General features: G+C 40.3%; 5 protein-coding genes and 1 long non-coding RNA gene across 8 annotated transcripts; 4 read left to right on the top strand and 2 right to left on the bottom strand.

Moving 5' to 3' along the window:
* The first annotated feature begins 429 nt into the window (after window positions 1-429).
* Window positions 430-20,239, top strand: LOC117524421. The gene is made up of 3 exons (XR_004564769.1): window positions 430-440; window positions 17,569-17,576; window positions 20,158-20,239. It is a non-coding gene; the product is annotated as an uncharacterized LOC117524421 (long non-coding RNA).
* On the bottom strand, window positions 1,834-20,234 carry LOC117524420 (tubulin alpha chain-like). The gene is made up of 4 exons (XM_034186191.1): window positions 20,111-20,234; window positions 5,995-6,218; window positions 4,151-4,299; window positions 1,834-2,867 (listed from the first exon to the last, which is right to left on the bottom strand). Exons 2-4 carry the CDS (start codon window positions 6,173-6,175, stop codon window positions 1,893-1,895), a joined length of 1,305 nt encoding a protein of 434 aa, XP_034042082.1. The 5' UTR covers window positions 6,176-6,218; window positions 20,111-20,234; the 3' UTR covers window positions 1,834-1,892.
* Window positions 20,240-33,706: 13,467 nt separating the features above from the next.
* LOC117524419 (tubulin alpha chain-like) lies at window positions 33,707-52,783 on the top strand. 2 transcript variants are annotated; one of them, XM_034186190.1, is made up of 4 exons: window positions 33,707-33,900; window positions 34,018-34,240; window positions 35,888-36,036; window positions 36,140-37,156. In XM_034186190.1, the coding sequence occupies exons 1-4, from the start codon at window positions 33,898-33,900 to the stop codon at window positions 37,112-37,114; spliced, it is 1,350 nt and encodes a 449-aa protein (XP_034042081.1). In that variant the 5' UTR covers window positions 33,707-33,897; the 3' UTR covers window positions 37,115-37,156. The 2 variants fall into 2 exon arrangements, with proteins under 2 accessions (XP_034042081.1, XP_034042079.1); XM_034186188.1 differs by lacking the exons at window positions 33,707-33,900; window positions 34,018-34,240; window positions 35,888-36,036; window positions 36,140-37,156 and adding exons at window positions 44,455-44,596; window positions 47,248-47,470; window positions 49,580-49,728; window positions 51,757-52,783.
* A 6,805-nt stretch (window positions 52,784-59,588) lies between these two features.
* dnajb2 (DnaJ heat shock protein family (Hsp40) member B2) lies at window positions 59,589-94,142 on the top strand. The gene is given in 13 exon segments (XM_034186274.1): window positions 59,589-59,901; window positions 63,264-63,343; window positions 63,346-63,364; window positions 65,481-65,590; window positions 66,263-66,316; window positions 68,737-68,853; window positions 73,898-73,947; window positions 73,949-73,973; window positions 75,838-75,970; window positions 81,066-81,136; window positions 85,321-85,626; window positions 93,648-93,720; window positions 93,871-94,142. Coding segments are annotated over 11 exon segments (957 nt in total). The 5' UTR covers window positions 59,589-59,901; window positions 63,264-63,300; the 3' UTR covers window positions 93,677-93,720; window positions 93,871-94,142.
* A 4,519-nt stretch (window positions 94,143-98,661) lies between these two features.
* Window positions 98,662-163,379, bottom strand: ptprna (protein tyrosine phosphatase receptor type Na). The gene is made up of 25 exons (XM_034185920.1): window positions 163,114-163,379; window positions 149,775-149,825; window positions 140,594-140,704; window positions 139,825-139,936; window positions 138,403-138,550; window positions 137,441-137,630; window positions 132,000-132,165; window positions 128,358-128,419; window positions 124,546-124,662; window positions 120,387-120,421; window positions 120,020-120,285; window positions 115,879-115,965; window positions 115,682-115,761; window positions 114,869-114,933; window positions 111,229-111,438; window positions 110,645-110,905; window positions 110,394-110,541; window positions 108,823-108,896; window positions 107,213-107,290; window positions 106,949-107,068; window positions 106,124-106,290; window positions 104,197-104,250; window positions 102,249-102,313; window positions 100,029-100,102; window positions 98,662-98,913 (listed from the first exon to the last, which is right to left on the bottom strand). The coding sequence occupies exons 1-25, from the start codon at window positions 163,187-163,189 to the stop codon at window positions 98,842-98,844; spliced, it is 2,889 nt and encodes a 962-aa protein (XP_034041811.1). The 5' UTR covers window positions 163,190-163,379; the 3' UTR covers window positions 98,662-98,841.
* A 27,267-nt stretch (window positions 163,380-190,646) lies between these two features.
* On the top strand, window positions 190,647-206,375 carry desma (desmin a). Of its 2 annotated transcripts, XM_034186659.1 has the most exons (11): window positions 190,647-191,326; window positions 192,618-192,678; window positions 193,928-194,023; window positions 197,975-198,136; window positions 198,218-198,343; window positions 198,462-198,572; window positions 199,890-199,999; window positions 200,154-200,206; window positions 204,200-204,291; window positions 204,444-204,482; window positions 205,824-206,375. In XM_034186659.1, the coding sequence occupies exons 1-11, from the start codon at window positions 190,743-190,745 to the stop codon at window positions 205,863-205,865; spliced, it is 1,476 nt and encodes a 491-aa protein (XP_034042550.1). In that variant the 5' UTR covers window positions 190,647-190,742; the 3' UTR covers window positions 205,866-206,375. The 2 variants fall into 2 exon arrangements, with proteins under 2 accessions (XP_034042550.1, XP_034042551.1); XM_034186660.1 differs by lacking the exon at window positions 204,444-204,482 and having other exon boundaries at window positions 190,743-191,326.
* Window positions 206,376-243,581: the final 37,206 nt, after the last annotated feature.

Genomic DNA, 243,581 nt, shown 5'->3' on the forward strand with positions numbered 1-243,581 from the left:
CTGTTAGCTTTGCTAACAGCGAACTACCTAGCAAAGGATCTCACCGTAGATCCCTCGCAGCAGCGATGGGCGCGGTAGCTGTGTGACTGGCACCGAACACACTGTCAGCGTTTACTGCTTCAATCTTTGCAGAAAACTTACAAAGATTAAGGCACAATGTGCTAAAATAAAGCAAAGAACCGAAGCTTAGCGCCATTACTATCTCGCGACAGGGCCAAGCATTTCCGGGAGAGTTAAAGCGTCTTTGCTGTCACCAAGCAACCGCCTTTGCTTCGGTTGATGTCCAACGTTAGGCTGTAATGTCGCCACCTGCAGGATTGGAGTGTAGATAGACCTTTGACTTCCATTTGTAATACACCAGACGCTTACAACAGCAATGAAATACTACTAGAAAACTACTTTTTAAGTGTTGCATTCACAAGTTGTTGCTGTTCTCTTTTGTTAGCCCCTGTTTGTTCAGGGTCAAGACAAATCTACATTGGGATTTAGCACATGTTTTAAGGTGGATGTTTTACCTAGAGAAACCTAGAGCACCTGGTCTTCCGAACAGGTCTCCCGTCCACGTACTGCTCAGGATGTACACTGCTTAGACAGATCTGACAGGATCAGGAATACACAAAAGCAGAGCGCTTGTGTTGCATTCGCATGTCGACACTTAAAAAACAAGCTTCGAGTTTATTGTAGCAGAGCTACTGTTAAGTGCAGTGACAAACCGCAAACGATGATGGCAAAAGTGGTAATTTTGCATTCTTAATGAGACTGGAAATAATTTATTCCAAGTGTCTAAAGGTATGGCACCATTTTCATTTTTCATAATGGTATTTAGGAGATCTTACATTATCAAAGGGGGACCTCATGGTGTCGAAGCTGTAGAGGAGGCAGCCGACAAATTTCAAGGTGAAAACGCGGGGTTAGGGTTTGGGCTTAGGAAAGATTTAGAGTTAGGGTTGTGAATGAACTGTGATGTTGGGCAGTTTAAATAACAATGGGTGTGTGCTTATAGAAATTTGCGGTTTGCGTACGGTACCTTATCAATAGCAACGACCGAATGGATTTAACTGCCAGATGCGACAGTGTTTCTGACAGTTCTGACTGACTTGTTATGATGGCACAGCTTAAAATTTGTCTGTCATGTCAAGCAAGTCATCCCTGTTTATCTCATATAAAACTGGATACACTGACACTGAAATAATTCATCTCTCACTTCTTGTCTGTAGGGTTTGGTAGATCACACAAGCTATAGTCCATACTCTACATATTTCAATCATATTGCACATTTTTAGTTTTCATGTATATATCATATTCATTATTCTGTTTTAAAATTTATTTTTCTATTCCAGAGTTTATTATATTTCATTCCATCATTTATTACTCTGTGTTCTTGTACATCATCTTCAGTTATACTTTTTGCAGTTCTGATTTGATGCTGAACTGCATTTGTACCCAAGTACCTGAATCATGTGCAATGATAATAAAATATTGAATCTAATGTTATCTATTGTAATCTAGTATCTAAATTACTGCATGTGACCATCTCTGGAAAGTGGACCCCCCCCCCCCTTTCCACAAGGGGAGATAGAGAGAGTGGCTTCATAAATTGGATTTGACTGGACCTTACAAAAACAACCAAAATACACATATCATAGTTTGGTTTAACTTTTACTGAGCAACAACACAAAATGCAAAGTTACAAACATTTGGTTTGTTCAAATGATTCATCTTGACAAATTATTAAAAATTATTATTATTAAGTGGGCAATTAGTATTGTAGTGACAATTAGCATTCCAGGCAAAAATGGATAATTATGAACTGAAATCTTTGTCAAACATGAAGAATTTCAATGACACAGCAGTAAAATGCCTTCAGACTTCAATCAGCTTCCTCAGCCTGTCTAATATTCTTCTCCTTCCTCATCTTCTTCAAAAGAGTCAATCCCCACCTCTTCATAATCCTTCTCTAGGGCAGCCATATCTTCTCTGGCCTCTGAGAACTCTCCCTCTTCCATGCCCTCCCCAACATACCAGTGGACAAAGGCCCTCTTGGCATACATGAGGTCAAACTTGTGGTCGAGACGGGCCCAGGCCTCAGCAATGGCTGTGGTGTTGCTCAGCATGCACACCGCCCTCTGAACCTTGGCCAGGTCTCCTCCAGGAACCACAGTAGGAGGCTGGTAGTTGATGCCCACCTTGAATCCTGTGGGACACCAGTCCACAAACTGGATGGAGCGCTTGGTCTTGATGGCAGCAATGGCCACATTGACATCTTTGGGCACCACGTCTCCACGGTACAACAGGCAGCAGGCCATGTATTTACCATGACGAGGATCACACTTCACCATCTGATTGGCTGGCTCAAAGCAGGCATTTGTGATCTCAGCCACAGACAGCTGCTCATGGTAGGCTTTCTCAGCAGAGATGACCGGAGCGTATGTGGCCAGAGGAAAGTGGATCCGGGGGTAGGGCACCAAATTGGTTTGAAACTCTGTGAGGTCAACATTCAGGGCTCCATCAAAGCGAAGAGAGGCAGTGATCGAGGAGACAATCTGGCTGATGAGACGGTTGAGGTTTGTGTAAGATGGCCGTTCAATATCAAGGTTTCTGCGACAGATATCATAGATGGCCTCATTGTCCACCATGAAGGCACAGTCGGAGTGCTCCAAAGTGGTGTGGGTGGTCAGGATGGCGTTATATGGCTCCACTACAGCTGTAGACACCTGGGGGGCTGGATAGATGGCAAATTCCAGCTTGGACTTTTTGCCAAAGTCAACAGAGAGTCTCTCCATCAGCAAGGACGTGAAACCAGAGCCAGTACCTCCTCCAAAGGAATGGAAGACCAGAAAGCCTTGTAGGCCAGTGCACTGATCAGCCTGCCAATACACAAGTAATCATAATGACTCAAAAAAATAGTGCAAATTAGCAAAGCATTGCAAAAATAAAATGCTCAAAGAGTTTACAACATGTTCTAATAGTCTGTGACTTATATTTGGCAGAAAACTGTATGAAATTGTTACCACATTTGCTAGCTGATCTAATGCGTGTCTGTTGTCATGATTGGGATAGACCAGCCAGTCAGCATGGCTACTACCTAATAATAAAGGCAAAAGTAATGTTTTACAATATATAACAAACTACTGAGAATAATTTATGCTTCTGTTGGGCAAAATTTTATAAAATTAAATAATGTTGCAAGTCCCAGCTGCAACATAGACCTCAATTTGCATCCTGCTCACCCAGCAATAAAAAAAGTGGAGATTGGGGTGTAAGGCAGCACTCAAAGAAACTGTTCATCATACCTGATCCCACCATGGGCATAGAGTACGTGCTAGTCCAACTAGCATATCCCCATAGCTCAGGAATGACTATGGGACTTAAGTACTGGCCAAGATAATGTGGTATTGGTAGTTGGAAATGATCATTGCCATCATATTCCATTCACTTATTTTATGCTGCTATAGTGGGTCTGGGTCACATGGTAGAACAAGCAGCCCCTCCCACACTTCCCTATCCTCAGCCAAGCCCTACTGGGCAATCCCAAGCCAGCTGGGAAATATAATCTCTCTAGCATGTTCTGGGTCTTCCCCAGGGCCTCCTTCCAGTTGGACATGTCTGGATGACCTCCCTAGAGAAACCACTGGGAGCAACCTTACCAGATACACAAACCACCTCAGTTGGCTCCTTTCAATGCAAAGAAGCAGTGGCTCTCCTCTGAGTTCCTCCTAGATAGTTAAGCTTCTCACCATGTACATGAGTGTAAACCCGGATATGGAGGATCTCCACCTCATCGTGGTGCAGGGGTTTGTGTGTGTTGTCTGGAACATTAGCTCCTGGTAGGGCCACCAATATGGCAAATTGGTCACAGGTGAGGAGACAGACAAAGGGCAATTCAAAAAGACCCTTTATGATGGACTCCTATAAGGATAGAGTCACCTTGCTCATATTAGTGAAACTAGAGCTTGGCCTTGGTGAAAGCTTGCAGGTTAACACCTGGTGGCCAAGTCTACAACTGTGGGTTTGCTGTTCTACGGACAGTGTACAGGGAGAACTACAGTTATTTGACCAAATCAGGGAACCAGGAATCAATTTACCACGATTATACCAGAAAATCAATTGTGAATTAAACCCTTTTGTTGCTAACAATATTGGGCCATACCAGTTTGCGGATCCTGTCGAGGACAGAGTCAATGATCTCTTTGCCGATGGTGTAGTGTCCACGAGCATAGTTGTTGGCTGCATCTTCCTTTCCTGAGATGAGCTGCTCAGGGTGAAAGAGTTGGCGGTACGTTCCTGTGCGCACCTCATCTGGTAGATTAAAGAAAGGCAAAAAGGAAAAGGGTAAGAAAAAGTGCTGAGATCAGAAAGCCAGTATATAAGGGTGTTTGAACACAGTGAGCGATGGAGAGTATTACACAGTATTTACTGGAAATATACACTCATTATGTATACATGCAGCATTTCACAAAGGGAAGGAAACTTCCTGTGTCAGGTTATGTAGGCATTGGCAAGTCTTTAAGACTCGATTAGAAGTAGTAGGTAGAATCTTGAATATTTATGGTTGAATGTTTATGTGATGACAGGAGTCAGCTGCTCAGGTGTTAAGGCACTAAATGGTGAAATGTTATGAGACGCCAGTGCCTTGTTGGTCTTTTAACCAGCAGTCAACCACTTCAAAAATCGTGATTATTGTTTTGGTGGAAGAGTGCTGGATACAGAGAGGGAATGTGTCCTTATCGAAAATGTGTTGAGGTCACGTGCTGGTAGTAGAGAAGCTTGAATCTTCGACTGGACTGGGTTGCTTGATGCGAGGACGTTTCGCTTAAAATCGCAGAAATTTCCTCAGCTAAAATTCTTGCTCTGGACTACCAGAGCAAGAAATCGCAGAAGGAAGCTTCTGCGATTTGAAGCGAAACGTCCTCGCATCAAGCAACCCAGTCCAGTCGAAGATTCAAGCTTCTCTACTATGGAAACCACCTGGACAACTGAGAGCCTACACAGAAACATCACATGCTGGTGTTAACTTTTCTCAGTGTTGAGGACTACATGTACTTTGTTTTTTACTGTATCAGAGTTGTTGGCTGAGAACTCCCATTTGAATCACTCTCACACATGGCCAACTTCAGCGCTAAGTTTTACAGGGCAGCGCCTCAGCTCATGTGTGTTCCGGGGGAAGGTTGGCATACTGCTTGGTATAGATCACCACACATCAGAAAAGCTCAGTAAAACTTGTGCCAGTTTTGAATCTTGTTCAAAATTTTCAGGAATTTGGCCAGACCCCTGGCTTTGCCAGCCACCTCGGGCTCCGCTCCAAATGGCACAGTGGAATTACCCCGAGATATCAAGAGTTGAGGATGGAGTGTCTACCAGGTTTTCCCAGATTTACATCAAATCGCGTCGGGTATGACCTGGAGTATCCTAAGCCTGAGTGAGTGAGAGACCACCGAGGAAAAAGTAAAGAACTTTTCCTGACTTTTGCTAAGTGGTGTGCTTCCTCAGGAGAAACTGACGCCAAATGCTGACAGGTGAAAGCTGCTTGGGAAATCAGCTGAGGAGTGCCAAGTAGTAAAAGTGCAAAACTCATCCATGTGCGGCTGCTGCTTTAGCCACTCTGGATTCCACAGCCAATTGTATTTACCTCGAATATAAATTGTCTTCTCCCCACTTTATATTGCTGTGTGTCATGACAACTGAATGGATCATGTCAGTGGTGGAAGGGAGCTGGATACACAGGGGGAAGGTGTCCTTATTTAAAATGTGTTGAGGTCACAGGTGATTACCTTCACAAGTTCAAATCTCTATTTGGACACTGATTGATGTCCAACCTGAGATTTGAACATGTGAAGGTAATCACATTGTGCACACAGCATGTTGCTTATGAGCTATTGGACATTTAGTGAGCCCCAGAACTGACAGTTTTTGTGTGTATGAGCTGGCCAACAAAAGCATGATTACTGCTACCTTTTTTAAGTACAACACAATGTATTCTGTGGTACTACTAACCAATGACAGTAGGTTCCAGGTCAACAAATACTGCTCTGGGAACATACTTCCCAGCCCCAGTCTCACTGAAGAAAGTAGTGAAAGAATCATCGTTTCTTCCTGAGGGCTTTTGGCTGAGCATCTGGCCGTCCGGCTGGATACCGTGCTCCAGACAATAGAGCTCCCAGCAGGTGTTCCCCATCTGGACACCAGCCTGGCCTACATGGATGGAGATGCATTCAACGCTAGAAAGATTGATCTAAAAGTGAATAATGACATGCAGGGCATGCGGTTTATCAGAGTAAAGGTGAGTAGGGCAATGAAAAGGAAACACCAGAAAGGACTGCATCATGTATCTGTAAAAAACAGCATTTAGAACATCATTATTCTGTAACATTAGTCTTTCGCCCCTATACCCAGGTTGGATGACCGATTTGCACATCAGGACAGCTGTGGGCCTTCACCAGAGTTTCCTCTGGTGAAAGAGCGCTGTTGCCTCACAGCATGAAGGTCATGGGATCGATTCCCACCTGCAGCCTTTCTGTGTGGAGTTTGCATGTTCTCCCCGTGTTTGCATGGGTTTCCTCCGGGTGCTCCGGTTTCCTCCCACATTTAAAAAGACATGCAGGTTATGTGAATTGGAAACTTTATAACTGTCCAGGTCTCCCTTGCAAAAGAGATCTCGATCTCAATGGGACTAACCTGGTTAAATAAACAAACATACATAAATTAGTGCTATTTGACAACTCTGCCACTAGGTGGCATCAAACCATCAGATAAAAGTTGTTCTTGCAGTAAGAAGACTTGCTGCAGCTGTCACTGGATTTGATGTGACTTTGCAATGGATTACTTCAAATGAAGCACAAACCCACAGCAGAACACAACATTTTGAAATAAAACCTTTCAAAGAAAAAAAAATCTGAATTATCATTGCTTACTTGAGCCATATTAAACGGGTCAATGTTGTTTCACTTATTATATGTATTTCAACTTGTTGCTCTTCCAAATCGAGTTGGCCTGAACTATGGTAATTAAGTAACAGTAACGCAAATTCATCATGTTGACCCAAGAAGTTTATATTTAGGTCACTCAGCAGAATTGTTTCTGACTACGTTAATGCATTTTACTTGGGTGGAAATACTTTCCATAATTTTTTATATCTTCACTGAGCAAGTTAGATTTTAAGTTGTTGCATGTTATATTAAAACTACATGATTTGAATGTGTTCACCTATAAAACTTGATTTATATCAAAGACGTTAGACTTAGGTTCATGTAACATAAAAGCCAAGAACATCCATGTTGTTTTTGGTGAGGTCATGTGTGCACACACACACACACACACACACATAAATATACAAAATGTTATTTTATCCATCCATCCATCCATTTTCTTCCGCTTTATCCGGAGTCGGGTCGCGGGGGCAGCAGCTCAAGCAAAGCCGCCCAGACCTCCCGATCCACACACACCTCCCCCAGCTCCTCCGGGGGAACCCCAAGGCGTTCCCAAGCCAGCAGAGAGATATAGTCCCTCCAGCGTGTCCTGGGTCTTCCCCAGGGCCTCCTCCCAATGGGACGTGCCCGGAACACCTCTCCAGCGAGGCGTCCAGGGGGCATCCGGAAAAGATGCCCGAGCCACCTCAACTGACTTCTTTCGATGTGGAGAAGCAGCGGCTAGACTCCGAGTTCCTCCCGAGTGACCGAGCTCCTCACCCTATCGCTAAGGGAGCGCCCAGCCACCCTGTGGAGGAAACTCATTGCGGCCGCTTGTACTCGCGATCTTGTTCTTTCGGTCATGAGCCAAATCTCATGACCACAGGTGAGGATCGGAACGTAGATCAATCGGTAAATCGAGAGCTTTGCCCCCTTACTCAGCTCTCTCTTCACCATGACGGTCTGATACAGCGACCGCATCACTGCAGATGCTGCACCGAACTGTCTATCGATCTCACGCTCCATCCGTCCCTCACTCGTGAACAAGACCCCAAGATACTTAAACTCCTCCTCTTGAGGCAAGGACACTCCACCGACCCGAAAAGGGCAAAGCACCTTTTTCCGGTCGAGAACCATGGCCTCGGATTTGGAGTTGCTGATCTTGGATTTTCTTAACATTAGGTAAGATTGTAATGTTTTACATGTCTTGCTGAAATGAGTGAGCAAGGAGGCTGTATGTGCATTTTTCTGAGTTGAAAAAAGCTCTCAGTTTCCATCGAATGCAGCATGAATTTCAAACCTTGTACACGTCCTTCTTCCATCATCTGGTTACAATAGCACACTGAGAATAGTTAACCCCCCCAAAAATGTATACTTTACTAAGACTAAATTTAGCTGTAATTTTGTGATATACCACAGAAATCAAGGTACATCATAATAACTAGATTGCAACAAAGTAAATTTTACCATTATTTATTTATTTATTTTCCCACAGCCCCCCTCTCCAACCCCAATTCCAATGAAGTTGGGACATTGTGTAAAATGTAAATAAAAACAGAATACAATGATTTGTAAATCCTCTTTAACCTATATTCAACTGAATACATCACAAAGACAAGATATTTAATGTTCAAACTGATAAACTTTTTTGTTTTTGTGCAAATATGTGCTCATTGTGAAATGGATGCCTGCAACACATTTCAAAAAAGTTGGGACAGGGGCAACAAAAGACTGGGAAAGTTGATGAATGATCAAAGAAGACCTAATTGGAAAGAGGTGAGTGTCATGATTGGGTATAAAAGGAGCATCCCCAAAAGGCTCAGCTGTTCACAAGCAAAGATGGGGTGAGGATCACCACTTTGAGAACAACTGTGTGAAAAAATAGCCCAACAGTTTAAGAACAATGTTTCTGAGTGTTCAATTGCAAGGAAATTAGGGATTCCATCATCTACAGTCCATAATATGATCCCTGTATCAGAAGATTCAGAGAATCTGGAGAACTTTCTACACGTAAGCGGCAAGGCCGAAAACCAACAATGAATGCCCGTGACATTCGATCCCTCAGGTGGCACTGCATTTAAAATCGACATCATTGTGTAAAGGCTCTTACCACATGGGCTCAGGAACACTTCAGAAAACCATTGTCAGTTAACACAGTTCGTTGCTACATCTACAAGTGCAAGTTAACGCCACCACCTTCTCTGGGCCCTAGCTCATTTGAAATGGACAGATGCAAAATTGTTTTTGGAAATCATGGACATCGTGTCCTCCAGACAAAAGAGGAAAAAGACCATCCAGATTGTTACCAGCGCAAAGTTCAAAAGTCAGCATCTGTGATGGTATGGGGGTGTGTTAGTGCCCATGACATGGGCAACTTACACATCTGTGATGGCACCATCAATGCTGAAAGGTACATCCAGGTTTTGGAGCAACACATGCTGCCATCCAAGCAATATCTTTTTCAGGGACGTCCCTGCTTATTTCAGCAAGACAATGCCAAGCCACATTCTGCACGTGTTACAAAAGCGTAGCTTCGTAGTAAAAGAGTACGGGTACGAGACTGGCCTGCCTGCAGTCCAGACCTGTCACCCACTGAAAATGTGGCACATTATGAAGCACAAAATATGTCAACGGAGACCCCGGACTGTTGAACAACTGAAGTCGTACATCAAGCAAGAATGGGAAAGAATTCCACCTACAAAGCTTCAACAATTAGTGTCCTCAGTTCCCAAACGCTTACTGAGTGTTGTTAGAAGGAAAGGTGATGTAACACAGTGGTAAACATACCACTGTCCCAGCTTTTTTGAAACATGTTGCAGGCATCCATTTCATGAGCAAATATTTGCACAAAAACAATGAAGTTTATCAGTTTGAACATTGAATATCTTGTTTTTGTGGTGTATTCAATTGAATATAGGTTGAAGAGGATTTGCAAATCATTGTATTCTGCTGTTATTTACATTTTACACAACGTCCCAACTTCACTGGAATTGGGTTTGTATATAGTCAAACAGAGCCCTAAGGGATGAAGGGTAGTGTGTGTGTGTGTGTGTGTGTGTGTGTGTGTGTGTGTGTGTGTGTGTGTGTGTGTGTGTGTGTGTGTGTGTGTGTGTGTGTGTGTGTGTGTGTGTGTGTGTGTGTGTGTGTGTGTGTGTGTGTGTGTTGGCGACTGTTGAGGTCACTGATCTGCATTATTTTAAATCTCACTGAGGATTTTGAAATATCAACTACTTTAAAACCAGTCAGCTGTTCCACACCTATAGTTTGCCTGATAATTTTTTTTTTATTCACAGCAGAAGCAGACAGACTCCAACCTGTCTATGCTGGTCAGGGTTAGGCAGCAACTATTTTAAGGCAAGTCCTTCATATGAACCCGACACCTAAACCGCCAAACACACTGAGTGACAATCCTCAAAATAGGAGACAGGGTTTACGTTTCAACTCATCTCCTTCATATGTTTACTGAAAAGTATGTCAAAGGCACAGGCAAAAAAACACACTCCTTAATAAACACCAGTGGAAATGGATGTTCTCTCTTAAACCATGCTATGAGACAGATGTCATATATTATATTAAATCTTTAATTGCAGCAATCGTAGAAAATGTGAATGTACAGAATGCTGAATCTGCTCCAGTTAACATAATTACCTCCTTCAAATTGTGTCTAAACATGAGAGGAAAAGGGGCAAGCTGCTGCCATAACATCTACACGCCGTGGAATCACTGAACCTAAAAAAGTCTAACAATGTTTTTTGCTAGTAAAAAAAGTTTCATCTGCTGTGACTGGATAGCATGTATCCTTAGCGTTTGGCATCACAGTTTATTGCAACTTGCACCTTTCCCAGAAGCTACTGTCATCTGAGCAGTGATATTGATATTGCATGTGCTTATAGACAAAAACAAATAAGAGACAAAATTCAATTTATTATTCAACTGAACTGCAAATATATTAATTTTTTAACATTTATGAAACACTTCTCTAAATAAATAACAGTAAATTCTGAAATACAACTATTTTTTAAGTGTTGCGCTACACAAGGCCATAGGGTCACTGACCCTAAAGAGATTCCCTCCTTGGCACAGTGATCTATTCAACAATTCAGTGTTACATCCAAAACTATGATACATACACTTGTCTTTCCTTTATATTTGACATCCTTGACCATGAAAACATACCACTAGAACTTGGAATCACTTTTATGTCTTTATTATTAGTTCAAAAGTTATTGTATAAAAACAATTTTTCGGTAATGGTGGTTTTCTTCTGGATCTAGCTCCATAACATTTGAAGCTACATCAAATCTGATGACACCTTACTGAATCAGTACAGATGCAGCTACAATTTGGTGTTAGTTGTGCATCTATAGCTTCATTTGTCACCTCACACTGACACATTTTCTATTTTCCCTATATTTTTGCATATTCTGGATCACCAGATCCGGAATCCGGATCTGATCATCACCAAACTTTGTTGTTTGATAGAACATTTGACTATGTTACACCCTATTTTTTTCAAGCCTTTCTGCCTTGTTTTTGTGGAGTTAGAAACTAGAATGTCAAAATTCCCCCTGTCCCGCAATGGTGAAGAATCCTTTAAAAAAATTCCTGGATCCGGATCATGATCTGGATCACCACTAAAATTTAATCACTTGTTCTTCTTGTCATTTCCAACCATTCCACAAAATGTCATCAAAACTTTTTGAGCTATCCTGCTGACAAACAGACAAACAGACAAACAAACAAACAAACAAACTCAACCGAAAACATAACCTCCTTGGCGGAGGTAACAATGAGGTAAATAATAAATAAATAAAACAAACCACACTTCCTTTTTAGGTCTCTAAAAACAACTAATTTCTGTGTCTATTCCTTTAAATGGAAAAGAGTTTCTGTCCACCACTCCTCTCTTTTCCTCTCCCACAGGACACAGATTTTGTTTTGTTGGTGGTGTTTTTTCCCTAATACCTAATTCAGCAATTTTAGCCAATATCATACCAATAATCTGAACCACCGTATAGATGCACATTTACTCAAAATGTCGGGACTGTGTATACTGTGTTGCCAAAATGTTTGTGTACTCTTGATCTTTTATACATTTGAATTTTACAATGACATCTCTACTATACTCTTCTATTCTACTCTTCTTCTTCTTTTTTAGATCTTTAGATATACCTTAATATACACTAGTATAGTTCTACCTTAGAATTGGAATGTATTATAGACAAGGTTGGGTAGGATTACTTTGAAAGAATACATGTGGATTACATGTATGTATGTACATACATTTGGATTACTTGTAATCTGATTACTTTTGGATTACATTTCAAAGTAATCCTACTCAACCTTGATTATAGAAGACATACCTTACTGAATTTTCATCTAATAATAACAATAATAATAACAACAACAACAACTTTCAGGCTTTTAACTTTAAAATTTATAAAATGATAACATTTAAACTCACAGTGAGAATTAATCTCTACAACATGACATTGCACATATTGATTTGGCAAATCAACTGAGATTTGTGTGCTCGGGATTCGTGCCGATGCTGACAGTTGCTCGACATGTTTCAGACCATTCACGCCGCTCAAACGCTCAAATGTACAAGTTAAAACTGTGAATACTTTGAAAATGAAGGTAATTTGACTGAGGTTGGTAAGGTTGGTACTCTTGGGGCTGGTAAGGTTATGACCTTACTTGTGTGAAGCACCTTGAAGCAACTTTGTTGTGATTTGGCGCTATATAAATTAAATAAATTAAATTAACTGAATTGAGTTGAGATAAATGAAATAAAAATATAAAAGCCTAAACAATGGCATGCATAAGAATGGATACTGTTAAGTATAACATAACTAATTTACCACTTTTACAGCCAGTTTTCTTTTGGCAAGTTAGAGGATAGATACATGAACATTTTTTCCAAGTACTGAATATGCCTCGAAAGCAATTTACATTAATTATTAAGCAATACAAAGAATATGGTACTAAGCCATTGGGAAAAGGCCATTCTCAAAAACTAACTGTGCAAGAAGGAGACAAGTGAGGAAAGCCACCAAGAAACCCAGACAACTGACAAAATTCTTGGCATCTATGGTTCTGACTGGACACACTGCACACAGTGCAACTTTTAACTGTATTAATTTGACATCATTCCAAAATTCAAACATGTAAAAGCTCAAGGGTACATTAGATTTTTGGCAGCACACAAGCACACATTAATTGTTTCATTTCAACTCCTTCACAGTTGTGTACAGAAGCACAATTACAAAAACTCTGTTACTGTCCAAATCCAATATGGACCTTAAAGTGCACATGCACACTGGTGTTGTTCTTTATTGCTTTTGTATCTGAAAGTAGGTGCTGGAACAATGTGTGGTTTAAAGGGTTAAATTCAGTAGGTGGTGACTACTTGATAAAGGTGGGTAAATACACACAACTGTACGAATGTCAGCATTGACAGTACCGCTAACAGACTGTGTTCATACGAGACAGTTTAAACAGAAGGCAAACACTGTGTGTCAGATGAAACATATTCCTATGTCCAACAGCTTCTACAATGACCTTTGCCACGAATAATCTCAAAAAGGACATGTAAACATTCAGGTAACATTTATGAAGAATAAGGAGTGCCTTATTGACTTTTGGCTCACTGAAGAGAATCAACATCTGAAATGTTACAAGGAGACTAGCCCAACCCACGTTCTAACTTCAACTGCAAATACAGCACACCAGTGTTACAGCCATATCTGTTCAGACCTGAAGAGGGAAAAACACGTCATTCCTGCCCGTCAGCAACACAAGCTTTTTCTTGACTTGGTGACAGATTCATGTCTGAATGAGACACACCTAACACCATATTACTATCATTCCAAACAGGAATTACTCTTTGAGCAGCAACATGATCTGTTCTTTAAAGTAGTTAAAAAAAAAAGTCTAGTAAATCAGGTGTATTGCCACTTCTGTAAAACACCACAGCAGTCTCCGCCACCATGTGGTGTCGAACTGGATGAATGCAGTCAGTTATTTTATTTAACTGTTTTGTTTTCATGAGCATATCCAAAGCAGATAGTTACCCCCTACTGACTCGAGTCTGCTTGAGGTTTCTTCCTGGAATCCAAAAATGCCGAAAGGTTTTTCCTTACCACTGTCACCACAACATATACTCAACAAAAATATAAACGCAACACTTTTGGTTTTGCTCCCATTTTGTATGAGATTAACTCAACGATCTAAAACTTTTTCCACATACACAATATCACCATTTCCCTCAAATACTGTGCACAAACCAGTCTAAATCTGTGATATTGAGCACTTCTCCTTTGCTGAGATAATCCATCCCACCTCACAGGTGTGCCATATCAAGATGCTGATTAGACACCATGATTAGTGCACAGGTGTGCCTTAGACTGCCCACAATAAAAGGCCACTCTGAAAGGTGCAGTTTTGTTTTATTGGGGGGGATACCAGTCAGTATCTGGTGTGACCACCATTTGCCTCATGCAGTGCAACACATCTCCTTCGCATCATCCGTGAAGAGAACACCTCTCCAACGTGCCAAACGGCAGCAAATGTGAGCATTTGCCCACTCAAATCGGTTACAACGACGAACTGGAGTCAGGTCGAGACCCCGATGAGGACGACGAGCATGCAGATGAGCTTCCCTGAGACAGTTTCTGACAGTTTGTGCAGAAATTCTTTGGTTATGCAAACCGATTGTTCCAGTAGCTGTCCGAGTGGATGGTCTCAGATGATCTTGGAGGTGAACATGCTGGATGTGGAGGTCCTGGGCTGGTGTAGTTACACGTGGTCTGCGGTTGTGAGGCTGGTTGGATGTACTGCCAAATTCTCTGAAACGCCTTTGGAGACGGCTTATGGTAGAGAAAGGAACATTCAATACACGAGCAACAGTTCTGGTTGACATTCCTGCTGTCAGCATGCCAATTGCACGCTCCCTCAAATCTTGCGACATCTGTGGCATTGTGCTGTGTGATAAAACTGCACCGTTCAGAGTGGCCTTTTATTGTGGGCAGTCTAAGGCACACCTGTGCACTAATCATGGTGTCTAATCAGCATCTTGATATGGCACACCTGTGAGGTGGGATGGATTATCTCAACAAAGGAGAAGTGCTCACTATCACAGATTCAGACTGGTTTGTGAACAATATTTGAGAGAAATGGTAATATTGTATATGTGGAAAAAGTTTTAGATCTTTGAGTTCATCTCATACAAAATGGGAGCAAAACCAAAAGTGTTGCGTTTATATTTTTGTTGAGTATATAAATGAGTAGGGTTGTGTCAGGAAGGACATCTGACATGTAACAAGCCAAAATAAAAGATGCAGAGTACAAATCGAATTTCCATACCAGATCGGTCAAGGCCCAGGTTAACAAAGACCAGTGACATTGCCCAACAAGGATGCCGGCAGAAACTGGGCTACTGCTGCATGAAGAAGAAGAAGAGAAGGAGAATGTATCCACAGACAGCAGGAGAAGAAGAAAACTAGAAGGGTGGAAGGAGAGTCGGGACTTTGAATGTTGGCAGTACGACTGGTAAAGAGAGAGAGTTGATTGATATGATGGAGAGGAGAAAGGTAGACATATTGTGTGTGCAAGAGACAAAGTGGAAGAGAAGTAAGAGCTGGAGCATAGACAGTGGTTTCAAGTTGTTGTTTCAAGTTGTATGGATAAGAAGAGAATGATGCTGGGGTTATTTTAAAGGAACAGTATGTTAAGAGTGTATTGGAGGTTAAACAAGTGTATGACAGGATGAGGAGTGTGAAGTTGGAAATTGAAGGGGTGATGATGAATATCATCAGTACATACGCCCCACATGTAAGGCTGTAAGACGAAGGAGAAAGAAGATTTCTGGAGTGATTTAGATGAGGTCGTGGAGAGTGTGCCCAAACAAAAAAGAATGGTGACAGGAGTAAACTTCAGTGGGCATGTTGGTGAAGGGAGCAAACGTGATGAGGAAATAATGGGTAGCTATGGTATCAAGGACAGGACTGTGAAAGGGCAGATTGTAGTTGATTTGGCAAAAAGGATGAAAATAGCTGTGGTGAATACCTACTTTAGGAAAAGGGAGGATTGCAGGGTGACATATAAGAGTGGAGGAAGGTTTCACACAGGTGGACTACATTCTTTGTAGGAGATGCAAGCTAAAATAAACTGGAAACTGTAAGGTGGTGGCAGGAGAGAGTGTAGCTAGACAGCATAGGATAGTGGTTTGTAGGATGACATTAGAGGTAAGGAAGAAGAGAGTGAGAGCTCAACAAAGGATCAGATGGGGGAAGCTGAAGGAAGAAGACTATTGTGTGAAATTTAGTGAACAGGTGAGACAGCCACTGGATGGAAGAGAAGCAATTTTGGACAATTGGAAAAGTACTGCAAATATGGTGAGGGAGACAGCTAGGAAGGTACTGAGTGTGAAGGACAGCGAGCAGTGGAAGGAAGACAAGGAGACTTGGTGGTGGAAAGAAAAAAGGTTGGCGAAAAAGAATTGGGATAGTCAGAGAGATGAAGAAAGTAGACAGGAGTACATGGAGATGCAGCGTAAGGCAAAAAGAGAAGTGGCAAAAGGTAAGGCAAAGGCATATGGCGAGCTGTACATGAACTTGAAGAGGAAGGGAAGAAGGCCGTAATGACTTATATCGAATGGCCAGACAAAGGGACAGAGCTAGAAAGGATCTGCAGTAGATTAGGGTGATAAAGGATACAGATGGTAAAGTGCTGACAAGTGAGGAGAGTCTGTTGAGAAGGTGGAGGAAATATTTTGAGGAGTTGATGAATAAAGACAACGAGAGATAGAAAATGCTGGATGATGTGGAGAGAGTAAATGAGGAAGAGCCAGATATTAGTAAGGATGAAATACTGTAAGGGTAGCTATGAAGAGGATGAAGAATGGAAAGGCAGTTGGTCCAGATGGCATTCCCTGTTTCTTTAAAATTAAAGCATTCATTCGATATTACTGGTGTCTATGTAATTAATGCATTCTTTTAAAAAATGAACCGCTGTCTTAATGAAAAAAAGTGATGTAACAATTTGCACAGATTTTTTTGTAAATGATTTCATGTTAATTAAAGTTATTTCAACATAACTAGAAAAGTCTTCAACTTTCAACTCAGCTGAAAGTTGAAATGACAACAACAAAAAAAATCTATGCAAATTGGTACATCAATTTTTCTCGCTGAAACAGTAGTTACTTTTTTAGAATGTGGTAACAATGATGTTGTATCGTGATATGTATTGAATCATGATAGGTGTAATGGTCATAATGTGTTTTGTATTGTGAAGCTAGTGTATCGTTCCACCCCTAATACACACACACACACACACACACACACACACACACACACACACACACACACACACACACACACACACACACACACACACACACACACACACACACACACACATACTAATGAATTCAAAGCATCCTACACTACATGTACTTTTGTAGAGTGCTATATTTTCATGTTTTTTCTTTTCCAACATAAACAAACATAAACAAACTTTCAGCACCTGTTCACTTAGGCCAAGCCAAAATAAGCTTATTAGATTTACGGCCAGTCACAGTGACAGAAAATTCTATTCCTGGCACAGGGGCCCAGCCACGGGGAGCCACAGTCAGTCACTGTGTCAACCTGCAAATAAAAAGAAATAAAAGTTTGCAGCAGGAAATTCTTCAGCCCACTGACCATTTTTCCACTGAAAAGATGTTAAAAAAATGTCTATGCCTCCATTGAAAAGATGGTCAAAAATGGTTCAAAAAGTGAACCTTTTCTTTCCACCGTCTGTTTGTAGACATTGAATGAACGCTCAAATTTAGACCGTTTTAACCAGGATGTTCAAGAGTGGGATTTTTCAACATGTACAATGTGTAAATTATAGCAGACCTCCTCTTTGGCCTCCCTCTTCTACTCCCGCCTGGTGTCTCAATCCTCAGCATCCTTCTCCCTATATACCCTGAGTCCCTCCTCTGCACATGTCCAAACCATCTCAATCTCTCCTCTCTGACTTTGTTTCCAAACTCTCCTACCTGAGCTTTCCCCGTGATAGGTTCATTACGAATTCTGTCCATTCTCGTCATTTTCAAAGAAAACCACAACACCTCCAGGTCTGCCTCCTGTCTTTTTGTTAGTGCCACGTCTTTAAACCGTACAACAAAGCTGGTCTCAAGACTGTCTCGCAGACTTTCCATTTCACTCTTGCAGATATTCTTTGGTTATATATCACTCCTGCCACCTTTCTCCACCCTGCCTGCACTGTCTTCTTCGCCTCTCTACCACACTCTCCATTACTTTAGATCAGTGGTGTCCAAAGTATTCCAGAAGGGGCCGAGACGTGCAGGTTTTCTTTGCAGCTACTGACTCCAGCAGGTGATTTCACTGATGAACTCATCTCATCTGCTCAAAGTGATGTTAATGTGAATGTGATGTTAGTGTGAATTTAACACTGACAGTGTTAAATTCACACTGTCAGCGTACAAATGGTTCTACTCTGACCAGTGTGAATTTAACACTGGTGATTTTACTGTGTAGAACTTTGAGGGAAAAATGAACTTACTCCATTTTGGAATCAGCCTGGAACATAAAATGTGGAACAAGTGAGGCGCTGTGCACTGTATGTGTACACATACACATAAATGTAAATTAAACTGTCATATTATAATTTGTAAATAAAGAATTCTTTCACACACACACACATATGCTCATCATCACTCATCTTCAACCTCTTATCCTGGATCGGGTCGCGGGGCCAACAGTTCTAGCAGGGGACCCCAGACTTCCCTTTCCCGGGCACCATTGACCACCTCTGACTGGGGGATCCCGAGGCATTCCCAGGCCAGTGTGGAGATATAATCTCTCCATCTAGCCCTGGGTCTTCCCCGGGTTCTCCTTCCAGATGGACGTGCCTGGAACACCTCCCTCGGGAGGTGCCCAGGGGGCATCCTTACCAGATGCCAGAACCACCTCAGCTGGCTCCTTTCAACGTGAAGGAGCAGTGGCTCTACACCGAGCTCCCCCGCGGATATATATATATATATATATATATATATATATATATATATATATATATATATATATATATATATATATATATATATATATATATATATATATATATATATATATATATATGTGTGTGTGTGTGTGTGTGTGTGTGTGTGTGTGTATAGTGTGTTCTCATCACAACACAGTCTGTCAACAACTGAGCTTCATTTGCAACCATTTTAGGTAAAATTATACATCCCCTTTTTATGACATGAAAAAAAATTCAGGGGTTTTAAATATTAAAATTTCCAAAATGATGTCCTTTAACTCACAGTGAAAAGTATCTCTATACCATGAATTAAAAGAGATAAAAATCTAAAAGCCAAAGTGACAGTGTGGATATAAGTAAGTGATCACCTTTATAGCCAGTTTTCTTCAGACAAGTCCGGGGAAGTATACATGAACATTTCCAAGACACAGATTATGTTTTGGACTTTATTTACCTCTGTCATTAAGAAATACCAACAGTATGGTACTGCGTGGCAAATCCAGAGGTGGCAGTTCCCAAAAACTGAGTGAATGTGCAAGAAGGTGACTGATTAGTGAGGAAAGCCACCAAGACACACATGACAATCCTGAAGATGACATCAGCTTTCACGCCTGTGATTGGAGAAATTGTGCATCATGCAAGTTTTGCATTTTACTTAACCAGCTATCGAACTTCATCATGAACAATATTGAGGATTGGGCACATGAGAGAGGGAAGCCTAGATTTGATCTGTTTTATCCCTGGGCATGCGCTTTATCACAATGATTGATGATTTGAAAATAATCCCTAAATGTTTTCATATGACAGTGATCTGGACACACCTTAATAGGGCAGCATAGCAAAACACATATTCTAAATGAACTAATGGTTATTTTCAGATATGGAGCCATCCTGGAGCTGACCTCTAATGATCTACAGGGGTCAATAAATAATTACACAGGGGTCAAAATTTAAAAATGCTCCAATCAGGTTGAAAATTATACCATATTATTTGTCTGATCATAACAATTCCAAAAAGGTATAGTTTGGACTATCTATGACTAATCTATGACTCATCCCCATTTTAGCTGGTTTAAAAGTGGATGAGAAGTCTTAAAGACCTGATATCACAGAGTTTTCAACCAAAAATCAACTTACAGTTTGTGCGTCTAACTCACCATTGTGACTTTTGCTGCAGACGAATGTTGTCTTAGGGAGGGAAAAGAAAACCGACTCTGTGTGAACTTTACAAAAGGTTGTCAATCTTCTCACAGCAGCCGCCAATGTGGTCAGAGTGAGTGAGTAATGACGCGAGGACGAGGACAGCTCATAAACAGTTCTCTCTCTGTTTGTCATGAGCGCGCACTGTGGGCGCGCAGGCCAGTCTGACCAGTCTGATAAGGTTGGGATGGTGTTGCTATTTTAATCTAAATTAAAGCTACAGTGTGTAAGATTTAGGGGGTGTTTATTAGCAGAAATGGAATATAGTATTTGTAACCATTTGTTAATTTGTGTATAATTACATGAAACACCAAACTGGTGTGTTTTCATAAGAAGAGAATGAGACCTGCATGTGTCTAATTGATTAAAATCATTTAATCAATGCTGAACACTGCCATCTCCTGTTTGTATCTGGGATTGTTGCATAGAATAATTGTGTCATCACGTGCATGTAGAAAATTAGTAGCAAGTGTACGGTGTAACTGGAGTTGCATGCATTTTGAGAGAAGCTTGTTTGTGTGTTGCTTTCATTTGCAAAGCCTGCTGGGTCTGCTGATCAACAACACTGGAAAAAAACAAAGTCTTTTGAACTGACATGATTTAGATTAGATTAGATAGAACTTTATCGATCCCTTGGGAAGAAAAGTGAGGTTCCAGCTGCACTGTATAGCAGCACACAGGGTAAGAAGCACACAGAGCATCAAAAGTGAAAGTTAAGAAGAAAAACAATTTCAAATAATATAAATATAAATACACAATATAAATACCAGACATACTGATCACTGCTGGTTTACTGCGCCTCTCCTTCCCATCCTCTGTCTTCCTGTTTGTAGCAAGGTGAAGTCCGGATTGAAAAGATGTTCCTGCTAGCTTGACTAGTGGGGAATTCCCCTTTGGCTGACCTGGTAGAGTTTTGGTCTTCAGTTCGAGCAGTCCAGTGTTCGAATCCTACCTCCGTCCCAGCCACAAAGATAGGTCCTCTGGTCACATGTTACTCCTCCTCCCCCCGAGTGAGGAGTTGTACAGTCTGATGGCCTGAGGGACAAAGGAGTTTTTCGGTCTGTTGGTCCTGTACTTGGGAAGGAGCAGTCTATGGCTGAAGAGGCTCCTCTGGTTGCTGATGATGGTGTGCAGAAGGTGACTGGCATCACCCATAATGTCCAGCAGTTTGTCCAATGTTCTCTTCTCTGCCACCGTCACCAGAGAGTCCAGCTTCATGCCGCCAACCATAGAGCCAGCCTGCCTGATTAGTTCATCCAGCCTGGATGTGTCCTTCTTGGGTGTGCTGCCCCCCAGTACACCATGGTGTAAAAGAGGACACTGGCTACTATGGACTGGTAGAACATCCACAGGAGTTTCCTGCAGATGTTAAATGACCGCAACTCAGAAAGCACAGCCTGCTTTGTCCCTTCCTGTACAGGTGGTTGGTGTGGGTTGTCCAGTCCAGTGTGATGTCTAGCCACAGCCCGAGGTACCTGTAGAAAGCAACAGGCTCCACCTCAACTCCCTCAATCAGAACTGGTCGTGGACTTGGTCTGGACTTCCCAAAGTCAATGACCAGCTACTTTGTACCAGAGTACAAAGGAGCTTTGTACATCTCCTTAGGTACCAGAGCCACTGCACTGTGTGACCTGGTCTCTATATGGCCAAAGTTGGAGCTGTGTCCTCATTCTCTGCATTACATCAGACCTGTTTCCGGTGGTTGGTGGACTCTGCCAGGGCTGCCCCTTGTCACCAGTCCTGTTCATGAGGGTCATAGACGAGATTTCAAGGTGCAGTCAGGACCTGAAGGTGTCCAGTTTGGTGACCTAAGACTTGGATCTTTGCTTTTTGCAGATGATGTCATTCTGTTGGCTTCATCAGGCAGTGACCTATAATGTGCACTGATTAGGTTTGAGGACGAGTATGAAGTGACTGGGATGAGAATCAGCACCTCCAAATCTGAGACCATGGTCCTCTGACGGAAAAGGGTGGATTGTCCAGTCAGTGTCAGGGAAGAGTTTTTAATATCCCAAGTGGAGGAGTTTAAGTATCTCAGGATCTTGCTCATGAGTGGGGGCAAGTTGGAGCGTGAGATCGATAGACGGATTGGGGTGGCGTATGATGTTTTACGGATGCTCTACCAGACTGTCATAGTGAAGAAGGAGCTGAGCCGGAAGGCGAGACTCTCAATTTAAAAAAGAGGCAGTTCCATGACATTTTACATGCATGTGACTGAACATGCTGGGGGGGGGGGCCTTTTCGAGTACCAATACACACTCTGATGAGTGCCATTCTAGTTACTTGGCTGATATCTCATTGGTTTACACTTTTCAGTGATCTCATCCTGTTTAAAGAGTCAGTCCAATCTTTTACTAAAACAATGTGAGTCATTGTTAAGTGAGTCACACTAATCCTTTAAAACACAGCAGAAGTTACAGATAGTGTATCTTTACAGGGACACGGGGTCAAGTATGTGTTGTCAGCTGTCACATGACAGAGAGATAATTCCTAAATGGAACAGCCCTGCCACTGATTCACTAGTCAATGTATTCTTCTGACGGCTAGAGGTCGTCCTTGTACTATAAAATGAATATGAAATAAAACTTGTACTACAGGTACAGAAATCTACAAAAACAGTGTCTCCATTTTTTTCAAAGGTTGTTATGTTTCACATTTGAAGAGTTCAAATGCAAAACCCAGTTTTTTTTAATGGAGAAAAATCCAGATGAAAATGGAGATTTAAAGGAAACCATATTCAGAAATGCACAGACTTTCATCAAAAAAATGAAAACAGTTTGTTCAAATTCTTTCATATTTTGCACACTGATGGTCCCCTTGACAGCCAAGTACATGTTGACCTCAGCTAAAAATGTATGGTTTTGGAGATACTGGATTTTGCATCTGAACTCTTCATTTTATGTTACAGCCTTATTCCAAAATAAAGTAAATTTATTTTTTTTTTCCCTCAAAGTTCTCCTCACAACACCCCATAATGACAACATTTTTTTTTTTTTTTTTTTGCAAATTTATTAAAAATAACAAACTAACAAATCACATAAGTATTTACAGCCTTTGCTCAATACTTTCTTGGTGCACATTTGACAGCAATTACAGACTCAAGTCTTCTTGAATATGATGCTACAAGCTGGACACACCTTTCTCTTTGGGCAGTTTTGCCCATCCCTCTTTGCAGCACCTCTCAAGCTCCATCACATTGGATGGGGAGTGATGGTGCACAGCCATTTTCAGATCTGTCCAGAGATGTTGAATCAGATTCAGATCTGGACTCTGGCTGGGCCACTCAAGGACACTCATAGAGCTGTCCTGAAGCCAGTCCTTATATATGTTGGCTGTGTTTAAGGTAATGGTCCTACTGAAAGATGAACCAGTGCCCCACTCTGAGGTCAAGAGCACTCTGGAGCAGGTTTTTATCCAGTATGTCTCAGTACATTACTGAATTCATCTTTCCCTCAATCCTGACTAGTCTCCCAGTTCCTCCCACTGAAAAACATCTCCACAGCATTTTGCTGCCACCACCATGCTTCACTGTAGGGATGGTACCTGGTTTCCTCCATTCATGGTGCCTAGTTTCCACCAAACATGACACCTGGCATTTACACCAGTGAGAACAATCTTTGTGTCATCAGAAAAGAGAGTTTTGTTTCTCATGGTCTGAGAGTCCTTCAGGTGCCTTTTGGCAAACTCCAGGTTGGCTGCCATGTGCCTTTTATTAAGGAGTGGCCTCCGTCTGGCCACTCTACCATACAGGCCTGATTGGTGGATTGCTGCAGAGATGGTTATGCTTCTGGAAGGTTCTCCTCTATCCACAGAGGAATGTTGGAGTTCTCACAGAGTGACCATCAGGTTCTTGGTCACCTCCGTGGCTAAGGCCTGGTGGATCTGGACTTCCTCCATTTACGGATAGAGGCCACTGTGCTCAATGGGACCTATCCTGTGCTATCCGGAGGCAATAAATGACCACAGGGACCGCAGAGCAGCCACTCAACAAGAGGGAGTTTCCAACCACCCCACAAGCAGGTGCAAAGTAGCCCCATGAGCATGCCAACCCAACCCCATGAGCATGCCAACCCAACCCCATGAGCATGCCAACCCTCTCACAGCAAGTCGTGATTCAGCAGCACAAAATATACATTAATCTGTTGGTTTGTGATATTGTGACGAAAAGCGCCTCATTTTTGTCATGGCAGCACAAATTCATTCTAATTCATTCCGTGATGGTTGCATGAAATTAAAAGTGAAGCTGGGGGGGGTCATGGTTAGGGTTGAGGGAAGGAGTAGGATTAGGTTATGGTTAAGGTTAGAGTTAGGGGTACAAGTAGGGTTAGTAATAGTGAGTTAAAAAAAAACAGTCCCAAAAATTTGACTCATTTCGTGATGGGAGGATGAAAAAAAAACATGAGACTGGGCTGAGCATGCAGTGTAGGACATAAATCCAGGGTCCCAACATCAGACAGGGCCCACAAACCCACAAGGACAGCGGCCAGATGACTCAACACATCGCACGCCGGCATCACCGCCAAGCACACCCCTGCCACACCCCTGAGGCCAAAGTTCCAGCCCTGGAGTCAATGGGGTAATTCTCCTGGCAGCAAGTGCTGGGCATAGATTGACTCCAGTCACATGTGATGTGACCCATATTTCCCCACAGAACAAAACCCCCAACGACACCATCAACCAATTCCAGGCTGACCATCTCCTGCTGCCACCCTGAGGACACAGGTTATTATAGAACCAGCAAACAACACGCCATTAAGTACCCATGACCACACTGCGAATTACTTCCTGGGGATTTGGGGTAGGGGAGAAACTAAGTGCTATGACCATAGACCTAGGGGGAAGGGGCAACTGAGTGCTACAACCAGAGAGTCATGGACACATGTTCCAGGGTCCCCATTGAGCTCCCCTGTGGAACTGAGACATCTGCTTCCATCTAGCGACAAGCCTCTCCTAGCCTCCCAAACAACTCCACCCCTAGTAACCAACAGTGAAATGTTTTAATGAACATTGTCATTCACTGTCACTGATGATGATGATCATCATGTTATTGATTAGGAAGGTGGTTGTAGGACTGTGGCAATGCTGGCATTTAACTAATATGTTGATATTTCATTGACAGGTACTCTGTTTTTATACACTGCAGTGGTTTGCACTTACTGTTTCTGTACTGGTTTTTGGCTTGTTGTCTGTGTAATGATGAAATTCAGTTTCCCCACTGGGGCATTAATAAAGTATTTTGTTCTACTGTATTAAATTGTTTTACATAAATCATTCCAGCGGTCTTAAAGCTGTCAAAGGACTGTTAATCTCTTTTGCCCAGGTAAATGCTGGGATAGGCTCAGGCATCGTCAAACAGGGTGAGTAGGTTTTGCTATTTTGTCCCGTATTGTTATTGAAGTGTTTCAGTGCCCTAGGTCAGAAACTGATACTAAAATGAAAGGTGGTGCAGGTGACTCTCTGGTATCGTTCTTCCTTCAACAAAATGGCTCCATTGACAGGTAAATTTGGTTGTTTTCTAAGAGGTTAAAAGTGCTGAGATTGTCTAATTACTGCTTTTAATAGACAGACAATCTTCTTCAGCAAATAAGTATGATATGTGCAGTATTTCTACAGCAACTTTCTAAATAGAAGAGATGCTTGCAGTGCTTTAGAGTTAAAATAAAGCACTTTGACACACCAATGTGAGTTTTGGTCAAAGTGCCAAACTGCATGCATGCCTGGAGTACGTTGGGTGTGAGCACAGGCTGGATCAGCTTGTAACCAAACCCTCAACCCTTCAGTTAACAAGCAGCCTGTTCCACCACGGAACTACAGTCGTACTAAAAGCAGCTTCAGTGAGAAAGTTACCCAGTAGTTTGCCACATCACTGCAGAAGAAAAGACTCTGGGAAACATCTGAAATGGTCTCAGGTTACGACGGATGCTTTCTGAGCTTGAATGTTGTTTGACTTGTTTCACATGTCAAAGACCAGAACATTATGTCTTTTGAGTTATTTGGCGCAACAAACATTAAGACTGAGCACAGTTCTGACTAAATGATATGATAGAAACACCTAATCTTTATTTTCACACCATTAATACACTACATGCATAATTATTAGGCAAGTTCGGTTCTTGAGGACTAATTTTATTGTTGAACAATAGAAGCAAATCATTAAGAAACCTCAAACTTGAAGGATTAACAAAGGAAAGGTGAGTTCTTGCTTTCTCGGGGGAACAAATGTGAGTGCAGTGTATAAGGCAGCTATTAGTATTCAGAATTATTATGCAGCTAAATCAAAAAGTAACATTTTCTGATTCACTTGTTTATCGTTAACAAATAACTCAAAATAAACAAATAAGTACTTTTGACATTTCAAAAATATTCTTTGTCCAATACAGTCTTTTCAGTAAGTGCTATGCAGAGGTGGGACAAAGTCACCATCAAGTCACTCTCAAGTCATGAATCAGCAAGCCCCAAGTCAAGTCTCAAGTCATAATGACCACCAATTGTTTGCAAGTTGACTTAAGACTTGACTTGGGACTTTCTGATTCATGAGTTGAGAATGACTTGACAGTGACTTTGTCCCACCTCTGGTGCTATGAGTCTTCCATCCATGGAGTCTGCCAGTTTCATGATCTGTTGTCAATCAACGATCCTACCGCATGTAGGAACAATCGACTCAGAATGTGCTGGGCCATCAACATACCTTTTTAGTTGATCAATGCACTTCTGGTGTCGCCGACCGAACGCCCCTCTAAAAATTGATCTGCCTTCACTGTGCCTTCACTGTGCCTTCACTGTGCATGTGTCTGAGACTGACTCTCTGAGCCTGACTCTCTACACCCAAAGTGATCAAAGGGAATAATGTGATTATTAACCATCAGATGACAAAGTAAAACCTCTTAAGACATTCTAAAGCCAGTTTTAAGCAGAAACACTGCAATTGTAAGCAGAAACTAGGCAACAATTTGTGAATCACTACTGACGCTCCGAAATGACGTAGGCGCAGCAGCACGTCAGACTCAGACATGCTGCTGTGGTGATCTGATCGCTGCCCCGTCTTTTATTGTGAAATAATGCTGAATTTATGTGGAAATGATTGTTGTACAAAAGCCTCAGATATCTGTCACTGAGATAGATGAAGACTGGAGTGCAGTTTTAAACAGAAACAAAGTGATAATCAGTGAATCACTGCTGACACTCAGAAATGACGCTGCTGACGCTCTGAAATGATGCACCCACAGTGAAGGCAGGGCAGACCGATTTTTAGGGGGGACCGTTCAGTCGGAGACACCGGTAGAATTAATACAGTGATGATTTTCGTTTTGCAGCGCCTGGCTAATGTGCTTTATTTTGTGTTGGTTTACTGTTATTTTCACGTGCGCTATCTCTAAGTCTGTCATAATGGAGGAGCACGAAAATTTCAGGAATATGAAAGTCCCACAGCTAAAAAAAAAAAAAAAATTCTTGCTATAAATGGTGTTCCCTACAGTGGAAAACTACCCCGGGATCAGCACAGGTTTAATGTCTGTGGAGGCATATCCCTTGTTTGCCTTGTCCCTTGTGCAAACGCATGTTTCCAAAATGTTTTGCATTCAGAATATTGCACAGTGGCTGTTAATACAGCTGTTCTATTTAAGATAGAATAAACTTTATTGATGCCACAATTGATCCCACTTGTTGCAGCAACAAAAGTCGTACAGCAGTAAAGCAAAAAAAAAAAAACATTAATGAAAGCTGACTAAAATATATTGCAATATTTGCTGATAAATGCTTAAATAGTGGTGTGAACAGAATATGTAAAATAGAATATAAGTAAACATGTATAGATATAGTAAAATTATTGCACAAGATAAACTGCACAGATGTGCATGTAATAAAGTAGAAAAAGTGGTGGTTGAAGTGGTTTATAATGCAAAACCAGCAGGTAGTTATAGTGCTAAAAACATTATCCATTTGTTAAGTGTGACGTAACGCATCATGTGATTTGCAACTTCCGGGTCCAAACAAAAAAAGGCGCGCTGTCATTAACATTGAGAACTGCACTGAGACGCTCTGATCAGGCTGCACTTAAACTGTTGCGCACGAACAACAGCATTAACATCGCAACATAAAACTCTTTGCATGTTGTGCCTAAAACTCTCCCGGATATATTAACTGGGTTTTTAAACATTGTTATTGCATTTGTTTTATGTAAAAATGTCAGAAGCTCAGGTCGTTTCTCCGTTATTTTCAATGGGAGCTGCTGGGAGCTGCTGGGAGCTGCGATCGTTTCCTGTTCATGTCGTTTGGGGGGAAAGTGGAGTTTGCACTTTAACGTCCTGTTTATTGTCCTGTACAACACTGGTTGTCCTCTTTGTTCCACAGTAATATATATATATATACGTATATATATATATGTATATATATATATATATATATATATATATACGTATATATATATATAACGTGTCTGAAATTTGATTTGCGTTTATTGAATTCCACACAGGTTAAACATAGTAGACACGGATTATTTGGAATATTTGTTTTAGTAAGTTTTCAGGGTCTCATGAATGCAGTCTCTTATGAAAGTTCTCTGTTCTCTCATGACGTCCTGGGTCAACAGAGGCTTAAATTTGGAGGTTTTCAGCTTGAAACAGGATGATGACGTCGCCTCGGAGCGCTGCGCAACGTCCCAGTCCGTGGGAAGTCCTTACAGCGATAGAAACAATCCAAAATCTCTCATCAGCCGTTAAAATTTTCACCGAAAACCAGTTTAATTTGTCGAATGGTGTCCAGTCGGATGTGCCTCACAGTTCTTGAAAAAATTTTGTTCAAGCACAGCGCCAGTCTCTCAGCAACTTCTCAGACAAAGGAATTCCGATGAGGGGGCTGGACCACTCCTTCCACAAGGCATGCTCACAGGCGAATGACGTCACCGACAGGCGTGAAAAAACTCTCGCATGCCCACGAGGGTTCAAGCTTGGCTGATGTAATCACACGTGATTCAAATCCATATGGTTTTTTAAAAAAATAATAAGGTCAGATACTTTTCTCACAGACCTCATATATATATATATATATATATATTGTTCAATTTCATAAAAGTGTTGCTGAACGTTTTAAGTTGCTTTAATTTAAATTTTGAATACCAGCATGTTGCACTGTGGACGTTTGTTTCAGCTGAGTCTCTGAACATGTTCAAAGTTTGTACTGGTAAAATCTACCTCAACATCCTGAGGATTTGTGCCTCAAAAGAAAATAAAGGTGAATTTGATGGATACCCATGAGTTTGTGTTGATTATCGTATACATGTTTGTATTCATACAAGAAGTGCAGGGTGTTCTCCATATTATTTAACATATATTTAAAATGTATTGTACCATATATTAAACATTATAAATGTACATATATTTCATGTGTTTCCATATAATGTTACATATATTTACAATATATTCCACCATATATTGTGTATATATATTAACATATATTTAATGTATGTTTCCATATAATTTTCCACACAATGTATAATACATTTACCATATATTGAACATACGTATATGTGACAATATATTTTTACATAAAATACCAATACATTTGCCCATATAAATTGCAATACATGATGGCTGATATTTATAAACATAAAATTACATATATTTGGGGATATATAAACACATATATTATATATTCATGCTAAATATATTGTAATATATGGAAAGCGGCAATCATTTGTATATTTTACAATATATTGCAATATATTTTGTGAATATATAATATGGTGTGTAATATATGTATCAACAATATATTAATCCATGTATTTACAATATATAATGTATTGGAGGTAATAATGTATTGAAATATATTTCAATATATTAAAGAAAATATATTGGTAAATATATTTTCTTTTCGTAAGGGCAAATCTCATGACCATAGGTGAGGATCGGAACGTAGATCGATCGGTAAATCGAGAGCTTTGCCCCCCTACTCAGCTCTCTCTTCACCACGACGGTCCGATACAGCGACCGCATCACTGCAGATGCTGCACCGATCCGTCTATCGATCTCACGCTCCATCTGTCCCTCACTCCTGAACAAGACCCCGAGATACTTAAACTCCTCCACTTGAGGCAAGGACACTCCACCAACCTGAAGAGGGCAAAGCACCTTTTTCTGGTCGAGAACCATGGCCTCGGATTTGGAGGTGCTGATTTTCATCCCGGACGCTTCACACTCGGCTGCAAACCGCCCCAGTGCACGCTGAAGGTCCTGATTTGACGAAGCCAACAGAACCACATCATCCGCAAACAGCAGAGACGAGATTCTGTGGTTCCCAAACCAGACCCCCTCTACACCCTGGCTGCGCCTAGAAATTCTGTCCATAAAAATAATGAACAGAACCGGTGACAAAGCGCAGCCCTGGTGGAGGCCAACGTGCACTGGAAACAGGTTTGACTTACTACCGGCAATGCGAACCAAGCTCCTGCTGCAGTCGTACAGGGACCGGATAGCCCTTAACAAAGGACCCCAGACCCAGTACTCCCGGAGCACTCCCCACAGGGTGCCCCGAGGGACACGGTCAAACGCCTTCTCCAGATCCACAAAACACATGTGGACTGGTTGGGCAAACTCCCATGAACCCTCGAGCACCCGATGGAGCGTGTAGAGCTGGTCCAGTGTGCCGTGACCAGGACGAAAACCACACTGCTCCTCCTGAATCCGAGGTTTGACCATCGGTCGAATTCTCCTTTCCAGTACTCTGGAATAGACCTTACCGGGGAGGCTGAGGAGTGTGATCCCCTATAGTTGGAACACACCCTCCGGTCCCCCTTCTTAAACAGAGGGACCACCACCCCGGTCTGCCAATCCAGAGGCACTGTCCCCGATCGCCACGCGATGGTGCAGAGGCGTGTCAGCCAAGACAGCCCCACAAGATCCAGAGACTTAAGGTACTCAGGACGGATTTCATCCACCCCAGGAGCCTTGCCACCGAGGAGCTTTCTAACCACCTCGGTGACTTCGACCTGGGTAATGGATGAGTCCGCCTCTGAGTCCCCAGTCTCTGCTTCCTCTTCGGAAGACGTGACGATGGGATTGAGGAGCTCCTCGAAGTACTCCTTCCACCGCCCGACAACATCCCCAATCAGGGTCAACAGCTCCCCACCCGCACCGTAAACAGTGCTGGTGGAGAGCTGCTTCCGCCTTCTGAGGTGTCGGACGGTTTGCCAGAATCTCTTCGAGGCCAACCGATAGTTCTCCTCCATAGCCTCCCCAAACTCCTCCCAGACCCAAGTTTTTGCCTCTGCGACCGCAAGGGCTGCGGCACGCTTGGCCTGCCGGTACCTGTCAGCTGCCTCTGGGGTCCCACCTACCAACAAAGATAAGTAGGACTCCTTCTTCAGCTTGACAGCATCCCTTACTTTCGGTGTCCACCACCGGGTTCGGGGTTTGCCACCGCGACAGACACCAGAGACCTTGCGACCACAGCTATGAGCAGCCGCATCGACAATGGAGGTGGAGAACATGGTCCACTCGGACTCCATGTCTCCAACCTCCCCCGGGATCTGGGAGAAGCTCTCCCGGAGGTGGGAGTTGAAGACCTCACTGAGTTTATATACAAACTGCAAAAGTTTGTATATAAACTATACTATATAGTAATTAGTATAGTTTATATACAAACTTTTGCTGCAATGAAATTTTGGCAAAATGGAAAAGCGTACCGCATTATTTATTTATTTATTTTTTGCTTTGATTTTCAGGATGTCTTTGAATTCAGCCATCTGTAAGTTAGATAACCTTAATTTTCATCAAACAATGTGGCATCCTTTCATTCCTAACACATTACCAGGTACATATCAACAAAGGTATCCAACATGATATTTTTTCCCATTGAGATCTGATGTGTTTTCAAAGTGTTCCTTATACTGTAGCGCTTTACAAACACTAAATGTTCTTTTCACCTTTCAACAGTCTGGATCTTAGTCTTGTTTCAAGACAATCCCAAACCTCAACACTCCAACTTTTTGCTAAGCTTCCCAAGTGCTGCGATCAGGATATATACTGATTCCGCAAATATCATACCATCGTCCATGAATTTAATTTTAATTTCAATTTATTTTCATTTATATAGCGCCAAATCACAACAGAGTTGCCTCAAGGCGCTTCACACAAGTAAGGTCTAACCTTACTAACCCCCAGAGCAACAGTGGTAAGGAAAGAAGAAGGAAGGAAGAAACCTCAAGCAGACCAGACTCAAACAGGTGACCCTCTGCTTGGGCCATGCTACAGACATAAATTACAGAAACAATTCACATGAAGTCAAGGAGTCAGCAAAGGCACCAAAGCCGCTGGTTTCCATTACCTTACCCAACATTCGCTGTTTTACAGTTGTGAATCTTGTGCCATCTCACGGTTCGTGACTCACATGAGAGGTCAATTTCAGCAGGGTTATGGTTTAGGGCACAATGTAAACATACCTCATGAAGTATGGACAACTAGACAACATCAGGGCACAGCAGAAGTTCATCACAGGTGCTACACCTCCTCAAGATAACCCTCTCAACTTTCAAGAAAGTGTCATCATCATAATCACTTGTGAACTCTCTGAATCGGTGCCATCCATATCCTCGCTAGCCATTGTTTACATGGCTTTGAAATGATGGAACTCTGCTGGCACCGCAGTGCATTCTGGGAAGCGCAGGGGGATTATGGGAAATATTCAGGCAAGCATGGAACAGAGTAGGAGCCACAACACATCACTGTCAAATGTTGATCTGATCTGGTAAAACTAAAAGTATAATTGTGGGTGAAGGGAAGAACATTTTATTTAAAGCTTAAATAAATAGATTTATGCAGTTTCAGATTGAAATGTGCTTAAAGAGTGAACAAAAAAGTCAGACAACATGTATACAGCAACATGTATACAAAATACAACATGTATTTTGTAAATTAGCACTGTTGCCTCACAGCAAGGAGGTCATGGGTTCGATTCCCACAGGTGGGAATCGAACCCATGACCTGAAGGTGGGCATCAACTATCCGAATCTGTGTGGAGTTTGCATGTTCTCCCCGTGTTTGCGTGGGTTCTCTCCGGGTTCTCCGGCTTCCTCCCACAACCAAAGACACGCAGGTTAGGTGAATTCGAAACTTTAAATTATCCATAGGTGTGCGTGTGGGTGTGGATGTGTTTGTTTGTCTATATGTGGTCCTGTGACAGACTGGCGTCCTGTCCAGGGTGTACCATGCCTTGTGCTCTACGACTGCTGGCATAGGCTCCAGCCCCACGCGACCCTTAATTGGACTAAGCAGCTGAAGATGAGTGTGTGAGTGTGTTCTAAATACAGTTCACAAAAGCTCGGCAAATCTGTTCTTTCCCAGCACTCTGTGATCACACACATTGCTGTACCTATTCAAAACGCTGCTTTTCCTGCTGTGCAGTGGGAACCCACACCAAGCCGGGTGACACAATGCGCTTCCTTCCTCTCATCCAGGCCTCGCCTCTCCTTTTTGAAATATGAGGCACAGATGCACCCTCACAACACACATATAATAGATACATAGCACTCCCAGTTTCTCACAAAAAAGAAGAAAAAACAGGGTGGTGACCTCTTTTCGCATTGTGTCAGTGTACTGAGAGTTGATGATCATATCGTTGTTCTCCGAATACAGCTCGGATCAAATTACTGTCTGCCTTAAGGCGCAGAGCTATAAAAGCACAGTGCAGCACAGCTGTCACCTTCAAAACATCCTCCGACCGATACCTGGACATTGGAAGAGAGAGATAAACTATGGTAAGGTATTGCCAGCTCATGATTTGACACTTCGCATTATCAAAACAGCAACAGAAAGTTAAATCTCTATAGCTGATATCAAGAAACCTATAATGAACTTTCACTTCACCTGTACAGCGTGAATGTATCTCTATTCATGTGGGCCAAGCTGGGGCTCAGATTGGCAATGCATGCTGGGAGCTGTACTGTCTTGAACACGGGATCCAACCAGACGGACAGATGGCATCTGACAAGACTCTTGGGGGAGGAGACGACTCCTTCAACACGTTCTTCAGTGAGACAGGGGCTGGAAAGCATGTTCCCAGAGCCATCTTTGTCGATCTGGAACCCACGGTCATCGGTCAGTGCCATTTAAATGTGTTTCATCAGGAGATGTGTGTTGCTTTGTGTAGCTACAGTCAGGTCCATAAACACTGTAACACAATTTTTGGAATTTTGCCTCTTTATACCACCGCTAGGGTGGCACGGTGGATTTGTGGTTAGCACACAGCAAGAAGGTCCTGGTATTGCTTCCCGTCTGCTCCTTTTTCTGTGAACTTTGCTTGCTCTCCCTGTGTCGGCATGGGTTCCCTCCGGGTGCTCCAGCTTCCTTCCACTTCCAAGATATGCAGGTTAGGGGAATTGGAAACTTTAAATTGACTGTCTGACTATGTGGCCCGTGATAGACTGGTGTCCTGTCCTGGGTAGACCCTGCCTCTTGCTCTATGACTGCTAGGATAGGCTGGGTTCATAATGTCTGCAATGAAACAGAAGACAACGCTAAAGGCACCTTCACACTTGCACAAATTTAAACTCTGCACTGGCATGCAATCTGGCATGCCAGAGAGTAAACTCATTGTAAGTGTTGTGTGGGCCGCCAGAAGAGGAGGTACTGCTGGCCCACCACCAAAGGGCGCCCTGCCTGAAGTGCGGGCTTCAGGCACGAGAGGGCGCTGCCGCCACGGACACAGCCAGGAGTGACAGCTGTTACTCATTACTTCCTGACAGCTGTCACTCATTCTTCATCATCTCACTCCATAAAACCCAGACGTCATCTCCACCTCATCGCCGAGATATCATACTTCATTGGAGGTAATATCCTCAGCCGTTTTGTGCTACAATATTGTTTGTATATTGTGAGTGTTTGCAGGAGTACCGGTACCGCTGTCAGTGGAAGCTGAGAGAGCGCTAGAAGGCACTCTTTTCCCCTGAGGAATCTACAGTACTCTGCAAGTTATAGAGTGAGAGGTGGAGGTGGCATTCCCACCGTTATTGTTACTGGGTGTGCACACACCTACACTTGACTGTCTTTGTTCTCGCCAGCAGTACCAGATCCGACAGTCGGGGACGGTGATCACCTGGGAATTCGGGACTTGGCGGCTGCAGTATTCACCAGGTTCGGTGGTGGCGGAAATCGTGTGGTTCCGGCTTTTCTCAGGACAGACGTCTTCTATCTTCGAGCCTGCCCACACGTCACCTTTGTAATTTGACTGTAATTATATTCTGAGATTGTCTGTAATTCGTTGTGCACATTTCACAACATTAAATTGTTACTTTTTGGCTCATCTATTGACCGTTCATTTGCGCCCCCTGTTGTGGGTCCGTGTCACTACACTTTCACAACAGTAAGCTGTTGTAAACTGTGCATGAGCTGTGCGCGGCTGCGTCTCTGACACGTATTAATTTTGTGTGGGATTAATTTTGTGTCAAGGTGCCTTAAAAATCACTGTGAGTTGTTCTTTGTTTTGTTTTGGGGTTTTTGTCTTGTCTTGTCCATATCCTCCAGCCTTTTTCTGATTTGGGGTAGTAGTAGTAGTAGTAGTAGTAGTAGTAGTAGTAGTAGTATAAGCCCTGTATAGGCCCTGAGGCCCATTGGTGCATGTGCTTAATCCCAGATATCATAGAGTAAAGTGGAAGAGGGTCTGTGACTCCCCCTGGGCTTAACAGCTTCAGAGTAGATTGTCTAAACTGTTTTCTTCCATTGCTGTTTCGTCATATTGTTCTCCAGATGAAGTGCGTGCAGGAACCTACAGGCAGTTGTTCCACCCAGAGCAGCTGATCACAGGAAAGGAGGACGCTGCCAATAACTATGCACGTGGCCACTACACCATCGGCAAAGAGATCATTGATCTGGTACTGGATAGGACTCGAAAACTAGTAAGGCTGCTTGGTGCATTGCAGAGTAACATAGTACAACATGGTTTTACTTGTATAAATGTAAATAATACATGAATACATGTGTATAATATTTAATATGCAGGCAGATCAGTGCACTGGCCTGCAGGGATTCCTCATCTTCCACAGCTTTGGAGGGGGTACTGGCTCTGGTTTCACCTCCCTGTTGATGGAGAGACTCTCTGTTGATTATGGTAAAAAGTCCAAGCTGGAATTTGCCATCTATCCAGCCCCCCAGGTGTCTACAGCTGTAGTGGAGCCATACAACTCCATCCTGACCACCCACACCACTTTGGAGCACTCCGACTGTGCCTTCATGGTGGACAATGAGGCCATCTACGATATCTGTCGTAGAAATCTCGATATCGAGAGGCCGACTTACACCAACCTCAATAGGCTCATTGGTCAGATTGTGTCTTCAATCACTGCCTCTCTTCGCTTTGATGGAGCCCTGAATGTTGACCTCACAGAGTTCCAAACCAATTTGGTGCCCTACCCCCGGATCCACTTCCCTCTGGCCACCTATGCCCCTGTCATCTCTGCTGAGAAAGCCTACCATGAGCAGCTGTCAGTGGCTGACATCACCAACACCTGCTTTGAGCCAGCCAATCAGATGGTGAAGTGTGATCCTCGTCATGGTAAATACATGGCCTGCTGCCTGCTGTACCGTGGAGACGTGGTGCCCAAAGATGTCAATTCTGCCATCGCAGCCATTAAAACCAAACGCACCATCCAGTTTGTGGACTGGTGCCCCACAGGATTTAAGGTGGGCATCAACTACCAGCCTCCTACTGTGGTTCCTGGAGGAGACCTGGCCAAGGTTCAGAGGGCAGTGTGCATGCTGAGCAACACTACAGCCATTGCTGAGGCCTGGGCCCGTCTCGACCACAAGTTTGACCTCATGTACGCCAAGAGGGCCTTTGTCCACTGGTATGTTGGGGAGGGCATGGAAGAGGGAGAGTTCTCAGAGGCCAGAGAAGATATGGCTGCCCTAGAGAAGGATTATGAAGAGGTGGGCACTGACATCCTAGGAGAAGAGGATGAAGGAGAGGAGTACTGACTTGAAGACCTTTTGTAGTAACTATCTAACATTGGGCACTTTTTTATTTTTGTGTCATAATGAAAATTTTGACAAAGTAATTGATAAACTAATCACTTAGATACTAGCGTGTGTTGGGGGTGGGGCATGATGCGTTTGGTTGAAGTTCACCAAGAGAAATTCCATCATTCTGTCAAATACAGTTGCTTAGTTACAACAAAAATCATAATCATGATTATTCTGGCAAAAATGGAAATGAGCTGTTTATGGTTAATGTAGAAGGTGTGATGAATGAAGGAGACACAATTTCCCCATTTTAGCAATGCAAGTGCGTGTCATTTACAGCATTTCTCACATTAATTCTACATTGATTGCTTTGTCATTGTCATCGTCGTATCTTTTATTCACACAAGTCACAGACATTTATACCGCTTGACCCTGCCTGTTACGTCACAGGAGTTCTGACAGAGAAAAACACCACAGGGGGGCCAAGAAAGCTTTGTTGTATGTACAGCTGGAATACACAAATGGGACAGGAAACATCTTTATACACACAGAACAGAGAACAGACAATTTATCTGCACTCATGCAGGGGTCCTGTTGGCAGACATCAATTTACACATCCTGCAGGGGCAATGGCCGGTGTAACAGTTTATCTTCCCCCCTGGTGAAGATGTCTTTGGGCACTGACCGGTGTAACAGGATATCTTACCCCCCTGCCCTGGATATCTTACCCCCACCCCAATATCTTGCCAAAATGAAGTTTTGCAAGATATGTTTGTCAATATGTATGATTGATGTTTGTTTGTAGTCATTGCATTTTTCACCTTTAACTCGCTGTGCAGCACACAGTTTACATCTCAGACTCTTGCAAGTTCACATATAAGCAGCTGTAGTAAGGTACTATTCAGTACACAAAAGGATCAAGGTCAAAGGTCAAGGTCACAGGAAGGTCAAACACTAAATTCAACTCCACAACTTTCCTGGTTGCAATTTTTGAAATGTAGCAGCCCTAGTAAGGTACTTTTCAGTACACAAAAGGATCAAGGTAAAAGGTCAAGGTCACAGGAAGGTCAAACACTAAATTCAACTAAACAACTTTCCTGGTCGGAATTTTTTAAATATAGCAGCCCTAGTAAGGTACCTCTCAGTACACAAAAGTACCAAGCTCAAGGTCAAAGGTCAAGTCACAGGAAGGTCAAACACTAAATTCAACTAAACAACTTATAGGCCCATCATTTTCATTATGTTTCTTAAACATATGTTTCTTTGCATACTATTGTGTATATGTGTATATGTTTGTGTGTGTGCGCACACACTACTGTGTGTTCTATACATATGTGGATATTTTATGCAAAACTAAATTGGAGTATTTTCCATCACATGACATATTTCAGGTTGTCAGTCAGGTCCATATATTTGTAGAGTATATCTAGAAGGGGGATTTAAAGATGCTTCAGAATAGGAAATATTACTATTGTAGATAGTTATACATACATACAGAAAGAATACCAATATTGCTCACCATCAATCAAATGCTTTCATCTGGGACCATAAAACATCCATGAAATATAGAGTTTAAAGGTTGCTCGATCCTGACTGGGCCTTATCACCTTTATTTAACCAGGATAAAACTCACTGAGAAGAATCTCTTTTTCAAGAGTGCCCTGAGGCAGGTCAGAGGTACATACACGTTACATTTACATAGAAAACAAACACTTGAATGATATAATACAATCAGGTAAAACATCTACAGGTCAGAGCCATCAAGAGTGATTTAAAAGTGTTAAGTGGCACTAGCTCTTTCAGTCTAAAACTCATTTTTGAGTTCCAGGAGTGGAACGTTGGAATGTTGCCTGTCAGGGGTGGGGTGGGGGAGATTTCCAGGGTCAGCTATCGGGGGGGGGGAGCTATACTGTTACACCGGAAGTCACCAATATGTGCTTCTCAGCTTGTTAACACATGTAAGGCAGGCAGCACCCTGTAACCATAAGTGGTGACACTTTAATACGTGCAGCAGGAAACACACTGTAATCACAGGTGACACTCTTGTATGGTGAATTATGTCCAAAACATGATGAAAGTTCACTATAGTAAACTCATTGGTTTTCAAAAACTCCTTGCCTTGAAAAACAAATAAAAAAATTCCCAAGCAACACATGAATAGATAAAGAGGTATTGTATGGCCAAGGCTAGCATGACCTGTGTGGGATGAATGAGGCCCAAACACAGCCTCAGTCTCATAGTTAGCAAGCAAGTCTAACAGTCTAACTTTGGTTTGACTGTTTGATTAATGTTTGCCCACTGGGCAGTTTTTTCATAATAGGTGGCTTGAGTATGGATACTAAAAACTATGACCAGCATATTGTCACAGCATATTGTCACAGGAATCGTGACACCATGAGTAGAGCTAACATCACCAAACTAGTATCAGTGACTGCTAATTACTTTTAACATACAAATTAAATCATACTAAAATTTCATTTAGTGGAAATACTGGACCATCAATTTCTTAAAATGTTTTTTCGTAGAATTAATTGAACCACAAGCCATGTTATCTCAGCTATTTGTAATGAAATACTAAAAAAGGACAAACAGCTAGCACCCACTAGCCTAGCAGGGGTTACCTCTAGCAATGGCCAACTGCACCCAGCACACACATGCCTGGAGTTTCCACTTGGATTTATCAAACATGATAAGAGGAGAGCATCTTACAAAACAGAAGATGGCAAAACAATCGTTTTATCTCAATTACACCATTTTCACAATCACTAAAAGCAAAAAAATTATAACTGAAATCAAACCTAAATTAATTTCTCAGTAGTACTGTCAGTATCATCAACGCATGATCACCAAAAACCCAAACATGTAACTTCCCTGGAAAAAGAAGAAAACAGCTAAATTTGTTTTTAATTAACATTGCATCACAAAGAATTCAGTCTTAGTTTGTAATCTGAAATTGTACAGTGGTCTGCCATTGTTCCAAGATGTTTTCTCGAACCCTTCCCCACCAAATGCTACAATCTTGAGATTCAATGACATTTTCTAGAACCAAACGGAGTTACATCACTGCTGTCTTTGCTTTGCTTTCTGGATCTATTACTGGATACCAGTTGTTGAATTTCAAATCACAGGCTCTCACATGCAAATTTGTGTAGACACTCCAAAATCTCATGCATGAGACACTGTGCAATAATCTTGGTGTATCTCAGCATTTACTGGTACCCCAAAAGTTCACACTAACGTGTGTCGATCCCTTGAGTTTTCTTGCCTATCTGGACTGTGAAGGCTCAATAATGTCATCTTTGAGCACATGCAATAAACAGAATTAAACATATCAATCTTAGCTGTTCAAAATGTAATTTCCCACTAAACTCATCATAGTATAAAGTTCTTTTACCAATGCTTTCTCAAGTGATCAGCCAGTCATTGCAATTCATTGAGGTATTGCGTTTGTTATTATTACAAAGTCCCATGTAGTTGACTTAGCTTTTAGTGACTTTGAATTTTTAATTTTTTTTTTTCCCACACTGTGAAACTTTTAGAAACACAAATCAAGCCATTCGGGCCCCTCCTCCCCATGACTCTCTCCGCTGTGGACAGTAACTTATGAAATGTGTCCTGTGATAGTCATGCACATTCACATGAAAGCAGAAGAGAAACACATGCTCAAACTCAGAATGGGGTTGTTTGTCTCCTCTGTAGCAACAATAAGATCACACATTGTGCTCTAACAGTTGTTTAAAGGTGAACCAAAAAGACTCACATTTCCTCAAGATTCATTTGTTTAGTAAGATCAGTAATACTTTACGATACTAAATTGGCTGATTGTACCAGTGCTCCTATTTCAGCATGTATTTTTAGTGACTGTAGGTGTGATTGCCTTCATCTCAAGCTATTTAAATAACAACTAATCCCATTTTGATCATACTTGGCAGATACATTAAGCTTATTAGTGGGAAGAAGTGGTTTGATTTTGGTGAGGATGGGTCAACGATCAAGGTCAGAGGTCAAGTTTCTGGACCCAAGCTAATATGTAGGAAAATTACTATTTTATAGAAGTGAGTTGAGATAATTTATTGTTGTGAACTTGACTGTTTAAAAGCCAGTGTAACATTTTTTTTCTACATGCCTGACTCTTTGAAATGTGGGTGTGACATCATTATGCTCTCTGAGAAGAATAAAACATTTTATAGACTTGCCTGATTTTCAAATTCACCATGTGTACTCATTCAGTGGGATGTAATGCATACTTTGTGAGGACTAACTTGATCAGTCTGTAAGTAAAATGCATGCATAACATATGCAAATATTACAGATGCACTGGATCTCGATATGTAACCCCTGAAAACAAATTCCAACGGTTTCTCTGCAGACTTGTCCATGAAATAATAAGGGAATAAATAGCAAACAGATGACTGTGAAACAATGCAGCCTTAATTGTCCAATTGCGTTTGGTCCCTAAAAACTAGGGATCAAACATAATGTGTTGTAATTCCTACATTGTGTTCCAGAGGTGCTGTCAGGGATTTTGGGCCCCATGAAAAGAAATCTTACTGCCTCCCCATATTATTTTGTCAGTATTATAATTGTATTATGGGCCTCTCTGGGCCCTTGTCAGTCATGTGCCCCTAAAATCTTTCTCCTTATTCCCCCCTTTTTGGCACCCCTGAGTGTGTTCATCAAATTTGGAAGTAATTACCTCCAAATTAAAGCTGACAGTTCACACTCCAAGCCTCTATTTATTTGCTTCCAACATTTACATAGAGTGGCAACGGAATCTTAGACATTGTCCAAATATATTTGGACCTAAATGGACTTGATGTAATTAAGTCTCCAAACAGAGTGAGAAAAAATGAAAAATCTATTCAAGGGAAATAACACCGCTCCAGGAAAATTCCCCAATGTCACAAGTCATTCATTTGAATTTATTATGGTGGCTGAGAGAGGCCACAGTGGGTCCAGACTAACAGCAAATGCAGAAAATGCTTCCAAAAAAAACAAAAAAAAACCTGTATGAATTCAAAAGTAAGTACATGCATTAACAGAATGTCTTGCAAACTGATCAAATGAGTGCAAAGCCAAAGACCACAATTTACAACTTATAACTTACAGCACATGCAACATTTTAATCTGATAATATGGCGACTGCAAATTCGCACAATGCACACAAAAACAGTTGCACTGCAAATTCAAATTGTCATAATACAGTGAAGGTAGGAACAACGCAAAAGAAATTTCAGCCCAGAGAACTTTTAATAACTTTGACTATTTAATCCATTGCCAATAACATCAAAATGTTGAAAGATAGCTCGAGAGAAAAATCATCATTAAAGTCAATAAATAACCTTATTTTGCTGTGTCATCCAGGTAGCAATGTTCTGCACACCTTGTGTTCCTGAACTATTCCTGAAATGGACCTGGACTATATCATAAGTAAGCGATTACCCACCCCAGGAAGGGTTTGATTCAGAGACTGAAATGAAAACTTCATTTTCACCAACAAAGTTATCACCTCCCACCTGGATTCCGGAGAACTATTAGGGCATGACTACAGCTGCCTCAAGAAGAGACAGCTGCTGCTATTACTGCTGCTACTTGCAAAAATGAAGAGATAAAAAGTTCAAAGGATAAAGAAGAGAACAGAAAACTATGACACCAACCTTTGGTGACGATAAGTTTGGCTCAATTCTGATGTACTGTTTTGATAGTAGAGGGACACATACACACCCACACACATACAGTTGTCTCTTAATATATAGATTCCCCTGTTGTTCAAGACTCCAAGAAATTCACAAAGCCGCTGTCGCGAAGCAGAAGTATTGTTCAAATTTTTTTAATTTTTATGTATTTTCCAAAATCTGAACCCTACCCAAACCCTTATTCTAATCCAAACAATAACTAAACCATTTACGATAAAAAAAAAAAAAAAAAAAAAAAAAAAAAATTGCAAGGCAGCTTAGACAGGTTTAGTGCCTCATTACGATTTTGCCCCGTTTCTCAAACTATATCATGACAAATATAAAGAGCGGCCCATAGCGATGCACTGAACGCTCCATCAGTTAAAATCTTCTCGTTGCAGAACACCTCTTTTTGTGTTACTAGTACTTCTGTTGTGTTGTGGCTAGTTGCAACACATCTATGTTTTTGCCTGTGTTATGTGGATTTACAGCAGAAACATTACCTAATTGAACTGTTGTATTTTCTGGAACTTATATTTATTTGTGTTTGGCCATGTAATTTAAATCCTTGCACACATGTCATATATTCCGGTCTCAGCCTGCTTTCACTTTGCTGTTAACAGATGCGGGAAAAGTTGTCACCTAAAGCTTTCTGAAGTAAGACGTGTTGGGAATTTTTTTTTTTTTTTTTTTTAGCTAGCCAGCCACATAGATAGATTTTTTTTTTTTTACAACCAATATAGTGACAGGTCATGCACACCCTGTGAGGGTTGTTGTAAATTTTTTTATTACGTACATAAAGCAGCTAGGTAGCTCACTAGACAGTATATATAATTATTCTTTATATCCAATACTATGATAGATTACGCACCCTATCACGCTATGAGGTTATCGTAAAATATAAATTAACGTAAAAATGAATCCTGAAACCAAAGACTTGTGGCTCACTGCAGAGTGAGAAGAGAAAGAGCTGTTGCACAAAGTTCAAAGTGCAGGCCAAATGCAGATAAAGCCAACACCAACACGCCACAGTTGAGGGATTTCTGTAATACTGTAATAGGCAAATATCATACTGTAGTAAGTGGAGAAATAGCAAACCCTTCTTTGGCTGGTTTATAAACTATTTCAAATCATTTTTCCTATCCCTTAAAAAATTATACTCCAACAAAATCGAGAAAGAGCCTTTTTTTTTTTAAATAAGCTTTATTAGAACAAGAAGTTAAAAATAATACAATAACACTTCTCGGTATATATAGCAAAAAATAGATATAACAGCAAAAAAAAAAAAAAAAAAAAAGAACAACAAAAAAACCCACGATACTATATCTGTTATAATGCAGTAGCAAACTATTGTCTAAAGCATCAAAATAATAATGGTGATAAATAAAAAAAATAGCTAGAAAGATCTGTGGCGATATATCTCGTTTCTTGCTCTTGAATTATACCCAAGATTTTACTTCTTTTCTAGTTTTTTTTTTATAACATTGCCTTGTGATCTGTATTTTTGTTTGTTTCTTACTTTATATTTCTCTGTATTTTGACAACACTTTTATTGTATGAAATTGTGTAGTACCTACGAGATGATGTATGTTTTTCTGTGTTTATTGTGTTTAAAAAAATAAGTTGAGAGACTTCCTGGTTCTTTTTAAACTGCTCGCTCCCGCCTTTTGAGGAGGAACTGCCGGGTGTCGGTTTGGTTTCCGGTTCCTGCCTGTTCGATATATAAAACCGGACCCTGCTTCCGCTCCACACTTCTGCCTTGTGCCTGAATCCTAGCGTCAGTCAAAGGACCGAAGAAAGAAAAAAGAAAAAGGACAACATGGTGAGTGTGGGCCAACGTTGATTTTTTTTTTTTATAAGGAGAAGGAGGCTATGACAGCTGAAATGTGACTTTATGAAGTCTATATGGGCAGTCTGTTAAGAACTGTGACCGTAAGATACGGTAAAATGGTTATAGTTGGTTTTAAAAAAAAGATTATTGAGTTGGCCCTGATTAATGGGTGAAAAAAAAAAAAAGCTGCCACTCTGCGTCATTTTTTTTTCTTCCATCTCCGACACTGCAGCTCCTCATTAAGGGGCCGAAGCAAAGGAGAAAAGAGTCCGTGACTTCTTTTTCGTACTTTTATTGACTGAGGGCACAGTGGGAGCAATCGTGGCAGTGGGATGGGGGGTGTAAAGGAGTGGCTGAGCAGCCATTTTGCAACTGTTGGAGTTTTGAGGAGGAGGAGGAGTGACTGTTCACAACTATGCAGCTGGACAGGATCAGGGGGAGGAGCTAAAAGCAAAAAGGGGAGGAGATGAAAAGATGTGACACGGAAAAGGGAACTGTTTAAAAAAAAAAAAAAAATCAACGCCTCAAGTGAGGCGTTTGAGCGAGTGAAACTGTGGGGAAACTGGGATGGCTTTTTTTTTTTTAAATTATTTAGCCTTGATACATGAATTTTGTGTCATAACAAACTTTTGCCCATGATCCAGTAGTTTGAAACTAATAAAGCTGGTGGGAAGTCTAAAAAGTCTTTTATTTCCCCTGTTGCCTCCGTATTCCTCTGATTGTACTGCAGTTTCCCGTACAGCCGACTCTGTCAGTGAACTGCTCATCGATCGTATTTAAATGCTGACTGGCTCAAATGCGTTAATAGCTAGTGTCATGTTTTGTAGACAGTCGCTCTTTTATAGCTGATCTGACCTGTTTGGTTTATAAGCCCTAAAGGTGACCCGTCACTAACCGTACAGATGGTGGTGCTGTTTCACCAATATCTACATTACATGACTATCAGCGGCAGATAATTAAATGGCGATAAGACTGATTTGTGTTTTTGTCACTTTCGAACAGAAAATGTCAAGGTGCTTGCCATAGTAATAACAACACTGATATATTGCAATAGAAAGTTTAAAAAACCCACATGACTGCTTTTAAATCTTCTTGTCATCATACAACCACAGGGTTCTTCCCAGAAATTTTTAGTATAGCGGTGCTGTTGGGAAGTATCACCGCGCGCAACGCTTCCACTCGGTTCCCTATCCAACCTTGTGTCCTGAAGCCCAAAGACAAAACTGAAAGGCAGTGGATATTTTGCCAAATACGGAAACACGCACCTGGCAATATTTGACCGGATCTCCTTGCTGATTGGCTAGTTCAAATGACATCATCGTAGAGTTTATTTCAACATGGCGGTGCCCTTGGCATTGAGTGTTAGTGCTAATTTTTCATCTTTAAATGCCGTTTTGGGTGCCATAAAGTCATCTGAATCTGAACATAAAATCACCTACTGACGGAGGGATTCTCGGATGCTAAAAGCAGCTCAAAAACATGGCATAGCCGTGCCCGAAATTATTTCCACCATGCCCGAAATTACTTCCACCGCCGCACCCAAAATTATTTCTACCGGCACTTTTCGCTGTGCAGTGAAAAATAATTTTTGCAGGCTTGGTAATTTTCTGTGTAGGGCGGCGATGATGAACAAAACCTGCAAATTCAAGACAGAATAAAAATGAAACTACAGACGTCTACGTCAGCACGTGTGTTTTTCCTGTTTTTTCCTCTCTGTGTCATGTCTGCAAAACCTTCGATCAGTCCACCCCTGAAAATGGTGAATGGTAAAATATGCAAATTTTCAATAATGAAAATCATCAATATCAAGCTACTATCATGAATGTGAAATAAGGAGATCTTAAACTCTGATTGCCTTTAACTCATTGAGTGCCAGCCATTTTCAAAGTTCAGAACATCCCAGTGCCAGGATTTCTTCAGCATTTGAGGGTTTTTTAAGACCCATAGAAAATTGAGTTCTATGTCCATGTCAACAACAAACATACCACAAGAAAAGAAGAAATTGGCTTGATGGCGCGTCTTTGGCGCGGGGCGTTACTATCAGAAAAGACGCATTTTAGAGTCAATGGCATCGAGTGAGTTAAGTTCCTGCCTGACTGCGGCCGTTCCGTCGTGAATAAATTTAGACAGCTGGCAAAACAGCGCAAGCCGCGTACGACAAAATAACGTCCAGTTCAACTTTGCCGGAGCTGATTTCATAACAGGTTATGGTACAGATGACGTCATTTGAATTAGCCAATCAGATAGAAGATCCGGCAAAACATCACTAGCTGTTAGTTTGCTTGGGTCCAGCAAAATATCCACTGCCAAAATGAAAATCTTTTAGTACTGTTTCTAGTCTGATTCTGTGCTGAATTGTTGATTTAGTTAAATTGATCTAAAATGTTTGTGTTTTGTTGACACACTGTAACAAATGTGCAATAAATTTATTTGAAGGGGAAAAAAAATGTACAGAAAGACCAAACTGCACCTAACCTCTTTAGAGGTATATTCAAAGTACCCATGGAGTTTCCTTGTTGTGCCTCCTACTGTTCAACAGTGTTGAATAGTAACTTTTTGAAAAAACAGGAGTGCTTACATGTTTGTGCACATTTGTCACCCTCATCTGACTTGACCAACTTGTCCTTCTGTTTGTTGCTCAGCGTGAGTGCATTTCTATACACGTCGGCCAAGCTGGAGCCCAGATGGGCAATGCATGCTGGGAACTGTACTGTCTTGAACATGGAATCCAGCCAGATGGACAAATGCCCCACGACAAGATAAGTGGAGGAGGTGACGACTCCTTCAACACCTTCTTCAGTGAGACAGGAGCTGGAAAACATGTTCCCAGAGCCATCTTCGTTGACTTGGAACCCACAGTTATCGGTCAGTCGATTGCAGATATACATTGTCAATTAAAGATGATATAATTTTAATGTGACGTTTCATTTTAAGGCAGATAAATAAACTTGAGTTGGTACTGCTCACCACATTTATTATAATGAAGTCTACAAAGGAAAGAAGGGGGTGCAAATGTCTTACGGACAGAAACTGGTAACTCCAGGTTGATTAATAGTTAATGCAAATAAAGATTGATTTAGGATTTACAGTGATGACATCACTGTCAGATTTTCTCTGCCAAATGGTACTCCATGGAAGTATTTATTATCCACCAGATGGTGATGTTGGGTCATATACAACCCCTGGCAATAATTATGGAATCACCGGCCTCGGAGGATGTTCATTCAGTTTTTTAATTTTGTAGAAAAAAAAACATCACAGACATGGCACAAAACTAAAGCCATTTCAGATGGCAACTTTCTGGTTTTAAGAAACACTATAAGAAATCAGGGAAAAAAAAATTGTGGCAGTCAGTAACGGTTACTTTTTTAGACCAAGCAGAGGGAAAAAAATATGGACTCATCTATTCTGAGGAATAAATTATGGAATCACCCTGTACATTTTCATCCCCAAAACTAACACCTGCATCAAATCAGATCTGCTCGTTAGTCTGCATCTAAAAAGGAGTGATCACACCTTGGAGAGCTGTGCACCAAGTGGACTGACATGAATCATGGCTCCAACACGAGAGATGTCAATTGAAACAAAGGAGAGGATTATCAAACTCTTAAGCAGGTAAATCATCACACAATGTTGCAAAAGATGTTGGTTGTTCACAGTCAGCTGTGTCTAAATTCTGGACCAAATACAAACAACATGGGAAGGTTGTTAAAGGCAAACATACTGATAGACCAAGGAAGACATCAAAGCGTCAAGACAGAAAACTTAAAGCAATATGTCTCAAAAAAGCACAACAAAACAAATGAGGAACGAATGGGAGGAAACTGGAGTCAACGTCTGTGACCAAACTAAGAAACCACCTAAAGGAAATTGGATTTACATACAGAAAAGTTAAACGAAAGCCATCATTAACACCTAAACAGAAAAAAACAAGGTTACAATGGGCTACGGAAAAGCAATCGTGGACTGTGGATGACTGGATGAAAGTCATATTCAGCGATGAATCTCGAATCTGCATTGGGCAAGGTGATGATGCTGTAACTTTTGTTTGGTGTCGTTCCAATGAGATTTATAAAGATGACTGCCTGAGGAGAACATGTAAATTTCCACAGTCATTGATGATATGGGGCTGCATGTCAGGTAAAGGCACTGGGGAGATGGCTGTCATTACATCATCAATAAATGCACAAGTTTATGTTGATATTTGACACTTTTCTTATCCCATCAATTGAAAGGATGTTTGGGGATGATGAAATCATCTTTCAAGATGATAATGCATCTTGCCATAGAGCAAAAACTGTGAAAACATTCCTTGCAAAAAGACACATAGGGTCAATGTCATGGTCTGCAAATAGTCCGGATCTTAATCCAATTGAAAATCTTTGGTGGAAGTTGAAGAAAATGGTCCATGACAAGGCTCCAACCTGCAAAGCCAGAAAAGCCAGAGGTGGTGCAACAAAATACTAGTGATGTGTTGGAGTATTCTTTTGTTTTTCATGATTCCATATTTTTTTCCATCTGCTTGGTCTAAAATAGTAACTGTTACTGACTGCCACAATTTTTTTTCCTGATTTCTTATAGTGTTAAAGCCAGAAAGTTGCCATTTGAAATGACTTTAGTTTTGTGTCATGTCTGTGATCTGCTTTTTTTCTACAAAATTAAACAACTGAATGAACATCCTCCGAGGCCGGTGATTCCATAATTTTTGCCAGGGGTTGTACCTGAGCAACAATACTCTGGTTTAAAAATATGTGTATAATTTATTTTGATTAACTGTCCCGATGTACCAAATTATATTCACATCATGGAAAATTGGAAGCTTTTGTGTACAGCCATTTGAGTTATTGTTAAACTTCATGGTTCAAGGTCAAAGCAGTGCTCATCACTGAGAATGTAAAATTACACTAGTGTAAAGCTTTACTAATTATGCACAACAATTAGAATCTTAAATGAATCCAATTGTTCCCATGACAGATGAGGTGCGTACAGGAACCTACCGGCAGCTGTTCCATCCTGAGCAGCTGATTACAGGGAAGGAGGACGCTGCCAACAACTATGCCCGTGGCCATTACACCATTGGGAAGGAGATCATTGATCTGGTTCTGGACAGGACTCGTAAACTTGTAAGACATTGCAATACATAGTTTTGCCTTTTTGGACAACAACAACAAAAAAAAAATATTATGTGAGGGTGTGGGGCAGGACTAAATTTAACTAAATTTGCTAAGAAGTTCTGTACTAGAAGCTAATGGAGTGGAATGATAATGTTTAGGGCCTGTCACACCATAGCACGAATGTCATGCAAATCGCATGAATGGGGGGAACAGAATTCGAGCTGCATTCGTACGTGACAGACATTTGTACAGCCGTGTACAAATGGGGTTTGAACCTGGCTCAAAATTTGATTTGGCATGCAGGAACTCTTAAATGCAGACACAGCACAGTGCCTAACGTGGCAAAATAAAAACAATAAAATTAAAAAGAACACAACACAAAACTCCAGAATACAACAGTAATATGCAGACTGCCCCTCCAATGCCATACATGCCACCTAGGGATGGGTGTCGTTAAGAAATGATTTGATCCACCGACATCGATGACCTTTTTGCTCAACAATTAATTCCCTTATCGGTCCTTCAGAGTGGCCACTGTTTTTGGGGGTGTTTGTCAGGAAAATTATCATTTCTCTACATTGATTACAGACCCTGCAGTGGGTCTGTAATCAACTGTTTCTGCAGCGTGGCTTTTCTTTGAACCTTGAACCAGTCAAAGCAGTGCTTCGATCTGCTGCTTCATTGGTTCATTGTTGTTTTTTTGTTTTTTCTCGCTTTATCTTAAATTTTCCCCACTAAAACCCTGAAGAGCATATGTCTGAGTAATATTTACCCTTTTTTTTATGTTAAATCAACCTGTTATGCTCTTCTGAAACAGTTGATGTATTTCATAACTTAAGAACGGGATCGATGCTAACGCGTTACCATGTCTATGGTGTTTTCAATGTTAAAGTTAGCATTAAGCTGTTCGCATCTCAGCACATTTGTGTGCATTCGTTTTCTGTATCATGTTTAATGGCTCAGCATTTGTTGTTGTAAGAGTCAAATTGTATTTTTTTTTTTTATTCATATATTAATAATAGCAGCAACAGCAATAATAGTAATAACTAATAATGCTGCAATACAATTTTAGAGAAAGAGACAAAGAACCTGATGAAGCAAAACACAACAGAAAAGATAGAACATAAATGTTTCCTGTGAACACCTAGTGACTCCTACACCTCCACTTCATCCCTGTTTTTTTTTTTTGTTGTTTTTTTTTTTTAAGTTTAATGACAAAACTGCTGCTTCCTAGTAAGAGCAGAATAAAACTGTAATGAATTTGAATAAGGAAAGGGGGGCTGGGGGTTTCTCACCAAAATGGATGCTGCTCTCACTGCAGTTTGTCTGGAATAGCCCCAGATTGCATTTCAGAGCTTCTAGAATTCAAAACGTTTTGTGCGGGTGGTGTTGCGGGGTAATTTTGGATTTCAGCTTTTTTGTTTTTCATCACTTTCTTCCCTGAATATGTCAATCGTGAGTCACTTTTGTGCGGATTAAAGTCTAACTGGGACTCCTGTCTTGTTGCGATAAAGAAACGAGAATCGTCCTCTGTTCAAACGCTGCGCGGCTCTCTGCTGAGTCAAGTTAGAAGGATAGAGTCCAGTCGGAATGAATAACTTCAAAGTGAAACACAGTTTAAAACAAATGACACCTCTTTCCAAACGTTGTAATACAAACAAACTGCAATCGGTCAAAATGTTTTTTTCCTCCCAAAACGAGACATCCTGCGCTGACGTGCAGCAGCCGCCTGAGCTCAGCTCAGAGGTATGGAGAGACATGCCAATTCGAGGTTCCTTGAATGCAGTCAGGCTGCGATATAACTGCCCTTCGACCAATGTTTGAATGCAGCTTGACAGTGGCGTGCATGTTCTCGACATTCATGTTGGCCATGCGAATTTGGCCGATTTTTGTTAGGTGCCACACGAATGCTGTACATGGAATTTGAATGCAGTTCGATATGGACTAATGACGTTCTAATGTCCATTCATTTTCTAGTGTGACGGGGAGGACAGTCTTTTTGGTATGGTTGTTAATCAATGATGTGATCTCTTTTAGGCTGATCAATGCACTGGCCTGCAGGGATTCCTCATCTTCCACAGCTTTGGAGGGGGTACTGGCTCTGGTTTCACCTCCCTGTTGATGGAGAGACTCTCTGTTGATTATGGCAAAAAGTCCAAGCTGGAATTTGCCATCTATCCAGCCCCCCAGGTGTCTACAGCTGTAGTGGAGCCATACAACTCCATCCTGACCACTCATACCACTTTGGAGCACTCCGACTGTGCCTTCATGGTGGACAATGAGGCAATCTACGATATCTGTCGTAGAAACCTGGACATTGAGAGGCCAACTTACACCAACCTCAATAGGCTCATTGGTCAGATTGTGTCTTCAATCACTGCCTCTCTTCGCTTTGATGGAGCCCTGAATGTTGACCTCACAGAGTTCCAGACCAATTTGGTGCCCTACCCTCGTATCCATTTCCCTCTGGTCACTTACTCCCCCGTCATTTCTGCTGAGAAAGCCTACCATGAGCAGCTGTCAGTGGCTGACATCACCAATGCTTGCTTTGAACCAGCCAATCAGATGGTGAAGTGTGATCCTCGTCATGGTAAATACATGGCCTGCTGCCTGTTGTACCGTGGAGATGTGGTGCCCAAAGATGTCAATTCTGCCATCGCAGCCATTAAAACCAAACGCACCATCCAGTTTGTGGACTGGTGCCCCACAGGATTTAAGGTGGGCATCAACTACCAGCCTCCTACTGTGGTTCCTGGAGGAGACCTGGCCAAGGTTCAGAGGGCGGTGTGCATGCTGAGCAACACTACAGCCATTGCTGAGGCCTGGGCCCGTCTCGACCACAAATTTGACCTCATGTACGCCAAGAGGGCCTTTGTCCACTGGTATGTTGGGGAGGGCATGGAAGAGGGAGAGTTCTCAGAGGCCAGAGAAGATATGGCTGCCTTAGAGAAGGATTATGAAGAGGTGGGCGCTGACAGCTATGATGATCAAGAAGAAGAAGGCGAAGAGTATTAAAGGGCATAGTGTGACATCGTTATGAGTTATCATAACTCATTCCAAAAAATATTCACGAATGTACCACATTCCAAGCGACACTGAAGGCATCTTGTGGTGATATGTCAGTATTGTCAATAAACGTGTGTGTGGCACGAAGTCCTTTTTAATAAACCTCATTTTTGTGTTCTGTTAGCATAGCAAGGGTTTGTTTTGTATTACAGCTTGAAAGTGTTAATGCATAATCAAACAACTCGTTTCTTTCTGCCTTATGTGAAGACACTCCTATCTGGAAAAGCAGGTGGTTCTGTGGATAGAAGTTTGACTACCAAGAACGGGGATCAAATTAAATGCTGCAATAAGAGCATGTAGTGATCTTTTCACAAAGATCACAGCATCTTAGAGTCAGTCGGTTAACCAGTTCTTAATGACAAACGCACAAATCCACAACTTTTCCTGCTGTTCAGTACCTTAAGTACTGAACAGCAGGAAAGTATATCACTGACAAAAAGAACCAGTCTTAAAAACTCCAGGCTTGTGTAAAAAAAAAAAAAAAAAAAAAATGCGCAAACAACATGCTTGTCTGAACATTTTCCCCCCAAGTAAAGCAATGGACCTTATCACGTTTAGAAGGGTGTGGTTTTTTTTGTTGTTTTTTTTGGTCAAAGAACATGAAAATATGTGGTTGCTTTAGCCAGGTAGAGGTCGAAGGATTACACAGGGGTCAACACTGACAAATGCTCTATATTGTGAAGTATACCACATTGTCTGATCATAGGGATTACAAAAAGGTATAGTGTAGATTATGACTTACAGGTTTTTAAAAAAACAAAAAAATGGGGACTGTCACTTTCAATTTGTCCAGGAGTCAAAAGTAAGTACAATTCTGGTAAGTGATGCAAAATGTTATTTGTATTCCTTATTTAGTTCTGTTGGAAATAATGATCATTTGAACATTGAATAAATCAATATAATGCTCTTGTGAAATCATACTTCAACTTTGAACATAAAGTATAATTACATGAGAATGTATTATTTTTTTTTCCCCAAGCTGAACCGTATTGATGCTACTAATGTAGTCCGGTCCATAAGTACTTTAGCTCTATATTTTTGCCTCCACCACCACAATGAAATAAGATGTGCTTGTAATGTTGACTTTAACCTTTCGTTAAATTCAAGTGCATTCAACATTGAGGAATTAGACCTTTTTGTCCTTTGTTCCTTATGGAAGCACATTGCATTCATTGGATAGAAAACAAATACCTAATCTGTGAAATACAGTTTGTTACTTTCTGGTAAATCTCTGAAGGGGACGGTTCTCAAAAACTTAGTGACTGCAAAAATACACTAGTGAAAAAAGGCTGCATCACCAATGAAGAAGGATTGAATTTAAAAGATGTTAAATTTCAGCTGTAGTTAGCCAGAAGCCACATAGATGTGGAAGTAAATCTGTGCCATCAGTCTGAATTTGAATTTTTTTTTTTTTTTTTGCATCAAAATAAGTTTGTGGTTGAATTTGTTTAGCTTAAAAATATTCAGCCTCAAAGAAATTCAACCTTAAACAATTTCCACCTCAAAAACAATACGGAGAAGCAATCAATCCCTGTCCCAATCCAACCTTCAGTAGTGTATCATGTCATCTTTCAATTTGGTCTGTGTCACATGACCAATGGAACAAAACGTGATTGGCTGAACACTGGACGATTGAGACGTGTGCACACTCACTACTAGCCACTAGCTTAGCTCATGACAAGCTAAAAGTGGACGCTCTCGTTATGGCCAAACAACTTTCCACAGTTTCTGGGGATTCTGTGGTAGTACGCGTCCGCGGCCGATGTGCTTGATGAATTCCTGCGCAAAAAGTAGTTCCCAGATAATTGTGATATATTCCTGTGAGATAATCAGTATCTCATCTAAATTAATTCTAAAATTTACCAGTAATAAAATTAGAAAGAGAACTGAAGTTTTAAGAGTGGCCATAATAAATATTTAAAAAACTTAAAAGTTTATGAGCATTGTAAACACTGACACATGAAGTTTGATGCGGAAGAGTTCAGAAAGATAGGATTGGAATGTTTTGATTACCATTTACAGTTAGCGATGAAAGCCTTGGGTGTTAACTTCGTGTTAAAGTCAGAACAAGAAGCTGCACTGAAAGAGATCTACTGGGAAGAGCCACATTCTGCGTGTTGTCGCTCCAAAGAGAGCGGCACACTGAGCAGTTTCGCGAAAGTAGTCCGGCAGAGTCAAACTGTGAGTGAGCTATCCCACAATGCCAAAATAGCAGAGATGTCGGACCAATGAGAGCGGCACTCTGAGCAGGATGACCGCTGCTAGCACTCCGCCATGACGCATGTGCAGTGAAGGCAGGGGGAATGCTGAGTCTAGGAGAGTGCTGAGCCCTGCTCTGTCAGGGGCTCAATAGGATTGATTCGATATGGTGATCGATTGCTTCTCCCTGCTTTTCTATTTTTTGAGGTTTCAATTTTTTTTTAGGTTTGAGGCTAAATACGAGGTCTGTCAATAAAGTATAGGTCCTTTTTATTTTTTTCAAAAACTATATGGATTTCATTCATATGTTTTTACGTCAGACATGCTTGAACCCTCGTGCGCATGCGTGAGTTTTTCCACGCCTGTCGGTGACGTCATTCGCCTGTGAGCACTCCTTGTGGGAGGAGTCGTCCAGCCCCTCGTCAGAATTCCTTTGTCTGAGAAGTTGCTGAGAGACTGGCGCTTTGTTTGATCAAAATTTTTTCTAAACCTGTGAGACACATCGAAGTGGACACGGTTTGAAAAATTAAGCTGGTTTTGGTGAAAATTTTAACGGCTGATGAGAGATTTTGAGGTGATACTGTCGCTTTAAGGACTTCCCACAGAGCGAGACGTCGTGCAGCGCTCCCAGGCACCGTCATCAGCCTGTTTCAAGCTGAAAACCTCCACATTTCAGGCTCTATTGATCCAGGATGTCGTGAGAGAACAGAGAAGTTTCAGAAGAAGTCGGTTTCAGCATTTTATCCGGATATTCCACTGTTAAAGGAGATTTTTTTAATGAAAGACATGCGGACGGATTGCAGCGTCGGCTCGCAGCTGCTGCGATGCTCCGCCACAGGAAAAACACCTCTGTTGGAAGCCTTAAGGACAAGTTGGAACATGTCCAGCTGTTAAACAATTTCTCATATACTCACTCCACTGAAAGCCATCAAAAGCCGCCTGGATTTTACAAATGGTTATCAACACGGAGGTGTTTTTCCTGTGCCACCGCGCCGGCTGCGTCCCGACGCGTGGACCCGTCCGCACGTCTTTGATTTAAAAAAATCTCCTTTAACAGTGGAATATCCGGATAAAATGCTGAAACCGACTTCTTCTGAAACTTCTCTGTTCTCTCACGACGTCCTGGATCAATAGAGCCTGAAATGTGGAGGTTTTCAGCTTGAAACAGGCTGACGACGGCGCCTGAGAGCGCTGCGCGACGTCTCGCTCCGTGGGAAGTCCTTAAAGCGACAGTATCACCTCAAAATCTCTCATCAGCCGTTAAAATTTTCACCGAAAACCAGCATAATTTTTCGAACCGTGTCCACTTCGATGTGCCTCACAGGTTTAGAAAAAATTTTGATCAAACAAAGCGCCAGTCTCTCAGCAACTTCTCAGACAAAGGAATTCCGACGAGGGGCTGGACGACTCCTCCCACAAGGAGTGCTCACAGGCGAATGACGTCACCGACAGGCGTGGAAAAACTCACGATGCGCACGAGGGTTCAAGCATGTCTGACGTAAAAACATATGAATGAAATCCATATAGTTTTTGAAAAAAATAAAAAGGACCTATACTTTATTGACAGCCCTCGTATGTTGATGCTAAGCAAATTCAACCTTAGAAATTCTAATAGTTGATGAGTCAGATGGGTTGGCCGGTACCACCAAAAACAATGGGTTCTCATTGTGATTTTTAGCAAGGTCTACATCCCTAGAGATGGAAAATATGTGATAGCATTGCAGATTTGGTAGCCATCGGTCTACATCCCTAGAGATGGAAAATATGTGTGAAGCAGCAGGACCTTCGTGGCAGGGACGACAGTGGGGATCGAACCCACGCGGCTCGCACAAAAGACCGTTCCTCTACCAGGTCAGCCAAAGGGGAACTCCCCTGTTAGCCAAGCTAGCGGGAACGTCTTTTCAATTGGGACCCGGGACTTTCATCCCGCTACACATCTCCCCACCATTTTTTGACTTCGTCCCGAAGTCATAGGTGCATGTTAGCATACTCTGTGATCCACATCCTGTTCATGACGCCAGATTGAAGCAGCAGGACCTTCGTGGCCGGGACGATGGTGGGGATCGAACCCACGCGGCTCGCACAAAAGACCGTTCCTCTACCACGTCAGCCAAAGGGGAACTCCCCCGTTAGCCAAGCTAGCGGGAACGTCTTTTCAATTGGGACCCGGGACTTTCATCCGCTACATGTGATAGCATTGCAGATTTGGTAGCCATCCATGTGTTATCATCATAAATTCAAGATGGCCACCACAATAGCCTACCAGGTCACTTTTTGGGTTTATAGGCACCAAAGAGTTGTGCTTTGTGTCTTAACCTAGATGTTCACCTAGGAGAAGTTTACTGATAATCATAAAAATTCAGTTTTCATGGTGGCCATCTTGGATTTCAAAATGGCCAACATTAAAATGCAAAAAAACAATCTAAATTCGCACCTAATGATCTATGTCTAAGTTATAGGAGAATACATGCAGTTATGCATATGCAAGTGGGTGATGAGGACACTGAAGTTAAAAACATTCAGCAATCTTCAAAAGAAGACCAAGGTGAAAACCAGCAACAAGGCATTCATCCTACTGGCAGATCGAACTCTGTTTGGCCGCATAACTGTGATGGCACAGGTACGGAATCTACACATGGTGGATGTCCTCTCACATCCACTGGGGTCTCTTCCATGGGCCCTCGCTACACCTGAGGGTGGGCTGTGCAAGACCAACAAAGCAGCACTTGCATCTCTCCTTCAAAGGAATGTGCCAGTTGTTGAAAGGAAAGACAATCTTAGTCATTCAGCCACCATTGTTGATGGGATGAACTTGGTACAAAGGGTGAAAGGAGATCAGGCTACATTTTGAGAGGTGGCAGCAACTGTCTTGAACATGGCCCTGAGTGATGCAAGCCAAAGTTCAAGAAATTATGTTGTATTCAACACATACCAAGACATCTCTATCAAAAACAGCAGAAGATCCTTGGGAGGAGAAGAGACGGGCCTTTCCTTAAAAAGCATTACACCCTCACATAAAGTGCGGCAATGGAGGAAATATTTGAGCCAAGTCAACAACAAAACAAGTCTCACTAAATTTATTGTGAATGAATGGAAGAAGCCAGAGTATTGTGAGAAGCTCAGCAACAGGGAACTCATTGCAACAGTTGATGAAAGATGCTTCATGATCACACAAGAGGGCAGCAAGGAGATGCAAGAGCTTTGCTGTGCACAGGAAGAGGCAGATGGACGTTTGCTACTGCATGCAGCTCATGCTGCAAGAGAGGGCTTCAATGCAGGTGTCATTGCTTCAGAAGATACCAATGTGTTCATCCTATGTCTGGCAAACTATGGTGAGATTTGTGCCAAATTTTTCCAGAAGTGTAGAAGCAAAGGCCATGTGAGATATGTTGATATTGGGAAGATTGTGACAACTGTTGGAACAGAAGTCTGCAAGGCTTTACCAGGGATGCACGCTTACACAGGATGTGACACTGTTAGTGCATTCGCAAGCAAAGGCAAATCGAAAGCACTGAACCTTCTCAAAACCAGCAAAGATGTCCAGAAGGTGTTCACAGATCTGGGCCCGGAATGGGACCTCTCACCAGAACTGATGGACAGGTTGGAGGCATTCACCTGTCTCCTGTATGCAAACAAGGCAGCATCTTCAAAGATCAATGAGTTGAGATGCCACTTGTTTTTGCCAAGAAGGGTGAAATAGAAAGCCACCAGTTGCCACCATGTAGGGATTACTTGGAAAGACATGCTGAGCGAGCCAACTACCAAGCTGCCATCTGGAGAAGATGCTTGGAGAAAGACCCACAGACCCCAAGCCCTGTGGGAAGAGGATGGAAGCTTGAAAAGGAAAATGAGACTGAAAAGTTGGTCATCTATTGGATGAAAGGCCAGCCAGCTCCAGAAGCTGTATTGGACCTGATGGCATGCAACTGCACAAGAAAATGTGAGAGGCCAAATTGTGTCTGTTTGGAGAATGAACTGAATTATTGTTTGAGCTAATAGGATTAATAAATGGAGTAGTTTTGACAGTGTTGAATGCTTGGTCTCCAAAGTAAAGGTCAAACAAGGTCAACGTCTATTGGATTCTATATGTGACATATGTTACCCTGTAACGTGATAAATGTTACCCTGTAACGTGATAACTAAGCATGATACATGGTCCAAACGATTCCTTTTAAAAACCCTGTTAAATCAACTAATAATTTGCATCACTTTTTACCAAAATTGGAGCAACTTTAACTTTTGACCCCTGTACAAACTGACACTGACCTTTGTTGCCATTCTTGCTGTTTTTATCCCATAACTCCAAAGAATTCACTCACAGATAGTCCAAACTATACCTTTTTGGAATCTTTATGATCAGGTAAATAATGTGGTATAGGTTTCAATATGATTGGAGCATCTTTTAATTTTGACCCCTGTGTAATTCTTCAATTGACCTCTACCTGAACGCTGACTGAAAATTCAAGTGGCCAATCGTTTTTGTCAAAAGAGGAATGTCTAAGGAGTATTTCTGACGAATTTGATGTTTTTATCACCATTTGCAGGATTCTGCTCTAAATATTCTCTTATCTGCTGCACTATAGCTGCAGTTGTTATTGCAAAGCAACAGGCGGGGGAGGGGCCTGTGACGTCACCAAACATGAGCATGTTCTGGACCCTTCAGTTTTCTTCTCTCAGCTGATGGTGACGTTTCACTTTGGAGCAGCAGCAGCAGTAGCCTAAACGACCTCCTCGGTTTTTCTGGCCTGGAAGAAACTGGCTGTGTAGCGGAGAATTTTGCTCTCGGGGAACATCGTCGTTCGGGCGGTCGTGCGGTGGAAAGAGGCGCCTTTTGTGCGGCTGTGACCGGGCGGATCCGGAGGGGACCAGCAGCGGCTGCCTGGCGGCCGGTGACCGGAGCGCTCCCTCGATAGGCCGGTAGGTCCACAACACTGCTAGCTTTCGTTCGTAAAACGCGCATAGCTTGGCCTTATTAGGAAGCACTGAGCCATAAACGCCACAAAATACCCTAATTTGGTGTTGCCTGGTGTTATCTTTGGAAAGTGGACGTGTAGTTTGTGTGGAGCAGACATAAGATGGATATAACGTGATGACACTGTTGGTCTGGAACTCCCCTTCAGCTCTGACTCGGTCCCAGTCCACTAATGAGATTGGCATGAGGTTTAGTGCTGACACAGGGCTACTTTTTCTCTGTCCATTTTTGGCTGGCACCATTTGTTTTCAAGGGCACCTTTGACACGATTAAACTGTAATATGGATTATGTCATTAAAGGGATCATATTAGACACATTTTTCAGCAAGTCAATACAGGGTGCCTGCTTCCATTGTCCATGTAAATAGTAAATATAATGCTATGCTAAAATACCCTCAGCCGTATGAGCATAAAAAGGAGATGATGGTCTAGTGGTTAAGCGTCGGGCTTGAGACCAGAGGATCCTCGGTTCAAATCCAAACCTGACCGGAAAATCACTAAGGGCCCTTGGGCAAGGTCCTTAATCCCCTAATTGCTCCCAGTGTGTAATGAGTACCTTGTATGGCAGCACCCTCACATTGGGGTGAATGTGAGGCATTATTGTAAAGGGCTTTGAGCGTCTGATGCAGATGGAAAGTGCTATATGAATGCTGTCCATTTAAAAATAGGCAACAGAATGTGACCTTTTGACCTCTTAGAATAGGTCAAGGTTAACCATCTTTGAACTTGTCCAAGGTCTGTGTCCCAAGAATGTTCCCCGTGAATTTGAAAACCCTGGCAGTAATAGGACTGGACTTATGCTGAGCACAGATGGACAGGCAGATGGACGCAAGACCTTCGCAATGGCCATATTTTGGGCTTGGGTGTGAAAAACGCACTATTAGTCTAAAGGTCTTGTGTCCCCCATGACAGAAATGTGTGTAGCCCTATACCAAATTGTGAGAGGACAATAGTCTGTTTTCCTATGAAGTCATGCTCTACCCACAATGCAACAGTTGGCCATCTTGAAAGCCAAGCCAAAATGTACATATGATAGGCTGACACACTCAGATCTTGGTGCCCAATTAAAGTGAGTACTGGTGCAGTATGGAGTTGTACAAAACAGTTGAATGTTGGAGATATGAGCCGACGATATTATGTTATACTGAAGGTCATCACTCTTGGAAAGCAGACTGAATAGGTGTCAAGAGAGAGAAGAAGAGTGTGGCTAGTAGCCAGAATAAACAGTCAATATTTCTACCCTTGACCCAACCAGCGTCACTACAAAGTCTGTTCTTTCTACTTTTGGACTGCTACTTGACGATAGCTGTCAAGTTTTAATTCAATTTGTAAACAGTGGTCTTTAATATCAACATATATATTGTGTAACTGTATCTGGTTCAAGAGAGGCAGGGAGAGAGAAAGAGAGAGTCACCATGTCTCTGGTCCACTCTCTTTCAGGGATCTTGTACGGATCTCTATCATTAATTACCTTCAACTTGTCAAGATAACGTGCTGAAGGAATCCCTTCTAAATGTTCTCGCTACTTTCTATACAATGCTTTTAGTTCATGATGAATTGAGCTGTTCTCACTTTGTCTCTCACTTTGCTGACTAATATCAATGATGGTTTGCCCGTCAAGATGGCTGACTGCGAGGGGATAATTCAGGACCTGATGGAAAATGGTCTATATTTTCATGAAGCAAGTCAAGTCTGGAAGCATGCACTGGTGCGGCACTTTGCTGCATACACAACACCATGGAACCACCTTGGGTCCTGGATGGCAGCCACCCAGGCAGACAGCCTGTCCATTTCCACATCTCTAAAATAACCATCTATCTGCCACAGCCAGGTTAAATGTAGGCATTACCTTGGCCTTCTCCAGCTGCTGGGGTCCTCAACACTCAGGCACCTGCGTGCTAGATCATGCACAGAGAAATGGTCCACATGGCCAAATTGTTGTAGCTGACGCTCCGGCACAATGCAAGTGATACTCCTGATCTTAGTCTCTCTTAACCACTCATTTAATTCAAAGTCAATTCAGTGGTATCCAAGGATCCTTCGAAGACGCCTACCAGACATCCAGTCATTGCCTCAGGTCACTGGTTAGCATCCAAGTCTCATAACAGGCGAGCACCAAGTGTCTTCTCTTTGAAGGACGGTGGCTGGTGCGGTGCTGAGTGTCATCCACTACATACAGTGGGGAAAAAGTATTTTATTGTGTGCAAACCTGGTGAAGACTTACAGGAAACGTTTGACCTCTGTCATTGCCAACAAAGATATGTTGCAAAGTCTTGAGTTTAACTTTTGTTATTAACCAAATACTTATTTTTTCCACCATAATTTCAAATAAATTCTTTAAAAGCCTACAATGTGATTCCTGGAATTTTTTTTTTATCATTGTTGTCTCTTATAGTGTGAAGTGTATCTATGATGAAAATTACAGACCTCTCTCATCTTTCTAAGTAGGAGAACTTGCACAATCAGGGACTGACTAAATACTTTTTACCCCACTGTAGCAGCACCTCATGTGGATGGGCACCTGGAACATCCATTTCATGAAGCGATGACAAGAATGTAACAAGGCAACTTCAAACTGCATTGTAATAATCACTGAGGAAACTAGTTTCCAAGTTTTTATTGGGAAAACTAGATTCAGACAACAAAAGCAACCAGGAACAGTTTGTGTGGAAGTCAGATTTTATTGGTTTTATTGGAAAAAGATGTGTGAAAGATTCGGAAGTTTGAGTGAAAAGAGCATGCTTCAAGGGATGCATCCTTGCTACAAATTAAATCCCTGGAAGTTTATAGAGAGGTCATTGTTCATTGTGCACGGATGGTTTTTGGCTCTGTGACCTTCAAAACTAGGTGAAGGGCATTCATCATTCATCAATCAAAGTTGATTTAGCCCTTCAAGAGATTATCCTTGCTCCAAATTTGGTAAACTTGTGTATTTCTTTGGAAAACTTTTGGGAGTACAGTGTTGTAGACATTTTTAGCTCTATGACCTTCAGATTAGGTCAAGGGTCAGTCATGATTGATTGATGACCCTGTCTGAAATCCTTGGAAAGGTATTGAGAGTACAGTCTTCATCTCAAAACACACACACACACACACATACACCTGCGCGCACACACTGACACTAGTTTGACTCTGTGACTTTCAGTATTTGGTCAGTTTACTCATTGTCAAACGTGACCTAGACCTTCAAGGGTCCCTCGATCAAGACCCTTTGATCATAGGTAGCTCATTGCCTAGATGATACTAGCAGTGACTTCAGAATAACACTGGATTTGTTGCTTGTAAAATGAACGTTCTTCTTGTTTGGATAAGGAGAGGTGTTGTAGAGGAGTGCAAGAGGGGACATGGTGGACTACTATCATGTCCTGGGAGTGCCCAAAATTGCCTCTCAGATGACATCAAGAAGGCGTGAGTATCCGCAGGATCACTCTGTTTTTAAAAAGAAGTCTTTGTTAGTTAAACAGTGGTTCAGCATGGCCTGCTAAATACGACGAATCATCTCAGAACTATCATGTTTTTATACATTTGTCATTAAAATTTTCATCATTATGCAAACCCGATACACGGGCTTGAAAACTTTGTGTAGGCACCATATTTACATCAGTAGATATTTTAAGCGTAACTTACTTGTTGCTGTTATTGTAGGATAATAAACAAATCACACTGAAAGCAGTAATTTTCACAATAGGATCGATTTCTATCAAGGTTATTGTATAATTAATATACAAATAGTGAATTTTTGCGAGTACAAATGGTAAGAACATTTCATGAGGTGAAAGATGAAATATTCTACCATTGCACAAATGAAAAAAAACATTGATTATTTGTTTCAGATAACACCTTAAACAGATCCCTGGCATTGATATTTATTATTTATAAACAAGAGAAAAGGGTGCGTCACTGGTCCTTTGACGTCAAGAGGTTCCAAAACAGCCCAACACGAACTTTAAATAGCGATCCAATCCAAAATTGTTCTCAGTCAACTTGCAAAAACAGTCAGATAGTTCAGAAACAATCTGCCGTGCAAAAACATACCCGGCCATGTTTCTTAAGCTAAGCGCTGTCACCACTAGTGTGCGTGCACTGTGGTCACAGAGTGTAATAGCACAAAACTATAGAACCAAAATTGCACGCTAAATGGAACACAATGGCAAATGGTACAAATAATCCATATCACGTTATATACAAACCACAAATCAAATGACAAGGATCTATTTAGGTATTAATACAACCGCCAAGGACATCATAAAATCATCGTCGTTTATTTACTTGTCTCTTTGTCTGTTAGCAGGATTACATCAAAACTACTGCACAGATTTTGGTGAAATTTTCACCACAGATACATATTAGGCCATGGGAGAATCCATAAAATTTTGGAGGTGATCCGGATGCTGAATCGAGTTTCACCTTATATAGGCTTTAAATGATTATGTCAAAACTGCTTCACGGATTCTCACCAGATTTTCACCAAGGATACATATTAGGCCATGGAAGACTCCATTAAATTTTGGAGGTGATCCGAATCCGGATTCTGGATCAAGATTCCACTGTATACACGCTTTGAAGAATTACGTCAAAACTACTTCACGGATTCTCACCAAATTTGCACCACATATAGATATTAGGACATGCAGGGGTGGTGGCCAAGTGGTTAATGCGCTTGGTTTCAGTTCAGAAGGTTCCGGGTTCAAATCCCACCCCTGCCACATTTCTCCATGTAATGTGGAGTTGCGTCAGGAAGGGCATCCGGCGTAAAACAAGCAGATCCACCTTGGGTTTGCTGTGGCGACCCCAAGTGCAAACAAGGGAGCAGCCGAAGGGACTTACTATATAGATATTAGGACATGGAAGACTCCACTGAATTTTGGAAGTGATTCGGATCTGTATTCTGGATCAAGATTTCCATTGATATAGGCTTTGAAGGATTTCTTCAAAACTACTCATGGATTCTGACCACATTTGCACCACAGATAGATGGGCACGGAAGGCTCCACTGAATTTTGGAGGTGATCCAGATCCATTGGCAGATGTCAGAAATCTCTGATTGCTCTTGTTTAAACACTAATATTGTATGAAACATTGTTTCCAGTTGATATTAATTGCTATTGTTGTTACCATCCTCATAACCTTACATACATGCATTTGCAGAAAATACAATAGGTCAAATAACCAAACATACACACTCTTATACCAGTTTACATCCATAAATACTCACTTATGTTTAGTTGTGTAAGTATTTGAGAAATAATGTCTCAAAATTTCCTAAGGTTTTGTACAGAGTATCATGTCCTGAGTTGCATAATTAAGGGCATCTGACATAAAACTTGTTTCAAATCAACATGGGCTGTGGTGACACTGAGCACAAAAATGAGAGAAGCCAAAAAAACGGTTTAGCTTGTTATTATAGAGAGTGGGTTTTCAACCATAAATGAGTGCATGTCTCATCCATTACAGAAATCAAAAATGGATTCATGAAGGAAGATCACAATTAATGCTATGTGGTTCTTTGTGTCATCCGGTTCAGGTACAGGAAGTTGGCGCTGAGATGGCATCCAGACAAAAATCCCGACAACAAAGAGGAAGCAGAGAGAAAGTTCAAGGAACTGGCTGAGGCCTATGAAGTCCTGTCTGACAGTACGTGTTTGTGTGTTTTTTGGACGTTTCTCTTTTGTAGCATTTCCACAGGACAGGTTGCTTTTAGGATGGCTTTTGCTGTCTTTTGATCCACGCTCCATGTGAGGGCTGTGTCAGCTGCTTTAGCAGTTATGTTTCTTCTCCAGCCAGATTTGGGTCAACCTGCCTTCTCCTGTTAAGGAGTTGTCCATCTGAGTTTTTAATGCAATGTTTGGGCATATTTAGGACATGTCCTAGCCAGTTTGTTGGGCCAGTGTATTTTGCGTTTTTTTTTTTTTGAAGCACTTATCTTGGAAGGCCATTGACTTAGCGGCATTCAGTTCTACACCGACCTGATTTGGCACTGCTTTTGAACAGTTTTTCTTTGTTCGTCAGTTGATTCATCAAAAATTGTCCCAAGTCACAGTCCATTATCAACTGAGTTCATTGCAAGTGGTTTACTCCATACAACCTAGTTTTCACTGACACTGAACACAACAGGTCCATAACCAGAACCTTTTTGGTGAGATGCAGTATGTGTCTGATGTATTTGTTGTTGATGCTCCAGATGTGACTTTGCGTTGGGTTGATTGGTTCAGTAGGGATCCGTGTTAAATGAGGAAAAAGACACGAGTTGATGTTGGGTGGCTTTGGTGCAGTCATTTATTTGAATTTTTTCCCCCTCTTTTTCAGAGAGTAAACGTGAGGAATACGACAGATATGGCACTGACAGAATGCGAAACACAGGTAAATGCAAAAATGATTTTCTGCAGTGCTGTTTTCCTTTTGTTCTATTCACAGTTCCACCTGACAATCCTGGCAATTGCATTTGTATGTAAGGTTGTTGGTTTCTGGTTCCTGCGCAGCATGGAAAAGTGTAGAAATTGGTTTTTTGTAATTTCGAGGTCTGGATAAATATGGAAAAAGGAAATTAGAGTATGGAGAAATATTTGTTTCCATACTTTTAACACTGCATTGCACGTTAAAATGTAGCTTAAAATTCAGATAAAATGTTTGGATTAGAGAATATTTGCTGTATTTAGGTAAGTGAAGACATGCAGCAATGTGATTTGGTTCTGTGTTGCATCACTGGAGACTGTCTAATGTGTTCACGTAGGTCTTCAGTAGAATGTTTTCACTGACATCAGCATTATGCAGGTGACGTGACCAAGATGTTGTAATTTAACACAAATCAAACTTATAATTGATAAAATATGTAAGGCGGTCTGGAGCAGCACATCTCTAGTGAATTATCACGTAACTAGTCAAAGAATAAATAAATAATTATCAATGTGGGTAGCCAACGAAAACCTGAAGCTTGTTTCCAAAAGGGCCCATGGCATGGCTCTCACTCCTCCCCAGCACTCCTGTTGAAAGTGCCAGTTGGGAGCATGACTGCAATCGAGAATCAAACCCGGATCGCTGGCATTTTGGGCCAATGTGTAAACCATTACACCACCACCTCCCAAAATACTTTATCTTTTGGACCCATTTGCAGCACATTATCATTAGTATCAGAACTTTGAAAACAATTTGCAAGAAAATGTATCTATTCCACAGCAGGAACCACATGGACTTCTCCTGTAGTTGATTAGTAGCTCCCGAAATTACCTCCTTCATGGAGAAGGAGATGGCTGGAACTGGCATTCTGCAGGGTTGTCACTTCTCGTATAAATACAACTGTATTCTTGTAATATTACGAGTTTTTCTTGTAATATTACGAGTTTTTTTCTCATAAAAATTAGGACTTTATTCTTGTAATATTACAAGTTTTTGTCCTTTATTCTCGAAGTCTAAAAACAAAACAAAAAAAAAAACTTAATGTGGCCCCAAAACGCCATCGTAGGTTTGTGGCTGAGTCAGTGGAAAAATGTCACGGATCATGGGGGACAAATGTCTGATGAAATTTATGGTAGGCTGGCTATAGTTTGTACACATAATACGTGTTGTGAGATGGATCTGATCACATGTGCTTTTATCTTTTTCCTTCCTTTACTGCTCATTTTTTACATTGATTGAAAATCAAATAATGTACTAAATGATTTTATTTCTATCAGATAGATAAAAAATTTGTCTCTCTCTCAGCAACTCAATCAGAAACGTCTTTCATTCCACAGGGTAATTTTACCTTATACGAAATCTGCAGAGCACACATGGATATTGTCCAGATTTTCCCATCAGAATTTTCTTGCAGTTGCATGAGACATAGACATGTCCTTTCTTCGTTGAGTTATTCACAACATGCAAGCTATAGTAATGCAGGTCTGTGTTACAGACATATTGACCACCCTGACTCACGGTTGAGAGAGAGAGAGAGAGAGAGAGAGAGAGAGGTTAAACAGTGATATTACTACTTCCTATTCACTGAAGACACATTAACACATCTCCAGATAATATACAGCCCGCTATGGCATAGCATTAACCGTGCCATTAAAATGCAAGCATGAAATACAATATATTAGAAGAACTTAACAGTCACATCAAAAAATGAAAGATGTACGCTTTTCTGACATTTCTCATAACTCCATAATGATTTAAAAAAACATTTTTGTCACAGTCCATCTCTGTTTGACCTCTTGTGGCAGCCAATGATGCAACCATAATTCACCATGATATTGCTAGAATGTTGAGAAGAGGCCAATACTGTAAATGGTTAGTGGAGTGGAAAATCTGTATCTCTGAGATGGCCAACTTCCAAGTTCATGAGATCACGTGAAAACACTTTTTAATTGATTTGTAAATGTAGAGTAGCCTACTTACCCAGGAGTGCTGATACAAATTTTGGGCTCTACTAAATATTATGATATGCCATAACTTGGGATAATGTATGATGATATGCCACACTGTGTCATCCAGTGTATATTTACAGTTGGATTTTTAATTAATTTATTTAAATAAAAGTGTAGTTCTTTGTATGGTGAAATCTACAAAGTCTGAAAATTTAAGTATGGAAAAAGTCTGGAATTTTGACATGGAAAATGTGTAGGAACCCTGTTGTTTTTCTCACCAAAACTGTTGTTTCTTTCTTCTCTCATTACCCTTTTCATTTCTCCTCTCTGTCTTCCACTTTTTTTCTTTCCTACTCCATATGGTATTTCTCCTTTTTTTTTTCTTTTTTTTTAATCCCCTTCTGCCCTGTTATTCTCCATCCTCCCCCAATGCTACAGGTTCCTCCAGCACAGACTTTTCCTCAGATTTCCCAGGATTCACCTTCACATTCCGTAACCCAGATGATGTGTTCAGAGAGTTTTTTGGTGGCCAGGATCCTTTTGCTAGTTTCTTTGGTATGTCAGACACAACATACACAAATGAATTAATTTATTTATTCACCACACAGATGAATAACAACACAGACAATAACAAAACTCATAAAAAGAACAATGTACAATGAACCCGTGTGGCCGAAAGGGTGAAGGCAGAAGCAAAGCTTGTAAATACCCTCCCCTTATACCATAAAAAAATAAAGAATGTATACATATATGATCTGTTTGAATCGAACCATTGTTTAAATTTCTGTAATTCATTCTCCATCATGTCCAGGAACAGTTCCAAATGATCCCCACTACAAAACACAGTTGTATCATCAGCAAATAAAATTCAACTTGCAGACTTGGAAACCAAACATATATCATTAATGTACAAAAGAAACAGCAATGGCCCAAGGACTGAACCCTGGGGCACCCCACATGTAATCTTCAAGAACTCAGAATTTGTCCCACAAATGTAGACACACTGATACCTATTGTGTAAGTAGCTTGTTATCCAATCATGTGCCAATCCCGATACCATACTTCTGCAGTTTGTCCAACAGCAAAGTATGATCTGTAGTATCAAATGCTTTCTGTAAATAAAAAAACCCTACAGTATATTGTTTATTTTCAATCACTTTGGAAATTTGTTCAACAAAATCCATTACAGCCACTGAAGTAGTGCGATTCTTTCTAAAACTGTATTACTGCTTACTAAGGATATGATGTTTAGCTAAGAAATCATGTAACCTCATTGCAAATAACGTTTCCAAAATTTTTGAAAAATGTGGTAAGAGGGAGATTGGCCTATAGTTTGAAAAAAACATGTTTGTCACCAGATTTGAGCAATGCTATCACTTTAGCTATTTTCATTTTGAAAGGAAATTTCCCAGTCATTAATGACAAATTACAGATATATGTTAAAGGCTTAACAATACAATCAGTAATATTTTGAACCAAAAACACATCAAAATTGTCACTATCAGTTGAATGAACTATGAACTATGTCAATAATTTCTTTTTCATCCGTTCCTTTAATGAACATTGAATCCAGACCTGTTTTAATTGTTTTGCTGTAATCCAAAGAACACATTTTAGAAGATACGATTGAATTTGCTAAATTTTACCCAAATTAACAAAATAACCATTCAGTTGATGTGCTGTAGTTTTCTTTTCTTGAACAATTGTACCAGTATTTGTATAAAAATAGGCAGGATATTCTTTAACAGCTTTTTTCTTATTTATGATTTTATTTAAAAACTTCCAAGGACTCTTTATATTTGTTTTTTTTTCCAATAAATCCCTATAGTACTACCTTTTACAAGATCATGTAATGTTAATTAGTTTGTTTTTATATGTGTCATATCTTCTCTCACCTTCATTTCTTCTAAATTTTAAAAACTGATTGTACAAAAAATGTTTCTTTTTACATGCATTCTATAGCCCCTTAGTGATCCAAGGTTTATCAATATTGTGCTTTTTTCTCACTTTTGACACAAAAGGGCAATGTTTATCATATAATTTGGAAATAATAGAAATGAATGATTCGTAAGATTGAGCTACATCCCCAATATAAATGTCACTCCAGTTTCGATGTATTAAATCCATTCTAAGATTTTCCATAGTTTCCTTTGTTATTTTTCTTGTGAAGTTTGTAATGTTACTATGGTCAATTTTGTCAACTCATGAATTGAAAGCAAGAAAAAAAAGGCAAATGGTCACTGGTATCACTAATGAGTAGTCCTCCCGTTATATTTTCCATGGTAATATTTGTCAGTATGTTGTCAATAAGTGTTGATGTATTCCTAGTTATCCTTATTGGATGAGTAATCACTGGATGCAATCCCATACAAAACACAGAATTAATACATTCATCTATTTGTAATTGTCTGAGGATTTAGGAATTCTATATTAAAGTCTCCACAGATAAACAAAAGCTTATTTTTAAAACTGTTGTACATATCTGTCAGTGTATCCACAAAAAAAAATAATGTTTGATCCAGGTGCTCTATAAATACAGCTTTGAATTATGTTTTTTGATTTTTCACATTTGATTTCCACTGTAACACATTCCATGACATTTTCAAGAGAAAAGGACATTATTAACAATTTCAAAATGATAACACAAACCAATGAAAAGTGCCACGTCCCATTTATTCATCCTTCTTTATAGGAAAAAAAATCATAATCCTCAAGCTGGACAGTGACCATGTGCTCATCCCGCAACCATGTGTCAGTAACCGCAACACCAGAAAAATGTTTGACATTTTTTAAACAATCCTGAATTTTAAAGAAGTTCGTAGAAAGACTTCTACTATTAAGACGTATAATGGAGATGACCCGTTTATCATGGAACAGTTCTTAAATTGTTCCTCAGTAAAGTTGTTCCTCAGTAAAGCCTTGTGTGTTATACATCATACTGACAAAGTGAGGAACCTTGAGGTAATTTTTGATCCTACGTTGTCCTTTGACCTCCACATTAGAGATATTACAAGGACTGCTTTCTTCCATCTGCGAAATATAGAGATTCGTCCCACCCTGTCTATGGCTGATGCTGAGACCCCGATTCATGCATTTGTCTCTTCTAGATTGGATTATTGCAATGTTCTATTTTCTGGTTTACTGCAGTCCAGCATTAGGGCTCTCCAGTTGGTTCAAAATGCTGCTGCCAGACTTTTGACACGAAGCAGAAAGTTTGACCACATTACACCCATTTTGGCATCTCTTCACTGGCTTCCTGTCTCTGTGAGATCAGATTTTAAGGTTCTGCTACTAGCCTATAAAATTGTTCACGGACTGGCACTTCCCTATCTGATTAAACCCTATGTACCGGTCCGGGCTTTGTGTTCACAGAATGCAGGACTACTTTGTATCCCTAGGGTCATAGAGCTTTCTCTTATTGTGCCCCTGTTCTGTGGAATGGTCTCCCTGCGTCAATAAAGCAGTCAGCTTCTGTGGAGACTTTTAAGTCCAGACTTAAGACGCCATTATTTTCCCTTTCGTATGGTTAGCACATTGGCATATTATGTTATGATGCTTTTTACTTTTTTACTGTGCTTATTTTAATCTTTTAATTCATTTTATTTTGTTTTCTGAATTGTTTTGTGTGAAGCGCTTTGAGGCGACTGTATAAAATGAATAAATTGAATTAATTGCAGTGGTGAGTAATATTTTTAAGAAAAAAAACAATCCAGTTCTATATTATTCAGTGTTATGAGATTTATGTTCAGAGTAATCAAAAATTTTTAGGTCAAGCTTGTCTTTTCTTGAAACTGAATGGCAGTCTGCAATATCAGTATATTAATGTGGGTGTCCTTGGAGGAAAAAAAAAACTGAATAACCTGTTGCTCCAGGGAGCGAGTTTCTTCCTGCATGACTTCTACAACCCCTGGCAATAATTATGGAATCACCGGCCTCGGAGGATGTTCATTCAGTTGTTTAATTTTGTAGAAAAAAAGCAGATCACAGACATGACACAAAACTAAAGTCATTTCAAATGGCAACTTTCTGGCTTAAGAACACTATAAGAAATCAGGAAAAATAATTGTGGCAGTCAGTAACGGTTACTTTTAGACCAAGCAAAGGGAAAAAAAATATGGACTCACTCAACTTCTGAGGAATAATTATGGAATCACCCTGTAAAATTTTCATCCCCAAAACTAACACCTGCATCAAATCAGATCTGCTCGTTAGTCTGCATCTAAAAAGGAGTGATCACACCTTGGAGAGCTGTTGCACCAAGTGGACTGACATGAATCATGGCTCCACACTCTTAAAAGAGGTTAAATCATCACACAATGTTGCAAAAGATGTGGTTGTTCACAGTCCAGCGGTGTCTAAACTCTGGAACCAATACAAACAACATGGGAAGGTTGTTAAAGGCAAACATACGGTAGACCAAGGAAGACATCAAAGCATCAAGACAGAAATTTAAAGCAATATGTCTCAAAAAATCGAAAATGCACAACAAAACAATGAGGAACGAATGGAAGGAACTGGAGTCAACGTCTGTGACCGAACTTTAAGAAACCGCCTAAAGGAAATGGATTTACATACAGAAAAGCTAACGAAAGCCATCATTACACCTAAACAGAAAAAAACAAGGTTACAATGGGCTAAGGAAAGCAAATCGTGGACTGTGGATGACTGGATGAAAGTCATATTCAGTGATGAATCTCGAATCTGCATTGGGCAGGTGATGATGCTGGAACTTTTGTTTGGTGCCGTTCCAATGAGATTTATAAAAATGGACGCTGATGAGAACATGTAAATTTCCACAGTCATTGATGATATGGGGCTGCATGTCAGGTAAAGGCACTGGGAGATGGCTGTCATTACCATCATCAATAAATGCACAAGTTTACGTTGGTATTTTGGACACTTTTCGTCTTCTCCCATCAATTGAAAGGATGTTTGGGGATGATGAAATCATTTTTCAAGATGATAATGCATCTTGCCCATAGAGCGAAAAACTGTGAAAACATTCCTTGCAAAAAGACACGTAGGGTCAGTGTCATGGCCTGCAAATAGTCCGGATCTTAATCCAATTGAAAATCTTTGGAAGTTGAAGAAAATGGTCCATGACAAGGCTCCAACCTGAAAAGCTGATCTGGCAACAGCAGTCAGAGAAAGCTGGAGCCAGATTGATGAAGAGTTTTGTTTTTCATGATTCCATAATTTTTTCCTCAGAATTGCGTGATTACATATTTTTTTCCCTCTGCTTGGTCTAAAAAAGTAACCGTTACTGACTGCCACAATTTTTTTTCCTGATTTCTTACAGTGTTTCTTAAAGCCAGAAAGTTGCCATTTGAAATGACTTTAGTTTTGTGTCATGTCTGTGATCTGCTTTTTTTCTACAAAATTAAACAACTGAATGAACATCCTCCGAGGCCGGTGATTCCATAATTTTTGCCAGGGGTTGTACAAGTGATTTCTAAGCAATTTTCTTTTTCTTTTTTTTTTCTTTTTTTTTTTATGGATTAGGTCACAATCGTGTATTTAACATTTAGTGAGATCACAAGTATTGCTTATCAGTCAGCAAAGATTTGTTGTTCTTTACATCAGTGTCTCTCTGATTCAGATGACTTCTCATCCTTTGGAGGTCCATCTTCTCGTCTCGGCCCAAGTCGTTTTCTTCTCTTTTCCCTCAGCAGGAGGTAAATACCAACCACTGTATGGAAAACTGTATATCTGTAAAACTGTATAAAACAATATATCCTCAACAGCCTGTCAGGTTAGCCATTATTAATATGTACTGTCTCCTGAGATGTGATTCATACTTTTAATTTGTGTTGTTTGGATGTTTTGGCTACTGCATGTTTTAATGCTTGTGCCTCTAAAAATCCTTTTTCACTATGGATATAAACAGGCATGCACATAACTGGTACTCAAGGTGCTTGTGCATGCTAAAAATAAATGATGCGCAGCAGAAAACACAAGAAAAGTGCTTCATAAGAGGAAAGCAATGACAGATTGTAGGAAAAGTGTTTCCCTCTGCTGTGCATCAATGATGTTTAGCACACACGAGCACGACGAGCACCAGTTATGTGCACCCCTGGATATAAAACTAGTATAACCTGTTTTCATTAACAAATGGCATTAATTAGGTGTGCAACACATATAACATAATTTTTGTAAGATTTGTGTATTAGTCTTTGATTTATTGACACAAAATGATCAAAAATTGTATCAAGTTAAATTGTTTCCTTAATTATCACATATTATGTTTTTCTCATAGCAACCAACATTTCATAAAAATGTTATTAAATTAATTTTGTCTGCTTTCGATTACTCTTCCCAATAGCCAGCAAAAGTAGCTCAGCTGGTAGTGTGGGTGTTGTCAAACGCTTAGTGGTGGGTTTGAGCTCATGTTGAGGCTAAGTGTTGAAACTTCCTTGAGCAAGATGCTGAGCCTTACACTGCTCACTTTGAGGCAGATCAGCTCATAATTGACCCCAGTCAAATTAATATGTTATAAAGACATTGAGAAAGAACACTACCTTGCTTGAGGCACAACATACACAAAGGCAAATGTTGTATCCAAGGCAAAGACATATAATCTTGTCACCCATATGTGTTTCTGAAGATGGTGGCGTGAAGATCAGTGGGGCAGTTCCACATGTCACCATCTTGGCTCTGCCTAACCCCCAGCCAACCCACAAATGGGTAAAGACTTGGTGTGTGGTCAAGACCAGTGTCACCTGGGTGGGGTGAATGAAGCCTGATATAATAACTAAAATGCACATATTGGGTAGATAAAGTAGAACAAAGATTTGATATTACTGTATTTTACAGAGTATAAGTCGCATTTTTTTAAGCAGTTTGGGAGGTCCTGCGATTAACAGACCCAAAATTCTTACCAAGCTGGCAGGCGGCGCGACTCCAGTTGCAGCGGCTACCACACACTGACATCGCCTCAATTTGGAAAATGGACTGTTTCAAGTTTAGTGCACATAAACAATGTCAAATGTATATGTGTTGTCTTAATTCTGATGTGTGCTATTATTACGGTAAACAAGTAATAACTGTGGATTAATTACTGTTTGTCTGTGGAATGTGAGTGTGGCAATCTCATTGTTGTAATGACAATGATAATGAAGCTATTCATCCATCCATCAAAAAATTCAGAAGTTTATTATTAATAATAGTAATTATAATGATTATTTATATTGAACTTTCCCAAGAATCAAAGCAAGAAACAAAATAAACTTCAATAAAAGAATAAGTGGCAGTAATAAAAATACACAACAATGCACAAAAATCCCAAATTAAAGAGCTCATAACATCGAAATATGTGTGACATACACTCCGGTGTGACTTATATGTGGTCTTTTCCTCTTGAAGAGCCATTTTTTGACAGGTGCGACTTAGTGCTTTTGATTTCTCATTTTCTGTTGTTTTAAAGGATTAGAGAATGGTAAAGTCAAAGTCATATGTGATAGTGATGTATTTTTCAAACATCCAAATGCTGGAGTGGTTGTGGGGGTAAACTGATTTTTCTTTTCTTGTTGTCATTTCCAGTTGATTTTACCTCCTTCTCTTCTTCCCTGGGTGGCGTGGATACAGTGGGGAGCATGGGAGGAGGGATGGGCAACTTCCGATCAGTTTCTACCTCTACTCGCATCATAAATGGCAAGCGCACCACCACTAAAAAGTATGGAAAATATAGTATTCATCAGTGATTTATTGACAGTTATACTAACAAACATCACACTGAGGTTGAACTGAATAGTAAACTTGTGGTCAGCAACTTGATTTGGTAGTTATACTGCTGGAAACTATTTCATGTCTAGTCCTCTGACTTACAGTGCATCCGGAAAGTATTCACAATGCTTCACTGTGATGAAACCGCCCGACGCTGCTACATCGGGTAGCGTCAACCCCTTCACATCATAATGACCTTTTTGAGCCACTGCAGTCTGCTTTTAGAAGACATCACTCCACAGAAACAGCACTTATTAAAGTAGTTAATGATCTTCTGTGAGCAATGGACTCGGATACTACTACAGCATTGGTGTTGTTGGATCTCAGTGCTGCGTTTGACACAGTTGATCATCATATTCTACTTGATAGGCTAGAAAACTGTTTCGGGATTACTGGAACTGCTCTTGTGTGGCTGACGTCTTATCTGTCTGGTCGTTCCCATTGTGTTTTGTGCAATGACACTACCTCTGACTTTAAGGGCATGAAGTTCGGGGTTCCGCAGGGATCCGTTCTGGGTTTTTGCGGCGTTTTGGGGTTGCTTTTCATTGTTATGCTGATGATACTCAGTTGTATATGCCGATAGCTGCTGGAAATCCTGTCCACATAAAATCTTTACAGGACTGTCTTGCAGCAGTGAGAAGTTGGATGTCTAGCAACTTTCTACTTTTGAACTCTAAGACTGAAATGATGGTTCTTGGCCCAGCAAGACATCGGCACCAATTTGATCAGCTGGCGCTTAGCCTAGGTTCATGTGTTATACATCATACTGACAAAGTGAGGAACCTTGGGGTAATCTTTGATCCTACGTTGTCCTTTGACCTCCACATTAGGGACATTACGAGGACTGCTTTCTTTCATCTGAGAAATATAGGAAAGATTCGCCCCATCCTGTCTATGGCTGATGCTGAGACTCTGATTCACGCATTTGTCTCTTCTAGATTAGATTATTGTAATGCTTTATTTTCTGGTCTGCCGCAGTCTAGCATTCGAGGACTTCAGTTGGTGCAGAATGCTGCTGCCAGAATTTTGACACAAAGTAGAAGGTTTGACCACATTACTCCCATTCTGGCATCCCTTCATTGGCTACCAGTTTCTGCCAGATTGGATTTTAAAGTTTTATTGTTGGTTTATAAAATTGTTCATGGACTGGCGCCTTCCTACTTGGCGGACTTGGTTAAGCCCTACGTACCTGCGAGGCCTTTGCGTTCGCAGGGCGCAGGGCTTCTGTGTGTTCCGAGGATGAACAAAAAGTCTGTGGGGTATAGAGCCTTTTCCTACCGTGGTCCGGCTCTTTGGAATGATCTACCTGCTGTTATTCGGCAGTCTGACAAGGTGGAGATTTTTAAATCAAGACTGAAGACCCACTTTTTTAGACTGTCTTATCATTAATTTTTTAATCTGTGTTTGCTTTGTAATTTCTTTTTATTCTACTGTGTTTTATCTTTTAACTGTGCTTTTCTTGCTTTTAATTTTGAATTTAGATTAATTTGTGTTGTTGTGAATTATGTGAAGCACCTTGGTGCGACTTTGTCATGATTTGGCACTATATAAATTAATAAATTAAATTAAATTAATGTGAATGGGCCCAAACCTTCCATTTTCTTGAAATTCTGGTTATTTGTGGGTCAACTTTCACAAATAACAGCACAGTTCTTGGTTTAAGGGTTCATAACTGTATTACAAATCCCAAGAATGATTGAAGACATGTTTTTTAACATAATAGACAGCTACAAATACAGTACATCCGGAAAGTATTCACAGCACTACACTTGTTCCACATTTTATTATGTTACAACCTTACTCCAAAATGGAGTAAATTCTACACCCCCCCCCCCCCCCCCCAAAAAAAAGTTCTACTCACAAGACCCCATAATGACAACATTTTTTTTTACTTTTGCAAATTAAAAAAAATAAAAACTGCAACCCCAATTCCAATGAAGTTGGGACGCTGTGTAAAATGTAAATAAAAACAGAATACAATGATTTGCAAATCCTCTTCAACCTATATTCAATTCAGTACACCACAAAGACAACATATTTAATGTTCAAACTGATAAACTTTGTTGTTTTTGTGCAAATATTTGCTAATTTTTAAATGGATGCCTGCAACATGTTTCAAAAAAGTTGGGACAGGGCAACAAAAGACTTAGAAAGTTGATGAATGCTCAAAGAACACCTAATTGGAAACAGGTGAGTGTCATGATTGGTATAAAAGAAGCATTCCCAAAAGGCTCAGCCATTCACAAGCAAAGATGGGGTGAGGATCACCACTTTGTGAACAACTATGAAAAAAATAGTCCATCAGTTTAAGAATAATGTTTCTCAATGTTCAATTACAAGGAATTTAGGGATTCCATCATCTACAGTCCATTATATAATCAGAAGATCTGGAGAACTTTCTACACGTAAGTGGCAAGGCCAAAAACCAACATTGAATGCCCTTTAATCCATCAGTCGGCACTGCATTAAAAACTAACATAATTGTGTAAAGGCTCTTATCGCGTGGGCTCAGGAACACTTCAGAAAACCATTGTCAGTTAACACAGTTTGTTGCTACATCTACAAGTGCAAGTTAAAACTCTACCATGCAAAGTGAAAACCATACATCAACAACATCCAGAAACGCCGCCGCCTTCTCTGGGACTGAGCTCATTTGAAATGGACAGACGCAAAGTGGAAAAGTGTGCTGAGGTCTGATGAGTCCATGCTTCAAATTGTTTTTGGAAATCATGGACATTGTGTCCTCCGTACAAAAGAGGAAACTGACCATCCAGATTGTTACCAGTGCAAAGGTGAAAAGCCAGCATCTGTGATGGTATGGGGGTACGTTAATTCCCATGGCATGGGCAACTTACACATCTGTGATGGCACCAACAATTCTGAAAGGTATGTCCAGGTTTTGGAGCAACACATGCTGCCATCCAAGCAACATCTTTTTCAGGGATGCCCCTGCTTATTTCAGCAAGACAATGCCAAGACACGTTCTGCACGTGTTACAACAGCATGGCTTTGTACTAAAAGAGTGCGGATACTAGACTGGCCGGCCTGCAGTCCAGACCTGTCTCCCATTGAAAATGTGTGGAGCATTATGAAGCACAAAATACGACAACGGAGATCCCGGACTGTTGAAAACTGAAGTTGTACATCAAGCAAGAATTGGAAAGAATTCCACCTACAAAGTTTCAACAATTAGTGTCCTCAGTTCCCAAACACTTATTGAGTGTTGTTAGAAGGAAAGGTGATGTAACACAGTGGTAAACATACCACTGTCCCAGCTTTTTTTAAATGAGTTGCAGGCATCCATTTCAAAATGAGCAAATATTTGCACAAAAACAATAAAGTTTATCAGTTTTAACATTAAATATCTTGTCTTTGTGGTGTATTCAATTGCATATAGGTTGAAGAGGATTTACAAATAATTGTTTTCTGTTTTTATTTACATTTTACACAACGTCCCAACTTCATTGGAATTAGGGTTGTAAGAATCCCCTGTACATAAGTATACACACCCTTTGCTCAATACTTTGTTGATGTAACTTTGGCAGCAATTACATCTTCAGGTCTTCTTGAATATGATGCCACAAGCTTGGTGCACCAATTTTAGGGTAGTTTGCCCATTCCTGCAGCACCTCTCAAGCTCCATCAGGTTGGCTGGGGAGTGTCAGTGCACAGCCATTTTCAGATCTGTCCAGAGATGTTCAGTCAGATTTAGGTCTGGGCTCTGGCTGGGCCACTCAGGGACATTCACAGAGTTGCCCTGAAGCCACTCCTTTGATATCTTGATTGTGTGCTTAGGGCCATTGTCCTGATGAAAGATGAATCATTGCTCCAGTCTGAGGTCAAGAGCGCTCTGGAGCAGGTTTTCATCCAGGATTTTGCTGCATTCACCTTTCCCTCAATCCTGACTAGTCTCCCAGTTCCTGCTGCTGAAAACATCCCCACAGCATGATGCTGCCACCACCATGATTCACTGTAGGGATGGTGCCTGGTTTCCTCCAAATGTGATGCCTGGCATTCACACCAAAAAGTTCAATCTTTGTCTCATCAGACCAAAGAATTTTGTTTTTCATGGTGTGAGAGTCCTTCAGGTGCCTTTTGGCAAACTCCAGGTGGGCTGCCTTGTGTCTTTTACTAAGGAGTGGCTTCCATTTGACCACTCTACCATACAGGCCTGATTGGTGGATTGCTGCAGAGATCGTTGTCCTTCTGGAAGGTTCTCCTCTCCACAGTAGAATGCTGGAGCTCTGACAGTGACCATTGGGTTCTTGATCACCTCCCTGACTACGGCCCTTCTCTCCCGATCACTCAGTTTAGATCGGCGGCCAGCTCTTGGAAGAGTCCTGGTGGATGTGAACTTCTTCCATTTATGGTAGATGGAGACCACTGTGCTCATTGGCACCTTCAAAGCAGCAGAAATTGTGTACCGTTCTCTAGATTTGTGCCTCGAGACAATCCTGTCTTGGAGGTCTACGGACAATTCCTTTGACTTCATGCTTGCTTTGTGCTCTGACTGTCAACTGTGTGACCTTATATGTAGACAGGTATGTGCCTTTCCAAATCATCCAATCAACTGAATTTACCCCAGGTGGACTCCAATTAAGCTGTAGAAACATCTTATGTATGATCAGTGGAAACACGATGCACCTGAGCTCAATTTAGAGCTTCGTGGCAAAGGCTGTGAATACTCACTGTATGTACATGTGATTTCTTTGTTTGTTTTAACACATTTTTAAAAATCTCCAAAAAAGAAAAAAAAATCCACGTTGTCATTATATTGTGTGTAGAATTTTGAGGAAAAAATGAATTTCATCCACTTTGGAATACGGCTGTAACATAACAAAATGTGGAAAAAGTGCAGCACTGTATATACTTTATGGATGCACTGTACCTATGAAGTGGCACATGTTCCATGCAGTTATTATGTAACTACAAATAAGAAGCTATATAAGTAGTTAAGCAGTTTGCTGCTATGCTTTGTTTTTCTGTTTAATTACATTTCTGTCACATTTTGCTCAGTGTAATGCTTCTATTTGTCCTTCTTACAGGATAAAGGAGAATGGGCAGGAAAGGGTAGAGATTGAAGAGGATGGCGTATTAAAGACTGTCCTAATTAATGGTAAGATGCCATGCTGATTAATTCTTTGTGATTTATTGATACCACCATATATAGTTTTGTGTGGCCTTTATATTTGATCACTTCTACCTAAAACTGAACCACTTTAACCTTGACTAAGACACAACCCTTCCACCATGTTTAGCCCATACTGGCTCTAAACTGTGTAACGTAGACAGTTATGACCTTGAGTTTTACCTTTCAAGAATACTGTAGTTCAGAGGCCATGTCACCAACAGGAAGATGATTCATGACTTCAGATTAGTATTTAATACTAAACATTGTATCTTTAACCACTTTCTTGAAGTGGACATTCTAAATATGCCCCATAATATAATCATTTGGCACCAATGTGACATTGACATATGGATGATTTTTTATACATTATACAAACATAATAATAATAATAATTACAACTGGGTTTGGACCTTTCTCTTGTTCCTGCCATTTTTTTTTTTTTTTTTAGCAAAAAACTCAAAATCACCGCAACATGTACGTATTGCAGGATTTTCAAAAAGGCCCCATGAAATCAGACATTTTAGGCCACAACCTTTGTTACAGAGTTAAAAGTAGGTCAAGGTCAAAACCACTCAACAACACTTCCAAATATTGCTTTCATGTTGGATACACTTTTTTTTTTTTTTTTTTTTTTTCCACAAGTTAGCATGTGCACGCTCTGTGGCCTTAGATACACATGATCTCCAGACCAAAGTCACGGATGAGTATGCCTGTGTGACCTCCATGACTTATTAAAACTAGGTTATGGTCAAAGCCTTTACGCTGCTGTTACTCATACATGTGAACTAAACACAGACAATTTGTATTAGTGTTGTTTGTTTTTCTACAACACTTCTCTTAAGATTTATTGAGCTGTGAACTTTGAATCTGTGAATATCTTTCTAATTTTACCGGAGTCTCCAGGGGAGGTTTCTGTCCTCCATGAGTTTGACACCTGCGTTACCGTTTAACAGGTTTACCATCCCAGTCGAACTCCACACCTGCCATTGTCCCCGGAGTGGGTCAAGCGCCCAGCAGGGCCGGAGTCTTGACACCAGAAGCGAGAGCGCACTCTGGGCTTATCTCCCTGCCTCACCGGCTGTAGTGACTGCCCCTGAACCCCGAAAAAATATTTTTGCAGTGATAGGGTTTGTGATCACCTGAAGTAACTGATCCGTAAACTACTTAAACTGGGAAAAAAATAAATAATATATATATATATATATATATATATATATATATATATATATATATATATATATATATATATATATATATATATATATATATATATATCCTGAATGATATTCACGTTTTGCAACACATTTTGTGAGACCTGCGTTCACATTTCGGGAGATATTTTTTTCAGTATTCATGTTTTACAATTAACGGTTTGCAAATAATTCCCGATTTGCAGTTCATTCACGTTTTGGGGCTTAACAGCCTCAGAGATCTGATCCGACACTTTAACACTGTGAGACAGAGTGTAAATGTCAACTGTTTTTTCATTAAATGTTTGTCATTGGCGTTGGATAGATTTACTCTGCAGTACGTTTATTGTTTGTTTGTTTTTTACTAATCCGCTGACGTGTAATGTAATTTAGTGCCTTTGTCTTCTTAAACGTGCAGTTATTAAACATAAAGGTTTTGGCTTTTAGCTTCCTAGTTTGTAAGAAAAATGGTCTTTAACTTTCTGAACGCTGGTGTCTATTCTAGTGGCCTTTACAAATCTATGCTCAAACACATGGCAGGATGACGCCTCCTGCAGACAGAAGACTGAGGAGCTGACAAGAGAATCAAAAGTTAGACAACTTTGTTTTAAAAACTCATTTTTCAACTTTTTGAATGCATTCTCAAATGGACCCACGGTACATTTTATACGTTTCATCCAGCCTTGATGATTTTGCGTCAGGACGCCGTCAGCTTAACCTCTGCTGCGCTTGTTGATGAAAATTGGGACAGATTTTCAATTTTTATTCCATGCAAAAAATTTTAGTCTCATCTTTTTTTCGTCAACAATGGTGCATGTTAATTTCGATTTAGTCACCATTTTAGGACACTGACATAGTATCATCCTCGTCTCGTTTTTGTCATGGAAAAAAATGTTCGTTGATGAAGATATTTCATCTTGTCTCATCTGACAAAATCAACACTAATCTGCAGACTCACTGGTGTCCCGTCGAGATGAGCTCTACCACTCAACTGTACATTCACACAAATGCGCATCTCTCTCTACCCCAGACTTTAACAGCTCACTACCTCTCTTTACCGCGCAACTGTGTGTCGAGATGGGTTCTCCATCATCTAAGAGGCAATATTCTGCTTTAAAGACAGTGTGTACATGCATATGTTTAGACAAAACGTACGTGGGTTTTCTTCAGTGAAGTAGCTCAACTCGACAGTGTTAAAGTCCGGGGTAGAAAGAGATGCGCAGTTGCGTGGTGGAGTTCATCTCGATGGGAATAAGGTTGTAATCTCGATGGGAATAAGGTTGTAACATAAATGTAAAACTGAAGCGCTGTGAATACTTTCCGGATGCACTGTGTATAACTACAGTGGAACCTCGAGATACGAGTTTAATTCGTTCCGTGACCAAGCTCGTAAGCCAATCTGCTTCGTATTTCAAACGAATTTTCCCCATTGAAAATAATTAAAATAATTTTAATCCGTTCCAGCTTTTTAAAACATCCCCAAACCACTCTAAATATGAAAAAATACATTTTTATTAACAAAGAGACATGTATACTTTACCCGTACATAATAAAATATATAAAATAAAAGAAAAAACTTTGAAGTGTTCTTACCTTAGAAACAGGCGAATGCGGTTAACGGAGGGGGAGGCAGAGGAAGGGAGAGAGGGAGGAAGGTTTGCGCACATTGTAAACACAAACTAAACTTAACTGTAGATCCTTAAAAGGATCATACAGATGTAACTTTAATTGTAAACTTGCAGGTCTTTTGGATAAAAACTTATCCAAGGAGGTTTGCTTCTGCCTGCCTTTCAAAATGTTGCGAAAATGTGACGAACAAGTATCATTAAAAAGTGCTGAAGCACGACCAGTGGACACTTTTTCTGGGTGTTTCTTTTCAATGAAGTAGCTTCTTATCCTCTGCTGTTATATACGTCTATGGCATTTTTTTCCAGAAAAATCCAGTTTTGTCACAGTTAAAACACTTGTTGCTGGACATAGTCTTCCTTCGCAACAAGTGCAGCAAAACGTGTGACGTATTCTTTCGCTGCCTTAACGTCTGCACTAGAAGCTTCTCCTCCTCCTCCTTCTCTCCACTTTCCTTTTTGCTCTGGTGGCGTCCCAAAGCGTGACTCAGTTTTCCGCTCGTATTCCAAACAAAAATATGGGCCGAGCGACGGTTCATATTTAAAAAAAACTTGTATGTTGAGTCGCTCGTATGTCGATGTTCCACTGTAGTAGGTTATATATCAGTAAGTATATTTGTACAATGATATATTTGTTATTTCAAGCAACAGTGGCTTTAGTGGTTAGCAGAACTCTGTGATGAGAAACAAGTCTTCATGAGCAACTCCATAAGCAGCTTAATAAATATGTACTGGTGTTTAGAGTTATTTATGAAACTTGTGCAGACCAACTCACCATCCTCCAGGCTCCATTAATTATGAGTCACTAATACCAGAGTCACTAATGCTGTATTATTCTTAAATTGGAAGTTATTAACTTTATGATGTGACCAGATTGTATTTTTCTGTTTTATTGTTGTCTGATTCTGTGGTCTCCTCCTGAAACTTAATGTTTTTAAGCTGCTTTCTTGGCCAGGCTTCCCTTGGAAAAGAGGTCTTTGTGTCTCAATGGGATTGAACTGGTTAAATAAAGTTTTAATAATCATTTTTTTTTTTTAAATCTGCACCTAAAAGTAAATGTGTGGAAACGTGTACAGTAGTATATCATCTAGATTTTTTTTTTTTTTTTAGAGATTGGTATTTGTTTTTATTTGTTTATTTATTTTTAAGCACGTGCATTAGAGGGTCAGCAGTCAGCACCCACAGGCTCTATCTTCTCTCCTCGCAGGGGGGCTTTATATCACATGCTGAACTGATCAGCTGGAAAAACAAACCCTGTGGTGCACGCTGTTCATCTCTTGCAGCACTTTCCTGTGTTTGGTAAAAGGTCCATTCATGTTGGTGCATGTGGTTATGTTTATGATATTGTTTCTAGGAGTGGAGGATGAAATGGCGCTCGCACTGGAGCTCAGCCGACGAGAGGAACAGCCCTATCAGCCAAATCAGAAGCCACGCCTCCAACAGCACAGATCCCCCGCCATGTCTGACAGATCCCATCGCGCCAGCCCCTATTCTGCCTCCTCACATCGGTCATTTAGCTCCACCCCCTTAATCCACTACGGCCGACCTGTGCTCAGTGCTGAGGATGACGAAGATGATGAAGATCTGCAGATGGCGCTGGCATGCAGTCTGTCGGAAATGGAAGCCCAGCAGAGAGCAGCTGCTACTGACTTCATATCAGGTGCTGGGGACGGGGTCAGGGTCATGAGTACGGGCCATAAAAAAGGCGGGGCTGTTAACACCAAAAATTTAAAAGTGGCTTGCAGTGAAGCAGTGAAAGATGAAGAAGAGCAGTTTAAATTATGTTCAGGGTCTGGAGGTAAGTGGGGGAAGGAGAGAAAGGGATCCAGAGATGAAGGTGTTTCTGCTGGATCACCCAGAAACACCGTTCCACTGAAACAATCCAGGGAGGAAGAGAGGGAAGCTACCACTGAAAACAGTGAAGGTGGTGTGAAAAAGATAAAGAAGTGCAGATGTGTGGTGTGCTGATGCAGTGTGTGCATGTTTGTGTTGATTAAAATGCTTTTTTTTTTTTTTAAATTCTAATTCGAGTGCTCTGCCTCCGCTGACTCTCACTTGCCTGATTCAGGGCAGCTGACTGCATAGTGTTTGTGTTATCTAAAGGCTCCACTATACTTCAAAACAAGAAGAAATCTCCCAGCAAGAAGTCATCTCTTGCACCTCTAACTGCTGTGATCCAAGTGATTGACAATCTGAATGTAAATGTCTCATATAAACTCTGATTAGAATGAAATAGTTGGATCTGATCTGAAATCCGGTCAGATTTATAAGGGCGTTTCAGTCCTTTTCTATTCCATTAGACAGGAAGATAGACATGTCTGTTAGCCATGTAAGTGCCGGGTTAGATGTTTCTCCACAGACGCAACATTCTGTGCATGCCCACCACTAGCGTAATGATTCAAGATGGGAGATGTACATAGAGTACTTTTTGGACAAATACTACTTCTTTTTGCACAAGCCTGAATAGCCAATCCGATTGTTTTGAGCAACAGGTAAACATGGATCCGTTCACCCATTTTTGTGTAAATATAGGTGTATTTTACTCTACTTTGTGCAGGACTGCCTTTTCTGCTGTTCACTGCATTTTTGCTTGTGTTGATACACACCAAAACTTTGAACTTTAGTGAAGGGGATTCAAGAAGATCTTGTGTTTCTGAGCTGATGCCCTACTGTGGTGGAGAACCTGAAAATGTTCCACTACTGTGGGCTAGTTGTTTGTTGCCCTCTTTCCTAAGGGCAAATTGTGTCCTTTTCCGACAAGCAAGAACATTGTATTGGGGCCAATTTAGGAATAATTCCAGAACCAATGTGGATGACTGTTGCTGTGATGTTTAACAGTTGGTTAAATGAAGAGTAGGATGAAGTGGGTGTGAAGATTTCCCACCAAGCGCACTGGAAATATTTGTTCTTAATGATGGTTGATCTGACAGAGCAAGACAGACAAAAGTAATGACCGTTTTAACAAATGACTGGCTCAGGGGTAGAAAAACAACATTCACACCCTTTGTCTTTTTTTTTTTTTTTGCTTGGTCATTTTCACAAAGGCTGGGTCTGAAGTACAGTCTTTGTGAAACGACGTGAATTTTGGATGCTCAGGGACAAAGATGGCTGGAATACAACCAGCCAGATCCATTAAAAACCAGCCCTTTAGTTCTTCCTGCAACCTGCTGGTGGCAGAGGAACATGTCTAAATGTTAAAGCAGAGGACAGCAGGCTTAAGGACGTGTGTGTTTGCCTTCCTCCTCTTGCCTGGTTTCTTCCATCTCTTGAAGTATACTCTGGCCCCTAACAACTTGCAAAGGAATAACGACTCCACTTTAATTGGAGTTTGTATAATTTGTAACATTTTGCTACCTTGCATTTTGTCTGCTCAACTAGTGATTTCTGTGTATGTAGCATAAAATTAATAGTTTTGTTTTTCCTTCCGACTACAACACAACATAGAGCATTACTTTTGGATGCATGTACATTTACCAAAACATTTGTGTTGATGAGAGCAGTGGTTAATGAGCTAATAGGATTTTAAAAGTGGCCAAGGTTATAAAAGGATTTAACTCCACTTGGAGGGAATGATTCTGTGTTTGTGTGTCTGCCAGCATGTGTGTGCTTGGATCGGTACTGATGCTGCCATCGAGTTTTCTCAACCAGACAGTCTAGCAAAGGGAGTTTATCAGATCTACAATATTACACTCTCATTGGAAATAAGGGATTAAAATATCATTTATTCCCAATACCCGTATATAGCGACTTTTTAATCATGCTGTAAAACATGAATGTAGTTTGAAGAAAAATGCACAGATAGGCTAGTCTTATACTGTATGATGCAAAGTGGGAACCGTAGGTTAGATTGAAAAACTTGTATGTTGTATGTAAACACATATTAAACTGTTTTTGCAAAATTAGCCATTGTAGCCGTTAGCAATGCGTTGTTGTGCAGTGTCTTAACTTTATACAGAGAGCCTAAATGTCTTAAAGCAAAATGCTGGCAAAAAGAAAAAAACTTTGATGCAAACAACAGATTTGAGGTTAATCAGAGCTGATTGATACAACCCCTGGCAAAAATTATGGAATCACTGGCCTCGGAGGATGTTCATTCAGTTGTTTAATTTTGTAGAAAAAAAGCAGATCACAGACATGACACAAAACTAAAGTCATTTCAAATGGCAACTTTCTGGCTTTAAGACACACTATAAGAAATCAAGAAAAAAAATTGTGGCAGTCAGTAACGGTTACTTTTTTAGACCAAGCAGACGGAAAAAAATATGGACTCGCTCAATTCTGAGGAATAAATTATGGAATCACCCTGTAAATTTTCATCCCCAAAACTAACACCTGCATCACATCAGATCTGCTTGTTAGTCTGCATCTATAAAGGAGTGATCACACCTTGGAGAGCTGTTGCACCAAGTGGACTGACATGAATCATGGCTCCAACACGAGAGATGTCAATTGAAACAAAGGAGAGGATTATCAAACTCTTAAAAGAGGGTAAATCATCACGCAATGTTGCAAAAGATGTTGGTTGTTCACAGTCAGCTGTGTCTAAACTCTGGACCAAATACAAACAATATGGGAAGGTTGTTAAAGGCAAACATACTGGTAGACCAAGGAAGACAAAGCGGCAAGACAGAAAACTTAAAGTAATATGTCTCAAAAATCGAAAAATGTACAACAAAACAAATGAGGAACGAATGGGAGGAAACTGGAGTCAACGTCTGTGACCGAACTGTAAGAAACCGCCTAAAGGAAATGGGATTTACATACAGAAAAGCTAAACGAAAGGCATCATTAACACCTAAACAGAAAAAAAACAAGGTTACAATGGGCTAAGGAAAAGCAATTGTGGACTGTGGATGACTGGATGAAAGTCATATTCAGTGATGAATCTCGAATCTGCATTGGGCAAGGTGATGATGCTGGAACTTTTGTTTGGTGCCTTTCCAATGAGATTTATAAAGATGACTGCCTGAAGAGAACACGTAAATTTCCACAGTCATTGATGATATGGGGCTGCATGTCAGGTAAAGGCACTGGGGAGATGGCTGTCATTACATCATCAATAAATGCACAAGTTTATGTTGATATTTTGGACAATTGAAAGGATGTTTGGGGATGATGAAATCATTTTTCAAGATGATAATGCATCTTGCCATAGAGCAAAAACTGTGAAAACATTCCTTGCAAAAAGACACATAGGGTCAATATCATGGCCTGCAAATAGTCCGGATCTTAATCCAATTGAAAATCTTTGGTGGAAGTTGAAGAAAATGGTCCATGACAAGGCTCCAACCTGCAAAGCTGATCTGGCAACAGCAATCAGAGAAAGTTGGAGCCAGATTGATGAAGAGTACTGTTTGTCACTCATTAAGTCCATGCCTCAGAGACTGCAAGCTGTTATAAAAGCCAGAGGTGGTGCAACAAAATACTAGTGATGTGTTGGAGCGTTCTGTTGTTTTTCATGATTCCATAATTTTTTCCTCAGAACTGAGTGATTCCACGTTTTTTTTCCCCTCTGCTTGGTCTAAAAAAGTAACCGTTACTGACTGCCACAATTTTTTTTTTCTTGATTTCTTATAGTGTTTCTTAAAGCCAGAAAGTTGCCATTTGAAATGACTTTAGTTTTGTGTCATGTCTGTGATCTGCTCTTTTTCTACAAAATTAAACAACTGAATGAACATCCTCCGAGGCCATTGATTCCATAATTTTTGCCAGGGGTTGTATAAGCACTTTGGGTGAAGTTGCACAGCAGTGCTGCTCAAATTGCATCCCAGTGAGAAGCATCTGGTGTAAAACATGCAAAATCAACATGCGGATCCATACAGGATCTGTTGTGGTGACTCCAGTGGAAAGACAGAAGCAAACAAAAGAACATGTTTGATGAAAGCACTTTATCAAGTTAAGAGGCGTTCTATGCAAGCAAAGCACAGTGTCGACATGAACAGCAGCTACTGCTCAGCATTACAACTTAATCTGCTTGTAAATAACACATCTGATAGACATTCTTTCTATTTTATTTTTCTAGTTTTGGTGCCTTTGTGTGTGTGTTGACATACATGATCCTGTAAATGTGCCAACTGAAAGAATCAAACTTTAACTCTGAACATATAACTTATTTGTAAATTCAGATGAGCTTTCAGCAAATCTTCACATTCTGTCTCCTTTCTGGGCAAGAACATCATTATGATCATTAATAGTAGTAATGATCTCAGTAAAAATGGAACAGCTTGACTGACTCAGGCATGGGGACAGGTGCCTGATATTTTGGAAAATTTACCTGTTATATCAAAAATTATGTTAGTTTTGACATATTTGGAAAATACAAATAAATGGAAAAAAAACTGAATTGCAATAAATGAAAATGAAAACCAGCTGAATGATTGTTGACATGTTTGTCTCTAATGTTAAAGAACATCTTTTGTAAGCTAGTAAATCGCTGCGCATGCTTGTGTTTGTGCACAGTGCAGTTACAATTGAGGTGGCGGGGGCCGCGTCTGGTGTGTTGTTTCTTGCTGCAGCAGGAAGCTGTTCAGATTATTTGCCACTGAGTTTTGACTGTTGAGAGTTGGTGCAGCTGGTTAGATGATGACACATTCAGTAACTCACATGATGTAACACTAAAATTAATAACATTTTGACGACATTTTGAAGTCATCCAGATTGCTATTTTATTGCAGACAGCGTTTGTCAGTTTTTATTTACAGAGTAAATTGGGTTTAGTGTTTGAAATGACTCTGATTAGCATAAATATTTCATTGGGTGTTTTGTTTGGTTTGGTTGGGTTGTAGTAGTTTTTAGTTTCACCGGTATCAGTGCAGCATTTAATACAATTGATCACTGTATTATATTGGAGAGATTTTAAAATTATTTTGGCATCCAAGGTCAGGTACTTTCATGGATGAAATCATCTCCATCAGGTTGATTGCAGTGTTTCCTATAAGACTATTATTGTGTATGTTTGGATTTTCCCCATGGTTCTGTTGCAGGCCCACTATTGTGTTAATGAAGTGCCTATTGGTCAGATTATACGTAAACACTGGATTAACATTCGTTGATATGTTGATGACGTGCAGCTCTACATATGTTTCTGTATGTTGCAAAGTTAGAGACTTGTGTAGCTGCAGTGATAACATGGATGTCATCTTATTTTCTACTTTTGAACTATGAAGGCTTAAATGATTATTGGCTTTACTAGAGAGAGAGAGAGCGAGACATCTTGATGATAATTTAACATTAGCATCATACCAGTATTGACCTTCCTTCACTGCTTTTTGTGAATATGAGAGCAAATTATAAGGCGGTGTTGTTGATTTACAAAACACTGGTTGTGTACATTTGTATGTTGCATAATTTCTAGACCCTTATGTACCATCAAGAATCCAGCAGTCTTATTATGCAGCTTTATGGTGTGTCTATGGTTAAGAACCAGACGGCAGGATGTAGTAGTGGTTTTGCTTATTATGCTCCTACTTTGAGGAAGAATCTGCCAGTCAGCTTTAGACAGTCAAATTCAGAAGAGTCTTTTAAAGACAGCCTCAGAATTCTTAATTTTTTTCTGATGCAGAATACTAGAATATGGTCTTAAATCATTTTATTTAACTTTTGTGGGGTTTTTTTATGGTGCTTACATTATTATGTAGGCTTTTTTGTTCTTGTGTCTGGTTATTTTATGTGTTTTCACAAACGTTTGTGTGTATACCACTGGAGTTTTCATGTATTTTGATGTTGAAAAGCACTTTGAATTGTCTTAAGTGCTATATAGTAAATAAACTGATCATTGCTATTAACCAAGCACAAGCATGAGAACCACATGATGTAATTTTACACCACATCAAAGCGGTTTGAGTGTTTGTCTTTTTAATTATCATTATCTCCAAGAAATGAGATTGTTGGGGGGAGACAACAAGATTCTTTTGTTAAAAGTATGAATACATGTCTATGTTCAAACTACAGTACATCATACCACCCTTGGGTGGTACTCTTTTAATTTCATGTTGTTTAATAAAAAAGGGAACAATAACGAATAAAGATCACGCCAAAGTGAAGTTGGGATTCTGGATTTTTTAAAATTATTATTATTAATTAAAAAAAATACACCTTTGCATTTCCCACTTCTTTACAATGCCTTTGTGTTAAATATTAATTATTCTAATCATATTAACAAATAAAAATCACAAAAACTCTCCATGTTCTTCATTCTGCTGCTACATCTACAGTTACTACTACTAACAATAATTGCATTAAGAAAGAAATGACTTGTTAGGATGTACCTGGTCTCAGAAACCAGTGGTCACACAGAAGCTAGTGTTAATTTCAGATGGATTATATGCATATTTCCTGGTTAGCTGATGTTGGGTTCTCTAAATGACAGCACATTTGTGGCCTTCTGATACTATCACGACTTTAACCATACTTATAAACACTGACCTCTGACCCTGTCTGATAAACATGGGGCATGTTGGACACTGTTTGTATTCGATCATTGCATCATAACTGTCATATGTCTGACTGCATGTTGAGACTTATGTCCTCTCTGAGGTTTAGTGTCATATAGTCTAAAATGATCAGTGTGTTCACAAATAAAAAATAAAGTCTACACAAAGACTTTAGGCTCCTACGAGGATGAAATTTTTATCTTTTTTTTTTTTTACTATTGTTTATTATGGTGAGCATTAAAATTTTCTCATATTACATAAATAAGATAGAATTATAGAAAATGTTTTTTTTTAAAAAAAGGCCAAAGGTTTGTATTTTTCCAGGGAGAATCCGTTCTCATTATTCTCTTATCGCCCCTGTTTGTTTGTCTGTTTGTGATCAGCGTGGAGCCCACATTTTTTCATATATTATGAAATTTTGACTGAAGATTCATATCCTGATAGGCAAGAAGTGATTCAATTGTCAAGGTCAAAGGGCAAAGTCAGGAAAAATCTTGGAAAAATGTAAAAATTCCTATCTTTAGCATTGAATTAATTTTCAAAAATTCACAACCCTCAAAAAAGATCACATTTCTTTATGTAGGATGGTATCCTTTATCGACTGATAAATTTGATCCAGATTTGATCCAGATTACAGATTTTGTGGCCATTTAAATTTAACACTGAAAACCCCATTTAATGTATATTTGACATATCAAATGTGCCCCAATCACACTCATATTTGAAAGTGAGTTGCAGAGTGGCACTATCATTCACTAAGTTTGATCTGTCTCTCATCCAGACTATGGATTTATTATTGAAAAGCCCCTTTGATGTACATTTTGCATTATATCTCAAACAGAAGTATCCCAATCACTCGAATTTGTGACAATGAGGTGCAAACTGGCACTCTCAATGAATAGACTTATGTTTGATCCCCGTCTGATCAGTATTGCGGATTTATCAATACGATTTAGCAATTTAAGTCTTTTTAACATTGAAAAACCCTTTTGATTTATATTTAGAATTATATTTTAGCTTGTAAAAAAAAAAAAAAACACTTCTAACAGGACTTTGATCTTGAAACATTTTTCCAAGGTAAAACTTTGTGGAATTGGAAACTAGTATTAGTGGAGGTTTGTGCTCAAGCGCGGGTTTCTAGTTTTTAAAGAAACTGACTGGGAAAACTCGACTCTGCATCTGATCCACATTATTTCTACTTAATTTATAATTTGTGTTTGTGTCTTGCACTTCCTGCTTCCTGTTTCAGACTCAGACTTCAAGGCCTTCACAAGTTAACCGGATTGGCTCATGCCTGTGCGGTGGTGCGGCCCCGCCCTGAGGTAATAAATTAAGTCTGAACCAGCAGAAAGCTGTCAGTCAAGATCTACATAAATATTACCTCAACATTTTTTACATTTATTACAAACTTCATACTTTTTACATCACCTATCTACATAATACTGTGATTTAATGCGTGTTTATCCTTTCAGGTTTAAAGTCAATCCCCCATGATGCACCTGTCTCTGCCTACCACGGTTTCTACCTGCTGAATGATATTTTTGTGCGGGGGTGGGGGAACATCACAGAAACAATAGCTTTTTTATTTATACATGAGTGTGTCCATGCAGGAGCGCATAATGGAAACAAAGACTGGAATCTTCAGATAACATTTCCAGTCATTTCTGTGTTGAAGTTATATTATTTTGAGAGAACAATTTTACCTGAAAATGGAATCTAATAAATACAGAAGACCAAAACGTCTCATTTACTGTCTATGGTAGTTTGTCTTTGCAACCTTCTGTTGTACAGTGTATGATTCTAAACCTACAGTCTGTAGGAATTATAGGTGTCCATTAGCATTTTGCAGCAGGGCTGGACGACTGAAGAAAAGAAGAGAAATCATTGGTTGTTTGCCATCTTTAGGTACCTTCTGCTGGTTGCTTGTGCAGAAAACGGTGAAGCAAGTAGTGAGCCGCTGTTGATTTTGCAAGTTTTCCCACCTACAAAGAATGAAGAGGTCTGCAATTTTTATCGTAGGTACACTTCAACTGTGAGAGAATTTAAAAAAAAAAAATCACATCGTAAGATTTTAAATAATTCATTTTAATTTTATTGCATGAAATAAATATTTGACACCTACCAACCAGCAAGAATTCTGGCGCTCACAGACCAGTTAGTTTTTCTTTAAGAAGCCCTCCTATTGTGCACTCATTATACCTGCATTAATTGCACCTGTTTGAACTTGTTACCTGTATAAAAGATGCCTGTCCACAGACCAAAGAGTTGTCTAAGGGACAGACAGCTCTTTGGTCTGTGGACAAAATTGTCGACCTGCACAAGGCTGGGATGAACTACAGGACAATAGTCAAGGAGCTTGGCGAGAAGACAACTGTTGGTGTAATTATTAGAAAATGGAAGAAACACAAGATGACTGTCAATCTTCCTCAGTCTGGGCACACAAGGTCCCCCTGCTCACGCCAGCTCATGTCCAGGCCTGTTTGAAGTTCACCAGTGTCTATCTGGATGATCCAGAGGAGGCATGGCAGAGTAACCAGGGCAACTCCATAAGATTACAAGATCCTAGAGTGGCCTACCCAATATTTAGAAAGCACACAATGTAAAGTTGAAGAATATACAGCTTTCATTCATTGTATTCCTTGTGATTTTATATATGGCATTAATGTGTCACACTCAGTTATTATTGATGGCTCATAATCTGAGCTTCCATCTTAGCTTTTCAGCCACATAAATTATAACATTTAGTTTTTCTGCATTAAAATAAAAAAGTTATATTTTATTCTTGTACAATGTATGATCAATAATTATAAAAATACTTAAATGTACAAATATTTTTGCATTTCTCTTTTTTTTTCTCCATAAAATTCTAAACTGATTTGGAACTGCTCCAAATCCTCTAACTATGGCATCAACTGAAATTTTACATGCATTTTTTTTTATCTAAATTTCAACGTGAGTTCACTGAGAACACTGAGACAGTATGTTTAGGAATAAATGCAATAATTTTGGAGAGTTTGCAAGACAATTTGGTGTAGATATCTGTAAGCATTGGACTCCAGATGAAATGTTTAAAAAGATCTTAAGCAATTTGAATAGACTTTTGGAATTGGAATATGGCCACTAATTTGGAAGAACAGCCACCTTAAAAACATGCCAGTTGCCAGTTTAAAGTTTAATACTGTTATTGACACATTTTCACAACCGTAGATTAAATACTCAACACTTTCAATTTATTTTCATTTATATAGCGCTAAATCACAACAAGGTTGCCTCAAGGCACTTTACACAAGGTCTAACTTTATCAACCCCCAAAGCAACAGTGGTAAGGAAAAACTCCCTCTGAGGAAGAAACCTCAAGCAGACCAGACTCAAAGGGGTGACCCTCTACTTGGGCCATGCTACAGACACAAATTCTAAAACAATTCACAAAACGAACATACAGGAAATGTTGCCAGTGCACAGGACAGTTTCTGGAACAGATACCGCACCCATTTTCCACCATTGTTTCTCTCAAACAGTGGGAAAAGGGAAAAAAGCAGAATCAAGCATCAGAAAGACAACAAATCCAGTATAATTTGTCAGCATTAAGCAAGAAGAAAAACAGAAGACATACCAAGATGATGGAAGATACCGCACCCATTTTCCACCATTGTTTCTCTCAAACAGAAAAGAGAAAAAAAGCAGAATCAAGCATCAGACAGACAACAAATCCAGTATTATTTGTCAGCATTAAGCAAGAAGAAAAACAGAAGACATACTAAGATGATCGCTGAACACTAGCCCTAAGCTTCACTGAAAGACCCAGAATTTAAAGTTGAGGCCGTAGCACGCTCTGTTTCCTCCTAATAAAATGAATTTAAAGAGTAAAAAGCATAGTAACATAATATGCCAGTATGTTAGCCGTACGAAAGGGAAAATAAGTGTGTCTTAAGTCTGGACTTGTAAGTCTCTACAGAATCTGACTGCTTTATTGATGCAGGGAGATCATTCCACAGAACAGGAGCACGACAAGAGAAAGCTCTGTGACCTGCAGACTTTTTATTCACCCTAAGGACACAAAGAACGCAAAGCTGGGGCCAGTACGTAGGGTTTAATTAGGTCATCTAAGTAGGGAGGTGCTAGTCCGTGAACAATTTTATAGACTAGTCACCGAACCTTAAAATCTGATCTCACTGGGACAGGAAGCCAGTGAAAAGATGCCAAAATGGGTGTAATGTGGTCAAACGCTCTGCTTCGTGCCAAACGTTAGCAGCAGCATTTTGAACCAATTGGGAAGCCCTAATGCTGGACTGCGGTAAACCAGAAAATAGAACACTGCAGTTATCCAATCTGGAAGAGATAAATGCATGAATCAAGGTCTCAGCATCAGTCATAAACAGGATGGAACGACACAACATTAATCTAAAAAATGTCCCACTAAAAGGAACAACAAACACAACTTGTTAATGCCAAGATAGATTTTCTTTAAAAAGAAAAAATTAAATTCTTGACAGCAAAGATGACCACTCCAAGCTGTTTTGCTGCATCACATCACAAATTTATTCAGGTCGAGCCAAAAATACATTTTTATAGTTATTTTCCACATGTGCTACATAAAATTAACACAATCAACCAGGCAAATTATTTACAATAATCACAAGGTCATACATTTAATAAGACAAACACAGAGCCCAAAAACAATGGCAGTGTGTGTGTGCACGTGACACAGTCAGGGATAGGGAATGTGACGTGCACTCAGTGGTCCGTGTATGACGTCCATTACAATTGACCCAAACAATCAACGTGGTCAAAGCAAAGAAGCACCAAAAACAAACACATGTTCCAGACTGTAGCGTACCGCAGTAACACCTCAAGATTTAAAACAGACAGCAAACAACAAAATGGATGTCACAGTAATGTGATAAACTTAAGGGATTACACAGCAGGCAAACTGACAAAATCACAACTACACACAGCATTAAGTATGTTCCTCCTGTGTGTTTTTGTGACTTGTTTCTCAAGAACTAATTTTGCACAGTCATGAAGGCGAAACTCTGGGATTTTTCAACCGAAGCTCTATTTTTTTAGATTTTTTTTTTTTTTATGTTCATCTTTTCACTCAGGAAAAAAAAATCATTTGATTTATATTGATAACACTGTGCCAAACCGCTTCATGATGCAATGGTATTGGAAAAGCTAAAGACAGTGAACTGCTTCTTTTTGCCACTAAACGGGGAAAACTGTCAGTAGTGTCTGGTAATACGGTGAGGCTGTTTATGGAGGTACACATATGCATGTTTACCTTAGTAAATAAGCTTTTTAAAATGACTGAATATACAGTTAGCTGCTTACCTTAGCCGTCCGCTCATTCAGCAGCACCGATCTCCACTGAGTTATTATTACAAGTCATTTTGTGAGTAAGGGACGCATTCCTGTAGCAAGCAGAAGACAGAGGCTCTCAGCGACCACTGATTTGTAATGATTTTGTAGAGACTGACATACAGTATTGATATTTTTACCTCTTCAGTAGCTGGTTAGCTCATAACAATGTTTCCGGGTTAATTCAGTGCTGGACTGATTAAAATAGTTTTATCCCAAGTGAAAATATGTACCCAGAAACATCTAAAACATAGAGCTGAAGTTGAAAAATCTCAGCACACCCCTGTAACGTTGGTGTCAAATTGTTTTTGTGAAAAACAAGCCAAAACCTAAATTTCCCCACTGCTTGGACCTTAGTGACCACTCAGGCTACAGAGCAGATTTTGGGCTGAAATTACTCAGATACCCCAATCTAGTTTTGGCTCCATTTGAATGCTTTTCCTGAGAATTCCTGTTTTGACCTCTCACTATAGTTCAGTACCTGAATACATTTATTTTTACATTTATAGTTGTGTAAGGGAGAATATCTCGAAAATTGGCAAAAATCTGCTTGAGGCAGTTTACGATGTAGCGGGCTGTGTATTGTTGGGACAAATTTGGCTGGTTTGACTTTTTTCCACAGGAAGTATCAATGTTGATCAGAACAATGCACAGAATCCCTGGTAAATATGGAAAATCCAAAGTACAAAATTCCTCAATCTCATCTCAAAGTAAATACATGGAGTCGACAAGATGTTTTTGATCTATTTGTTGATGCAAGTCAAGCAAAATATAATCAGATGGCAACACGAGTCTTCATCATCATTGCAATCATTAAAGTTCTGATATGTGACAGTTTTTAGTCTGTGCAATACGTCTGATGATGACTGTTCAAGCAGGGATGGGATTTTCTTTTCTTTTTTTTTGTACAGTATGCCTTAAAATGATTTTTCCTAAAATTGAAATATTCAAAATATCCTAACTGGACATATTGTGTTGATGGAAAGGTACTGCATGCTGAAAAGAGGAACACAAACAGTTCTGTTTAATGGAAATGTCCTGATCAGGGTGTGGCTGTCTCAGAGTGTGTCCACGAGTCCTTCGGCTCACTGTGGCAGAGCTTTTAGGATGGCATTCACCTCCTCAGCTACGGCTGTGAGTGCAAACTCAAACTGGTCCTAATCAGAAGGCAAGAGAAGAAAGGATGGACAGCTGGTTTATGATCAATGTGCATTCAAGATTCAGGATTATTCCATATTAAAGGGGCCATAATAAACAAATATTCAATAAGGTAATGCAAAGTGGCTTATTAAAAATGTTAACATATTAAAGTTTGTAGTCAAAAATATCGTAATACTATGCTGCTTGGCTGTGGTGCTCAATTCAGCATCCAGTTTTCATGCTGAACACAGAAAAATGACTTATGTCACAGAAGTCTGAAAAGAGCTGTTTCAGACCTATATTTTCTTTAAAGCGTTAGAGTAGTTTGTGTGTGTACAGTTACACACTGCATCCAGAAAGTATTCACAATGCTACACACTAACAGCCTTAGTCCAAAATGGAGTAAATTAATTTTTTTCCCTCAAAATTCTACTCACAACACCCCATAATGACAATGTGAAAGTTGCAGAAAGATCTCAAGGATGATCAGTGGAAACAGGATGCACCTGAGCTCAATTCTGAGCTTCATGGAAAAGGCTGTGAATACTTAAGTACAAGTGATTTCTCTCTTCTTATTATTATTTTTAATAAATCTGCACAAATCTCAAAAAAATCACATTGTCATTATGGGGTATTATATGTAGAAGTTTCAGGGAAAAAAAAAATAATTTACTCCATTTTGGAATAATGCTGTAACATAACAAAATGTGGAAAAGTGAAGCGCTGTGAATTCTTTCTGAGTCCACTGTAGAACTGAGACATTTAACTTAAAACCACAACCATATTGAACTGTAAAAGGTTAAAAAATACTTTGCCCAGTATGATAATAGTAATATCTTTAAAAACACAGTCATAGGCAGTAAAGAACAATGTAAAGAAAACTTTTATTTAAAGGAAGAGGTGGCTCAAGAAGTACTAAAATTCAGTTTACAACAGTTTTTGTTCAAATGAATGTTGTAATACTGAAATTTAGTTGAAAATCTAGAAAAAAAAACCTAGAATTTGTGCTCTGCCTCATCTGTTCCATGAATAAACTTCAGGTCCAGTTAAGCTATCATAAATCTAACCTAATAAATGTTGTGGTGACCATAAACTGGAGGTCTCCACGGCTAATCAAACACATGTACAGTACCTTGGTGCGGACCAGACCAGGTCTCTGATCTCTGATGTGCTCCAGTGTGGCTGCAATGTCAATCTCCTTCACTCCTAATAAACAACAGCAAAGACAAACAACAGGATTAGCACTGCAACCACAGCGCTTACGCACGATTGCTGAAATTAGTTTGCTGTTACAAGATAAAAGCACCTTCCATCTTAACAAATGGAAATAATGACACAAATGAAACAAAATGACCTGTTTGACACATCTTCTGTGTGTCACTGTGTTTCATTTTACAATAAAAAAAAGAAGCAGTCTGTGACCAGTTCATGTTTGCTAGCGATGCTAAATTTCCTCTCGTTCTATACAAGTGTCATCCAAAGAGTAACTCAAGCATAAGATCAAATTTTATTCTGGTATAACATGAAATGTAACTCAAAAAAACAAAGTAGCCGCACAAAACTCACAGCTTCAATGCAGTAGACCCAGCAGCTCCTCCCACACTTCCCACACTTCTCCTCCCCTATCCTTGGCTATCCTGGAGCATCCTGAAGCATTCCCCAGAAAGATGGGAATATAATCCCTCCAGCGTGTCCTAGGTCTTCCCTGAGGTCTACTCCCAGTTGGATGTGCCTGGAAGGCGTTTCTAGGGAAACGACCTGGGAGCATCCTCACGAGATATTCGAACCACCTCAGCTGACTCCTTTCATAGTGAAGAAGCAGCTGCTGTACTCCGAGTCCTTCCTGGATAGTCGAGTTTTCACCCTGTCCTGGAGTGCAGGACCAGATACTAAATGGAGGAATCTTATTTCAGGCCAACGTTTATGACCATAGGTGAGGATATAAGTGCAAATCAGTTGGTAAGTTGAGAGTCTTGCCTTCTGATTCAATACCTTCTTCACCACAACAGTCTGGTGCACTGTCCATAAAACATCAGATGCCACCTCAATCCATCAACCTGAGATACTTAAACTCCTCCACCTGGGACAAAAACTCTCCCCTGACCCAGAGGGGACAATGTACCCTTTTCTGACAGAGGACGATGGTCTCAATTTCAATTTCAATTTATTAATTTATATAGCGCCAAATCACAACAAAGTCGCCCCAAGGCGCTTCACATAATTCACAACACAAATTAATCTGAAATCAAAATTATATCAAGAAAAGCACAGTAAAAAGATAAAACACAGTAGACTAAAAAGAAATTACAAAGCAAACACAAACAGATTAAAAAATTAATGATAAGACAGTCTAAAAAAGTGGGTCTTCAGTCTTGCTTTAAAAATCTCCACCGTGTCAGACTGCCGAATAACAGCAGGTAGATCGTTCCAAAAAGCGGACCACGGTAGGAGAAGGCTCTATACCCCACAGACGTTTTGTTCATCCTCGGAACACACAGAAGCCCTGCGCCCTGCGAACGCAAAGGCCTCACAGGTATCTTCAAATCTCCAAACCTCCAAATCTGAGACATACGTAGGTACGTCTCAGATTTGGAGGTACTGATTCTCATTCCAGTGGCTTCACACTCATGCTCAAACCTACTCAGTGTGCATCGAAGGTCACTGGCTGATGAAGCCAACAGAATGACATCATCTGCAAAAAGCAGAGATGCAACTCTGATCTTACCAAACTGGACACCCTCCAGTCCTTGACTGCGCCCTGAAATTCTGTTCATGAACATCACAAACAGGATTGTGAGAAGGCAGCCCTGACGGAGTCCAACGCTCACCTAATTATTTAACTGAGGATCACATAAAACAGAGCGACAGAAGAAACAGGCAGCTTGCGTTCCATGTTTGCATGAAAAATCTGTTTCGCTTCCCTTCTCTGGCCTTCTCGTGTTGGCATGTTTTTCTATCTAAATCATTTTAACTGGAGCCCTGATGCATTTGCAGCACCAGAGCAGTTTTGTTTTTGGGTGACATGATATAAATCACATCTTTTGATGCAGGTTTCCCCTTGTTTGTATTCAAGCCCCGCTTAGGATAGTTATGCTCCCACATGGGGCTTCTGGCTTGAGAACCACAGCAGGCGTGATGTATGTCACGACTATGGGCACGTCAGTTCCACTGACTTCATCCTCAGCTGCGGGGAGAAGTGGGTCAGAAGGCCACCTCTCACAATCAGCACACGCCACAGCAGGTATGAGCACCAAAACAGACAGTATGCCATCATAATGCAGGCACACATCTGTGTGTGTGTATGTGTGTGTAGGTGTAGGTGTACGTGTACGTGCGTGTGTGAGTGACTGACCCTTGGCCATACGATTCAGCACCATATCGATCAGGATGTACGTGCCGCTCCGGCTAGTGCCGTCACTGCAAGAAATCCAGAAATAACCACAAGTTCTTGTATTCCCTCTTTCTGTGTTTTTTTTTTTTTTTTTTTGTCAATTAAAGTAAGATTTCCATTGTACTCTGTAATATGACAATAAAACATTTGAATCTTGAATCTTAAAACTGTTTTTCATTTTGAAAGAAAGCATTTCAGAAGGGTCCAGTAGGGGGCAGCATAGACTGCCAAAATAACTTGCTGGCACACATAATGTAAAAATAATGTTTTGAAATTTTCAGCTTTGTGGTTTATAAACTAGCTAACACTCAATCATTAAAATGACCAGAATAACTTTAATCAGTACATGCACAGTCTAACTCCAGGGGTACGTTTACTGACATATTTTCTGAACCGTTATAATTTTTCAGCTGAAATGATATGTAATTGTCACTTATAGTGTTATCTTCGATTTCACTTATTTTGATGCACTTTGATTAAATACTGTGGGCTCCATAACAATATATCTCTGCACTAGGGTCCCTTTATTGAGAGAGTAGTGTCAACTTAGAGCATGGCACCATTTTGGGGCCAACTGTGCTCGAATGAACCTTTTTTTTTTGCATCAGTTAACTACATACAGCAACATATTCAGGTACGGCTACTATCAAAATAAGTATAAAATTAGTTAAGCTATCTAATTTACATACATTTACAATTTATTATGATTTAATTAATTAATTTAAAGCCTGATTTATGCTTCTGCAGCTCTGTAACTCCGTGTCATGCAATGACGTGCGTGACAGGTTTAAAGTTCTCCGTCTCTGGATTATACTTTATTATGGATTCATTTGACCCTCAACAAGCTTTTCTTTCTACAATCATCACTTCCAATTCAAAGGTAAACTGTACAATTTCCTCTTTTTCAGACCCTGTGCTGTAAATTTGCAGACTTTTCTGCCAAATGTATGTGATCCCGAAATGTAATCAGTGTGCACACTGCAAAAACTATTAAAATATGATGGGAGAGGAACGAGTGAAAGCAGAAAAGTGTCAAATCACAGCCTTTTGCTGTGTGTGATTTAACAGGTGCACGTGAGGCTGCGGGTCCGAGTCTGAGCACGGTGTAAAAAAAATAAATGGCTGTTTTTTAATCACCGAAATGACTCCAGTCTCACATGCAAGGGGTTTTAATGGAAATACACTGTGATCAGATGGGACATTTTATCCGATGTGAGTGAAAAATCCGTTATACAAAACCCATTTGTCCGGTGACAGCGAATATTCCGTTTATACGATGATGGTTTACGCAAGTTTTACGGTACATAGGACTGAACAATAAATTTACCTCTCAAAACTTTGACAATGAAGTCACTTCCATCCAACATGGCTGACTTTATTTTCTCAAATTTTTCTTCTGAAGGGAATCTGCACATCTTGAAGCCCTTGTTATGTCTATTTGTACCTCCAAATGCACAGCAACTCGGCATTTTCAGTGAATAAATAAATAAAATAGCTGGATTTATAAGAAGACAGATTAACAGCGAACACGATTTTGGCCCCAAGATGGCACCATGAGTCACGTGACCATTTTTTTTAAACTCATCATGTCGCTACTCTCTCAATTAAGGCACTCTAGTATAGACTATAGGAAAATGTTGTGTTTAGTATAAAGTTTTCATAACTACTGAATTGTTGGAGCACTTCTTAGTTGGATTATTTGCATCAGAGGAACTGCAGGGAGAAAAAAAAATGATCAAAAGTCTTTCGAAATGAAATGAGGTTTATCAGCCAGATACTGAAAAGTCCTTTTTGAAAATATTTGCAAAGTGTCATATATACCTGCAAGAATGGAGTAAGCAAATAACATGTTAATAATAAAAAAACAAGAAGCTGTGGTGGGATCCACATGGACCACGTGAATGTATACCTGCAGTGAACGATGATTGGGCAGGAACGACCTCGGTAACATTTATTCACCTTCCTGAAAAATACGAACATGGGATGGAAGAAAATGAGAGCAAAGGGAAAAAGAGAACTGAGAAAAAAAAGGCAAAGTAAAAAATAAAATGAATTCTCAAGAGTTTTGATGAATGTGAAAGCAACAATAAAAACACCCTTTAAAGCTACCGCGTGTCATTTCAATAAGTGACCCATTAAAACAGAATACAGAAGATGGAGTATGAGTGAAAATGAAGGGCACAATACAGTAGGAGATGAAAAACAGAACACACGTGGATTTATTCAGAAATGAAGAAACGTGGCCGTGAAAGGACAGAGGAGGTCAGAGATTCACTGTCCCTGTTACAGCAGCCAGTCACACCTGCCAATGCTCATTTTTGTGACTATGCAACTGGAGGCAGAGTACTAGCTGCAAACCACAAAAATGACACTGGGAGATGTTAAAATACAAACCTGATAACCTGCACACTGGGACAGAGGGAGAGAGAAAGCAGAGATGGATAGAACGTGATGAATGTTACACAAAAAGGAATGGCATGGCGGATGGGAAGAGGAGAAATGATGGATGTGATGAAGGACGTCGTGAGGATTCAAACCCACAAGGTTACCAAGAACACACACGTATTTCTGCTCAGTTAGTGAGTTTTTTTTCCACTCATATTACCTAAATTAAAAGTTAAAATGTGTGGCACCTGTTGATTGTCCAGTTTAACATAGGCAGCTCTAAGTTGGAGCTTCTTGGTGCTGTCCCCCCCCGAAAACAAATCGAATTTCAGTGGCTCCTTCAAAAAAAAAAAACTGCAACTGACTCAAGATGCTGTTTATGCACAGCACTGGAATCAACTCAGCGACTTCATGCCACTCGCACAGTGCGGAGTATTTCATTTGGGGTCATTCCCTCATCAAAAGACTCCATGAAGGAACAAATCGCTGTTGAAAAATAGAAGTGAGAAGATGACAGCTGAACTTTCAGAACAAGTGCAGAACAGCAGCCAAAAGCAGCCTGTCTATTATTTGTTGCTCACTACAGAGTTTTTCCCCCTCAGCTGACAGCTGAAGTGTTTTTTTTTTTAAATCAACATCTTATCGTCTGTCCGTCTGTCTGTCTGTCTATGTGAAGACGTAAACACATTATGCCGACTGGTCACATTGACCTACTTTTTCTGGGGAAACAGGTCGACATGGCCAGTAACAATGAAAATGCAATATAGGTCAAAAACATCCAGTTTCTGTTGTATATTTGTATTGTTGTGTATTTAAAATTGTTGCATAGGTTTGTGTATTTAAAAATCTATTTCTGTTTTATTTCTTATTTGCTATTTTGCACTGTGTTTTGCAGTTTCCCCTGGGATAACTAATGTATTTCTGATTATGAAGTGTTGCTGAAACAGGGTGTTGTAACTGATTCTGTGCGTGTGTATGTCTGAGAACACGATAACCAAAAAAAAAAAAAAAAAAAAAAAATGGCTGATGGGTTTTCACCAAATTTGGTGGGATTATTGCTTCGCAGTTATCACAGGGTGATTAACTTTTGGAGAGGATTGGACCAAGGTCAAGATCCAAGTCAACAAGGTCATGGTGCTACATCTCTGCAACTATTAGAGTGAGATGGATGATCTTAAGTTTATATTGATCAGCAAAATATTTGTGCTGTGATGATAAAGAAGGAAGTCATTAAAGGAAGTCATGTTTATTCAGAGCGTACAGGGTTTACATCAGTCCACTGATGTCTTTCATTGCATATTTGGTACAAATTTTGTCGCCCCACCACTCAATAATCTTACCTCTAACAAGACTCACCAAGAAAAGTCTTTTGGAGCCGCCGTTACAGGTTACTATTGTGTGTGTGTGTGTGTGTGTGTGCGCGTGCATGTGTGTTAAGAATACTGTCCTACCTGCGGAAGTCGAGCAGCGGGCGTGTGGAGGTGGGGATGCCGTCAGCTGGCCAGCTCAGCAGGTGAAACTGCGTCAAAGTTCTGGTCTCCTGCGTCTGGATGTTCTTCACGTAGAAACTCCGCACCAGGAAATCCTTACACCAGATGTGCTCAGACACCAGGTTCACCTGATAGACAGAGAGAGAGAGAGAGAGAGAGAGAGACACAGGAGGGGACACGTGTGGCAGGAAAAAGAGGGAATGATGGTGACTTGATTTCACATTTGTAAGCAAAATAAAATAAAATCTCTGGGCTTCATTTGTCTGTAAACACATCCTGCAGTGTCAAAAAACATTTAGAAAATTTCCTGCTGATGTGAATTTCTGCATTAGCTTTCATCGAGGACAGCACAGTATCTTCGTAGTTGGCACTGTTGCTTCACAACAAGAAGGTCGTGGGATCGATTCCCACCTGTGGCCTTTCTGTTGGGAGTTTGCACGTAAGGTGGACCGGAAACTTTAAAGAGTGTGCGTGGTTGTGAATGTGTTTGTTTGTCTAAATGGGGCCCTGCAACAGACTGGCGTCCTGTCCAGGGTGTACCCCACCTCACGCCCTATGACTGCTGAGATAGGCTCCACCCCCCGTGACCCTTAATTGGAGTGAATGAGTGAGCTTTTATCGAAATATGTGCGTGGATATTTGATTTTAATCTTATATGTCTAATATGAATCTCAGAATTCAGTATCGGGTGTATTTTTTAATACACGTTTCTTGAACATGTCTCAGTATAAAGTTATTAGTATAAAAAGTGGAACCAAAATGATGATCTTTCATTAGGGTGTTAACCTCGTAGATGTGATATAGTGACGAGCCCTCATCCGGCCAGTATCTCTCGCACTGTTTCTCTCCGTCTTCCACCAGCGCGGTCATCATCACGATCACTGTGCAGCCGTTCTCCCAGACCATCTGCATGTCGGATACAACAATCACACACATGCACCAACACAGGCATGAATTTATGGAATCTGAGGTGAATCAGTTTATTGCACAACAGAAAAAAACTTGTAGAGAGATGTTGAGAATAAAAAGCGGAGGACAGAATGCACTGACCTGCCAGAAATCAGTGACAGTGTGAGGCAGCGGCCCCTGTGTGGCGATGTAAGCTGGTTGGCGAGGATCGTGATCAAACTGTGCATTAAAGGGCACAAAGAGAGCTGATGAAGATACCCAAACATAAAAAGACTTTTTTTAAAGGAAACTTTAATTAAGTAGTTTAAAAATTCTAGTGTTATACTGTAAGTCAAAATAACCTGCATATTTTTATGTTATAGTTAAAACTGGAGATAAAAGTGACAATAAAACAAAATGGTTCTCACTTGTTGGAATCAAAGTGAAATGAGTCATATTTGAGTTCATATAGTATTAAAAGATTGCTTGGCTCAGGTTAGGTCCGATAAACAGGTCATAATAAAAGACATAAAAAATAACTGTCACCTTACTATTTATTTATTTTTTATAAATTTATACTGTACTGTACAAAGTCTGTAGCCTTATATATATATATATATATATATATATATATAAAAACTGGAAATACTGTTGTGGGGGCATGCACCCTCTGTCAGGTGTGTGTGGAGTTGTGTCCATGGTGTTGCTCCCCTGCGTGTGTGTTACGTGTCCCTGTTTCATGGTAGAGTCCTGTGTGTATGTGTGTGTGTGCGCGCACGCCGACAGAATTGTGCATCATTGTATCCGCTGCCCTTGTGTGGGCGTGTCATGCATCTGTCCGTGTCCCTGTCTTATCTTTACGTTCGTCTCCCGCCCTGGTCCTTTAATGTTTGCTTGTGCGTTTTTATATATGTTGTTGGTTTGCCTCATGATTCTTGAGTTATGTCTGCATGTAGGTACCGTGTACATGTTTGGTCTACATTTTTGGATTCTGCACTATTATGGTTCTTAATTGTTCATCACATTTCATGTTGTCTCTCAGGTCCAGGTTAATCTTCATATTGATTTATGCCTTGGGTTTGGATTTGGTTTGATTTTCCACATTCTGTTTTTATTGTTGTTCTCTGGTGTTCGCTCTGTGTTTTCATGTTTCTGTTCTGGTCTGCACCTCGTTCCTGTATCAGTAAGTGTTTGTACCCTGCTGTGTTTTGACAGTTGATTTTAGTAATTTCCCTGGTCATTATCTCACCAAGTCTTGTATGGTTTTTGTTTGGATTTTTGTCACATGGAATTGCCTTTTCACTACTGTCTGTTCACTGTCACCTTAGAGGATTAAAGCACCTCATTTGTCTGGAATTTAACCCTTTGTGTGCTGGCTGTCCTGCATCCTGGGGTCCTACTTAGACTCATTGTAGTGCAAACAGCAACAAATATTTTAGTGTTTAAGACAAAACAAAATACATGACTTGTGAAATCCTTTACATTTAAAACTATTATTTTATATGAACTATTTACTGGTTTCAGAAGAACATCATGTTGTTAAATTAATTTTTCTTTAGTAACCTTTTTCATCTCTGTGGAATCATGCATTGGCCTGTTAACCTAACAAAGGTTTTCTTACTTTGAAAAGATGTGTTACTTTCTTCAATATACTTTAATTAAACCAAAATTCTCTGGAAACCTCAGGTTCTAACTCACCAGAGAGACAGAGCAAGAGAGAGAGAGAGAGAGAGAGAGAGAGAGAGAGAGAGAGAGACTGTAAAAATTCTTACAATGATGCTGGCATTAATGTAATCTTGCTTGCTGGGGTTGAGCTCTGTCTTGAGTTTGACACGAGAGTGATCATCTGAAACAGAAAAGAGGTAAGGATGAATCAATGAACGAATGAATAATGATGTCTAAATTAACACAAGCATGAGAAATATTTGTTTTTTACATGAGCACAGCTACAACAAAGGAACAATGAACCCACCCCTGATTAAAAGCAAAAATCCTGCTCACAAATTTTGAATTAAGAAAACAAGTATTTGTTTTCAACATTCAAATCTGACTATACTTTAAGAACAGTTGACATGACAGCAATGCTTCATTGGTTGCTTTAACATTACTGCAAGGTCTAACTGGCTTTGATTAAAAGACTCGGTAAATGCATGAATGTAAATGTCAGTCACCTGAATCAGTTTGTTTTTGCAAGATCATAACACTTGAATCTTTAAGTCAGTTCTATTCAGTTCTGCTGGCCCCCAAAAGTGCTTATAAATAATCTAAACAAATCAATTAAACATTATAAAATTTCCCTGTGGTTTTGCATAATATTTGAATAAATAATAAAAAAGGAACGGGCAGCACGGTGGCTTAGTGGTTAGCACTGTTGCCTCACAGCGAGAAGGTTGTGGGTTCAATTCCCGTGGCCTTTCTGTGTGGCGTTTGCATGTTCTCCCCGTGTTTGTGTGGGTTTCCTCCGGGTGCTCCAGTTTCCTCCCACATCCAAAGACATGCGGGTTAGGTGGATTAGAGTCTTTGAAATTGTCCGCAGGTGTGTGTGTGTGTGTCTGTGTTTGTTTGTCTATTTGTGGCCCTGCGACAGACTGGCGTCCTGTCCTGGGTGTACCCTGCCTCGCGCTCTATGACTGCTGGGATAGGCTCCAGCCCCCCGCGACCCTTAATTGGACTAAGCGGTAGATGATGAATGAATGAATGAATAAAAAGGAACGCTAGCTCCACTGTTAGCTGCACTTTGGAATCATTTGTTAACTTTTGTATCCTTGATAGCAATGCGCAAAAAGTTTGTTTGCTTTTTTTCTTGACCAGTGCAGAAGTACGCTATACTCAAGGAAGGCCTGTTTGAAAAGGCTCTAACCAATAGACACACAAATACACTGAATCATGTTTCTGTGGTGTTTGACTTCAGTACCATAACTTACCATCAGCTCTACTGATAAGTCTTTAGTGTCTTACATTACGGTGGATTAGTGGTTAGCACTGTTACCTCACAGCAAGAAGGTCATGGGTTTGATTCCCACCTGTGGCCATTCTGTGTGGAGTTTGCATGCGCTTCCTGTGTTTGTGTGGGTTTCCTCCCACATTTAAAGACATGCAGATTAGGTGAATTGGAAACTTTATAATTGCCCAGGTCTACCTTACAAAAGAAGTCTCGATCTTAATGAGACTAACTTAACCTCAAATACAGGTTAAATAAAAAAAAAGTGTGTCCGTTAGGTGGTTAGCTTAGAATTGGAATCTTTGCCTTTCGATGGGTCAGACGTATTCAGCTTTGTCTGTGGTGGAGTTTTCAGATATGTGATGTTGAAGGACACAGACGGTGTAACACTGATGAACTCACACGGCAGAGAGTCTGCATGTCTGTTTTTGTCTATGTTGACTGAGGACTGAGCCACGGACACGGAGCTGGGCTCAGCTTGATAGGAGCACAATGCCTCCCACTCCTTCTGAAGGCGGTCTTTATTACGCAGGTGGTCCTCCATATACGCCTGAGAGAGACACCACATGTCAAACAGTGTAAGTTCATCTCTGCAAAACACAGGCGAGCATCACAACTGGACATTTTTTCCATCCAATCTCTTTGTCCCTCACCAGGATCATGTGACCAGTTGAAATGTCCATATTAGACTGTGCTGGCTCTTCACTCCAGGACGGGGTAGAGCTGTGGGTGGAGGATGGGCTGTGCTGGGGGCCGTCACTGAACTGGGAAGAAACGCTGCTGACCCGTGATGTGTCTGTGCCCCTGCGACCCCCAGCTCCTCCTGTAGGCACCGCTGTGGTGCCCCCAACCCCACCCATACAGTCCTGACGGCACAGGGAAGATTTGGATGCCATGTGCTGCCGACAGAGTTCCTGCATGGAGAGGGAGTAATGGAAAAGTGAAAATTATTGATTAAGTAAATGAAGAATTACTATTACAAACATTAAGTGACAAAACATCAGAAATGATTAATAAACAGACTTTCAACGTTTCATTAGAACACACACACACAATTATAAATTAAATTGTAGGATTCCGGAAACATTTTCATTTTACTCTAAAATGGGAAATTATACTAATTATGGCAACTGTTATGCATATTTCTAATAATAAACATTGCCTTTTCTGATAAAAGCAGGTTAAACTCTTTAAAAAATAGATATTAAATAAGAGATGTGGATTTTTGTTATGATACCTGGTAGTCAAAATGAGTTTCTGCTCCTCCCTCTGGCCCCAGACCGAGCTTGCCATTGGCCACATGTTGAGAGTAATGTCGCATACAAGCGACAGCCATAGCCAATACCAGCAGTCCTCCGACCACTGCCATGGAAACAAGAGTGATGACCGTTCCACTGGAACTCTGGGAAACCTTGGTGACCTGGGGGAGACCCCGTGCATCTGTCCTCTGTTCAAAGTAAAACAGCGAATACCTCAAAATAAATAAGCAAGCATACAAACAAACAAATAAATAAATATTTTTAAAAATCCTTATCATATCAGTGCTATAAACTTTAATCCAGCTGTGTATTGTCATATGTTTTTTCATCCTCGCTGTATTTCCTTTGTCATTTTAATGATATAAAGCTTTTTAATGCAGTTTTAGAAACAATAGTTGTTAACAATAGTTAAATATTTAGCTAAACATTTAGTTTCATGCGTTTGGCAAATAATTCAAAAATATTTCAGTGAAGCTAAACATAAATATAAATATTTCGTTCAAAGTTTAACTCAACATTTCAATATATCAAGCAAAATATGTAGCTCAATAATAAGACAAATACGCAACTAAATATTGAACTATAAAATTATATTTTTTTTATAACCCCAAGTGGTAAAAAACCTTTATTATATAAAAATGTGAATGGATTATTGCAGTTTTCAAAAGTTAGATGAAAATATGTGAGCAGATTTTTCTTCATATTCATATATTTGCTGTTATTATGGGTAAATGTTAGGGGAAAAAACAAAACCCAACAAATTAGTTTACAAATGGCCCTCTGTAAATTCTGGCTATAATTTCATTGTCTTTTGCTGCTTGCATTTCCAGTAACAGTCTCTGAATTGCTGTGCTTTTCTTCACTTAAATCCCAACTGATGAAACAAACACTCCAAATAGTGGGACTTTAATGACTTTAACTTGGAACTATCACCACATTCAACTGTAAATCGAAGATAAATATTATTTGGAAAATATGGCCACTTCAATTGATATTATGAGCTATTGATAACTAAATAATTCATGTTTAATCTGTAGATGTATAATATTCAGTTTTCTGCATTTTGACAAAAGACATGCAGACAAATAAACAAATAATCAAAACTGTATCTTCTGTGGCTGCTGCAAATTATACCTTTAACAAATACAGTTGTATGCAAAAGCACCCCTGATAATTTTCACGATTTTCCTTTATAACTCATTGGTTGTCTGGATCAGAAATTTCAGTTAAATATATTATATAGCAAACGAACACACTAATATTTGAGAAGTGAAATGTAGTTACTAGTATTTACACAAAGTGTGCAATAATTATTTTAACAAAAATGGCAGATGTATAAATTTGGGCACCCTTGTCATTTTAATGATTTGAATACATTTAGCACTAATTATTGGAACACAAAATTTTTTGATAAGCTCATTGACCCTTGACCTCCTTACACAGGTGAATCCAATCATGAGAAAGGGTATTTAAGGTGGCCATTTGCAAATGTTTCTCCTCTTTGCATCTCTTTTAATGAGTGGCAACATGGAAGCCTCTAAACACCTCTCAAATGACCTGAAAACAAAGACTTATCAATATTATGGTTTAGGGGAAGGATACAAAAAGCTATCTCAGAGATTTCAGCTGTCAGTTTCCACTGTGAGGAACAGAGTGAGGAAATGGAACACAGTAGGCACAGTATTAGTTAAGGCCCAAAGTGGCAGGCCAAGAAAAATCTCAGATAAGGTGAAGCGAAGGATGGTGAGAACAGTCACAATCAACCCACAGACCTGCTCCAAAAACCTACAACATGATCTTGCTGCAGATAGTGTCTCTGTGCATCATTCAACTATACAGTGCACTTTGCACAAAGAGATGCTGCATGATGCTGTAATGCAGAGGAAGCCTTTTCTTTGTACACGCCACAAACAGAGTCGCTTGAGGTATGCTAAAGCACATTTGGACAAGCCAGCTTAGTTTTGGAATAAGATGCAGTGGACTGATGAAACTAAAATTGAGTTATTTGGACATAACAAGGGCAGTATGCATGGCTGAAAAAGAACACAACATTCCAAGAAAAACACTTGCTACGTACAGTAAAATTTGGAGGTGGTTCAATCATGTTGTGTGGCCAGTGCAAGTACTGGGAATCTTGTTAAAATTGAGGGTCACATGGATTCCAGTCAATATGAGTGGATTCTTGAGAACAATGTTCATGAATCAGTGACAAAGTTGAAGTTGCGCCAGGGCTGGATCTTTCAACAAGACAACGACCCTAAACACTGCTCAAAATCTACTAAGGCATTCAAGCAGAAGAACAAATACAACATTCTGGAATGGCCATCTCAGTCCCCAGACCTAAATATTATTGAAAATCTGTGGTGTGATTTTCCATGCTTGGAAACCAACAAACCTGACTGAACTAGAGATGCTTTGTAAAGACCAATTGTCCAAAATACCTTCAACCAGAATCCAGACTCTCATTGGAAGCTATAGGAAGCGTTTAGGGGCTGTTATTTCCGCAAAAGGACGATCTATTAAATATTGATAAATTTTTTCTGTTGGGGTGCCCAAATTTATGCACCTGCCTAAATATTGCACACTTTCTGTAAATCCTATAAACGTCATTTCACTTCTCAAATATCACTGTGTTTTTCTATTATATGATATATTTAATTGAAATTGCTGATCCAAACAACCCATGATTTAGAAAGGAAAATCATGAAAATGCTCAGGGGTACACAAACTTTTACATACCACTGTACTACAGGAACAGACGTGCGCGCACACACACACACACACACACACACACACACACACACACACACACACACACACACACACACACACACACACACACACACACACACACACACACACACACACACACATTTCAGTAATACATTAGGAAGCATAACAATATTGTTTATGCTGCTCTGGATTTTCAGATTAAAATGTCCATTTCATTACTGTCTATTAATGAGAAAATTTAAGATGTAGGTGTGTAGGTGTGTATGTGTGCTTGTGTGTGTGCACGCGCGTGTGACCAGGAAATAATGAAAGTAATGACGCCTGTGACTGTTGCCATAGCATCTGCAATCTGGGAGTCACAGCAGGAGGGTGAAGGAGATGAAGTGCCATGGCAACGAGTGGGCAGTTTGCTATCCAGGGATGTCGTGTCTCTGATAACATCCAAGCATTTGCCCTCCACTCTCCCATTGGTTTACATTTGCGCACCCACACACACACTGAGATATTGTGTCGCGACTTGAAAATAATCTCTCTAAAGACAAGAAAATATTCTACCACTGTCACACATGCTGATATAGTGACAATATATTCACATTAAGGTCAGCTTCAAGTGTTTGCATAATCAGTAGCTATGATCACCTTTGACATGGGAATAACAGGAAAAAAAATAACATAAACATCTATAATTATTAATTTATATTAAAAATGTGTTACTTGTTGGTACATTCAAAAACAAAGTAGATGTGTCTTGCGTACAATGACAATGTTCTCACAGAAAAGTGCATATATGATTTGAAATGTACAGTCTCCAGAATAACTGGAGGTTGATAAAAAAAAAAGATTTGTCAAATAAGTTGTACTTTGTATTTTGTTTGTGTCAAGTACCTCTCCAACACCAGTCTGTGCAATCTTCAGTCCTGTCTCAGACTCCAGGAAGTTCTTCTCTGAAACTGTGGGACCAAATAATCAATGTTTTAAAAAAAAAAAAAGGAATTACACACACAAACATGTATGCACAGACACACACAAGTTATTAAAATTATCAAGGTTATTTAGAAAAAGTTGTGCTGTAGAAATCACACTTTTATTTTTATTTTTGGTGGAGTTTGTGTGGCGGTTGGGCTTTGGCACCTAAAGGTCTGACAAAGTAAACAGATATACAGTATCTGAGTAACAATGGAAAAAAAAACCTCAAGGCTGCTCATTGTAAATTTAAAAATAACTGTACCTGCTTTTAGACAGCACTGTGGGTTAGTGGTTAGCACTGTTGCCTCACAGCAAGAAGGTCATGGGATCAATTCCCACCTGTGGCCTTTCTGTGTGGAGTTTGCGTGTTCTCCCCGTGATTGTGTGGGTTACATCCAGATGCTCCGACATGCAGGTTAGGTGAACTGGAATCTTTGAAAATTGTCTGTAGGTGTGCGTGCGGGTGTGAATGTGTTTGTCTGTATTTAGCCCTGCGGCAAAGTGGCATCCTGTCCAGGGTGTACCCCACCTCACGCCCTATGACTGCTGGAACAGGCTTTTTGTATTGAACAGTAGGGCGCATCATGTATGTATGAACATTATACAAATGATATGTGTAAACCAGGCTGGGGATACAATTTATTCCGGGTTTGGGGCAAGGGGCAGCTGTCACAGCTGAATGAGAATGTGTTTCTGAGTAAGACTGTGTGAATGTTTGCACATCAGTCTCACCAGCTTTGGCAGCCACGTCTGCAGCCGTCATATTGTTTTCATTCTGTCGGACACGGAACGTCAGCGCTGGACCGACCACACTGACCACACGTGCACAGACACAAAAACATGCACGTTGGTTACAACAACTGTTCAAAATAATCACAGAAAACAGATAATGTGTCTTTTCTCAGAGACAATCGTGTTGGTGGTGTTACCTGATGTTGATGAAGCTGCTGGTTGTCAGGTGGATTTTATCAGCCAAAAGCTCCAGCAGCTTTACTCCATCATACAAACTCAAAGGGCTGCAAAAAGAAGAAGAAGAAGAAGAAGAAGAAGAAGAAGAAGAAGAAGAAGAAGAAGAAGAAGAAGAAAACAATCATAATGCTGCTGTCATGACTTTTATGAAATACCAGATGACATTCCAGTGAAGCACGGAAATGTTAAAGGAGACCTGCATTGAAAAAAATGTAGTCAGATTTTGTGAACAAAAAATGACTTACATTTACACATGAGATCCTTCTGAATGTAGTAAAGTAAATCTGCAAGCCCAGATCTGTCATTCAACGGAGAAATCTTCATTTGAAAATGACAAATTTACAGCTAACATTTAGCCCTCCGCAAATTGTCCCTCTCATCATGGACGCTGCCGAGACGTCACGGACAAGACCCTCTCCCAGCATGCATTGCGCCAATTGTAATTTGTGGATTTACGTCACTTTGCATCTGCACCTTTTTCTTGTCTTATACGGAAGGATCTACTTTTTTAAAAACTTCATATTGTCTTGCGGCACGTTTGGTGAGTACACATTTCTTTTATTTGTGCTTGAAAATTATTTTGGGGGACTTTTTCATACGCCCGTTTGATTGAGTGGTGTCGCAATGAAAATCTACTGTCTTTCGCCTCCGGTACCATCGCGGGATATGGAGGCGAGACCCGCAAACAATCCCAGTCATTAAAAATATATAAACCTCTCTCAGCGTCCATGGAGCTCTGGGGTTCCGATTGCCGAGACGTGCGGTGCTGTGGATTTTGCCGCAAGAAGTCTGTCCTTGCAGCAACAGGTGTACCGGCCACTTCGCATTAAAACAGCGAGGGTAATCTCAGGACTTGTGCCAAGTGTGCTGCAGCTCCATTCAGTAGACAGAGAGGTGATGCCGGTGTTGTGCAGACACGGGCGGTGTGAGTGGCCCGCGTCGGCGGTTAACGAGCTCATTAACGAGCCCGCAGGCTTAATAAGAGCAGCGGAGGCAGAGAGCGGGAGAGGAAGAACGGCGCCCGCTGTCGATGTCGTTGCTGATCTGAGCACACAGATCTGTATCTCACATTCATTGCAGCTTACTTTTGGATGTTGAAACCAGGACGTGTATAAGTAACATTACTAACAGATAAAATCAATTTCAATGCGGGATCGGACTGAAGGCGCAAGCGCGTCGTCTTGTCCCTGACGTCATGGAAATGATACGGCTGTACAAACTGTTTTCACAGAGGGCTAAATTTTAGCTGCAAATTTGTCATTTTTAAACGAAGATGTCTCCGCTGAATTACAAATTTGGGCTTACAGATTTACTTTACTGCATTCACAAGGGTCTTATAAATACATATCAGCTATTTCTTTCTGAAATCTGACCACATTTATTTCAATGCAGGTCTACTTTAAGGAGAGATGGCAGTGGAGTTTCTAACCAGATTGTTTAATAAAAAAGTATGTGAGGGTAGTGCAGGACATGTACAAGGATAGTGTGACAGCGGTGAGATGCACAGTAGGAATGACAGACTCATTAAAGGTGGAGGTTGGATTAGCTCAGAGCCCTTTCTTGTTTGCAGTGGTGATGGACAGATTGACAAACGAGATCAGAAAGGAGTCTCCATGGACTACGATGTTTGTAGATGACATTGTGATCTACAGTGAGAGTAAAAAGCAGGATTAGTCTAGCCTGGAAAGGTGGAGATATGCCCTGGAGAGCAGGGGAATAAAAGTCAGTCAGAGCAAGACTGAGTATTCAAGGATTCAAGGATTCAAAGAATTTTATTGTCATATGCACATAGGAACATGTTCCCTGCACAATGAAATGTGTCTACTGCATTTAACCCATCCTAATTGCCAGTTAGGAGCAGAAGTCGCCTTTAGGCGCCCGGGGACCAGCTCCAGATGTACTTCCCTGCCTAGGTCAACAGCAGGGCTGAGCAAACCATGAGCGGCTCTTTACAGACAACACATACATAACACGCATAAGCCGGCCCGGTACATAAACACAAATAAAAGCACACACAAGGTAAAAACGTGGGATAGAAAAACCTTCATAGCTGCTGCATTACACAGCAGCAATGCAGGAAAAAAAAAACCCATCAGCACAAAAACAATGATCACACACAAACAGGAGACGAAAGACGACAACCGAGATTTGAAAGTCCAGGTTATCAGAACACCCGCAGGCAGCCTTTAGTCGCCGTCAACGGCTTTGTCCGACCATCTGGAAGGAGGAGGGGCTCAGCCCTGAACAGTTCACTGTCCACAGTCAACGTCAGAGCTGGAGAAGCTGAGGGAGGGAGAGACCGGGGAGCGAGGCATAAGTGTTGTCCTTCCTTCAGGAGGTTTTTATCGCAGCGGTCTTGAAGTGCAGCTGTGTTTTTGGGAAGCCAAATGAATATCCAGATTAGCAGACGCCTGAAAGATTCCACAGTCTGAGAACAGAGTGGCTCTCAATACATCTGAATGTAGAAAGGAGATGCGGTCTTACTGACGAGCAAAGTGGTTTTCCAGCGCCGCTATCCTCACGGAGATGAAGATGGTTTCCAACGTGCGGTTAACACCCGCCGACTGAGCTGACACTGCCCTTCCAATCGAATCAATCATGTGAGGCAGCCTGGACGGACCAATTATTGCTGCTTCCACCTTCTTAAGTTTCCGGTAAACCAGCGCTATGCCCGCTCCACACAGCAGAAAGCCAGTCACCACCAAGCCAAATATATACACATCTTCGACGTCCTCCACAGACAACGTGTAAAGGCACATGACCTGCCATCTCCTCCACGAGTCCATCACGTAACCCATCACATGCGTCCCGGCAGGACAGGTTGGGTCCTCCGCCCCCGAATGTCTTGTAGAAAAAATAGTGTCAATTGCGTTCAGACACCACTTTAATAGATCCATTTTTGTTGTTTTCCAGAAGAGCAAAGCTGCAGCCTCACAGACAACACGCCACAGAAGCAGGAAAGATGAGGAGGGAGGGAGAGGAAAATGCAACAGACGCAGTTTAAATAAGCAAGGCGGTGACAGGAAAACAAGATGCACGTGAGGACGAAGGATCTGGAAAGGGGGGGCGTGGCTGACAGATGAGGAACAGGTGCAAGAGAGTGAGGGAAGAAAAACCGCAATGCAGACAAACCAACAGAACTAAGTGACTGGAAAATTAACGGTGGAAAATGTGACGTGATTAAGGCAGACAATAATAAAAGTGAGCAAAACAAAAAACTAAAAAAGACTAGGAAATAATCTGACTAATCTATAAAGTGGAAAACTAGGCGATCAATAATAATAAACAAAACTTGAACAGAACTGACACTGAATAAAGTATAGAAATAAATACAATGACAATACAAAATAACTAATAAGAAATAAATCACAAGCGGAACATAATCAGATACAACACACTTAAGATAAACAATAAGCAAAACCTGTGACTAAAGCATACTTCCACTTGAAGATAACCAATACAAATTTGACTAACAAAATAAAAGGTAACCCAGAACGAAACCAGTGACCACAGTGAACAGAAAGAAAAGCAATAAATGACTGAACTGAAAATGCAGTACAGAGAACCAAGAATACAATAAAGAACCAAAACCAGGGACCACAGAATAATACAAGAACCAGAATACTAGAATGAATGGAAACAAGAATGAACATAATCAAGAGGCAAAAAATAAAAACAAAGACAAGACCGGGCTAAACTGAAGAAAACGAAAAGGTGAGGAATAAGACTGGAACCCAAACAGGACAGAAACATGACAGATCTTCTGTGGGGACCCCAGTGAGAACGAGGGAGCAGCCAAAGGGACTTACTATACATTCCTACAAAAATGGTTTTATCGGAAACATGTTGATATTTTTTATATTAACTGAAGGTACATATTGAGAGACATGAATATAATGTTATTTTAATATATAGTTGTAAAACCAAATCAAAAAATTGCCTCAAAGCTTGAGAAGGACAACTGCTTTGCAAAAGTGGATTTTTACACTTCATTACAAAATTTAACATCAAATACCACCTGGAGCACCTTCACGTGCCCCCTGGTGGGCCGTGATGGTCTCTGATATTCAGTTTAGATTTTTCATATGACTGAGTGCTGACCTCTGGTTGGTGACAATGTAGCCGTACTCCTCTTTTCCTCCTGTATCCTCAATCAATGGCACGTCCTGCTCCTTGGAGACCAGTCCTGTTTGAGCAGGTTCAGCCTGTGGAGGCTGCACTGCAGGAGGAGGGAGGATGGAGCCCTTAGCTGCAGTTGTAACTGGGAATGAGGCAGAGGAAGGAATCGGAGGGGCATCAGGAGGATTGGGAGCGGGGAGCGGTGCCCCTAGTTTGTGGGAAGCACTGCTGGGTTTTAGCAGCTGGAACTAAGAAGAAATAATATGAGTCACATTTTTGTAAGGTCTAATGTCAGTGAGTACTGCTGATGGTGGTATATATATATATATATATATATACACACACATACCTTCTTCAGACTGATGAGGTCTTTCTCCAAAGGGTCTGTGTGGAGAGAGGAAAAGTATATGAATCAGTGCAAATGCAACACACTGTATTTTATAGACTATGACTCAAAATTTTTTCCCCCTTGTTTAGCTGGTCCTGTGGCTTATATTTTGAAGTGATTTATATGTCAAAAATATACTGCATTATCAACTGTGACCACAAAATGGCACCATCTACATGTATAACAACTGAAAGCAGCTTCTGTACACCGATCTTAATGACGAAAGGGGCTGGGTGTTAGAGAATAGGCTCTGTTTTGGCATTTGACATCTTTGGAGTTTGTAGAACAGCTACAATAGAGGAGGATGGCTAGGCTAAGGTAAGGCTAACTGTATAATCGGTCATTACAGTGCATTGAAAAAGTATTCACAGTGCTGCAATTTTTCCCCATTTTGTTATCTTACAGCCTTACTCCAAAATGTATGAAATTCATTTTTTTCCTCAGAAATCTACACACAATACCTCATAATGATAATAATGACACCTGTGTACATATAAGGTCCCACAGTGCATGTCAGAGCACAAATCAAGCATGACGTCACAGGCATTGTTTGTAGACCTCCGAGACAGGATTGTCTCAAGGCACAAATCTGGGGAAGGGCCCAGAAACATTTTGCTGCTTTGATAAGCACAGTGGTCTCCATCATCCATGAATGGAAGACATTTGGACCCACCAGGACTCTTCCAAGAGCTGGCCGCCCACATAAACTGAGCAATTGGGGGAGATGGGCCTTAATCAGGGAGGTGACCAGGAACCTGATGGTCACTCTATCAGAGCTCCAGCATTCCTTTGTGGAGAGAGGAGAACCTTCGAGAAGGACAACAATCTCTACAGGAATCCACCAATCAGGCCTATATGGTAGAGTGGCCAGACAGAAGCCACTCATTAGTAAAAGGTACATGGCAGCCCACCTGGAGTTTGCCAAAAGGCACCTGAAGGACTCTCAGACCATGAGAAACAAAATTCTCTGGTCTGATGAGACAAAGATAGAATTCTCTGGCGTGAATACTAGGTGCCATGTTTGCAGGAAACCAGGCACCATCCCTACAGTGAAGCATGGTGGTGGCAGCATCATGCTGTGGGGGATGTTTTCAGCAGCAGGAACTGGGAGACTAGTCAGGATGGAGGGAAAGATGAATGCAGCAATGTACAGACACATCCTGGATGAAAACCTGCTCCAGAGCGCTCCTGACCTCAGACTGGGTACTAATACTCGATTTGAACCACTGCACGCTAATTTAATTAAATTTAAAGGACAGTGTAGTTTAAACACTGAAATAATCCACTGTATTTTACCCATACGTACACTATAGTAGAGAAGCTTGAATCTTCAACTGGACAGGTTGCTTGACACGAGGACGTTTCGCTTCTAATCGCAAAAGCTTCCTCAGCTAAATTTCTTGCTCTGGTAGTCTGACTTCTGTCTTGACTCTTGTAGAGAAGAGTTTTATAACAAATTATGTGCAAAATCTAAATTCTTAAAGAATCCAGTGTAACACTTTGTCAGCCTCTGTGGTGTTACTGTTGTGGTCGCCCTTTGTCCTTGCCCTGTCTGTCCCTCTCGTGTGCTGTCTGTTTTCCCTCCAGGTGGTGCACTGCAGAACCAAGGACCATCTGAAACTCATCGTCTCCTCGCACCTGAGGCTCATGAGCTCCTGATCAGGAGCGGGTTCCTTAAACCCCGAGTTTTGAGCTCAGTCTTGGCCACTTTCTTCCATGACCTTGACCGCGCCAGTATCGCAGCCAGATACTACTTTGAGATACTGTTACTTCGACTCTAATGCTTCCATGCGCTCTGTCTTCTGAGAGATTCCCTGAGATGCCTCTGTGCAGTGTCTGAGCTTCCCGCAGCTCCTCTCAAAGGTAACCTGACATTTCTATTTTCCATAATAGAGCTCTTTGACCTTTGGTGTTTCCAGATGCCTTCCTGTGTGGCTTCCACGCTGCAAAGTCTCATGGCTTCGACACCACTACCTGCACTACGTCACTTTGGACTCGCAGCTGTACCGCTGCTCCTCAGCACTCAGCCTCAAAGCGTGCTGCTCTGCTCCGTTCAGCTAAGTTCCTGCCGCCTCTGAGTTTGTGAGATTCTGCCTCTCATTCTGCTCCTGTCAGTGACTGTGCATTACCAAGAACTGTATGAACTGTTATACAGAACTACTAAGAACTTCTAAGTCATTCTTGAAGCCAAGTCAAACTTAATTGAACTGCGTCAGAAGATGCGCTGCTGCTGACCTCTGACCTCTGTGAACAATTCCTGAACTGTGAATAATTCCTGAACTGTGAACGTTCCTGCATTAAGCCTTCCTGTGAACATTCTGTTGTTAAAGGCTTCCAGTATTACAAGTGCATTCACTCACCTTTGTTCTCGTCGTTTCTCAAAACGTTCCTCCGTCCTCGGCTCTGAGCGTCCCACCTGGCTCCGGTTCCTGTACTACACTCCTGGGTTTCATTCCCACTCACTAACTCTCAAGCCTGGCTCCATGTGCACTGCAGCTCCCAGCTTTCCACCGCTACAAGCGGGCCCTGTCTCAGCTCTGCAGGCACTAGCTCCAGCTTCAGCACTATTAAATCCTTTGTTCATCCATTATTACCTCCGCCAAGGAGGTTATGTTTTTGGTTGAGTTTGTTTGTTGGTTTGTCTGTCTGTCAGCAGGATAACTCAAAAAAGTTTGAACGGATTTTGATGAAATTTTGTGGAGTTGTTGGAAATGACAAGAGGAACAAGTGACTAAATTTTAGTGGTGATCCGGATGATGATCTGGATCCAGGAATTTTTTAAAGGATTCTTCACCATTGCGGGATGGGGGAATTTTGACATTCTAGTTTCTAACTCTACAAAAACAAGGCAGAAAGGCTTGAAAAAAATTAGGGTATAACATAGTCAAATGTAATATCAAACAACAAAGTTTGGTGATGATCGGATCTGGATTCCGGATCTGGTGATCCAGAATATGCTAAAATATAGGGAAAATAGAAAATGTGTCAGTGTGAGGTGACAAATGAATCTAGAGATGCACAACTAACACCAAATTGTAGCTGAATCTGTACTGATTCAGTAAGGTGTCATCAGATTTGATGTAGCTTCAAATGTTATGAAGCTAGATCCAGAAGAAAACCGCCATTACCGAAAAATATACATTATACAATAACGTTTGAACTAATAAAGACATAAAAGTGATTCCAAGTTCTAGTGGTATGTTTTCATGGTCAAGGATGTCAAATATAAAGGAAAGAAAAGTGTATGTATCATAGTTTTGGTTGTAACACTGAATTGTTGAATAGATCACTGTGCCAAGGAGGGAATCTCTTTAGGGTCAGTGACCCTATGGCCTTGTGTAGCACATGCAACACTTAAAAAAATAGTTCTATTTCAGAATTTACTGTTATTTATTTAGAGAAGTGTTTCATAAATGTTAAAAAAAATTCATATATGTGCAGTTTAGTTGAATAATAAATTGAATTTTGTCTCTTATTTGTTTTTTGTCTATAAGCACATGCAATATCAATATCAGTGCTCAGATGACAGTAGCTTCTGGGAAAGGTGCAAGTTGCAATAAACTGTGATGCCAAGCGCTAAGGATACATGCTATCCAGTCACAGCAGATGAAACTTTTTTTACTACTGCAAACATCATTGTTAGACTTTTTTAGGTTCAATGATTCCACGGCGTGTAGATGTTATGGCATCAGTGACCCCATGGCCTTGGCGGAGGTTTGCACTCACTGAGTGCTTCTAGTTGTAAATAAAACTCCTTTCGTTCACTCCTCTCTCGTCCTTGCTCCCAGCATTTGAGTCCATTGCCTGAACCGGTCCTGTCCCGTCTGCACCTCTAACCACAACAGTTACCATGGAAATTGCTCAGAAACTACAATTCTTGAGTGCAAAATTACTCAGAAACCACAAGCTTTTATTTACTCCTGAAAACAACCCCAGAATTGCAGTTTTAATGTTTGACTCAGCGGACTTTTGCAATATTTCAGCTACATTTCAACAAAATGGGAATAATTTGCCACCAAAATCAAACAATACAACCAGTCCAAAAATCTGTTTTTGGACTGTATCTGGTGTTTTAAAAGATATTCAGAGCAGAATACAGGAAATGGATGAGGTACTGTACCTGATTTGTCTTGAGCCTGTAGCAGCTGCAGCATGAGGGCCAGCTGTTGTTGGCTCAGATCTCTGGGGTCGATTTCATACCTCTGCAAGAGTGCTGGCACCCTCTGCAGCAAGCCATCTGGCACCAAATGGTATGATTAGCATCACTTGCATTGCATACAATTTTTCTTTTAAAGCTACAGGGTGTAGGATTTAGGTTGCAGATTGCATTATGTCTTCACCGGTCATGATTTTGTTTGAGGGGGATTCATGGTTCTTCACTTCCCCTTGAGATAAGAAATATCTATGAGCCTTGTTGTTTAAAAAATTAGGGATTTCCAACTTTTCTAGCATCTTTAGGCAGTATGTAGAACAACCACTGACTCCTGTTGTTTTTTTTTTAGTCTTCCAGTCACACTCTAAAATGTGAAAGGTGTCGTAATTACGGCACAAACTACGACTGTATCAACATGGCGATTCAACATCATGGCCCTCATAAAGGGACCCACTCTCATGTACAACCCCTGGCAAAAATTATGGAATCACCGGCCTCAGAGGATGTTCACTCAGTTGTTTAATTTTGTAGAAAAAAAGCAGATCACAGACATGACACAAAACTAAAGTCATTTCAAATGGCAACTTTCTGGCTTTAAGAAACACTATAAGAAATCAAGAAAAAAGATTGTGGCAGTCAGTAACGGTTACTTTTTTAGACCAAGCAGAGGAAAAAAATATGGAATCACTCAATTCTGAGGAAAAAATTATGGAATCACCCTGTAAATTTTCATCCCCCAAATTAACACCTGCATCATATCAGATCTGCTCGTTAGTCTGCATCTAAAAAGGAGTGAACACACCTTGGAGAGCTGTTGCACCAAGTGGACTGACATGAATCATAGCTCCAACACGAGAGATGTCAATTGAAACAAAGGAGAGGATTATCAAACTCTTAAAAGAGAGTAAATCATCACGCAATGTTGCAAAAGATGTTGGTTGTTCACAGTCAGCTGTGTCTAAACTCTGGACCAAATACAAACAACATGGGAAGGTTATTAAAGGCAAACATACTGGTAGACCAAGGAAGACATCAAAGCGTCAAGACAGAAAACTTAAAGCAATATGTCTCAAAAATGGGAGGAGACTGGAGTCAACGTCTGTGACCGAACTGTAAGAAACCGCCTAAAGAAAATGGGATTTACATACAGAAAAGCTAAACGAAAGGCATCATTAACACCTAAACAGAAAAAAACAAGGTTACAATGGGCTAAGGAAAAGCAATTGTGGACTGTGGATGACTGGATGAAAGTCATATTCAGTGATGAATCTCGAATCTGCATTGGGCAAGGTGATGATGCTGGAACTTTTGTTTGCTGCCTTTCCAATGAGATTTATAAAGATGACTGCCTGAAGAGAACATGTAAATTTCCACAGTCATTGATGATATGGGGCTGCATGTCAGGTAAAGGCACTGGGGAGATGGCTGTCATTACATCATCAATAAATGCACAAGTTTATGTTGATATTTTGGACAATTGAAAGGATGTTTGGGGATGATGAAATCATTTTTCAAGATGATAATGCATCTTGCCATAGAGCAAAAACTGCAAAAACATTCCTTGCAAAAAGACACATAGGGTCAATGTCATGGCATAGGGTCAATGTCAATGAGCAGATCTGATTTGATGCAGGTGTTAATTTGGGGGATGAAAATTTACAGGGTGATTCCATAATTTTTTCCTCAGAATTGAGTGATTCCATATTTTTTTCCTCTGCTTGGTCTAAAAAAGTAACCGTTACTGACTGCCACAATCTTTTTTTCTTGATTTCTTATAGTGTTTCTTAAAGCCAGAAAGTTGCCATTTGAAATGACTTTAGTTTTGTGTCATGTCTGTGATCTGCTTTTTTTCTACAAAATTAAACAACTGAATGAACATCCTCTGAGGCCGGTGATTCCATAATTTTTGCCAGGGGTTGTATAACCCCAATTCCAATGAAGTTGGGACATTGTGTAAAATGTAAATAAAAACAGAATACATTGATTTGAAAATCCTCTTCAACCTATATTCAATTGAATACAGCACAAAGGCAAGATATTTAATGTTCATACTGATAAACTTATTGTTTTTATGCAAATATTTGTTCATTTTGAAATGGATGCCTGCAACACATTTCAAAACGCTGGGACAGTGGTATGTTTGCCACTGTGTTACATCACCTTTCCTTCTAACAACATTCAATAAGTGTTTGGGAACTGAGGACACTAATTGTTGAAGCTTTGTAGGTGGAATTCTTTCCCATTCTTGCTTGATGCACGACTTCATTTGTTCAACAGTCCGGGGTCTCCGTTGTCGTATTTTCTGCTTCATAATGCCCCACACATTTTCAATGGGTGACAGGTCTGGACTGCAAGCAGGCCAGTCTAGTACCCACACTCTTTTCTTGAAGCCATGTTGTTGTAACACGTGCAGAATGTGGCTTGGCATTGTCTTGCTGAAATAAGCAGGTGACGTCCCTGAAAAGACTGAAAAATCCCTGAAAAAGCTGCTTAGATGGCAGCATGTGTTGCTCCAAAACCGGGATGTACCTTTCAGCATTGATGGTGCCATCACAGATGTGTAAGTTGCCCATGACATGGGCCCTAACACATCCACATACCATCACAGATGCTGGTTTTTGAACTTTGCGCTGGTAACAATCTGGATGGTCTTTTTCCTCTTTTGTCCGGAGGACCTGACGTCCATGATTTCCAAAAACAATTTGATATGTGGACTCATCAGACCACAGCACACTTTTCCACTTTGTGTCTGTCCATTTCAAATGAGCTCAGGCTCAGAGAAGGTGGCGGCATTTCTGGATGTTGTTGATGTATGGCTTTCACTTTGCATGGTAGAGTTTTAATTTGCACTTGTAGATGTAGCGACAAACTGTGTTAACTGACAATGGTTTTCTGAAGTGTTCCTGAGCCCACATGGTAAGATCCTTTACACAATGATGTTGGTTTTTAATGCAGTGCCACCTGAAGGATCAAAGGTCACGGGCATTCAATGTATACTGCAGCATACTGCAGCAATGAAATTGAATGCAGTGCAGCAGGGTTTAATTGTGCACACATCAGACAAGAACGCTTGTCACGCTCTGTTAAGGATCACCACTATCAAGATGGATCAACACGGTCAGCTGCAACCTCCACGTCATGAGGCGAAATGACGGTGGTGCATGACATTCGTTGAAAATTTTTTGACAGCCAAAAACATGATCCACGAAAATCATGAATATCACGCACCAACACACACTATTAAGAAACCTATTCAGATGCATTGTGTCATGTTAAGAATGTCAGGAATGTGCTAAGAATGACGCAAATATGACATTCATAACGCCTCTTGCCTATGTGTAAACGCACCTTAAAAAGCAATGATAAATTGTGCATAGCAGAGATAACCAATGTTCTGTGAAAATTATCTGAAAAAGACTTCAGAAACCGAAAAAGCTGAAAAAAAAAAAAAAAACCTGACAGCACCACAAAAAAACCTTTGACTCAAGTGCATAAACTAAACACATACTCTTGACCTTTGATTACATCTAATTTAGCTTAGAAAAAGCCACTTCTAACAGGACTTTGACCTTGAAAATTTTTGTCAAGGTAAAAATTTTTGGAATTGGAAAGTAGCGTTGGCAGAGGTTTGCGCTCTATGAGCTCTAGTGCATTGTTGAATTTAATTATACAGTTATGAACAGATGGTAATGAATATTATATTCCATTTCTGCTCATAAATACCCCAAAATCCTACACACTGGAGCTTTAAAGTGTAAAATAAATTAGGTGTTACTCACTGCTGAGTTGAGGCAGGGAGCTGTGGTCCTGGGAAACTTTCTTATTCTGCTGAGATTGTTGCCTGCCTGTAGTACCAAGTCTCTCCTCTAGGGTGTAGTCTTCTATGTAGTCCACTGGTATCTCCAATTCTAAGTCCTCATAAGGCAGACCTGGTCGCACTGTGATGCATAATAATAGTTAAAGTAACGGTATGACTCACATACAGTAGTGTTCAGAATAATAGTAGTGCTATGTGACTAAAAGATTAATCCAGGTTTTGAGTATACGAGGTCTGTTAGAAAAGTATCGGACCTTTTTATCTTTTGCAAAAACCTGATGGATTTGAATCACGTGCTTGCATCAGCCAACCTTGAACCTTCGTGCGCATGTGTGAATTTTTTCAATTGCGTCATTTGCTGGTAAGCAGCCTTTGTGTGAGGACGTGTAGTGCGCTCGGCGGATTTTCATTGCAAGGAAAAAGATGGAACGACTGGAGCAGCACCGCATCAAATTTTGCCAGAAACTGGGCGACAGCCAGGTGGAAACCATTCAGATGATTCAGGCGGCTTTCAGTGACTTTTCAGTCGTGTGACTATCTCAGAAATTGTGGAAGAGGTGGGCATGTCACAGCATGTCCTGTGAGACTTCAACAGGAAGGTGCTTTTGCTCCATCGTCAGCAGCTTCGTGCCGAAGGCTTCTGCATGAATTTTGCCGCCACTCTTTTCATAGCCAAATCTTCTGTCACAGTGGAATGTGCCGAAAAAGTGCTGATGTCCACCTCTTCCGCAATTTCTCGGATAGTCACACGACGGTCCTGCATCACCACAGCGTTCACTTTGGAAATGATCTGGTCATTTCAGCATGTTGATGGCCGACCAGAGCGCGGCGCACTCTGTTAACTGACAATGGTTTTCTGAAGTGTTCCTGAGCCCACATGGCAAGATCCTTTACACAATGATGTTGGTTTTTAATGCAGTGCCACCTGAAGGATCAAAGGTCATGGGCATTCAATGTTAGTTTTTGGCCTTGTTGCTTACGTGTAGAAAGTTCTCCAGATCCTCTGAATCTTCTGATTATATTATGGAATGTAGATAATGGAATCCCTAAATTCCTTGCAACTGAATGTTGAGAAACATTGTTTTTAAACTGCTGGACTATTTTTTCACGCAGCTGTTCACTAAGTGGTGCTCCTCGCCCCATCTTTGCTTGTGAATGGCTGAAACTTTTGGGGATGCTCCTTTTATACCGAATCATGACACTCACAATTAGTGTCCTCAGTTCCCACTTATTGAGTGTTGGTAGAAGGAAAGGTGATGTAACACAGTGGTAAACATACTACTGTTCGAGCTTTTTTGAAACGTGTTGCAGGCATCCATTTCACAATAAGCAAATATCTGCACAAAAACAACAAAGTTTATCAGTTTGACCATTGAATATCTTGTCTTTGTGGTGTATTCAACTGAACATAGGTTGAAGAGGATTTGCAAATCATTGTATTCTGTTTTTATTTACATTTCACACAACGTCTCAACTTCATTAGAATTGGGGTTGCATTTGAGAATGTTATGTAGGATGGTATCCTATACTGAATGACAAAGTTTGATCCGGATCTGATCCGGTGTCACAGATTTTTGTCCCCCCAAAAAGCGGTCCGACCTGCCTCCACTGCGCATGCATCATTTCAGAGCTCAGCAGCTTATCTGAGATGAACTCTCTTCACCCAAAGCGATCAAAGGGAATAATGGGATTATTGTCCATCAGATGACAAGATAAAACCTCTTAAATTATTCTAAAGTCGGTTTTAAGCAGAAACGAGGTTGTTTTAAGCAGAAACGAGGTGATAATTGGTGACGCTTTGAAATGACAGAGGTGCAGTGAACACAGCAGGAGCAGCTCGTCATAGCAGTCGCGCTCTGATCGCTTCCTCCGTCCTTTATTATGAAATAATGCTGAATTCATGTGGAAATGATTGTTGTACAAAAGCTTCAGATATCTGTCGCTGAGATAGATGATGACTGGAGTGTAGTTTTAAGCAGAAACGAGGCGATAATCTGTGATATACTGCCGACGCTCTGAAATGACGCATGCGCAGTGAAGGCAGGGCGGACCGTTTTTAAGGTGGTACCGTTCGGTCTGCGACACCGGATTGTGGATTTTGTGGCCATTTAAATTTAATATTGAAATCCCATTTGGTGCACATTTTGCATTATATCTCAAACAAAAGTGCCTAAATCACTCTAATGTTTCTGTTATGGATTAATCTACACCACCAAAATTGGATGGAGGTTCCAATTTTAGGCCTGTTTTTCTGTCTAACAGTTATCAGTTGAAAACCAAGTGCTAATGCTATGTTTACACATAATGACGGCACGTCATGAATGCCACGAAGTATACAGTCTTGGCCGCTGATCACGAATGTGATGATTCGGGGCAGAGATGTCAGGTGTCCTCATGAACTGCTACAACCTGTTACCATGCATTACAATTAATGGCACGCATTGCTGAAGAATTATCAGGAACCATTGCGCACGGTCAAGAACAATGTTCCATGTTGTTGCCCGCTGTTGCTCACTATCACGCGTAACAGCGCACGTTGTACACACACACACACACACACACACACACATTCAGCTGCTGAACAATTCAGATTGCTCCAGTTTTTCCTCAACAGCCACAGCAGAAGAACTCTGTGACTGCATGCTTCGTTGGGCTCTGTGCCACGGAGTGGCGTAGAGAGGAGGAGGAGACAGCGAGAGCCACGTGTGGCTTCATGCGGCTCTCATCTCACTCATTTTCCCACACATCAGGCACATGCAGCAGGTGGAACACCTGCAGGAGTGCGCTGAGGAGCACTGGAACGAGACTTTTAGCTGACTTGGTGTCACTGTCCTCCTTCAGCATACTGCAGCAATGAAATTGAATGCAGTGCAGCAGGGTTTAATTGTGCGCACGTCAGAAAAAAACGCTGTCACGCTCTTTTAAGGATCACCACTATCAAGACGGATCAACACGGTCAGCTGCAACCTCCATGTCATGAAGCGAAATGACGGTGGTGTATGACATTCGTTGAAAATTTTTTGACAGCCAAAAACATGATTCACAAAAATCACGAATATCACGCACCAACACACACTATTAAGAAACCTATTCAGATGCACTGTGTCACGTTAAGAATGTCAGCAATGTGCCAAGAATGACGCAAATATGACATTCATAACGCGTCTTGCCTATGTGTAAACGCACCTTAAAAAGCAATGATAAATTGTGCATAGCAGAGATAACCAATGTTCTGTGAAAATTATCTGAAAAAGACTTCAGAAACTGATAAAGCTGAAAAAAACCTGACAGCACCACAAAAAAACCTTTGACTCAAGTGCATAAACTAAACACATACTCTTGACCTTTGATTACATCTAATTTAGCTTAGGAAAAGCCACTTCTAACAGGACTTTGACCTTGAAAATTTTTTCCAAGGTAAAAATTTGTGGAATTGGAAAATAGCGTTGGCAGAGGTTTGCGCTCTATGAGCTCTAGTTCATTGTTGAATTTAATTATACAGTTATGAACAGATGGTAATTAATATTATATTCCATTTCTGCTCATAAATACCCCAAAATCCTACACACTGGAGCTTTAAAGTGTAAAATAAATTAGGTGTTACTCACTGCTGAGTTGAGGTAGGGAGCTGTGGTCCTGGGAAACTTTCTTATTCTGCTGAGATTGTTGCCTGCCTGTAGTACCAAGTCTCTCCTCTAGGGTGTAGTCTTCTATGTAGTCCACTGGTATCTCCAATTCTAAGTCCTCATAAGGCAGACCTGGTCGCACTGTGATGCATAATAATAGTTAAAGTAACGGTATGACTCACATACAGTAGTGTTCAGAATAATAGTAGTGCTATGTGACTAAAAGATTAATCCAAGTTTTGAGTATACGAGGTCTGTTAGAAAAGTATCGGACCTTTTTATCTTTTGCAAAAACCTGATGGATTTGAATCACGTGTGCTTTTATCAGCCAACCTTGAACCTTCGTGCGCATGCGTGAATTTTTTCACGCCTGTCGATTGCGTCATTTGCTGGTAAGCAGCCTTTGTGTGAGGACGTGTAGTGCGCTCGGCGGATTTTCATTGCAAGGAAAAAGACAAAATGACTGGAGCAGCGCTACATCAAATTTTTCCAGAAACTGGGCGACAGCCAGGTGGAAACCATTCGGATGATTCAGACGGCTTTCAGTGACTTTTCTGTTGTGTGACTATCTGAGAAATTGTGGAAGAGGTGGGCATGTCACAGCATTTCCTGTGAGACTTCAACATGAAGGTGCTTTTGCTCCATCGTCAGCAGCTTCGTGCCGAAGGCTTCTGCATGAATTTTGCCGCCACTCTTTTTATGGCTAAATCTTCTGTCACAATGGAATGTGCCAAAAAAGTGCTGATGTCCACCTCTTCCGCAATTTCTCGGATAGTCCCGCATCACCACAGCGTTCACTTTGGAAATGATCTGGTCATGTCAGCATGTTGATGGCCGACCGGAGCGCGCCTCGCTCTCCACCATTGTGCGGTTGTACCACTCCTTAATCTGTGTGATGCCCACAGCATCGTCACCGAAAGCCGTCTGAATCATCCGAATGGTTTCCACCTGGCTGTCGCCCAGTTTCTGGCAAAATTTGATGCGGTGCTGCTCCAGTCATTCCGTCTTTTTCCTTGCAATGAAAATCCGCCGAGCGCACTACACGTCCTCACACAAAGGCTGCTTACCAGCAAATGACGCAATCGACAGGCGTGAAAAAATTCATGCATGCGCACAAAGGTTCAAGGTTGGCTGATGCAAGCACACGTGATTCAAATCCATCAGGTTTTTGCAAAAAATAAAAAGGTCCAATACTTTTCTAACAGACCTCGTGTTTCTTATTGTTAAATGGGAAACAAGATACCAGTAGATTCTCACAAATCCAACACCAAGAATTCATGATATGCACACTGTTAAGGCTATGAAATTGGGCTATTAGTAAAAAAAGTAAAAAAAAAGGGGGTGTTCACAATAATAGCAGTGTGGCATTCAGTCAGTGAGTTTGTCAATTTTGTGGAACAAACAGGTGTGAATCAGGTGTCCCCTATTTAAGGATGAAGCCAGCACCTGTTGAACATGCTTTTCTCTTTGAAAGCCTGAGGAAAATGGGACATTCAAGACATTGTTCAGAAGAACAGCGTAGTTTGATTAAAAGTTGATTGGAGAGGGGAAAGCTTATACGCAGGTGCAAAAAATTATAGGCTGTTCATCTACAATGATCTCCAATGCTTTAAAATGGACCAAAAAAACAGAGACGCGTGGAAGAAAACGGAAAACAACCATCAAAATGGATAGAAGAATAACCAGAATGGCAAAGGCTCACCCATTGATCAGCTCCAGGATGATCAAAGAGTCTGGAGTTACCTGTAAGTGCTGTGACAGTTAGAAGACGCCGGTGTGAAGCTAATTTATGTGTAAGAATCCCCCACAAAGTCCCTCTGTTAAATAAAACATGTGCAGAAGAGTTTACAATTTGCCAATGAACACATAAGAGAAATGAGAAATGGAGAAATGGAGGAATATTTTGTGGACTGATGAGAGTAAAATTGTTCTTTTTGGGTCAAAGGGCCACAGACAGTTTGTGAGACGACCCCCAAACTCTGAATTCAAGCCACAGTTCAATCAATCAATCAATCAATTTTTTTATATAGCGCCAAATCACAACAAACAGTTGCCCCAAGGCGCTTTATATTGCAAGGCAAGGCCATACAATAATTATGTAAAACCCCAACGGTCAAAACGACCCCCTGTGAGCAAGCACTTGGCTACAGTGGGAAGGAAAAACTCCCTTTTAACAGGAAGAAACCTCCAGCAGAACCAGGCTCAGGGAGGGGCAGTCTTCTGCTGGGACTGGTTGGGGCTGAGGGAGAGAACCAGGAAAAAGACATGCTGTGGAGGGGAGCAGAGATCGATCACTAATGATTAAATGCAGAGTGGTGCATACAGAGCAAAAAGAGAAAGAAACAGTGCATCATGGGAACCCCCCAGCAGTCTACGTCTATAGCAGCATAACTAAGGGATGGTTCAGGGTCACCTGATCCAGCCCTAACTATAAGCTTTAGCACAAAGGAAAGTTTTAAGCCTAATCTTAAAAGTAGAGAGGGTGTCTGTCTCCCTGATCTGAATTGGGAGCTGGTTCCACAGGAGAGGAGCCTGAAAGCTGAAGGCTCTGCCTCCCATTCTACTCTTACAAACCCTAGGAACTACAAGTAAGCCTGCAGTCTGAGAGCAAAGCGCTCTATTGGGGTGATATGGTACTACGAGGTCCCTAAGATAAGATGGGACCTGATTATTCAAAACCTTATAAGTAAGAAGAAGAATTTTAAATTCTATTCTAGAATTAACAGGAAGCCAATGAAGAGAGGCCAATATGGGTGAGATATGCTCTCTCCTTCTAGTCCCCGTCAGTACTCTAGCTGCAGCATTTTGAATTAACTGAAGGCTTTTTAGGGAACTTTTAGGACAACCTGATAATAATGAATTACAATAGTCCAGCCTAGAGGAAATAAATGCATGAATTAGTTTTTCAGCATCACTCTGAGACAAGACCTTTCTGATTTTAGAGATATTGCGTAAATGCAAAAAAGCAGTCCTACATATTTGTTTAATATGCGCTTTGAATGACATATCCTGATCAAAAATGACTCCAAGATTTCTCACAGTATTACTAGAGGTCAGGGTAATGCCATCCAGAGTAAGGATCTGGTTAGACACCATGTTTCTAAGATTTGTGGGGCCAAGTACAATAACTTCAGTTTTATCTGAGTTTAAAAGCAGGAAATTAGAGGTCATCCATGTCTTTATGTCTGTAAGACAATCCTGCAGTTTAGCTAATTGGTGTGTGTCCTCTGGCTTCATGGATAGATAAAGCTGGGTATCATCTGCGTAACAATGAAAATTTAAGCAATACCGTCTAATAATACTGCCTAAGGGAAGCATGTATAAAGTGAATAAAATTGGTCCTAGCACAGAACCTTGTGGAACTCCATAATTAACTTTAGTCTGTGAAGAAGATTCCCCATTTACATGAACAAATTGTAATCTATTAGACAAATATGATTCAAACCACTGCAGCGCAGTGCCTTTAATACCTATGGCATGCTCTAATCTCTGTAATAAAATTTTATGGTCAACTGTATCAAAAGCAGCACTGAGGTCTAACAGAACAAGCACAGAGATGAGTCCACTGTCCGAGGCCATAAGAAGATCATTTGTAACCTTCACTAATGCTGTTTCTGTACTATGATGAATTCTAAAACCTGACTGAAACTCTTCAAATAGACCATTCCTCTGCAGATGATCAGTTAGCTGTTTTACAACTACCCTTTCAAGAATTTTTGAGAGAAAAGGAAGGTTGGAGATTGGCCTATAATTAGCTAAGATAGCTGGGTCAAGTGATGGCTTTTTAAGTAATGGTTTAATTACTGCCACCTTAAAAGCCTGTGGTACATAGCCAACTAACAAAGATAGATTGATCATATTTAAGATCGAAGCATTAAATAATGGTAGGGCTTCCTTGAGCAGCCTGGTAGGAATGGGGTCTAATAAACATGTTGATGGTTTGGATGAAGTAACTAATGAAAATAACTCAGACAGAACAATCGGAGAGAAAGAGTCTAACCAAATACCGGCATCACTGAAAGCAGCCAAAGATAACGATACGTCTTTGGGATGGTTATGAGTAATTTTTTCTCTAATAGTTAAAATTTTGTTAGCAAAGAAAGTCATGAAGTCATTACTAGTTAAAGTTAATGGAATACTCAGCTCAATAGAGCTCTGACTCTTTGTCAGCCTGGCTACAGTGCTGAAAAGAAACCTGGGGTTGTTCTTATTTTCTTCAATTAGTGATGAGTAGAAAGATGTCCTAGCTTTACGGAGGGCTTTTTTATAGAGCAACAGACTCTTTTTCCAGGCTAAGTGAAGATCTTCTAAATTAGTGAGACGCCATTTCCTCTCCAACTTACAGGTTATCTGCTTTAAGCTACGAGTTTGTGAGTTATACCACGGAGTCAGGCACTTCTGATTTAAAGCTCTCTTTTTTAGAGGAGCTACAGCATCCAAAGTTGTCTTCAATGAGGATGTAAAACTATTGACAAGATACTCTATCTCACTTACAGAGTTTAGGTAGCTACTCTGCACTGTGTTGGTATATGGCATTAGAGAACATAAAGAAGGAATCATATCCTTAAACCTAGTTACAGCGCTTTCTGAAAGACTTCTAGTGTAATGAAACTTATTCCCCACTGCTGGGTAGTCCATCAGTGAAGACAGTGAAGCATGGTGGTGCAAGCATCATGATATGGGCATGTTTCTCCTACTATGGTGTTTGGCCTATATATTGCATACCAGGTATCATGGATCAGTTTGGATATGTCAGAATACTTGAAGAGGTCATGTTACCTTATGCTGAAGAGGACATGCCCTTGAAATGGGTGTTTCAACAAGACAATGACCCCAAGCACACTAGTAACCGAGCAAAATCTTGTGGGGTGACATCAAAAAAGCTGTTTCTGAAGCAAAACCAAGAAATGTGAATGAATTGTGGAATGTTGTTAAAGAATCTTGGAGTGGAATAACAGCTGAAAGGTGCCACAAGTTGGTTGACTCCATGCCTCGCAGATGTGAAGAAATCATGAAAAACTGTGGTTATACAACTAAATACTTTAGTGATTCACAGGATTGCTAAAAAAGCAGTTTGAACATAATAGTTTTGAGTTTGTAGCATCAACAGCAGATGCTACTATTATTGTGAACACTCCCTTTTCTACTTTTTTTTTTTTTAACTAATAGCCCAATTTCATAGCCTTAAGAGTGTGCATATCATGAATGCTTGGTCTTGTTGAGTTTGTGAGAATCTACTGAATCTACTGGTACCTTGTTTCCCATGTAACAATAAGAAATATACGCAAAACCTGGATTAATCTTTTTAGTCACATAGCACTACTATTATTCTGAACACTACTGTACAAGCACACTGACCAGATCAAAAATTGTCATGGTTTTGAGCTTGAAGTGTTTTTAAACTGTATTTTACCTGCTGGAACCATGGAAGCTCGTGCTTTGTGGCGATAAGTGGGCTGTGCAGATGCCAGATAAAGAGACAAGGCTTCCTGCAACAGCTGCCTGTCACGCTCTAGCTCTCTTTGACTGGCCTGGGAACGTGATGAGGTGCGGGTGTAACCAGTTCCTCCCCCTATCAGAGACCTCTCCACTTCATCTTGGTACGGATGCTGTGAATGAGAGAATTCAGTTACACAACAGGACATAGGAATGGACAGACAGACCTGCAAGGACACGGATTTCTAAATGCTGTCATACAGATGATGTGAGAATCCGTGTTGCTAATATGTTTTCCACTTACAGAAAAAAAGCAGATGCATTCATCAAAATTCTAAGTAAATCCACAAATACAGTGCCCTCCAGAAGCATTGGAACACTTGGTATTTCACACATTTTAAACTCAAATTGAAAGCAAATCTCTACAACTTGATATAAATTAATAAAAAAAAATCTAAAACCCAAGATGATGAGTTGCAAAAGTAATGGCACACTTTGGTATAATACCTGTGAATAATTCATTTTATTGCCAGTTTTCTTCAGACAGGTCAGGGGATGGATACATAAACATTTCCAAGTCACTGAATATGTCTTGGACTTTATTTACATCAGTTATGAAGAAATACAAGCAGTATGACACTCTACAGTAAATCTGTGTGGAGTAGACAGTTCTCAAAAACTGAGTGTGCAAGAAGCAGAAGAGTGAGGAAAGCCACCCAGACAACCCAGAAGAAGTTATCACCTTCTGTGGCTGTGACTGGAGAAATTGTGCACAGTGCAAATTTTGCATTTTGTATCCCCAGTTATACAGTTTCTTGATGAAGTGGTATAGAGGAGGTTTTTCTTTCATCAAAACACCACATCTAGATTTGCATCTCAGATGTACCTTCTGGCAAATTGTAGCTAAACTTTCAAGTCTCCTTTTAAAGATGTGTATGTGTGCACCTGGTGGTAAGTGTATGGGTCCATGGAGGCCGTCTGCATCCGCATTGGTGACTGAGGAGGTTCAACAATCATGTAGTCCACATAGTTGTCAGCAGGAAATGCAGACCCTGATTTAGGACTGTGGTGGAGGGGGATGTGTAGTTTAGACCTGGCAACACAAAGAACAAATGTGGATTAAAAATGGCTGAGCTGCACGTAATACTTGCACAAAACAGCACAGGATGGAATTATCAACAGGAGACGCTTGAACTGCTGAGTGTCCTGCTAAGGCTGAACATCATTTCATCCTCATTACTATGCAAATATATGCACCAGACAACCTTAAAATCTAATCAGCTCATCTATTCTGAAAGACGTACATACAGAGTATCAAGTGTAAGTCTACACTGAAACAGTTAATCTGTGGCAGAGAGAGTACAAGTGGTGTAAGTATCATATAATTACCATGTATTGTTTACATGTTACCATGTTCACAAGGGGAAAAAAATAACCTCATTAACATGCAAATATGTGCAGTAATCTCATCTACTCCAATTGGTTGTCCAAGTATCACGGTGCCTTGACACTTGGACACATTTTGGCTCCGCACTCTCGCGTACTTTGTCGTGGCAATGCCACCTACTGTGTTCCCAGCTGGATGCCGCACTTTGTACTGCTGGACGCTGCATATATAAAATAATTATTTTGTAGCAGATTAATCATTTTCTCTCAGAGTTTGGCTGTTGAAAACACCTCTAACTGCTCCCAGAATCACAGAGAACCGTTTCATCTGCACCTTTTTTTTTCTCGCTCTCTTTCCTGTGCTTCATGAAATGCAGAAAGCATTTGGAAGTGTCTAAAAGGTAATTATTTATAATATTTATATTGTAATAACTTGGTAAAACAGTTGTATGTTCATTCCTTCTTATGAGCAGCTGTAAAAGTATATTTATGACAGATTTAACACCTCGTTATAATTGTTCAGACGAGCTGTGCTGTGATGCGGTGCACTGACGCAATCACTCGCACTCACACACAGTGTTTTTTAATTGTTTGCGCAATGTTCACGTGAAGTTCACATAATTAATGCACGACAGAGATTTGGAACATTTCAAAATTTTCTTTGCGCACTTGCACGAAGTTTATAACAGTTTACAACGGTTTGTAACGAGTTTACTCTTCTGCACGCAGAGTGAGTGCAAGTCGTACAAGTCTCAAAGCACCTAAAGTAACAAGTTCCTACCATGCACTGTTGGTGAGTTATGATGTTCACAAAGTAAGAAATAACTTTATCCTCATTATCATGCAAATACATGCATCAAACCACCTGAAAACCTCAGTGTCACCCTTATATTGTTAATGAATTACCACATTTATAAGAATATGTCTAGACACACAGTGCAAAGTGATAGAACCTAAATAAAATGAGTGATGAGTACTCACTGAGAAGAAAAAGAAGAAGGCGGGCCGCGCTTTGAAGGATGAGTGGTGTGTGGAACTCTCTTCAGCTCCTTGGACAAAATATACTGAGTGATGTCATCCTGCCAGGAAAGTCCTGCACACACAAAACACCAGAGAGAGTGAGAGGGTGAGGAGAAGAACCATTAAGAAAAAGATGGAGAGCATGGGAGAGAGGGAGAGAGAGAGATGGAGAAAGAGTCTCAAATCAATATTGTTTTTAATCAGCGCTGTCAGCTGAAAGAGCTCACAGCTGTATGAACGCATGCCATCAACATACTGTAGCTGAGGTCAGAGGTCAAGTCATGTGGCCAAATTAAAGTCAATTTTAAAATCTAACAAAACAACAGCTTTCAAAAATCTTTTTGAAATGGAAAACCCACCACATGATGTCTTTGGGGTTATTCAGTAAAAAGTGAAAATCTTACAAATTTTGTGTCTTTTCTCAGCACTGATTTTGTTTTTTAATAAATTATTATTACATCATGCTGGGTTTTTTCCTCCCAATTTGCAAAATTTGGTGAATTGATGCAGGTGTTTTTTAGGCATTTATTGGTGTTGTCTTAATTTGAAGTGTTGTGGCCTTTCTCAGCTACTGCAGAAATATAGGGAAAATAGAAAATTAAGCAACAGCTGCTTGCGAGAATGCTGGGACTATAATGTGGAGATTTATATGTATCTTCTCACCCTGGATCATCAGCTGTTTGTGAGAATTCTGGGACTATAACGTGGAGATTAATATATATCTTCTCACCTTGAATCATCAGCTGTTTGAGGACCTCCTGCATTCTCGTTAGAACAGAAACGGACACCTGGTACTGGACCTGGTCCTGCTTCGAGCTATGACACTGACCAAACAGTCCATCTGGAATGGACACACACACACACACACACACACACACACACACACACACACACACACACACACACACACACACACACACACACACACACACACACACACAAAATACGCATCACCTACAACAAAATATTCATTTTTCTAAACATTTTCTTTCTTTTTTGGAAGGCTCTGCTCACTCTGTGATGTTTCTGCTGGTCTAATAACACACACCATGCCCCCACCCCCCTCCCACCCCAAATTTATCTGTAACACCTGCCTCCAATCACCTCATCACCTTCACTATTTCACCGTTTCCTTCACATTTGCCAGATTATCGTGGGTGATCAGCTTCTGGTTGTAGTATCTCCCCTGGAACTCGCGCCATGCTCATCACAGCTTATAAAGTCGAAAATTACAATAGCCAACTCAGAAACACAAAAAAGAAAGAACGAAAAAAGATCTGAACCTGTTTTGGGTTGGATTTTTTTGTTCATGAATTCAGTGCTCTGACTTGACTGACTTGAATACAGAATTACAGTCATGGCGTCCACCATCACAACTGTCGACACAGTGATATTACAAATGGCAAGTAATTACTTTTAACAAATTATCTACTTTTGTCAATATTAATGGTTGATATATATATATATATATATATATATATATATATATATATATATATATATATATATATATATATATATATATATATATATATATATATATATATATATACCTCACTGGCTAATATATATATAAGCCATATATTATGGCTAATATGTGTGTGTGTGTGTATATATATATATATATATATATATATATATATATATACATATATATATATATATATATATATATATATATATATATATATATATATATATGTAAGGATTAAACAACTCAAAGCCGTGCATTATACGGTTTGAATGCACGACGCGGAGTCTAAAACACCACAACACAGTTGAAGTGTCTTCAACAAGTGAGATAATTGACCGAACATTGCTCAACCTTGGATCAAATAGGCTCCATATAGTATTGAGCTCATATCAATGTGTGAATAATATGTAAAAAAAAAACAAAAAAAAACATTTGCAATAAACTGTACCATTATAACAAAGAGTTGCGCTGGATGTTTTTTGCTTAGTGTCTATAAGTAGATGATTCAGTACATTTGCCTCAGACACAGTGCCCCATTGCTCAGTAACTATAGCCCACACTGCAGCCCACAGCACTGAGTCACAGATGTGAAATGCAGCCCACGCGGTACGCGCATTATTGTGTTTGTTACAGTCCTTTTGTCAGGTTCTGAAGCTGTCATCAACAGCTTCCAATAAAATGAGCTCCAAGTTCCCAACACTAACCAAATATTTTCAGTGCTGCTTGCAAAACTGCTACTGTATCAAGATTTCAAATGGAATAATCCTTTTTGGGGTGGAACACAATATACAAAGAAATGTCCAAGTGCCTCGCTCGCAAATCACAGGGAAAAGGGAAAATTTAGACATAAAGTTTAACCACTGCTTTATGTTTTATACCTAGAATCACCTGAATTACACAGAGTACTGAAGTTATTCACAGGAATCCCCAGAATTCCTACTCTTCAACCCCAATTACGCCTATGGAAACATATTCCTGCCAATGACATTCAGAGGGCTCAATGAATCTATCTCTCATTTCAAAGTACACATTATTGTGGCATTAAGGAACCTCATCAGCAATACAGCCCTGTATACTACAGAAAAACATCACACAAAAACCCTTAAAAGTCATGTTAGTCAAAATGTTTCTCTCTCTATTACACTGAAAAAAATGCTACTTTGGATCAACTTAAAAAAAATTGATGTAATTTGTTACAGCTAATTTTTTTTAGTTTCTCACAATGTATATTTATGATTTTGTAAAGTGATTCCAGCAGATTTAAACTGGAAACCACAATTTTCCATTAGACCAATGTAAATAAGTACTTTGAATGAAGTGCACTGTTTCACTTTTTTCAGTGTATATATGGTTAAATACAGTGAGTGTTTCATGTTGTTTACTCAAAATTCCACGAAAATTACATCTAAAATAGCTTGTTATCTAGTGTTTAGCATGCTCTGAGACACACCCAATGAGCCGGTGCGCTGTGTGACACAACCAAACGATTTCTCAGGGAAAGACAGCCACATCTCATCTCGCTTCACCCAGTAGATCCATTCCATCGAAGGATGAGTGACAGAAACAGGTCATACAATCTAAAAATGTTTGGTTTTTTGTAGGCTGGATTATCACGTATGATTTGGGGCTAAAAATAATAATGTCTATTTTAAAGACACATTGTGACATATATTAGTTTGCTCACTAGGTGTATAATATAACCATTAAAAAAATAACTTGCAGATTCCAGGTGTTCGTCCAGTGCAGATCTTGGTTGATAATTCTCTCCCTCAAGCAAAATATTCAAATCAGGTATACAGTTTGACAGAAGAGATCTCAAAGGTAAAGTGTATCTTTTGAAATTTCTGGAATCCAGGTCATGTGCCACATCCAGTTAATCTTGGAGATAAAAAGGGCCCCAGTGCTATACTTACAGTACATATTATATATATAGCTGGGGCTACAGACTAAAATGTTAAAAATGCTTTACAATTGTAAAAATGTTCCTAACCACCTTATGTTAAAGTAGAAATGAGCCAAGATCACATGCAAAGTTTTCAAGAAGCTCTTGGAAGATAGAAGAAACATGACTTTGTTGGCCAATGACCCAATAGTTAAATTCTGAGTGCACATGCATAGCAGTGAGGAAATGTCATGGGACTAAGCATGAGCTCCAAACTCTGTTGCCGGCAAAGCATTAAATGCATATTCGTCCAAAACATGCCCAAGGAGTGGCTCTCCATGCAAGCTAAGGAGGACCTGATACCCTTTACAGCGTGGATACTCAACGGGCGGGACGGACCGGCCACGTCAACACAGTACGCAGCTGTTTAAAAATCTTTTTTTTTTTTTTTTTTTGTCAGTGGATCATTAATGAGATTTTTTTTTTTTTGTCGCAGTCACAAAGCTGAATGACAGATCACTGTGAACACAATCAAATCTTCACTCGTCCTCACATTCTCAGCACTAAACTGACCTCTCATCAGGAGGAGGGTGTGCTGGCAGGAGTGTGTGTGTCTCGTGCTCGTGTGTAAAACAAGTGATTCAAACAGCGTGCGAGTGTGTGGCCAGATGAAATGTTCACTCAGCTGCACACGTGTGTTCATAATGTCTGAATGAGCCACTACATGCGTGCGCCTGCATGCGTAGAACAGGTGATCAAAGCAGCGTGCGAGTGTGTGGTCGAAATGTTTGTTCAGTTGAGTGTATGTGTGTTCATAATGGCTGTATCAGCCACTCCGTGTGCACATGTGGGCGCGCATGTGCACACGCGAGCACAGGAACTGTCCATCCAGAGGACGCAGACAAAAAGGCTGACAACTGTTAGTGATCAACAGCTTGTGTACAGTCCATGAAAAATCCCTTTAGGTGTTTGATCAGTATATACTTGCATTGTTAGATTTCATTTGTCCGGCTGGATTCCGCAACTGCTGTTGCACTGTGCTGGCAGTGCGCCAACTTCCCACATGTGCACAATATTCTTCAGATGCATCCAGCAAACTTTTTCTTCTCTCTTTTTTTAACTTGTTTTTTGTGGCCATTTCACTTGATATGCATCTTAACAAAACTGCAGTTGGATTATCAGTGCGGGACGGCACTTCACATGGGATTTATTTATGGCAGAGGTGGATTATGCATTTGCCAGCCGATGGATGTCGCCAGCACACAGCGCAGCCGGGTGAAAGGGACTTGCTGTCTGCACTGCACTGTGCAACGCAAGGTACCAGAGGTGAGTTGCATGTGTATTTATGTTGTCATGGGCTGGGCAAACATTTCTACATCATACCTGCTAAAAATTTAGGAGGTGAACATATAATAATACATGCATTACAGTGTGACAGCACATTCAGCTGCATTGCAGGGCTCTCCCGATTGAGGCCGGATGTGTCATTCTGACGCCATTCTGCCTCAATTGGCGTATGTGTAATGGGGGTATTAGGATAAGCACAACAGGAATCTACACCTTTGAGCATTTCTGCCCTCAGTTGAAGGCAGACCAACTGTGATAGCATGAGAAACATTACAAAGCACCTTGACCTTTCACCTTGACATTGATATTAGACATTGAGCTATGAACATAACCTTCAATCCCAGACAAGATAGACACATGGGGTCATAGATCAAAATCAAGGTCAAAGGTAATTTAGTCTAAAAGTTGGAGCACAAAAATACTGCATGATTGACTTTCACTTTTCTGCCATGTAGGTTAAACTTTTATTTTGAATCATGACAATCAGAAACAAGTTCTTACTAATAAAGAGATCGATCATGGCCGGAAGTCTAGAATTTAATTGAAAAGACAGAATAAAAGAAAAGCTACATAAACTGAACAAAGCTAAGGCAGTGGGGAAGGTGTATTTTTTGGTGCATTGATGAGTCACCAGTCAATTCACAGCACAAGGAAAAATTCACACAGTCCAGCCTGCCACAGCGAGATCATGAGTTCCTACACAGAACATCAACTACACAATATTAATGCCTCAAATTTTGCATGCTCATTCTTGTTATTTGGTAATCTGAACAACAGAGTATGTTAATTATTTTACTTTTGTGTTGCAAAGTTAACTTTTCCATCTGAGACCACAAATTTGATGTTGACAGAGTGACAGATTTCAATTTCACATGGTCAGTTTTGGATTCCATTGGACTGACTGAGTTTATATTTGTTCTTGATGGTAAACAGATGGAGAGCAAATGCAACAGGGGAAGGAGGAGGAAAAAAGGAGACGTGACAGCTGCTATAGACATGGAATCCTGGAGTGTATCTGCAGATTCCACTTTCATCCAGGAACATGTGACAGCACTAAATGCAGAAGATCTGCAATGGAATGTCTCAGACTGAGTAACTGACACATGCCAATAAAAGGTTAGGCCCTAATAAGCCTCTTTTCTTTTCTTTTTTTTTTGATGTGCAGTGCATACAGGACCTGATGCCGTGGGGAAAATGGCTGTTATATTTAAGGCATCATATTATAATAATAAAAAAAAAAAAAAAATTTTTTGCAAACTCTTACACCGTGTGTCTTAGATTGATTTATTTGTAGCCATCAATTCCTTGTAGACACGGAGGTGAGTCAACTCCCGAAAAGGAAAAAATATTAAAACAGAATTCTTTTTTCATCACATTTTTAGGTCTCCAACAAATGGCCTGTTTTTGTGCATACTCCTTTAAATGGCTGTGTGTCTTAAAAAATTATAATAATGGTCTGGAGCCATTAATTCCACCTAGACACTTAAGTGAATCAACCTCGAAAAAGGACATAAATTAATTCATAAATAAAATCTGATGTTTCTGGGTTTCTAACAAGTGGCCTGTTTTTGTGCCAGTTTCTTTAAATGGAAACGAGTGGCTGCTCTTGGCCACTCCCTTTCTTTGCAAAGAAGAGCTGTTACTCTAATTGTTTTATGTCGGCGTATCACACCGACATGAAATGTCTACAATTAGCCATTTCAGATTGAAATTCTGAAACTTTGAGAATATTTATCATGAAATACCAAACATATTTAATTGCAAAAAGGAGAAAAAGACAAAGTTAGCATAATACAACCTCTTCAAATAATAAAAACATTTTGGGTCATAAATAAATAAATAAAACGTCACAGCTGAAAGCACAGGATTCTGAAGGGTAAATGTCAGTTAATTTACTGATGGAGTAACAGCATGGCTAACAAGGTTGATTGTGGAGCTACACGACCAAAACGCTGAGCAGAAAGCTTTACTGGATAAGGAGTTGGACTGAAAATATGAAGATCTACTGATTTGTGTCCTTGGACAAGAAAGTTCATCTACATCATTCCAGTCCACCCAGCTGTAATTGGCTGTGGAAGTAACTTGCGTCTGATGGATTACCACTACAGAATCTGTTCCAGAGATTTGCACTGGTGTCACAAACCGAAAGGCCCTCCCCTAAAAATTCGTCCACCCTGCCTTCACTGCACATGCGTCATTTTGGAGCTCAGTAGCTTGTCTGAGACATAGTCTCTTTACCCAAAGCAATCAAATGGATTAATGTTGTAGCTGCATGGCCTCGCTTTGCCGTAATTAAATAAATACATTAATGCTTCCTCAACCAAAATGTGAGGTTTGGATTGGAGACAAAATCTGCTTTCACTTCTGACTGGGGAAATTCCTGGCTCCATCTGGAGATAAGCTCCAGAACACTCCCTGGTCTCCTAAACTCAGTTCACATCACAACAGAACTGTAATTCAGAGTTCTTCAAAGCGGCCCTTGAAACCTGTATTGGTGAGATTCCGGTCTTTTTAAGGCTTATCAAATTTTATTAATTGTTATAAGATAAATTCCTGGTGGAACTCTTCAGAATAAGTGCGAATTTGCAGAAAAGTGACTTTTCCTTTTTGTAATCCACCACACCGCTCTTAAAACTTTAACTTCAGTTTGGTTCCAACAACCTTTTTAAAACTACCAGAAACCATTTTCAACAAACACTTTCACCTCTTGAGTCAAGCAAGCTTAGGACGGACCTGATTGCCGAAGCAACGGCCGTCCTGCTGGCAAACTCAGCTGACGAAGCCTTGGGATTACCCAGGAGAACCACTGAACTCCTGACCCAAGTGAGCTCAACATGCAAAGGCCAAGCCTGGCCCATCAACATTCAATGTGATCGGATCGTTTCACCTCTTCAAGGATCAGCTAAGTGACCCATTTAAAAGTTTCGTTGTTAATGGGTGCAAAGTGGCTTTAAACATATTCATATATTTGTTTGATAATTTTCTTAATAATAATTGTCTTCAAAATTCACCACTAAATTCAAATCAGAATTATTTACTTAATTCCTTAAGTTTTATTCCACTGCTTTCTTTCACCAACTCATGATAATCAAAATGTGTCCATAAATGAACTTATTTAATCACTGTCCACTCAAGTTGCCAGGAAACTGTTCATTTTCTTGTATATTTGTAAATAAAATGTAAATTTTCTGCTGTGGTTCATTTTGTGTTCAGATGGAAACTCTTGATCAATCATGAAATACATAATAATTAATTAATGTTTAAATCAAGGCCCCCAATCCTTTAAAAAGTGGGTGGTGCTCCAGAGGTAATTAGCTATCATTCTAATTAAATTTATCCCAAAAATGATTAAATCTTAAAATTGTTAATTATTTGGGTGACCCATTGAATGAGGTCCTGCCTAATTTAATACAGTTTCGGATTTTAATAATTCCATTCACTACATATTTATGGCGCTGCCGTGTAAGGTGCCATTAATCCCCAATTATTAAATTATGTGATTTAATTTCACTACATCTTTTGGTCCCCAGCGTGAGGCCAATAACACATGTGAGGCTCAACAAAAATAATTATTCCTCAATTTATATTCATTACAATCTCATTATTAACCATCAGATGACAAGGTAAAACCTCTTAAATCATTCTAAAGTCAGTTTTAAGCAGAAACGAGGCGATAATATGTAATGCTTTGAAATTACGGAGGAGCAGTGAATGCAACAACTAGCAGCTCGTGTAGCTGTGGTGCTCTGATCGCTTCCTCCATCTTTTATGATTAAATAATGATGAATTTATGCGGAAATGATTGTTGTACAAAAGCTTCAGATTCTGTCGCTGAGATAGACGATGACTGGAGTGCAGTTTAAAGCAGAAACGAGATGATAATCCGTGAACCACGGCGGACCGGTACCCATGAGTCTTAGGGTCAATATAAGACTTACAAACAGGTGTGGTGAGGCTACTAAAGTTAGTGGTGGGGGCTCCAGCTCCATCATGTCCACCCGTCAATGCCAATGTGGCAAAGTGTAAGAAAGAAAGGGTTTTTGGACTACCAACGTAATTGTGCTGGGATAGAAGGTTGGACAGGGCCGTGATTGGAGAGTTTAAGTGTCTGTGAAACATCTGCATAAGAAGCCTGGGACAAAATGGGTCATGTCTTTTCCAGCCAAAAACACATGTGACAACAAAATTAAGGAAAAATTGGGCACCAAACTCCTCATAACACATTTGGGCAGCAAAAACTGAGATAGTTTGGTAACGTTTTTAATCACCCCATCTGTGCGGTGAAGCAGGGAGACTGTAGCCTGCATAATCACATAGAGAAGGGCGACGGAAGAAAGAACAACTAAATCACCCTGAAAGCTGTCACGTCTGTCTGTTTGAAAAGGACACACAGAAAGATAAGAAGAAAGAGTCTGAGCTGCACGTAGCATCTCTGCAACAACAGTGGAATTTTATTTTGCAGTAATCACAGACAGCATCTGTATAAAGGCATTCACATATATAATTTACTTTAGTGTGATGCGACCCACAAGGATCAAAGGTTACACAGTACATGTGAGTGATTTACAGCAACAGTTAAATATGCTCAAATATATTGGAGCTAATTAAAGTTATTGATGGTATTTAAATAAGCAATAAATAAATAAATAAATAAAAGCATTTGTAAATGAATGCAAGACATCTGTTATCTTCACGGGCATTCAGGAGGAACAAGTAAACATTGACTCTTCCAAGATGGCAGCGTGCACGCAATAAAATCACAAAAAATCTGTTCTTTCTCTCTGTTTTCTTCCATTAAAGTCACATGCATGGACGCGTTTGATTTTCCCTGACACGTGACTCAAACCTCATCGCGTAACATCGTTCATAAAGGAGCCACTTGTTATTCATTCATGGCTGTGCGCAAGTGCAACTGCCAGAGAGAAGTGCGTAAGTGCGTGTCCGTGATTCATCACCGTGTTAGAAGAATGGCTGTGGGGGTGTCAACCTCACCGTGATGTCAATGTTGCCGTGGCAACAAGGCAGTGAGGGAGGGGAGGGGCTTGATAAAGATGAGGGGAACGAGGAGGGCAGGTGATGGAGAGATGTGTGTGTGTGTGTGTGTGTGTGTGTGTGTGTGTGTGTGTGTGTGTGTGTGTGTGTGTGTGTGTGTGTGTGTGTGTGTGTGTGTGTGTGTGTGTGTGTGTGTGTGTGCGTGCATGCACTCACCATCTGAGCAGAACTGATCCCTCATGCACAGTTTTCTCTCAAACAGACAGCCTGAGGCAGAAAGAGACAGGTGCTCAGTTCGAAAATCCATGACAGTTTTCACAGCCGGGTCCGAGTAAATAATCATGTTAAGTCACACGTAAGGCAATTAGAAAGAAACTTGACATACTGTAACTAACCTCAGAGGCGATGCTCGTGGTTCTGCACAGTGTGAATTAATATGAATGATGTGTCCGTCGGATTTAAATGTCAAATGTGTCAAAATCAGCCTACGGTGTTCTTGTCCTTTTAGTGCAGCAGATTAGAGAATATTTACAGGGAAATCTTTCAAATGGTGATACAAGCACCAAATTCAACACAAATAGTCCTGAGACATTACTCTTTTGAAAAAGCAGACTATCCACTCGATTTTTCAATAGGCAGCCAGGTAGGGGTTAATGAAGAATTACACAGGGATCAAAATTAAAAGATGCTCCAGTCATATTGAAAACTATACCACATTATTCATCCAACCATAAAGATTTCAAAAAGGTATAGTTTGGGCTATATTTGACTGAATGTTATGAAGTTATGGGGAAAAAACAGCAAAAACGGTGACAAAGCTCAATTTCAGTTTGTACGGGAGGCCAAAGTTAAAGTTGCTCCAATTTTGGTAAATAGTGATGCAACTTATTGGTTGAGCTAATAGGATTAATAAATTAAATAGATTTGACCGTGTTGAATGTTTACTGTCCAAAGTAAAGGTCAAACAATGTCAACGTCCATTGGATTCCATGGCATATGACATATGTTACCCTGTAACATGATAACTAAGTACGACACATGGTGCAAACTATTCCTTTTTAAAACCCTATTCACTCAACCAATAATTTGCATCACTTTGTACCAAAATTGGAGCAACTTTAACTTTGGCCCCCTGTACAAACTGAGATTGACCATTGGTACCATTTATGCTGTTTTTACCCCATAACTTCATAACATTCAATCAAAGATAGTCCAAACTATACCTTTTTGGTATCTGTATGATCAGACGAATAATGTGGTATACTTTTCAATATGATTGGAGCATTTGTAAATCTTGACCCCTGTTTAATTCTTCATTGACCCCTACTTGGCAGCCTATTAAACAATGAAGTGGATAGTCTGCTTTCTCAAAAGAGTAATGTTTAAAGAATATGTGTGCCAAATTTGGTGTTTGTATCACCATTTGAAAGATTGTTTCAGTTATCTGCTGCACTATTTGTAAAACTTGTAGTGATGAGACCCTGACCACACAAATCCATGTATTCACGACAAAAAGCGGCTGCTTGTGCAGGTATGAGAAAGATTAGATCAAAAGTGATCAGAGAGCACAGTGACACCACACCCACACTTCAATCTATCAGCCGTGTAGAGAAAATGTTTCATGAGGTTTGAAACAATCTACTTCACTAACAATAAAATATCTAATTTCTGTCTTTCTATATTTTAGTATTAGGCCGGAAATTTGACCTTGACCTCTGACCTTGATCAATGATGGATCCTAACCAAAATCATATCACTTCTTCTCATCAATAGGGCAAATGTAGCTGCCAAGATGGATCAAAATCATATTAAGTGTTCAAAAATATCTTAGCTAATATACAGTACATAGTACGGTGGCTTAGTTGTTGGCATTGTTGCTTCACAGTAAGAAAGGCTGAGGTTCGCTTCCCACCTGGTCCTTTCTGTGTGGAGTGGATAGATTCCCTCACAGTGCTCCGGTTTCAGATGAACTGGTGACTCTAAATTGACCATAGCTGTGAATGAGTTTGTTTGTCTATTTGCGGCCCTGTGATAGACTGGAGACCTGTCCAGGGTGTAGCCCTCTTCTTGCCCCATGACTGCTGGGATAGGCTCCAGCTCCCCATCAATAATCCACCACCTTGGCTGCTGTAGCATAACAAAATGTGGATTAAACAGCATGATTATTGCACATGTGCCTTGGACATGTGCAATAATCCAAATAAATAATAGCAATAATCCAATAAAAAATTCCACTTCAAAATGTGTAGCTGCGCTTGGAAAGAGATTTAAGCCAGTTCTTGCAGTCAGCATTCCAAACACATAATCCCTCAAAACTTGTTACATCTATGGCACTGGGTTGTGTAATAAATGTGCACATTTTAGAGTGACTCTTTTGGGCCCCTTCACACATAGTATGGATAAGTACAAATCAGGGCAAATCACGGTGGGACAGCTCGTATGAGCAAACCACAAAAACACTGAGCGGACGGGCAGGCATGAACGCACCCGCTGCGACGGTTTCATGCAAGCGCCGGTGTTGTGCACGAGCATGTCTGAAACCGTTGCAGCAGGAACACAGTGCGAGCAGCTGGAGTATGTGTAACCACATCACGCAACTGCTGTGAAAAACCTACCATCCCTGGTTCTCAAGACCAGGCACCTAAGTGGCTCTACTCTCCTTTTTTTAGATATTTAGATATACTTTAGCATACACTAGTAGAGTTCTACTTTAGAATTGGTAAGTATAATAGAATTATGTACCTTACTGAATTTTCATGCCACCCACAGGATTCGAACCTGCAATGTACAAAGGCTCTGGTTGCCAGCCAGAAACTTTACCACTGCGCTACCATCACTGTTCTATAAAAGGTGTGGAAAAATGCCTGAAATGAACAAAGATATAAATGTATTTTAAAAGAGAAAAAAACACTGTAATAACTGGCCAAACGGTGTTTGTTACAGTCTATTTCTGCTGATACGTGACTGAAAGTGGCGTATTTGTCACACTGTTGGCTTGCCATATAGTAATGCGGCATGCCGCTCATGGGACACGCGTCCTGTCAGACAGATGTGACATTCAGATCGCCTGCTGCGTGTACACATGAATTGACGGTCCATTTCAGCTGGCACAGCCTGTCAATGTGCGCGCTCTCCAGGACGTGGCAAAAGCGATATATGTTTTTATGTATTTCCACAAGAGGACAGCAGGCACACATATGAATGTGTCCGTCAAAATACGGTATGTGTTTTGCAGCTGTGACATCCAGGACCAGAGTTGCCAACAGCCTCTCCTGTTGGCAGCCAGCCACGCCCCCTGCCCATTCAGCGCACAGACCGAGGTGTCACTCTGTGATTCTATGAGCCACACGCACGCACGTGTTGGTGGGGGGAGGGGAGGGAGAGTGTGCAAAACACATGCACACGTGTTGTGGGAGGGGGGGCGACAATCTATCTGGCACATCACATTTGTACTTGACAACTCTACAGTAGTGAGGGCACTTAGACAAATTTTACCGCCAGCTCGAAAGTGATTGTCTGCTGACTGGTTTCGTGTTAACAGCGTGAATGGCCAAACATTTTCTAAGTGTCAAGCAAGCGGTGTAGGATGTTCATGTGTGTCACCTGGAATTTGGCCGACACCTGCCACGAGAGGGTTCGAATGGCCTCTCATAGTGCACACTCTGTCTTTCAGCCGCTGGTGTGCACAAATAGTTGTAGCATTTGTACTATGTGTGAAGGGGCTCTTACTGCAGTCAGTCCAAGGCACATCTGTGCAATAATCAGGCTGTTTAATCAAGATCTTGATGTGTCATCATAGCAAAGGTCAAGTGCTCACTAACATGGGTTTTAATAAATTTGTGAACAAAATTTGAGATAAACATTTCTTAGGCACAGCAGAAGGATTTCTGTCAAATCTTCAATCAGATTGACTGAACATAGAATGCTAAGATAAATTTTATTGATTTAACTGATGAATTTTATTCAAAAGGACAGTGAGTTTGTGATTAATCAGTGGACAAAAATACATACAGTACTGTGCAAAACATTCAAACAACCTTATGTGCTTTTCATGTTTTTTCTTCATGATTTTCTGTAAAATAAACCTTTGAATGTTCATTTCCAAATAATATAAATTAAATATTTGATGTTGTTGTCAATTTAATTAAAGTACTACATTAAACAAAGTAACACATTTTTCAGATGAATAAAAAGGTGATTTATTTGCAGGTTTACAGCATGATTCCACAAAGATGACAATCACGGGATAAAAATCCTTAAATAAATGATGAACTGATCGGCACAATCTTCTTGTATAACCACAAGGAAGTTCACCCAACAATTCAGTCATACTTTAATTTTTTTTAATTTATCACGTTTAGTTGTAAAGTCTTAAGACTAAGCAACTTTGATTAACTTGTTTTCCATTCTTAAGCCTTGCACACAGTTATTGGATTAAGTGAAGGTTGTAATTTCTGTATTTATTTTGTGCCTCCTTCCTTCAGGCTTGTTTGTGACAGTGTGGGGAAAACAGCAGCTGGTATGTGACAAACAGACCAACATGCAGGAATATCTCTCTCTTTCACACACACACACACACACACAGCGTGTCTCCCTCCACAAAACTGTCTGTGATGTTTCCACGACAAAATTACTGAAACAGATTTTTTTAATGTCACACATGATTATAACTGATTCAACATTGTGAAACACACATGAAACAGATACAAAACTTATGACTTCCCCACAAGCTTTAATAAACATAACACTATGCACTTAGGGGAGGTGATGGTCTAGTGGATAAGCGTTGGGCTTGAGACCAGAGGATCCTCAGTTCAAATCCCAGCCTGACCGGAAAATCATTAAGGGCCCTTGGGCAAGGTCTTTAATCCGCTCCCGGTGTGCAGTGGGTGCCATTATTATTGTAAAGCGCTTTGAGCGTCTAATGCAGATGGAAAAGTGCTACATAAATGGAGTTCATTTCACTCACAACCAATTAAATTGCAGCCAGGCTCATAAGTATTTGGACAGCAGCACACTTTTTGATATTTTGTCAATTTTTTCATATTTTTGAGTTTAAATGAATCAATGAACCAACATGTGATGTATTCACTATGAGCGTGGTGCTCTAGTTGTACATTGTGCTATCATTATCAACACCAATATATAACTGGATAAGTTAAATATAAAGATTATTGTTCATACAAGTCATCGTTTTTACACCCACTTTCCTTTAGACAAGTCAGAGGATAGATGCGTGAACATTTCTAAATTCCTGTCATGTCTTGGACTTCATTTACATTCATCATCGGTGGTGGGCACAGTTCAGCTAATCCGATAGCAGATAATTATCAAAGCTAATGTTTTTGCTATCAGATTAGCTTTTCAGATAAGTTTTTAAAACCATCATCGGACCAATATCTTTCGATAAATTTAGTTCCGATAACTTTCAGTCCGATAACATTTTTTTTTGTTGTTGTTGGTAAAGTTTAACGGTCAAAAATGTTTGTAAACCCTAAAATCAAACATTTTAGTCTGTTTGTTGTGTGTTTGCAGCCACTAAGCAGACTGGCTGCCTGTCGCTTGCTGATTTTTTGGTTAGCTGTGCCCACCACTGTTCATCATTAAGAAATACAAAACATATGGTACTGTATAGGGATGGGTATTGATAAGATTTTATCAATATTGATGCCATTATCGATTCCGCTTATTGGTTTGATTCCTTATCGATACCTCTTGTGAATTTTCTTTGTACTAAAAGTAGGCTTTACAGATTTTCTATGTCAACAACATTTTATTGAGTCTTAAACTAAATAAATATGAACTTGGTCACTGGATCCTTGATCTCTGGACATAAACTGAAATAAACAAAATCTGTAGTTTTTCTCAAAAGCATTTCCTTTCAGACATTAATAGCACAAATGTAACTGAGCTGAGCTCTTGCAGCTGCACATCAACATCAATGTAATTCATAAAGAACGCAGGACGTCTCAAAAAACATTTTGGTTGATTGTAGTTTATTGTTTGTATTACATTTGGAAAGAGGTGTCATTTGATTTAAAATGATGATTCGCCTTGAAGTTATTAATTCCGACCAGACTCTAACTTGGCTTGGCAGAGAGCAGCGCAGCGTTTGGAGATGTGCAAACAGAATGGAGGACAATTCTCATTTCTTACCCGTGACAAGACAAGAGTCCCAGTTAATGACTTTAATCTGCACAAAAGTGACTCATGACCCGCTGCAGGGTCTGCAAGCAATGTAGAGAAATGATCATTTTCTCGACAAACACCCTCAAAAACAGCGACTGCTCTGAAGGGCAGATAAGGGACTCATTAAGCAAAAAGGCTATTGATGTCGGTGGATGGAATCATTTCTTAACGATTCTCAAAAAGAATCGGTTCTTGATACCCATCCCTAGTACTGTATATACGTTTGTGTTAAACTTTGATGAAAAAAGTGGGTGCACACACACCCTGAGATCTGCCAGTGATGACTGGGGGCACTCTGACATTAACTGTCCACATTAACTTTTATTTATATCCAAATATGATGCTTGCACCCATGCAGCTGGACGTGTAGTTTGTGAAGCTATTCTGTAATCTGCTCATGATTTTTCTCTGATATACCTGATCATTCATAGACACTCACTGGTAAAAATAAATAAATTCACATAAAGGTACATATGTATTTATGTATGTACATATGTAAATAATGAATACATAACTTGATTTTAGCTTTTGTGTTTCTGACTCCTCACATTTTGCACCTCACAGTTTGTACTGTTTTTTTTTTTATTACTTTGGTTGCATATTGTAGCAGCCGGTCTGCTCTGTGTGAGCCTGATCCCATCCTGCTTAGGGCAGGATCTGGTTAGTACTTGGATGAGAGACCTCTTTGGCACACCAGCGGCTATGTGTGTTTCTCTAGGTAAAACTGGAGTTGCGGTCAGGAAGGACACCCGGCGTAAAACTTGTGCCAATTACCAATGCGGATCTGGCTGTATCCGCTTTGGCGACCCCGAACAAAACTGGAAGCAGCTGAATGAACAACAACATTGGTTGCATATTGTACCCAGGTGTCCATTGTCACCTATATTTGTAAAATATTACGTCTGCTCTGCACAAATTTCTATCGTACTATTCCCTGATTTGGATAACAATGAAGCCCACTGTCACAAATTTTTTAAACATGTTCAAAAATTTCTCAATTACTCACATTATATAAAGGCTGAATCGATCCTTCTCAGTTGATTGGTGGTTTGTATATCATGTGATATTGATCATTCATCCCATTTGCCATTGTGCTCCATTTAGTGTGCAATTTTGGTTCCATTTAGCGTGCAAATTTGGTTCCATGTGATTTGTGCCATTGCACACTGCGACCACAACGCTTAGCAGCTTATTGACGCTGCTCATTCTTTTAACACAAAAAACCACATCCATATACCATAACCCATCTGAATATGCAGTATTTGCTGGAACATCTCTAGCTAAGCAGAACCACTGTCAGATGAGGAGCTCGACAAATTTCTGTTGCAAATTTTCACTGGACTGAGAAAAGCAGATGGCAGTCCACACGAAGAAGTCTGTGCACGGCATCAGCTGTGGACTACATCATCAGGATTGTTTTTGAACTATCAGACTGTTTTTGCAAGTTGACTGAGAACAATGTTTGGATTGGCTTGAACTGCTATTTAAAATTTGTGTTGGATTGCCTGGAGCCTCCTGACGTCAAAGGACCAGTGACACACATCAAAATGTAAGTCCCTTTTCTCTTTTTTAGAAATTAATAAAATATCAAATGGAATCTATTTGAGCTGTTATATAAAACAAATAATGTATGTTTTTTCATTTGTTCATTTAATTTCATTTGCCTCATTGAATAGAACATTTTATCTTTCACCGAATGAAATATTCTTACCATTGAACTCATACACATTCATTATTTGTATAATATTCGACAACACTCATTTTACCACCACTTACACCTGACAACAGGCCACGAAGTAGTATCTGATTATTTTTTGCGCCAATAGCATAGACAAGGATCGTAGTCAGGCATCATAAATTGACAACAGGAGATCACTCTGACACTAATAATATGTCACACCAAACCAGCTCATATTTTATTCACACAAATCCATTTTGATTGAATGTGATACTATAATTTCAGCTTATTTGTCATGCTTACAAAATATATCAGCAATACACCTTACACGACAGCGACAAAAAAAAAAATACTAACAAAAAAAAACAGTCAAAATTGTGAAAAGTGGGCACCAATCTGTTTGTGTACAAACCTTTATTGTAAAATACAATTTTTTTATTGATTCGCAGCTCTTGAGATCAGTGCAGATGGCTGTCACATCACAAATAAATGCACCCCAGTGCACATTTTATTTGTTTTACACATCCCTTGATGATTTTGATGACAGAGACACATTAAAACTAATATGGTATTTTTGCACATATTTAAACGATGAGTACCCTAAGCATGTTAATATGAAAAGCTTGCATACAGTTTTTAATGAGTGCTCTGTGATCTACTGCACGTTGTTGCAGCAGCTGGACCCTGACTGCCGGTGTCGCAGACCAAACGGTCACCCCCTAAAAATGGATCTGCCCTGCCTCCACTGCACATGCATCATTTCGGAGCTCAAAAGCTCATCTGAGAAAGAGTCTCTTCATCCAGTGCGAACAAATGGATCAATGGGATTATTAACCATGAGATGACAAGGTAAAATATCTTAAATCATTCTAAAGTCAGTTTTAAGCAGAAACTAGGCCGTTTTAAGCAGAAACGAGGCGATAGTTGTTGATGCTTTGAAATGACTGATGCGCAGTGAATGCAGGGCTCGAAATAGTACGTGCATGTGCCATTTTGTGCACGTATTATTCGAGCTGTGCACGTAATTTTATACTCCACTAGCACTGGTGCAAATAACTTTATCCAAGTTTTATCAACTATAAGCACCAGTCGAATGAACCAGTAAAGGAATAAATAAGGAAAAAAACAATTTCCAGTGTGTTGTCTTCGTCTTCCCTGCGTTTTGACTCTCACACAGAGCGAGTTGCTGTGACGATTCGTTCATGCGCGCATCTGAAAAAAAAATGTCTGGCTGCAGGCTGTTAGTTCCTTGCTCTCCACTCAAACTCTCTCATCACTGTGTTAAAAAAGGACATACGTCCTGCTCACAGACTGATTACTGGAGACAGGACATGTCCACATGAAGTATAACTCCAGACATTTCCACATTTACTCACGGACGGTTCGTTTGCACGCACGTGCGCGCATCTTGCGGTCACAGGAGGAAAGATAAACTATAATAGAACTCAGAGCACAGACCTGCAGCTCAGCACAAGAACAAATATAAACTAGAAGAGAAGTCCTCTGTGCAGAGAACCTGCAGGCTGCGTTCTCACTTCCTCTCTGCCCCCTGCTGTGTGCACCTGATGCAGAAATTCCTGCATCATCATGACGCCACAGGAAGTGGGCCCGGTGTGAAAGTGACTAAAGTGACTATTGGTTGTGCAAGTAACTTTTTTTTTTGTGGAAAGTAATTTTTTTATTACTAGCACCAGTGCAAGTAGGTTAAAAAATGTATTTCGACACCTGGAACACATCAGCTAGCCGCTCGTGTAGCTACGGCACTCTGATCGCTTCCTCCGTCTTTTATGATGAAATAGTGCTGAATTTATGTGGAAATGATTGTTGTACAAAAGCTTCAGATATCTGAAGCAGAAACGAGGTGATAATCTGTGAACCAAGGCTAATGACGCATGCAGAGTGAAATCAGGGGGGACTGAGTTTTAGGGGGGACTATTCAGTCTGCGATACCAGCGTTCTAAGAGAAAGAATGAGTTGCTGCAGAGACATCTCAAACAGAATGCATGAACAGGTACACTAGACAGTAAAATCAATTAAATCAAATGTAAAAACAAATGGATCAAAGGATGTGTGAAAGACCAGAGATGGAAGGAGAGATGTGTGAGTAAAGGATAAAAGGAACATTGCTCATTGGTTTCTCTACATGGTGCTGAAACCTCATGCACTTATAATTTCTTTTCATGGTACAGCACACCGTCAGTTATTCATGTCTTGTGCAATCAAATAGGTAAATGTGCCACAACCCGAAACTTTATAAATATCCAACACAAATATACCAACCATAGGCCCTCCAAAATAATAATCATCATCATAATAATATCAATAATAATTATAATAATTATAATAATAATAATTAAAAACAGATGCTCCCATGACGCTCTCTCTCTCTTGCTCTCTCTCTCTCTCTCTCTCGCTGGCTCCTCCTCTCTCTGTGAGGGAACGAGACACTCTTCACTCACACCGTGGCTTATGTGAGCAAACTTTGGAAACACGAAGGCTTTCATCTGTAAAATAAAGCCTTAATGTGTCACAAGCTACGCAAGCAGGAGCTCTTTTTACTGGAAGACTTTGATGGACTTTTTGTTCACTGAGAGACTCTGTGGCTCTGCTTGGCTCGGCTGGCTGCCGGCAGGGGAGTGGCGAGCAGGCAGCAGTCCGTTCAGCACAAACAGCCTGGCTGGATTAAAAAATATATCTGAGAGCACGGCAGAATATAACGGCGCTGTCATGACAGTATAATGGCGCAAAGCCGTTGTTCCATTGTCTGGGGAGAACTCTGAATAATCAATGACAAATGAGGCCAGAGACACGGGCCACTCATGGTGGACTTAGACACTGTGTCGTAAATCACACAGCCGCCTCGACTGTGATGTGCTGCTGTCTACTGTTGTGCTGACTACGCGAATGTCCCCACATTTTCAAAGTGCTCTACGAGTGCTGTTGGATGTTCGTGCTTCGCGCCACAACATTGGTCGACTCTGGCCAAGTGTGTCATACGGCCATTAATCCGTCATTCAATGTCATTCGTCCAGTGGTGTGAGGGCTGGCTCGATCGCGCCTTTCACCCCCGGCCTCTCGGCTGCCGCACAATATGTCCGACCTGTGTTCGACACACCGTGCAGAAGCTGCAATCGCGATGAGATGGCAGTTTGACCTCATTTTACCCGTCGTCCAACTGGATTTCTGGCACGACAGGGTGCAAATGTAGACTGCATGTGCTGTGCACGAATGGTTGTGGCAATAGGTGAGCAAGGCGTTGGAGACAGGAACGATTTTGCTCGATTTGCATACGGTTCCTGCTTCGTACGCACTTCAACCAAACTTCGCACTATGTGTGAAGGGGCCCTTAGAATTTGAGAATAGTGATATTTTCCACCACAAAGATAACCAATATCCACAACATTGCATTGTCATGTTACACACAAACATTTTCCAGGGATTCTGAATCTAAAATGGTATGACAGATCTAAAGGAAGCATCGCTCCAAAAAAGACCATTTTATCCACCCGTTAACATGAGCAATACGCAACCTATTCACTTATTTCACTGTGAGCAAGTCGCTGAATCAATGAATTCACACCATGTTTCCACACACACCTGTTAGGATTTTCAGTATTTGCTCAAAAAAAGTTCTTAACCATCTGACTTGAAAAACCATACTGTAAATGTGTAGTCTGCTGCTTACTGACTGCTCATCTTTCTTATGGTAGCTTTGTTGTTTTATATTCCCTTTCCGATATAAAACATAACATCAATAAGAACACAGCATGTATTGTGTGGTGTTCTAAGAGGAACTAAATATAAGATTTAAAAAAAGTCAAAATTCTATTGCTCACTGTACATACACACTCAGATGTTTGGCTTATACTTCATTGTGTAGCAAAATGTGTAACAATATTCTAGTGAATTTTAGACAGATATATGCATTTTAACTTCCATTCTGAGCCTGACTGGATAAGAAGAAGGAAAAGTGGATGATTTGCTAAAATAACAGTGCTGCTTGACGTTTGTCGAGAAATTAACTTCACACCCTCTTTAATTGACTAATACTAAAGGTCACTGTCTAGTCCTGCAGACAGCCTGTGTGTCTGTCTGTCACACCGGGGGGCGGAGCCTCCTCTGTGCCACAGACCGACTGCGGCGGAGAGACAACAAACAGCCATCCACACACAAAGAATCATATTACATGAGGAATTGGTGGAATAATTCTGCATTTTTCCTCATCATTGTGATACATTAATCATTATCTCCACCAAGAACATTTTCAGTAACCACTTGTTTGAGTATTACCAAGATCAGCCAAACTGATATTAATTGAATTAGAAGGGGATGTGGGGCTTAAATAAAAGATTGATTACATTTTGGGCCAGGTGTGGATCCACAATTATTTTGAATGAATATTTTTCCCATTGATTTCCATGAAGCAGAAACCTCACCTGTACTTTAGCAAAACGGCACCTCAAACTGCACGCCAACGAGGTTAAGGACAGACAAACAGAGGTCTGTTGGCCCTTGGTGGATGTATGAAAAATTTCATTATCAGCTTGTTGGACAAAGTGTGACTTTTTCTCAAGCGGTAAGCTTTGATGGTCTCAGATGAAAAAGAAAAAGGTGCAGTCCTGGTACAATAAACAGTTTTGGTCTCTATCGATAGTTTCTGCCTCCATGACAACTGTATGGGGTGTGATTTTTTTTTTCTAACTTCTTACTTTAATACATTTTATGCCATAATGTTACGTATAATTGGGGTGAGGCCGCTTTGAGTGACAGCGGGTGAGCTTAGCGTCTCCACATCTCATTTTGTCCAGAGTCTGCTCGATGCGGCTGCTAACTGTTCTGGAGCACTATGTCTGTGTTGTTTCAAGTATTTTATTACACACACCTGGAATAATACGGCTTGTTGTGTGGTGAAACGTTCTTATGGGTCATTGAAAACATGCATTGAGCCAAATTTTCGTGGTATTTAATGTTGTACGCTAACACCATTAGCACTTTTAGCAGGTCTCAGCAGCCTGATCTGTTAAGCCCTGTTAATGCACCATTACTGTGAAAATAAGCGGCTCATAAATTTTAAGGTCTACACCAATGCAAATAGTTAGACTAACCACGGCACACTAAGACCTGAACCACAGTTAGCCTGTTAGCCTAAGTGGTTCAGTCTTGAAGAGAGGGCTGTGTTCAGGGTTCTTTTGTCACACACTGAGCCATCCGCACTTCACCACTTTATCCATTAATGACTTCATCGTGATTTAGCCAGAATTAGCAGTGCCTGTTGCTGCCAACATGGCGACGCTCAGACATGGGCTTCATATTGGCTGGTCCGGGTCCCTATAGAAAACCTATGGGTGATGTCACATAGGCTTTTTCCAAAGGTTTTTCCTCTTCTTGGTGGCTTCATTTTCTGACAGCTGGAGGTTGGGGGTTTGGTAGTCATATTGCTTTGGTGTAGTGAAAGTGAAGTACCTTTATGACCTTCATTTAACCTGCGATGGTAATATTTATCACTTTTTGCATGCATACCAACCTCGTAACACACACGCTGCCTCCCCGAGCCCACCCCATGCATAAAATTTTTAAGCCGCCAATGACTATATATATATATATATATATATATATATATATATATATATATATATATATATATATATATATATATATATATATATATATATATAATCGTGATCTTACCGTATTTGTCTGAGGTTGCCTGTTGGCACAGAACAGTAAAGAGGAGCAGAGCTTGCCATGACTTCAGGTGTTGCATGATCCTCTCAAGCCTCGGAGGAGATGCAATAAGAAAGATGGAGTCGCCTTTTTCTTTTGGTCGTTTTCCACCTTTAAATCCCCATAGTACTCTCAGTCAGTGTCGACAGCTCACATTGCAAACAAGAAGAGCATGTGACGGAAAAAGTATAAATAAATAGGTGGCAGGAAAAAAAAGGTTTTCTCATCCTGGAAAGGCGGGGCGGAGAAAGAGGAGGGTGAAGCTCAAAACATGTGACGTCACATCGACGCACGACACCACAGGGGGAAAAAAAAATACGCGAGCTGTGTGGAGTTGCGTCATCACGTCCTCACGAGGACGCAAGAGGTTTTGTATTTCTCGGTTTAAAGGGTTTAACCGGTTAATAAAGACGTAATGCGCAAAAAAAAAACAAAAAAAAAACCCTGTTAAAAATGAAGCCACTTTTTTTTCATTTTACATAATTTTTGATAATTATTTCTGTCATTTCTACAATTGTATTTGTAAAGAATGGCACCTTTTCTGTGCAAAGCAGCTCTTTAAATGTTAGAAATTATACTTTATTTCAGCTGTCACAGCCGGGTACACAAGCATACCTAGGGCATTGACACCCCCCATTTCACATATAGTAATGGAAGAACCAGGACCTGCTGAAGATGTCACTGGTGTGAAAGTGTGTGAATGTGAGGCATTTTTGGTTTGATTTGATTTATTAAGCAATACATTACATGTATGTAAAAATGGTATTGGTACAGTATATATAATTGCTGAGGATATATAATAAAGCATAAAATGTATTTCCAATGTAAACCTATTTGCACACTACAAACTGCTTTGAGCATCTGTTTAAGATGGAAAAGCACTACAGAAATACAGTCATATCATTTATATGTCACTTCTTGAAGCTAAATCATTGAAAGCCTGAAAACTAGAAATTGAAATTTGAAAATATGAAAAAAAAAAAAAATCTATTGCTATGAATAATACCAACACATTTAAATGTAATTTAACTGATCATAATAGAAATAAGTTGTATTTAATGAAAATCAGGCAAGAATTTTAAAAATGTGATATTTCATGTGAGTATATGTGTTTTCTCTCTTATGTACCTGCATTTACAACACAAATTAGACCCCCACAATATGTCCATTAGACAATACCCCAAATATGGAGTGTCAGGAGCTTGCATAACAGACTGTACATACGTATACTGTACAAACCGTGCTTGATGTCACCCACAGGTTTTTACAGAGACCCGGAGAAGTCCACATGAAACCCATATCTAGGCATTGCCATGTTGGCAGCATTTACTCTCCTATGTCAGGACAAATCCATGAATGGATAAAGAGGTGGATCATGGGTGTCTCAGTTGTGTGATCAAAGAAGCCTGAACACGCCTTATTTTCAAATATGAACCAGCTAAGCTAACAAGCTAACAGTTCGGGTATTCATTAAATCATATTTTTGGGCACTGTGCAATGGTTCTCATAACATTATGACCCCAAAGTAGTGACACGCTTTATTGTCTCACTTAATATGCATGAATGGGACCTAATGGATCAAGGTACTTTCTTTATTCTTAGTCTTCTTTTGGCTGCTACTGTTAGACCTTTGGAGACGGCTTATTGTAGAGAAATGAACATTCAGTTCACGGACAACAGCTCTGGTGGACATCCCTGCAGTCAGCATGCCAATTGCTCGCTCAAAACTTGTGACATCTGTGGCATTGTACTGTGTAATAAAACTGAATTTTCAGAATGGCCTTTTATTGTGGCCAGCCTAAGGCACACCTGTGTAATAATCATGCTCTCTAATTAATCATGCTGTATAATCTTGATATGCCACACCTGTGGGGTGGGATGGATCATCCCGGCAAATGAGACGTGCTCACTAACACAGATTTAGACAGATTTGTGAACAATATTTGAGAGAAATAGGGTTTTTTTTGTATGTAGAAAATGTTTCAGATCTTTGAGTTCAGTTTGTGAAAATGTGAGCAAAAATTATATATATATATATATATATATATATATATATATATATATATATATATATATATATATATATATATATATATATATATATATATATATATATATATATATATATATATATATGCATCACATTAAGCCAGCACAGTGTGAAGTCTATCAATGGAATGCACCCGGTGTGTACAAAAATCAGAAGCGTTAACTGAAAATTATATAAACCGTACACAAAACTTTGTGTTGCCTGTGATTGTGGATGTTCGTAGTTCCCTGACTAATGGGATATTTATGATAAAAAAAGTCTTTAACTTTAGTTTATAGTGTAGATGCTCTTGAATGCCAGAACATTGTGTAGAAAACATAATTTACAACACAGTCCACATTTTATGAGTGTTTGCCAGATGCTGATGCATTTACTCAGTTATTATTAAATGAAAAGCTGTAACAAAGTTTTCCATGCCTTCAGTAATCATATTGCTCCCTCTTGTGGCTCTTGGATGCATTCTGTGACAGAATTGAAACTATTTTTTCAAATAATCAACAGTGGCCTTGTGTACAAAGTTTCCAGATAGTATAAACTTTAAATAAAAATGCAGAGTTTGATGTTTTCTTGTTCATTCTGCATATGTGGGTCAGCAGAAAATCTATTTTGGAATGTAAAAATAATTTTTTTTGTAGCAAAATTTAAAAAATAAAAAAAAATTTTCCTTCTTCAGCAATGGCCCTAATTAATGATCATGTTAGAAAACTCATTATAAATGTTTGTAGGTGTGCATAACAAGAGCAGCTGCCAAAAATCACACAATGTTAAAAGAATGATAAAACATGAAGAAATGTAACTTATTTTTATAATAATAATAATAATAATAATAATAATAATAATAATAATAATAGATTGCAGGAAACTTCCTAAAAAGAGATATATAGTTTTAGCAGCTAAAGACAATTATGTTATGTATTTCTGGCACTTAAAAAAATACTTATGCTATTTGATTACCTAAAAGAAAAAACTCCTTTGGGTCAGTGCTTAGTAAACAAAAATTGTAGCATGAAGCGCCAGTCTATGATGACCCCTGAATGGGACACCAGTCCATCGCAGGCCATTTCCTTAGGACCCAATACCCATTTGCAGCTGGGGGGACTGGGACAATTTAGATGAAGCGTCTTGTCCAATGAAGTAGAGTGATAGCCTTCAGTACACATCTGGAATAGAATGCCAGTTTATATTGGTTTTCCAACTCATACAGAGCCACCTACTTTCTAAAAATGGGCCTCAAGGCCTATATCGGACTTACTAATAACAATCTGTCAAAACAACTGTGACAGTGAATGTTGTTGACAGTAGACACAGAACCTTGCGTTGTAGTCTAAGCAATGAACCAGGGGTGCTTGTTATCTCCAAAATGTAGATGAGAGGCTGAAAATCGGTGGTCAATACGTAAGCCAATAAAATTTGCTGATGATCAAACAGCAGCAGCTAACACAGCGGGAGGTCTTCAGCAGATGATGGATAAGCTCATAGAAAGTGTGGAAAGGCATGACATGAAGATCAATAGCAAAAAAATCAAAGTGATGACGACTGGAGGGAACCCCAGTCCGATACATGTCATAGTAAATGGAGAAGCCCTGGTGAAAGTGCAACAGTTCAAGTCCTATAATAACAGAGAAAGGAAAATATGAGGAGGAACTCTGAACATGGATAGATAGGTGTAACAAAACAGACTTTCATTGAACCAAAGAGCTTAATCTACACCTTTGGAAGAGAATCAAGAAAATAGTTGTGTGGCGTATTCAGGCCTGGATCTTGACATCAGCAGATGTCAAAAGGCTTGAAATGGGGCTGTGGAGACAAATGGAGAAGACAAGACAAGCTAGGATGAAAGAGTTATTTTAAGGATGAGGTGTTGAAAGGAGTAGAGGAGGAAAGATAGGTCATCAAGACCTGTAAGGAGATGCAAAAGAAGTGGATAGGACATATCCTTAGGCACGATGGATTACTGAAAGAGACTGCTGAGGGAAGGATGAAAGGAAAAAATCCAAGCGGTAGGAAAAGAATAATGATCCTGGATACATCAAAGGGAAAGATTCACACGAAAGGGTGAAAGAACAGGCTCAACATAAGACAAAGGTGGAGAGTTGACCAGATATGAACCCTGCTGTACAGAAGAGAATAATGATCTGACATAAGAATCCCCATCATTCTTTAGGGCCCCTTCACACATAGTACGAATAAGTACAACTCACGGCGAATCAAGGCGGAACAGTTCGTATGAGTGAACCACGAAAACATTGAACCGACAGGCAGGCATGAACGATGCTGCTGCGACGGTTTTATGCATGCGGAAACACAGTGCGAGCAGCTGCGGGATGTGGTTACACACAGCTGCTGTAAAAAATTTAAAAAAATACATGCCACCCACGGGATTTGGACCTACACTTTCCAAAAGCTCTGATTGCCAGCCAGAAACTTTACCACTGAGCTACCATCACTGTCCGGTAAAAGGTGTGGGAAAATCAATATCAAGGACATGCACGTATTCAAAAAAATAAATAAAACAACACACCATATAAAAACACCGCATTTTATTGAATCCCTCTTATCAAGCGGGCAATACAAGTATGAACCATCTGTTCCTCTGTAGATGACGCATGGTCACAGACGTACAGTCATGAAATGACATGAATGAGAAGCAGGGCACTCTTATCATGTTCACATCTACTGGCAGTGTGTCCAGCCGGCCCTGTGTGCGTGTCCTGCCCGACACACTTGTCTTGTGGATGGCGCGCCACAGGAGAGACACCGCGTCATGTGGAACAGAACTCACGTGGGTCACGTGACATTCAGGTCGCCCGCTGCGTGTTATGATCTGACAGTCCGTTTCACCTGGGGTAGCCTGTCAAAGTGCACGCTGTGTGCGTGCTCGCTGCAGCCCATTGCAACAGCGATATGTTTTTATGTATGTCCACGTTAGGACAGACACAGTGGACAGTTGTTAGTTCATGTCCATCCAAACACAGTACGTGTTCCCCAGTGGTGACATCCAGAACCACAGATCTCCAGAGCTGAGCACTCCTGTTGGCGGCTACACCCCCAGTCAGTTTAGTGCACACACCAGTGTGTCACTGTGTCTGTTTGCAAATCCACACACATGTGGCACTTAGACAAATTTCACATCCAGCTCGACAGTGATCGTCTGCTGACTGTTGTCATGGTAATACTGTGAATGGCCACACATTGTCTAAGTGCCAAGCGAGCTGTGTTAGATGTTTGTGTGTGTCACCTGGAATTTGTCCGACATGTTGCAAGAGGGTTCGATGGGCTCTCACAGTGCACACTCTGTCTTTCAGCCGCTGGTGTGTGCAAATAGTTGTAGCAACAGGTGTACAAGGCGTTGGAGGCAGCTTTGATTTTACCCACAGTGCATACTTTTCCTGCTTCATGCACACTTCATGCGTAATTTGACCACATTCATACTATGTGTGAAGGGGCCCTTAACATTTCCAAATTAATTGTTAAAGATTTTGTATATATGTTATCACTGTTAAACGTTTGTACATTTGTCTTCTTTCTCATGAGAACGGTGTTGTGCTGTTTTGCACTTCACCCTGAGAACGTACGTGTTATTCAACCTTGTTTTAGCTTTGTCTTCTTTCTCATGAGAACGGAGATGTGCTGTTTTGCACCTGTCTTAATGCAATCCTGAGAATTCAATTTTGTTTTAGCACTCTGGGGTCAATCTGAGCTGGGAATGAAGGACTGGATGTACTTATTGTTATAACATAACTTTGTTTTCGCAGCCTCTAACGACTGGGAGCAAGAGAACGTTTTGACTATTGTGATGTGGTGTTTAGTGTGAAGGAGTGTGGAAGACAGGACACTTCAGGCAGATGCAGAACAGCTGATACCTGCAACAGACGAACGAGATGTGCTGACCTGAAGTGTTCTTCCTTACAGCTGCACTTGATGTATGCGTTTATGTTATGGGAAGAAACTTGTCTTGCGTCATTACCCCCACCCTTAGGACAAGTTTCTTGTTTATGTGATGAGGGCGTCTCTTAATAAAAAGAGCGGAAAAGCAGGCCAGACTTTAGTGTAGCCTTGGTGTACAGCCTGGCCGCACTCCGCGCGTAATATTTGATTTTCTGTCTCACTGGTGTTTCTTGACTCTGTTTGTCTTGTTAAAGGTTTTAAAAAATGTTTGGAGGAGAAAATACCCAACATTGACTGGGGACTCGTCCGGGACATAGTAAGAGAAGAAAGCGCTGACCCCACATTCCACTATTACTATACATTTGACATCTCAGAAGAAGATGCTGCAGGATGGGGTAAAGATGTCGTCTTGCAAGCGACAGCCCTACTAAAAAATCCTGAACAACAGATGTCACCACCTGACCTGCATGTCACAATGTGGCATAAAGATCCTCCAGGTCCGGATGGTGACTATGAAACTAAATTGAAAAATGTTTCACCTGTGAAACTGACAATGACCGATTTGATTCATGATGGCAACTCAATAGCCGTCATAACAGTAACAGGCGCCACTGAAGATGTATCAAAATTGAAATTCACAGGTATGCCATTACATATGTCACTTTGTAAGCCATATTTGACAGAATGGCAAGAATTGGGACTGACAGTCATAACAGCTTTGTCAGCCTCTGATTGGAGCAGAGTTGGACCACGAACGGAGTTCAGTCCATCAACTAAATTGTATAAAGTGCCAGTTAATGTCTCATTGGTGCTGACAGCTGGAACACACATTGATGTGTCCACTTCACAATCCTGAGTGTTTCAGTTGAGTCCTGAAGAAGATGATCTTCTCTCTTCAGTACCGTCAGGATTGTGGACAACAGGTCCTTCAGACGTAGGACTGATTAAAAATGCACAACCTGTAGTTATAAGGCCAAAAACAGAATACAGACCATGTGTAAGACAGTATCCATTGAAACCTGATGCAATTGAAGGAATCAGGCCAGTAATAGAGGATTTATTAACAGCAGGAGTAATAGTGCCATGTCCAGATTCACCATGTAACACACCCATATTTCCTGTGAAAAAGGCTCCGCCCTCAGTGGGGTGGAGAATGATTCAAGATCTGCAGGCAGTAAATGCTGCTGTGATTAAAAGAGCACCATGTGTCCCAGATCCACACACCTTGTTAAATTCGCTGAGACCAAATTCTAATAGTTTCTCAGTAATTGACATAAGTAATGCATTTTTCTCTGTGCCAGTACACCCAGATAGTCAATTCTGGTTTGCTTTTACCTTTAAAGGACAACGATATACATTCACCAGATTACCGCAGGGTTACGCAGAGAGTCCAACTATTTATTCTCAAGTCATGTCAGCATGTTTAGCCAATTTCGTTCCACCGGCAGATAGCCAACTATTAGTGTATGTTGATGACATTTTGATTGCCTCTGACACACGAGAAAACTGCATAACTGACACAGTAGCATTATTATGTTTCTTATTTGACAATGGCCACAGAGTGAGTAGAAACAAAGTTCAGTTGTGTAGGGATAAAGTAAAATATTTAGGACATGAGTTATCAGCCACAGGGCGCACGATCCTGTCTGATAGGAAGGAAGCAATTTTGCACGCTCCAAAACCACAAACCAAAAAGCAGATGATGTCATTTCTTGGATTAACAAATTACTGCAGGGCATGGATTCCTTGCTATGCAGAGTTGACTAGTCCACTTTCTGATTTGATGTACAAAGATGATATTTCAATGTCAACCGTGTTGGAATGGAACAAAGATGCTGAGGAAGCCTTTGTAAAAGTAAAACAAACATTAGTGTCATCCACAGTTTTGGCACTACCAGATTATAGTAAACCATTTACTCAAACAGTTGATTGTAAGAATAAGTTCATGACTAGTGTTTTGGTTCAAGTGTATGGCTCAAAATTGAGGCCAGTTGCCTACTACTCATCTAAATTGGATGCAGTAGCAAGTGCTTTACCACCATGCGTACAGGCTGTTGTTGCAGCCTCTATGGCTGTTCAAAGTAGCAGTAATGTTGTTCTATTCCATCAGTTGACATTGAAAGTTCCACATGCAGTCTCTGCACTTTTGTTGCAGACAAACATGAGCCTTTTGTCCCCAGCAAGACATCTTTCGTGCATGTCCTTGCTATTATCACAGCCACACCTTACGATAGAGCGCTGTACAACATTGAATCCCTCCACATTGATACCTTTACCTGAGGATGGTGAGCCGCACAATTGTCTTGATGTAGCAACAGTTTGTACAAAAGCACGCCCAGACCTCCGGGACACACCCATCCCAAACAGTACAATCGTGTATGTGGATGGTTCTTCCACCAAAAATGCTTATGGACAAACACAATCTGGATATGCTGTCGTCACAAATTCAGAAGTATTAGATTCTGCTTCATTGCCATCGTCATTTTCAGCACAAGCAGCTGAATTAGTTGCTTTAACTGCAGCTTGCTATCTGTTTCAAGGTACGGCCGTATCAATTTATACAGACAGCCAGTACGCTTTCAGCACAGTGCATGTGTTTGCAAAACTGTGGGAAGAGCGTGGAATGGTGACATCATCTGGAAAGCCAGTGACTCATGCCACTCTCCTAACTGCCCTACTGCAAGCTGTGAAGTTGCCTCAACAAATTGCTATATGCAAATGTGCGGCTCACACTAAAGGCTCTGACAGTGTTTCAAAAGGAAATGATTTTGCTGACAGAGTAGCAAAAGAGGCAGCAGCAGCTTCTTCTATTTTTGTTATACAGGAAACAACTCCAGATTTGTATATAGGTCGTACACTGCTTGCTGATATGCAACAGCAGGCAACAGACAGAGAAAAACAAATGTGGATAGCTAAAGGCGCTACGTATGCAAATGACTTGTACGTATGACCACAAAAGAAACCCATATTGCCAAAAAATATGTTTAAATGGGCAGCTATTATGAGCCATGGCGTGACGCATGTCTCATCAGGGGGTATGATATCGCAATTGCAATCTATTTTTTGTCTTTATGGGTTCGATGCATATGCAAAACAGCATTGTAGAGCATGCATGATATGTGCAAAACACAACTCACAAGGCAATTTGAGACCCCAAAGAGGTAAATTTCCAACACCACAATATCCCTTTCAAGTGATTCATATGGATTATATACAGCTGAGTAAACATGAAGGGAAGGAATTTTGTTTAGTCATAATTGATGCCTTCTCAAAATGGGTAGAATTGTTCCCTACAAAACATGCAGATTCACTTACAGTGGCTAAAGCATTATGCAAAGACATCATCCCACGATTTGGAATACCAGAAACAGTCTATTCAGATAACGGAGCGCATTTTGTTAATGCAATAGTGCAATACGTAGGAGAAGCACTACAGGTTAATCTCAAAAATCATTGTGCTTATCATCCACAAAGCGCCGGATTAGTGGAAAGGATGAATGGAACAGTAAAAAACAGACTTAGAAAGACAATGGAGGAAACAGGCAGACCATGGACACATTGTGTAGATTTGGTAAAAATGTATATAAACATAACTAGTACCATGGGGTTGACACCGTATGAAACATTGTTTGGCAGAAAATATCGATTGCCATATTATGGACAAATTTGGGATGTACCTGAGGAAGCCAATTTGGCGGATTACATGAGAAAAATGTTAGAAGGACAACGAGGGAGAGTTCCAAACACTGATGATCCCATTTCTCCACAGGAGGACCCTAAAGTGGTACCTGGAGACTGGGTGTTGATAAGAAGCATCAAGAGAAAACACTGGCATTCACCTAAATGGGAAGGGCCCTATCAAGTACTACTCACAACACCCACAGCTTTGAAAATTGGGGAAAGAAGTACATGGATTCATTTAACTCACTGTAAGAAAGTCATTTCTGCAGACACAGACAAACAGTAAGAACAGTAGGACAAGACTAGTAATAGTGTGTGAGCTTGGTGTTAAGATCCAGGTTAGACACGAAAGCTAGCAGAAGACATTAAGAAGCCACTGTTCTGAACATAGGTGTGCTGTAGTGTGCAGAAATGGCGAAAGAAAAAGATAAAAAGAAAGGGGGTTTCTGGACCCCACGGACAGTCCTTGTTATGCTACTTTTCTTTTTTGAATTGGTATTATTATTAAAAGCCATGAGCACGGGACATGATAATACGGATCACATCCACAGATTGCAGAGACCAAAAAGAAGTAACAAAGACCCCAGTCCGATAATCAATGCCACAGTACATAGCTGTGATGGGAATAATGCATACCGATTTGGTGTACAGGCCTGCATTCCTAGAAATACTTCTGTGATCATCTCTGTACCATATAGTGCTCTTATCCATGGAATGCCGGATGGTGACAGAGGGACTAATTACGGAAATAGTTTCTCATGGTATATGACCAACGATCAACAAGATAGGAGATGGGAAACGTTGGTAGCCGATGAATGGAGTAGATGGACACCAAGATGGGCACAAACCGAGTGGGCTAAGTACCAGAGTCAAAGTCTCAAAATGTATCAAACAGATGATAAGCTGTCTATAGTGGTGAATACCACAGAAAAAGGAACCATATTCCCACCTGATATAGAGGGAGACTGTTGGTTGTTCCTCCTTGGGTATACAAACAAGGAAAAGATCCGTATTTCCATTTCTTCCTCTGTGAAACAGATAGAGTACAGCAACCAATATTGACCGACTTAAGTACGTCAAAGGGGGTGCCCATACAAGCAAAGGGGGTGTCTGTACAAGGCACAAAAGACATGAAGGCAGATGACTGGTTCCTAGTAACTACAGGAATTAGTGGACAAAATAACAATTGGCTTTTAATGGCAGAACAAGCAGGACTAGCAGCAAAGAAGGACTGTGTTGTGTGTATGGGACCCAGACCTATATTACAGGTAATACCGGCAGCATTACCCAAAGACTGTCTACTGACTGCTATGACACAGACATACATTGCGGCAAACAACAAATGTTCTAAGTGGGACAAGATCTATCCAGTGACCAAATTGACTAAGATTAAACCTTTATTCTCAAGCAAAGTTGGGCATGCTAACCATACATGTGTACACTTGACAGGGACAAGTAAGACTTTGGGTAGCTTAAACCACACCGCCTGGTGTAAGAATGTGGTCCATAGTACTCCCACATTCAAACCTGTCGGGAGGAGTGACGTATGGTGGTGGTGTGGGGATAACAGAATCTTTGACAGACTGCCACGAAATGTGTCAGGTTATTGTGCATTAATATCATTATTGTTACCAGTTGAAGCCATACCCATGACCCCTGAAGACGTTACGACATATGCAGCCTCTCTTATTCCTGAAGATTGGCAGAAAGACGTAGCCAGACATAGAGTGAAAAGAGATTGGAAAGGAGTGGGAAATCCAACATATATTGACGCAATAGGAGTCCCCAGGGGAGTGCCTGACGAGTATAAACTGGTTAATCAAATAGCAGCTGGATTCGAATCTTCCATCTGTTGGTGGTGCTCCATTAATAAAAACGTGGACAGAATAAACTACATCCACTACAATGTACAGAAATTAGGAAATTGGACTGAGGAAGGATTTAAGGCTGTCCATTCACAGTTAGAAGCCACGTCCCTTATGGCCTTCCAGAATCGCATTGCTCTGGATATGTTGTTGGCAGAGAAAGGAGGTGTTTGTGCCATGTTCGGAGAACAATGCTGCACATTCATTCCCAACAACACAGCTGCAGACGGCAGTCTCACTCAAGCCATTGACGGGCTGAGAACGTTGAACAGGAAGATGAAAGAGCACAGTGGAGTAAACACCGAAGGCTGGGATTGGTGGCTGGAAGGGATGGGAAAATGGAGGTCTTTGATTTCTTCACTATTAGTGTCTATAGCAGTATTTGCTGCAATTCTAACATTGTGTGGATGTTGTTGTATTCCATGTCTCCGAGGCCTTGTAAATAGAATGATAACCACAGCAATAAGTCCAGGACCAGGAGGGGGTCCAGCATCATATCCACTTCTGGGGACAGATGACGACAAGGAGGACGATGGCTCTCCTGACCTGTACCCAGACCAATGGAAGTATGATGACCCAGACACCGATGATGGTGACAATGATGACATCACCTCTGGGGTGTAAGCCTATAGAGAAAACATACCATGATGAACCTCTTAGTGAAAATCTCAAAAAGAAGTGCTAAGCTGAGTGATGCCTACTGTATGTTTAACAGGCGATAAACAGGAGGGGAATGTTAAAGATTTTGTATATATGTTATCACTGTTAAACGTTTGTACATTTGTCTTCTTTCTCATGAGAACGGTGTTGTGCTGTTTTGCACTTCACCCTGAGAACGTACGTGTTATTCAACCTTGTTTTAGCTTTGTCTTCTTTCTCATGAGAACGGAGATGTGCTGTTTTGCACCTGTCTTAATGCAATCCTGAGAATTCAATTTTGTTTTAGCACTCTGGGGTCAATCTGAGCTGGGAATGAAGGACTGGATGTACTTATTGTTATAACATAACTTTGTTTCGCAGCCTCTAACGACTGGGAGCAAGAGAACGTTTTGACTATTGTGATGTGGTGTTTAGTGTGAAGGAGTGTGGAAGACAGGACACTTCAGGCAGATGCAGAACAGCTGATACCTGCAACAGACGAACGAGATGTGCTGACCTGAAGTGTTCTTCCTTACAGCTGCACTTGATGTATGCGTTTATGTTATGGGAAGAAACTTGTCTTGCGTCATTACCCCCACCCTTAGGACAAGTTTCTTGTTTATGTGATGAGGGCGTCTCTTAATAAAAAGAGCGGAAAAGCAGGCCAGACTTTAGTGTAGCCTTGGTGTACAGCCTGGCCGCACTCCGCGCGTAATATTTGATTTTCTGTCTCACTGGTGTTTCTTGACTCTGTTTGTCTTGTTAAAGGTTTTAAAAAATGTTTGGAGGAGAAAATACCCAACATTAATTTTTTTTTTTTTTTTTAAATTGTCCATTTTGGTTTTGATCATATACAACCCCAATTCCAATGAAGTTGGGACGTTGTGTAAAATGTAAATTAAAAACAGAATACAATGATTTTCAAATCCTCTTCAACCTATATTTAGTTGAATACACCACAAAGACAAGATATTTAATGTTCAAACTGATAAACTTTATTGTTTTTGTGCAAATATTTGCTCATTTTGAAATGGATGCCTGCAACACATTTCATAAAAGTTGGGACTTGGCAACAAAAGACTGGGAAAGTTGATGAATGCTCAAAGAACACCTAATTGGAAACAGTTGAGTGTCATGATTGGGTATAAAAGAAGCATCCCCAAAAGGCTCAGCTGTTCACAAGCAAAGATGGGGTGAGGATCACCACTTTGTAAACAACTGTGTGAAAAAATAGTCCAACCGTTTAAGAACAATATTTCTTAACGTTCAATTGCAAGGAATTTAGGGATTCCATAATCTACAGTCCATAATATAATCAGAAGAGTCACAGAATCTGGAAAACTTTCTACACATAAGTGGCAAAGCCAAAAACCAACACTGAATGCCCGTGACCTTCGATCCCTCAGGTGGTACTGCATTAAAAAATGGCATCATTGTGTGAAGGATCTTACCGCGTGGGCTCAGGAACACTTCAGAAAACCATTGTCCGTTAACACAGTTCGTCTCTACATCTACAAGTGCAAGTTAAAACTCTACCATGCAAAGTGAAAGCCATATATCAACAACATCCAGAAACGCCACCACCTTCTCTGGGCCGGAACTCAATTGAAATGGACAGACGCAAAGTGGAAACGTTGTGCTGTGGTCTGATGAGTCCACATTTCAATTTGTTTTTGGAAATCATGGACATCGTGTCCTCCAGTCAAAAGAGGAAAAAGACCATCCAGATTGTTACCAGCGCAAAGTCCAAAGCCAGCATCTGTGATGGTATGGGGTGTGTTAGTGCCCATGGCATGGGCAACTTACACATCTGTGATGGCATCACCAATGCTGAAAGGTACATCCAGGTTTTGGAGCACATGCTGCCATCCAAGAAATGTCTTTTTCAGGGACGTCCCTGCTTATTTCAGCGAGACAATGTCAAGCCACATTCTGCACGTGTTACAACAGCGTGGCTTCGTAGTAAAAGAGTACGGGTACTAGATTGGCCTGCCTGCAGTCCAGACCTGTTGCCCACTGAAAATGTGTGGAGCATTATGAAGCGCAAAATATGACAACGGAGACCCGGACTGTTGAACAACTGAAGTCGTACATCAAGCAAGAATGGGAAAGAATTACACCAAAGCTTCGACAATTAGTGTCCTCAGTTCCCAAACGCTTATTGAGTGTTGCTAGAAGGAAAGGTGATGTAACACAGTGGGAAACATACCACTGTCCAAGCTTTTCTGAAAGGTGTTGCAGGCAATAAAGTAAACAATAATGTTTATCAGTTTGAACATTAAATATCTTGTCTTTATTGTGTGTTCAATTGAATATAGGTTGAAGAGGATTTGCAAATCATTGTATTCTGTTTTTATTTTTTCCTTTATTAATGTATGAATATGAGCTGTGAAGACAAATGTGTAGATACAGTGTATCCAGTGTAGGACAGATATTTGTCCCCAGTCTTTGTACACTGATGTTTGATAATGTCATTGTGATCTCTGATGATGCTACGTATTGGGTTGTGCATTGTCCTTTCAGGAAAGCAGATTAATCTGACAGAAAAGTCGGGACAGCTGACGTGATAAAGCAGTAAGTGGCCTTTCTGTCTGCAGTGACTCATGAATCACTCTATGTCCTCTGCTGCTCTGTTCCCGGCACATTGTGCTGTCATTAGTGTTTGATATCGTATCTCTCCTTAGATAGAGCTAAAATAGAGCTGGAACATTTTTCCTTGTAAAAGAGGTCTATAAATTTAGATTCAGTGTTGCACGTTTACAGGCAATCGCCAAATTATGCACGTCCACACACTCCCTCATTTTCAACGTCTCTCCTTTCTTTTCATCCTTGCACCCTTGTGTCACTTGTGCAAAAGCTTAAGTTATTGGTATGTGTGTGTGCATGTTTACATAGTTGCTGGGGAACATGCTGTCAGTGTTGATGACAGCTGAATCCTCAGGTACGGCCCTGTACGCTTTTTCAGTCGCATTAAAACATCCAAACTTTCAATCTTTCCAGTTGTATGCAAAAGTTTGGGCACCCCTGATAATTTTCATGATTTTCCTTTATAAATCATTGGTTGTTTGGATCAGAAATTTCAGTAAAATATATCATATAGCAAAGGAACACACTGATATTTCAGACATGAAATGAAGTTTCTAGTATTTACAGAAAGTGTGCAATAATTAGTTAAACAAAATTGGGCAGGTGCATAAATTTGGGCACCCTTGTCATTTTATTGATCTGAATACATTTAGCACTAATTATTGGAACACAAAATTGGTTTTGTAAGCTCATTGAACCTTGACCTCCTTACACAAGTGAATCCAATCATGAGTAAGGGTATTTAAGGTGGCCGTTTACAAATGTTTCCCCTCTTTGCATCTCTTCTAATGAGTGGCAACATAGGAGCCTCTAAACAACTCTCAAATGGCCTTGAAAACAAAGATTGTTCAATGTCATGGTTTTTGGGAAGGATACAAAAAGTTATCTCAGAGATTTCAGCTGTCAGTTTCCACTGTGAGGAACATAGTGAGCAAATGGAAGACCACAGGCACAATACTAGTTAAGACCCGAAGGGGCAGGCCAAGAAAAATCTCAGATAAGCTGAAGCAAAGGATGGTGAGAACAGTCATAGTCAACCCACAGACCTGCTTCAAAGACCTACAACATGATGTTGTTTCAGATAGTGTCTCTGTGCATCTGTTCAACTACACAGCGCACTTTGCACAAAGAGATGCTGTATGATAATGTAATGCAGAGGAAGCCTTTCTGCGTACACCACAAACAGAGTTGCTTGAGGTATGCTAAAGCACATTTGGACAGGCCAGTTTAATTTTGGAATAAGGTGCTGTGGACTGATGAAACTAGAATTGAGTTATTTGGACATAACAAGGGCGGTATGCATGGAAGAAAAAGAACATAGCATTCCAAAAAAAAAAAAAAAACACTTGCTACCTACAGTAAAATTTGGAGGTGGTTCCATCATGCTTTGTGGCTGTGTGGCCAGTGCAGGTACTGAGAATCTTGTTAAAGTTGAGGGTCATACGGATTCCAGTCAATATCAGCAGATTCTTGAGAACAATGTTGAGAAATCAGTGACAAATTTGAAGTTGCGCTGGGGCTGGATCTTTCAACAAGACAACGTCCTTAAACACTGCTCAAAATCTACTAAGGCATACAGGCAGAGGAACAAGTACATTGTTCTGGAATGGCCATCTCAGTCCCCTGTCCTGAATATTATTGAAAATCTGTGGTGTGATTTTAAGCGGGTTGTCCATGTTCAGAAATCAACAAACCTGACTGAACTGGAGATGTTTTGTACAGAAGAATGGTCCAGAATACCTTCAACCAGAATCAAGACTCTCACTGGAAGCTATAGGAAACGTTGAGGCTGCAAAAGGAGGATCTACTAAATATTAATGTATTTTTTCTATTGGGTTGCTCAAATTTATACACCTGCCTAATTTTGTTTAAAGAATTATTGCACAGTTTTTGTAAATCCTATAAACTTCATTACCCTTCTTAAATATCACTTAAATTGGGCACCTCTTAAATAGAGGTTCCCAATTCAAACCTGAAAGTTCCCGGTTCAAACCTCACCCCTGCTTTCTCCGTGTAATGTGGAGTTGCGTCAGGAAGGGCATTTGGTATAAAATTTGTGCCAAATTGACATGCCAATCCACCTCGGATATGCTGTGGCAACCCCGAATGAAAAAAACAAGGAAGCAGGCGAAGGGACTGCTTCTATGTCTGTCCATAGAAAATCTTTTTAAAATCAAGTTTTAAAATTTGAAAGATAACTATTTCAGCAAAAAAATAAATGCAAAATTTTATTTTTGCTCTTTTGTACAATTGAAAGTGCAATCAGTTAGTTGTTGCAAAAAAAAATTGCTCAAGTTTTTTTTAAAGCTGTAGCCCATTTGTTTATTTATTTATTTAAATATTTATGTCAGTTTAAGTCATGAACATCATTTTTCTTTGGCACAACTATAATTTTGTTCCTTAATAGTCAAATGAATTATTCATAATATTATGTCACCACTATGATCAGAATTCACCTTCTTTGCAAACAGTTTAGGATTTTGACCCACATAGGCTCAAATAAATAATAAATAAATCAGTCCTTTGCTGGCAATACAATTAAATTTAATTCTGTAGTCTGTAGTCTGAGTGAGATAGATGAGGCGGTGGAGAGTGTGCCCAAGTATGAAAGAGTGATAATAGGAGCAGACTTCAATGGCCATGTTGGCAAATGGAACCTTTTGTGAAGAAAAGAGTACAGGCAGGGTGGACTGGATGGAGAAAGGTGGCAGGAGTAATTTGTGAATATCTATAAGATTGAAGGGGAAAGTCTGCAAGACAGTAGCATGACTGAAAGTGAAGTATTTGTCTCACTGTTGGCTTGTCATAATCGTGTGTCCTGTCAGACAGACGTGACTTTCAGATCACCTGCTGCGTGACCACATGAGCTGACAGTCTGTTTCACCTGCGGCAGCCTGTCAATGTGCACACTGTGTGAGAGCTCACTGCAGCACGTCGCAAAAGTGATATATGTTTTATGTGTTTCCCCGTGATGACAGCAAGCACACACATGCGCGTCACAGTGGACAGCTGTGAGGTCATGTCCGTCAAAACACAATACGTGTTCTACAGCTGTGATGTCCAGGACAAGAGATGAGATAAGACTTTATTGAGCTCACACTGGAGAAATTCACAACTCAGATCTCAACAGCTGCTGCTGCTGGAAGCCAGCCACGTCCCCTATCTGTTCAGCGCAAAGAATAAAGTGTCACTCTCTGTATGTAGTTATTGTAATAATTATTTCTATTCCTGTCCTGGTTGTGGTCTTTGTGTTTTTAATGTGACACGTCGTGTGCACTGAGCCGTCATTTGCACCTGTCTGTGGGTCTCTTGCCAGTGATCAGCTGAGAGGCGCTTTGCTGTGCTGTGTGTGCTCTGGCTGGCTGCTCCCCATCTGACATACATATCAGAATGTCATGCAAGTGTGCCCCCCGCACGGCATATGCAATGTGTTGTTTGGGGGGAGGGGGTGGGAGTAGCGCAAAACACATGCATGACATGTGTTGATGGGGGAGCCAACACTCTGGCACACCACATGTGTGATGCTTGACAATTCCACAGTCACGGGAGCACTTAGACAAATTTCATAGCCAGCTCAAAAGTGGTCGCGTGCTCATTATTTTCATGCTGACAGCGTGAATGGCACCACATTTCCTAAGTGTCCAGCGAGCGGTGTTGGATGTTCGTGTGTGTCACCTGGAATTTGGCCGACACCTACCATGAGAGGGATTGAATGTGCTCTCGCAGGGCACACTCTGTCTTTCGACCGCTGGTATTCACAAATAGTTGTAGCGACAGGTGTACGAGGTGTTAGAGGTGTCTCCAATTTTCACTGCTGGCATGCAATTCCTCCTTCGTGTGCTAGTCGGCTTCAATTGTGTTATGTGTGAAGAGGCCTTTAGGAATAAACATATCAGAGGGACAGCTCAGGTGGGATGGTTTGGACACAAAGTCAGAGAGGCGAGATCAGACATTTTGGATGTGTGCAGAGGAGGGACCCAGGGTATATAGGGAGAAGGATGCTGAGGATGGAGCCACCAGGCAGGAGGAGAAGAGGGAGGTCAAAGAGGAGGTTTGTGGATGTTGTGAGGGAGGACATGGCTCACCATATGTTGGTGTGACAGAGGAAGTTACAGAGGACAGGGTGAGATGGAAACGATTGATCTGCTGTGGCGTCTCCTAACTGAGGCAGCTGAAAAACGAAGTTTATTGACTGAAATCACTGCAGACTTGTGCAATAAATCTATGAATGTAGCTGCAAATGTAATTTAAAAAAGTCAAATATTTTACAAGAATGTTAACACAAAATATCTGGTGTATCTACCCTTTACCTTTAAAACTTAGTTATTTTGGGCAACCTACCCTGTATGTTTTTCAAAGCACATCACATCGATTAGTTAATTATTGCTTGATTCTTGTCCCTTATTTATTGTCTGATGCACTGGGCAATAAATTGGCAAAGTAAACTGTTTTTGTTGTTGAAAATATGAAAAACAAAATCAGGTATTTCTTTAAAAAACATTATTTTATTCAATACAATAGGCAGAATACCCTGCAGTATTTGGTTTACTTATTTATTTAAAAGCAGTATTTTAAAATTTCAAATGAGATATTTTCCTGACATATTAATTTTAAAAAATGCATTCAAATTTGCATTTGTTTAAAAACACTACAGTAGGCTTTTGCGTAATGCTGCATATTAAGCACATTTGTGGTTTTTTTCATGCTTCAGGGTTAAAATAGCAGCACAGCCACTTTTTCCTGTCTTTCACACTGGCTGGTCACAGCATTCCAGAGGTCAGAGGTAAACACTTACACATTCCCTCTGGACCCCCCAACACACACACACACACACACACACACACACACACACACACACACACACACACACACACACACACACACACACACACACACACACACACACACACACACACACACACACACACACACAGGTCAAAGTAAAGAGTGGCAATTTTTAATACCCAGCTGTTCTCTTATTTTTGTGTTTTGACTATATATACGAGTATATAAGTAGATAAAGATGATTCATGCTTTCAGATCAAATCTGGTTATAACTGGATGAAAGATGAAATGCACTGATATCTCATTGCTTCTCATTTAGGAAAACATTAAGATTGATATGTAAAAATGATTAACACTCACTCACAGATTATAAAAATACTGACACACTAATAGATACAAATAACTGCTGAGGTTTTTATACATAGAATCATGACATGGCTGAGTCTAGCATCATATACTCTTGATATTTTCAGACTGCATTTGTGTCTGACACATTTCCCCCCAGCTGGTTTCTAATTTCAGAGTACTTCTCTTCTTGGCTGTAGGCCACAAATGGCTTCTGTGTGTGTTGTTGTCAGGCAACAAGTCAGCGGTTCATTTTCTTTTCTGTGCTGATGAAGTGGTCTGCAGCGGAAAGTCCATCTGGGAAACACCACGATAACAGCACCTGTCATTTCAGAAGAACACACAATGAAGTCACATCACACACATATTAGATTATTTCATGCCATCTTGGAGCAATGACATACCCTCACAATACTGATCCATGAGAGCAGGGTTCTGAAAAATAGAAATTGATATGTCAGGGACAAACATCTTGCGCACTGACATACCAAGTATGGTAGAAGTCAGCAAAAGGAACTGGGAGCGTCAGGCCAACCAACAGGAAGACATGACCTAGGCACCATTGACTGACCTTTAGCAGGTCAGTGACTGAACACAGCTCCATATGTGTGCCACATTTGGTGCAAATCAGAGTGAGAAACGTTGGCCCCAGTGAACCTATCCCCTTTAGCACATTTGACCTTGCCTGGCCAATTCCAGAACTCATCTACACATTTGTGCCATGTTTGGTGGACAGTGGAATGAAAAATCAAATTTTTGACTTTTTTGACCCAACTGATGTTGACCTTTGCCAAAATAAGCCCATTAAGAGAAATTCTAGGGCTGTCCCTCACCCACATTTCAAGTTTGGTGGAAATCAAACAAATGACCTGGGAAGCGTAGAGAAACAGACAAATATTCCTTAAATTATTTTATGATATTTCAGTGCTGTCTGGGTTGTAAATAAATAAGCACCTTTTGATATTGTGATTAGTTTTAATTTACTTATTTAAATAACGGCTGAAGGCTGCTCAATGATCTTTTTGTGGCTACATTGGTGCCTGGTGTTCTATCCAGCAAAGTCATGGTCCTGGCAGGCTGCCTCGTGAGTCCAGGCTTCTCAGGGCCAACGAGTCCATCCAGAGACTGCAGACACGTGTCCAGAACATTTGTCACTTGAAAATGTCACAATAGGCCAAGTAATATGAGCCCTGTTCAAGGATTCAGCTAGATCAAATGATCCAGATATTTTCATGCAGTTTGGTCGACAGTAATAAGGAGAACCAGGCACATTTTTCCTATAATGCAAACCATTCCTAAAGGTAGATTTTTGGCTGGTTGTACAGTCCTCAGTTTGGTGGCTAATTATTTGCATCATATTAAACAATTTCTCTTCTGCACAACATCACCATAAGTTGGCACATACGTATTCAACTCTAACTCTTTCCAGGATTTTAAGTTCCACCTCTTACACATGTGGAAAAAAGATATGCATGCAAAATAAATATGTAGATTATGCAACCAATGATGTAAGGAAAATTATCACTACGATTTAATTTGACAATTTATTGTGTGGAGTAAATTATGCAGGACAAAGTAACAGAGCTTGAAAAAATAATTCAGTGAAACAAAGGGCTTTTTTTTAAGCATTCACACAATTTAATTACTGTTGTCTGACTTTGTCAGCAGTTATATTTACACTCTTGCATGTCAGGAAAAGCAGCACAGTTATTCTTATTTTTATGAGGGAGACGGTCTTCTATCCTTTGATCCACTGGGACAGCAGCTTGACAAACGGGAAAATTAAAAATAGAGGTGACACGACCAGCAGCTGCCATGAAAATACACCCAGGACCCCACAACCACCACCACAACACTTGCACACACCATGTAGGCCACGCACACACACACACACACACACACACACACACACACACACACACACACACACACACACACACACACACACACACACACACACACACACACACACACACACACACACACACACACATACTCATGTCCCATCTAATGTCAGTCCAGAATGTTGCAACTGACATTTCAAAATAATTTAGGTCATTTGACTAAAAAAAAGAAAAAAAACCTGTAGAAAACAAACTTGGGGCAGAAAGTAAGAACTACTTGTAAGTAGGTGGTCTATTTTTGACTATGATGTCCTTTTCTTAAATGCTTTAAGGTCATTTTAGCCATCAAAGCTGCAATGCTTAATTTTTCCTCAGAAGCTATCAAGATGCAGTTAGTATACAAATAATGAATGTTTATGAGTTCAATGGTACGAATAGTTCATGAGGTGAAAGATGGAATGTTCCATTCAACGAGGTGAAGTGAATGGAACATTCGGTGAGGGGCATGGGGCCCCCAGGCTGACATGCGCCCGGCTGGGGGGTGAGCCCCTCTTTGTCCCTGATTATGGTTATGACATAGAGTGGTTCACCCCTGACTGGAAACATGTCAGAAATCACTCCTGCCACCTTTCTTCACCCACTCTATGCTGCCTGCACTCTGTAATTTCACTCTGTGATCACATCATTCTCCATTATGCTCTACAACACTCCCTATTACATTTAAACTCATCTATCTTAACCTTAATTCCACCTTTCATTTACACACATAATCATGCTCCTACTGACTTTTATTCCCCTTCTCTCCAGAGCATATCTCCATGTCTCTAGGCTATGTCAACCTGCTATCTACTCTGTCATCTGTAAACATCATAGTCCATGGGGTCCTGCATGATCTCGTCTGTCAACATGTCCACCACCACTGCAAACAAGAAAGGGCTCAGAACTGATCTTGTTGTTATTTCTACCCTGTTCTTTCATGTAATTTACTGCCCCTTACCAAGAACCAATCATTGTATTCCTTATTTTGGATTTATTAAAGGTCACAATGAAAACAGGACCGGGACTCTCACAGACAGCGTCCATCTTGTGAAAGGCCCAGAAAATGGGTCATACAACACTTTTTATGCAATGTGGGCATTTACAATGGGTGTAGTTTAGTCTCACATTTCTAATGTTACTGGCTCTCACAGATAGGGGGAGCCCTCCCTGTATCTAAAACTTAGACATAAATGATGGAAGTAAAATTTACTCTTATGTTTAAACGTTAAACCAGATCCCGGAGACTTCCAATCAAATAGCAAAAGCAAATACTTGATAACTAACATAAAATAAGGACCTAGCACAGATATTATCTAACAATGTAATCCCACTTCCACCTGAAACAAATCTATCATTCTTGTGCAACTCATCGCTGTCACACTGTCTTTGCACATATCCTGCCTGCACCACCCTCACATACTTCTCTTGGCACCCTGTTATAAGGTTTCTCTGAATCCACAAACACACAATGCAACTCATTCTGGCCCTCTCTATACTTTTCCATCAGTCCTCTCAGAGCAAACATTGCATCTGCGGTGCTCTTTCTCAGCATAAAACTGCATTGCTTCCCACAAATCTCCACCTGTTTTCTAAATCTAAATTATACTACTCTTTCCCATGTCTTCATGCTGTGGCTGATTAACTTTACACCTCTGTAGTTACTGTAGTTCTGCACAAACTGTTATTCTGAAAACAAACCAGAACCAGCACTTCTTCTCCAGTCCTCAGACAGCCTCTCACTTTCCAAGGTTTTATTCAACAGTCTGGTTAGAAACTCCACTGCATCTCTCCTAAACATTTCCATGCCTTCATTAGAATGTCATCTGGACCAACTGTATTTCCAGCCCTTAAAGTATAAATAAATAAAATCATTGTGTTTTGCTTACTGAATTATTATTTTTGTTAATTAATTAATTAATTTTTGTCACCTAAGGTCCACAGGATGGGATGAATAAAACCAGTTCCCTCCTGTCTTTTGTTGTTGTTGTTGTTGTTGTTTCAGGATTAGACAACACCAGTGATAACTAAAATGTCAAATGCAAAGAAAATGGTATGAGGCATTTTGTGTACAATATGCACAGTAAGTTATGGGATAGACATTTAATGGAAATTACTGCATTTATTGAGAATGGGGGCTGCATAGTGGTGCAATGGTAGAAGTCTTGACTCCAAGCAAGAAGGTCTGGCTTTAAAGCTCACCAGTATCCCATTCTCCTTGTACATCTGGAGGTGAATGAGGAATAGTAAAAGTCCTCCATGGCCTAGAGCCTCCCTATATGCCCTAATTAAACCTCATGTACCAGCCTGTGCTCTGCATTTTCAGGATGCAGAATGAGTGTGTTTTCCAGAGGTTAGAAAAAGAGTCAGCAGGCCACAGAGCTTTTTTTTTTTTTTTTTTTTTTTTGTATTGTGCACCTGTTCTGTGGAACAATCTGCCTGCTGATAAAACAGTCTGATTCTCTGGAAACACTCAAATCCAGACTACAAAACTATCTGTTCTCCCTTTTGTATGAGTAAGATATTAGTATTGTACTGAACTATGTGTGGGAGCAGTCTGATTTGGATTTGAATGAATACCAAAGAAATAGAACCAGACTTTTTGTTTCTTTTCTGTTCATGTTTGCATGTTTGAAAATTATTTCTTGTAATCTGTTTATTTGATATTTGTTATTGTTAGAATGGCCTAAACAGTTGATCACCCCCCTGAGTCTGGTCTACTTGAGGTTTCTTCCTCAGAACCCACAGGGGGAGTCTTTCCTCACCACTACTTGGTCAGGGGGTTGGTGCGGTTCACTAGTGAAGAGCCTTGGGGCAACTTATGTTGTGATTTGGTGCTATATAAATAAAATATATTGAATTGAATCAACAAGTGGACCCATACCTAATCTGTTCTAGTAACCCTAACAAATAGGAGAAGCCAAAAGAAAATAAATAAATTGAATTTATAACACATCACTGTTATCACAGATGTTCTTCCAGTAACATGGTGAAGCTGACTAAATATGGGCAAAGAAAATTTGAACAACAGTTGTAGCATATGTGGTCACACTAACAGTAACTAACACTAACAACATCAGTTAACATCAGCCACAGCTACGGTCAGTGCTAACACCATAAACCATGGCTATAGCATCACTGGCGATTAGTGTGACCATGTACAGGGACATATGGTTTGGTTCGGCAAAAGCTACTGTGACAAAGTGGAACGCCTGTGATCTGAGCGGGAATTCAAAGCTCACAGGTCAGTGTCAAATTTCCTGTGATTAGCAAGGCATTCATGGTATTAATGGAATTTGCAAATCTAAACTCTACTGCACATTCAGCTCTGAAAGCTTGTCTTCTGATAGACAGAGTTGAGGATCAGTGAATCTTCTATTTTGGGTTCACGTTGATGTCTTTAACATCAACAATGACCTGGTTGCTAATTGCACGTGGTTCTGGTGGCAACTAATGAAACTGTTATGTGTTAAAAGAAAATGGGATGTGATCTATTTATTCTTCCCCGCAGCAGTTGTTGAGTAGGATCTTACTTCACGCTCCGTCTCATCTGAATGAAGCAAACATATCCTGTCTCCATGTGAGTTATTGCACACTTATGTATGGGCACACTCAGTCACTCACTCAATGAAAAGTCATCTAAGTATGCACACTTGCATGCACGCGCACACACACACACATGCAAACACATGCGACCACCACCCCTTACAGAAGTTGAAACCAGATCCCTTCAACAGCTGAATCGAGGTCTGGTGACAGGAGCAACTGGAAAAAAAGAAATGAGACTAGCAATGGGAGAAAAAAAATGAGTGGGTGGAGAAGGGGAGGCGATACTAAGAAATGCAGAAATAATTAATCACATGGATGAAACAGTACAATAATGACAAAAATGACATATAATGTCTCATTTTCAGACGTGATATTTAATATTGTAATTCATCCTCAAAAGGGCAGTCGTCTGTACAGAGCTTTAGAAATACCTTTTATTCATTTTCTGAACTTGTGTGGCATACAGTATAAGTTTAGTGAATTAATTATGCCCAGTTATCGCTAATAATTACTGGAGAAGGCTGATTACACACAAGGGAAGGAATAAAAGGGGGAATAGTCATGTTTCCTTTCTGCCTCAAATATCTCAATTAACTGACTTCGACATTTTATATCTGACAACATGTTTTAAAAATCCTGGCCCTTGAAAATAAAATATGGATGCATCAGATTAACCACATCATCATCATCAATCAAATTTACCAGGAAAAAAAAAGCAAAATCTCATGGAGATATTACAGGTCCTATCTTCTTCACAGTTGTGATGTACATACATGGGAGCATGTAATGACATGCATGTTAAATTTTATTATTATCAAGTGCAACTTTAACTACAAAATCCTTTGATGGATTCAAGACAATGCGTTTATTAACATGAGAACAACTGAGGGGTTTTGTTTGTAAGTGCTTTTTAATACTAAGTGCATTTCAACACTAAGTGCATTTTTCATCCGCAAACTTGGCAGCAAACTTATCTGTTGGAGTTTATTCTCACGAAAGAAGTGGTAAACCATATATAGGCCCTGAAGCCCGTTGAAATCAGTGTTTATCCTTGGATTGCACAGCGTAAAGCGAATGGGAGTCTGCAAGCAGGGGTGCTGAAAAGGGAGAATAAGGAGATGGATTCTAGGGGCTCAGAGAGGACCCAAATACAATTATAATACTGGTGTCGCAGATCGAACGGTCCCCCCTAAAAATCGTTCCACCCTGCCTTTACTGCGCATGCGTCATTTCTGAGCATCACCAGCGATTGGCTGATTATCACCTAATTTCTGCTTCAAACTGCACTCCAGTCATCATCTGTCTCAGTGACAGATATCTGAACCTTTTGTACAACAATCATTTCCACATAAATTCTGCATTATTTCATAATAAAAGATTGGGGACCGATCAGAGCGCGACAGCAGCTGCTGCGGCGCCTCCGTCATTTCAGAGCGCCAGTAATGACTCGCCAGTTATCACCTCGTTTCTTCTTAAAACTGACTTTAGAATGATTTAAAAGGTTTTACCTTGTCATCTGATGGTTAATAATCCCATTAATCCATTTGATCGTTTTGGGTGTAGAGAGTCAGTCTCAGACGTGTTGCTGTGGTCCGAAATGACGCATGCACAGTGAAGGCAGGGCAGACCGATTTTTAGGGGGGGACCATTCGGTCTGTGACACCGGCATAATAATATGAGGGGTGGCCCAGTAGATTTCTTTTCACTGGGCCTAAAATTCCTGACGGCACCCCGTCTACAAGTTCCCCTGGAAGGGACGTCAGTCAGATGCAGGTTACTTCCCCAGCCATGCCCGGTACTCATTTCAAACTTAGTGTGATTGGGACAATGCAGATGGCGTGTTTTGTCCAAGGACACAGACAGGTAGTGTGAACAAGAATCAAACCCAGGTCTACATATTAGAAGCCCAATTCCTTATCCCACCTGAATTACCTGCTCTAGGAGGAATAATGACAACATTATCCAAGAGGATTAATAACAATTTTCTATTTGAGTTTTTGTGAAGAAATGTGGCAAAACTCTGAAATAATTCCTCTGCTTTCTTCACTTTGAGGCTTTGATTTGAGCTTGGTGCCTAACAGCAGATAGAGGACAACAGATTTGAGGTCAAGGGGAGGGGCAGAGCAGGGGTTGAGTGGGAGTACAGAGGGGGTGAATGGAGGAAGGGTTGGGGAAGGAGTGGGTGGGGTAAAGCTACAAATAGCCACATCCCTGCCTGACATTTTCTCAGTAAGTATCTCTCCCATTTGCCTGGTGGGACAATCGGGTCTCAGCACCTCCAGCAGCTCCATCAAACCCACAATCCAACCAAGCCGTCAACCAGCCATGAGCAAGGGCTACTCTTCCTCAGCTCAGACCGCCTCCTCATACCGTCGTACCTTTGGTTCTGGCATTGGTTCGACCCCATTGTCGTCCTTTTTCTCTTCTGGAGGAGGAGGCCGCAGCTCTGCCTCAAGCCACATGTCTAGCCGAGTGTATGAGATCAAGAGTACCAGTCTTCCCTCCTATTCCGCCTACCGGGTTTCATCTGGTGGTGCCGGAGGAGCTGGTTTTGGCTCGTCCACAGCCGTGCGCACTTACAGTGGCGAGAAACTCGACTTCAACCTCGCAGATGCCATGAATCAGGACTTCCTCAATACAAGGACCAATGAAAAAGCTGAACTTCAACATCTCAATGACCGCTTTGCCAGCTACATTGAGAAGGTACGTTTCCTGGAGCAGCAAAATGCAGCTCTCACTGTGGAGATTGAGAAGCTGAGGGGCCGCCAGGGGCCCGGACGTGTGGCTGAAATGTATGAGGAAGAAATGAGGGATCTGAGGAAACAAGTGGAGGCCATTACTAACCAACGTGCCAGAGTGGAGGTGGAAAGGGACAACCTGGCTGATGACCTGCAGAAACTGAAGCTGAGGTATGTTTAGTGGGAACAGACTTCAGTGGATAGATGGACAGAATGAGCTGCAGATTTCCTAGTTAAGAATGAGTATGACGTAAAGTGAAAGACATTTGTTTTTAGTAACAAAAAAAAAAAAGACACATTGGATGAATTCAATTCAAATTTATATATATATATATATATATATATATATATATATATATATATATATATATATATATATATATATATATACTTTTATTTAACTTTTACGAACTAAATACAATCTTATTCGAATGTGTTGCCAAAATACACTAAAATCAGCTTTTAAAATTTTGCATTTGAAAAAGCTGCAAAAATTCAATTTTCAAAATATAATTCAAATAAATTTGGTTACATTTTTGTGGGTGTACTTTGGTTGAGCTGAGGCTAAATGGAAATCCTGCCCAAAATAGAACAGCCTTCATCCAGGTTTTTTAAAGCACACTTTAAAAATATATACAGGCACACTTAAAAAAAAAAAAAAGACTCATTGGATGAACTCTATTCAGTTATGTGCAGAATTTCCATCAAATAAATATATTTAGTTCCAACCAAAAAAAAAAAGAAGCACATCCATGCAAGATAATTTAATTTAATTTAGTTGGGACTGCATATATTTATTAGATGGAAATCCAGTCCAGTGAGTCAGTTTTTTGAGTGCAGTAACAATAACTAACAAATCACAGTCCTTGTCCTCGCAATTTTCCATTCCTTCCTGCTCCGAATGCACATGAAATTCAAATCAGGTCTGTTCCATTGTTGCCAGTTGTTGATTGGCTGAACAAACCTGACTGAGCTGATCCGGTCTGAGTCCATCAGGGCCAAACAGAACACATGCAGTACTTTGGGTTATAGAGAACCAGGATTGGGAAATACTGGGTCACATTCAAAGAGAATGAAATGAGAAAATGAGGAACTGAAGGATAAAAAAAGAACACATTGAACAGCTTGCTTGTATGTTCTGTTTGTTTTAAACATAGACTGTATATTAATGTAACCACGTTAATATATCAGCTTAGTGAAGTCTAGTTTTGTTGTCTCGACAGGAAGTATCAAAATGAATTACAAATGTGTAAAACCACAGCAAGAAATCCAAACATTGAAACATAAGTCAGGACATACAAAACGGCAAACAACTGCAGCGGAGTAACACAAAAATACTTTAAAAAAATGGGCATACACACAAAAAGCCACAATGATTACAGGCGGCTCTGGGGTTGAGCATCACGGGGTACAACTTTGTGGTCTCTCCTTTCAATAACAGTCTGCTGTTTCTTTATTTCAGACTGCAGGAGGAGATTCACCAGAAGGAAGAAGCTGAGAACAACCTGTCTGCCTTCAGAGCCGTACGTCTATTTCTGTTTAATTATATCACCATCCGAGTCATTTTCCCTTAAAGCTGAGAGTCATCTTGCGATTTAATTAGTCAAGACATTAAAAAAAGCATGAAAAACATTTAATATTTTGCTCCTCTTGCTCTTGGGTTTTGTGAAAGTCTTTTTTCATTTGGGCAAACTGTAACAACAACTGTTTCAAGAGTTAAGTGTAATTCTGGAATTAAACAGATGCGTTATAATGTCATTTCAATAAAATATGACTTGTTTTTTCTGTACTTGCCACAGTATTAATAAAGTGATGGTCCCATAGTTAAGGCATTGGGCAGAAGATCCTCAGTTCAAATCCCAGCCTGACTGGTAAATCATTAAGGGCCCTTGGGCAAGATCTTTAATCCCCTGTTGCTCCTGCTGTGTAGTGGACGCCTTGTATGGCAGCACCCTCACATCGGGGTCAATGTGAGGCATTATTTGTAAAAGCGCTTTGAGCGTCTGATGCAGATGGAAAAGCGCTATATAAAATGCAGTCCATTTAGCATTAAGTTGAGCATGTTGAAGTTGTTTTTGCATTTATGCTAGGCTATATGTTGCACTAAAGTAGGTCATGTAATGTTACAAAAGTGTGACAATTAAAAAAACCCATTTAAGTATGGTGAATTACCATTATTTGTTGATTTTCAATTTGACAGATTTATAGACCACACTACGGATAAACGTGATTAATGGTGTATATCAACAGAATCATATGTTTTATTTTTGTAAATTGAACAAATCTGGATCTGGCTTGTTAGCTATTTGAAAGTATTACATTTATTAGCGAACTTAAAATCAGTTTGGGGTTGTATTATACACCATCAAATAATATGGCTAGGACCAGTGCACCCTGGGACCAGTCGACCCTATGACCAGTGAACCCTAGGACTAGTGGACCCTCCCCCCAGGGGATAATAATGTTCATTGTTCAATATCCTGTTTAGCAAAGTTGGTGGTCCTTGAAAGATCTTGGTGAAACTCGGTCATGCTCAAATTCAAAGTTGTTCGAGATATACCCATTTAAGATGTCCGATTAAATTGAAATGAAAATCAGCACATAAGGAGTCACCCTTCTAAGCTTGAGGTCAACATGATATCAGATAGGGCACGCTGGGTCTGTGATGATTTATCGGTCTCCAGATCAATTTTGTTAACGCATATTTAATTTTTAACTTTCATTTGGTCATCACTCAGCTTTCTTTGTTTGTTGTTGTTTGTTTGCATGCAGGATGTTGACAGTGCCACACTAGCCAGGCTGGATCTGGAGAGACGCATTGAGAGTCTGCAAGAGGAGATCGCCTTCCTCAAGAAGATCCATGAAGAGGTTTGTTCATTTGTCTTTATGTGTTTTCAGCCTTTCTGATCGTGTGAGCGGTACAACTTAAGATATGGCATTCACTCACACTAAAGAATTCACGCATCTCTGCAGCTCTCCACAAGTCATATGCACAGTAGATTGCAGTGGCGGCTCCTGAAAAATTTCTCAGGAGGGGCAATTTTTTCTGATATTGATTAAGCTGACCCATTCGGTAAATACATTAAGCAAGACAATCATATCAATGGCTGCATTCAAAGATACTAGGGGGTGCTGCAGTAAGTCGCTTGTGCGCATGCACCACCAACCTAGCAACAAGCCTGGCCAAGCTCAACAAACCATTTGGAATCCACCAATTGGCATCTACCATTTGGAATCTATGTTTAGATAGTCGAAGTAACGCCATGGTTGAGAAATGGAAAATTAAAAGTATTTAAAAGATAGAAATGTTTCAACCACGAGTTACAGAAAGCAGGAACTGTTGGAATAGGCAGAGTGGACAAGACTAGCCTGCTTGATGAGAGAAGACGATGATCACGAACGGGAATACCAACAACGTAGAACTGTTATCCACAATGCGAGTCTTTCATACGTAATTTGGCTAGTTTTTGTTGGCCCTACGGCACATCTTCACCCATTGATATTTTAATCTAGGCTGACAAGTTTTGTGTGGAAATGGGTGAAATGTAACACCGTGAAGCCATCCGTGCTTCAGGAGGCCTGTTTTCTTGTCAATCGTATTTTTTTATTTGCAGTCAGATCCCCAACAGTTGTACCCAGGCATGTGTACAATCTAATTCTTTTGAAAGATTTAGCAATTTTAAGCATTATCTGTAATTTCAGTAGCAGAAATGTCCCAAAGCAACAAAACAGACTTCCGAGCTCTGGATAGTCAAAAACTGCCCAGGGGTCAACTTTTACATCTGGGTATCACAAAACAAAAAAGATTGCATTGAAAGCTCCATTTTGTGAAATATACTGATTTTACACAAGAGACTGGAAGAGATGTGGTGAAGCGATTTTCAACCTGACTGAAATCACTACAGAATGGGCGGGACCTGATTGGATAGTGAGATTCAGAGGAGATCACACGGTCTGGAACACTCATAACTACTGTAACAGGAGTAGACTCAAACAGGAATAAAAAAAAAAGAAAAACTCCTCCTTTTCCCTTTGGCAGTGCATCGCCCAAATTGCCCTAATGAACAAGCCGCCCCTGGTAGACTGATGTGTGTTATGTAGCAGCTGTGTGAAGGTTCATTTGAGCCTTTGTAAGTGTGCAGCTGTTCAAATAAGATCTACTGTGCGCATACTCATGCTCTCTAAACTACACAATTATACAACAAATTCTAAATTAATTATCTGTATATGACCAAGAAACAGTTGCAGTCATTCATTTAGAGCCATAAGCACCTTCTCAGCTGCATGATCACATTCATGGCACTACAGCTGAGGTGGGGTCGTGTCATTTTGTCTACCCGCCTGCCTCAACTTTGACCTCTGAGAAATGCTGAGCTGCTGATTGGTTCAACAGAGCGTGTCAGCTGCACCATCTGAATGCTTGTGCATGAGAGTGAGTGCATGTATGTGAGCAGATGTAAACCTATTTATACCGTTGAGTTAGACCAGGAGACAGCTGAGCGGAACTGAAGCTTAACAGTTTGAAGCGTGTAATTTCACATAAGTCCTTTTCAGCTTCTCTGATTCAGATTTTTATGAAAAACATTTTATTTTACAGTCACTCTACATTTGCATACGACAGTTACTTCAATGCTGTTGGATAACATGCCATAATTAGCTTCAGTTAGGTTAAGATTCCGTTAGTTTTAGTTTCAAATAGTTTTTTTTTTTCAGATTTAATGGGTGTTTTAGTTACCTTCATATCAGCTAGTTTTATTTTAGTTAGTTTATAGCTTTAAATTATATGAGCTTTTGAGTCAGTCAATTAAAAAACATCTGCTAATTGTTGGCCTTTCAGTTAGCTTTATAGATGTTAGCTTCTTGAAATGGTTTATAGATTTTGATTTATTTATCTGGTCTTTTTTTTACTTTTAAAAGTTGTTTTATATTCTCTTAGATTTTGTTTTTTTTTTATGTCCAATTTAGCTTTAGTTTCAGACATTCATTTTTCAAAAGGATTCAATTAGCTTTTCAGTAAGTTATCTGTTAGCTTTATTAGCTCGCATTGTCTTAGCTTTGTGTTCACTTTTTATATTCAGTCTGTAGCCATAAACTGTTAGCTTTATAGTCAGTAAACTATATTCTCTTGGCATTATTAGTGTACATTAGCTTTTTAAATTGTTCACTCTAGCTTTATTAGTTTATGTTCTGTCAACTTTGTATTCTCTGTGCTTGATGTTCGCGTTATTGTTTACTTTATGTTCAGTGAGCTTTACTTTGTATTCACTTCATAAGCAATTAATTTACAGTCAGCTTTATTTTCAGTTTAACTTTGCATTTGCTTTGTGTTTAGTTAGCTTTATGTTTCAGTTAGCAACATATTCAGTGCATTAGCTTAATGATTAGTCACTTCACGGGCAGCATGGTGTTCATGTTCTTCACTCACAACAATAAGATTGTATATTTGGTTCTACCAAAGCATACTTCTTTTCTGTGTGGAGTTTCTATATTCTACCTTTATTTTTCTATAATTTCTTCCATCAACAAAACCTGTGCTTTAGATATTTCTGATTGCTTCTTGAACCAAGCAGAATGAACAAGTCATCCCGATCGGGATGCAGCAGCATCACCCAAATGACAACATGCTCGGATCTGATCTGAAAAGACCTGCAGTAATTGCTTATGATGAGGATATTGTAAGTGTAGCCTCAGACTCAAATTATCAGGAGACACTGGCCAGCTTCTCCATTTCCAGGCCATTTGAAACATCAAAGATAACTCATGTCTTGAACCAAGTATTGATGACGGGGCAGATCTGGCATTTTATGACTGATTGTATACATCATGTAAGTACTGAAATGTTAAAAAAAAAAAGCTTTTAAACTTTGATGCACACTGCATTATCTTATTGCATATCAAACATAGTTAAATGGCCGCGTTGTGATTTCATTTGATGCTTACAAGCGTAAAATTGTTGCTAGGATTTTTTTCTGACTGGCCCAAAATTTAAAAGAAAGCTACAATGTGGTCACATGCTCAGGTAGAAGAAGCATGATGGTTATATCTCTATCCACATTGAACTTTTTAATTGTTATATTTGGAAAATTACATTTGAGAGTTTGGCACAGTTAATTCTGGATACCATTAAATCTTTCTTGTTTGTCATACAGTTGGAAATTATCTTGAAGTTGATATTTATTGGTGCATCATAAGGCATGCTTATATAGATATGCTTATAGTCTATAGAGTGTGTATCACACAACCCAGTCTCATGGCAGTTTGTGGCGGCATTACGAAAAGTACATTACTCTATGGGTTTGTAACACGAGCAAGGAAATGGGACGGTTTTCGTGATGGGGCACAAAATCTGGGGAGTCTGGGGAGTTAGGGGAGGGTAGACACTTACCTTATGGTTCTGGTTAAAGTTAGGAGAAGGGGGAGGATTATAAATAGCAAAATTAAAAAACCTGTGTCATAAAAATGGGGCGCTTTTTGTCACGGAGCATGAAAAAAACATGAGAATGGGCTGCTATCGCGAACATCAGTGTGAAGTGATTCTCAATTGCGGCATCAACAGGCAAAAAGGTAACAAAAATCAAATACATTTTTAAAAGCTATTGCAATATTGCATGGTACTTCATTTTTGTCCTTTCTAACTTTCTAATCTTCACTGATCTATAGTTGGAAAGTCAAGTTGTTGAAAGGTTGCACCACTGAGTGATTCCATTTTTATTTTTAGTTTTTTTTGGTATTTTTCTTTCGATAATGTTAAAATGAGAATTTTGCTCCTTGCTGTATTCTGACTCAGTGGAAAACGTAGCCTTTTTTCTTTCCCTGTAGGAAATCCGTGAACTGCAGAGCCAGATTCAGGACACTCAGGTGCAAATCCAGATGGACATGTCGAAGCCAGACCTGACAGCTGCTCTGAGGGACATCCGCATGCAGTACGAGTCCATTGCAGCTAAGAACATCGCAGATGCTGAAGACTGGTACAAGTCTAAGGTAGAAACGTGAACGCACACGTTCAATCACACACTCCTATAATGTGTCTTTGCTAAAACCCCGTCCTTTCTCTGTCCTCAGGTGTCTGATCTCAACCAGGCTGTCAGCAAGAACAATGATGCTATGCGACAGGCCAAACAGGAGTCCATGGAGTTCAGACACCAGATCCAGTCCTACACCTGTGAGATTGATTCACTCAAAGGAACCGTGAGTATTTGTCTCACTTTACTGCCTCATTCTATCTACTTTATTTCTTTTTCCACTCCCGTTTAGACTCAATACTAAATGGTTTCACTCTGACATTGATCTCTCTGTGCTCCCATAGAATGAATCTCTGCTGCGCCAGATGAGAGATATGGAGGATCGCATGTCCCGTGAGGCTTCTGGTTACCAGGATACCATCGCTCGCCTGGAGGAAGACATTGCTAAGATGAAGGTGATTTGGTTTGGTGATTATTCAGCTGATTTCATTCAGACTGATTCTACTCTATAGAAAGTAAGCAACCTGATGCAGGATTTAGGTTTTTGTTCAGTCTGAGGATGATCTCTGAATGATGCTTATATTTTCACGACTTTTAAAGGAGTCTAATTGTGCAAAATTCATTGTGATGCACCTTATAGTTTTGTGTTTAAAAAAATCCCAAAGGCCCACGATTCTGTTGTAGTGCATGTCATAGAAATAGATCACAGACAATCTGTTCAACTACACAGTCAGAAATGTTTAAGCCTGAATCCCCCTATTTCAGAATTGTGACTTAAGGCAGATTTCTCTTATCCTCCAAATTGCACAAACTGAAGGAATGAAATGAAAATAAGCTTAATGGAAATATGTGCATTTTGAAAAAATCTCTTAAATATTACAAAAAAAGTCTTTAAGTTTGCATGTGGTGGCTTTGGGAGTGATTTGGAAAAAGCCTTATTTGGAAAAATAGCAATAGAAACACTTTTTTCTGCAATTGCAAGGTCACATAATGTGCAGAAAGCATTATGTGATGTTAAAATAGATGAAGCGGCATGTGTTGATGGAGTGAGAGACAGAGGGCTTGTTAAACGATATAAAAGAAGATGTTACTGTAATATTAGATTTAAAAAACAAATGAAATGCCAATATTTACCAGGAATTACCATTCTGTCACTGTAAGTCCCTTCGGCTGCTCCCTTGTTTGCACTCGGGGTCGCCACCACAAATCCAAGGTGGATCTGCATGTTGAATTGGCACATGTTTTAAGCCAGATGCCCTTCCTGACGCAACTCCACATTACATGGAGAAATGTGGCAAGGGTGGGATTTGAACCCGGAACCTTCTGAAGTGAAACCCCTGCTATGTCGACGGAATTCACAGTTCTCGTGAGAGCCTTGCTGGAATGACAGTTACATGAGAACACAAAACCCAGGTTCTATGGGGTAGTTTTGTCTTTAAAGTTTAATATCTGTTTTTAAGACCCTGGTGACCTATTGTAGTTGTAGGTGCATAATTTGACTCCTTTAAGTTGCTCTTTTTATAACTAATTCTATGGATTAAAATTCACATAAAGCTTTACTCAGCAAATACTTAGACAACAAACACAAAATGCTTAGATATTAGTTGTTTTTTTTCATTTTTATTTTTAAGCTCTCATGACTAACCAATTGGATTTTGTATGTCCTTTTTTAATTAACATGTTAAAACTGATTTTATGTAGATAGAAAAAGACATTCACATGGAATATTTTTATGAGTATACCAATGAAACTGTGCATGTTACAATTTAAAGGATGATATGGCACGTCACCTGAGGGAGTACCAGGACCTCCTTAATGTGAAGATGGCCTTGGATATTGAAATTGCCACCTATCGCAAGCTGCTGGAGGGAGAGGAGAGCAGGTGTGTTGTTGGCTGTTGCACAAACATAAAGTCAGAAAGTTAAAAGCTGTCCTTGATAAGACTATCAGACTTTGACCTTGCGTAACTCCTATTTTAGCACTCGCGTCACATTGATTATTGTCTTTTCTCATGCTGAACTGTCACCTCTTGGCAGGATCACCACCACTGTGCCTCTGCAGACCGCTTATTCCTCCATTGGATTTAGAGGTAGGAGAAACTGCACACAGATATTTCTCTTCAATACCCATAAAAATCCACGTTATACTTCAGATGATTTGCTGTGAGAATTAAAAAGACTAATCATAGCTCGTGACTGTATAGGGTGGTATCTATTTTCAGAGGAATGTGTGTGACGTGCACCTGCAGTGATACATTGTGACCACTGTGTGGGAGTAATATGGCCTTTTAAAAGCTTTCAGCTCTTTTTGATTCCCAGGCGACACAAACCTATACATATGAATAATAATTCATTCATATGAGTTGGCCTATTTGACAGACGAACAGTCCCAATGCACAAATGAGATAATCGAGCCCCCCCCCCCCCCCCCCCCCCACACACACACACACACACAAACACACATTCATACACTTTCTAAGGTACTCTGCAAAATAAAGCAAGGATGCTGTAATAAGCATCGAAACTCTTCTAAATACTTCTAAATTTATAATGGAGTTCCAAAGATATTGATCTATCTTCTTCTTCTTCTTTGTCTTTCGGCTGTTCCCGTTAGGGGTCGCCACAGCAGATCAATCGTTTCCATCTCACCCTGTCCTCTGAATCTTCCTCTGTCACACCAACCACCTGCATGTCCTCTCTCAGCACATCCATGAACCTCCTCTTTGGTCTCCCTCTTCTCCTCCTGCCTGGTGGCTCCATCCTCAGCATCCTTCTCCCTATATACCCTGGGTCCCTCCTCTGCACATGTCCAAACCATCTCAATCTCGCCTCTCTGACTTTGTCTCCAAACCGTCCCACCTGAGCTGTCCCTCTGATATGTTCATTCCTAATCTTGTCCATTCTTGTCACTCCCAAAGAGAATCTCAACATCTTCAGCTCTGCCACCTCCAGCTCTGCCTCCTGTCTTTTTGTTAGTGCCACTGTCTCTAAACCATACAACATAGCTGGTCTCACTACTGTTTTGTAAACTTTCCCCTTCACTCTTGCTGATATTCTTCGGTCACAAATCACTCCTGCCACCTTTCTCCACCCACTCCACCCTGCCTGCACTCTCTTCTTCACTTCTCGACCACACTCTCCATTACTTTGAACAGTTGACCCCAAATATTTAAACTCATCTACTTTCACCACTTCTACTCCTTGTAACTGCACTATTCCACTGGGCTCCCTCTCATTCACACACATGTACTCAGTCTTGCTTCTACTGACTTTCATTCCCCTTCTCTCCAAAGCATATCTCCACTTCTCCAGACTAGACTCAACTTGCTCTCTACTCTCACTACAGATCACAATGTCATCTGCAAACATCATAGTCCATGAGGACTCCTGTCTGATCTCATCTGTCAACCTGTCCATCACCACTGCAAACAAGAAAGGACTCAGAGCTGATCCTTGGTGTAATCCCACCTCCACCTTGAATGAGTCTGTCATTCCGACTGCGCATCTCACCGCTGTCACACTATTCTTGTACATGTCCTGCACTACCCTAACATACTTCTCTGCCACTCCAGACTTCCTCATACAATGCCACAACTCTTCTCTTGGCACCCTATCATAAGCTTTTTCTAAGTCCACAAACACACAATGTAACTCTTTCTGTCCTTCTCTGCACTTTTCCAACAGTATTCTCAGAGCAAACATTGCATCTGTAGTGCTCTTTCTCAGCATGAAACCATATTGCTGCTCACAGATCTTCACCTGTTTTCTAAGCCTAGCTTCTACTACTCTTTCCCATAACTTAATGCTGTGGCTGATCAGCTTTATAAAATACAGACAAGTCATCAGTTACAACTCATGCATGATTCTGAGTTGGAATCTTAACTAATTATTACTTATTCTTATTTTTGTTGGTATTTTTATTTATAAAATAAAGGTTTGTGTTTAACAAGGACTAAATACAATAAAAAATACATCAAAAATGTATACATGAACTGTTTGACCTGCTGCCCTCTGGGAGGCGGTATAGGTGCATTAGAACAATGACAAACAGACTGAAAAACAGTTTTTCTTCCCAAAAGCCATCACCATCCTGAATTTAGAAGTGCACTGATGCTCGAGTCTAACCCCCCAGACTTTCTGTACCCACTTACTGTGAAATACATTACTGTGCAACATCTGTATCTATCCCAGAGCAATCAAGTTGAGATACGCTCAAGGAGTTATTTTCCGCCGCTTCCAGGGCACAGCGGTGAAATATTTCAGAATGTCATGCATTAGCATGAGAGCGGGACAGCATGTTGAGTCTCACGCCGAATGCATGAGACCTGACAGGACCGCTTTTAAGCAAGTCTCACTCCAAATGAGTGAGACTTGAGAGCTCTGCTGTCCCCAGCTATCTCTGTCCAATATCCATTATTCATTACATATGATCAATACTACTGTGCAACATCTAATTAATAACATGCAACATATCACACTGTTCACTAGATGTTTATGATGACGGGATTTGAGTTTGTGTTGTTAAATGTGTTTGTAGCACGGCCCAAGCAGAGGGTCACCCCTTAGAGTCTGGTCTGCTTGAGGTTTCTTCCTCAATACATTAGAGGGAGTTTTTCCTTACCACTGTCACCTGTGTGCTTGCTCTGGGGGTTGGTAATGTGTATATATGTATGTATGTATGTATATATGGGGTGGGCGTTTATGGGTGATTCTTAGACTATGGGCACTTATTATGTGCTTTGATCATATTGTATGAAAAACAGAAAAAGGGAAAATTTCACACTTTTATAGTTATCTTTACAATGAAAGTGTGTTAAGAAATTTGTTCTAGTAGTCTATGATGACTTTTTCACCTTTTTTCAGCATCATTATATGCAAATATTGCCGTTTTGTGCTTGTCCCACACCCAGACTTTTGATCTTCAATGATAAAAATGAAATGGTAAAGAAACGTTTTTTCTAATGTTTTAAAATATCTCTGAATAAAATATCAGTAAAATAATCAAAACATAATTGGGGTATTCAATGTCATACAACTGTTGTGATTTTTTTTAAACAAAATGTAGTTGTCCCACACTATTGCCGTAATTTCCACCACAACACTGTAATGTCCCTTTAAACAGTTTGTATGAAAGATTGTTTAGGTAGTTTCTATGGAGATAAACAGTGACATCAGAGCACATGTATATAGCACCAAATCACAACAAACAGTTGCCCCAAGGCGCTTTATATTGTAAGGCAATGGTGTGGTGGAAATTACATTTACAAGGCCAATAGTGCCCGTAGTTAAAGAATCACCCTTATAAGATTTGCACCACAGATAGATAATAGGACTGGAAGACTCCACTGAATTCTGGAGGTGATTTGAATCCATATTCTAGGTCAGGATTTTTTATTCTATTTTTATCTGATTTATGTGATAACTAAAAGTAGTTTTACTTTTTATATATAATGTTAGTTTTCATCTGTGCCATTATCATCCAGTATATAGTTCAAAAAAATATAAAAACACACAACATGATCACGCATGAGTTTTAAGTGATTCTCTCTTGGGACTCATTTTACACAACTCATTACACATTTACAGATCTTTTTGTACACTGACAGATTTGATTGTGCACACAGATTCTGAATACACATTTTCACATTTTTGTAGACATTTGTAGATCTCACTACACATTTGCAGATTCTTTTACACATCTGGTTACGCACACAGAGACTGACATACGAACACACAAGTTTGTACACGCAAATATCATTGCTATATTAATGGCACGATAATAGGAGAAAAAGGTGTGTGTGTGTGGGGGGGGGAGCAAACTGTTGAGGTTGCAATAGTGGCGATATTTGTGTCTGCTTGGTCTCACGAAGCAAATCCTGTAACATAAACACTGCACTTTGGACCAATGAGGGTACAGTGTGCTCACATATGGTTGTTCCTAACCCACTTTGAACCACTGTGAAAGAAAATGCAACTGAGGTAAAAACAAGCATTTTAATGTTTTGGTCCCTGGTCTGGAGCAAACAAACATTATTAGGTGTGAAAACTGTCTCAGTTTGACCTCCGTGACTGTGTTCCTGCAGAGACCAGTCCTGAGGCCCCGTCCCAGCGCTCCTCGGAGGTTCACTCCAAAAAGACCGTTCTCATCAAGACCATTGAAACCCGTGATGGAGAGGTTTGAGAACACACATGAACACATAGTACACAGAGTCCAACATGGACGCAAGCACGTCACAGATATGACACAAAATATAACTTTGTCACATATTTCGAACTAGATGACATCTTTCCCTCTGAGTTACTTTGCTTTGCTATATTCTTATCCAGATAAAGTATTCTATGAGCCAGGGTGCTAGTGCTCAGTGTGTAAGTCTGGTCCATCTGCTCCTTCATCCTCTGTCAATCACAACGGGTTGATGCATGTGGTTGTATTTATTCTCCACATTCAGATACAGTGGAGTCTAAAGGAGGCAGACTGTCTGCCTCTCCTTTCGTAAGAATACTTTCTGAATTAACAACTGTATACTACTTCCTCTTTTTTGGCATTTAAGATACAGCAGTGTCTGACTTTTTAACTGACTGATGAAAACGTGCAGTCTGCATAAACCCACAATAGACACTTATCACTGAGCTGCATCACTCCACTTTGACTTACTATATGACTGGCTACTGTGCACAGTGCGTCACTCCTCCAAAGCAGCCTCACATGCATTTTAACATAATTATTTTTTTCAAGTTTTTAAAACTGTCTGCTCTTTCTCTCATTCACACACATACTTATTGGAGCAGATAAGCAGAAGAATTGTGCTTTTTTTGACTAAAAGCATGAAACTCTCTAGATTGCAGCAAATACCATAATATTTCTTAATATCTGCCTAAATAATATTTATTTGACCTTTGATGACCTTGAAAGGTCAATGATCCCAATGTCAATTTTAATTTTTTTTATTTTGCCTATAGTGAATACCTCCAATTATTGCTTTTACAAACCTGATCAAAGTGTTTCTCATAGTATAAATTTGACCTATTTAGAATAGAATCAAATTTGTGACCTTTAGTTCATTCACTTTCGCTAAAGGTGTTTCACAAGTATGAAACATGCTTCCTAACTGAGTGCTCAGTACACTCACATTCATTTATTCCTTTTGTAGCTCAAAGTAGGTTTTATGAACTTACTGTGGCTGTAGAAAGGACAGTGCAGATGTTCAAAAGCAGCCCTGAAGTGCACAGCGTTTTAACTTTAAAATTCAACTGCTGTTATACCTGGTAATTTAACCCAAGTGCTTCATTCAAGGTTTTGCGGCAAAATAACATAGGAGTAACTATTAGTAATTGTATAAAAATATTTAAGATATTCCTCACAAAGGTGCTAAAACAGATATTTCATAATGCAAAAAGGGTCACTGACATGGATAGTGCCACATGTGATAATTTTATCTGAGAGCGTTAGTCAAGGGCCAAGGTTTTTTTTTTTTTAATATTCATAGAGATGGTAAAATGAAATTATCATGACATCAAAGTTGAGTAACTTTAAGGTGACCTCAAATTGTGCTTCCAAATCCAAAATTAATTTGCATTATATATAGAAACGATGCTGACAGTTTTACGCTTTTGTCACCAAAATACACAATTCCTTCATATATTTAGGTTATTTTAATAAAAAAAAGAATGTTAATTTTAACATTTTTCATCTTTTCTCTCCTTCAGGTGGTCAGCGAGTCCACACAACACCAACAAGACATCATGTAAAAGAACAACTTAAGAAAACACTAGCTATTAATTAAATATATGCAGCAGAAGCTTGACTAAAAAAGTGATCTGTACTGATTTATAACTTTATTTCTATTGCAACTCAAACAAAATGTCTGAAGAAGATATGTGATGAAAATACTAGTAGCCTTCGATGCGGCTGCCATTGCGATCAGTGCAGTCGCACCTGTTTTTTTACTCATGCCTGAAATCTGTCTCGTAAACATCTCTTGTAACATCTGCTAAATTTGTGAAATTGTCTCCTCGTATGCTCGGCCAGCTTAATGTGACTACAGACATGTTGATGACAGTGTTAATGCACAGAAGAAGGTACTGGAAAAGTTGTGAAGTATGTACTAATGCAAACAGTTTAAAGCGGTGAAATGATTCTCACCTGACAAAGGAGACATGAATCACAGCAGTAAGTCAGCTCATGGGACAATACCATAATACACAGAGAAGAGGACCACCACAACCAAAAAGGAAATGGAGGGGAGTGTTAAAATTAAAAGTAAAAAAAAGTTAAAATTTATGATAGAATAAAAAACTGTCAGGCAGCCTCTTGTGGCTAATGACCACCGTTTTGAAGTCTGACATTGTTTTTTCTTGACCTTAGCTGTGTGAAATCTTCACATTTATTGACTATTTAATGCATTTTTAATGATGGTTTGGTGTATGAGTACATGGCAGAACACTGAAGTGTACTATGTTCCTTGAAAGTACATCAATAAAACCTCATTTTAACTAACTGTTGTTGTAATTCTTTTAAATAATTCCTGTTCTTCTATGAAAGGTGTTACATGATTAGTTTATTAAAATTTCATAAGCCATAGAGCAATATATGATCATGTTTTAACTGTGCTGTCACAAACCACCACAACACTGTAAAAACCTACTAAGTTAGTTCAGTTCATACTCTTTAAAGAAACCGAATACCTCAAAAATAAAATATTCACCAATTCAAATTTATTATGAGTAACTAAACTTAGTTAAATAGTATTAAATTACAAGATCATCATAAAATAATGTGCTAATATTTGTATTCTTTGTGTCAACATCGCCATCCCAGATTTGTGATAATGGTGTGGCAATGTAGAATTGTTTGCTGTGACTATCTGTGGCTCACTCAACATATAAAAGACAATTAAAACCTGAATGAGTTCATTTAGGAAGGTACAAGTAAAGAAACCTGCCACCTCGTGTGATACTCAGAGTGGGACATCCTGAAAGGTTCAAAGGATACTGTTTATTTTTATATCATAAAGTATTTCTGACAAATGTTTTTAATGAGTGAAGTTGTTGCTCACTGTGTTTGTGTTTCTGGGAGCCTCAGAGTTTTTTCACTCTGTGTTTTGAAGGGTGTTTTATTTTTTCAAAAAAAGTGGTGAATTTAGATTCATTAATCACAAAGCTTGTAAATTCGTAGCTTAAAATTTTAATCGTCTCACAGCCCTATTCTTTAATTTTTTTTAATAAACTAATCTATGAATAAAATTCACTCTTATTAATAAATCATTGACCATATATGTCAAGGTATAGCTTTTATTTAACTCTTTATTTGGGATTAAAAGTACAGACGAACATATGTTAAAACATTTATATTCATATTACATATGACTTTTTTCAACAAACAATAAACAATAACATGATACAAAACTGTGAAATAGAATGCAATAACAATTGAAATATATAATGCAGATTAATATGTATGAAACAGTATAATATTTTGTCAGTCAGATAAATTAAGAATATTACTGGCAACTGCAATAATCATACATAACAACAGGGGACAATGATAAGTTATTAAATGTACTGTACATGAAGTCATACAATTTGTCACAAGTGAATCCATGTCAGTTATAAGACAAAGAATATAAATGCATCTTTAAACTTAATTTAAATAAGTCCACAAAGTCAGACTGCCTTATCTCGACTGACAAGCTGTTCCACAAAAATGGCACATAATAAGAAAATGCTGTCTGACCTGCTGACTTTTTCTTCACCCTCAGAACATGCAACAGTTCTTAATCCCGAGGGTGCACAACAGGGGACAGTATATAGGGTGTAAGTAAATCAGCAGTGTATGAAGGCTCAAGTCCACGAAGACTTTAATAAGCCAGTAGTAGTACCTTTAAGACAGACCTTGCATGGACAGGGAGCCAGTGAAGAGAGACCAGTGGTGGCATAATATGGTCGAACTTTCTTCTCTGCGTTAAAACTCTTGCTGCAGCATTGTGATCCATTTGAAGCTCCCTAATGCTGGTTTGTGTCAAGCCAGAAAACAGAACATTGCAATGATCAAACAAAGGTGTAATCAATGATTCTGCATTCATCACAGACAGAATTGGTGGAATTCTTGTGATATTATGTAAATGATAAAAGGCAATCTTTGTAGTCTCTCTAATGTGCCAATCAAAGGACAGTATGGATCAAAAACCATACCTAAATGGTTGTGTTCAATGACCCATGTATCCAAAGTTTAAATTAACTGTTCAAATTGGCTTCCGTGCCTCACAGGACTCATTACCACCAATTCTGTCTTCTCAGAATTAAGAAACTTTCATGTACAATCAAATCAGAATATTTCCTCAAAGTACACCTGAAACAGTACAGGCATGATTACAAATACACATATAACTCATTGTACAATCACAGTGTTATCACCTGGTCCACATGGCTTTGAGATCCTTCCAAACACTGATGATTCTTTGCCTAAATATCACCTGACCAATGCCCAGATTGAGGGTCAAACCTGACACTGAGATTGTGGAGATTGTGAATTTAATTGTAAGACCACAGTAGAAGTCAGGAGAGTACATATACAGGAAAGAATCAAACAGATACAATGTATAAAACAGGATGTAGTACACCCCTTGAAAAATGCCTGCGATGGTCACCTTCATCTGGTTACGGAGACGTGCGGAGGAGAAGGATTTGCCGCTTTTGACCATACGCCTCACGTGTCCGTACAGGTAGCGCACTGTGCAAAAACTACAATAGACCATTATACACAGGCAAACTAAAATGTGCATGTTGAAGAAGATGAAGGACAGATCACTTAAGAAGCAGGATGCACCACTGAAATGTCCCGTCTGTGTTGTGTTGAGGCAAACTCTGTTCAGATGGACAAATCTGACAAAGTTGTCAATCCTTAGCGCACTAACAAACAAAAAAAATATTCCGGTGAAAAACAAAAGCGTGTAGATGACCAGCTTGATGTTCTTCTTCACCCAAATGAACAAAGGATGGTGTGCAGGAATGATCTGAGTGTAGTAGAAGAAGTTCAGCCAAACATAAGCAGCCATGCTGTTGTGTACAGTGAATATCAGAATCATCCATGATGAAAAATGCAGGTCAGCGCTGGCGGTCTTGTTTCTCAGGGAAATCATCACGATCCAGTAAATGCAGTATGTGATGTTACACCAGATTGGGACTGCCAGTAGTGCTTTTAGAGGCTGTTTCAGACTCTGTTTGTTGCGTGGTGGTACCATCCAACACCACCCGTAGAAGATGTTCGCCACAAAGGTCAACATGAGAGGAGGTCCATTGATTAAAGTAAAATCATGGTAATTTAGTTCCAAACGTTTGCGTGCCATTATTGGTTTACTGGCACCAAGATATCAAAAGACAGATTGTTCAGGTGACTTCTGAACATCCCCCTTAAAATGAGACTCAAAGTAGCCAATGATTTAGTTTGTACTGTACGTACCAAAAGGAAACCACTGGCCAGCTTTGAATATGTAATGAAATAGTGATGTGGTTCTTTCTGGCCAGTTTATGTTCAAACTCATTATTATTGCTAATCATTTGAATTGTAAATTTTGCAGATATGCCTCACTGACCATATTTTTCATGACTGTCTCCTGAAACAGCTGCAGTCTCCAACACAAATCAGTCACCATGTTTGTGCCACTGTCCAAAGTGAAATGGTCCCCCCCCAGAGATACAGCCAAATCCAGTGTGGTCTTTGAGGAGAACACTATGTCCAAATGTTGATTATAATCCACTCCCTATGTTAACCCCAAAACGTGAATCTGCTCCAAATCATGAATGAGCCGCAAGCAGTTAATTGCAAAACATGAATACTAAAAAAAAAATCTCAGAAAGTGAACGCAAGTCTCGCAAAGCCTGAACGCAGGTATTGCAAAACATGAGCGCAAGTCTCACAAAGTGTGAACGCAGGTATCGCAAAACATGAATGCAAGTCTCGTAAAGCATGAACGCAGGTATCGCAAAACATGAATGCAAGTCTCGCAAAGCGTGAACGCAGGTATCGCAAAACATGAATGCAAGTCTCGCAAAGCGTGAACGCAGGTATCGCAAAACATGAATGCAAGTCTCGCAAAGCGTGAACGCAGGTATCACAAAACATGAATGCAAGTCTCGCAAAGCGTGAATGCAGGTATCGCAAAACATGAACGCAAGTCTCATAAAGCGTGAACGCAGGTATCGTAAAACATGAACGCAAGTCTCACAAAGTGTGAACGCAGGTATTGTAAAACATGAACGCAAGTCTCACAAAGCGTGAATGCAGGTATTGTAAAACATGAACGCAAGTCTCACAACGCGTGAATGCAGGTATCGTAAAACATGAACGCAAGTCTCACAAAACGTGAACGCAGGTATTGCAGAACATGAACGCAAGTCTCACAAAGCGTGAATGCAGGTATCGCAAAACATGAACGCAAGTCTCACAAAGCGTGAAAGCAGGTATCGCAAAACATGAACGCAAGTCTCACAAAACGTGAACGCAGGTATTGCAGAACATGAACGCAAGTCTCACAAAGCGTGAATGCAGGTATCGCAAAACATGAACGCAAGTCTCACAAAGCGTGAACGCAGGTATCGCAAAACATGAACGCAAGTCTCGCAAAGTGTGAACGCAGGTATCGCAAAATATGAATGCAGGTCTTGCAAAACATGAACACAGGTATTGTAAAATGTGAACGCAGACATCACAAAATGTGAACGCAGGTCTCGCAAAACGTGAACGCAGGTGTCGCAAAATGTGAATGCAGGTATTACAAAACGTGAATATGATTCATTATTATCACTTTACCGAGGCGTTGCTAGGCCGGTATCGTAGATTTACGTCAGCGCTACCTGGCTATACCTGCCCGCTGTGCGTAAACAAATGACGCCATAGCGCGCAGCCCAAGAACTGTCTGCAGAGGGAAAAAAAAACTGTCCGCAGAGGAAAAGATAAAAAGGTGAGAAGTGTGTGTTGGTCCCAACACTCACTTGTTATTGGCTATTCCAGATGATTTTCTCATGGATAGTACGACAATGAACAGCAGCCAGCTTGATGAGGACGCACTGCCGAATTTGGAGAGCAGCGCGCACCAGCCAACATGACAAAAATTAAGTGAGCCAACTTTTTATGTACATGTTACATGTTGTGTATCTCAGTAAAAAGTGATAATAATGCAAATAACATGCTGTTGTTGTGCGGTATGCATTTTCTGAGTCCCTCCGTCCATGCCGTCGCCCGCAATGACAGATATTCGCCCTCATCTATCTTGGGCGAATATCTCATTTTTGGTAACTGGGCATGAACGCCGAGCCTTTAAAAATGCATACCGCCCTCCAAAAGCATGTTATTGTATTAATATCTATCTATATATAATTTATTTTTTTATTTCAAGTAGTTTACAGATTTCAGTTTACAATCAGTTACTGCAGGAAATCCTGATCACAGACACTATCAATGCAATTTTTTTTGCGGGGGGGAGTTCACTACAGCCTCACTGGCTGTAGTGAACTCTCCAGAAGAACTCACCAGAACTTGACAGCAGAAGCAAGAGCCCGCTCAGGGCTCACCTCCCTGCCTCACCGGCTGTAGGTAGCCTGACAACCGGCCCTGAATTGGACCAGATACTGGCCTCTCTCTCCTGATTGGTTTACGGCCCAGATGCTAACATCAGCCCATGCGTCAGCCTTACTTTGATGTGTTGCGAGCGCTGCTCTCCTATTGGTTGTTTAGGAGAGGTAATTCCAGCGCTGCTCTTCTATTGGTTGTTTAGCAGTGGGAAATCTCACTCCTAAATGGAGGCCAGTATCAGCCCAATTCATAGCCGGGCCGGTTGTCGGGCGACGGCTGTAGCGAACTCCCCCTCCCTGCCCTCCATCCAAAAAACAAAAGCAAAAAAAAAAACAAAACCCCAAACAAACAAACAAACAAAAAAAGATACATTTTTTGCGTTGATAGTTTTTACACTGAAAGAATGTAAAAACATTCATTATTTGTTTTATATAACAGCTAAAATAGATCCTTGTTATTTGATATTTTATTAATTTATAAGCAACAGGAAAGGGACTTACATTTTGGTGCATCACTGGTGCTTTGATGTCAACATTCCAACACAAACTTTAAATAGGAGTCCAAAATTTTTTCTCAGTCAACTTGGAAAAACAGTTCAATAGTTCAAAAATAATTCTGACGATGTAGTCTGTGATGCCATGCACTGACTTTGTGTACTTCCAAAAGAAAGAGGCTTCAGTCCAGCCAAAAAAAAATCACATCAGAAATTAGTCCAGCTCTTTATCCTCTTTAACAGCTCTTCATGCCTCCAGACATCTTACAGCATAGTGGATTCGTGTGTGTGTGTGTTTTCAAAGAATTAACACCGTTAGCGCCTTCAAATCATCATCCATCAGCAAAACAAACTCCACCATGTTTAGCTAAACGTCACACCCACTGGTGGGCGGGGTTCACAGCGTACAAGGGTACAAAACGTATGGAACTAAATTTGCACGGTAAATGGAATCAAATTGCACACTAAATGCAACGAAACACAAATGGGACAAATAATCCATGTCAGGTGACAAACAAAGCACCAATCAAATTACAAGGATCCACTCAACCATTATATAATAAAGGATTATTAACTGAGTGTGTGGTCTGTAAGGGGAAATATCAGACCGATGTGTTTTTTTGTTGTTGTTGTTGTTTTTTTTTTACATGCTGTTTTAAAATTTTATTCTATATGTGTTTTATTTTTGTGAATTTGTATTTAATGTTAAGCACTTTGGACACCAGTCGGTGCTGTGAAGCGCTCTATAAATAAATGTTGATTGATTGATTGATTGATTAATTGATTGTTGTCACGAAAAACATGGAGGTCTGATATCCCCCATACAGACTGAGCAAGCGAGGGTAATAATTTGTTTATTATATGGCTGTTATACATATAAACATGCAAACTCGCAGTATCGTCCGAATATGCTGCTGACGGTGTTGAGCTCGTTCGCTTTCTTCACCTCCATGAAGAACGTGCTAACAGATGGTCCGGTCGTTAGCTGGTAAGCTTTCAATGTGTGTGTTTTTTCAATGCTGTTGAGATATTTATGAGGTACGTTCATGTCCGACTTGCTTTTTCTAATCACAATTTTAGCTTCCTGTTTTATAAAGAAAATACGCGTTGCGGACTGATTGTCATAGAAACCGGTCTGATCAGAATGGTACTCAACCAATCAGAGCACTTTTTATTTTATTTTACTTTTTATTTTTATATATAATATAAAATATAATTATTATTGAAAATAAACCTCAAACTTTATAGACAGGATAAATAATATACAATATGATGATGCCAACCATTTCAAACACAGTGACATCAGCAGCCTCTGAAGGTTCCGTCACCACACACAGCTTTGACAGTTTTCCAGGTGTCAATGAGTTTTTCCCTGAATATTGACTGGCCGATACCCAGACTGTGCACGGTGTGCGCTGACCATTCAAATCAATGTAAACTTCCTAAGAGTAGTAGATCATTCCAAATGAAACAAAAAGATAGAACGTGTATCCAAGGATGTAGAACACACTTTGAAAAATGCCAGTGATGGTCACTCTCATCTGAATTTCAGAGGCAACTCCACTCTGTGACATTCTTCCTATGTGTTTATGCAAGTAACGTAATGTAGAAAAACAGGAAACAGCCATTACACACATACAGACGAGGAGATAGACACTGATGATGAGTAAGGAGGTTTTAAGCACATGGTCACCAAAGAAATGTCTATGCCATGTTCCACTGGCGTGTGTTGCCTCACTGACATAGATAAACATGATAATGTTGTCTACTTTACTGGCCAAAATAACAGTCCAGCTAAAAAACAAAATGATGTAGTTGACCATATTGATGTTCCTCTTCACCCACGTGAAAAGAGCTCACCGTGCAGGGACAGTCTGGGGGTAGTAGTAGAAGTTGAGCCAGATGTAAAGTCATGTTGTTTTGTACAATGTTTAACACAGCCACAATACGTGACTGTCCAGCACACAAAGTGTCTCAGTAGTACCTTTAAGTAGGGGTCTTGAATCTTTGACTGTTGGACGGTGGGAAGATCAAACACCATGTGTAAAAGATGCTCACCAAAAAAATCAAAAAGGTGAAGTGGTACAATGATTGAATAAAAGGCCTGGTCACTCAATTCAAATTCATTCAATTCAAGTCAATTCATTCACGTTACACGGCATTAGCATTTAATCAACATGAAAGGATTAAGTACTAAACGTGTGCTATGATAATGAGAAAGACAAGCGAGCTGTTGATTTAAAAAACAAACCCCGGCTAAGTCATTTCAAAGAGTTAATGTGCCAACAGAAGCTCAATCAAGTTAAAATGTCAAAAGACAGACACGCTGCTGCTGCTGCTGCTGTGTTCAGGTCTCTACAAACATTACTTCTAAAATATGAAACCAGGAAAATCAGTGTAAATGTACCAAAACATCATCTATGTAAATGACTGTACACGTGAGCAATGTAACACAAACACAGCGTGTCTTTCTCACTTTCTGCATGTGATAAATGCAGCAAACCTTTGACTATGCAAATACAGTACATGAAGAATACATCACCACTCTGTATTTACACACCAAACCTTAAATATAATTCTGAACACTGTGCTGATTAACAATGTGTTTCTTATTATGATGGGTTCTGAGTTGTGCCTGGAAACAAAGGGTTTTTTTGTTTGTTTGTTTGTAAGTTCAAGCAGTGGTGTTATTTCCATTGTACTGTAGGGTTAGGTATCAATTTGGTGTTTCATGATACGGTTGCAGATTGCTGATTCTATTAACATTTGCTTATACCTAAATGGTGCCTGAACTGATATTCATCCATTTTCTATACCCCCCTATACCACCGTCTTCCAGGCTGAGGTGTTTGCTGTCATTCAGTGTGTGGAGCTTCTGATTAACTTTGAAGGAAATGTCTTGAGCTCTCTCATTCATTAGTTTTGTTCCCAAAATGCTGGAAGTCGTCCACTGTCAGATTCTGGTAAAACATTATGGAGTAGAGCATATGAGTTTAACAATATTACCTCTTCATCACAAAATTTATAAAGTTGTCAAAATAAAGTTCTTGGGGAAACATTTGTAACTGTCAGATTTGCATTGCTGAGTATGGCAAGAGCATTTGGACAAAGAACTTTAGAACTGTTTGTGGTGGACTTGCGTGAGGTGAGTGACGAGGAAGAACTGTTGGTTAGCATGTGCAACAAAATACTAAACTAGTGTGACCAAATGTTCGACTAGTGCTGACAAAGATCAAACTAGTATATATATATATATATATATATATATATATATATATATATATATATATATATATATATATATATATATATATATATATATATATAAGTATTTGGTCAATAACTAAAGTTCAGCTCAATACTTTGTAACATAATCTTTGTTGGCAATGACAGAGGTCAAATGTTTCCTGTAAGTCTTCACCAGGTTTACACACACTGTAGCTCAGGGGTGGCCAAGTTCGGTCCTCGAGAGCCACCTTCCTGACACTCCTACGTAGTTGTCTCCCTGCTCCAACACACCTGAATCCAATGAAAGGCTCGTAAGCAGACTTTTAATGAGCCTTTCATTGGATTCAGGTGTGTTGGAGCAGGGAGACAACTAAGAATGTCAGGAGAGTGGCTCTCGAGGACCGAACTTGGCCACCCTTGCTGTAGCTGGTATTTTGGCCCATTCCTTCATGCAGATCTCTACAGCAGTGATGTTTTGGGGCTGTCGCTGAGCAACATGGACTTTCAACTCCCTCCACAAATTTTCTATGGGGTTGAGGTCTGGAGACTGGCTTGGCCACTCCAGGACCTTGAAATGCTTTTTACGGAGCCACTCCTTTGTTGCCCGAGCGGTGTGTTTGGGATCTTTGTCATGCTGGAAGACCCAGCCACGTTGCATCTTCAATGCTCTCACTGTTGGAAGGAGGCTTTGGCTTAAAATCTCATGATACATGACCCAGTTCATTCTTCCCTTAACGCGGTCGTCCTGCCCCAAAGCATGATGTTTCCACCCCCCTGCTTCACAGTAGCTATGGTGTTCTTGGAATGCAACTCAACATTCTTCTTCCTCCAAACACGACGAGTTGAGTTTTTACTAAAATGTTCTATTTTCGTTTCATGTGACCACATGATATTCTCCCAATCCTCTTCTGGATCATCCATATGCTCTCTGGCAAACTTCAGATAGGCCTGGACATGTACTGGCTTAAGCAGGGGGACACGCCTGGCGCTACAGGATTTGAGTCCCTCTCTGCGTAGTGTGTAGCCTTTGTTACTTTGGTCCCAACTCTGCAGGTCATTCATCAGGTCCCTCCGTGTAGTTCTGGGATTTTTGTTCACCGTTCTCATGATCATTTTGACCCCATGGGATGACATCTTGCGTGGAGCCCCAGATTGAGGGAGATTATCAGTGGTCTTGTATGTCTTCCATTTTCGTACAACTGCTTCCACAGTTGATTTATTCACACCAACCTGCTTGACTATTGTAGATTCATTCTTCGGAGCCTGGTGCACATCTACAATTTTCTTCCTGGTGTCCTTCGATAGCTCTTTGGTCTTGGCCATGGTTGAGTTTTGAGTTTGACTGTTTGAGGCTGTGGATAGGTGTCTTTTATACAGATAATGAGTTCAAACAGGTGCCATTAATACAAGTAACAGGTGGAGGACATAAGAGCTTCTTAAATAAGAAGTTACAGGTCTGTGAGAGCCAGAAATCTTGCTTGTTTGTGGGTGACTAAATACTTATTGTCAGGTTTCGGCCCCAGTCTGGCCCAGTCAAGTTTCGTCCCCCTCAACTATGACTGAACTTGATGCTAGATTGCCTGATATTTTAGCTTTGAGTGTGGAGAATGCTAAATCAGTAGACAGCCTTGCAGATATTCTAAATTTAGCGCTTAAAACTACACTTGATAAGACTGCACCTCCTCTTTTAAGGCCACGCCCTCCTAAGGCACAGTCACCTTGGTTTAATGATTATTTGCATGACCTCAGGCAGAAGGCTAGAGGTTTGGAACGGAAATGGCATTGTTCCAAATTAGAGGTGTTCCGCCTTGTGTGGCGGGATGCTATTTTAGATTATAAGCATGCACTACTGGCCATGAAGCAGACCTATTACTCTGATTTGATCAGTAAAAACAAACATAACTCAAAGGTTTTGTTTGACACAGTTGCATTTCTTATTCACGGGCAGCCACCTGTTAGTCGTTTTCCCTTTTCACTATGGGATTTCTTAGATTATTTTGAGAAGAAAATAGAAGATATTAGGCTGAGTGTTGTGTGTTGGGGGGGGCGTGGTTGGCTGTGTTGGTGTTCTTTTCTTTTCTTTGCTGTCCAGGTGGCATGAGGGCTGATTTGTCTGTGGAGAAAGTGCTGGCTAAAGAGTCCTCACCCTTATTAGCATCATGTGGAACACCTGTGGCAGGGGCTCACGTGTGGCCTTGAAGACTTGCAGCTGGAGCAGATAATTGGATGGTGTTCTGCATATAGGTCATGTGTGATTTGAGCAGAACTGCCGGGAACTCGACCTTGTGACGTTTGTTTGTGAGACGCTGAGGACCGCGCCTGGGTTTGACATATCGAGCCCGTGAAGCAGGGAAGGGTGAGGACACATGCTGTCAGCACACACTAAAGGTAATTAAGTGATTAAGTAATTGTTGATAGTATCTTGGTGTTTTGTTACACAGTAAACTGAGACTGTGAAGAGAACTGTGCAGCTTGCTTCTCACTGCGGTGGTGTGCAGGATAAGTGATCCTCCACTTGTTGTGAGAGGCTGCTCATTTGCATAAAGTTAAAAAGAAACATTGACCTAAGTGTGTTGCTGATAGCGTGTGTTATGCGAAAGATAGAGTTGTATCTGCTGACTCACCTCACCTTCGCTTTGCTCCACAGAGAATCGGTTCGTCGTGTCCACCTGGGGGGTGTTTGGCGGTGGTAGTGAGTCCAGGAGCGCCGGGCTTTAATCCTTGCGGGCGCTGGAGAACGTGCGTGGACATTTTTAAGTCAAGATTGAAAACCTATTTTTATTCTCTTTCATATGAATAGTTTTTCTTTTTATCTGTTTTATTCTTTTATTTCTGTTTTTATTTATGTATTTGAATTTTTTAATTCATTTTTTAATTATTTATTAAATTTTATGTTGCCTTGTTTTATGTAAGGTGCCTTAAGATGGCTTTTGCTGTAATTTGGTGCATTATAAGCTAATTAAATTAAATTCAATTAAATTATTGTTTTTATCTGGTCATTTTATTTTAGTTATTAATCTAGTCTCGTCATACTTTGGTTCTGATTATCTTGTTCCTGTGTGTAATACTTTGGTCAGTGGTTTTATTTTCTGTTTCAGTTCTTTCCTGTTTATCTTACTTTAGTCATGTGTCTAGTTTCATTCCTACCTTTGTATATTCATTAGTTTTATTTCCTGTTTGCTTTTCTTTTGTCTTATGTTTAATTATCTGTTTATTGTTCCACATAGTTCCATTCTGGTTGGATCTTAGCCTTTATTTTCTTGTTTTGCTCTTTTCAGTTCTTACATTTGTTTCATGGTTTAACTCTTTGTTCCTTCATGTCGGGTTTTCTTTATTTTATTTCTTATTTATTGGGACTTGGGTTTTGTTCATCTTTTGTGTTGGTGTTTTATTTTGATCACTGTGGTTAGGTTCACCATCTTGTCAGGTCCTGTTCACTTTGCATTTGTCTTCCTGCACTGTCTTGCATCAGCTTGTCTCACCTTCATTGTAATTCTGTCTGCTCTGTCTTCCTGCACTCTCTTGACTCCTGTCTGACCTCTGTCTCATCTGACCACACCCCTTCCAGAACCTTCCCTGACACCTGTGCCTTGTTTCCCTAATTACTGCACCTGTTATTTAAGACCCTCAATATCTCCATTACCTGCTAGGTCATTGTGATTTCATGTCCACGTTCCAACCTTTGTTTTTTTGCTCTGTATTTGCCTTGCCATTTTTGACCCTGCTTTGTTTTTTGACCTTGCTCCTGCCTCAGCCCATGTATTGTCTCCCCTGCATTTTGGAACTGTGCTTGTTGTTGACTACACCTTTAATGTATACCTCAGTATTTTGAGTCTGCATTTGTGTTCAACCTCCTTCTGTGCCACGCCTACCCAGCTCATGACACTTATTTTCCACTATAATTTACAAATAAATTCTTTAAAAATCCTACAATGTGATTTCCTGGATTTTTTTTCCCCTCATTTTGTCTCTCACAATTGAAGTGTACCAATGATGAAAATTACAGACCTCTCTCATCTTTCTAAGTAGGAGAACTTGCACAGTCAGGGGCTGACTAAATACGAGATTATGGAAATATACAGTGTTCTCGAACCGTGCGCTGTCAACACAGGAAAATCCGTGATCGGTGAAGCTACAGCATTTAATCGGCGCAGCTGCAGAACCACTTCCTGAGTTTGTGTCAAAATAAAAGTTCTGTAGTGTTTCATACACGGCACAGTCTTATTCTAGGTTTCAGTTTTGTTTCCGTTTGATCACACAATGGAGACTTACATCTAGCACAATGATTGACATGACCAACAGCCAATGACAATTGGAGAAGCATACAGGGTGGCCAATCAGATTGCAGGAAGAGCAGGCGGCTGCTCCGCCCCTGTGAATGGACAGACTCCTCAGCGCCTGGACTTCTCTCCGCTCTCCTACTGATTACAAGGTTGGAATAGTTTCTTTTATCTTAATTAACTGTGCTTTACTTTTGTTAATCTTTAAATGCAACAGCTACGGACTTCAGCTCCTTAATTTGCTGCTGTGTGAATCCTAGCAGGAAAACGTTGCCACGAACAGCGGGAGAAGAAGAAAACTAGAAGGGTGGAAATGAGAGTGGGGACTTTGAATGTTGGTAGTATGACTGGTAAAGGGAGAGAGCTGGCTGATATGATGGAGAGGAGAAAGGTAGACATATTGTGAGTGCAAGAGACCAAGTGGAAGGGAAGTAAGAGCAGGAGCATCGGCGATGGGTACAAGTTGTTGTACCATGATGAGGACAGGAAGAGAAATGGTGTTGGGGTCATTTTAAAGGAAGAGTATGTTAAAAGTGTGTTGGAGGTTAAGCGAGTGTCTGACAGGGTGATGAGTGTGAAGTTGGAAATTGAAGGGGTGATGATGAATATCATCAGTGCATATGCCCCACAGGTAGGTTGTGAGATGAAGGAGAAAGAAGATTTCTGGAGTATGTTAGATGAGGTGGTGGAGAGTGTGCCCAAGCATGAAAGAGTGGTGATAGGAGCAGACTTCAATGGGCATGTAGGAATGGGGAAGGACAGATGGTAGTTGATTTTGCAAAAAGGATGGAAATGGCTGTGGTGAATACTTACTTTAATAAAAGGGAGGAGCACAGGGTAACATATAAGAGTGGAGGAAGGTGCACACAGGTGGACTACATTCTTTATAAGAGATGCAAGCTAAAATAAATCACAGACTGTAAGGTGGTAGCAGGAGAGAGTGTCACTAGACAGCATAGGATGGTTGTTTGTAGGATGACTTTAGAGGTAAAGAAGAAGAAGAGTGAGAGCTCAACAAAGGATCAGATGGTGGAAGCTGAAGGAGGAAGACTGTTGTGTGAAATTTAGCGAGCAGGTGAGAGAAGCACTAGTTGGAGGAGAAGCAATTTTGGACAACTGGAAAAGTACTGCAGATGTGGTGAGGGAGACAGCTAGGGCAGTACTGGGTATGACATCTGGACAGTGGAAGGAAGACAAGGAGACTTGGTGGTGGAATGAAGAGGTCCAGGAAAGCATAAGGAGAAAGAGGTTGGCGAAAAAGTTTTGGGATAGTCGGAGAGATGAAGAAAGTAGACAGGAGTACAAGGAGATGCGGCGTAAGGCGAGAAGAGAAGTGGCAAAAGCAAAGGAAAAGGCATATTGCGAGCTGTACAAGAAGTTGAATAGTAAGGAAGGAGAAAAGAACTTGTACCGATTGGCCAGACAAAGGGACAGAGCTGGAAAGGATGTGCAGCAGGTTAGGGTGGTAAAAGATGCACATGGTAATGTTCTGACAAGTGAGGAGTGTGTGCTGAGAAGGTGGAGGGAATATTTTGAAGAGTTGATGAATAAAGAAAATGAGCGAGAGAAAAGGCTGGATGATGTGGTGAGAGTAAATCAGGAAGTAAAAGAAATTAGCAAGGAAGAAGTGAGGGCTGCTATGAAGAGGATGAAGAGTGGAAAGGCAGTTGGTCCAGATGACATTCCAATGGAGGCATGGAAATGTCTAGGAGAGATGGCAGTAGAGTTTCTAACCAGATTGTTTAATAAAATCTTGGAAAGTGAGAGGATGCCTGAGGAGTGGAGACGAAGTGTGCTGGTTCCTATTTTCAAGAACAAGGGTGATGTACAGAGCTGCAGTAACTACAGAGGCATAAAGCTGATCAGCCACAGCATGAAGTTATGGGAAAGAGTAGTAGAAGCTAGGCTTAGAAAACAGGTGAAGATCTGTGAGCAGCAATATGGTTTCATGCCGAGAAAGAGCACTACAGATGCAATGTTTGCTCTGAGAATACTGTTGGAAAAGTACAGAGAAGGACAGAAAGAGTTACATTGTGTGTTTGTGGACTTAGAAAAAGCTTATGATAGGGTGCCAAGAGAAGAGTTGTGGCATTGTATGAGGAAGTCTGGAGTGGCAGAGAAGTATGTTAGGGTAGTGCAGGACATGTACAAGAATAGTGTGACAGCGGTGAGATGCGCAGTCGGAATGACAGACTCATTCAAGGTGGAGGTGGGATTACACCAAGGATCAGCTCTGAGTCCTTTCTTGTTTGCAGTGGTGATGGACAGGTTGACAGATGAGATCAGACAGGAGTCCCCATGGACTATGATGTTTGCAGATGACATTGTGATGTGTAGTGAGAGTAGAGAGCAAGTTGAGTCTAGTCTGGAGAAGTGGAGATATGCTTTGGAGAGAAGGGGAATGAAAGTCAGTAGAGCAAGACTGAGTACATGTGTGTGAATGAGAGGGAGCCCAGTGGAATAGTGCAGTTACAAGGAGTAGAAGTGGTGAAAGTAGATGAGTTTAAATATTTGGGGTCAACTGTTCAAAGTAATGGAGAGTGTGGTAGAGAGGTGAAGAAGAGAGTGCAGGCAGGGTGGAGTGGGTGGAGAAAGGTGGCAGGAGTGATTTGTGACCGAAGAATATCAGCAAGAGTGAAGGGGAAAGTTTACAAAACAGTAGTGAGACCAGCTATGTTGTATGGTTTAGAGACAGTGGCACTAACAAAAAGACAGGAGGCAGAGCTGGAGGTGGCAGAGCTGAAGATGTTGAGATTCTCTTTGGGAGTGACAAGAATAGACAAGATTAGGAATGAACATATCAGAGAGGCGAGATTGAGATGGTTTGGACATGTGCAGAGGAGGGACCCAGGGTATATAGGGAGAAGGATGCTGAGGATGGAGCCACCAGGCAGGAGGAGAAGAGGGAGACCAAAGAGGAGGTTCATGGATGTGCTGAGAGAGGACATGCAGGTGGTTGGTGTGACAGAGGAAGATACAGAGGACAGGGTGAGATGGAAACGATTGATCTGCTGTGGCGACCCCTAACGGGAACAGCCGAAAGACAAAGAAGAAGTGAATCCTAGCAGTGGTTACACATTACCCCCCCTCCCCCACTCTCTCTCTCTCACTCACACACACACACACACACACACACACTTTGGAGACACAAAACTTTTTTTCCGCTTGTGTGCTGCTTTTGCTTCCGTTTTGTCAGACCCGGCGCCAGAAAAAAAAAAAAAAAAAATTAAGGGGGAGAATGGTTTATCATCACCCCCCCCCAGTGCGCACCGGAGGAGACGTGCGCTCCTGGAAAGCTCATGTATTTATGCTGCACCGTTGTAAAAGACTGACTAAGAGTGAAGAGTGATGACAGTATTTTTTTAAATTATTGTTTGAACGTATAGACGCTCGGTCAAGTGATCTCCTGCATACCACAGAGCCGGTGTTCTGTCGAGATGACATGCGCCAACTTTCGACACTCTGAGCTGTGACGTACCTTGGCATTGTCCAATAGGAACGACGCGTCGGGCCAAAACACGGAAGACTCGTGGTAGAAACCACTGATCTCTACAAAATGGATTGGACCAATCCAGTTGGTGCAGAAACCACTGATCTGTACAAAACATTAACGTGTGACAGGACTGCTCATTTATAGAGCAGTTTTCTGAAGAAAAATCATTGGAAATGTTTTTTGTGTTACCTCAAAATTTCTGATTACTGTCAAAAAAGTTTAGAACACTTGTAATTAAAATAGGTAAATAAATCAATAAATGGTTCTTTAGAAACCTTTCATCTGTATTAAAACCACCTGTTATTTCAGATTAGATAATTTCTTGTTCAGACATTTATTTTTAGACAAATAAAATAACATGGAAACTTGTATATTTTTTGAAGTCTGGTAGATTATTTATATCTTATTTCAACCAGAAAAACAAACACTAATATATATGTATGTATGTAGTCATTTAAACTTGTAATTTCGTCAAAATATGTAATTGCCTTTAATGTTATCAGGATGCCCCCTCATGGCGCCGGGAAGGCGTTTTGTACTATGATCAAGGTGAAATGACAGTGAAAGTGTGTGTTTAGGTGTGTGTTCATGATGTTTAGGTGTATAGTATTTGTTCATTGGGGGTTCGGTATGGACGGGTGGGTGTGCGTGTTTGGGGGTTTCTCTTATAACTCACTCGACTGGTAAGCACTGAGAGCCGAGATAGGCATGTCACAACTTGTCCTCTAACACGCCAAAACGAGGTGTTCCTTTGTCTCGCTCGAACAGCGAATCGGTCGTGACGCACAAAGCCTCCGCGCGGCTTTCCACGACAAAATCTCTTGTTAAAAGTGAAATCTGCCGGAAAATCGCTGATGTCCAGCTCTTGTGATAACCAGAGAAAGTGCCCACGACGGTCCCAGCTCCACACAGCCATCCGTTTAGAAATAATCCGGTTGTTCATGCCTGTCGTCGCAGCTCGGAGCGCGGCACGCCAAGCGTCCTTAAAGGGGTCCTTAAAGCTGTAGTAATAGTCCTTATTCTCTGTGAAGCCTGTAAAATTTTCACCGAAAGCCAGATAAATTTTTCGAATAGTTTCCAGGTGCCACTCTCTAACAGCTTCTGAAAAAATTCTGATGGAAAAAACCCCCAAATCATTCCGCCACTTCCAGACAATGAAAATCCGACGACGGGGCGGGACCACTCCTTCTACAAGGCGTGCTCACAGGCAAATGACGTCACCGACAGGAGTGGAAAAACTCATGCATGCGCACGAGGGTTCAAGCTTGTCTGACGTGAAAACACATGAATCAAATCCATATAGTTTAAACAAAAAAATAAAGGTACGATACTTTATGGACAGACCTTGTATAGTTTTTAGGGCTACATATTATAGTTTGGGAGTTTATCACACATGGTACAACACTGTATGGTCTTACATAAATGGCTATTTTGCGGGTAATTTTTAGTTACCCGCAAAGATCAACGTTTTAAAAAATGATACCAGTTTGTTCCCCATGTCATGATTCAGAATATATATAGTTTTTAGGGCTACATATTATAGTTTGGGAGTTTATTGCACATGGTACAACACTGTATGGTCTTACATAAATGGCTATTTTGGGGGTAATATTCAGTTCAACTTTTAAAAAAATGGAAAAAATGGCACGAGTTTGTTCCCCATGTCATGATTCAGAATATATATAGTCTTTAGGGCTACATATTATAGTTTGGAAGTTTATCCCGGACAAACAGGCATACAGACAGGCAGACAGACATTATGTATATAGATTATAATTATATCATTATAATTATATATCATTATAAATGACTAATTACCACTGAGCACTTTTTAAGAAGCTGATCCATTAGATAGTCAGAATTCAGGCAGATTCCTGGGATATTTCAAAATTGAGAAATCTTATGAGACACATGAATAGGTCACTAACAGGGCTTTATATTTGACTTTCAAATTAAAACATTATTAACCTGAATGCAGATTGTTCTCTGTAGTGACAGTGACTAGATGAAATGTATTGATCCTTGGCAGACAACAGCTAATATCATTTGAAGGAAAACTAGCAGAATTCTTTGCAAATCCTTTTTATACCCCCTTGATCGGGTGAGAACAGGGAGTCGTACAAGTCCAGAGGGTAGTTCATTATTATTAATCCACTCTTTATAACAGGAATGAAGTATTATTAATTGTGGTGTTTTATTACTTTTTCCTTCCGCTGTTGTGTGCACGACTTTCCACATGCTCGCACTGTGTTCGTGCGCACAAACACGAGCATGCACGATACTGTGGTGACGGTTTCGTGCATGCTCGTTGAACATGCTCTGTTCAACCATGCACCCCTCCTGACAGCAGGTGGAATGTTTTTGGGTCGTGGATTTTCTTCCAGTTTCTGTGTCTTTTGTGTTATATGTGAAGGGGCCCTAAGGAAACCAGCATGATGTACAGTGTTATCTCATTAAACGTGTACCATATTATGGGACAGTTATTTTTCCTGGTGTCAGCAAGTAGGCAGGACTGGAACCTGAGCAGCAAAACAGCCACCAGCAACCTCTTAACCCTCAAGAGACCGAGTTGGGCCATTTGTGACCCGGGCATATATTTTTGTGCACCATTTTTCTATCTTTTAATCAAAAAAAAGTTTCCTACCATGAATTTGTCAATCTGTTTGTCCTGCATTTGTTCATAGAATTTTGCAAGGATCGGTTGATCTGTGTGGCAAGTGTAATCCAAAATTGTGCAGAGTCACTTATGACCCCAGGAAGATCTATGAGATTTTCGACATTATTTATAGCTTGTTGGTAATTGTAATTTGCCAACTCTAATCATTTTAGCATGGCCAACAGACCTAAATACGATTTACAGCTGCACAAGCATTGAGATGAATTCTTGATGCCCAGAGTGAGGATGAAAAGGATGATGGACAAATGTACAACCCCAGTTCCAATGAAGCTGAGATGTTGTGTAAAATATAAATAAAAATAGAATGCAATGATTTGTAAATCCTCTTCAACCTATATTCAGTTGAATACACCACAAAGACAAGATATTTAATGTTCAAACTGATAAACTTTATTGTTTTCGTGCAAATATTTGCTCATTTTCAAATGGATGCCTACAACACGTTTCAAAAAAGCTGGGACAGTGGTATGTTTACCACTGTGTTACATCACCTTTCCCTCTAACGGCACTCAATAAGCATTTGGGAACTGAGGACGCTAATTGTTGAAGCTTTGTAGGTGGAATTATTTCCCATTCTTGCTTGATGTACGACTTCAGTTGTTCAACAGTCCGGGGTCTCAGTTGTCATATTTTGCGCTTCATAATGCGCCACACATTTTCAGTGGGTGACAGGTCTGGACTGCAGGCAGGCCAGTCTAGTACCCGCACTCTTTTACTACAAAGCCACACTGTTATAACACGTGCAGAACATGTGTGACTTGGCATTGTCTTGCTGAAATAAGCAGGGACGTCCCTGAAAACGACATTGCTTGGATGGCAGCATGTATTGCTCCAAAACCTGGATGTACCTTTCAGCATTGGTGGTGCCATCACAGATGTTTAAATCGCCCATGTTATGGGCATTAACACACCCCCATAACATCACAGATGCTGGCATTTGAACTTTGTGCTGGTAACAATCTGGATGGTCTTTTTCCTCTTTTGTCCGGAGGACATGACGTCCATGATTTCCAAAAACAATATGAAATGTGGACTCATCAGACCACAGCACACTTTTCCACTTTGTGTCTGTCCATTTCAAATGAGCTTGGGTCCAGAGAAGGCGCTGGCGTTTCTGGATGTTGTTGATGTATGGCTTTCGCTTTGCATGGCAGAGTTTTAACTTGTACTTGTAGATGTAGTGACAAAGGTTTTCTGAAGTGTTCCTGAGCCAGCGTGGTAAGATCCTTTACACTATGATGTCGGTTTTTAATGCAGTGCCGCCTGAGGGATCAAAGGTCACAGGCATTTAGTGTTGGATTTCAGCCTTGCCGTTTACATGTAGGAAGTTCTCCAGATTCTCTGAATCTTCTGATTATATTATGGACTGTAGATGATGGAATCCCTAAATTCCTTGCAACTGAACATGGAGAAACATTGTTCTTAAACTGTTTGACTATTTTTTTACGCAATTGTTCACAAAGTGGTGATCCTCGCCCTTCTTTGCTTGTGAACAGCTGAGCCTTTTGGGGATGCTCCTTTTTATATCCAATCATGACACTCACCTGTTTCAAATTAACCTGTTCACCTGTGAAATGTTCCAAACAGTTGTTCTTTGAGCATTGTTGACCCAGTCTCATCTTTTCTGAAACGTGTTCCAGGCATCCATTTCAAAATGAGCAGATATTTGCACAGAAATAAAAAAAAGTCTATCAGTTTGAGCATTAAATATATTGTCTTTGTGGTGTATTCAATTGAATATAGGTTGAAGAGGATTTGCAAATCATTGTATTCTGTTTTTATTTACATTTCACACAACGTCCAAACTTCATTGAAATTGGGGTTGTATTAGAGAGTGAAATAAATATGAAGAACCCTAAAACAATCGCTTATATAGAAGTATTCCAATATAAAGTCAAGGGGGTCATAAATAACTCCACTCAGTCATATTAGTTGCTAAGCTAAATTAGCTTGGTCGCTTGAGGGCTAATAAGAGTGCTGTAACAGCTGTCAATATCTCATGGAGAATTATTATGGTCTATTCTAAATACAATAAAATCGGAGTCCAGGAACACAATTAAATTTAACACCTGTGTTGTTGTTTCCAGGCAAATCTCTTTCAGTTATTTGCATAATGTGTTTTGTAGATATGCTACATTAAATATATTAATGTATATTTTTGCCTGCTCAAATCTTTTTTAAAAAAACATACTGATCACAGTTTGGGCGCCAGTGATTCCACGTCATCTTGTTCTGAGTCATCTAAGATCACTGACCCAACCCACTTACATGTCTGAACAAATAAATAAATAAATAAATAGAATCCCATAATTATTGAACCAGATCCTGAAAATCTTAAACATAATGAACCTAAAATAATGGGTTCTGTCCTCTTTTTAACATGGCAGTGAGTCCCCCGGTTACTTTTGGTTGAGAAGTTTAATGAATTGCTGGCATTACAAGTATCACACTATAAGTCGTAGAGTTATAGTGTGATACTTGTAAGCAGATAGGACATACGTACCTCAGCCGTGATAATACAGGTCACTTATTACCTCCATCAAAGCAAAGGAGTTGACTAGTCAGAAAATGAAGCTTTCTCCTCTCTCATTTCCTCTTTGTGACATTATAAGGGGAAAATGTTAAAGAAAAAACAAAATAAAATAGAATAGAAGAATAGAATAGAATATTTATTGTTATTGTAACATGTACAACGAAATTAAAAATGCTAGACCAGTCAGTGCAACATACAGATCATACAAAACAAGACTCTAAAACTAAAACTATAAAAAGCAAAAATATATATATGTAAATAAATCATTATAATACCAACCATGAAACAACCAAACATTCAACATTAATTGCACAATCCCTTAGTTGGACTAGCAGCAGTATTACATTTTGGCATTATTAAGTGTGGTTATTGCTGTTGGGTAAAAGCTGTCTCTGAATGTTTGTCCTTGTTTTGATTGATCTGTACTGCCTGTCTGATGGTAACAGATCAAACAGGGAGTGACCAGGGTGTGAGATATCCTTTATAATATTCTTGGCTTTTTTGAGGCAAAATGGACCGATCAAGATTCATCCATCCATTATCTATACCCGCTTGCTCCAGTTCAGGGTCATGGGGGCTGGGGGTCATCTTTTCAAGGAAGAACATTCATTTCACTGAAATCTGTTTCGCAAATCCATTTTTTATTTTTATTTTTATTTTATTTATTTATTTATTTTGCCAAAACTGCCCAGAGAGTGCAAGGATAAATGTAGGACTCAAAATGATATCAATAAACAATGCAACTATCACTTCACAAAAACATGTACTAGTACATAACACCAGTGTCTGTCATCCCACAATGAAAAAATAAAACTTTGAAATATGTTGAAATCAAAAATATATATGTGCTAAATTTGTGACACCTAAAATAATTAATTTTTCATCAAAGTGTATTTCAAATATGACTGAAATAAAAAATGATACATTTTCTAATTAACTGGTGAATTTAGATGTAATAAATTCGAGTGCATTTTTGTAAGTTTGCCCAAATTTCAGGTTTTTCAGTGCAGACATTATGAGTCAAAAACACATTATTATAATTCTTGATTAATTGAGTTTTGCAGCTATATAACATCACATTCCTTAACAACACACAACTGAAGTCTCAACACAAACAGAAATGCAGAGAAACCTACAATGACTATGATTCTGATAAATGATGTAACAATTTTCTTAGAAAATCACATTTTTCCACCACATTTGACCTAAAAGAAGCAAACTCTCTGATATGACAGTGGCATGTGATGCATAGTCAATTTTTTTTCTCCTTCTGCTTTTTTGTATGTGTATTGAGCATAATCATGTATCATAAACATGTTCGTGACATCAGCACTTTCTTCCATCACCACACACAGCTTTAACGGCCTTCCAGATGTCACATAAGTTTTCCCTGAATATCGACTGACCGATGCCCAGATTGAGCATGGTACACGATATGTAGAGAGTCACGGCTGTGTTCTGACCTTTGAAATCAATTAAACGTTTCTTAGAGTGGATAAAGCTGAATGAAACCAAAAGGTATGTTGTGTAGAAGAGGACACAGATGACGCCTTGAAAAATGCTGGTGATGGTGACTCTCATCTGTCTGCGGAGACTCTCAGAGGTGACTCCACTTTGTGACATTCTTCTGATGTGTTTATGCAGGTGGCGTATTGTCAAAAAACTAGAAACAGCCATGATGCACACACAGACGAGGAGGTAGACATTGAATATTTTTTTGGGAATTTTCTGCACAAGGTCACTTAAAAAATGTCCTTGTAATGTGGTGTTGGTGTCCAGTAGCTTCCTGGTGTAGATCTCTATGACAATGTCATCCACATTACTGAGCAAAAGAACGATCCAATTAAAAAGCAAAATGACATAGATGACCATTCTGATGTTCCTCTTCACCCACATGAAAAGAGCTCGCTGTGCAGGGACAATCTGGGTGTAGTAGTAGAAGTTGAGCCAGACATAAACAGTCATGCTCTTATGCACACTGTAGAGCAGAATCCGAAATAGTGGCAATGACATGTCACGGCTGATTATGCCAGATTGAAGAAGATACAGAGCAGTCAGACAGACACAATACATCATTGTGCACAACACAAGGAGTCCCAGGAGTACCTTTAAGGGTGGCTTGAGTCTTTGCCTGTTGCACGGTCGAAAGATCAAACACCAGATGTAGAAGATGCTCGCCAAAAAGTCAAATAGGAGAAGTGGTAGGTTAACTGACATGAAGGCCTGGTCACTCATTTGTAATTCATACGCCATTATTACAAAATCAAAGGATCAGGGACAACTGATGATGATGATGATGATAACGATGATGATGGGCAAGACAACTGAGATCCCTGAAAAATAAAACAAATCCTCAGTTCAAAGAGTTGATGTGCCAGCAGTAGTTAAACAAAATCAAAATGTCAATCGACAGGCTGCTCTGTGTTCAGGTCTCTCCTATGTGTGCTTTAAAATAGGAATCCATGAAAATCAGAGTAAATGTCTCAAAACACCATCTATGCAAATTACTGCCTTCACAGAGGACGTAACACTCACACGTGTCTTTGTCTCTTTCTGCAGGTGATATAGAAAACCTTTGAATATGCAAATACATGTGGAATAGAACCACACACCAACATTAAATATGAATCTGAACATTTTGGTCATTAATTATGAGTTTGCTAATATGTAAATGTCACAGACATGAACAAGCAAAGCTTTTCAGAGCGAAGCTTTTCAGCATCTCAACATGTCATTTTGGTCCTTCAGACTTATTTTTCGGTAAATGCTTCTGGGCAGCATTAGCATGGCCAAAATCAGCTTCTGAGGAGCTTCACTCACCAGACCCCCCAACTACAGCCCTCTTTTGGAACGGGATGTTTGGTTCGGTACAGGGCTGCAAGGGTGAGTTCGCGTTGCGTGTGTTTACCGCAATTCTGGACTATACAGCATACCTGAATATTAGCCGTAACCACCAATTTAACAACGAAAAAAGAAATTGTACATAACTAAGCTGCACTTGTTTATAAGCTGTGGGTCTCCACATTGTAACAAGAGATATTTACATGGAAAGATGTTAGAAAGATTTTTTAACTTTTAATTAAATATGTATCGTAAATGTTTTTTTCCCTGAAGTGTTACACGTAAATATTGCTACTGATCTGACAGCGCAAAGTGCTGCAGAGCGACTTTTCTATAAAACGCACAGGTAAGACCTTATATTTACACTGTGTGTGTATGTGAATTCACACCGCATGAGGAGTTCAGATTTCAGGAAATCAATTGACATATTCATTGTTTATTTGAGAACATTTTGTTTAATTTATTACCAGGCAGCACTTTGCAATTATTTTATTTTCCTGTTTGTATAATGTTACAATAAATTGTTGGTTTAAACAACAAGCAAATATAGATTTTGCATTTTGTTCCCATACTGTGCAGCCGGTCTGCTCTGTGTCAGCCTGATCCCATCAGATCTCAGAAGCTAAGCAGAGCAGGATCTGGTTAGTACTTGGATGGGAGACCTCTTTGGAACACCAGCGGCTGTGTGTGTTTCTCCAGGTAAAACTGGAATTGCGTCAGGAAGGGCATCCGGCGTAAAACTTGTGCCAATTACCAATGCGGATCTGGTTGTATCCGCTGTGGCGACCCCGAACAAAACCGAGAGCAGCCGAATAAACAACATTTTGTTCCCGTACTGTACTAAAAATGAACCAAACTGTGACATCAACACTGAGGAAAGTATCAATCCGTGATTTTTGTGTATCGTTACACCCCTAGAATGAACTTTGCTCATTTCTGTACCACAACTCAGCCTGCACCATGTCTGATACCTCTGCCTGTAAGTTTGACTACCTACCTGTGTACCGAACCCCATGCCTGGTCATCAGATAAAGCCTTTTATCCATCTAAACCAACCATGCCTGTGAGTCTGCATTGGTCTCCTTCCGTTTCCTGTGTCAACCCATCACGAGTCCAGATAGTTCCTCAGGTAGTTCTTTCGGCAACGCAGACTTCACTTCTTTCCAAGTCCACTCATGGATATTTAGGCAGCAAAAAACATTCCATTTCAGCAACTTCAAAGTGATTACACTCAGCAGGGGTGGTGACCAAATAGTTAGTGCACTTTGTTTCAGTACACAAGGTTCCTGCTTCAAATACCACCCCTGCCACATTTCTCCATGCAATGTGGAGTTGCATCAAGAAGGGCATCCGGTGTAAAAATTGTGCCAAATCAACATGCAGGTTGATCTGCAGTGGCAACCCCAAGTGAAAACAAGGGAGCAGACAAAGGGAGTTACAGACTACACTCACTACAGTACAATGATGTCATCATTTTCAGCTTCTGGAGGGGCTCTGTCCCCCATACTCTCCACCTTTTTAAGTATTTTTCTTTTTTTGCTTTTCAGCTGACCCCCCCACCCCCCCCCCCCCCCCCCCAATTACAGCCCTCTTAACCCCCTGCCACTTTAAGCATTTTTTTTATGTAGATGTAAATTAATATTCAAAGTTTTCAGCTAGTTGACAGTAGGGCTGTAAAATATGGCCAAATTATCATATCTCAATATTGTCACGTAAAGTGTCATGTAAATGTCACTTATACATGCTGTCCATATTCTTGAGCCGCTTAGGTGGGTAGAGTTCCCATGGGATAAAAAAGCTTTTCAACCTACCATCCCTGGTTCTCAAGACCAGGCACCTAAGTGGCTCTAATAATATGGAGTTAAAATTGTCTCATTAATATTTGTAAATGCATGCAGGGTGATCTACAAATATTCATTGATTTGTAAATGTGTTCAGATATCCACAAATGCAAATTTCATATTTGTAACTTGTAAATTGGTCTTTGCAAATAATGTTGTATTTGCAAATATAAAACTTAATTTGTAAAAAAAAAAAATTACATTTGTAAAACTGGAAATTGTATTTGTGAATTGAGTTTCAGCATTTGTGGATCACCAATTACACGCATTCATCGCTTTCCTCTGCGACGTCATTTTGAGACATTCTTTTCGCGAACACAGATCCACAAACAAATGCCGACTGATTCACAAATACACACGCACACTGGATATCCACTAGATGGCAGTGTGGTTCCATTCATTGATGTGGCTGAAACTATATGCCCCCGGATGACTCGTATTTTCCAACTTATTCCCATTGATGAAACTTTTCATTTTCTGCCTGAAAGCTTATTAGATGAGTGTGTTCAGGGCGTTTGTTTACAAAATACACACGTGTTACAGACCTTGAAATCCAACAGCAGGGACTGATATTATCCAAAGAATTATGAACATACAAATTAACGTGCTTACACTTTATCATGATTTTCTCCGTTGTGAGATATAAAAGTGTCTTATCGTAGCGTTCGTGTGTATATGCATTATAACGCAGCGCACGAGCGACGTTACGATATTCTTCAGAACGACAACATACGCAACATGCATCCAGCAGCAGACACGCTGCTGTCATAGACAACTGCCTGTAAAGTTTTTTGGCAAGTTATAACTTTCTAAACAGCGTAATTTGTAATGAAAGCCGCGTCATTTGTGCGGCTCTTTCTGCGCCATGTTTGTTTTTTCAGAGACAGCAGTAAGCTCCTCCTACCCCTCCGAACGGAGGGATTTGTAGCCCTTCGCCTTCCCCTCCACCTCATTCCAAAAAGAGGCACTTTTACCCAGAATCCTTTGCGATATGTCTGTTTGTTACATAACCTCAGAATTAGTGCATTATTCAACATTAAAAGATATATGTTATATTTTAACTTTGTACAAATGATATAATTAACATTAATGGAGTTATTCTATCGGTATTAATGTTATTTATAATCAAAACCATAAGTCAGCATGACTTTATTTTTCAAGACCACCGCCTGACCGGAGCATTGTAATCGATAGAGTTGGTTTTATGGCTGTTCTTGGAGGCTTTCTGTGTTGGGAGTGCTTTAGTAAACAACAGCTTCCAGCAGTGGCAGAATGTTGAAAGAAAAGTGTGGTCTTGTTGTGGTCTTTTTTTATTTCTTTTATTATAAGCTACTAAATTTGTTCTACTATTAGTTGTAAATGTGTCAGAAGTAATATTGGAATTTATCGGTTATCTGTAACTTCCGATGCATTTTTGGGTGGTTTATTGTTTTATCTTTATCAAAGATAACTTTTCAGTTATCTGATTATCTCTTATCTAAGTTAATTTTTTGGTTATCTGTGCCCACCACTGGCTAAATGTAGCAACTTTTAGAACTTTCAAGTTTTTAAAAGAAGAATTTTGCAGCATGTCTGTGTCATGGAGCACACACAGGCGCAATGCTGTTTAATACACTTATTTGAACCACTGCATTAAAGAGTACAACACTAACACCCCTGCCCCCTTTCCCATGATGAAATCCGCGGACACATCATTTTAAAAAATAATTCAACAGAAGTGATTGTTTTATACCAAATGAGTGTAACGTGATGTTCAGCGACATCATGTTCAATGATGTCATGATGACATCATTGTACTGTAGTGAGTGTAGTCTGTAACTCCCTTTGTCTGCTCCCTTGTTTTCACTTGGGGTTGCCACTGCAGATCAACCTGCATGTTGATTTGGCACAATTTTTACACCGGATGCCCTTCTTGATGCAACTCTACATTGCATGGAGAAATGTGGCAGGGGTGGTATTTGAAGCAGGAACCTTGTGTACTGAAACAAAGTGCACTAACCATTTGGTCACCACCCCTGCTGAGTGTAATCACTTTGAAGTTGCTGAAATGGAATGTTTTTTGCTGCCTAAATATCCATGCATTTGTGGATATCTGAAGACATTTGCAAATCAATGATTATTTGTAGATCACCCTGTGTGCATTTACAAATATTAATGAGACAATTTTAAGTCCATATAATAATAATACCACACTCATTTTGCAGTCATCATAAGGTTAGGATACTGTGCCCTCCAAAAGTATTGGAACACTTGGAATTTCACACATTTAATTTGTTTATGCCATTTTAAATACAAGAAATACAAATAAATAAAGAATTAAAATTTCTAAAATTGTCTTCCTCAAACTCAAACTGAAAGCAGATCTCTAAAGGGGATGGAAACATGAACATGTCCAAGTCACTGAATATGTCTTGGACTTTATTTACATCAATTATGAATAAATACAAAAGTTTCTTTCACCAAAACATCAAATCTAGGCTTTCATCTCAAATGTACTTTCTGTCAAATTGTAGCTGAACTTTCAGGTCTTCTTTGTAAGAAAATCCTCCTCTACTCCACTTCATCTGTTACTGTCCTGTTCATTCTGGGGGTTTTGTGAATTCTGTTTAGATTTGAATCTTATTTATATATTTCCTTTTTGCTTATTGGATGTTTTGTCTCAGCTGTTGGTGTCTGTCAGGTGTCTTCCCTTGTGTGTTTTCACCTCCCTGCTGTGTTGTCTCTGTTGTACATGTTGTCTCCACCCTTAACCATATCTGGTGTGTCAAGTTGTGGTTAGGTCTGTTCTGTCAGTTGTCATCTAAATTCTCCCCAGTTTGTTGCATGTGATTTCTCTTTTGTCTGTCTCCTTCATTTGTGATATCACACCCTGTTGCTTTCTAGTTTTGCAGTATTTGTCACTCTCTTTCCTGTGATCATGTCTTTGAATTTTTGTGTTGAGTCTGTGTCTGGGTGTTTGTGGTTATTTCTTTTGTCTCTCAGTTTGATCACCTTGCTGTTTAGGTCTTCATTCAGAATGAGTTTTTATGTTGTAGATTCACTAGTCATTTGTGCAGTTCATCCTTCAGTCACCTTTGCTTATGTTAGTTCTTTTCTGTCCCCCTCTTGTGATTTGTTCTTTTATTACTACTTGTTGCAGCCAACTCTGATGTCACACATGTTTCCAATTACCTGTGATTACCACACCTGTGCATTTATGTGTTTGTGTATTTAACCCACACCCTTGTCCTCTTTGCTTTGTGGGCTCATTGTGGTTTGTTACCTCTCTCCTGTGTTGCCAGTGGTTCCTTGGTCCTTCTTGTTTTGTATTTTTGAATGCTTCTGTCACCTTCCTAATTCCCTTTAACCTGAGAGGTTGGAATTGTCTTTTTGTTGGACTTGTCACCTTCTTGGTTTTTATGTTTCACCCATGTTTTTTGGATGAATAAATATTGTTGTTTTTTACTTCACTTTTGAGTCCTCACTGACCTGCATTCTTTGGGGTTCTATTCAGATTGATTTGCACTACCGCAACAGAAATGAGCCCACCAAAACAGAACCTCGCAGGCAGTTTTCCTGATCTGGTGACCTTCAAAAGATTGGGTGAACAATTCCACCTTTGTTTTAATTCTTTTCATTTTTGATTTTTTTCCGGAACTTTATTCCTTAGAAGGACTTTTGGACCAGGAAAATCCCCCAGATTGGGCACATGACCCAGGTGATTTTTTTTCTCATCGTTTTGATTGTTTAACTTTTGACTCAGTGCAGGTGGATAGCCACACCCCTCCAATCCACCTGTGCAGTGTAGACGTCCGTACGTCCGAAGTCCAGCCTTCCATCCTGGCCACGCCTACACCTCTGACAGATGCACCCTCTGCTCCTAATATAGCGGGTCTGAACAGCTTCATTAAATCCACTCAGGATATCCTCTCTTCTGTTCAGAGTCTGGCAGAATCCAACTCAGTTCTGCATTCCCTCTCAGTCGCTATAAATAAACTACTGATAAAATTACAGTCACCAGCCATTTTTCATGATGTGGTCTCCAGAACTATTGCCCTCACAGCCCTCAGACAGGCCTTGGATAATCTGCACACCGTCATTACCCTTCCTCCAGACAGTCCTCATTCTAGCATTCCAGCCCCAGATCTGAGTTCTGAAATTTTAACCTCGTCACTGCCGACAAGGTCTCCCACTTCATCACAACCTCAGAAACCAGCTAGTCCTCCACAGTCACCACCATCGCTGGTAATGTCCGGTGACATGGGTGAAGCCAGGAAAAGGAGGAGGAAACGTCAGTTCCAGGAGGATCATCGGCGAGCTCCAGAGGCTTCGGACTTCTCATCAATGCTGAACCCGAACGGGAGTTCAGACTCCCCAACTGAGCAGTCTGGGGACTATAGGGTGGGTGTGGGGGACAGTAACGTCTCTATTCTTTGTTGCAGTTCAGAGAGCAGTTCCAGCCTTATACCGGCAGTGGTGACTGAGGCAGTCTGCACAGTTCCAGCGGACATCTCCATGGAACTGCCGGTCCTGGCACCAGAGCTGTCTCATGAACTGGAGGATGGCACAGGGGTCACCATCCAACTGTCAGCACCGTCAGTGGAACCAGTCCTGCTGGAGCCCCTGTGCACCAGTACTGGACTGACTCTCGGCTCCAGGTGGGAGGGGGGCCACGTTAATCACTGTGCCTTACGTTACAGGCTAGAACGTGAGTCTGGCAGTGCCCAGGAGTCAGCGAACAAGGCCAGTCTCCTTCTCAATGGCGTCACTGGAGAGCAACTCGCTCCAGAGCCTGATGATGTCACAGAGGAGCTATCCACCTCCATGAATGACAGTAATGCCATGGGCCCTGACAGCCTTCTTCCTAATGACGTCACAGAGGAACATCTTGTTCCAGCGCCTGATGACGTCACAGAGGAGCGGTGCACCTCCATATCTGGGAATGGCACCATAAACCCATTTGTCACCATAGCAGAGAGCAGCACAACAGTGCTAAGCCCCCCCAAAGCAGCCATGATCAATCAATCAATCAATCAATTTTTTTATATAGCGCCAAATCACAACAAACAGTTGCCCCAAGGCGCTTTATATTGTAAGGCAAGGCCATACAATAATTATGTAAAACCCCAATGGTCAAAACGACCCCCTGTGAGCAAGCACTTGGCTACAGTGGGAAGGAAAAACTCCCTTTTAACAGGAAGAAACCTCCAGCAGAACCAGGCTCAGGGAGGGGCAGTCTTCTGCTGGGACTGGTTGGGGCTGAGGGAGAGAACCAGGAAAAAGACATGCTGTGGAGGGGAGCAGAGATCGATCACTAATGATTAAATGCAGAGTGGTGCATACAGAGCAAAAAGAGAAAGAAACAGTGCATCATGGGAACCCCCCAGCAGTCTACGTCTATAGCAGCATAACTAAGGGATGGTTCAGGGTCACCTGATCCAGCCCTAACTATAAGCTTTAGCAAAAAGGAAAGTTTTAAGCCTAATCTTAAAAGTAGAGAGGGTGTCTGTCTCCCTGATCTGAATTGGGAGCTGGTTCCACAGGAGAGGAGCCTGAAAGCTGAAGGCTCTGCCTCCCATTCTACTCTTACAAACCCTAGGAACTACAAGTAAGCCTGCAGTCTGAGAGCGAAGCGCTCTATTGGGGTGATATGGTACTACGAGGTCCCTAAGATAAGATGGGACCTGATTATTCAAAACCTTATAAGTAAGAAGAAGAATTTTAAATTCTATTCTAGAATTAACAGGAAGCCAATGAAGAGAGGCCAATATGGGTGAGATATGCTCTCTCCTTCTAGTCCCCGTCAGTACTCTAGCTGCAGCATTTTGAATTAACTGAAGGCTTTTTAGGGAACTTTTAGGACAACCTGATAATAATGAATTACAATAGTCCAGCCTAGAGGAAATAAATGCATGAATTAGTTTTTCAGCATCACTCTGAGACAAGACCTTTCTGATTTTAGAGATATTGCGTAAATGCAAAAAAGCAGTCCTACATATTTGTTTAATATGCGCTTTGAATGACATATCCTGATCAAAAATGACTCCAAGATTTCTCACAGTATTACTAGAGGTCAGGGTAATGCCATCCACAGTAAGGATCTGGTTAGACACCATGTTTCTAAGATTTGTGGGGCCAAGTACAATAACTTCAGTTTATCTGAGTTTAAAAGCAGGAAATTAGAGGTCATCCATGTCTTTATGTCTGTAAGACAATCCTGCAGTTTAGCTAATTGGTGTGTGTCCTCTGGCTTCATGGATAGATAAAGCTGAGTATCATCTGCGTAACAATGAAAATTTAAGCAATGCTGTCTAATAATACTGCCTAAGGGAAGCATGTATAAAGTGAATAAAATTGGTCCTAGCACAGAACCTTGTGGAACTCCATAATTAACCTTAGTCTGTGAAGAAGATTCCCCATTACATGAACAAATTGTAATCTATTAGACAAATATGATTCAAACCACCGCAGCGCAGTGCCTTTAATACCTATGGCATGCTCTAATCTCTGTAATAAAATTTTATGGTCAACAGTATCAAAAGCAGCACTGAGGTCTAACAGAACAAGCACAGAGATGAGTCCACTGTCCGAGGCCATAAGAAGATCATTTGTAACCTTCACTAATGCTGTTTCTGTACTATGATGAATTCTAAAACCTGACTGAAACTCTTCAAATAGACCATTCCTCTGCAGATGATCAGTTAGCTGTTTTACAACTACCCTTTCAAGAATTTTTGAGAGAAAAGGAAGGTTGGAGATTGGCCTATAATTAGCTAAGATAGCTGGGTCAAGTGATGGCTTTTTAAGTAATGGTTTAATTACTGCCACCTTAAAAGCCTGTGGTACATAGCCAACTAACAAAGATAGATTGATCATATTTAAGATCGAAGCATTAAATTATGGTAGGGCTTCCTTGAGCAGCCTGGTAGGAATGGGGTCTAATAAACATGGTGATGGTTTGGATGAAGTAACTAATGGCATCCCTGTTCATGATGAGAACAGGGATGCCAGCTTCCAAAGACGATGCAGAGGAGGAGGTTGCCAAGGTGCTGTCAGCCATCGCATTTGATGACATCACCAGGGAACCATCAGCTCCAGCATCCGAGGACGACACAGCAGAGGCGGAAATTGAAGTGTTTTCAGCATCCACTGTGTTCGACGTCTCAGAGGAGCTGTCAGTTCTCGCGACATCTGCTGTCATCCCAGAGCATTTGTTCTCCACTTCCGAGGATGACGGTGGGGTGGGGCTGGATGTCCCCCACTTCAATATGCAGCAGTGGAGTGGGGCTGGACTCCTCTGTCCTAAGCACAGAAGAGGATGCCCGAATGCCGCACGTCACTCATCTTCTTCCTCCTGTACCTTCGGTCAGCCTAGTAGACGCTCAGCCTCTTCGTCTACGGACTCTTGCTGGCCAAAGAGCCGGAACCCAGTTACTTCTGTGTTTCATCCCCGGCCAAGCATCCCCATGCCGATCTTCACCGGACCCCTCCATCAGCACCTGGGCCAGCCTTCAACTTCAGCGTCCAGCTTCGACCAGGTGCCCGGCACTCCGTTTGCTCCCGCATTCTATGGGGGCCAGATTTTTCAGTCTATGTTCAATTAATTTCTGTCTTATGGTTTTCTGAGTTCTTTGCCCCTATTTTGCATGCTTCCTCCTGGGGTCCGACCCCCACCTCCCCCCCGGTGTGGGGTTTTCTGTGTCTTGTTTTTTTTCTTGTGCACCTGTTTTGGTTTCCTGGTTTTTCTCCTGTGGTTTTTGGCTGGGGTTGTTTTTGAGCTGTCGGGAGTCAGCTGTTGCAGGGGGGGTACTGTTACTGTCCTGTTCGTTCTGAGGGTTTTGTGAATTCTGTTTAGATTTGAATCTTATTTATATATTTCCTTTTTGCTTATTGGATGTTTTGTCTCAGCTGTTGGTGTCTGTCAGGTGTCCTCCCTTGTGTGTTTTCACCTCCCTGCTGTGTTGTCTCTGTTGTACATGTTGTCTCCACCCTTAACCATATCTGGTGTGTCAAGTTGTGGTTAGGTCTGTTCTGTCAGTTGTCATCTAAATTCTCCCCAGTTTGTTGCATGTGATTTCTCTTTTGTCTGTCTCCTTCATTTGTGATATCACACCCTGTTGCTTTCTAGTTTTGCAGTATTTGTCACTCTCTTTCCTGTGATCATGTCTTTGAATTTTTGTGTTGAGTCTGTGTCTGGTTGTTTGTGGTTATTTCTTTTGTCTCTCAGTTTGATCACCTTGCTGTTTAGGTCTTCATTCAGAATGAGTTTTTATGTTGTAGATTCACTAGTCATTTGTGCAGTTCATGCTTATGTTAGTTCTTTTCTGTCCCCCTCTTGTGATTTGTTCTTTTATTACTACTTGTTGCAGCCAACTCTGATGTCACACGTTTCCAATTACCTGTGATTACCACACCTGTGCATTTATGTGTTTGTGTATTTAACCCACACCCTTGTCCTTTTTGCTTTGCGCGCTCTTTGTGGTTTGTTACCTCTCTCCTGTGTTGCCAGTGGTTCCTTCGAGTTGAGAGTATTTGGTTAAGAGTTTTTGGTCCTTCTTGTTTTGTATTTTTGAATGCTTCTGTCACCTTTAACAGGCCAACGACGGCGCCTGGAAGTGCCGCACGATGTCCCGCTCCGTGGGACGTCCTTACAGCGACAGAAACACCTCATAATCTCTCATCAGCCATTAAACTTTTCACCGAAAACCAGCTAAATTTCTTGAATAGTGTCCACTCGGATATTCCTCACAGGTCCACAAAAAATTTTGATAAAGCAACGCGCGCCGTCTCGAGCAGCGTGTGAAACAAAGGAATTCAGCCGAGAGGGCGGGACCACATCTCACTCAAGGCCTGCCCACAGGGAAATGACGTCACCGACACGCGTGAAAAAACTCACGCATGCGCACGAGGGTTCAAGCATGATTGGTGTAATCGCACGTCATTCAAATCCATATAGTTAAAAAAAAATAAAAGTGTCGGTTTCTTATCTAATAACCACACTAAACAACTGCCATTTAAAATAAAAACATGTAGATAAAGCCAGTGTTTGCAGTTCTACTACGTATGAGTCAAAAACACATTATTCCTTAAGTTTTGTATACAACAATGAATACATTTCATTTTACATGAGAACCGTAAACAAATACAAAATCAGCTGCAGAGATACAAGCAGTGAGCATGATCAGTACTTTCTGATTACTGATTTGACATTTTTCTAAAAATCTTTTTTTTTTTTCACCACATGACCTCAAAAAGAGCAACCATGCATCATTAACTCTTTTTTTTAACCCTGGTTGCTAGGCAGGTTTGTTGAACCCCTTGAATTATAGCTAAAAGTTTACAGTGCAAGCACATCTTGAGTGATTCATTTCAAATTCACTATGGTGGTGCAGAGAAACAAAATAACTCAGAGAGTACAAACTTCCACCAACACTAGTTTCCAATTCCTCACATTTTTACCTTGGAAAAAATTTTCAGGGTCAAAGTCCTGTTAGAAGTGGCTTTTGATAATTGAAAATATAATACAAAATTTAGATAAAAAGGGCTTTTCAATGTCAAAAAGAATGAAATATCCACTAAATCCGCAGTACGGATCAGATGCGGATCAAACTTTATCAGGTGATAGTGAGTGCCAGTATGCACCTCATTTTCAAATATGAGAGCGAGCTTGTTTGATTAAGATATAATGTAAAAAAAAAACATTAAATGGTGCTTTCAATGTTAAATTTAAATGGACACAAAATCTGTAATCTGGATAAGATCCAGATCAAACTTTGTCAGTTAATAAAGGATATTATCCTTTATTAACTTTTAATGCTCTTAAATATGAAAGAGATTTGATCTTTTTTGATAGAATTATGAATTTTTGAAAATTTGTTTAATGTTAAAGAGGGATTTTTCCAGTATGTTTCCTGACTTTGCCCTTTGGCCTATGACCTTGAAAATTGAATCACTTCTTGACTATCAAGATATGAATCCTCAGTAAAAATTACACAATGATATATGAAAAATTGTGGGCTTCAGAATGTTTGCAAACAGACAAAAACAAAACAAAACAAAAAACAGGGTTAATAACATAACCTCCTCCAACTTCGCTGGTGGAGGTAAAAATCACCTCACTGTCCAAATACTTATGGACTTGGCTGCATATTCAATGCAGTGCCAGCTGAGTAGAGTGCTGCTTAACATTTGTCACGATGGCTTGACGCACACAGCTGTGATAACCTTCCAAATGTCGGTCGCTCTTTGCCTGAATATCGTTTGGCTGATGCCCAGGTTGAACGTAGTGGCTGATACATACAGAGTGGTGACTGTGAATTGAACCCAAGTCCCAAAGTAGAAGTCAGGCGAGTAATGGTGAGCGAATGAACCCAAAAGGTACAATGCAGCAAAGACGGTGCAGAAAAACCCTTGAAAAATCCCAGCAGTTGTGACTCTCATCTGACCGCGGAGGCTTGCAGAGACAGAGGTGTTTAAACTCCTTGACATGCTTCTCATGTGTCTATAGAGATAGTGTACTGTCGAAAAACT

The sequence above is a fragment of the Thalassophryne amazonica genome, chromosome 14 (assembly GCF_902500255.1).
Source record: "Thalassophryne amazonica chromosome 14, fThaAma1.1, whole genome shotgun sequence".
NCBI classification, from domain to species: Eukaryota; Metazoa; Chordata; class Actinopteri; order Batrachoidiformes; family Batrachoididae; genus Thalassophryne; species Thalassophryne amazonica.

Bases quoted from the DNA above. Each gene is read 5' to 3' on its own strand.
- LOC117524420 (XM_034186191.1), bottom strand. From the start codon at position 6,175: ATGGGGAACACCTGCTGGGAGCTCTATTGTCTGGAGCACGGTATCCAG. The intron at 4,300-5,994 runs GTTAGTAGTACC...TTAATCTACCAG, and splicing joins CCTGGAACCTACTGTCATTG to ATGAGGTGCGCACAGGAACG. The intron at 2,868-4,150 runs GTATGGCCCAAT...GTGTATTGGCAG, and splicing joins TCGACAGGATCCGCAAACTG to GCTGATCAGTGCACTGGCCT.
- LOC117524419 (XM_034186188.1), top strand. The intron at 47,471-49,579 runs GTCAGTCGATTG...TTCCCATGACAG, and splicing joins CTTGGAACCCACAGTTATCG to ATGAGGTGCGTACAGGAACC. The intron at 49,729-51,756 runs GTAAGACATTGC...GATCTCTTTTAG, and splicing joins TGGACAGGACTCGTAAACTT to GCTGATCAATGCACTGGCCT.
- ptprna (XM_034185920.1), bottom strand. From the start codon at position 163,189: ATGCAACACCTGAAGTCATGGCAAGCTCTGCTCCTCTTTACTGTTCTG. The intron at 138,551-139,824 runs GTGAGTACTCAT...TTGTGTTGCCAG, and splicing joins CCTTCTTCTTTTTCTTCTCA to GTCTAAACTACACATCCCCC. The intron at 115,966-120,019 runs GTCAGCACTCAG...TTCTTTTTGCAG, and splicing joins TACATTGTCACCAACCAGAG to CCCTTTGAGTTTGTATGATG.
- desma (XM_034186659.1), top strand. From the start codon at position 190,743: ATGAGCAAGGGCTACTCTTCCTCAGCTCAGACCGCCTCCTCATACCGT. The intron at 198,137-198,217 runs GTAGAAACGTGA...CTCTGTCCTCAG, and splicing joins AAGACTGGTACAAGTCTAAG to GTGTCTGATCTCAACCAGGC. The intron at 200,207-204,199 runs GTAGGAGAAACT...GTGTTCCTGCAG, and splicing joins TTCCTCCATTGGATTTAGAG to AGACCAGTCCTGAGGCCCCG.